Below are 288,358 nucleotides of genomic sequence, written 5' to 3' on the forward strand. Positions count from 1 at the left end.
AATCCTATCTTAGAGTAGGGGGCGGGGAGGAAGAAAAAAGAAAAAAAAAACAAAAAATCCTTAGCTGGATCCATGGCTGTGGAGCCCCTGTATATGCTGTACTGACTGTATATTTGTCTCTTTCATAGTAAAGATTTCTTTAGTCCTCACCATTGGCTACCAACTGGTAGACCAAGGTGCTTTGTTTCTAGCAGGGACTTGTCAAGTGTTGACCTCCCTGGGTCTATCTGGGCCATTGGTCACGAGGTAGTTCAATTTCAGAGAGGAAGGACTTATAATCCAGGGCTTTCATGTATGGCTCTACAAACTGGATACTGTACAGCTATAGTGTATGCATTAAGAGCTCCCCAGAGCTTCACACCCTAGCTCTACTCTCAAAATCTGCCAGCTGCCAGCCATCGGGAGTGGAGGAAGAAAGCTGAGACATGAGGGAGGGCACATTTCAACACCCATGTGACAGGTTGCTGGATAAGGTCCTCTGTGTCTGCTGCATTTTCCTTCTGTCATCTCATGCCAGCCCCTTCTTGCTAACAGCTCTCCCTGCTTGTTTTGCAATTCCAAAGTCTTCTAAGTGAATCCACTTAGAACAGGATGCAACCAGGAAGGAGATGTCAGATCTTACGCTTCGTACGAATGCATCCCTGTTTTAGCCTCAGCCTGACCTTCATCTCGAGAGAGAGATGCTTCTGTGAGTTCCAGAATATGCTATGATGCAGATGTGCCTGTAAATGACCTTTTGAATTCATTCGTGCCTTCTTCCATCTGCCTGTCTCTCCGACTTTAATAGATTTTTCTGTCCCCCAATAATAAGTTTCTCCATCACTGCAGTAAGCCAGATCAAGCTGAGATGAAAAAAATATAACAACAGGTATTAGGAAGCAAAGCAACTCCCAGGCCGGTTCTTGGATCCCAGAGATCGAGGCCAGAGAAGTCTCACCCAAACTAAAGCAGGGAGATTTTATAGGTTGTAGGCAAGGGGTGATGATGTGTCCACTACAAGCTGGGTTTGTGCTCAAGTATGGTCAAAAACTGAGCGCTTAAGTGGGGACTTGGACTGCTGGCAACTTCAAGCAGGGGAGGGGGGAAATATGCAATAGCTGCCTAAACCCAGCACTTGGGAGGCAGAGGCAGGCAAATCTCTGAGTTCAAGGCCAGCCCAGTTTACTGAGTGAGTTCCAGGACAACCAGGGATACACAGAGAAACCCTGTCTTGGAAAAAAATGCATATTGCTTTTTTTAAATCTTTTAACAATTAGAATGGTAGTGGTATATGTTTTATTATAGTAACAGTCCAGTTCTTGTATGTTACCCTGAGGTCTTTGTTTCCATTGAAAATCAAGAGAACGGAACTTCCAAGAAGTTCCAAGAAACCACACAAGGAAACAGAAGCAAGGACTAGAGGCATTACCATGCCCAGGGCATATCTCACAGGGACCTGAACTGCCAGTTGAGCCCTAGGGCTCAGCTTAGCTTTAGTGCCTTGATGTGACGCCAAAGAGCATGTGCTACCCCAACCACCAAAGCAAGAACAAAGCAGCAGCAAGAGCTATTTAAAATCCTCTTTCTTTCCATTAAGTCTGAGCCATGACTATTCTGAACTTTTCTGCAGAACATGCAAAGTATCTCCTTAAAGCCATATGGATATTGGGATTGTGCGTGCTGCCAGCCCAGAATTTATTTCTAAAGTGATTTTATATTGTTGCAGGGTGCCAGCCAGCATAAATACATATACATGCACACATATAAAACATTTTCCTATCTTTGCTTTTTATGTTAATTTGCAGAGATTTTCTGCCTGGAATCAATCTCAAGAGTTCTGATTTAGCTTGGAGGTGGAGTGGATTACACGTTTTTCAGCACAGGAGATGAGGAAATAAGAGAAGGTATTTTTGAAGAAGAATTTTACCAGAGAGATGGCTCAGAGGTTAAAAGCATACTGCTCTTGCAGAGGACTGAGTTTGGTTCCCAAGTTGAGCAGTTCACAACTGCTTATAACTCCAACTCCAGGGGATCTGATGCCCTCTTGCATCCTTTGTGATCTCTGAGAGCACCTGCACACACATGCACATATCTACACACACATAATTAAAAATAATAAAATCTTCTAAAAATAGAAATTACTTATCCAAATTGTATTAGTAAAGTTTCTCTAGAGGAAGAGAACTAATGGAGTGAACCTATCTGTCTGTCTGTCTATCTATCCATTTATCCATCTATCAATCTATCTATAGAAAGGAGATTTATTAGAGTAGCTTATAGGCAGTGCCCAGCTAGTCCAACAATGGCTGTCTTGCAATGGAAGGTCCAAAAATGCAGTAGTTATTCAGTCCATCAGGCTGGATGTTCCATCTGGTCTTCAGTATACACTGGAATCCTGAAGAAGTAGGCTCTAATGCCAGTGAAGAAATGGACTTGCTAGTGAGAACAAGAACCCAGAGAGCAAAAGCTTTCTTTGTCCATGTCCTTTATATAGGCTGCCAGCAGAAGGTGTGTCCCAGATTAAAGGTGGATCTTCCTACTTCAAAAGATCTATATTAAAGGTTTACCTTTCCACCTGAAAGATCCAGATTAGAAGTGGGTCCTCCCACTTCAAATGATTTAATTAAGAAAAAATCCCACACAGGTATGTCCAGCCACTTGTGCTTTAGTTAACTGTAGATGTAGTGAACAACTAAGAATAGCCATTATAAAAATCTATTTAAAGTTTGGTGTTGAGGATGATGTCTCTGACTACATAGCCATATATTGCACAGGTGAGTGGACAGGGTGTCTGTTGTAGTGTTAAGTGTGACAATGATTTAAGTCAAATCTGAGGTCATGCTCATCAGTGATTTGAAAATTAAATGTACTATAGTTGATTTTTTTTCTAGTTTGAAATTTGTAGCGTGTGTGTGTGTGTGTGTGTGTGTGTGTGTGTGTGAGCACGCGCGCGCGTGTGTTCAAGTCTGTGGTGGTCAGAGATCAATCTTGTATAGATCAACCTCTAGAGCAGTGGTTCTCAAACTTAACATTTTTTTTTTTTTTTTTTGGTTTTTCGAGACAGGGTTTCTCTGTGTAGCATTGCACCTTTTCCTGGAACTCACTTGGTAGCCCAGGCTGGCCTCGAACTCACAGAGATCCGCCTGGCTCTGCCTCCCGAGTGCTGGGATTAAAGGCGTGCGCCACCACCGCCCGGCTTCAAACTTCTTAACATTTTGACCCTTTAATACAGTTCTTCGTTTTGTAGTGACCCCTGTCTTAGTTTGGGTTTCTATTGCTGTGAAAGAAAAAACACCATGACCATGTCAACTCTGTCGCTCGAATTCTAAATTGGTCTCACCAACTCCTCAGCCTTGAAAGAGCCTCTGGCTGAAAGGGATGCTTCTGCCTAAAAGCCTCAGCCAATAGGCCTCTAGTTGAATGAACTTCCTCAGCTGAAAAGACTTTAGTTCCTATCTCCTCACACCTTATATACCTTTCTCCACCCTGCCACATTACTTCCTGGGATTAAAGGCATGTGTGCTTCCCAAGCAAAGACATGAGATCTCAAGTGCTGGGATTAAAGGTGTGTGCCACCACTGTTTGGCTCTGTTACTCTCCTAGACTGAGTCAATCTCAAGTAGTTCAGGGTGGCTTTGAACTCACAAAGATCCAGAGGAATCTCTGCATCATGAGTGCTAGGATTAAAGGTGTATGCCACCACTGTCTGGCCTCTATGTTTAATCTAGGGCTTGTTCTGTCTTCTGATCTTCAGACAAAATTTATTAGGGTACACAATATATCACCACACAACTCTTATAAAGGAAAATATTTAATTGGGGCCTGCTTATAGTTTCAGAGGTCCTTTATCATTATGATGGGACATGGTTTTGTGCAGGCAGACATAGTGCTGGAGGAGAGTGCTACATCTTGGTCTGCAGGCAGCAGAAAGAGAGAATATGTAACATAATGGGCATAGCTTGAGCATATGAGACCTCAAAGCCCCTCCCCACAGTGACACACTGCCTCCAACTAGGCCACTTCTACTCCAGCAAGGCCAAACCTCCTAATAGGGCTACTCCCTATATGCCAAGCGTTCAAACATATGAGTCTATGAGGGCCATTCCTATTCAAACTTCCACAACCCCAACCATAAAATTATTTTGTTGCTACTCCATAACTATAATTTTGCTGTTATGAATCATAATCTTATGAATCTGATATGCGATATGTGATATGTGATATGGGACCCCAAAAGGGCCACAACCCACAGGTTGAAAACCACTGGTCCAGAACAATCCATCTTGTTTTTGAGGCAGTTTTTCACTTGGCCTGGAACCTACCTGACTAGGCTCAACTGCCTAGGCAGTGGGCTCTTGGGGTTTGTCTGTCTCTGCCTCCCCAGTACTGGGATCACAAGCATATGCCACCATGCTCCACTTACATGGGTTCTGAATACCAAATGCAAGTCTTTGTGTGTAAGCACTTTACTAACTGAGCTAGTATCCCAGTCTGTCTTTTTTAATCTTACTGATATTGTAACCATCAAGCTGTTAAACTTTGATTGTACTCAGATATGTGACTACAAATCAGTTTGATATTCATAGAAGAAATGGGTGTGTGGCGGTTTGAATGAGAAGTACCCCCCATTGGTCACATGTTAGAACATTGGACCTTGGTTGGGGGAGCTGTTTGGGGCAGTCATGGAAACCTCAGGGGTAGAGCCTTGATGGAGTAATTATGTCACTGGGGGTGGACTTTGAGAATTGATAGCCTGGCCCCACTTCCAGTTTGATCTCTCTGCTTCCTGTTTGCAGTTGAAAATGTGATTTCTTGGATTCCTGATTTGGCTGCCATGCCTGCTGCCTGTTGCTATGTCTTCCTTTGTGGACTCTGTTTCTCTCTGAAACTGTAAACCAAACTAAAGTTTTCCTTCTATAAATTGCTATTGGTGCCGGGCGGTGGTGGCGCACGCCTTTAATCCCAGCACTTGGGAGGCAGAGCCAGGCGGATCTCTGTGAGTTCGAGGCCAGCCTGGGCTACCAAGTGAGTTCCAGGAAAGGCGCAAAGCTACACAGAGAAACCCTGTCTCGAAAAACCAAAAAAAAAAAAAAAAATTGCTATTGGTATTTTACCACAGCAATAAAAGGTAACTAGTAAAGGTTACTTTAAAAATTGAAATTTTTATCTTGGACCTGAGTGATGGGTAGGTCAAATAGAGGTTTAAGCTGCCCTGTGAATTTTTTTTTCTTAGATGAGAAACACATATATTTTTTACTTCATTTTTTATTATCTGTTACACTACCTATTTGTTGGGGAATATGTCTTTATACTGTGTGAAGATGTTGTGTGGTTACTAGTGTTCATGCTTTTAAAGATTTATAATGAAAAAGAGCAAGCTGGAAAAGGAAAAATACAAAATGTACAATTGGGTCCCTGTTTTAAGTGCGGGGAGGGGAGCGGGGGCAATATGGGGCTAAGGCGTGCCCTACAGGCCATCAATTGAGCCTTGTTCAGAGTGCCACCCAGAGAGACAACTGGTCAGCTGACTGCACCCAGGCACCGAGTGGCATGGGAATAAACATAGACCTCCAGCAGACCTCTAGGCTTGGCCACAGGCTCACTCATAGGGAACCCAGAATGCAGCATGGAAGCGATCTGTTTCTTTCCTTCTGGACACCAGAGCCACTTACTCAGTCCTGGGGTGCCACCTCTCCTCATTTCCCGTTTGTCGGGATAGGGAGGACAGCCTTACTCACCTCACCAGACTTAATTGTACTTTCAGGGCTACTTGATGGGAAAAGATTTCTCAGCTAAGGTAGGAGCTTTCATTTCATTGCTCCCTCCATGTGCCTCACTCCAGACCTGTCAGAAGTGCTTCTCCTCCTCATGCACAGTGACACAGACAGGGCCCTGATCTCTGCCTTGTCCCTAATTCCAAAAGAATGAGTTCTCACCCCACAAGCTTTTCTCTTCCTGGTTCCCTCTTCTAATTAACTACTCAGCTGATTGTTACAGGATCACCATAGAGCTGGAATCTAAGGACCATCAGATATACCCAGGTGGTAAGAAACTGTAACAGTTAAAAGCTCCAGAAACAAGCTTAAATCCATCTGGACAGGTCGGATCTACCTCAATATAAGTCCCAAACCCAAACCTTCCTGGTCTTGGGACCCTTCTCTATCACCCTGGAAACCCCTCCATAATAATGATAATTCTTTCTTCTAAGCTTTTCTCTCTCTCACAGCATCCTGTCAGACACAAAAGCAGCCAAAGTGCCAGGCCACGAAAGATGAACAGCTCTGAGGCAGCAGATGACAGCTCACCATCCCAGGACACCTGTCTACCTTGGAAGCCCCCTTCCCTACCCCCCAAGAGTCAACCAATGCCCACCAAGTCAGCTGGAAGCAGTTTTTCTAGGAGAAATGATGCCCCTATTCCTGTTCACTCACTTTTTTTATACTAAGCAAAAAGTCTGGAATGTTAGAATTCTGCCCTCACTCCAGCTGCATAACCGCACATGCACAGTTCAGGAGTTAAGCAAAGAGTCTTGCATCTTACATCATCAGTGTGTGCTGGCAACTACATGAGCATGGTGTGGTCTTGCAAACAGCGCATGTGTGGTGTAGCTTCATAAGTCTGCCTGTGCATGTTCACCAGGAACCCTTAAAAAGCCAGACACAGACCCCACCCTCTCTCTCTGTTCTGCTCCCTCTCCCCCACCCCACCATCTTTCTCTCTGTTCTGTCTCCCCAGGCCTGGTTCTTCTCCTCTTTTCTCCTCCTAATAAAGCTCTCAGCTACCAGGTAGTGTGGCCTTGGCTCATGACCTTTTCGCTCAGTAACCAGTGCCATAACCAGTGCTGCTTATCATTCATTTCACCAGGGATTGGGGTATTGCTGTGATAGCCCTGACCATGCTTTTGTTTGAAGGAATAGGGACCTTGGAACTGTGGATTAGTAAAGCAGTTCAACACTTCTGCTGCTTCTTGGGCCATACCAGTAGGAGCATGGAAAACAGTGGTGCTAAGTATGATTTGATTAACTGGGGGGTAGGGGGCCTGGCTCAAGAGGTTTCAGAGGAGAAGAATTTTAATATATTGCCTAGAGATCATTCTTGTGATATTTTGTGAAGAATGTGGCTGGTTTTTGCCCTGTACAAAGAGTCTGCCTGAGGCTAAAGTGAAAGTTTTGGATTAATTCCATTGGCAGAGGAAATCTCAAAACATCCCAGTATAGACTCTATTGTGTGGTTACTAGTGTTCATGCTTTTAAAGATTTATAATGAAAAGGAGCAAGCTGGAAAAGGAAAAATACAAAATGTACAATTTGAGGAGAAAAGGAGCATCAGGAAGTAGAATGGAGCTAAGTATTTAAGAAGACAGATTAAGAAATGGAATCAAAGCCGGGCGGTGGTGGCGCACGCCTTTAATCCCAGCACTTGGGAGGCAGAGCCAGGCGGATCTCTGTGAGTTCGAGGCCAGCCTGGGCTACCAAGTGAGTTCTAGGAAAGGCACAAAGCTACACAGAGAAACCCTGTCTCCAAAAACCAAAAAAAAAAAAAAAAAAAAAAGAAAAAAAAGAAATGGAATCAAGAGAGTGGTGACCTCAGGGCAAGATTTACCCCCAGCTAGGTTCCCAACTTGTAAAAAGAAATTAAAGAAAAGCTTAGAACCAGGTGTGATGGTGCACACCTTTAATCCCAGCACTGGGAAGGCAGAGGCTGGTAGATCTTTTAGTTTGAGGTCAGACTGGTCTACAGAGCAAGTTCCAGAACAGCCAAGCTTAGGCAGTGAAGAAAACTATGGAAAACAGAAAGCTGGTCAAGATGTAATTGAACAAGAGGGCCGTGTTCCAGCCCTAGCAACCAGCAGAATTTAGCAGCTTCAGCCATGTTGTTCTGGCTTTAGAGTCAAGGAGCAACTAAGGAAAGCTGCTAAAGCCAGGCATGTGTCAGGGATGTGTTCCTGAATGGAAGCCTAGTGGGGCCATTGCACGAAGTTGTGATAGGAAAGCTTAGATTATTTTGGAGACCTCAAGATGTTAGAGATGCCAGAGCCGTAGGATATCTGTCAAGGAAAGCTGCTAATGGGGAGTGGGTCCAGCCCAAGAGAAAGAAGTGTGATGCAATCAACAAAGCTGAAAGGAGTTGGAGATCTGAAGAACACTTTGACATCAGACATGGAGATTCAGAATTTGGAGTTTGCCCAGCTGGTTTTTGGTCTTGCTTTGGTCCAATATTTCCTCACTATGCTCCCTTCCCTACATTTTGGAATGGTAATGTATATCCTGTGCCATTATATGTTGGAAGTATGTGATCTGCTTTTGGATTTTGATTTTACAGGTGATTACAATTAAGAAACTGAATGAATCTCAGAAGACTTTGAACTTTGGACTTTAAAATATTGTTGATACTGTGATAGACTATGGGGACTTTTGATGTTGGACTAAATGCATTTTGCATTATGGTATTGTTACAAGCTTATGGGGAACAGGGAGTAGAATGTGGTAGTTTGAATGTGATTGGCCCCCATAAGCTCATAGGGAGTGGCACTATTAGGAGGTGTTGCTTTATTGGTGTAAGTGTGGCCTTGTTGGAGGAAGTTTGTCACTGTGGAGGCAGGCTTTGAGATCTCATATATGCTCCAGCCATGCCCAGCATCTCAGTTAACTTCTTCTTGCCTTTGGATCAAGATGTAAGAACTCTCAGCTCTTTCTCCAGCAACATGTCTGCCTGCATGCTGCCTTGCTTCCTACCATGACAATGGACTAAACCTCCGAACTATAAGTGAGCTACCCCAATTAAATGTTTTCCTTATAAGAATTGCAGTGGTCATGATGTCTCTTCACAGCAATACAAACCCTAAGACAGCAATATTAAAAATGAATGTCAATAGAGGTCAAAATTCCATTATTATAACATGTCTCTTCCAACTTCGAGTTTTCTCTGGATGTATGCACTAGTAGAGAACTGTTAAGAAGCCAAGTGTGGTGGCACATATGTAATTGCAGGGCTTGGCAGGTGAAAGCAGGAGTGCAGTGTGGTGATATTTTATTTGAACTGAAATGTGATTTTATTTGTATGTTAATAAATAAAGTTTGCCTGGAGAGCAGAGGTTAGCGAGCCAGGAACAGAAGTCAGGTGGTGGTGGCACATGCCCTTAATCCGATCACATGGCAGGCAGAGTCTCTGTGTGGTCAAGGACACAGCCAAGTGTGGTGACATGAGCCTTTAACCCCCAGTACCAACCATAGAGACATGGAGGTCTGTATAGACAGGCAGTGACGAAATGATGTGGCTGGGCTTAGAGCCAATGAGAAGGCAGAACAGGAAGGCAATACAAACACAGGTTAGAGGGGAAGAAGCTCTCTCTGGGGAAGCTACTGCTGGTGGTAAGACAAGGCTAGTCGTGGCTAGTGCTCTGATCTCTTCAGCTATTACCTCTGTATTTGGCTCTGTGTTTCTTATTTAATAAGACTTTAGAAATTCGGCTACAGTGCAGGGTCATCCTGGATACCTAGTGTGTTCAAGGCCATCCTGGGCTACGTGAGACTCTGTCTCAAAAAGAGAAATAAATGAAACTACTAATAGAATAAACATTCTGTAAAAGTAAAAATTCTACAAAAGCCATTTTTATAACAATAGTAGTTTTAAGTGAATCAGCATCTGTTTGTAAAATTTTAAATAAGGGTGTAAGGTGTATTTAGGAAACTACAGTTATTGGCCTTTTTCCAAAAACTAATTTGGATTTTCTTTGAACTACAATATCAAATTTATACTTAATTTTACTATTACAGTGAAAATCATTTAGCCATCTTTAAATCCCAATTCATAAGCTTAATTTTTTCAAAGTTTTGTTGGTATTAGAAGGAGTAAGTAAATCTTGTTCTTAGCATAAAATTCTTCAAAGTTATTTTATGTTCTAAATCTTAGTAAATGGTCAGAGTACAAAAACATCCATAACCCTTTTAACAGTTACCTACTGTTGGCTCCTCAGCACGTATGCTCATTTGCATTTCTTCGAGGACCAAGGAATAATTTTGTAGGGAGACTACCAAATACTCTGATAAGCCAAAGTAACAGTTTTATTTGGGAAAAATCATCTTTGTCTTTAAGCAAAGGTCTCATAACATAAGCAGGTAAATTGATTCTTACTTGTAATACAAAATGATCTTTTCTAAGTAGGAAATCACTCTAAACTTGAGTTCTCCAGAGTCTCCTTAATGTGTTTGAAAGTATCCACATACGTTAGCACTTCAACGGAACACACTGTTTGACTTTTATCATGTTGAAGAGCTTTTCTACAACAGCGTTGCTGATATAAAGAATGAGAAGTGATAGCTCCATTTCTTTTTTTCTAAAAACTTTTTAGACTTCTTATTTTAGACTCAATAATCCTTGTTAGTATCTAGATGCCAAAATAAAAGAGCCGTTAAATTTGAGACTGCAGCTTCATTCACTAACTTATCAGGGATATGGACCATCCTGCCTTGCTCATATTCCTATACCATGGTGGCAATCCTGGAGGAAGAGACCCCACTCAAGGAGGGAAATGCATTTATTCACAGAACAGAAGTAGCCCATCAGAATCTGCCTTCAAAGAGATTATCCCTGTGGTCAGGGATTCATAAGTCTAAATATACTCAGTCAGAATCTCCCAGGGGTGATGTCTTAGGCCTTCTACTCCTGTGATGAAGCACCATGACTAGAAGCAACTTGGGGAGGAACAGGTTTGTTTGGCTTATTCTTTCATAGCACAATTTATCATGGAAGGAAGTCAGAATAGAACAAGCAGGGCAGGAGCCTGGAGGCAGGGGTTGATGCAGAGACTGTGGAGCAGTGCTGTTTACTGCCTTGCTCAACCTGCTCCCTTGTTGCACCCAGGATCACCAGCCCAGGGATGGCCCCACCCACAGTGGGCTGGGCTTTCCCACATGAATCACTAATGAAGAAAATGCCCTACAGCCTTACCACAGTCTGATCTTATGGAGGCATTTTCTCAGTTGAGGCTCCTTCCACTCAGATGACTCTAGCTTGTGTCAAGTTGACATAAACTAGCCAGCACAAGTGACCTCATGGACGTTTCACTGTGGCTAGAGCAAAAGCCAGCACAAGTAACCTTACCGATGTTTAACTGGCTGGAGCAGAAGTCAGCCAGGTGACCTCAGAGATGGTTCACTGTGGCTAGAGCAGAATGTTGAACGACCAGAGAGAAGTTAAACCAGCTCATGCCAGTTGCATCAGATTGGAACCTGACTTGTTTTAGACTTGGAAACGTCAATAATAAGCAGTTTTAATACTAGAAGTCATTTCTCTCTATTTTACTAATCACTTAAAATATGATGAATTTGATCCTTTGGGTTCTGGGACTGAAGCTCTCCAGTCTATGATATGGCTTTCCCTGCCAGTGCTGCCTCAGTTTGACTCGGATCACGCGTATGTGTTCTGAGGGAAGAACACATGAATTATGAACAGGCTTTAGGTTGCTTGGTCACATTTTGGGACAGAAAAGGCCTTCTGTCTATGTGTCACCTTACCTGTGCCACAGACTTGAAGACAAAGGTGCAGTCACACAAAAGCTCTGAGCCTGAGAACAGACCTTTCACTGTGGCACTTGCCCTCCAGGTGGCAGCATTCCCTGTTACTGGAAAAAGGCAAGCTTGGTCAGTTGTCCGGATGTCTCATAAAAACAAATCTCATTTTGTCCACAGTGCAAGCATGCTCATTCTTTCAGACTGAGACCTTATAAAGAAAAAGTCTCACCTAAATTCCACCCAGAACAATTCTCAAACCTAGAAAATGATCTCCTAAATAACTGTAATTATGAGCAGTTATCTTCCCAGACATGGCAGAAACTGCTAGCTCCTCTCAGACAGTGTATGCCACCTCCCTCAGCAGCACAGTGAGACATTTCCTAATCTTTCTCAAGGTTAGGTGTGACAATGTGACTGATTTTAGCTGATGATGTGGTAATGGTAGCTGTGGTGTGTCTTAGTCACTATTATATTGCTGTGAAGAGACACTATGGCCATGACAACTCTTATAAAGGAAAACATTTAATTGGGGCTTGTGGTTGATATATTGTGCACCCCAATAAACTTATCTGGGGGTCAGAGAACAGAACAGCACTATATTAAACATAGGTTTAGGTAGTGGTAGCACACACCTTTAATCCTAGCATTCAGGAGGCAGAGATCTGTCTGGATCTCTGTGAGTTCAAAGCCACACTGGAAATAGCCAGGCATGGTGACACACGCCTTTAATCCCAAGAAGTGATGGCAGGAAGCAGAAAGGTATATAAGGCATGAGGTCCAGAAACTAGAGCCTTGTTTAGCTTTTAGCTTTTAGCAGCAGTTCAGCTGAGATCCATTCAGATGAGGACTCAGAGACTTCCAATTTGAGGAAACAAGCTGAGGAATTGGTGAGGTGAGGTTGGATATGGCTTGCTCTGTTTTTCTGATCTTTCAGTGTTCACCCCAATATCTGGCTTCCGAGTTTTTTTTTTTTTTATTAATAAGACCATTTAGCAATTCGTGCTACAGGGGCTGGCTTACAGTTCAGAGGTTGAGTCCATTGCCATGATGGCAAGGAGCATGGTGGCACAGAGGCAGACATGGTGCCTGAGAGGTAGCTGAGAGTTCTACATTCAGATCAACAGACAGCAGGAAGAGACTGCCACACTGGGCCTGCCTTGAGCATCTGAGACCTCAAAGCCCACCCCTAGTGATGCACTTCCTCCAACAAGATCACACCTCCTAATAGTGCCACTCCCTAAGAGTCCGTGGGGGCCATTTTCATTCAAACCACCACAGTCATGGAGTCACCCTCTAAAACTGTAAGCAAGTTCCTGATTAAACGCTTTCTTTTATAAATTGCCTTTGTCATATCAACAGAGCAGTAACTAAGACAAAAGTGTGTACCATGTGGCCCCTTTCCACTTCTGCCAACTGGTTGCTACTGTGAGACTTTAAACTAGAGGAAGAGCCTGGGTTCCAGAGTTACCTGGTGGACAATACCTGCACCCCATTATCTGGACAGCCGCGGAGTGTGATGTCTCCTTCTGCTGTCAGCACCACTGCACATCTCAGGTGTCCTTGTCTCAGCAACTGCAGCCTACTCTAAAATGACATCTGGTAAACTATTATTCTGGAGATAGTGATAAAATAAATGTCTCTGAATGTTCACTTTCACAGACAATGGCAGTAAATACAGTCATTCATTGGATATACAATCAGAGAATAAATGAAGACATCCTCTAAATTTCTAACTGGTGTTTTGTTCTGAGGCAGTCGAACTGTGCTGCCCCAGCTGGCACAGAACCAGGTTCAAGTGATCCTTCTGCCTCAGCTCCCCAAGTAATTAGGCTATAGGTGAATGCCACTATGTCTAGTTAAAATATTTGTTTTTAAGAAATTGGAAACCTTATCTTTTAATATTTCTTATGCTCTCAGTTTTTATTGTATGAAGATGGTTTCCAGATACTGACAAAGAACAGTCTAGGTTTGTGTGGTTTGGGTTATTGTTGTTATCTTAGTGCTGGGTATTTTGATGCCAGGCAGCATCTATGCTAATCACACAACTGACTGTAGACAAATTTCTCAGCTGTCTTATTAAATAAGAAACATAGAGCCAAATATAGGGGTGAAAATCTTAGGGATCAGGGAATTAGCGACAGCCACCAACCTTACCTTTCCAGCCCTGCAGCTACCAAAAGGGGACTTACTTCCTGTCTACCCTCACCTTTATTGCCTTGCTGTTCTGCCCTCTCATTGGCTCTTAGCCCAACTACCTCACTTCCTTGTCACTGCCTGTCTGTACAGACCTCCAGGTCTCTAAGGTTGGTACTGGGATTAAAGGTGTGTGTTACCATGCTTGGCTGTTCCCTAGTGTGTCCTTGAACACACAGAGACCCTGCCTGCCATGTGATTGGATTAAGGGCGTGTGCTACCACTGCCTGATTTCTATGTTTACTTAAAAATGTCTGGCTTTTCCCCCCTTGATCTCCAGGCATGCTTTATTTATTAACATAAAAATAAAATATCACCACATTTCAGCACAAATAAAATATCACCACACACCACTTTCTTCCAGTGAGCTCTTCTTCCCAGCCTAATGAAGAATGATTTTTATAAGAAAGAAGAAAGCTAGCCAGGAATGGTGGTGCATGTCTTCAATTCCAGCACTCAGGAGGCAGAGGCAGATGGATCTGAGTTCAAGGCCCGTCTGCTCTACAGGGTAAGTTCCAGGATGGCCAGAGCTACACAGAAACCCTGTCTGGAAAAACCAAAGGGAGGAAAAAGAAGATAGGAAGAAAAGAGCACCCATTCATCTGTTGTGAGATACAGCATAGGACCCTACCTTTCTGCTTGCTTATATTCTTTTTATATGGTGATTATATTAACATATTAATTTGATCATATGCACCCCTCTTTTGTCTTCCTCCAACTCCAGCTGATCCCTTCTCTTCTAACCTGTCCCCTTTCTACTTCTGTGTGTGTGTGTGTGTGTGTGCATGCGCTTGTGAGCGCTTGTGTGTGTACCAATTAATTTCATTAAGGTTGCCCATAGGAACATGAGTAAGGCATCGTTTACAGAAGCATGGGCACCTTACCACTAGCTACACGACTAAAGAAAATACCTGTGCCTTGCCTAGCCATAGGTCTTCCCCTCTTCATGACAGGATGCTGGCAGGTCCAATCTTGTGTAGGTTGTGTGCAGGCAGTCACAGGTGCTATTAATTCAAGGGTGCAATGGCCATGTTATGTCTGGAAGACAGCATTCCACAACATTACACCACATCCTACAGCTCATATTCTTTTCTTCCCTCTTTTATGATGTTCCCTGACCCTTGGAGGGGTGATATAGATGCCCATTTATGGATGAGCACTTAGGAGTCAGTTATTCTCATCATGTTGACAAGTAATGAGACTCTGTAGTTATTGTTACCCAGAAGCTTCTCTGAGGAAAGCTGATGACAGTACAGACATAAACATAATTATTTAGAAGTCAGTGTGAGAAACACATTATATCCATTTAGCATAATCCCAATGATAGCTTCTTTACTAGGGCCCATGACATCCCAGTCACAGGTTCTTGATCAGATTTACAGTACCAGATGGGAATTATCTAGTGAAGACTGAGCCTCAAATCCAATCAGAAGGCATTGGTTATTCCCATAACAGATGGGACAGTATCGCACCAGCAGCATATCATTCCTATTTAGTCAGTAGTGAAGTATGCTGGGATCACAGCTGAGTGACATTGTTGATGACAGTTCTCCCCCAGCAGCCTGCATTCACACAGGCTGACACTATGTTTTCGTCTATTCTGACACTAAAGAAACAAGGTACATGGACATCTTACTTGCTTTTGTTGTTGTTGCTATGATGAAATACAACCATGTAATTCTAACCAGTCATTTGGTCTTGTGAAATCCTATTTAACACAGATGTGAGTTTTTCCCTGGAACTTTAGCTTGGGGGGAAAAAAGTCCAGTAGGTGCTAAAGAGATGGTTCAGAAGTTTAGAGCATTTTCTACTCTTGCAGAAGAACTGGGTTCAGTTCTCAACACCTACATGGTGGCTAAAAACATCTGTAATTCCATTCTAGAAGATCTGATGCCTTCTTCTGTAGGGACCAACCACTCACATGATACACATACATCAATGTATACAAAACATTTATATACATCATACACATACAAAATCACTTTTTTTTTTCAAATGATAAACAGTAGAGACACTGCAGAAACTGTGGAAGGGTGGGTACAGGGGAAGCAATAAGTTTGGTTAGTGGTAAGTTTCACACTGAAACACATGATGTAGGGCAGAATGTTCCATTTAGCATTACTGAGCACACCCAGGATGGACTTATGTACTGACACAAGTGAGTGATGAATCTCTCAGAATAACTGGGTTGACACTAGGACACTTAATCAGGCTCAAGATTGTGAAAGCCTTTTTCCTTCAAGCCTTCCCTAATTGAATTAGACTCTTCCTGGCAAGAAAGGAGCCTAGGACGGGCTGACTGGAAGGATAGTTTTGCACATGCTGTGATTTGGCTCTTCAGCTGTTTTGGGATGCTTGCCTGAGCTCAGATTACTGTTCCCATTAGCTGTGGGCCTTTCATCTTTCTTTACAGTTAAGTGATGTGAATGAAAGTTCCTGGAGAGAAGCCATGCTTGCTGCCAAACCTTCTGCAAGGCTGGTTAACTGATTAGAATTTCAATGATTATGGAGAAGTTGAAATGTTGCAGGTTCAAAGCCAAATTACACTTTTTGGGGTTTGTCTTTAGCCTCCATATTACCATTCCTTTCCCTCTCAGTGTCTCATCTAACATCCCTCTCTGTCTGATCTAACATCCCTGTGGCTACCAGGTAAATTCCTCTCTCTCTCTCTTTCTCTCTCTCTCTCCCTCTCTCTCTCTCTCTCTCTCTCTCTCTCTCTCTCTCTCTCTCTCTCTCTCTCTCTCTCTCTCTCTCTTCCTCTCACTCTACCTTTCTCCTTCTTCCCTTCCTCCTCCTCCTCCTCCTCCTCCTCCTCCTTCTTCTTCTTCTTCTTCTTCTTCTTCTCCTTCTCCTCCTTCTCCTCTTCCTCCTCCTCCTCCTCCTCCTCCTCCTCTTCCTCCTCCTCCTCCTCTTCCTCCTCCTCCACCTCCTCCTCCTTCTTTTCTTCTTCTTCTGTTTTTTTTTTTTTTTTTTTTTTTTTTTTTTTTTTTTGAGATGGGATTCTCACTTCTAGCTGCCTTGGAACTTACTCTGTGGACCAAGCTGGCCTGGAATTCACAGAGATTCACTTGCCTCCACACCCTAAGTGCTGGGATTAAAGTCATGCACCTTTATGCATAGCTTAGTGAAGCTTTTTGAAATGTATTACCTTAGTAGACCCCTAGCTTCCACCAGCTCCAAAGTTAAGAGTGTCAGGAGACAGCATGTGAGGTGTACATCAGAGCTCCCCCCACTTTTCTCTATCCATCTGCCTAATGTTTCCATCAGTGCTTTTCAAAGTGTCTTCATTTGTGCTCTTGGTTCTGCTTCTGTAAGAACTTCATGGAATTGCTACCTCATTGGAACATGGAACTTGGGGTACTCTAAATGTATTCCCAAGCCATAGTCACTCGTATTTGGTTCTATAAGAAACTCTCATCCCTTTTGAGGTAAAAGCTGGCTTTGGGTTTTTATTTTATTTGTTTTTTGCATTGACAGTGACAGCTTATCCTAGCGCAGGCTGGTGACCTTTCAGAACTACTCCATTGGCTAATACTCAAGACGCTGCCAATTCACAGGGAAAAGTCCTCAGGACTGGGCTACATCATCTTCATCCTGTTCTCAGAAACTACTGTTCATGTTTCAAACCCCACAGAATCTAAGGCACATTCATTAGAAAAGAGAATACTTTCATGTATGTGCTAGAGGATAGGAGGGAGAATAGGGCAGGAGAATCAAGTCTGAAAGACTGTTAAGAAAGCCTTATAAAATCAGAATAGGAAAAAACAAAGTTGGTAACAAGAAAGGCTAAAAACCCCCTGCCATGGCCAACTACAGCCAGTCTCTGGTGCAGGTACAGAGTCACTCCAGAGTATCTGAAGTTGACCTCTGGCTTGTTATATTACTAAAGCACACAACTCTGGGTGAAGATGCACAGTGCTAATGAGACATAACACACATAAACATTGCATCTAGAACTACATATGACAGGTGAGAGCATTTATGGAAAATCTTGTGCTAAGAAAATGAGCCCCAAAACCCCCTGCCTGTGACATAAAAGACCCTCTTCTCTGTACAACAGTACTGAATGAATTATAGAACTCTATTGGTTTGGGTCTGCTTCTTCTGTCTTGAAAGTGGACCTGCTTACTGCTTCTACTGAAACTATGTGTCTGTGTTCCATTGCTTCTTTCAGAGGCGTCCTCCAAACCCTGCTCTTGAAAGACTCAGATACAAGGCATAAAAGAAAAGTCACAAAATAAAGTCTGTTTTCTGCTGTCTCACCTCTGTCCTTGTGGCCTTTTATTGACTTCAAACCCAGAGTGTGCATGTGGCACTTATCCAAGCTCTGAGCTGTTCCGCCAGAGTCACCTCTTTTGTGAGCTAGTTCCTTTGCATTAACGGTATCTCAAAATTGTGCTCCTAGCCGAGGCAGATCTCCTACTGGTTAAAGATCCAATACCTATGTATTCATTTGGCCAGTTGTGATTTAGCTTCAACGAAAGGCTTCTAGGCTGAGAATTTTAGGTGTCTGGTTGTATCTGCTGCAGTGCAGATGGTGTGGGGTAGGCAGTTAAGTAAGATTTCTTTATCTTCTATCAGTGGCCATTAGGCATTTAAGGGAAAGTGCCTGTGCCCTTGCTCCTTCAGAACTTTAACCTTTTTTCAAGTTGTTCTTAATTCCAGTTAAAACTGATTTGAACTAGTCAGAGATACCCAGTTGCTTTTTTAAATATATATTTAAAAAATTATTTGTTTTTATTTTAAGTATACTAGTGTTCTGTCTATGTTTATGTAAGTGCATCACATGTGTACAGTGCCTGTGAGGGCCAGAAGAGGAGTAACAGATGGTTGTGAGCTGGCTTGTAGATGCTGGGAACAGGACCCAGGTCCTCTCTCTATGAGCAGCCAGTGCTCTTAACCACTGAGTCATCTCTCTAGACCCCAGCCAATGGATTTTTTAAACAGTCCTTCAATTTATGATTCTTTTGTTCTGTTACCATAAAAACATGAAGAGCCAGGTGGTGGTGATGCACACCTTTAGTCTCAGCACTCAGGAGGCAGAGGAAGGTAAATTTCTGAAGTTAAGACCAATCTGGTCTATGGAGCAATTTCCAAAACAGCCAGGGCTACACAAAGAAACCCTGTCTCAAAAAACCAAAACAGCAACAATAAAAACCCAGCATGGTATGTGGGGTAACAAGAGTGTATTCCTGGGAGGTAAAAGGTACAGGGTGTGTGTGTGTGTGTGTGTGTGTGTGTGTGTGTGTGTGTGTGTGTGGTGTGTTTGGACACCATTCACTGTTTTTGCACATAGAAAGTAAGAAAGAACCTCATATCTCCAAGAATATGCTGTCTCTACACTGACTGACAAGTCTTCATAAATATTTGTGTTATGCACATAATTTCTCCAGTACAATCCAGTCACTTTCTTTGTTTGAGGAGAGACACTGCTTTGAAAATGACCCCTACTGCTCTTCTTACTTTGAGTATTGATGCTCTCTTCACTTTTCTTATCTCCTAACTGTGCTTATTGGCTTTGCACTCTTTAGAAGGTGACCCATTGCCTTCCGTTTTAATCCAATAGCTGATGTTGCCTAGGAAACACAGACATATATTGTTCTGTACAAGATGGTAATTGTCTTATATGATCTTTTAAAAAACCCGGGTGGGGGGTACTTTATCATAGGAAGTAGAACTGTTCACCTGAGTCTAACTGTTCAGGTCCAATTTCACCATAGCCACATGAGTACAGCATTATTTAAAAACTGTCCATCTTGCTTCCAAGAATGATGACTCATCATGGGGAAAAGGCTGGTAAGCAACAAGCCCATCACTGCTCAAAGAAATGCCTGCAACTTGTCACTGTTGTTGGTAAATACCTGAACTTCTGGGATTTGGCTGCTCTCAGCAGAGCCAGGGACAGCTAACTAATCTCTCAGAACCAATCCAGAAGTAGTGACGATTCATGATTATTGTAGTTTCAGGAAAACTATAAACATGATCTAGGTATATTATCAAGACAGGAATAGAGTCCCAGTATATTTTTCCAGTAACCTACTTCCTCCAGTGTGGCTTCATCTCCCAAAGTTTCCTCTATCTTCCAATAGTGCCACCAACTGGGGGACAAAGACTCCAACTTATGAGCCTCTGAAAGACTTCCAGATCCAAACTATACTACTCATTATTATGAGAACCCAGGAATAGCCCCATGGAAGAGACAAAGTGAGGGCAAAGTGTGGAGCCTCTACTTTTTATGGTTATACTATCGTACACTTGCCCATGTTCAGCAGCTAGGCAGCCTTTTGAACCTTATCCTTTGGGTTTTTGTACCCTTACATTGGCCCTTAATTTCCCTTACACTGGCCACTGATGACCAACTCTACCTTCAGTCTCACTCCAAAGCTGTGCGTGGGAAGGCAGAAAAGTTCCAACCCTTTGTCTGGTTGGTCCCCCAATAACCAGGCTTCCTTTGGAGGGTATCCAGGAGCCCCCAGCCACCCACTATCTCATTAGCATACAAAAAGACAGCATTTAAAAGACTGAAAAAGTTTTAGGAATTCTCTAGCAAGAACCAAAAGGAACAGCAATATACAAATTTTTTTATTGTGACATCACATGTTCTTGAATGCATTTCTTGTAAAGAGTCTGTGTGTAGATGAGTCATTCTGAATTCCAAACAATGTAAAAGGGAGTTGTGCAAGTATTTCACAGGTGTTCCAGAATTTAAGTCTAGTTGAGCTTGCTGTAGGCTGGCAAGAATCCTAGGATCTGAAGTTCAGAGTTGTAGATGAATTGCTAAATGGTCTTATTAAATAAAAAATCTGAAGCCAGATACTGGGGTTCAAACCTGAGAGATCAGAGAAATAGGACAAGCCACAAGCCAACCTCACTTTACCAATCCTCAGTTTCCAAAGAGACCTACTTCCTGTATATCTATACCTATATGCCTTGCTGTTCTGCTATCTCATTTGCTCTCTCTATCCAGCTACATCACTTCCTCTTCCTGCCCAGCTCTGTCATTTCCTATCTGTCTGTACAGACCTCCAAACCTTTATGATTAGTGCTGGGATTAAAGGTATGTACCACAACACCTGGCTCTGTTCCCAATGTGGCCTTGAACTCACAGAGATCCGGACAGATCCCTGCCTCCTGAGTGATAGGATTAAAGGCATGTGCTACCATTGACTGACCTCTATGTTTACTATAGTGGCTGGCTTTTTCCTCTGATCCTCAGATAAACTTTATTAGGGTGCACAATATATTGGAGTCACAGTACGTCACCACAGTATACTATTTTATTTTCTAAGAAAAATACTATTGTATTTCTACAATTTGCTAGGGCCAGAATGGGTAAGTGCTATCATTCTTCTATATTTTATATTTCTTTAATGTGTTTAAAATTAACATACAAGTTACTAAAAAAATAAATGAAATTGAAAAAAAAAACTAAAGAGGGTTCTGTCCAAATTATATGATCATTGAGGCCTATAAGTTTTAGATTGTCCTTATTATACTCACTGAGATGTGTGGTCTCTGTACTTGCACAGGGTCTCACTGTGTATCCCTGGCTGACCTAGAACTCACTTTGTAGACCAGGCTGGCTTTGAACTAACAGAGATAAGCCTTCCACATTCTGAGTGCTGGGGTTACAGGTGTGGTACCATGCCCATCTCTCTTTCCATTCTTAACAATATAACGTTTTGTTATGAAAAGAAAAGATAGGTTCATAGAAAGGAACTGACACAAAATTACCATTCAGTATGAACTTTTTGAGGAAAGGGCCTCACAACCATGGACAGCCATGATCATGATCAGCCTTGAGGTGAGAGAGCAATTAGGAGGCTGAAATATCTCATAGGCAACAGGGTCTGGAGAGGCTAGTGCATCAGGCGAGATAGACAGTCCCACAATAGGAGGGGCTCTACCGTGGGAGAGAGAGATAGCCCCATGATAGGAGGGGCTCTACCATGGGAGAGAGAGATAGCCCCATGATAGGAGGGGCTCTACCATGGGAGAGAGAGATAGCCCCATAATAGGAGAGGCTCTACCGTGGGAGAGAGAGATAGCCCCATGATAGGAGGGGCTCTGCTGCAGGAGAGAGAGATAGCCCCATGATAGGAGGGGCTCTATTGTGGGAGAGAGAGATAGCCCCATGATAGGAGAGGCTCTACCGTGGGAGAGAGAGATAGCCCCATGATAGGAGAGGCTCTACCGTGGGAGGGAGAGATAGCCCCATGATAGGAGGGGCTCTACCATGGGAGAGAGAGATAGCCCCATGATAGGAGGGGCTCTACCGTGGGAGAGAGAGATAGCCCCAGGATAGGAGGGGCTCTACCGTGGGAGAGAGAGATAGCCCCAGGATAGGAGGGGCTCTGCTGCAGGAGAGATAGCCACTATGAAAGGGACCCTGAGGGGAAAAACAGATCCCTCAGTTGTAGAGAACAAGGTGGTATAAAAACATATTCATGATATTTCATTATGTAAATGAGGACATTATCATGATGCAATATTTATAAAAATCTGTCTTTATCTGTTAAAGGCTTGGAAGAATATATATTAGAAGTTTTAATAATAGTCATCAATTAATGATATCATTATAGGTCATTTAAAATTTTTTATCCCTCAATGTATGTTATATTTTCTGCAAAATGCATATAGTATTTAAGTAAGAAAAATGAAAGTTCATTGTTTATCACTAATAACTTCGAAAGCTGCTGAGTGGATTAAAAAGTATGTAAAAATAAACGATAATCATGAAGCATTTCCAAACGTGAATTCTTGAATCTCTCAAGCAGTAACAGAACCAAGGTAGCAAAAGGCCAAACTGACCCAAAGGCAAACTCTGGAAAACCCCATCTATTCAGCTATCTTTTCTATCACAATCTTATACTGAAACCTGTCCAGAGAAAAATTTAGATTTTTCAAATTCTAAAGAAAAGGCATTCTAAGTTGGCATATTTGGCTTCAGGTTTTTACTAAAGAATCAAACTGTCAGATTTTCTTTTCTTTTCATTTTTTTTTAAACAGGGTCTCCTGTAGCCCAGAGTGGATATAGACTATGTAGCCAGGGATGACCACAAATTTCCAATCCTCCTGCCTGCCTCACCCTCTTATTGCTAGGACTACAGGTGTAGGCTGCCATGCTTATGTGGTGCTGGTCATCAAGCCCAGGTTTTCATGCATGCTAGGTAAACACTTTACCACATTTACAAATTTAGACAAAATCTCCTTTCAGGAACACATCTATCCTTTCAGAATTAGACTGTATCTTTTTTTTTTTTTTGGTTTGTTGTTGTTGTTGTTTGGTTTGGTTTGGTTGGTTTTTTGAGATAGGGTTTCTCTGTGTAGTTTTGGTGCCTGTCCTGGATCTCGCGCTGTAGACCAGGCTGGCCTTGAACTCACAGAGATCAGCCTGGCTCTGCCTCTCCAGTGCTGGGATTAAAGGCATGCACCACTGCTGCCCAGCATTTAGACCATATCTTGATTTTTCTCATCATAATGGGATAGCTATTTCAGGATTACTCAGATCAGTGGGAGGACTTTTTATTCTATAGCTGTATCAGTCACCAGGTCTGTAAGCCAGACCTTGGACAGGGCACAGCTGTAAACTAACTGGTTGGCAAATACTTCATTACAGTGTAGTGTCAGTGAAATCTGACAGAAATGCTTCAGGAGCTTCCTGGAAATCGACTTGGTAGGATGCTAGGAAAAGACGTTGATGGTGGGGACATAGGGCATTTCACTGAAGGTACTTCACTGGGAAACTGCCTGAAAGGAGTACTAGTCAGGGTCACTGTATTATCTATACAAGTGTTGCAGAAGCTACCTCTGCAGATAGATTAGGGGTCTTGGCTATTGTCAGATTACCATCTCAACAGCAGTGTTCACCAAAGTGAGCCTTAGCAACAGTGAATCTGCATTACTGAGTTCATACATACCTGCCATCTTGTCCACAGCAGTTCTAAGCATTGCAGCTCACATGGAAAGGGATCCTAGCAGTAGGGAGCCAAGGAATACCACAAAGTCACCATAAGTGTAGCAGCTTACAGCTGTTGTGCAGAGCGAGGAAATGAGATGGCAGAACAGAAAGGCATGTATATAGGAAGTAGTTCTCTTTGGAGACTGAGGTGTCAGTGAGGTGAGGTTGTGGCTGTGGCTTTTCCTATTCCTCTGATCTCTCAGGTTTTCACCCCAATATCTGGCTCCAGGTTTTTTTAAAAAAAAAAAATTAATAAGACCATTTAGCAATTCATCTTACAGTATACTTCACAGAATTCTGTTCTAATAAATACTGTTTTGATACTCCATGTAGAATTATGCATCCACACAGTTCATCACCTTTCCTACAGGGCACATAAGGAAGTCAGAGGATAACTTGCAGCTGGTTCTCTCCTTCCATCATATGGGTTCGAAGGCTTAGATTCAGATCCTCAGGCTTGGTGGCAGGTGCCCTTACCACTGAGCAATCTGGGCCATATATATATATATATATATATGAAGAATTCTTATAATGATCTTAGTTTCCAAGTTGTTTTCTTGGACCACAGATATAACCTGCTTAAGATTTTAGTTGTCAGGATGTAGAGGGTAGCTGTTCCAGCTTTGACCTGGAAGTACTACCCTCATTGAGGCTTCTGGTAACTGTCACAACTACGAGTCAGGGCTAAGACAGGAGACCTTAAGACCTGAGATCTGGATGTGCCGGCTCTCTTGGTTCCTGGATCCTGGACACTGGAGGTAGACCAAGCAGAGTTCTCCAGAGAACACCACTGGACTGCACTTCACCTCTCCCGGACCCTGTAACCTATCCCTTTACTTGTAAGTTACCCCACAAAATAAACCTCCCTTTTAACTATGTGGAGTTGCCTTAATACTTCAACCAATATCAGGGACATTCAAATTCCATTCTACAAATGAGGAGAATAAAGGTATAGTGGTTGATAGGCATGGACTAAGTTTTCTGGCTCCAGATACCATGTCATTTGCAGCTACCAAATGGAAATCATTTGCCACAGTAGGAGCTTTTGCAACTAGATCCATTCCACTATGTGCCATGCAAGGGTTGTTTCCTCCATTTCCCAGCTTGGCCACATTTAATTAGGTTCAGTTCAAGTTATTCACCTTGCATTTCTGTTCCATGACCTATTTGTAGTAAACCCTTTAGAGTCTAAAGTTTAGACTGACACAGGGCAGTTGTTAGATATTTTGTCTAGTGTAATTATTTGCTTAATTTCCCCAAAGATCTCCAGATAATTGCCTCTGACTTGTACAGGTGCTCAGTAAATTATTAATGTTGAATATGATGAAGAACTACAATAATCCTGCAACTCCAGAGGACCTTCCTTTTGGGTCAGGATTGTCAGGACCAACCTTGCTTCCTTAACGTTTCTGTTTCACATAGACATTGGGGACTTTTGGTGGGGCCTGTGGTTGTTCTAAATCTTCTAGCTACAGTTCCAGAATTAAGTTTGCTGCATTTTGTAAGCCAACTTATTAAACATTTAGAGGTAAATTAGCAAGAGCAAGCTTCGCTCTCTTTCCACCACTGAAGTTGAAATAAGCAAAATTTTATGAAATACCTATGAGGTATCAGGTTGATTGAGGAATTCCAGGTAAGTGAATATTATCATATACTTACACTGACCTACCTTTGATTTTTTTTTTTTCAAGACAGGGTTTTTCTCTGTAGTTTTGGTGCTTGGTGCTTGTCCTGGATCTCACTCTGTAGACCAGGCTGGCCTCGAACTCAGAGAGATCCACGGCTCTGCCTCCCGAGTGCTGGGATTAAAGGTGTGTCTTACCACTGCCCAGCTACATTTGATTTTTTTTTTAACATTTATTTATTTATTTATTTATTTTGGTTTTTCCAGACAGGGTTTCTCTGTGTAGCTTTGCACCTTTCCTGGGACTCACTTGGTAGCCCAGGCTGGCCTCGAACTCACAGAGATCCGCCTGGCTCTGCCTCCCGAGTGCTGGGATTAAAGGCGTGCGCCACCACCTCCCAGCAACATTTATTTTTTGTAGTGCTTGGCATTGAACTTGCAATCTTAGACATGCAAAGCATGTGCTCTACCACTGGGCTATCCCACCCTCTGATTATTTATATTTAGTTTATATATTACCTTAGAGTTTACTGCCGCACAAAGAGGATTTTCTCCACTTTAGGTTATGTATTCATTGAGAGACTCAGAACACAATTCACAGATAATATAGTTGATGAAGCACATTCACCACAAAATGAGTGAGGTTTCAAAATCATTTAAATTCAGCTATTGTCCAGTTAGGGTGAAAGCAGACTCTGGGAAGGGAAGTGAAGGAATGAAAGACTGAGATGCGCCTTCAAAAGAGCTGTTCTGGGAAGAGATGGTGTCTAACACAGTGGAGATGATCTGTTCCTGCATGGTGCTCTTAGTGAGGGTTTGGAGACAGCTGGAGGTTATGAAACAGCTGGAGCTGGTGGTGTTTGGAGAAGAAGCCTGTTACTTCCCGAGAGCTCAAACTTTGTGTTAAACTCTTGTGTTTACATGTGTTTAAGACTGTAGTAGTTGAGGCCAGGAACTCACATCACTCTCTAGGGGTGTGTGTGTGTGTGTGTGTGTGTGTGTGTGTGTTTCAAGTTCTTATGATAGCCAAACATACGTCACTCATTTGCATGTCTGCAATCATTTGCAAAGTCAAATGACACTATTTACCTAGCTGTATGGACTAATTTTCTGAGCCTTTGTTCTGGCCATTAACAGTACTTTGCTAAAGATAAATTTAAATTCTAACAGACACACATTCACATTTATGTCTTTCTATATTGCAAGTTGATTTATTTAGAAACATGGTTCTTTGAATATGAATACTAATATTTAGAAATTTTGAAATCTTAAAATACTCTTAGATAATCACGTTTTCAGATTGGGAAGTTTGAGGTGTGGAGTGGTTTAAAGATGTTTTTAATTCTATCACTTTGTGCTCCCACAGGAAAACGATAACATTTAATAAAATGGCAGTCTCGTCCTCTTAGTAAAGACCTCTGCCACTAGCAAACTGCATGAAATAGTTTCACACCGTGAATTACGTTTTGAATCGCCTTCAGGAACCTGATAAATTTTGCTTAAATAAAACATTAAGAACAAAATAAAACCCCGAAAGGGCTCAGTTTAGTCCTCTATCCTACCGTGGTTTTATGTCTCTTACCAACTACCATAAACACCAAGCATGATTTACATTCCTTAAAAAGGCAAATGATGTCTTAACAATGTATCTAGGAACATTTAAACACAGTGAAAACACAAGGGTGTTTCCAAGATTTCTCCCACACGTCTTTACCTTTAGCTAGCAACTTCGCAACAATGTTTTCGAGGTTATACATTGGAACACTGTTTAGAAACTAATCCGCATGGCGTTTTGTTCACAGCACCATCTAATATCTCATTTATCCGGGTTTGATCAGGGGTGCAGTTTGCAGAAGCCAGGCGGCATTGCTTTTCCAGCCTGTTCTGGGTCTCCTTGGGATCAGGAAAGGGCTAGCCTTACCCACTGTGTCCTTAAGATTTGGTGGGATCTGGAGAACTAAGACAACCGTTGCCCTGAGCCTCAAAGAAGCCTCCTGGCAGCGTGGGTGGTTGGCAATGGTGGGCCTTGGGCTCAGTTCCGGAAAAAAGGCGACGGCTCTGGTTGGGAACGAAAAAAGAAGGCTATTTGAAGACCCGCAAGCGGGCGAGCTCAGTTACACTGGGCCACAACGCACCCAAAGGCTGGAGCGCGCACAGCCCGAAGCCCGGGCCCGCGGCCCAACCCCTTCCTCGCCCTGCCCCACCCCGCGTTTCCGGACCCACCCCTCCCCGTCTACAGGCCGGCCCCTGCGAGTGCCCCGCCCCCTCCCGCGCGCACGCGCCCTGTGCCCTCCCTCCCACGCGCCCCGCCCGCACCCTCGGGCATGCGCCCGGAGCGCTCTCTTTTCATGCGCCCCGCCCCCACCCGCGGGCACGCGCCCCGTACCCGTCCTCCTTACTCGTCCCGCCCCTCCCCGGGAGCGCCCCGCCCTCACGCGCACGCGCCTTGCGGGCGCACACGAGCCGGCTGTCCGAGGCGTGAGTTGGGCGGGGCGCCGCGCTGACGTTGCCCGGGATGCGGGCAGGTTCCGCAGCCGTCTTCGCCACCTCCGTCTCTCCTGCCACTGGGGTTTGTATGAAAACACCGGGCGGCGGGCGGCGAGGGACCCGCCGTGCGCCCCGGGAGCCGCGGGCGCGGAGGCCGAGCGCAGCCCCCGCCAGCGCCCACGCCGAGCCGGTGAGCGTCTCCGCGTCCGCGCGTCCCGCCGGCCGGCTCCCGGCGGCGCCTCAGCTCACCTGGCGGGGGCGAGGCGCGCTCCGAGGCGGGGAGGCTGACCGTCGAGCGAGCCCCGGCCGTCGACGCCCCGTGCGCTCCCCGCCGCGCTCCGCTGCCAGCCACTCCCCGGCCTCCGCCCTGCCGCGCCCCGGGACGCTTTGATTGGCTCCTCGTTGACAGTTTAGCGCTGTGGAAGGCAGTTTCAACACCTCCACGGGTAGTCCGGGTGGACGTTGACAGTCTAAAGCACGTCTGCGGGACCTCCCTGGGCTCGTTCGGTGTGTGAGGTAACGGCGGCGATCCCGCTGGCATTGCGGGTTCTCTGTGGCGAGCCCTCTCTCCAGGTGTTCGGAATAGTAACGGTGCTCATCCGGTGCACGGCAGTTTGTAGTCCGCAGGGGAGAGTGGCCAGCCTCTGAGTTGCTCTCACAGTTCTCCCTCGCTTTCCTGAGATAGGAAGTTATTTTTGTAATTGTGTTTTGGAATGTTTTCGGTCTAGTTGACCAAAAAAGAAATGGTTTATTTAAGGCACCTTGAACGGCACAGATTTTAAAACATAGGCCAAATGTCAAAACCAAAGTCCTGGAGGTCTGTAAGCCGATCTCCCTAACAGAGACACTTGGCAGTGCCTTAGTCTGCCCGGATTTCTCCTGATTTGTTCGGTTTCCTGTTCCACTTCTCCTGAGTCATATTCTACAGTGAGGTTACACGTTCATTTTGAGTGACCATGGAGTTTTGCCTTGAATTGATGGATCAGTGTTTAAAATTGTAATCTTCGTTGAATTCTGGAACAGACGCTTTTTGTGTTTGACCAAAATGTGAAATATATTAATGTAACTTAAGCTTTTGTGGTAACAATTAAATTTTTTTTTTTAGGATTTATTATGTATATGTGTATGAGTGTTTGCCTGAATGTATATATGTTCACCACGTGTGTACTTGATGCCGGAGGAGGTCAAAAGAGGGCATCAGATTCCCTGGAATTGGAGTTACTTTTGTTGTGAGCTGCCATGTGGGTGTTGGGAATCGGACCCACCCAGGTCCTCTGGAAGAACAGTAGCCAGTGCCTGTCACCACTGAGCCACCTCTTCAGCCTTGGGTTAGCAATTTTTATAATATTTTTCCAATTATTTGTATTGAGGTACCCCTTTTTTCGTGTGTGTGTGTGTGTGTGTGTGTGTGTGTGTGTGTGTGTGTGTTAGGTGTAGGTCAGAGGACTTGAGAATTTTGGTTCTCCCTTTGACCTTGTGGTGCAGGGGATGGAACTCAGGTGGTCATGGGCAGGTGCCACTGCTTGCAGAACCATGTTGCTATTCCCCTTGAACTGAAGCATTCTCTTTAGAGAAGTCTGGCTACATTGCTGTGTAGTGATTGATCTACATTAGTGGAGGTATAAGGTGATCCATGATGTGTGAAATATTTTAATTTGTATTAAATTTGTGTTACAAATACAAATTGTATTACATTTGTATTAGTGTAACCTTACATTTGGATTTTGTCTTTAAGCTTCTTTCATATTAGTCATCTTCAAAGTCTACTCTAACAGTGTGAATCCTTTAGCACCTAAAAGTTAAATCAGTAGTGAATGGTAATTGTGAGCCTCTTGCACATTGTTTAGGATCTTTCATTAAGCAGTGAGTATCAAGGTAAATGCCAGAAATGGTTGAGGGTGGGTGCTGAGTTTTAAACTTCATGTTTTTGTAGGTTACGGTGCTTGTGTACTATAGTGCAGTGGCTAAGGAGTTGGGGCTCAGCCAGAGAGGCTGAATTTGTGTCCTGGCTTGCTGTAGGCAAGTTGTTTATCCTCTGGATTCAACTCTCTCCATGCCAAAAATGGAGATGATGGTGTTTATACCCTTTGGATGATCTCAAACATGAAATAAGTTAATACAAGCATAGTGCTTTTCCACAGTGTGTAGTTCATAGGAAGTGTTCACTAGGCATGACTGTTCTTGCTACTACTTTCCCTCAGTTAATCAGCAAAGAAAGACTTCAGGCTGGTTGGGCAGCATTAGCACAGATTAATTCCCATGTTGTATTTTCTTCTTTGAGGCTGCGGGTCTGTAGTCTCACTGTTGTTTCTTGGAAACATGTAAGTTTAAAATAGAATAGGTACACCCTGAGCAGGCTGCCCTGGGATGTTGCTGGAGAACTGAGTATCCTTGCCTGTCCCCTTTGACAGAACTTTGGAGTGTCTTCCTCATGTTAGTGGTGGCTGCTATTTTAATCACCTGTTTTCCAGTTATTGACTGTTTCTCTGACTGTCATATGTTGCTATTGGATGCATTATCAAAATGCTAGTGGGCACATAGATGTTTCTAGGATATACAAAGTAATTTTTGTCTACACATTCTGTCTTGTCTTTATCGATGTTACATAAAATGATGCTTTGATTTGACATTGTGTTCATTTTCAGTTTTCGTGTAATTTTCCTAGGAAAATGGGTCTCCCCCATTAATAATTTCATATTCTTGTTCTTGGTTTACAAGGATTTGAGGCAGTTTGAGCATCTCTTGTCTGATATTCTTGAGGCCCGCAGGTGTTTTAGGTTTTGGAATACTTTTATACATCTAATGAGATATTTTGAAGATAGTACCCAAATCTGAACATGACGTGTGTGTGTGTGTGTGTGTGTGTGTGTGTGTGTGTGTGTGTAGAATGTGATTTTATGTGTTTTTAGTGTGCCTACATTTTGTCTGCAATATGGCAAAATGAGGTCAGCTGTGAATTTTTCATTTGTGGTGTCATGTTGGTATTCAGAAGGTTTGGGATTTTGGAATTTCAGATTAGAGTTGTGCAGCTTATATTTAAAGTCTTTTCTTAAATCAGATATTTTCAAACTTTATCTCAAGATTCCTTTTACATTCTTAGAAATCATTGTAGTACTTTTTTGTAGGTTATAGCCTTATTTGCTTTGTTACAGTTAAATATTTTTTAAATTTAAATTTTTTGTTAATTCACTTATAATGGTAGCCTTAAACACATTACATGTTACTATAAACAACATGTTTTAAAATGAAAAAAAAAAAAACCAACCCACACATGACAACAGACCTGGTGAGAAGAGTGGTAGCGTTTTACGTGTTTGTAAATTTCCATGCCTTTTCTCCATCTCTTCTCTCCTTTCCCTCCTCTCTCACCTCACTCCCACCCCTTTGTTTTTGGAGTGTACTGGGCAAGGAAGGCCTCTACCACTGACTTATGCCCCAGACTTAATTTGTATAAATCTTTAATATCAAATAATACAAACAGGTTATTTCTGCTTCAGCATTCAATCTATTGCAGTATGTTTAGGTTGCAGTATATATGGAGAAAATCCAGCCAGATATAGTTACTGGTTATAAAGGGGAGGGGATAATTGTGGATATTTTTGTTTGCTATATCATCAAATCTCAGCACGTGGTACTTTCTTAAAGGTTAGTTGCAACATGGAATCTGAAATCCTATCTGATTTTTTCCATGCTCATTTGTACTTAAATGCATTGTTGTGAGCTCTAAATGGATCTTATGCACATTTGAATTTGTAACAATTTGTTGGTCAAGTATTAAGTATTGATTTACTGAGTTGGGCACACCTTCCAAATGGTGGCACATTTTATTGTACAGTACCAAAGAAAGTCACGTTTTTTGGTCCTAGTACTGGAGATTGAACCCAGGGCCAGCCAGATCGCTTTTGTACTTTTATTTTGGCACACTTTCATTAACTTGTTTGCTGGGATTGCAGACCTCTTTGCTCAGGCCAAATAGAAGTCATATTGTTAATATGCTTGTTCCATGAGGAATTAGTAGTAGTGGTTTGGGTTGAAATATGATGGTGGATATGAGTTTTACAAAGTTCTGATTGAAAGAAACATTATTGTGTATCTGTGCTGTGGTATTCATGTGGAGACAGAGGACAATGATGTCAGTTCTCTCCTTCCACCATGTGGTTCCTGGCAACTGAACTCAGGTTGTCAGACTTGGTGGCAAGTGCCTTTACCTGCTGAGCCACTGGCCAGTTTGAGACCTTATTCTGTATGACACATGAGTAGTATCCATGAAACGTTGCCACTATGTACTGAATAGCTGATGGCTGTCTCAAGGCAAAGGAGTTCCATAATGGAATTGAGAACTTGAATTAACCTCTTTTTTTTCATGAAACACCATTTGAATGGAACTATGCATGTTCAAACTTGGGTGTCTTGGCAGAGGTTTTCACAGAAATGAACAGAGTAAGTCTACTTTCTCTTCAAGTAAACGAACGATAGTTATATTTGTGACAAGGATAACACTTGAGTTTTCATGCAAAAATCAGAACCGTGGAAAGATGGCTCAACAGATAAAAGGTGTTTGCTGCACAAACCTGGGAACCTAAAATCAACTCCCAGAACCATGTAAAAGTAGAAGGAAAGGAACAACTGCTCTGGCCTTCACAGTGTGGTACCCATGACACCCACCCATGTCATAGACACACACACATTAATAAGTAAAATAAGATTAAAGAAAGAGTGGACTAATTGAGCCACATGCTCATTGTCTTCAATTTTGAGGTGTTGTTAGACTGCTTACAAAGCAGCCACATTCTCAGATTCCCACCAGCAGAGTGGAAGGGTCTAGTTTCTCCACATTCTCAACAGTCATTGTTATCACCTCCCCCACCCTTTATTACAACCATTCGAATGCTTGTAAAGTGTAGACTGAATTTCAAAATAGAGACTTGGCATAGCAGAAATGACAGTATTCTAAAATAGATTAGTTTTATATTTAGAATATTTATTAGGCTGACCCAAGATTACAGCCAGCAGTAGCAGATCTTAACCTTGGCTATAAATGGTTAGTGCTGCCTAAGATCTTCCTTGTAGGTTTATCTTGACTCTGATGGCATTCTGTCACCCACTCCTCCCTACAAAAATATTTATAAAAAGAAAATGGGAAGGGTCATTTGTAGATCAAGGGTCCACTCTATCCTCAGTAGAGAGGGTTTTCTATTGGCTGTTAAATAGTTGAAGGACTTGTTTGGGGATGTACAGATATGGGTTAAAAAAAAAAAAAGAGAAGTAGAGATTAATTCTGAAGAATACAGGAACATTAGACCACAGCATTTTCTTGCGTTCCTGCTGCAGCATGCTTTTCTATCCCCAGGTGAGAGCAGTATGTGCTGAAAAGGACAGTTCTAGGGTATGCTTTATGCTTAGTGTGTGGCAGAATTTTGGAGAATGCTGCTGATGAGAGGTGACTCAGTAGAGGCACTCTGCTTGAGTTCTTGTGGAAGCTGTGTATGTCACAGGGGCCTTTGTTGGAGAGACCAGCCTTGTAGCCGGAAATATTCCTGTCCCACCCAGTCCCCCAAGTAAACACACAGAGGCTTATATTAATTACAAACTGTTTGGTCTATGGCTCAGGTTTATCTTTAATTAACTCTTACAAGCTAATTCAACCCATTTCTCTTAATCTATCTTTTGCCACGTGGCTGTGGTGTTTCTGTTGATATGTTGCTCCTTGGGCGGGAGACTGGCATCTGCTCCGACTCTGCTCTTCCTCCCTGTATCTCTCTCTCTCTTGGATTTCCCGCCTGGCTCTTATCCTGCCTTACCATAGGCCATAACAGCTTCTTTATTAACTAATAGTAGCAACACATATTCACAGACCATCCCACAGCACCAGCCTCGCTGCAGCAGTGGACCCTCAGTTGCCTTGCCTGTTGAGACCAAGTGAGCATCCTGGAGCTAGCAAGTTCAATCCCCTCTGCTACAGTTTCTTTCCTGGCAAAGCTTAGCATCATGCCAGCTGGTTAAGGAAATATATATGTACAGGGCACATTTCCACAAAACTGACAAAAAGGATGAACTTGGAAATCAAGGGCAGTGAATCATATATCTGGCACAGGTATTAAGAGCTTTGCAGTATGGTTGGACATCTGAAGAGATTCTAGATTGAAATTTATCCTTTAAAATGTACATTTACATATTGTAAGTGTGCATGTGTGTGCGAGCGCGTGCGTACGTGTGTGTGTGTGTGTGTGTGTGTGTGTGTGTGTGTGTGTATACCTGTGTGCATGAGCATGCGTGTGCATGTCACAGTGCATGCAGGGAGGTCAGAGGACAAACTTTCCGAAGTTGGTTCTCTACTTCTACCCTGTAGGACCTGGGTATTGAACTCAGGTTGTCAGGCTTGACCACAAGTAACTTTATGCACTGAGCCATCTTGCTGGCCCTATTGAGCTTTATTTTAGGGAGTAACTCCCAAAACATTAGCCTGGAATCAGAGTGAAGAAAGGAAGGGAGGTGTTGTCTTGTGATTAAGAAGCCTGATTATGAGATTACATCTACAGCCTCCTTTCTGGAGCCACATTACTGTTTCAAAATCAGGAAACCATTGGCTGAGGAGGCTGTTGGGTCTGTGTGCACTTAATTGTGGACTCAATATTAGGCCTGTTGTGGTGTGTATCAGTTCTGCCTGTTAACAGTGATGACACCAGCCCTTCTGAACATGAAATGATGTGCAAAGCTGTTTGTTTTGTCTCCACATATACATGTATATATAAACTATATAAACTAGCAGGTGAATTGTTGATTTCATTATGGCGTTCTCAAACACACATCATCATTCTTTGTTCCTACTCTCCCCTTCCACACCCTTCCCTAGGCCTGGCTCCCTCTTGTTGGTCCCCTCCTTTCCCCAGTCTTCCTTCTGCTTTCATGCAACATGTGGTTCATTACCCCAAGGCCTGTTAAAAGTTCTTCCTTCTTATGGTCTCATTATACTTTTGTGACCCTTACTGTGCTGTCTTTTTAGTGATAGCTTCTAATAAAGATATGAAATGATAATGTGGTTTGCAGTATCAGAATGAGTGCTGTGAATACCTTTTAATAAATCAGCCTTTGGTCAACCAATAAATAAATCAAATTTTATGTCTTTGTAGAAATTTTAATTTAGATTATTGGTTAATTTTAAAATTAGGTTATTTATTTATTTATATCCCTTATCACATGTATATCTGGCAGATATTTTCTCCCAGTCCATAAGCTGACTTTATTTTGTTGATTGTTGACTTTGCTATGCATGCAATTTCTTAAAAGTTAAAAAAAAAGATTTATTTTCATTTTATGTGTACAGGTGTTTTGCCTGCATGTATGTCAGTGCACTGTGTGCGTGCTGTGCTTACAGAGGCCAGAAGAGGGCATCAGACCCCCGGAACTGGAGTTATGGATGGTTGTGAGCCATTATGTAGGTTCTGGAAACTGAACCTTGGTCTTCTGCAAGAGCAGCCAGTGTTCTAAACCACTGAGCCATCTCTCCAGTCCAATTTTTTTTAAAATTTATGTAGTCAACTTGTTTGTTTTGTTGCCTGTGGTCTCACTGTGGTAATGATTAGATAGTGAATAAAATTCTGTGGTTTTATGTCTTACTCCTGGGTCTTTAATTAATTGACGCAATGTTTAAAGGTTCATTCATGTTGTAGCTATAGCAAAAGCTTATTTTTATGACTGAGTAATACTCTGTTTTAAATACACCATAGTTTACTCCTACATTCATCTGTTAGTGAACACTTGGGTTGTTTCTACCTTTGGTTATTGTGAATAATCCTGGTATGAACACTGGCATAAAGTATCTGTTGGATCATTTCAGATATAAGTCAAGAAGTGGAAATAACTCAATATAATATATATAACTCAATCTAAAAATAGTAAAAAGACCTGAATGGACATTTCTCCAAAGATTCTTAAGTGGTCAGTAAGCACATTAGAAGATTCTCAGTAGAGTTAATCACTAAGGAAATGGAATCAGTATTACAGACTATTCCTCACCTAGGATGGCTTTCATCATGAAGCTGGAGAATAGCAGGTGTGGTGAGGCTGTGTAGAAATTGGAAGTCTTCTACATTACAGGTGTAAAATGGGGCTGACACTGTGGGTGTAACTGGATGGGGACTGGTTTGATTGTAAAAGTGAACTTGTGTGGTGTGGTTTTTGTTACTCTAGTGCAGTGATGTCCAAGGTCTTCATTGTTCATGTCCCAGACTGGCTTGCTGGTTCTCCTCATACTTCATTCTCAGAACTGCACATTATTAAGTATATTTATAAACTACAGATGTTAGTATCTAATAGTTAAGGCTATAACAAACAACTAAACCAGGGACACAGAACACTCTAGTTTCCTTGTAGTTAGTAGAGTTCTGCAGAACTCACCCTTATTTGAAATGCTCTGGACCAGCACAATTTCAGATTTTGGTGAGGTTTTGTTTTATTTTTTTGGAAGGGAATATTTGCATGGACTTCACAAACCAAAACTGTGAATGTTCTCAAATCCGAAATTCTGATGCCTGAAAGGTGTTCAGTTTGTAGGTCATAGATGTTCACCTTGTAGCAGAGCATGGGAGTCGGTGCAGTGGGTTGTAAAATAGAAACAGTTTTTTTTTTATTAGAATTAGAATCCCCCCAGTTCTTGTTACACTTGTAGTTTATTTGTCCCTAAAAGCAGTTGTATTGTGTTAGGGGAGTCGGTATGGTAACTAGGGTAGTGAAGCCTTCATCTTCCTCCTGTGTAACACAGTCTCTAACCAAATGAGTGCTGTTCTGCTGTGGACTACCCTCACAACCAAGTTCTAGTCAAATGTTGCTGTTTGTATTTACTGTGAGGACCACCATTGCTTGGTGCATGAAACATTTTTAAAAGCTCCCCCCCCCCCCTTCTTTGAGACAGGGTTTCTCTGTGTAGCTTTGTGCCTTTCCTAGAGCTCGATCTGTAGACGAGTCTGGCCTCGAACTCACAGGGATCCACCTACCTCTGCCTCCCCAGTGCTGGGATTAAAGGCGTATGCCGCCGCCGCCGCCTGCTGCTGCCACCACCACCCGGACCTTAAAAGCTTTTAAATCAAAAAATTTTCTGATCTTTCAAAGTAACCTCTTTAGATCCCAGATTGAAAAAATCTTTGGACAAAACCCTAAGACCTCTGATTATTCTGTTGCAGACAAAACTACAGTTTGTCTGTGGAGTCAGTCTTTGCCTGACTTTCCATCTAAATCTTTCTCAAGTTACACATGTACACACAGTATGCCTGTACATGAGAACATGCGTATATACATGTGTGCATACCACATATACATAAGTAAAAAATAACCCAAAGATTCTTTTGCTATTTCATCTCATTCCAAGTAGAATGGCTGTTATCAAGAAAAGAGACATAAGAGACTCTCTCTGCCTTAGAACCCGAGTGGAAGGAGAACACTGACGTCTGAAGGTCATCTCTGCCATCCCCATGTATGCTGTGGCATGCACACCCCACCCCCAATAAGTAAATAAGGATTTTTGTTTGTTTGTTTGTTTTTTGTTTTCAATTTTTAAAGACAGGGTTTCTCTGTGTGGTCCTGGCTGCCCTGGACCTTACTCTGTAGACCAGGCTGGCCTCGAACTCAGAAATCCACCTGCTGCTGCCCTCTGGGTGTTGGGATTAAAAATGTGCACCACCACCTGGCAAGTTTTTATTTTTTTAAAAACTAATATTTTTATATTTATGAGTATGAGTGTTTTGCCTGTATGCACATCTGTGTATTATGTGTGTGCAGGAGCATTCAGGAGCCTCTGGAAGCCAGAGAGAGCATCAGAGAACTGAAGCTGTAGATAGCTGTTAGGGTCCATCCTGGTCCTCTTAACTGCTGAGCCAACTCTCCAGCTCCAGGTGAATAATTTTTTAAAAAAGAAAACAGACAAGAAATGCTGGTGAGGATGTGTAGAAAGAGGAATTCTTATTCACGGCTGGTGCAAGTGTAAACTAGTACCCCCATTATGGAAATTATTAAAAATGGAACTGTTATATGACCAAGATGTACTTCTCCTGGGAATGAACACAGAGGACTCTGAATCTTAACCACAGAGACACCTGCATTTCCCTACTCATTGTTCCATTATTTATAATAGCAGGGAAATGGAACCAGTCTGGATGTCCATTAGCAGATGAATGGATAATAAATGTGTATATGTAAAATAGATTTTACTAAGTAGAAAATGAAAGTGAAATTTGAAGGAAAATGGATAGATCTAGAAAGTATTTAAACATTTAAAATATTTATTTATGTGTATGAATATTTTGCTTGCATACATGTAAGTGTACCATGTGTGTGCTTGGTGCTTGTGGAGGTCAGAGGAGGGTGTTGGAGCCCCAGTAACTGGAATTACAGATAATTATAAGCCATCATGTAAGTGCTGAGACCTGAATTCAGTTCCTCTGCAAGAGCAAATTCTCTCAACTCCTGAGCCATTTTTCTAGTCCCGGATCTGGAATGCATAGCACGTTCTTTTTCATATGGAAACCCTAGTTTGTTATTCTTGTCTGTGTGGGTGTAAGTGGGGTCCGTGTGGGCATAGGCCGGGAGACTAGGAAGGAGATGACAATGAGGGTGGTCTCAAAGAGGCAGTAAGACACATGTGAAGGAGGAAAGGAGCTATGGATGGGGGCAAGGGTACAGGGGTGTGCATAAGGAGAAGGGGTGAGGGAGGAGAGTCAACAAAAACAAATTTTGTTTAAAAATGCCAGGATGAAACCTAATACCGTGTATGCTAATTTAAAAGTTTTAAAATAAAAACAAATTGTTGTTCCATTTGGGCTTCTGTAACAAACTTCCATAAGCTGGGTAGGTTTTTTTTTTGTTTTGTTTTGTTTTGTTTGTTTTTTTTCGAGACAGGGTTTCTCTGTGTAGTTTTGGTGCCTGTCCTGGATCTCGCTTTGTAGACCAGGCTGGCCTCAAACTCACAGAGATCCGCCTGGCTCTGCCTCCCGAGTGCTGGGATTAAAGACGTGCGCCACCACCGCCCGGCAACTGGGTAGATTTTTAACAGCATACATTTTTGCTCATAGTTTGAAAGCTGGGAAGTTCACAAGGTGTTGGCAGTTTCTGTAGCTGGTGAATAAACAAGCCAGTTTATTTTTTTAAACACACACACACACACACACACACACACACACACACACACACACTCTTTAACGAGGATACTAACCATGCTTGAGGGGCTTACCCTCATGACCTCATTTTGTTTCAGAAGGATGTTTCCCCATTGCTGTCACCTTGGTGGTTACACCACCATTCAGGCCATAGCAGCATGTGGTTTGTTTGCTCTGTGTGTGTTGAGGGTAGGGTGTGTGGATTGGACCTCACAGTGTAGCCCAGGAACTCAGCATTCCTTCTACTTCAGCCTCCCAGTGCTGGGATTACAAGTGTAAGCCAACATACGTGACTTAGTCTTCATTTACTTTTGAATTATGCTGCATTAGAAGGCAGTGTTATAGAAACAGACACAGGCTAGGGTCTAGAGGAAGCTGGGGTGTTAAATAGGATGCTCGAGATGGGCTCTACTGAAAAAATGGATTTGAGCCGACGGTCTTGAGCTGTGTGGTGGAAGAACAGTTTGAGCAAGGGTATTGAGGTGACTGACCCTCGTGTGTGAGAGGAAAACCAGGGAGGAAATAGCTAGGGATGTTCCCTTAGGGACTTGAGTGTCATTGAAATGGAAAATATTGTAGGGCTTTAAGTTGAGTGGTGGCTGGACTTCTACCTGTGGTTGCCCATTCCCTATAGAGTTTTAAAAGTGTCACTCAGGGTGTTGTGTTTGGAATAAGCTGTAGGGGTTAGACTGTAAAGACTAGTGAGAGTAGGGCATAGGATGGTTGGATGTGTGTGTATGTGTATTCGTGTGTGTGTCTTAAACATTATTTATTTTTGTTAACTTATTGCCTACAACAGACAGGTCAGAGGACAACTGAAGTCAGATCTCTTCTCCATGTGAACCCTTGTCAATGGGCTCAGGTTGTCAGGCTTGGTGGCAGGTGCCTTTGTCTGTTGCGACATCTGGCCTGCCCTCTGTAGAATTACCTCAACTTTCTGATGAATTGGATATGGGGAAAAGAATATGGAGACCAGAAAAGGCTGAAACCAAAGTTGAGGGCCGAGCAGCTGGACGAGGGAGAGTGAGTAGTTTACAGCAGGCACAGGTGAGAAGGAAGGCTGGTGCGCTTGTTGTCTGTGATCTTAATGCAAGGGAGAGGTTTGGTTCTGAAGCTGGATGAAATGACTAAGTCTAGGCTTGGAAGAAAGTAGCAACACGCAAGTCCCATGCTTCCAGCAAAGGCTGGCCAGAAAGCCAGCGTGTGGCAGTGCTTCTGTGAGGGCCTTGACCTGTGTGAGGAGGCTGTGAGCTGACTGGTAATAAACAGGTGTGTTTAGTAACGAGGTGCTGACAAGTGTGGAAGAGGAAGCACAGCTGGAATGTATTGGGAAGAGTGGGAAGGGAGGACTTGCTGACTATCTTAACAACACTGCTTTCGGGGAGAGGAGTTGGGCAGGAGTGGGGTTGCAGCAACAGCAGCACAGAAGTTGTTTCCCCTAGGACAGAACTAGCATGACTTTATGGTGGTGGAAAGAAAAGGGCACATAGGGTAACTTCACCCCTGGCCCGTTAGAGTCGTCGTTTAGTGTGCCTTCTGGGTTAGGTCCTCTCTTGCATTGGCACAGCTCTGGCACTGCTGTGCTTGGGTCAGTGCAGCTCTTCCCAGACACTGTAATGAGCACAGACTTCTACAGTAAGGCTTCCCTTTATTGACCTGACATACTGTGGCCTTAGGTTTACCATCAATACAGGGTAAGGGGCCTAGTTTCACTACAACTTGATAATGCCATGTTGTGTCACTATCCATGGGAGGGCTGCTCTTTTCTGAATAGAAATGGAGGAGGAATGTAATCAGGGGGTGAGGCAGAAGGGAGGTTGGTGGGGGGAGGAACTGGGAGGAGAGGAAGGAGGGGAAACTGTGGTTGGCATGAAAAATAAAAATAAAATTAAAAAAGAAAAAGTGGAGTGTAAGAAATACACGGGAGCATAGTCTTGAGATCTGGTCTTTTTGCCTGGGACTTTTAAGTCCCTAAAAGCAGACTTGAGGTATCAGTGTCTTCAATGAAGTTTGCCTGGGTTGGATGCCTGGTTATTAAGCTTTTTCCACAATAGTGGGCATGACGGTATGGGAGACAGTCTGTGCGGCTAGTTTAGCTATCACTGACATTGTGGAATCACTGGTCCCCAGTTCCAGGCTCTTCTGGGCAGACTACCCAGTCTCTTTCTCCTCTTAGTTTTCTGTTTGTCTTGAAACAACATAACTTTGTTTCTTTAGAGCCTAATAAGGAGAGCAGAGACATGCCTGAATTTAAGTATTTTATTGTAAACTGTCAATTTGAATCTTTTTTTGAATAATATTTTTACAATTTTGTTTTTTGTTTGTTTTGTTTTTGAGACAGAGTCTCACTATGTAGCTCTGGCTGTCCTGGATCTCACTCTGAGAACAAGCTGGCCTTGAACTCTCAGAGATCTGCCTGCCTCTGCCTCCTGAGTGCTGGGATTAAAGGTGTGCACCACCATGCCTGGCATGAATAATATTTTATTCTTTGAGAATTTCATACCATGTATTTTGAACATAGTAATACCCTCTCCCAACCCTTCCTGTAACCACCCTCTCTACTCTTCCATCATCCCTTCCCATCCAGTTTTGAAATCCCCCCCCCCCCCCCATTGAGTCCAGTTTGTGTTGATCAGCTACCCAGGCATGTGATTGAGCTGTGAGGGGTCACAGCATTAAAGACAGCTGACTCTCCCTCTCCCAGCGGAGCGGCTATCAAATGCCATTTAGATCCGATCATGGCTAGTGGTGGGACTCTATGGCTACTTCCCTGTCTATGCTGCAGTTTTCTCTGGCTGGAGCTTGTGCAGGCCTTGTGCACACTCACAATGGTTTTGAGTTCATATGTACAACTGCCCTGTTGTGTCCAGAAAATAAAAGCAGTTTCCTTGATATCATCCACAGTTCTCAGTCTTTGTGCCCCTCTTTATGAAGACCTCCAAGTCCAGGTTCACAGTAAGAGTGATGTGTGGAATGCACACATGAATCCCACCCAGCCTTTGGGTGAGCCAGGAAGTTGGAGGTCCAGGCCACCTGGACTGCTTAGTGGGAACTTCATCTCAGGAAAAATGAAAAACAAAAACAAAAACACATGGTTAGATGTAGCACGAATTCTAATTAATCTTATTAATAAAAACCCAGAGCCAGATATCAGGGTGAAAGCTGAAAAACCAGAGAAGCAGAACAGCCAGCCACTAGTTATTATCTCTTCAAAATCCTCAGCTGAAAGGGGACTGACTCCTGTCTCCTCCTGCCTTATATTCCTTTCTCCTCCCAGCCACATCACTTCCTGTCTCCATCTCCCAAGTCCTGGGATTAAAGTGGTGTGTGACACCACTGCCTGGCCTCTATGGCTAACTAGTGCCTGGCTTTGTCCTCTGATACTCAGGCAAGCTTTATTGTTAGAGCATACACAAAATATCACCACAGTTAACCTTTCATAGGATGTGCTGCTAACACAGTGTAAGGAGTCCTTTGCTTATTGCTTTAGAGGCAGGGTTTTCTGCCCACCTGCTGAGTGCTGGGATTGCAGGCTCACCTGGTTAGCTTGCTTTGTGCACCCTGGGTCTGGAGTTTCTGGAGCCACACCTTCCAGCCCTGGGTGGTTTCTGTTTGTTTGAGGCTAGGTCTGGTGGCGCAGGCTGACTGTGACCCCTTTATATAACAGTGGTCTTGAACCCCACTCCTGCTGCTTCCATCTCCTGAGCACTGGGATTGCGGGTGTGTCACTGCAGCCAGCTTTAAACTGGAAAGGAGAGCCCTTGTGAATGGGGCCACAGTGATTTTGAAAGCCCATATGAGGCTTTCTGCTACCTTTGGGTGTGTACTGTCTTATTTATCCTGGAAATTGGAAAACGTTACTCTGAATTCATATAGTTAACTATCTAGAGGGCATGCAGGCTGAAGCAGGAAGCTGGCAGAAGAGGGGAAGAGGAGAGGGAACAAGGAACAGGAAGTAGGACAGAGTTATAGCCACCCCCTTCCCCACATAATTCCTTCATCACGGTTGTACCTCCTAAAGGTTCCATAACCTCCTCAAACAGTGCTACAGCTGGGGACCAAGTGTTCAAATGCATGAGCCTGTGCGTACACTTTGATTCAAACTACTAAATAGATGTGATGTTTGGTTTCTGCACTTTTGTAGCAGTTTTTGTAGTTTTGATAACGTTTTCTGTGCTGCTTTTAGATATCTTAGTAGTTATATGTGACAACTGCAGTGATGGACTCGGCCACATAGACTTGCTTCCTTGTTTTCCAGTGTTATAACCTCCCAGTTACATGGCTTTTTATAACGCCTGATGCATAGAAAACAGAATTGTGTTAGGCGCCTGATAGTATTAACATTTTTCTTTCAGATTATCTGCAATGCTGGAATGAAGTAACTCAAGATGAGCAAGCTAAAAGTGGTAGGAGAGAAAAGGTACCGCAGCCCTGATATGTGTGAATATTGATATGTGTGATGTGCAAATAATATACAGTGTACTTACTGGGACTGATTAAATATGTATGTTGTGTAGTGGCATGCTGTGCATATTTAACAATAGTTAACTTTTCAGTTAAAGGCTTAGCTAGTATATAGCCCAGTGGCTAAGCCTGGCTCACTTCCAGTATGTCTAGTGAACTAAGAGTGGCTTTTACATAGTTTAAAGTGTAGTACATCTTGACATGTGAAATGATAGGAAGCTCAAGACTCAGTGCACATCATTGACATTTTATTGGGACACAGCCCTATCTGTTAATTTATGTATTGTTGGTAGCTATATGCACATAGCCCTAAAACAGATGCTTCCTAGACCTTTACAGGAAACTTGAAGTATCTTGAGTTTTAGGGCCAGGCAGTGATGGTGTACACCTTTAATCCTAGCACTTGGGAGGCACAGGCAGGCAGATCTCTGTGAGTTCAAGGGCAGCTTGGTTCACAAAGTGAGTTCCAGGACAGCTAGGACTGTTACACAGAGAAACCTTGTCTCAAAAACAAAACAAAACAAAACAAAAAAACAACAACTTGAGTTTTAGAAAGCACTTTGTCATTTTTGTTGGTTTTGTTTCTTCCACTTCAAAGTCAGACAAACCTTACCGATTCTAGATTAGCTATGCAGCCTTGAAACAGATTAACTCTGCTGTGCCCATTTTCTCCTCTATAAAATTACCTTAATGTTATATGGTGTCAATGGCTAGGTAATACCTTGCTGAGAAAGTAAATGACATCTTGCTAACAGTACTGATAATCAAGGCTTCTACTTTGCAGGCAATATTGTAGTTTATGTTTTCATGTATGTAGTTTTACTCTTATAGATAGTATGCTATGAAGTGAAAAATGTACAACTTATGAGATAATATTTATTAAATTGTTACGTTTTCTAGTTATTTAACATAATTATACCATAATAAATTGTATTATTTCACTAACTGTATAGTTTCTACAGGAAGGTGGTTAGGATAATTTTTTTAATATTAAAAAAGAACCTCCCTCCCTCCTTCCCTGACTTCCTCTCTCCTTCTTTCTTTCCTTCCTTCATGTGCATATGCCTGATATGTGTGTGTGTGGGTTATGTATGCCATATTGTGCATGTGGAGATCAGAGGACAACTTTTGGGAGTAAGTCATTTCCTTTATGTGGGATCTGGAGATTGAACTCAGGTCACTAGGCTTGTGTGACAAGTGCCTTTATGTGCTGAGGCGTCTGGCCCCAAGCTGTTCTTTTCTGAACAGGTCAAATAACTAACCTGCTTTCCACTAATTAGTTAATTGTCTAATTTCTAGAACAGTGCTCATACAGCCTATAAACCTTAGGCTCCTCATGTCAGTTTGTTTTTGCTTCCTGAAATAAATTGTTTTAGATATTTATTGTTGTTTTAGGCTAGTCAGCCACTATACATTTTTACTGCTTTAAAGCAATTTATGATTTCTATTAATACTTATTGTCTTAGTTCTTGCATTGCTATGGTCAAAACACCTGACAGACAACTCAAAGAGAAAGTACTTACTTTGGCTCATGGTTTTAGAGCGTCAAGTTCATGTCATTGTCCCCTTGCACTTGGGTAGAACATCATGGTGGTTGGAATGTGTAGTAGAGGAGTGAAGGGGTTAGACAATACACTTGTGAAACTTACCCAGTGACTTCTTCTAGCTGTCCCCGATCCCCCATTTCCACAATGGAGACCATCATCCAAGTCACACGCTCACGGTACTTGTACACTGCTCTGGGAGTGAGAGCTGAGTGCAGCAAGGTGGATTGAGATGGAAAAGGCTCAGGACCTTCAGATGCTGCTCAGTGCCAACAACCTCTGCACTCGTGGTTTCAGTGAACTGTGCATTCAAAAGACCTGAAAATACATTGTTTGTGTCTGCACTGAGCATGTGCAGACATTTTTCTTGTCATTGTTTCCTAACTATAGATTGCAATAAAGATCCACACATGGTTTATACTGTATTAGGTATTGTAAGTGATCTAGAGATGATATGGAGTGTATGTGAGTTTACATGAGGAAATTGAGTGCACAGATTTGGGTATCTGTGAGGTCCTAGAAAGTCTTAGAATGTCTATACAGCATAATGAGATTGAGAACTCAAAAAAATGTATCCTCCAAAGGTCTGAATGGGGGAAATAATAGTCTCAGGGGTTGTTCTGAATTATTTTTTCTTTGAATTCTATCAAAACCACATCAGTTTTCACAGGAAATGTGTTTTGTACTTTCCATATCTCCAGAGGCTTTGTAGATGCTTTTTTCTTATTTTATGATTTATTTCATGATGATGAGGTGAATCTACTTAGCACTCAGGACTGTGCATTTACATATTATGTGAGCATGTATGTGAGCATGTATGTGTGCATGTTTGTGTGTGGTGAGTGTAGGCTTGCATGTGCCATAGTGCTCAGGTTAGAGGACACACTTTAGTGTTAGTGCTTTCTCTCTTGTTTGAGGCAGGTTCATTTCTTCTATAAAATTGTTCAAAGTAATTTTCTTTTAATACCTATAAAAGCTAGGGAGGGTTCCTGTTTTTTTTTTTTTTTCTGATAATTTGTGCATTTTCTCCCTCTCTCTTTCTCTTTTCTTGAACAGTTTGGCTGGAAGTTTATTTTTGAGTTTCTCAAAAAGCCAACCTTCTGGTTTCAGTGATTTTTGGGGGGATTTCTGTAGCTAGAGTTTTCCTGCCTGGCCCACAGTCAGGACAAATCTTTGTCACCCGCCAGTCCCACAGCCGCTCAAACCCAACCAAGTAAACACAGAGACTTATATTGCTTACAAACTGTATGACCATGGCAGGCTTCTTGCTAACTGTTCTTACATCTTTTTTTTTTTTTTTTTTTTTTTTTTTTTGGTTTTTCGAGACAGGGTTTCTCTGTGTAGCTTTGTGCCTTTCCTGGAACTCACTTTGTAGCCCAGGCTGGCCTCGAACTCACAGAGATCCGCCTGGCTCTGCCTCCCGAGTGCTGGGATTAAAGGCGTGCGCCACCACCGCCCGGCTGTTCTTACATCTTAAATTAACCCATTTCTATAAATCTATACCTTGCCATGTGGCTCGTGGCTTACCGGCATCTTCACACGCTGCTTGTCCTGGCGGCGGCTGGCACTGTCTCCCTCCACCTTCCTGTTCTCTCCTTTCTCCTCTCTGTTAGTCCCGCCTATACTTACTGCCTGGCCACTGGCCAATCAGTGTTTTATTTATTGATCAATCAGAGCAATTTAACATACAGACCATCCCACAGCAGATTTCTGTCTTTTTTTTATTGTTGTTTTATGCTTTATTTCTTGACCTTTGCTGGAACTGGGGTTACAGACAGTTGTGAGCTGCCATGTGGGTGCTGGGAATTGAACCTGGGTCCCCTGGGAGAACAGCTAGTGCTCTTAACCACTGAGCCATCTCTCCAGCCCTACTCAGAGTAGTTCCGCCCCCCTCAAGTTAAAAAATATACATTGCAAGCTAATTGATTTGAGATTTTTTTGTTTTTGTTTTGTTTTGTTTTTTTGAGATAGGGTTTCTCTGTGTAGCCATGGCTGTATTGGAATTCCTTCTGTGGATCAAATTGGCTTCCAAACTCACAGAGATCCTCCTGCCTCTGCCTCCGAAGTGCTGGGATTAAAAGTGTGTGCCACCACTGTCTAACAATATTTTTCTTTTCTGATTGGGCATTTGTTGCTATTAATTTTCTCTTTAATCACTGCATTGCATATCTGATTAATTCTCATGTTTTGTTTTTATTCAGTTCAAGATTACTTTAAAAAAATTTTTTTATGTATGCATTTTATGTACATGGATGTTTTGTCTGCATGTAGTCTGCACACCAGAGGAGGTCATCTGATCCCATGGGACTATAGTTATAGATGACTGTGAGCTGCCATGTTGGCTGGTAACTGAACTCATGACCTCTGGAAGAGCAGACAGTGCTCTTAACTGCTGAGCCATTTCTCCAGCTCCCTCGAGATTACTTTTAATTCTGTTTTAAATTTTTCTTTGATCTGTGCTGAAAGTGTTAATTTCTAAGTATGTGAGGAATTTTCAGTGGTTTTAACTGATGTTAGGTTAGTTTATTTGTGGATGAGAAGATTCGCTGTCTGATTGAGTTCTTTTGACATTGTTTAGCTGCGCTTTCCCGTGGAGCATGCAACGTCTGTGTTGCACTTGAATGCATATCCTGCTGCTAGAAGCCCTGTGAACAGCCGGTCACATTGATGTGTGCTGTACTCAGATACTTCATTGCTCTCTAGCTTCTGTCTGTTGATAATGGGATCTCCAAAAATTTGCTTTTTCATATGTTCTGTAAATTTTGCTTCATAAATTTTGAAAGTATTATGTCTTTTAAGATGTATCAAGGATTGAGCATTACAAAATGTCCTTTACTCCTGGTTGTAGTTTTTCTCTTAAGTCTATTTTTCTGATGTTAACATAGCCACTCTGGCTTTTAAAAGCAATTAGAATTAACATATATATTCATTATCTTTATTTAAGAAGTTTTATTTTATGTGTATGTATGAGTGTTTGTGTGTCTGTCTCTGTACTGTGTGAGTGCCTGGTGCCCTTCAAGGTGAGAAGAGGGCATTGGATTTTCTGATTTGGAGTTAAAGACAGTTGTGAGCTGTTCTTTGGACTCTGGGAATCAATCCCAGGTCCTCTGGAAAGGCAGCCAGTATTCTCTAAATGCTGAGCAGTCTCTCAGACCCTCATTGTTTTACTTTTAGTCTACTTTTCCTTCAAGGAAATATTCTTTTTATTCTGTTATTTTAAAATATATTTTATTTTTTAAATTAAAATATAGTTCAATTACATAATTTCTCCTCTTTCCATTCATCCCTCTAACCCCTTCCATGTAACCCCACCATGTTCTCTCTCAAATTCATAGCCTCTTTTTTTAAAATTGTTGACATATATTCCTAAATATATAAATATAGCCTGTTTAGTCCATATAATGTTATACACACACACACGTGTGTGTGTGTGTGTGTGTGTGTGTGTGTGTGTGTGTGTGTGTGTTTTCAGGGTTGACTGCTTGGGATCGGATAACCAGTTGAGGAGGTCCTTCCAGGGGAAGGCTGTTTGTCCCTCCCACTCTCAGCCATCCTGAGTTGCCATAGTTCTTTGTCTACAGTTGGGGCCCCAGGAGATTTCTCCTTTCCGTGTTATCATGTCTCTTGGAGTTCTTAGTCTAGGGTTGGAGCTCCGTGAGATTTCCCCTGCCATGTTGCATGTCTCTTGGTATTGTCTTGCTCAGGTCTTCTTTAGGCAGCCATGTTGATGAGCCTTCATGGGTATTAGGTAGCTTCTCTGTCATTTATAGAAGACACAACTTTACAGTACACTTCCTGTTCTGCTAGAGTCTTTCCACCTCCTATTCCACAGTGTTCTCTGAGTCTTGGGTACCAGAGTTGTGTTGTAGATGTATCAGTTGGGGTGGGTGCCACCTGTTCTCTGCATTTTGATCAGATGTGGCTTTCTTTAATGGTCTCCATCTGTTGCAAACTGAAGTTTTTTGATGAGGGATGAGAGTGACACTTATCTGTGGGTATAAGGATGAGTATTTAGAATGTGGTTAGAAATTAAGCTGGTTTAGTAAAATGAGGGTAGTACGTTCTCCTCCAAGATCCATGACCTCACTAGCCTTGAGTATTGGCTGGGTTTCCAATACTAGGCATGATTTCCCTTGTGTTGAAAGTGCCTTAAGTCCAATTAGAGAACTGTAGTTACCACCAAGATTCACCCCCCCCCCCCCCACGGTTATTGTGCCATGCTGGTTGCTGTTGTGACTTGTAGGCATCATAACTGGGTAGGACTATTGGTTGATTTCCTCCCTAGGAGGCTTGTGTGGCACCTTCTTGGTACCATGAGAGCTAGTCCTCAGGGAGGGGCTTTCAGTTCAGTTCTAGCTCAGATCCTCTGGGCCCTATTTCTAAAGTGCAGTGTGTCTTCAACAATGGGGACTCATCTTCCACCTCTGGGACACAGCCAGGGCAACAGCAATAGCACGTTAAGTTTTGGGAGTCTCTTGAACTCCCTTGACTAACAGCCCAAAGGGGGCTTCTCATGCCTGGTATGGGGATTTTTGTTAGTTTATGTTGGGGAGGAGTATTGTCAGCCCAGGCGGGAAAATTTTATTTAAACTATATGTTTATGTACAAACATAGACTTATATGTAATTTTAGATAAATACATAATAATACAATGATGGCTTTTTCAGACATCATTTGGAGCTGGAGAACTTCTCTCCAGCTCTCGCCAAGCCCCGGCAGTCCCTCAGCCCACTTATAAAATAAACGCACAGACTCTTATATTATTTAAACTGTTTGGCCTAATGGCTCAGGCTTCTAGCTATCTAGTTCTTACATATTAAATTAACCCATTTCTATAACTCTATACCTTGCCACATGGCTCATGGCTTACCAGTATCTTACATGTTGGTACTTATGGTAGCCACTGGCAGCGTCTCCTGACTCAACCTTCCTGTTCCCAGAATTCTCTTCTCTGTTTGTCCCGTCTATACTTCCTGCCTACCTACTGGCCAATCAGCATTTTATGTATACAGATATCCACAGCAATCATTATTGTTATTTTCCCCTCATCCTGCCCTCTCTCTTTCTAGGTTGACCATCCTTCCCTTCTGTAATTTAAGCCCTCCCCTTTTCCCTCCCATTTCTCTCTTAAATCACTTATATCTTGCACCCCTTGAGGGCTGCCCGATGGTCTCTTTATACTTCTCTGTTTTTTGTGGTTGCTCCAAGGCAATAGTCTTTATTAAAAACTGTGAGTTTTGTTTTGTTTAAAACTTTGAAGATATTTAATAGAAAATGGATGTATTTATCTAGATTTTACAGTGAGGGATGGGGTACTAATTATGGACATTTATAGACAAAATAGCTTTTATTTGTTATTGTTTTTAAACAGAGCCTCAGATAGTCAAAGTCAGCATTAGACTCACTGTGTGGCCAAGGGTGACCTTGAACTTTTGACCCTCATGCTTCCACTTCCCAGGTGCAGTCTGAGATTGCAGGTGTGCACCATCACACCTGGTTTTATGGAGCTGCATATTGAATCTAGGGTCACATATAGGCAAGCACTCTATCAACTGAGACACATGCCTAGTGTTGAAGTAGCTCTTTAAAGAAATAAGGCACAGATGATTCAGTCTTGGTATACTACATGCAATTAAAATCAATAAAGCCTGGAAGACCATGCTGTGTTCCATTATGATTTAAAAAAAAGCACGAGCTTAAGTAGTTCATTTGTGGTTAAAATAGCCATCACACAGTAGGTGCTTTCGTCTTTGCATTTTGACCATCTTTCTGACCACCTTCTTGCTTGGAAGACAGCCATCAAGCAGTAAGGCACTCCTACCACAGTAAACCAGTAAAATAAGAATAGATACAGTGCTGCCAGCTGCATTCACATTTGAGATTAGTGCTACACTTAGTCTTCATCAGAGCTTACTTAACTGCCAGGAGTGGCAGCTACTGCAGAAACCCCAAGCTAGCCAGACCACAGAGAGTAAGGGATGGTGACATAGTCAGCTCCAAATGTGACTCTGCATCACCTCCAATGCTCAAGGAACATCATAAAAGAGGATGTCCAAAGAGTGTAAGAACCAGAGGATGGGGAGATGCACCTTTTTACATGACATAGCTGTTGTACTCATGAACTCACTACAGCTGTTGTTATCTTCAAGATCTGCATAGAATTGGGCTCTCAACATTTTGTCACAGATGGGAAGCAACCATCAGGCCCTACCTCTCCCTGAGGAACTATTGCAGTTAATGGTGGCTGAAGGAGGATATAGTTTTCTCCAGTGATTTAGCCACTCAGAAGTTGCCCATGCTCAAGTAAATAGCCTCCCACCCATGCTCTTGCAATCAGGCAATTCTAATTAAACTTGGTGGGTCACACACAGAAGACATGAAGGCAGGAGGGTGGACTTGTTGAGAGGAAGAAGGGTTTTGCAGGAAAGAGATGATAGGGGAATGGGAGGGTTGTGAAAATGACTAGAATTTATTATATACATGTATGAAACTATGAAGGAATAAAAATGGGGGAAAAGAATACAATGCTCAGGACAGTTTTAGCTGTGGAAGTATGTGCACCCCATCTAGCCATTTGTGGTTGTCATCTTCATTTAGCTAACCCCTTCTCCCCTGTGTACTGCTTCGAATGTCCTCATTCAGGCTCTGGTGGGGGTTATTCTTGAGGAGCACAGGTAACATTGAGAGGCTGTGAGGCAGCAGATTGGCTGGATTGCTACCACAGCACCTGCAGTGGCCTGAGAGCAGGGCATAGCAGCAAGGCAGGTGGGGACAGCTTGCCAGGAATCTGGTTGTCTGCGTTTGCTTGCCTGTGTGTACCATCGAGGACTCTGCTACTTGGTGGTGTTTGTGGTGGGATATGCTGCCTCAGGCACTTAGGGTGAGGCGATTGAGGAGACAGCCAGTGCTGTTGACTTTCCCTGCTGGCAGCAGACTTCGGAGAGCTGAGTGGACACCAAGAAACACATCTCAAATGATGAGTAGGTCTCATCTTGTTTGCAGAGAACAGTTGTCAGCTGCAGGTGATCGGGAAGCACTGTGATTGACTACATCACAGTGTAGTCAATCGCTGTATATTCCAGGCTCTTCCTGGCTCTGGGCTGACAGGTGTGGGGGGGGGTAGAGTATGTGATGTAGGGAGGAAATGGAAATTGAAATTGCAGAATACCTTGAGTGTGGAAAGGAAAGCACTAGACACTGCCTTTGGAAATAGGTGATGCAATTCTTCCAGAGGAGTTAATTTTGTTAACCTTGGTTGACCTATAGCTAAATGGTAGGGTAGCATTTGGAACATGTAGATCATTCTTCCAGGCTTACATGTGTTTAAGAGTATTACAATGGAGAGGAGATTATCTTTGTTTATAATCTGACTGGTTTTTTTTTTGTGTTCTGTTAAAGTTTTTACACTATTTTGTGCCATTTTACTGCTCTGGTAATTGATGTAATTATATATAAGTATTAGGCTGGTGAGATGGGTCAGGAGGTAAAGGCACTTGGCACCAAGGTTGACAACTTAAGTTTGAACCTGGGGACCCACATAATGAAAGGATAGAAGCAATTCCGTCAAGTTGTGCTCTGACCTCCATACGTACTCTCCTCAATAAATGTAAAAAAGTTACACATAAACATATAAACATTTGAAACAGTACAGTGTAACTGGTAAAGCATTATGTGAGATGAGGTATAGGCCGAGCTGGTAGAGGAGAAACCCAAAATGCAGTAGGAGCATAGGTTCAAATGTGCTACTGCAATGCTTAAGGGTTGGTAGCTCAAGGGTGGTAGAGTGGCCCTGCTTTTCCTGGTGTATCACTTCTGTCTGTACCTAAGCATTTTGTCCAGTTATATAACCAGTGGACATGGGAACGGATATATCAAGTTGCCTGTCTCATATGTGCTTACATCTCATTCGGCTAGAACTTAGATACATGGTCATATCTAGTGTGGCAGTCATGGGACTAATCATAGATACTTGCGTTCTCTTCCTTTGGGCACTGGCTGATTTAATTTCTGTTCTTGTCATGAAATATCCTTATAAAAAGCAACATAGGGGAAAGAGTTTCTCTTAGCTTAGAGTTCAAGGTTACAGTCCATAAATGTAGTGCAGTCACCGCAGCAGGAGCTTGAAAGGAACAAGTGCACCCATGCTGCCTGCTTATTTATTTGCTTGTATTCTGCTAACTGTATGCTTAGCGAGCTCAGGGCTCAGCCCATGAAATGGTGCCACCCAGAATGGGTTAGATCTTCCTACATCAGTTGACAGTCCCCACATACATGGCCTCTGGCCAACCCAATCTAGACAATTCCCTATTACAACTCTTCCCAGGCAGCTATAGGTTGTGGTAAGTTGACATTTAAAACTATCACAGGCACATTCAGATATATTTTCTTTAAAATCCACTTGTGGGTGTGTGACTTGCTTGAGGAGCTAGTGAAATGAAATGCAGGGCATTTCTGATTTCCAGAAGGTAGACCAGTGGTTTAATCAGGCACCATGTGTAAAGAAAGGGAGCAGACAGATACAGATATTCTTTCAGTTTGCAGCCACAAATGGGGACAGCTGGCAAAAGACCCTAGTTGATGTGTGTGCTGGTGGATGTGATCAGTAAAAAGGAAGGGATAGATGGTGTTGTTATTGTCATCATTGTCATCATCATCCCCCTCCTCATTCACTTCATCCTCCTCTTTCTTTGTTTTTGAGACAGAGTCACTTGTGTAGCCCTGTCAGATAGTGCCTTAGGGTTCTGTTGCTATGATAAAACCCTATAACGAAGGCAACTTACAGAAGAAAGTTTTGTTTTGTTTTGTTTTTGAGCTTGTGGTTCCATAGGGTCCATGATGGCAGAGTGGAGGTAGCAGGTTCAGGCAGCCAGAACAGCAGCTGAGAGCTCAGATTTTGAACCCCAACCAGGAGGCCAGGAGCACACCGGGAGTGGTACAAGTCTTTTGAAACCTCAAAGCCTGCCCACAGTGACACACCTCCTCCAACAGGGCCACAGTTCCTAATCCTTCCCAAAGAGTTCCACTTATGGGGACCAAGTGTTCAAACATTTGAGCCTATGGGGGCCATTCTTCACAGATGGTAAATCAGATCAGACACAATCCAACAGACCAGCCAAAGAGAGCTTTACAATTTGTGTTATTATTGTGTGTATGATGTGTTTGTGGGGTGCACACAAGCTATGGTGTGTGAAAATGTCAGTGAACTACTCTGTGGAGTTGGTTCTCAAAAGAGAGCTTTTTAAGGAAGGAGAATACATTGCTTTTCTGCCAAAACCCCAAACCAAACCAAAGAACTGGAAAACCCCAAGTCATCTGAGTGACTTCCCGACTCTGAATGGAGTCTTCCTGTGCAGGCTCCTGTGTCCATGCTCGGCCCTGACTGCTCTTCTCCTTGCAGGCTGTTGTAGCTATTCTAGCGACTGCCATTTCTGAGTCCAGCAGGCATGTGCTTGTCTTGGAGCTCTGGTGGTTGTGACTCGCTCCTGCTGCAGTCTTTGGGGCTCACTCCCTTACTCCTATCTGTTGCTTTTAAATGGTGCTTTTCCAGTGAGGTGGTCATGGAGACTGTTGGCAGTTGCACTCCTCCTCTGACAATTCCTCTACCCTGCTTCCCCTCCAGATCACTTTCCACTACCTGAAAAACTGAACCATTCATGTAAATACTGGCTTGACTTGTGTGTGAGAGGCAGGTTATTTTATTTTAATTTTTTGAGATGGTGTCTTACTCTGTACCCAGTGTGGCCTGGAACTTGGAGTAGCCCCTTTGCCTCAGCCTTCCAAGTTCTGGCTTTACAGGAACATGCCACTGAACCTGGCTTGGGGGTGTTGATTATAGTCTGTTGGCAAGAGTAGAACCAGATGATGTGTACACAATCAAATGAGGAACGAGAGCATAGAGAGAGGGTCAGATAAGACAAGTGTGTACATGTTTGCATCATCAGTGAGAGCACAGAGAGAGAGGGGTCAGATAGCTTTAGGGAGATCGGTGAATATTTGTTGCGTATTTGCATGTGTATATTTGTTGTTTGTGATTTTCTGAAATAGAGGGTGTTTTCCAATCAGAATTTAACAGTGTTACAAAAGACAGTGAAGGGCTGTGACATGAAGTGGTTAATGCTTAAATAATGATCCCTCTGAGCAACATTCTCTTTGCTGTTGACACAGAATCCACACTAATGGAGAGTAATGTTCTTTTTAGCCTTGCCAATAGTTCTCGGGTTGTGGGACTCCTGGCCCAGCTGGAGAAGATCAATACGGATTCCACAGAGTCAGATACTGTGAGATATGTTACATCCAAAATTCTTCATTTGGCTCAAAGTCAAGGTAAGCTGGGATTCCATCTTGTTTTTGGAATACTTTTTCAATTCTTTTTTATTTATTTATTTATTTTTATTTTGCAATACAATTCAGTTCTACATATCAGCCACAGATTCCCCTGTTCTCCCCCTCCTGCCTCCCTCACCTTCCCCCCAGCCCACCCCCCATTCCCACCTCCTACAGGGCAAAGCCTTCCCTGCGGACTGAGATCAACCTGGTAGACTCAGTCCAGGTAGGTCCAGTCCCTTCCTCCCAGGCCGAGCCAAGCGATCCTGCATAGGCCCCAGGTTTCAAACAACTGATTCATGCAGTGAGCACAGGACCCGGTCCCACTGTCTGGATGCCTCCCAAACAGATCAAGCCAATCAACTGTCTCACCCATTCAGAGGGCCTGATCCAGTTGGTGACCCCTCAGTCATTGGTTCATAGTTCATGTGTTTCCATTCATTTGGCTATTTGTCCCTGTGCTTTATCCAACCTTGGTCTCAACAATTCTCGCTCATATAAACCTTCCTCATTCTCGCTAATTGGACTACCAGAGATCCACCCGGGGCCTAGCCATGGATCTCTGTCTGCATCCAGATCCCTCAGTAGTTGGAAGAGGTTTCTAGCCCGACAATTAGGGTGTTTGGTCATCCCATCACCAGAGTAGGTCAGTTCGGGCTGTCTCCCGACCATTGCCAGCAGTCTGTTGTGGGGGTATCTTTGTGGATTTCTGTGGGCCTCTCTAGCACTTACTACTTTTTCAATTCTTTAAAAGTAGATACTAAGGGGGCTCAGCGGTTAAAAGCACCACTCTTCCAGAGGTCCTGAGTTCAATTCCCAGCAACCACATGGTGGCTCACAACCATCTGTAATGAGATCTGGTGCCCTCTTCTGGCCTGCAGGGATACATGCAGGCAGAACATTGTATACATAGTAAATAAATAAATCTTTAGAAAAAAAGTAGATACTAAGAATGTTCTGATTTTTGATATGAAGAATATTCCAATTTTTGATAGCTGAATGGTTTTCTGTAAAAATGGGCCTTTCTCAGATTGGTTTATAGAAGTAGGAAACTGAACGACTTTGGAGATAATTGATTTTCCATGCAGTTGTTTAGATTTGATCTCTGATCAGATGCCTGAGAAACAGATTATGGAGGAAATATGTATTTTGGCTCTGCTTCAGAGGCCACAGTTCATGGTCAGCTGGCACCGCTATCTCTAGCCCTTCAGGAGGCTACATGCCATGGTAGGATAAGTGTGGGGGAGTGGTTAAGGGAAGAGGTCAACTAAGAGCTGAAATCAGTTAATATATCAGAAAAAGGGAATTTATGTGCTCAAAGTACATTCCTAGGAGTGGTTAGGTAAAATGTTAGGAGTCTATAATGTTAGTATAAATACCACTAAGGCTGTATAAGAAAGGAGAGTCTGAGCTTAATTTGCACAAGAAACAAAGCTATGTACCTAGGCTTAGGAGATAGACGGTATCTCCATAAAGGTGTTTACCTTAATTCAGGAGACTCAGTGGTTGGTCTAAAGTGCTTTGTCCTGTCTGCTTTTTGGCTTTGGATGCTAGAGAAGTATATCAGATAAACTACACTGTTAGAAGTTCTTGGGGAAGGCATGAGAGCACACAAGAAATTCATAGCAGGAAACAGCTAATATATTAAAAGCCAAGTAATACCAAATATGCCTTGAGATTTGGGTTACTCTGGAAGAATTCCTTGATTCTTCCAGGTATAACTTTACTATATTCAGCTGAATTTCTACTTCATATTCCTGTGGCTTGTAGCACAAAACCGTAGTGTTTAAATAAATTTTCCATATGAGTGTCAAAGGCTGCCAAGATCATGGGAAAACCTGGAGTAGAGTGGAAAATTGTTAGTTAAACACTTTGTTTTCATTTAGTGTCTAGAATCCCAAGATTATGGTTAGAAGTTGGTGAGGAGTTAGAGGCTGCCTTGTACTGTGTTCACAGCACAGAGATTTTACTGTTTGATGCTGACAGGGTGTAGCTCATTAGTGATGCAGAGCTCTGTGTCTTCTGATATCTGTAACACTAGCATCAAAAGTGACTTGACTGTACTGAGGCACCAGCTGTGCTTTCTATAACAAGGATGACTCCTTCAAACAATATTTTGTTTTCTTATAAGACCTAATATTTTTTGGTGGTAACAGCTGGGCTGAGTAAAAGATAAAAGATAGTTTAGATTGCCAAAGGAATATATACTTAAAAAAAAGAATTTCAGTTTATGAGCACAATATGCCTGTAGGTGAGTTTGCCATGCTGTTTAGCATTAGCAGAATGTAGCAGTGAGCAGACATGAGGGGTGTCTCCTGTCTTCATACCATTTATGGAGATGTCTGGTTTGAAAGGCACACAGTTTCTTTAAGTTGTGACATCACATGGACTGAACTGTATCCTTGTTTAGTGTGCATGGTAACTGTCACAAACAGTGTTAAACGGAAACCTTTACGTACATTTGTCCCTCTAATAATTCCTATGTGAGATCGTCTGCCCTGAGCAAACATAGGCCACAATAGGAAGCGGAATTTAATTCTAATAGAAACACTCAGAACTTAAATTCAGTTTAAATAGAATTTAATTAAATTAAAAAAACAACAACACAAAAGAAGGCAGTAAAGGGAAAGATGAATGTAAGAGGCTTGAAATACTTACGGAAAGGTGTAGTGGTCTTTCCCACTCCTCCAGTGGATATTTTCCTCTCATGCAGCCCTCTGCTCCTAAACTCCCTTGATTATCTCCATATGAAACATGGAATTTAGCCCTCCTGTCTTAGAAGCTTAATTGTAGAATTTATACAACATTGAGAGTGGATCCTTTGTCTTTCATTTTTTAGACCTCAAAATATTGAGATTAATGTCTTGGTCCCCTGCATTAACAGAGTTCTGACATTAATATCCGAGTCTGAAAAAGTATGAAGGGCTTCAAACCTCTGAATGCAATGATGTGTTGCTCTGAGAGGTCTGCAGAGTCAGTAGAGGTCATAAGCTCTGGGTCTGCAGCGGCAGGGTCACCTTGTCTGCCTCACTCATTCACTGGATGACTTGATTCAGACCACGAGCAGAGATAGTGTGGGTGAAATACACGGATGAGGAATGGTTGGTTCTTTTCTTGTTATGTAATTATCTCTCTCTGAATTGAACTGTGAAGAAGATGCAGGGGCTCCTGAGTAAAACAAAGTGTTTGCACAGTTCCCATCCAGTGGTAAGGACAGTCATTGGAATGTTGGCATCTTTAGCTTCTCACAGGACAGTCCTTCCTTGGGTGGCTCATTTATGTGATTCAGAATTTTGATCTACATTAAATACAATGGAAATGTTTGAAAATGGCCTGAGGTGTCTGCTGTCACTCATTTTGATGAGCTGTTTTTCAGTTTTGCTCATAATGTAAAAAGGCCTTCCATCGCAATTTCTACCTCCATTACAGCTCACTGCCATTTCTAATTTTAAGATTTTTTGGAAGGATTGACAGGGACTTATCATAGTACATTCATTATATTTAAGAAGAGAAAGTCTTGTTAATTGAAAATGGAATCCCATTCACAGAATAGAATTACAGTGTTAAAGGGATGAACATCCAAGAGTCAGCTTAAATTGTTTATAGTGTTAGCTATATGTAACAAATTGTTACGGTTTTTTTTTTTGGGGTTCACGTTTAAAGAAATTATTTTTTACCTTTCAGAAAAAACAAGGAGGGAAATGACAACCAAAGGTTCTACTGGCATTGAAGTTCTGTTGTCAACATTGGAGGTATGCTACTAACAGCCTTCAGTGATGTAACTATCACAGGAGGGGTGTTGAAGTTCTTAACACACACAACAGGAGGGACACTGAAGTGAACATACATATGTGAATGCACTACTATGTATTATGTAAGCATATATTTGCCAATGATTATAATAACTAAAATTTAATCTCAGATGTTTTTAAACATTTATTCTGTATGTGTCAGAGGGCATACCTGCCATGGCACATGTGGATGCCAGAGGACAATTTCGTGGAGTTGGTTCTCTCCTCCCACCTTTATGTGGGTTCAGAAGATCAGAGTCAGGCCTTCAGGCTTGTGCAGCAAGCACCTTTACCTGCAGAGTCATCTGGCTGGCCCTAAATTTTAGTCTTTTTTTCTTAACAAAGAACTTATTTTTATTATTTTAATTATATATATGTGTCTGTGCGTATGTGTTTAAGTGCAGGTGCCCATGGAGGCTAGAAGTGTTAGATCCCCTGGAGCTAGAGTTCAAGGTGCCTGTGAGCTGCTTAACATGGGTGCTGAGCATGTTAACGCACTTATGGCCAAGTCTGATGACCTCAGTTCAATTCCAAGGACCCACATGGTAGAAGGAAAGAATCTGTGTGTGCAAGTTGTCCCAGGAACTCCATGTTCACTTCCATATACACAAATACGTAAATGTAAGAAAAGTGATGAAGATACTGAAGTTTTAATAAGAGTATAGTAGAAGTCAATACAATTGTGCCTATAGAAATTAGAAAGGTCATTTGTTAGACATAGGTAGTTACCAGCAGGTTAAAACATTTGAAATAAAAAAATCAGTGTTTTAATAAAACAAATTAACTGCAAATCAACTATTTGTTTCAGAATACGAAAGATCTTCAAACTATACTTAATATCTTAAGTATTCTTGTCGAGCTGGTATCTTCTGGTGAGTTTTGATTTACTTTGATTTGTGTTTATAAATAGTGACCAGCTTTGTGTCCTGTGAACTTCATTTAAAGTTTCTTGATATTAAAATTTTGGAAATGAAATGTCATGTTCTTGTTGTTACTTCCTGTCTGAGGGAGTGGGGAATATGTATATTCTAGAAGAAGGCACCGAGTGTTGGACTTTTTTACTCTCCACCTTATTTCTTTGAGCAGGGTCTGAACCTGGAGCTTAAGGTTTTCAGCTAGGCTGTTAGGCGGCAGTCCCATTGATCATCCTGTCTTTGTCCACAGTGCCGTGAGACTGCGTTCAGCTTATTACATGGGTGGCTGGGATTGCCTTATGATTGCACAGGAAGCTCTTAACCACTGAGCCATCTCTCCACTGCAGTGCATTATTTTTGATACCTTCAGATACTGCTCAAATTCTCCTTGCCTACTTATACAGCACCTCGACCCTAGAACTTTGATATCATTTGTGTTTATTTTTTGTATGCTGCATTTTAGATAAATAAGTGAAACAAAACAAAGTGGGAGCTGAATATGGTGGCAATGCCTGATGCAGAAGGACCACAAATTTTAAGGCTAGTTTTGGCTGTATAAGGAGACCCTGTAACCAAAACAAAAAATATGATTTTGATAGTATTTAGTTTCAGAAATGAATGATTGGATTGAACATTTCTTGAGGGCTAACTAATCATGATGCCCACTGTGGGAAGATATGCTGTTTGCAATATTTTAAAAAAATTTTAGGTGGAGGTCGAAGAGCAAGTTTCTTAGTTGCCAAGGGTGGATCACAAATATTGTTACAACTGCTTATGAACGCCAGCAAAGAGTCTCCCCCACATGAGGAACTAATGGTGCAGACTCATTCCATTCTTGCAAAGATTGGACCAAAAGGTAAGAGTTCCATTTTTATGATTATTGAATATAGAACCATCTAACTATGTTTGTAACTTTTAATCTTCTTCTGTTTTGTTTTGTTTTTTTTTGAGACAGAGTTTCTCTGTGTAGTTTTGGCTGTCTTGGAACTCACTCTGTAAACCAGGCTGGCTTCGAACTCACAGAGATCCACCTGCCTCTGCCTCCCAAGTGCTGGGATTAAAGGAATATGCAACTACTGCCCAGGGAATCTTTGTCTGAAACTGCTTACATTTTGAAATGCAAAGCACTACTTTTTCTTGAGTTTAACAGTGGAATATTTTTACAGTAAACCAGCAAGAACCTGGGATCCCAGATTCATAAAGAGTTGTTTTGAATGTGCTATAGGAGGGGAAGAATGCCATTATCACAGTGTCTTCGTGCTTGTATGTGCCTATATGCATATATATGTGTGTGCATCTCTGCATATGCATATGTATATATGTACATACAGATACACATAGAAAGTCAACACGATGTGTGTTCTGGTGAAGTTAGAAGGAGGGCTGTGGGTGTAGTGTGTGGAAGTGTTTGTAAGTGAGCGTGTTGCTGTGACAGCATTTTCACTGATAATCACATTTGTACTGTGTGCAGTTGAGTGCTCTGGAAACTTCCCATTTACAAAGACCAAAGCAGATGTGAAAAGCTGTGAGGGTCCAAGCTGAGAGACATGTGAAATACGAAAAGCACAGTGAATAAGGAGAGGGCAGGCCCAGGCCCAGGAGAGGCTGCTTATTTAGGGGAACAGAAAACTCCTTGAGTGGAACCTAGACTCAGTGTAGAGTTGTCTATACATTGTCTTCACTTTGAGGAGTCTTTTTTTCTTCTTCATTTCCTTTATTAAGAAATTTACTACTCACTCCACATACTATCCACAAACCCACCCTCCTCCCTCCTCCCACCCCCCAGCCCTCTTTCCCAAGCCACTCCGCAACCCCACACCCCCCAAATCGAGGTCTCCCATGGGGAGTCAGCAGAGCCCAGCACACTGAGCCTAGGCAGGTCCAAGCTCCTTCCCACTGCACCAAGGCTGTGCAAGGTGTCACACCACAGACACCGGATTCCAGAAGCCTGCCCATGCACCAGGGACAGATCCCGATCCCCCTGCCTTAGTGCCCCCCAAACTGTTTGAACCGAACAACTGTCTTCCATATCCAGAGGGCCTAGTCCAGTCCCATGGGGGCTCCACAGCCACAAGTCCACAGTTCATGGGCTTCCACCAGTGTGGCCGGTCATCTCTGCACGTCCTCCCATCATGATCTTGATGTCCCTCACCTGCAGTATCTCTCCTCTCTCTCATCAATTTGATTCCCAGATCACTTTGAGGAGTCTTGATGTGAACATGCTATGCATACATGTAGGCATGTATGTCTTCATGTAGCATGCAGGTGTTTAGCTCATACTTTTAACAGATCATGTTTATAAGAATGCAGCTGTGTGGTGACCCTGAGACTAAACATATCTATCTTATTCTTCTTTAACTTCTGTACTTGAGATTCATGAATTCCTTTTCTGATATTTTTGTAGAAAATGAAAAACAAAGTTTTCTTTATTGGTAAATGTGATAGTACATTCTTCCTCTCTAATTACAACCAAGTTATCTTTTACTTTTCATATCGATGTATCTGTTTCTTCCACTTTAATTCTAGGTCATCTTTTTTTTTTTTTTTTTTGGTTTTTCGAGACAGGGTTTCTCCGTGTAGCTTTGCGCCTTTCCTGGAACTCACTTGGTAGCCCAGGCTGGCCTCGAACTCACAGAGATCCGCCTGGCTCTGCCTCCCGAGTGCTGGGATTAAAGGCGTGCGCCACCACCGCCCGGCTAGGTCATCTTTTTATTCTGCATCTTAAATTGTACTTTTCCTGTTAGTATTTGTACAACTTCTCTGTTCTTATGTCATTCATTCAGGTTGTACAATAATTTCTCAATTGATTTTCTGGTTTTTTTTCTTATGAAATAAAAGTTACTTTCCCTTAGGAATATCTAATTCTTTCTGCATGAAAATTTGTGTTGTTAATAACTTACTTCTGCTGGTCCTGTTTCTTAATATTCTTTAGATCTTGTTACTTAATAATTTTTTTAAATTGTTGTGATCTCTTTGTGAGAATAAAAATCCTGAACTTCTGTTCTCTGTAGACAAAGTAATGCTAATAGGTAGAAATGTCAAATATATGTGTACTAAGATATCACCCTGTATTCTATAAATATATATAAATATTATTTTATTCAGAAATTAAAAATAAAGTATTTAAGGAGATGGAAATGTGAACTGCCTTGACTTGGTTGTCATGTGCCATGTCATGTACTGAGTTACCACAAGAGCTCTTCTCTTTCCTCATAAATTCTTAAAAGATTTAGTTTTATCATTTTAACGTGCGTGCGTGCGTGTGCATGTGTGTGTACATGAATGCAGATGCCTGAGGAAGCCAGAGTTTTCAGCTCTCCCAGGAACTGGACTGACATGTAGTTGTAAGGTGCTTGCTGTGGGTCCTAGGAGCTGAACTTGGGTCCCCTGGAAGAATAGTAAGCACTTCTAACTGTTAAGCCATTCTAACTCCCCTCTTAGAAATCTGTTTGATATATTTGCCACATTATTTTCTATTTTAAGATATTCATATTTTTTATTAATTTGTATATTATTTTATAGGTATGAAAATAATATGTTCACATTAAATAATACTGGTAATGGATATTTAGATTATTTACTCCTCTTCCTACCTGTATTTGTGTGAGGTGTGTGGAGTTGGGCTCGCTGGAGAGTACATCAGGTATCTTCTCCTCGCATGGGACCATATGTGCTGGGCTGCTCTAGCCCTCCCCTCTCTTAGTCCTCTGCCTTGTTGTTGTAGGATGTGTTTCAGAAGGGCAAAGGGTATTAGAAATTATACATAAATGGTTATCATTTTGATTATTTCATGCCAACTTTGCATCTGATATGAATATATAGTATAGATTTAATACGTCACTGCTGTTTTGCCTGGCAATTCTAGGCAAGCCCTCTACCATTGAGTTATATCCTTTGTCTTCATTGCTTTTCATCTTTTTTTTGTTCAAAAGTTTTATGTGAATAAATTTTTTTTTAAACAGATAAGAAATTTGGAGTGAAAGCTAGAGTTAATGGGGCACTGAATGTAACTCTAAATTTGGTCAAGCAGCACTTTCAGAACTATCGCCTGGTTCTACCTTGTCTTCAGCTCTTGCGAGTGTATTCTACCAACTGTGAGTACTTAAGGGTGGCTGTGATTTACTCAGGGTTGTGAAATTATACAAAATGAAGTTCAAAAACCATCTAAAGTCAATAAATCTCTAAAATTTGTGGAAAGTAAACTTTAATATGACTCATAAGTCAACAAAAGCGATTTGCAGTAAGAAGGGAAGGTGACAAGATCTTGAGAATTCTCACCAGTTCCTTTCATTTGAAGAGGACTGGGGTGACGGGAGCCTGTGGAAAAGGCTGCAGTCGAAGAGTATGGGGTATTGGCAGCTAGGAAATGCTTCTGTCTGGGCCATAGCTGTAACTGTCAACTTGAGAAATGGAGACTATCCTAGGAAAGAGGGTCTCAATAAGGGATAGTCTAGATCAGCTTGCCTATGGGTATTTCTATGGGTGACTACCTTGGTTGAGTTAATTGAGGTGGGAAGACCCTCCCCTTGTGCGTGGTTCTGTTCTCTAGGCCGAGGATTCTAGACTGTGTAAGAGAGGAGAAAGGGAGATGAGAGCAAGCATGCATGCGTGTGTCCATTACTCTCTGTTCCTGATTATGGTTTATATGACCAGTTACTATAGGCTTTTGCTGCCTTGACTCCCTGCTATGATGGACTGTTTCCTGGATTTATGAGCTAAATAAAATCTTTTCCCCATAAGTTGCTTTTGTCAGGGTATTTTGATCACAGCAACAGAAAACAAACATAAGATACTCTAGGTGTTCACAGATGAAAGAGGAGAAGGAAGGCACATAGTCTTACCAGCGGCATTGACTTATTCCTCGATGGCGAGGCAGCAGAGCACACAAAGAACAGTGCTGGGCCTCTGAGGAAGGTAGAGAGATGACTTCCAATCACCTCCCCCACATACTCTCACTTTGCTATATTAGGTCTCCAAACCTACAAGGTAAACATTTCCTGTGTTTTCTGACTGAAATCTCAGGTAGTGCGTGAACCATAGGAAGATGGCTCAGTTAGTAACGGGCTGGTTGTACAGGCAAAGGACCTGAGCCTGAACCCTGGTGTCCTTCGCCTGTAACACTAGCACAGGGGAGGGGCTCTCTGGAGCTTGCTGGCCAGCCTGTTTGAATGAATCCCTGAACTCTAGATACAATGAGACCCATCTCAAAAATGTAGAGTAGAAAAAGACTTGACATAGACTTCTGGCCTCTGTATGTATACTCATGTCTACACACACACACACACACACACACACACACACACACACACACACACAAATTAGAAATGAAGTATACATCATTTGTATATCATGAAAAAATATTGATGCAGCACAAAGTATGTGTGTACACACATTGTGCGTGCTGACAATTTAGTTGAGGGTATGCTCAGAAACAAATGAACACTTATATGACTAAGAAGAACAGAAGCAAAGAATTTGATAGTTAATCAACAGAGTTAAGGATAGACATTAATAGTAAAATTGAGGGATGAGTTAGGAAAGGGTCAAAAGAAAAACTTGATTTAGATCCCAGCAGTTGGGAGGCAGAGGCAGGTGAATCTCTTGAGTTCAAGGCCATCTTAGTCTATAGAGCAAGTTCCAGGACAGCCAGGGCTACACAGAGAAACCATACCTGGTGTTGAAGAGCCAAAAACAAACAAAAAGCAAAAAACACATTAATTAGGAAAGAGGAAAATTGATTGAAAAATTAAAACTTGATTTGAATTAAAAATGAAATAATTTTAAACACAGCAGCCAACCAAGAGAAGAAGATGGTAAAAATATGACAGGAAGGCTGACCCAGGTGGTAAAGCCGAGACTGGGGTTCCCATGGGACAGAGGAACTGCGTTGTAGTCAATCCACTAGGAGGCTAACCAATGGTTTATGTGTAATTGTGTGTGTGTGTGTGTGTATGTATGTTTGTTTTTGAGACAGGGTCTCCCTATGTAGTCCTGACTGTCCTAGAACTCACTGTGTAGACCAGTCTGACTTCAAATTTAGAGAGATCCACCTACCTCTGTTTCCTGAGTGCTGGGATTAAAGGCAGCCAACTACCACACCCAATTTATGTGTAATTTTTTTAAAGTAACATTTGTTCAGAATTTAAAATACTGGCACAGTTTTCTTACTGCCCATTCTCTGTAGCATACCAAAACTGTCACTGTTGTATACTCAGAGGTTGCTTTAGTAAAGATCCTGGGTGTATCTCACTAGGGGACTCTGCAGAGTGCTCTGAGCGCTGCCCTGGCTGGTTGAAATGCACATCTAACTTATTTCTGCTTGGGCAGTTCCTGCAGCTGAGGTCTCAACAAGAAGACCTTTGTGTGTCTTTTCTCACCTTCCCATCTGCAGGCACTGTGTCACATGTAACTGTTCATACCTGTGATTGTCATTCTGACGTTGTCCATGCTGTACCTATCTGCTGAGCTGTTACAGAAACGTCCACCTTCCAGCGCTAACTCCTGTTCACATTGAGTGGGATCAGGCATCATTTTTCCCAGAAGTCCCTCTCTGTCTCACTCTGAAGTGGGGATGCCCAGTGGAATAAACAGCCTACAACTCTTCCTGCATCTGGACAATGATGTTGTCATGATTTATAGTCTCTGCCGTTGCTGCTATGCTCAGTTTTCTTAGAGCAGAGCCAATACTTGTCTCTTATTCCCCACACTCACTTCCTGGTGTCATCTCATAATAACTTTTCAGAATGCTAGTTCCTTCCTCCCATAAAAATAAAGCGAAATACCAACCAATCCCCTCAAACCCTACAGCAGACCTTCACAGTGTACTGGACAGCTTGCATTCATATTGACTAAATACTTTGGAATGTTTTTGCATTTATCAGTAAGGCTCAAATCACTTTGTATCTTTTTCTTGTTTCTCAGCTGTGAACTCAGTATCTTTAGGTAAAAATGGAGTTGTGGAGCTGATGTTTAAAATCATTGGACCATTCAGTAAGAAGAATTCGAGTCTTATGAAGTGAGTAAATGTTTTGATGTGAGTAGAAGTATGTCCTTAGTCATTCTGAGTGTTGTTGCCTTGATACCTATATAAGCAGTTGAAGGCAGTTGTATTTGGAGTCTCTAGTTCTTAAGTAGTTGTTTTTTTGTTTTTTTTTTTAATGATGGTGAAGATGTTCTTAATTAAAAACTTAATCTTTAAATTAGAAACTTTCAGTTTGCTAAGGAAACGTTTTTAGACATGTCAGTTTTGATGTGCTTCTAGATACTGTGAGAAGAAATAGGCCATTTACAGAGTATCATTCACTGAGACCTTTGTTGAGTGCCTACTGTAGTCCTCACCTGACTTGCTAACTTTCTAAAGATTGTTTATCCTCCTTCACAAGGTTACCTGACATGTCTTAAATTACACATTTCTATTTTGCCCAAATTGTGTTATTCTTTTTATCTTTTCTTCTCTTGGGTTATGTATGGGTGTATGAGTATATGTTTTATTGTGTGTATGTGTTTCAATTAATTTATAGGTCCTCTAACATCAGAAATGAAGCACTCTGTATTAGGGGTTATGCTTAGTGTAGTCGTATTGAGGGGTTTTTAAAACTCACACAGCAAGGCTCATACTGTGTCCCACCTCATGAGTTCCCATGTGTCATCATTGTCCTGTCATTTACGATACTGCCACAGTGCTGTTTGCATGTTCTAATGGAGACTGTTGAGTAAGTCATAGGTATTCCCTATGGTATGATTATTTTTCCAAGTAAACGAATAGACTACTTCAGCATATACCTCTGTTAAATAAGGGTGGAAAAATAGGGTTACTGCTACAGAGATATCAACAGGATAATGCCTTACTAGAAAATAATCTCCGTGTTCTTGGGTTGTTGTAGAGTCACAGTTTTACATGGATTTGTTTAGATGAGAAATAAGCAAGTTACACACATTGTTTCCCAGAAACTTAAGGGAGTTTGCAACTTCCCAGAGAAGTAGAGTAGTTCCATGAACTCCTAAGCTCAGCAGTGGCCAGCATTCTGCCATTGTTATTTCATCCTTCTCACTGTCCATATATTGTATCTGCCATTGCATTTGATCTATAGATTCTTTAGTTTGATTACTATCAGGTATAAACTTCTTATGTTGCCACAGGTTCATTTTTGTGCCCAGCAATATGCATAGTGGTTCTTAATTTCATTTCTTGTTTTCTGACTGCTGAAAAAATACCTTCTTAATACTTGACTTATTAGTATCACCATTCAAATAAACTTTATTTGTTGGTTGTATCTCATAATTATAGGTATTATTAATATTTTTTGCTGTTTGTTTGATTTTTCAAGACAGGGTTTCTCTTTGTAGCCCTAGCTGTCCTGGAACTCACTCAGTTGACCATGCTGGCCTTGAATACAGAGATCCTCCTACTTCTGCCTCCCAAGTACTTGTATTAAAGGCATGTGCCACCACTGCCTGGCCCTCATAATTCTTTAAAAACAACAAACAGCCCATTGTTCTGTAGTGTTTATTGAAGGGTCTGTGTGATGTTTAAAATATGTCACGTTCTGGATTAGGTGACTGTATGTATAGGTCTTGGCATACAGGTATGTCTTTTATGTGTACTTATAGCTTGCCTACATTCACTTTTTAAGATTAAACGTTTAAGAGATGATGGTGGCAGTGGGTACTTGTGCATCATTTATGGTCACTGTGCTGAGGTATCTGTTTGTCAGAATATTCCTTCCATTGCTGTTTGATGATGCAGTATTCATTCTTCCCACTGCCCGAATCTGTTATTTGATTAGGGATTGTAAAGTGAGGACTGCTAGTGCAAGTGAGAGCTCACTGCTTCACGTTTGGTTCCCAGCACCCAGGTCAGGTGGTTCGCAACCACTTATAATGCCATCTTCAGAGACTCTGACCCCTCTTCTGGCTTCTGTGCATATCTGCACTGCACACATATAGCATATAGTCACATAGATACGCATACTTATATATAAAACAATTAAAAATTTAGTGACCATTGGGGTTGGAGAGGTAGCTCAGCTTGAGGTTAAGAGTGTGGCTTGCTCCTTTTTTTTTTTTTTTAAAGATTTATTTATTTTTTATGTTTACGGTGTTCTGTCTGCATGTATGCCTGCAGTTCAGAAGAGGGCACCAGATCTCATTACAGATGGTTGTGAGCCACCATTTGGTTGCTGGGAATTGAACTCAGGACCTCTGTAAGAACAGCCAGTGCTCTTAAACCCTGAGCTATCTCTCCAGCCCATGTGACTTTCTCTTGAAGAGGTCCTGAGTTTGGTTCCCAGCACTCATGTTGGCCAGCTCAGCACCTTCTGTAACTCTAACTCCAGAGAATCCAACGCCATCTTTTAGCCTCTGTAGGCACTGTATTAAACTGCCCATACTACTTTATGCACATAATTAAAAATAATAAAAATAAATATTTAAGAACATGCCTTCTTAAAGTTTTAGCTACAAAAAGTTTATAAAGATGAACATGTCAACATGAAGTATTTGAACTTTATTCTAATATTTTATTATATTATTTTTAATTATGCATATATATGCATGCATGCAGGTACTGTTGGAGGCCAGAGGCGATCCACATGGAGCTGGAGTTACAGGTAGTTGTAAGTCGCCTGATATGGTTGCTGGGAACCAAACTCTGGTCCTCTGTAATACCAGTATCTACTCTTAACTGCTGATTCATCTCTCCAACCTTCAGATTTTATTTTTTAACAAAGAGGGTGCAGAGTATTTGGACCTTTTCTTTTTGTTGTTTTCTTAAAAAAGGTCAAAGTAATGGAAAGTGATGGTGGGTACCTGTTCTAGCATGTGGGAGACTCAGGACAGGAAGATTGCTAGTTGGAGGCTAGCCTGGGACATTGGAAGAGCCTCTCTCTAAGGAAATAAATAAATAAATAAATAGGCCAAAATATTTGGGGAGATTACTTGTACATATAATTATTAGTTTTAGTATTTGGTAGGGTGGCCCTGCATTATGTAAACATCATGTACAGTCCTAACATAACTGGTAAAATGTAACAAAATAAAATGTTTGTATCACAGCTGGGGAAACCCACTTAACATAGTAAGTGTAGTGCAGTGGGCTGTGGGGCCAGATGAGCCTGGAGGTGAATTTCGCCCACAGTCTAGAGTTAGTTACTTAACCTGTCATTCTTCTCTTTCTGGGTATAGAGATAGTTAGTATTGGTATCTTCATTATAAATTACAAAGATTTAATGAGATGAGTCCTAGGAGCACAAATGTGTCTATGAATATAATATTTTGTTTAGTTTAGCAATGTGGGAACTTGGGTGTGGATGAGCTCTCGATGATACTAGAGTGTATGATGTATACACACAGCACTCTTTTTTTTAATGGTTCGGGGGATTGAACCCATGACTTTGTATATACTAGGCAAGTGTTATACTTGTGAGCTGTATTCCAAGACCTGTTTTTTTATTTATATGTTATTTGCCCTTTAATATGTAAAGTTCATCATTTATATTTTGTATACTTTAGTGTAAGGACCATGATCTTCCTATGTAATAGCTACATGATTCTGTTGTGTCCATGTTACCCCATTTAATATAAAATGTTCATAGGAGAAACACAACACTTCAAAATTATATTTGAGTTGACGTGTAGGCCAGTGGTGCTAGAGGGACTGCCCAGCCAGTCCTGGGTTCAGAGTACAACACCACAAGTCAACCAATGAAAAGTGTTGTTACAGTGGAACACATGGGATATTTCCAGATGTTTCCATCATAGAACAATAGGCCTAAAACTTCTGAGAAAGGAATGTAGTTATCTAAATTATCCTGTTATTCCTTTTTCCCTGTGTTATTTAAATTAGTATGTACATGTATGTGTCTGTGCGTGTCTGTGTATCTGTGTATACATGTGTTGCTGCCATGGCATGCTGTGGTGTTCAGAAGACAACTCTGGGGAGCTGGTCCTTGCCTCCCGCCTTGTTGAGGCATGGCCCGTCTTGTTGATCTTGCTGCTGCACTGTCCTCTTGGCTAGCTTGCCAGCAAGCCTCTGGCCAATTCTCCAGTCTTCACCTCCCTTTGTGCTGTAGGAGAGCTGAGGTTATGATGCACACCACTGGTAGAGTTTTTCTGTGTGTTCAGGAGTCAAGCTTGAGGGTTAGGCTTATACTGCCTGTGCTTTGATGTACCGAGGCCTCTATCTAGCCCTCTGCTTGCCTTTTTATTTTCTTTAAATTTTTTTCCACTTATTTATTTGTTTGTTTATTTGTGTGTGTGTGTGTGTGTGTGTGTGTGTGTGTGTGTGTGTGTGTGTGGTCAGGGAACAACTTGTAGGAATAGGCCTTTGTTTCCACAGTGTGAGTTCTGGAATTTTAACTCAGGTAACTGGGCTTATCAGTGAGTGCTGTTAACCTGCTAAGCCATCTGGCTGTTACTCTGCTTTTTTTTTTTTTTTTTTTGTTTGTTTGTTTTGTTTTTCATTTATTTTACACACTGAGTGCAATTTCCCCTCCCTCCTCTCCTCCTGTTCCTTTCCCCCTACTCCTATCCACCCCCCACCCCCCCCATCCATTCCTCCTCTGTCTCTGTTCAGAAAGGGGCAGGCCTCCCATGGAAGTCAACAAAGCATGGCACATCAAGTTGAGACAGGATCAAGCTCCTCCCCCTGCATCAAGGCTGGACAAAGCAACCCAGCATGGGGAATAGGTTCCAAAGAGCCAGCTCATGCGCCAGAGACAGGTCATGATCCCACTGCTAGGAGCCCCACAACTGTCACACATATTCCGAAGGCCTAGGTTGGTCCCATGCAGGATCCTTAGCTGTTGCTCCAGTGTCCGTGAGCTCCCATGAGCTCAGGCCAGCTGTCTCTGTGCCACCACCCCTCAACCCTGTCATGACCTTGACCCCTAGTGCCTGGCTGTGGATCTCTACATCTGCTTTCATCAGTTACTGGATAAAGACTCTGTGAAGACAATTAGGGTAGTCACCAATCTGATTACAGGAGAAGGCCAGTTCAGGCACCCTCTCCACTATTGCCAGGAGTCTTAGCTGGGTAGTCCTTGTGGATTCCAGGGAATTTCCTTGGCAGCAGTGTTTCTCCCTAACCCCCCTGAGTCATTACTCCCAATCAAGATATCACTTTCATTACTCTCTCCCTCCATCTTGCCCCTAACCTGCTCAACCTAATCTCTAACCAAACAGGTGAAAGACCTGTATGACAGGAACTTTAAGTCTTTGAGGAACAGAATTGGAGAAGATATCAGAAAATGGAAAGTTCTCCCTTGCTCATGGATTGGTAGGATTAACATAGTAAAAATGGCAATCTTACCAAAAGCAATCTACAGATTCAATACGATCACCATTAAAATTCCAACACAATTCTTCACAGACCTCGAAAGAACAATACTCAACTTCATATGGAAAAACAAAAAACCCAGGATAGTTAAAACAATCCTGTATAATAAATGAACTCTTGTAGATATCACCATCCCTGACTTCAAGCTCTGCTGTAGAGCTATATTAATAAAACCAGCATGGTATTGGTATAAAAACAGACAGGTAGATCAGTGGAATCAAATAGAAGACCCTGATGTAAATCCACACACCTATGATTTTTTGACAAAGTAACCAAAATTATACAATGGAAAAAAGTATCTTCAACAAATGGTTCTAGCATAACTAGATGCTGGCATATAGAAGAATGCAAATAGATCTCTATCTCTCACCCAGCACAAAACTCAAGTCCAAGTGGATCAAAGACCTCAACAGAAATCCAGTTACACTGAACCTGATAGAAGAGAAAGTGGGAAGTACCCTTGAACGAATTAGCACAGGAGACCACTTCCTGAATATAACACCAGTAGCACAGACACTGAGGACAACAATTGATAAATGGGACCTCTTGAAACTGAAAAGCTTCTGTAAGGCATTGGACACTGTCAATAAGCAAACAGCAGCCTACAGAATGGGAAAAGATCTTCACCAATCCTACATCTGACAGAGGGCTGATCTCCAAATATATAAAGAATTCAAGAAGCTAGACATCAAAGTACCAAATAATCCAATTTAAAAATGGGTTACAGAGCTAAACAGAGAATTCTCAACAGAGGAATCTCAAATGGCCGAGATACACTAATTGTTCAACATCCTTAGCCATTAGGGAAATGCAAATCAAAATGACTCTGAGATACCATCTTATACCTGTCAGAATGACTAAGATCAAAACACTGATGATAGCTTATGTAAGAGAGGATGTGGAGCAAGGAGAACACTCCTTCACTGCTGGTGGGAATGTAAAATTGTATAGCCACTTTAGAAATCAGTATGGCAGTTTCTCAGAAAATTGGGAATCAATCTATCTCAAGACCCAGCTATACCAGTCTTGGGCATATACCCAAAGTATGCTTACTCATAATACCACAAGGACACTTGCTTAACTATATTCATAGCTGTGTTATTTGTAATAGCCAGAACCTGGAAACAACCTAGATGCCTCTCAACTGAAGAACAGATAAAGAAAATGTGGTACATTTACATATAGAGTATTACTCAGTGGTTAAAAAAAAATGACATCATGAAATTTTCAGGCAAATGGATGGAACTAGAAAAAATCATCCTGAGTGAAGTAATCCAGACCCAGAAAGACAAACATGGTATGTACTCACTCATAAGTGGATATGAATTGTAAAGGATAACCATGCTACAATCCACAGCCCCAGAGAAGCTAAATAACAAGGAGGCCCAAAGAGGGATACATGGATTTTCCTGGGAAGGGGAACTAGAAGAGATCTCCTGGGTAAACTGGGGATGGGGAGTAGGGGATATGGGGGGATGGGAACAGGAGGGATCTGCTTGTATTTTTAAAAGAACTTCTAAAAATGTTTATATTTATTTTAAACCATTCAATACCCAAACATTAATGTCCTTATTGTCATTTTTTTTTTTTTTTTTTTAGAAATCTGACTTTTTCTACCCTAGTTAACAACAACATCTGGAACTTTCTATTGTTCTTCCTTAAGTAATGCCCTATTTAAAAGGGAAAGGTGCTGGGCGGTGGTGGCACACCCCTTTAATCCCAGTACTCGGGAGGCAGAGGCAGGCGGATCTCTGTGAGTTTGAGGCCAGCCTGGGCTACCAAGTGAGTTCCAGGAAAGGCACAGAGCTACAGAGAGAAACCCTGTCTCGAAAAACCAAAAAATAAATAAAATAAAATAAAATAAAATAAGAGGGAGAGGGTCAGAGGAAACTGATGTCTGTAACCTGAAGCTTCCCTTTAGGATTTTTTTTTTCCTTTTCTGGTTTTAGGTTTAAACTGTTAGTCCAGAAGGTAAGCAATCCAGAAAGTTATAGCTGTGCTCTCCAGTGTCCTTGTGGATTTGTCTTCCCTCCTACAAGGAGAGCAGTCAGGTTGATTTAGGGCCCACCTCACGTTGAAGGTCATTGTGCTAACTTCATCAATAGCTAAACAAACTGTTCTTTCCTCATTGCTTGTGGGCTACCCTTTGTGTTCTCGTTTTATTCTTCTGGGTGGAAAATATAAAATTGGAAAACTCTAGGAGAAAGTATAAATAAATATTTTGAAAGTGAGAAACTTTAATCAGTTAACCCAATATGAATCATTCATTTAAAATATTTAAGAATTTTTGTAACTTTCATAAATTCATTTTATCGTGTAAGTTTAGTAGTTAGGATTCTTTTTAGAAATTGACACTGGCTATTAGTGTCATAGAGTTTCAGAGTTTTATCCTGAAGTTTATAGTAAGGTATAAGTTACATTATTATATATTATAGTGATATATAATAAGTTTTCAAGATGATTGGAGTTGATAATTTCTTTATTTAATGCAGCTGTGGAGTCAGCTCAGCACCATGGGTGTTGGAGAGAACTGTGTTCCTAGTTCAGCTTTCCAACATGAAGAATAATCATCAACAAAAATTGTTAGTTTTAGACTAAAAACTTTCAGAAGCACTTTTATTTGGTCAAGCATGTTGTAAACAGCTGCCCATTGGGAGGAAGACTTTTTCAAGAATGTTACAGTTTTGAGTGAAGAGTTAGCTAGAGGGGTTGCAGAGATGGCTTAGTGGTTAGCATGCACTCCCTGCGTTTGAAGAGGCTCAGGTCTAGTTCCTAGCACCCATGTCCAGAGGTTCACAACTGCCTGTAACTCCAGCTTCAGGGAATCTGCTTCCCTTTTCTGGCCTCTGAAGACACATGCATACACACACACACACACACACACACACACACACACACACACACACACACACGCAGAGTCTCACTTAAAGAGTTAGCTAAATATGAGAGAATGGAAGTCATTAAGTAGTTGTGTTGGTTGCATTATGTTAGTTTCCCAGGCTGAATTGGTGGCTGGAATGACAAGTGTTTACTGTTTCACAGTTCAAGAGCCTGGAAGTACCATCTCGGTTTCTCAGCAGGAGGTTCTCTTTTGAAACCTTGGCGAGAGCTTTCCTCCTGCCTTCTAACTAGTTTTGATGGTTTGTTGGCAAGTTTTCAGCAGTCCTTGGCGGTTGTAGCTTTGTGTCTTCTGCTTTCATCCTCAGTAGATGGTATTCTCCATGTGTGCTTGTCTTACATGGTCTTCTCTAAGGACAGCAGTCAAGCTGTCGTAAGAGCCCACCTACCTGCAGCATGACTTCCTCTTAACTGATTATGTCTTCCCTGACCCTGTTTCCTGAATAAGGTTAGATGCTGAGGTTAGACAAGTGGAATGCAAGTTCTGGTCTTTTGTCAGCTTGTAGTCAGCTGTCTTCATTTTGCCTTGTTCCTTGAAATGTCTTTTATAGACTGACTTCTCTCTGTGCACTTGTATCTGAGGTTGGTATTTTAGGTGGTCATGATAGTATCTGTAGTAAAAAGTTTGATAGAGAGAATGTTATATTGAAAATGCAGGAAAGCCGGGTGGTGGTGGTACACGCCTTTAATACCAGCACTCGGTAGGCAGAGCCAGGCAGATCTCTGTGAGTTCAAGGCCAGCCTGGTCTACAGAGTGAGATCCAGGACAGGCACCAAAACTACACAGAGAAACCTTGTCTTGAACCCTCCCCCTCAAAAAGAAAGAAAATGCAAGAAATGCACAGTGCTATCTACTCCTTGATCTAAAGAATGCATCTCATTCAATGGGTCTTGCAGCTTTTATTTTTAAATGTTCAAAGGAATATATATTTTGTCTCATTCCCTCCCCCCCACCAGGGATTGAACCCAGGGCCTTGTATATGAAGGCCAGGTGCTCTACCACGGATCTGTACCCTCCAGCAGTATTACCACTGTGTAGAGGGATTTATAACATAATAAGAGTTAGACTCAACAATTCTCTCTCATATAAACCCTCCTCATTCTCGCTAATTGGACTCCCAGAGATCCACCTGGGGCCTAGTCATGGATCTCTGCCTCCAGATCCATCATGACTAGGCCCCAGGTGGATCTCTGGGAGTCCAATTAGCGAGAATGAGGAGGGTTTATATGAGAGAGAATTGTTGAGACCAAGGTCGGATAAAGCACAGAGACAAATAGCCAAACAAACGGAAACACATGAAATATGAACCAATGGCTGAGGGGTCACCAACTGGATCAGGCCCTCTGAGTGGGTGAGACAGTTGATTGGCCTGATCTGTTTGGGAGGCATCCAGGCAGTGGGACCGGGTCCTGTGCTCATTGCATGAGTTGGCTGTTTGAAACCTGGGGCCTATGCAGGGTCCCTTGGCTCAGCATGGGAGGAGGGGACTGGACCTACCTGGACTGAGTCCACCAGGTTGATCTCAGTCTGTGGGGAAGGCTTTGCCCTGGAGGAGATTGGAATGGGGGGCGGGCTGGGGGGAAGGTGAGGGGGGCGGGAGGGGGGAGAACAAGGGAATCTGTGGCTGATATGTAGAACTGAATTGTATTGCAAAATAAAAATTAAAAAAAAAAAAAAAAGAGTTAGACAAGGTACAACAGAGGGAAGAGTTACTAGATCTCTTTGATTTCACCTGTGGTATGACACACCTGTCTGACAGCATACTGTCCATCCTCAGGAAGTGTACAGCTTGAGAACAATTGGTTCATGCAGGTGTGCTTCCTCCTTTTAGGCTTGGTAGACAGAGTTTTGAGTGTCTGTCTTCAGGCTCACAGATTGCTTTGGTTACTTTTTAAGGTTATAAGAAGATATGAACTGTGAGAACAAACATGTTTTAGTTCATGTTACTGTAGTTATACTCTTTATTTTATTTATTTATTTATTTTTTTTAGTTAGTTATACTCTTTATAATGTGACAGCTCCACAGAGTAGGAATTTCCAGCATTCCAGAAGGCTGCCAGACTTGCAGACCATCGTGTTTTTAAGCTCTGGGGTCTTACAGAATCTCCTTGTATTTCTCCATTCTAGAAAAAGGACTGCAGTGTGTCCCCTGTTTTTGAGGGTAAGATGGTGCTGGTTGGTGAACCTCTGCATAGTCTCCTATAAGAATCACTGACATTTAGCCCCAACACATCAGACAGGAACCCTTTTTAGCAGGCAGGCTCTGTGGGCTTCAGTAATGCATGAATTGCTTTTAGGCATTGCCTGCACAGCAGCAGACAGTCTTCTTTAGTTCCAAGATGTGTCTCTGTTCTGTCTTACAGATAGACATGTCTTAGACTTGTCCATCACAGCAAGACTGCAGATGAGTGACATGCAGATCCCACTGAATGGTCCCAGCAACCTTGGTGTCCCAAAGGAGAGCCTAGCCTTGTGATTTAACTGTAGGTGCCCAGCAGCAGCACCAGCACCTCCCCATGCTAGGTGCTCAGTACCTGAGTATGTGATGTGCTCAGGAGCCTTTGCCCAAACAGAAAGTACTTTCTAGTTGACTGCTTCTGCTGCCTAGCCACCCTGTATGTCCCTGCCTGCCCTTGGGAGCATTGCAGTGGCCACACAGCTCACTAGTAGCCCTTGTTGATTTCTTTAAAGGGGCATATTTCTGATTTTGTAATTCCCTTTATCAACAAATGGCTTATGTTATTTTCCTTATAGAATTTTTTTTATGTGGTTTTAGGCATACTGTAGTTTAGTTTAGATTCTATAGCTTCCATATCTATGAACCATCCATTTCTGGTGTAGTTGTGAATGATTGTTTCTAGGTTTAACTATGCGTCAGTATTCATCCATTGCAGACCTTCTGATCGCTTACACTCTGTGCATCTCTTCATCTGGTCACTGCTTCTCCTTTACCACAACACATGGCCCTGCCACTTCATCACCGGAGTTTTAATTTCTTATGTATTTTTCATAGGTGTGTACATTCTATTACATAATGTAGATTATAAAATTATCTGTTGAAGTGATGTATGTTTAATTTGTATCCATGAAGGAGTGTGTAGTAGGCATTCAACAAATGCTTAATGGTGAGTGAAATGCTTAATCTTGATACACACATATTTTTAGTGAAAATTTTAGTTGTTAACATCTTACAAGGAGATATTATACTATGTAGGCTTATATTTTTGCAGTTGAAACTGAGGGACATTTTCCCCTTAGTAACCCACTTTTTATAAACCATTTGATTTACAGGCTCCCTGCAGTGGTAGGTAATGTGTCTTTATGGCTGATTATTGGCAGCTGATGTCACTGTGTGTAACTGAGTATGTTCAAGAAAATGTATGTACCTTCAACCTTTAGTGCTCTTTCTATGTCCTGTGAAGGGGTAATAATTAGGTTTGCTTCTAGGTTGCACAGTTTACAGTTATCCCTTATGTCTAAGGATTCTAGCACATGGCACTGAAAAACTGTTATGTAAGAAAGTTAGAGATGCCTGTAGACTCTGTAGGTCTGAATTAGACCATTACAACTTGTTCTTATTAATTCTTTTGTAACCAGGGCCCTGAATCTTCACTTTTGCTGCTTATGTACTCTCAAAAGGTCAAATGCAGATACTGTAATTGGTTTCATTTATCTAATTTCTGACATAAAGACTTAGACAATGTTAATCCTATTGAAATATTACAAGTACTTTGAGTATTTTAATCTTATTATCTAATTTTGAGCTGAGGGGAGAGATTCACACAAGTGAAAAAGCAAATAATCAGTGCTGTTGCAAGAGTAAATACATTTTGGAATGGATAATAGACAAGATAATATTTGACAAGATTGCATGCATTTATTGTAGATTCATTTCACTAGTTTTGTTGTTGTTTGTGTTTTCTTGTTGTGTTGACAGGGTTGCTTTAGACACTCTTGCTGCATTGCTAAAATCAAGTAAGTTTTTAAATACTAGAAATAATAGTAATTAAAATACTCTAAATATATATCTATGTTCAAGAAGCTAGAAATTAGATTTAGTGTATAGAGTTAAACTAGTTTCTTGTAGTCAAAGTTATAGATATCATATTAGATTCATTTCTCAGAAAAGTGATGCTTATATGACATTTACTTATGTTCTTTTAATGGCAAGGCTTTATGCTTATGTCAATAAGTTAGAAATATGATAATGATGTGCTTGAATAAATTATCCAAATGGATGGAATAAACTCTAGCTCAATAAGCATGTCATTATAATGCACATCAGCTTCATATAACATAAATTAACATAGTGACTTTTATTAGAAATTTTGTTTTTACTATAAATTCAAGTTTATACCATTTAAAAAGTGATATGATATAAATTTATAGCGGTGATAAATCCATCTGCACAGAGCTCACTCTGTCTTCAGAGCTGAAGCATGGGAGGAGATGTGTCTTCTGATGCTGTTGGAGAGCAAGTGCTACATGTGTTAAGGGTTTTCTCACCAACAGGCTCAGCATGTCTTTGAACATTTTCGTAGTATTCTCCCATATGATCATTTAATCTTGACATTTAGTCTTAACATTTCTGTTGATGGCTTTTTATATGCCCCCTTTCCCCATACATAACAGGCAGTTGGTCAGAAACTATCATCAGGGATGGGTCACCTTGTGTACTAAGTTTCCATGGCTATATATTTTAATAGTAACATGATTAATTAAAAGTGTGATCTTGCTGGCACAGTGGCAAGCACCTGTTATCCCAGTAGGTGGGAGGCAGAGGCAGGGGGATTGATGGCAGGTTCAAGGCTAACTTGATCTACATAGTGAGTTTCAGGTCAGTCATGGCTACATAGTAAGATCCTGTCTTAAAAAAAAAAGAGTAAAATTAAGTTTAAAAATACGTTTTTTTGTTGTTTATCAGAATTCTCATTTACACTTTCACCCTTGGGATGGAATGGAACGGTCTTAGTGGGGTAACTACTTTTATCTGTAATGTGGTAAACTGTAGATCAGGATCATACTCGATGAAGCAAAGCATCTGATGAGTACTTTGTATTTAATATCTCTTCAAATTACACTACACAACATAGAACACTTAATAATACATAATAGTATTTAGTAGCAGGCTGCATAGTTTGAAATGGACCAGAGCATTTTGGAGCATCCTCGCTTATATTAAAACTTGCTTATTGTGGGGCAACCACTTACATTAGAGGATAAATTTGTTCTCTGAAATAAATGTGGTAAGGGAAGTGTGTATAGTATAGGAGTAATGAGTGCAACAAGAGTGTGAAGCCCAGGGCCCTTACTGGGTCGCACATCAGATGATGCAGCTTAATGGAAAACTTGAGGTTTTGTGCTTTAAGAGGGAAGGACAGACAGACTCCCAGCGAGTTTTGTACCATGAGTTTATAAATAAAACCCTTTTATTTATTTGTTTTAATTGTACTCAGTGCAGATTGTAGATATCTCTCATCATTTTTTAAGGGCCAGTTCAGCATCTATGTTTGAATTATAATGAATTCTTTATTTGGCATTTCATTTTAGTATAAACCTTTCCTCTAAGTATCATTTAGACTGTTGTAGATTACAGCAGAAACAAAGTTGTAAATATTGCCTTGACCATAAAATTTTTAACTAAGTCTTATTCATAGCTACTAAAGGCTTGTGCATTTCAGGTGGTGTAAACAAAAGTGTGTATTCACTTTAAATACTTTTTTGTTGTTCTTGTTGGTTTTGAGACAGTGTCTGATCTATCCCAGGCTGGCCTGAATTTGTGATGTAGAAAAGGATAACTTTGAACTTCTGGTCTTCCTGCCCCCACTTCCTGAGTTCTGAGATTACAGGTGTACACCAGCTTGCCCAGTTTATGTGGTGCTGGGGGCTGAATCCCAGGACTCTGTGCCTGATAGGCAAGCACTCTATCAACTGAGTTAGATCCCTAGCCTAAAATACAAGAATATTTTGTTGATCAAAGCAAGCAATTGAACTGATAATATAAATAGCAACAGCCTCACAGAAAACTAGCTATTGTAGATCCAGTAGAGGGTCTTTTTTATTTGGCTTTATTTTTCTCTCTTGTCTGCACAAGGTCTTGTTATAGTAGCCCAGGCGGGCAATCCTTCTGTTTCCACCACCCATGTGCTGATATCAGGCATGTACTACACATCCAGTTTACAATAGAGCTTTTAAAATTGCTCTCATAAGAAAACCACCTCCTCTGATGAGCACCTCTCTAATGTCAGAGTTATAATTCTGAAAGAGAATAACTCTGTATCTTAGTGTTATGATTTAGTCTCCTCGAGCATGTGTAGAAACTAATAATCCTTCTAGGCAGTTAAAGTCAGTACCATCTTGGGGTCCATAACATAAGCCAAGGTTGCTTAGTGGGTAAATTTGAGGTTAAGAAGAGATTAGAGTTTGTTTGTAACTAAGCAACCACAGGTGGGTTGGTTCCCACTCCTCTACTCTTGCGGTCCTTATAGACTGTGTTGCTGCAGTGGCATTTCATGGCTGCTGTTTTAGTAGACGTGTTCTTTTGGGTAGTAATCTTAAGTGTAAGGAAGTCAGTTCAAATTTATGGGTTTCTTATAGTTGTAGTCCATTAAATTTTTGACCAGTTTCTGAAAACCCATATTTTTTTTTTATGTTAAGATTTTAGTAACCAGAAAGAACTATTTTCTTACCACATACTATTTCTTACCTTTTATACAAAACAAGTTGTATTTTAAATTTTGTGTTTTAAGGAGTGGATATCTGCACAATTGTAGAATAACTAAAACAGTTAATTCCACTGGGAAGATAAATTTTATAAGTAATAAGAGCTATAATCCAGTGGGGTTAATTTTAATGGGAACACAGAGTTTGTCATGAAAATAAGCAAGAGTGACAATTGCTTTAACAAGTTATGTTGCAGCTAGTCAGTAAAGGCTTTATGCTTCTGTCTTATGAAAAGGCCCACATATTATAAGTTTCATAATAGATGATGTTTTAAAGTCAGTATAACATTGAAAAATAATTACAGACCTTGTCCTAGTAAACACACTCCTTTTTCCATTGTGGTCTTTGCCTTTACCTCGTGGGTGCTGGGATTACAGGTGAGCACCACCAAGCCCAGCTAGGAAGGAGAGTTCAGTTGTAAGTCATGGTCAAATAATTAGGCAAGAATGTGTCTAGAAACTGTAATGATTTCTGGTACTTGCCATAATTATTTTGTTAGAAAATTATTAAATATGTGATTGTTGTTTTTCAAAGGCTGGGAATTTATCACAATACTGATATTCTTTTTGTTTGCTTCATTTTAAAACTTTCTTCTGTCATTTATAAAATAATCTTTCCCAATTTTCTCTTGTTAAAGAAACAAATGCCAGGAGAGCCGTAGACAGAGGATATGTTCAAGTACTTTTAACAATTTATGTAGATTGGCACCGCCACGATAATCGGCATAGAAACATGCTCATTCGGAAAGGAATTTTACAGAGCTTAAAAAGTGTCACAAACATCAAGTTGGGAAGAAAAGCATTCATTGATGCAAACGGGATGAAAATTCTGTACAACACCTCACAAGTAAGCTACTTGGCTTTCATGATTCTGCTTATGTACTAATGATATTGTTTTGGTTCTTAAGAAAAATGAATTAATATGCAAGTACTCAGGAAAGTGTACATATATTTTAAAATTTTGTAAAACCAATAATCCCGATTGATTTTCACATGTGACCTCAGAGATGATTGGAGAGAGTGGTAAGTGCTTATGTCTAGAGCATTAGTCTCACACTGTAGCTGTATAAACCGTGTACACAGCAGGAGGGGTTCTGTATAGCTGTGTTGCATGGGTGACTAGATTGACTTAGTTTTGTATGCTCTCACAAGGTATCTGAGGATTCTCTAGCTGGTGGAGCAGTTCTGCTGTAAACATTGGGAATGTCTCCCTGCTGGATGGGGCTGTGGCCATGGGTGTTTTTCAGTATAGAGGGTATATAGAGAGATGGAAACTACAAGTAGCCTGCTAGCTTTGCTAGGCATCTTACCTGCCCACATTCCTGACAGCATGCCAGTGACCCTGTAGAAGACTGTCATTAGAGGGGATAATGGTACTGTCCTTTGAAATGACCAGACACTTGTTCAAGTTGCATTCTCTTGGTTTTCCACACAATAAACAACCTTTCTGTATGACAGTGGTTAAGGTATCTAAACACTTGACATGTTTATTCTGAGTGTTTCCATTTTTCTAGAACAATCCTATATACCTGTTTTTACTATCTGAATATACACAGTAATAGGTATTGGATGTATGATGATGAATTAGGTAGTTTAACATTTTTCGAACCTTAGTTTGTCTGTTTAACGAAGTCAGTTGTGTGTTGAAGATTGTGTAGAATGTCAAAGTACCACTGAGAGGGAAGTTGTCACTGACAGTATTGTTGAATCACCTGTACTTGACCTTGGCCAACCAGCCAGACACCAGGCGTTGAAGTGAGGTCTGCTCCCACTGTTGTCTAACAGGAGACCAAGGACCTGGTTTTGAGAGGCGTTTTATTCTTACACCTTGGTTCTCAGTACTTCTTATTCTTCTTCATGCCCTAGACCAAGTGTCTGAGTGACTCCACTTGGTGATTTTCATTGTCCAAAATAAGTTGTAACACAAATTTTAAAAGGTCTTATGATAAAAAACCCACAGCCAAATATTGGGTAAATGCTGAAAGATCAGAGAGACAAAGGAACAAGCCACAGCCACTTCTCACCTCACCTACTCCATGAATCCTCTGTTTGAATGTTTTTGTGTCCTCACCTGAAAGACTCCAGCCAAAAAACGCCTCTAGCTGAAAGGGACGCTTCTGCTGAAAAGCCTTTAGTTCCTGTCGCCTGATGCCTTATATACCTTTCTCCGTCCAGTCATCTTAGTGCTAGGATTAAAGGTGTGTGCCACCACTGCCCGGCTCTATTTTTCTCCTAGAATGAGTCAATCTCATGTAGTCCAGGGTGGCTTTGAACTCACAGAGATCCAGACAGATCTCTGCCTCCTGAGTGCTAGGATTAAAGGTATATGCCACCACTGCCTGGCCTCTATGTTTAATCTAGTGGCTTATTCTGTCCTCTGATCTTCAGGTAAATTTTATTAGGTTACACAATGTATCACCACAGTAATTGCTAAATTTGCCTAGTGAACATTTAAGGAAAAAATCCTACTGAACCAGTCACATGTGACTCCTGAGTACAGATACTTCTGGAGAGTAAAGCCGTTTTATAACTGCATCGTGTTATAGTATTTGTGTGATGTTTGTGGCTAGGCAATCTTTATTATGTTACATTTTGAATATGGCAGTGTTGAGCTGTTCATTGACTCACATATCCTTGTTTGAACAGGAATGCTTGGCGGTCAGGACTCTTGATCCTCTTGTCAACACCTCTAGTCTGATAATGAGGAAGTGTTTCCCCAAAAACCGATTGCCGCTCCCAACCATCAAAAGTTCTTTCCACTTCCAGTTGCCAGTGATCCCTGTGACTGGACCCGTGGCTCAGCTCTACAGCTTACCCCCTGAAGGTAGGGGACCTTAGGCTGCTATGGGACTCTGTTGACATTGTTATTTTTAGCTTGTGTCTGATTCCTCAACAAAAGGCCTTAATGTGAACATGATAAATCCTCACATTTACTTTAGTCAATAAGCATTTCTTTAGATGTAAGAAACTGAAGTCTAATACATACATACACTGCATGTATGTCAAAGTGAGTTATGAAAACACACAAGAAATTAGTCAACAATCAGTGTAAGTTTTCAGAGTGTAAGATGGTGACATCAGATGCTTAGGTCATTCATTATGTTTAGGATTACCTGTGTAGCTTTAAAACAGTTTATTGCATATGATGATGATGGTGATGATGGTGATGATGATGACGTGGGTGTGTATGTGTATTGTGTGTGCCTCATGCATTTATGCTCATGCTACAGTGAGCATGTGAAGGTCAGAGGACAACCTTCAGAAATTGGTTCTTTCCTTTCACCACATGGGTCCCAGGGACCAAACTTATAACATCAGGCTTGCTGGCAGTCCCACTGAGTCCCATTGCTGGCCTGATTTTTTCCTCCCATAAGTTAAAAACCTAATCACCAAAATTAGCATGAATTGAACAAATAACTTACTTAGAAGAAGAGTGAAATTATTTGAGGTAGGCTGTTTTTCATTTTTAGTGTAACACTGTAGGTATGTAGTAAGTGTAGCTTGAGTTTTCCTGCCTGGCCTACAGTCAGGACAAATCTCTCTCACCTGCCAGTCCCACAGCCACTCAGACCCGACCAAGTAAACACAGAGACTTATATTGGTTACAAACTGTATGGCCGTGGCAGGCTTCTTGCTAACTGTTCTTACAGCTTAAATTAATCCATTTCCATTAATCTATACATTGCCACATGGCTCGTGGCTTACTGGCATCTTCACATGCTGTTTGTCATCGTGGTGGCTGGCGGTGTCTCTCTCTCACTCAGCCTTCCACTTCCCAGCTTTATTCTCTTCCTTGTCCCGCCTACACTTCCTGCCTAGCCAATGGCCAATCAGTGTTTTATTTATTGACTAATCAGCAACACATTTGCCATACAGAACATCCCACAGCAAGTAAGGAAGAATTTAAACTTTCCAATGTGGTTTTTGTTTTTAGTGGTATCTACTAAAATGGAAAAGAGAAGTAGTTATGGATTGTAGGGTTAAAAAGGGCCAAGGAAAAAATGCCCTGCCTCTGGCTATACCTGAGACCTGCGCTAAAGAAAAAAAACCCTGATCCTGACTTGACCTCAGGACCAGGGCTTGAAATTGCACCAATCCCTGATCTTGCCCCAGAGTCAGGCTGAAGATTCTCACCTATCCCCAAACACAGAATCCCACCAATCCATGAAGTCCCTGAGCACAAAATGCCACCAATCCCTGAGCTTGCCCCAGAATCACACCACAAAAATCCACTGATCCCGCCGGGCGGTGGTGGTGTACACCTTTAATCCCAGCACTCAGGAGGCAGAGGTAGGCGGATCTCTGTGAGTTCGAGGCCAGCCTGGTCTACAAAGCGAGATCCAGGAAAGGCACAAAGCTACACAGAGAAACCCTGTCTCGCTCCCCGATGAAATCCTACATAAGGTCTGTACCTTGTTCAGTTTGCTGCTGTTGCTCACCTGAGGCAGCCATCCTCCTGGATTCTTCCTTCCCAATAAATGTCTTGAGTTAGGTTTGTTTTGGTGTGACATTTTTGCCAGAGTGGAGCTCAGGTGTAGAGAACTGTAACACTTTTGCAGGGGAAGCTTTACCCTAACAGAACAGAGTTGTTACATTCCCAGGATCTGAGCAGAGCTATAACACGTGTGGACCTGAGGAGAGCAGAGAGCGAGCAGAGAGCGAACAGAGAGCAGAGAGAGTAGAGAGAGCAGACAGCAGAGAACTTCGCTGGGCAAACCCTCCCAAGCTGTTAGGCTTGCATTGGGGAAACCTTTCTCTCGAGCAGAGCTGTAAGCTGCTGTGCTTATGGTGACTTTGTGGTATTCCTTGGCTCCTGACTACCAGGATACCTTTCTATCCGAGCTGCAATGCTTACATGGATATTCATAGAATTTTGTTTTCTAATTATATCTTTGAAAAGGTTTTTTTAAGATTTTTTATTATTTACAAAATACTTGAAATAAATGTTTTAAAAGTTTTCAAGTAATCATTAGTTTTTAATTCTTAATATGGATTTATTAAATAAGGTATATTATTATTAACTTTTAAAAAAATATTGAAATATCTAAACACAGATTTAGTTGACATAAAATACTAAAGTGAATCATTTAGAAACTTCTTTCAAAAGTCAGGCTGGTAAAATAGCTTGTAGGTAATGGCATGTTATATCAAGCCTGACGAATTGAGTTCAATCCTCAGGACCCACATGGTGGAAGAAGGTGGACTCTGGTAAGTTATCCCCTGACCTCTATAGGAGTGTGTGTGTGTGTGTGTGTGTGTGTGTGTGTATTAAAATTAAAAAATATACAAAGCTCAAAAGTCAACAAGATTGAGTCTAGAAAGTTCTGAGTAAGATAGCTGAGTGAAATAGTTTTATAATTCCTTCTTTCTGTTCTTTTGAAATTTCTCACAGACTTTGAAAGTGAGGACATTTGTAGGATTCTGACAGGCAGGCAAGAGGAGACTTTATGAAGTAGTTACCCTGCTGTGATACAGGAAGGCCAAGGACCAGCACAGTCTTCTTCCTCTCCAATGCAATGTCTCTGGCTCTAGTGACGCCACTAGCATTTAATTTGGAGTTTTGGCCATCTTTCTTTCCTCTCTCTAAATGTAGGAATATGGAGGTGTGCTCTGTAGGTGTTAAATAGTGGTTCTGGCTGGTGGAAGGCTGGGGAAGCTCTTCTATGATGCAACAGGAGGTAACAGCAGGGAGGAAGTAGAATACATTCTCAGAGTGATGTTTAGTCAGAGTCCAGATTAAGGGATAGTGAAAGTTCACCTGCAGTGTAGTGAATTCACCAGGCATGGGAAAAAATGAGAAAGGTGATATTTTCTATGGGATCCTTTTCTGTATGTTTCTCAGATTTGATGACTCACTAAACTAGAAATGTGTTTAGTTGTTAACTCACAAGCCTTCATTCAAATGGGACAGGAAGATTCTGGTAGACTCCTTGGCCCAAGGAGGATGTCCTTATTCTGTTTTCCATTACTTTCTAGTGTGTCAGAATTATATTTTAGACTTCCTTAGCTAACATGTGAGCTCCTCTGGAATAGGTCTGGACTGTTTCTTGGCCATCATGTCAAAAAATTCTCTACTTTTGGATGATTAGATGAATGTTGTTATTTTAGTCCATTTGCCAACTACCTGACTTAGTATGGACACCATAGAACTAGAGCTCCATCTCACACGACTTCGACGTTAGATACATGTTGTATGCCCAGGCTTCCTCTCTTTTGGAGTGACTATAAAGTTGTTAGGGAGTTTCCACAACACTGTGTCAGTATTGCTAATTTGCTAGATATAGATTTGTGCTAGGACAGCTTACACCAGCCAGGAACACTGTGTACATTGTTATAAAGGATACAGTTCAGGTACAGTCAGAAGGAAGTGCAGCATAGGATTTATGCTCTCTGCAAGCACATCCTCCTCCTAACATCTTGATGTGTTCACTACCCCGGAAGCTCTCTGAGCCACATCCTTTAGAAAGTTTATGGAGGTTTCATAAAAATAGGCATGATCGATTAAACCATTGATTGTTGATGACTAATTAGTTTGTAGGTCCTCCTTCCCTCCTCAGAGGCTGAGAAACAGGGTTGAAATTCCCAGCCCTTTGTTTAATCATGTAACCAGCCACCATCTTGAAGCTACCTAGGGTCTTCTCAATAGAACAGAAGACATTCCTGCCACCCAAGAAATCCCAAGGGATTTGGCAACTGTCATGACCCAGGGACAAAATGGAATAGATATCTATCACAACAGTACAGTTTTAACCCCTATTTTCTCTTTAGCATCCTTTATAAATTGTATGACGATCATAAGGGTACATTTATTATTTGCTGAGAGGGTAGAGCTAGACTCAGGACTTGCCTTCTTGAGTACTAAGTGCCAAAAGATAGTGAAGTACCATCTATGAAGATCTGAAGGAAAAAGTTCTGATCTGAGGTTTCTAAACCTTCACTAGCTTCCATCACGAAGGTGGTGTGTTCTTAGATATGTGGGTGTGGAGCTGTATATCTTATGTGCCCTTCCTTAAGTGATGAATGAAGTAATGATCCAGCCAGTCAAGTGATGAATTCAGATGTTGAAAATGCAGAGGGCCCCACAGAAGAACAGTTGTATTAAATGCTAGAACTTGCCCACTCTGTAATACCTAATAGTCACTGCATTAATTATTATTATGACATAACAACCAGTTTTGGTACAAGGCTCATAATGTTACCATAAGCAGAGCCTCATACATGAACAAATAAATTTCATGTTGATTTCCCAATATAATTCTTGCATTTTTAAAATGGTACTTGAGAAATGTACATTTTCATTTGTAACATACTCAACAAGAGGTGTTCAGCTTGGCCCCACTGGCCCATAGGACCATACAGGCTGACATCAGAGACTGCCCCTGTGTCGTTCTGGGTAAAACTTTGGGGGCCTTTGTTTTTCTTGAATGAACCCACCACTGCTATGTAAAAGCAAGGGAGTTTCAGAGATGAATAACAAACCTTTGAGAGATCTGACTGTGAAACATGAGCAAGCATGTCAGTTTTGATAGTAAATCTAAAGAGATAAAATATTCTTATTAAAGGTTGCTGTGGTAGGGCCTTTACTACCTGCACTTGGGAGGCAGAAGATAGGCAGATCTCTGCGTTTGATGCTGGCCAGGCCTACACAGTGGGTTCTGGGCCAGCTAGACCTATACAACGAGATACTGCCTCAAACAAAAAGTCAAAAGCAACAACAACAAAATTGTATTAAAAGATCAGGACTCTTACACTGGGTGAAAGAGCAGGTACTTACTGGAGAGTTAAAGAAGTGGAGTAGAAAGCTTGACAGGAAACTAGAAAATGTGTATAAGAAGCACTGTTTACACAGAGTATAGACCCAGAAGGAAGTGAGTGTGAGACAGGACAACAAGGCATCTTACCCATGCTAGACCACACATATGCTGCATGACAGGTTGAAGTCAAAGCTGTGGTCAGTGAAGTAGTCAGTAGATGAGTAATTGTGCCCCTGAGTACCTGGCAAGGAAAACAGAGGAGATTATGTAAATCAAAGTCACGCTACAGAGAACACTCTTAATAATATATTTTAATATATAATTGAAATAGTATTTTAGGGACATATAATTGATTAAAACCATTTGAATATATAATTGAAATAGTGTTTTAGGGACATATAATTGATTAAAACTGACTGGAATAATAAAAAACCTGAAATGGAGTATGTAGTCAAATTTGTTTGGTGATATCAACTGTTGATGATGTCATAGATTAGTTCTCTCAACTTTCAAGGAATTTTCCCATGCTTTATTTTCCAGAGCATAGAAACAAAAGAAAAGTTTAGAAGCTAGCATGACGCTGAAAGCAAAACCTGGTAAGGATTACCGGAAACAACACGCAGCTAAATCTCACTAATCAAAACAAATGTACAAATTCTACAGTAGAGCAGATTGAGCTGGGCAGTGTTTATTTGTGTAAGACATCCTGATTATTTTTAAGAAATGAAGTTCACTGTAATATTAAAATGGGTGAAATTTATTATTAGTAGGTCAAAAGATGGAAACCAGTTATTTCAGTAAATACCATGAAGAGATTCCAGATAAAACTTATTAAGGAAATTGGCAGTTATTTTGAACTATGTTACAAACTTTTATCTATACTATACCTCAGAAATAGTAATGAGATATTAAAAGATATATCTCAAATCATATAGGTCAGTAAGATAGAAAAAGAAAGGACTTACCCATTGAGAAGGCTAGATGGATGAATTGTGGAGGATATCATTACAGTGTTACCCAGGAAACCATGACAAACAAAAAATTTAATAGCACCAGGTACAAGGAAAATGAATAAAATATAGTTGTTTTCCTAATCTGTGTCTGCATGTTTATAGAATCAAACCTTTATACACACTGCATATCACATACCTAAATGGCTAAAAAATGTGTCTCTATACACAGATATATCCACACCCGTAGGCTAGCCTTAGAGATTAGCTTTAGAGATCTAACACATACAACACATAGAGGGGAAGTGGACCTCATATGCCTTATAGGCATAGTGAAAACAATTCCTTTGTTTATAGTTTCTAAGTCCTTTTCCTTTAATGGGATGCCCTGTATTTCCCTTACTAGCTATCAGAGAGATATGTAGAAGTGTTTCCTGCATTGCTGTGGTTAATATATACAAGAAAGCAGATGATAGCTTTGATTTATAGCCACTGGTTTTGATTGTATGCTGAAGGTATAGTTAATTCGTAGCAATGCAATGCTGTAAGAAAGTGTCAGGTGTTCTGAAGCTGTATGATGTTTCACATTTGGAGCATGTACCTAAAGGAAAATAATTGGAACATTTGGCCTCAAATTAAAAACATTTTTTTCTCCATTTCTAAACTCTGATTTCCCACACTATTGAATCAGGTATTTTTTCTGTTTGCAATAGGCTTTTGTTGAATTTAGTGCATTTTTTCCTGAAGAGTGTTTTGGGTTGAAAGTGCCATTACTCTGTGAGCAGCCTGGTGCTTTTCTCCTGTCTCCCCATAGTTATGCTCCATGTCCTTTTACATGGAACTCCCTGAGTGTTTCTTCAAGCTGTTTTCTTTCATTTCCTTAGTCTTGCATTGGCCTAGCACTTAACTGTCCCTCTTGACTGGTCTTACTTCACTTATATGTTCTACTCTTATACCTGCCAGAAATGCAAGTTGTATCAAGCCATTCTTTTCTTGGAAATCCTGTGGTTATGTTCTGTAGATCTAACTGACTTGGCAGACTCTGTAATACCTATCCTATCTCACTTATTTAAATTTCTCAAGCACACTATACATGTCAATCATATTAATTTTCCCACTATCCTATCATCTCATTTTCTTATACTTCCTCTTAGAGCCTCACTGTCCAGCCCCTAGGTCTCCTTCAGGTGCTGCCCTGTGAAGTGCTCAATGGTCATCCCTTGGCCCTGTGTCATTTGTTGCCATTTACTGTCTGTCTGGCATTCCTCCTTTAGGGCAGTAATTATATCTTTAAAAAGTTCCTAGTTTGTAACACAGTACGTGGCACATGGTCAGTGAAATAAATAATTGCACAGGAATGAAGTGAATTATTGAGGTTTATCAGAATGCTTCATTTGGGCTACTGTAACATAGGACATTATTAGATTTGTAACTGAGAACATCAGTAGTAAAACAATTAATTTAATTTGTAGTTTTCCAAGTTTTAGGGCCCTTCCACATACTTTTTCTGGTTTCTAGGGTTGAGATACCTTTATAGATGTTTTTAGTAAGGAATTTAAAAAGGAAACGAAAAAAAACCTAATATATGAAATTGTTGAAGAACAAAAAAAGAAAGAAAAAACTTCTGTTGAGTAGATGAACGTGATAATTCAATTATAAAAAGAAATCTCCTTGTCTTTCCTTGGTGATTGGATACTTTATGCACACTGTGCGCGTCTGCCTCGTAGTTACTTGCCTCTGACTGACAGTGTGTTTTGTATCACAGTGGATGACGTGGTCGATGAAAGTGACGACAATGACGACGCTGATTTAGAAGCTGAAAATGAAGTAGAAAATGAAGATGACCTAGATCAGAATTTTAAGGTTGGTACATTTTTATCATTAGTAAATTTTATAAATTGTATATCTCAGCTTTAAAATAGATTTGTTGATACATATGATTAGAGATAAAATGTTTTATCCACGTCTTTCTCTTGTAGCTGAATCTATTGGTCTGAAAATAGCCCTAATGTACTGTCCATTGGCCCTGAAGAAAAAGATTTTAAGCTTTCTGACTTAGCTTTGGAAACATAAGGGCTCCAAGGAGAGCGGCTTGTGACTGCTGTGGCAGTTTATTCCTTCTGTCAGCAATCTGGTGGGGCTATAAAAATACTAGGAATATAGTCTGTAGCAGAGGTGCTTAGTGATGATGTCACAGTTCTTAAGAGGAAATGTAAAGCTGTTGCTTTAAACCTGAGTTGTTCAGCTGAAGAGGCTGGTGTGCTCTCAGTGTTGTGCTGTGTCTGGAAGCTCAGAGACTCTTCTCTATTTTATTTGGCGCAGAAGGGCCATTACAGCATCTTTAGAAAAGTGGTCTCTTTGATTGTCAACTGCTTAACTTGTTTACTGCCTGCTTTAAGGGGAGAGCTAATTTGATCTCTGCCTGATTCTGTCTCTTCTTTCTTTCTTTTTTATTTCTTATATTGGACTGTTGGGGTTGGAGAGATGGTGGCTTAGCAGTCTTGCAGAGGACTAGATTTAATGCTTAGCATCCACTTGGCAGTTCATAAAAGTTTATAACTCCAGCTCCATGGGACTTGACTATAGATGAATTTCTAAAAGGTCTTGTTAATAAAAACAAACCTGGAGCCAGGTATTGGGGTGAACACTGAAGGATCAGAGAAGCAGAACAAGCCACAGCCAGCCTCACCTCTCCAGTTCCTCAGCTGATCTTGTTTCCTCAGACTGAAAGCTTCTGAGTCCTCACCCGAATGGATCTCAGCTGAACTGCTGCCAAAATCCTAAAAGCTTAACCAGGCTCTAGTTCCTGGTCCTCATGCCTTGTATACCTTTCTGCTTCCTGCCATCACTCCCTGGGATTAAAGCTGTGTGTCACCACACCTGGCTCTGTTCCTAGTGTGGCCTTGAACTCTCAGAGATCCACACGGATCTCTGCCTCCCAAGTGATAGAATTAAAGACCACCATTTTCTGGCCTCTATGTCTGTCTAGTGGCTGTTCTGTTCTCTGACCCCAGGTAAGTTTATTAAGGTGCACAATATATTGGGGAACACAATATCACCACACTTGACACTGCTTATGGCCTCTGCAAGTACCAGACACACGTGCAGAGCACATATATGCAGGCAGACAAAACATTCATATACATGAATTAAAAATAAATAATACTTAAAAAAAATCTTGGAATACTACCTTAAAATTGGGGCACACTATGTATTTGACTTTCCAGAGTCTAGAATACTGGGAGATGTATCTTAATAATAATACAGGACTAATTTCATTACCACCAATGTGATCACAAAGAAAAATAGGGCAGGCATTGATGTTAAGATAATTCTTGGGTAACTGGGTGTTTGGACCTAACATAAGCAATGGAATTGGTAGGTTCCCAGATGTGAATTACATTCTCAGGGAAGAGGAGGGGTGTTGAAATTCATTTGGGAGTTTTTTCAGGGTACTTTGGGGTAGTGAAATTCATGAGATTAGCATATGAATTTCTATCAAGATTTTAGTAATAAACATTGCAGCATATTTGGTATAGTTGATTCTTTACTTCTCATAGTTCTAATGAAAAATACCTGTGATGGTCAAGAGTATAAAGATTAGGGAGTTAGGAGAATTGGTACAGTGACTGATTTGGCTGCTAGAAAACTGTGTGCATGTATGCACATGCTCAAAAGCAGGTATTTGAGAGTGGGTTAGATATGTCAGCTCCTTTGGACCTTCACCCATGAACATACACCATAACTGTAGGACAGCTATTGACGTTCTACCAGCTTGCTATCTGTGTCCAGTTTATCATTTGCTCTTGTAATGTCTTTTATGAGGATTTTTACCCTCTCTGCTGCAGGATCTAGCCTTATATACTTTGTTTCCTTGTCTCTCACTTGGTCCATTCATCTGAAACATTTCCATAAATTTCTTTGTACTTGACATGAGTGTCTTTGAAAAACAATTGTTAGTGTCTATTTTCCACTGAATTAACAGGGACAGTGATTGCTCACATATTGTCTACTTCACCTTAACAAAACATTTATGATTATGAATGAAAAAATAGAATTTATTGAACACTTAACCGTGTGCCAATCCAAGCTCTTCATGCACTAAAACCATCAAATCCTCACAGCAGTGTAGACAAGGCACAGAAGGCTATGGTATGCAAGGGGCCAGGCAGTGTGGTGGAGGGTCCACCTCCTCACCACTGCTCTGTGTTTTACTGAAATGTCCTCTTCAAGCCCATGATGCATTGGCCAAAACTTCGAGCTGCAGCTTCATGAGCCTCTGCCTCTGACTTAGGTTGGCTATTACACCAACTGCTTGGGCAGTCCCAGCTTTGCTCGCCTCTAGGGAGGATCCACAGGGTCTTAGAGAATGGCTGTGCTGCAGTGGGAAACCTGGAACTGCTCTGTTGTGGTTGGTGGTCGGCTTCCAGACTGCCTTTCCTCACCAGCATGAGTCCACTTTTTTTTTTTCTGCAGAGATTTTAGTCTAGATTCTTTAGGTTCTAAACAACTCACCTGCAAGTTGCCATAAAGGTCAACACACTCTTTCCCTTTCTGATGCTAGAGTGGTCGTTCCTAATAGTGAGCCATATGCCTCTGTGCAGTCCTGGCCGTCCTGGAACTCAGAGATCCACCTGCCTCTGCCTCCCAAGTTCTAGGATTAAAGGCGTGTGCCCTGCAAGAAAAAATAACTTTGTATTTTTTACTTTGGATGATTACATGTTCATCAAGAAAATTAATACATTATTTGTTCATAGATAAAAACTTAAGTGAAATTATATACTCACAGAGTAATAATTACATGTTAGTGATAATATGCAAATAAAACAAATCTCTTATTAATAGGAATTACAAAATTTTACTTATTGATTATATAAATAAAAGCAAATTCCCAAATACAAAATGTTGAGAAATATCATATATTTTTTCCTTAAGATTACTAGTTAATGTTCATATATAGTTAGGTACTATATATGAAGGATTTAAGCATAATAAAATAAATTTGCTTTAGGGTTGAAGTGAAGTAGTTTATGACGACAATATGATAAATAGGAAATTAAAAATGAGGACCACTTGAAAATTAGTAACTGGTCTTTCTATGCCTCCTTACCCATCTGTGAAAGCTATGAGTTTGTGAGAGGTAAGCTGTTAAGGATCTTAGAGGGTACTGTGGGTCCCAGGTGAACTAACACTTGCCCTCGTGTCATGAGGCACATCAGCTCTTTAAAGAGCTTAAAGAGAACAGCCAGGGTTACATAGTGAGACTCAAAAATACAAGATAAAGAATTTAGGGACAAAATTGATGACATGTCTTTTTTGTCTGAGGACATAGTTGGGATTTACCCTCCCCTGCCTTTCTTTTTCTTTCAAGGCACATTTTGGGCACTTGTACCACTTCTTATTCTTCTCCTGGCCCTCCAAAAAAAAAAAAAAGAAAAAGAAAAAGTGTGTAAAGGTCTTTATCATGGAGTATGAGAGTAGGTGGTAAACATCACACTGGCTATAACGTATACTTTGGAACCTCTCTAACTAGTTTTACATTCCAGGTTGTCTACTTGTAAGCTCCTTAACATTTGGTGCATATCACTCCCCATCCTCAGTCAGATGGTGGAGATAAAATAAGCATCTCTACTTTATAGTGCTATACAGAATGACTTAGATAAGAGAGTTAGTGCATGCTAGCAAATGTTAGCTACTTTGTTACCATTTTGTTCTGTATAAATGTTTTCAATTTAATTTTCTTGAGTTTTACTTTACAGCAAAGTGATAGGGACACTGAAGAGAGCATATGTGATCTTTATTTTTTCTATTTTTATTTTTATTTTTTTTCCGTCTTGACGAGTCTGAAAACTCTGTCTGTTACATTAAAATTAACCATGACCAAACAACAAAATCAGCACCAAGGATAATCTCCAACTAATTAAAAGAACTGATTTATAATTACATTGAATATAAACTTTATTAGTAATTATTTACTAATTGTAAGTAATAATATTTTGGAACATTTCAAATATAAAGTATATTCTCTAACGTTTTTGTGTTTTTATACTAATGACATGATTTATTATTTCAGAATGATGATATTGAAACAGATATTAACAAATTAAAACCACAGCAAGTGCCAGGACGAACAATAGAAGAACTAAAAATGTATGAACACCTCTTTCCTGAGCTTGTTGATGATTTTCAGGTATAAATAAAAAGTTAATTTTTTCTCCTTTATGCACGTAAATACCATTTTTCATTTCTGGAAAAAAAATGGCATTCGTCTTGCTTTACTGGATGATATGGGACCGTTATATTGACATTTTGAGCTGAGTTGATGACCTGTAAGAAGAGAGAGCATTGGGCTAGTTTTTACATTTTATAATCACTTCGGTTTATCACTTTGACTTGCTTTTTAAAATTTTGTCTTATATTCTTAAAATGGCATTATAAAAGCACACCATAGTCTTCCTTGTGTTAGTAGTGCTGAGGAGTTGTGCAGCTCTACCCTTCCCTTGGTAGTTCCTGTATAACACAGCAGCAGTCAGGACAGAGCGGGAAGCCTGCCGCCCCGACATTGCAGTTTGTTATTATTAGCATTTCTTATTCTCATTTACTGCAACAGAGTAATTCAGCTTGGGTTATACAGCACACCATGTTGACTGAATTGTTGGCAGTTAGTAGATGTAGTTTTTTGTTCTTTCTGTTTTGACTGTGCTGGGTTCTTAAGTCTGATTTTAAAGTGTCTAAGTTTGGCTGGGCATGGTGGCATGCACCTTTAATCTCAGCACCAGGAAAACAGAGCCAAGTAGATCTCAGTGACTTCAGAGGCCAGCTTGGTTTACACAGTGAACTCAAGGCCAGAAAGTATGTGTTTGGGCTAGCTAACCTCTAAGACGAGTAGCTTTTGCTATAAATGTTGTTGCTCTCCAAATCCCATATCCTTAATTACAGTTGATTAAAGACAGATTACAGTGAGTTTATAAATGAGAAATATTTGCCAGTTTTTCTTTTGTCTTTGGGAGTAAACTTAGGAGCCTTGGAGTACAGTGAAAGATAACCTCTTGTCTCCTCACTCCTTGTCCTTCTTGTAGGTTTGAAGCTCATTGGAACTTTGAAACTGAGAGTAGAGGAGGTCAGGAGTCAGGGAGAAAGGAGTTGGGGTGAGCGGGGGAGGTCAACTGGGAAGCAGTGAGGGAAGGAGAGGGAGCTAGGAAGAGCATTTGGGGAAGAATATAGAGTGGGTAAGTTTTTCTTCCATTTAGCCTAGAACAGCTATTGCGTTACTCTTTTTTAATGTATTTGGTTTCACTTGAACCATTTGAAGATGAATACTTTCTAAATCAAAGCAGTCAAGTAATGTTATAGTGGTTTTGGGTAGGAATTGATTAGCATATAATGACTTAACCTATTTTCCTATAGTTATATGCATATAGGGATATATAATGCTATACAAGTATAGCTTTGGTGTGGGAGTACAGTAGAGTAATTTTATAATTTTTATAATGGGTGTCAGGTTAGGATTTAGATCAGGGGGTCTCAACCTATGGGTTGCAACTTCTTCGGGGGTCGAATGACCCTTTCACAGTGGTTGCATATCAGATATCCTGCATATCAGGTATTTACATTACAGTTCCTAACAGTAGAAAATTACAGTTAGGAAGTAGCAAGGAAATAATGTTATGGTTGGGGTCACCACAACATGAGCAACTGTATTAAAGGGTCACAGGATTAGGAAGGTTGAGAACCACTGATTTAGATTTTCCAAGCCACTTCTCCTTTCCAAATTGTGATAAACATCTGTATTTAGATTCCTATGTCCTAATCTTAGTTTACCACCTAGCTAGGCTTGATGGGCTCCTGTACAGCCTCTTATGATGTAACAATGTAAACGGGTGGCCAGCTTGTTCTTGGTTATTTCTTGAGCATGTTTGGTTCAAATTTGAGTTTGAGTTAAATGTGGCAAGTAAAGACATAACTATCTGAGAGTCAGAGCTCCTGAACTATGCTACTTCAGGTAAGTAAGGCAATATGCACTTATTAGTGTGTTGTGTATTTTGCCATTAAGTTATAGGTTGTTAATTATTTTAGTCCTATATGTTAGGGAAATAGCACTTTGTTTTTATTTACATAACTGGATTTATTGCCAAGAGTTGTTCTTGTACTTGATTGTCTTTCTCATTTTAAGTTTCAGAGTTTGAAATATATGCCTGAATAGTAAGAAGAAATATTTAATGATATATTATTGAGGATTATAAAAGTTTATTGATTCTCTTAATAGTGTTTGAAAGAATCTTATTCAACCATCATTGAATCAATTCCTGGCATATCATATGACATTAAGAATATGTGAAATTAGTTGCTTTCAGTATTAACCATTGAAATCTATGACAGCTAGATGTGTCTGCATCCTGACGAATATCCACTTTGTTCCCAGATGTGTAAACCTTGCTTATTCAGTTGCTGGGTGGAAGTGCAATGAATGTCATTTGAAGGCAGGGCAGAAGAGGATTGAACTCCGGTTTTCTTGCCCGCTAAGCAGGCATTCTGTTGTTGCGCTGTCTCCTAGCCTTTGTTTGTTTGTTTAGTTAACGTGTATGAGTGTTTTGCCTGCTTGTTTGTTATGTGCACCGTATGCATGTCTGGAGCCCATGGAGAGCAGAAAAAGATGTTAGGTTTCTGAAGGAGCATGGGAAACAAATATGATCTTACTTTGATTAGCATATTTTAATACTGACAGATAACAGATTAAACTTATTTTTTTTTAAACAGGACTATGAATTAATCTCTAAAGAACCCAAACCTTTTGTGTTTGAGGGGAAAGTTCGAGGCCCTATTGTTGTTCCTACAGCTGGAGAGGAAGCATCTGGGAATTCAGGTAGTGTAAAGAAAGGAGGTGTAATGAAGGAGAAAGTGTCTCCTAAGGGAGAAGAAGCCAAGGACGAAGTCAAAGGCAGTGACAGGACACTGCCACAGCAGCTGGGTGGTCAGAACAGAACTGCTTCTTCAGTTCACACATTCAGCAGTGACATTGTGAAGGCTTTAGACCGAATCACATTGCAGAATGTTCCTTCACAAGTAGCCCCAGGCTTGACTGCAGGAGTAAGGAAGGACTGTGGTCTCCCTCTCACTGTCCTCTCATGCACGAAAGCATGTCCACATGTGGCAACGTGTGGAAGTACTCTGTTTGAAGGGCGGACAGTACAGCTTGGGAAACTGTGCTGTACTGGAGTTGAAACTGAGGAGGACGACGACAGTGGGTCCAACTCATCAGCAGAGCAGCCCGCCTCTGTCGATGGCCCCGATGGACCAACACTCCACGACTCAGACCTCTACATTGAGATTGTGAAAAATACCAAGTCTGTTCCAGAATATTCAGAGGTGGCTTATCCTGATTATTTTGGTCACATTCCACCTCCATTCAAAGAGCCTATTTTAGAAAGGCCTTATGGTGTACAGAGGTGAGTTGCAGACTTCTTCCTCCTCCTAAGTAAGAGCATTGTCAAAATGTAAGGCATACTTAAAAATTCTATTTGGGGTCTCTAGGAAAATATTAGTGTGAATTAAAGGTACACTGATAGGATGCTTTGGTTGGTTTGAAATTGTCCCTGTTGATAGTTGTGTCTGGAGAATGATCTATGATTGCTATACTTTGGATTTTGAGTAAGTAAGTTCATTAGGTGTATAGCAAGAACAAACACATAGCAAGTAGCAGAAAGATAATAGAACATCAAATCAGGCACTTAGAAATCCAACAGAAATGGCCAGAGAAGCCCTGTTGAAACAGTGAGCTGTAGGACCAGTTTAGAGTCCCAGGTAGTGTCCTCCTTCTGGTGACTGCAGGCATTTTATAGTCTGGGGTAAATAGTAGTGACCTGTTGGAAATATTCCCCTATAGCTGTTCTCAGGTGTGCAGTTTTTACTACTCCTGAGCTGTTTGCTAGTTTCCTTTCTTCTTGTCACAGGGCCAGGGTATCAGCCTGCTCCAGGACAGGGCATCTCTGAGGAAACTTGAGATAAACATGCTTGAGTCTGAGACAAGGGGGCTACTTACCTTCTTTCTCTGTCAGTTCTCAACAAGTGCAAAGAGCACGTAAGATAGGCTTAGTTTATTTTGTAAGCGTATTACTTATTTAAATGAAAGAATAATAGGAACCTGATACAATGTAGAAATTTGGTTTAGATTGCACGTAAGAATTTGAAAGATTATTTAATGATGTTTGAATAGATACTATCTTAGCAGTATTTAGTAATTTTTTTATTCATACTTGGTTTAGACATGATTTTAAAATAGGCTATAGATGAAGCAATAAGGATGCATTATTTTGTTTGAAAATGTAGCTGGAAATAAAGAGTGTGAGAATTTGGTATTCATAAAGGCACCAAGTGAAGTGATTTTCAGTGTGCCAAAAAAATAAAACATAGAAATTGTTGCTAGCACCAGCCAGTGCATTCTCAGCACATAAAAAAAAAACCTGTGTAAAATCTGTTTAGTGTGTCTGAACTGTTTTTGGTGATTTTAAAAAAATGATATCTCATCACTTTTTGATACACTCTTATTGCAAGTATGACATACGCTGAAAAGGAGGCCTTGCTGTCTGCCTCTGAGCATCCTAGAGTACAAGTGTCTTTAGCCACAGCTGTGCATTTTACCTGTAGCATCTAGTACCACTTAATGCTTCACTTGACAACTGAGTGATTTTCCTCCTCTAGTGACAGAATTGAGTGATTGTGACAGAAATCCTGTGGCTTTCAAAGCCTAAAATATGCACTGTCCTTTCCTTTATAGGAAATATTTGCTGACCCTATAGCTAGGTAGTCTTAAGGCTTTAAAGTTTTACATTCATGTCAGAAAAGTCAGATGTGGTTATCCACCAGCTGTTTATAAAGCTCCCAGAAATGCTCACTTCCTGAAGTGCACTGAAGATGTTGGCTTCAGTGTGCTCATGTCAGCTGCCTCCTCTCTGTCAACCTGTTTAGAGCAAGTGATAGATGTTCTGTGGGTCGTTTGCCATTGTCGTTCCCTGTCGGAATCTAGTAACATTACAAAGGAAAGATATCAAATTAATTAATGCTTTGTCACTTTCAGAAAAAAAAAGCAACCTATTCCTTTAAAATTACTTAGTAAGTTAGGCATGATGACACATGCCTTTGTGGTCCCAGCCACTTGGGAGGCTGAGCCAGGCTAGCTGTGGCAGCATAGTTAAACCCATACTTAAAAAATTATCCTGTGAAATGCTTTAGTGTTATTTGGAGTTCTCTTGTATTGTTACAGCCTTTGTAGTGTGTAATTACTGATTCTAATTTTTTTAAAAATAAAATTCAGTATAGAATAAATAAATTCTGTTGAAAAGTCTCTGACCCAATTGCAAAAGAAAAAGTCTAAGATTCATTTGGATATGTACTCAATGTAGATGATAAAGTAACAGTAAAATCATAAATGGTATATTTATCGTTTCATTTTATCAGGCAATGCAAAACTCATATCAGGCTATGAGTTCTCAGGCAGTCTGCTTCCTTCTTCCTGTGAGGCCTTACTGTCCTCTCCCGCTGTTCCTCCCGGTCTCTTCCTCAAGCTCTGGGGACATTGTGGAAAAGGAGGCAGAAATAATGTGAGGTCAGAGGGTAGGAAGCAGGACTTCCAGATGTCATCTGGGCAAGACACAGCTCAGCTATTTGCTACTGATAGATTTAGAGAGTGGAGACAACATCTTGGTTAAACTAACTGGGTCACAAAACAAAACTGTAACTTAATCTTTGAAACTAAGTGTGATGGCAAATATCGTCAACCTGATAGGGTCTAGAATCTCTTAGGAGAGGCTGAGGAAATGGTTCAGTGGTTAAAGTACTTGCCATGGAAATTCAAGAACTGGAGTTGAGATCTCTAGTACCCACATAACTGCTGAGTGGTGTGGTGGCCTGCTCATAATTCCAGTACTCAGAAGGAGACAGGAGATCCCTAGAGCAAGCTAGGCTAGCTAGACTATCTGTATTGGTAAGCTCTCATTGAATAAGGTGGGGAGAACATCAAGGAAGATTCCCAGTGTTAGCCCTGAGACTCTTCATATACCCAGATGCATGTGCATGGGCATTTGCCTATATGGGTACGTCCATGTATAGAAACACAAGTGTGCATTCACCCTCCAGCCACATCCCTCACCTCCAAAAAATAAAATATAGAAAACCACCGAGGAGATAGCCTGCTCTGGAGGGAGTATCTCAGTTTGGTTAGCTTTTGGGTTTGTCTGTGAGACATGTTTACATTAAGTTAGCCTCTGGGAATATCTGTGAGAGATTAGATAACTGTGGTGAGAAGACTCACCCTTCCAAGGCCTGGGGCTGAATGGAGAGAGCTGAGCAGCAGCTTTCACCTGCTTCCTGCCTGCAGGTGTAGGGTTCAGCCTGTCCTCACTTCTGCTGCTCTGCTTTTTCTGTCCTGATGGACAGTAACCCCTGAACTGTAAACCACGATAAGCCCTTCCCTCCTCAAACTGCCTTATTCCAGCAACAGGAAGAGTAACTAACAGACTGCTCCTTTTCCTTATAGACTATTTTGTATGCATTGAGTTATTTTTCTATAGAATAAATTGAAAAGTAAATTGTGTTTAACTGTTGAGTAGATAAAGAAATTTTTACCTTATACTTTTTTCATGTTTTAGTTTCTTTTTATGTTAAGTGTCACACCTTTTAATATTTTCTTCATAGTGCCTGAGTCTTCATTTAGGATGAGTTCTATGCATATTTAGAGCTTAAGGTTATATTGTTGTCACAGCTTTCCATCACTGTGGTAGTTGTCCATGATCAACCACCAATACAGAGAAAAGGCGGATTCTGGCATGTGTTCAGAGGTCTGAGTGCGGTTGGTTGACTGTGCTGTGGGGCCTATGAAAAGGCAGAACAAAGTGGCAGGGAGTGCAGATAAAACATACTATTCACCTCATGGTAGCAGGGAAGGAGAGCTGGAAGGGGTGGAGAGGAATGGGTGGGGTTCTTGGTATCCTCTTCAGGTGTTTCCCCCAGTGACCTGACTTCCTTCCACAAGGCCCTCCCCGCAGAGGTTCTTCAGCCTCTGAACGGCAGCCCAGTTGGTGACCAGCCTTTAACTACGGTCTTTGGGAGGCACTTCAGGACTAATGGTGTTGTTAACTTTCTTTAAGTACGGAAAAGCATCTTTGTGTAGGGGGTGGTTTCAAATTTTCTAGGTTCAAGAGTCTTCAGTTTGGGTTCAGTGTATTCTTGACATTTTATTGGAACCATTTTGGCAAACTTTCTCACACTGCTTTTCATAGATCTATAACCACAGTTTTAATTTCTATTGTTTGTCTTTAGCTGACGTGAACAAAGTTAGAAGTTAAATAAATCTACATAGTGGACTTCTTCCTTAAGCACTCATTATAGGGACTGGAAAGATGGGTCAGTGGTTAGAACACACGCTACTCTTGCAAAGGCCCAATTTCAGTTCCCAGCACCAACGGTGGTTTACAGATACTAGTACCTCTAGCTCCAGGGGGATTTGATACATTTGGTTCGTACACACACACAATTTAAAAATAAAAATAAATCTTAAAATTGATTTGAGAGATGGCTTTGCATTAATGCCATCAGTCCTTGGTGGCCAGTTAGCCTGGAGTCAGCATCTGCCCTGAGGTCTGAATTCCTGTCCCAGCTGTGCCTTGGTTCCTCCTGGCGCTTCCCTCCTTCCCAGTTTTCTTCTCCCCACACAGGAAGGGGATTCTGACTGGGTGGCTGGGTGGCTGGCCCCTGGCGTCCTCCTCTCCTCCTTTTCTTGTACCTCACTCTCTTCCCTAGATTTCTCCTCCTAGTTACTCTCTCTGCCTGCCAGCCCTGCCTCCCTATTGGCTGCGCAGCTCTTTATTAGACCATTCAGGTGTTTTAGACAGGCAAAGCAACACAGCTTCACAGAGTTAAACAAATGCCACATAAAAGAATGCAACACATTTTTACATCATAAATGAATGTAACATATCTTAAACTAATATTCCATAATGTAACTGCTAGTTGGATTCTTGGGCTAAATTCCTAGCTAGATGAGTTTTAAAACCTTGCAGGGTGTCTTAACTCTCTGGTTCTGACCTATCCAAATATACACACAGAATTACTTGTCTAATGGTTAGTCCATAGGCTTTCTGTACAGAGAGGCCTAATAGATATTCTAGGCTAGCTTCCCTCCCACCCTCTGCCTTTACAAGGTTTTACCATGGCTGTCTTTTATGTGGTTAGTTTTTAAAGCTCAAGCTTTGATATATATACTGACTTTTATTTTTTTGTGTGTTAATTTTTTGTATACAAGTAAAGGAACGATTATTTTTATTTTACACAATTATTATTTTATACCCTTTCACTCCAAACTTACTTTGAATTTTTGTCGTTTGTCTTTTATGATTTCAGGACAAAAATTGCCCAAGATATTGAGAGGCTGATTCACCAGAATGATATCATAGACCGGGTGGTGTATGACTTAGACAACCCTAAGTGAGTCTGATCTCTAAAACCTTTTATTAAGTTTTAGTTTTTATAATAAAATATTAGTATTATTTTAGAAAGATAAAATAATTATCTTTTTATCATATCTTCCCCATATTTTATTGTTGCTGTTTTCATCCTTTAACAGGTAGGTATATGATGATCATGATAAATCTTGTTCATTTTTTTAAGTTGAAAGATAGCATAAGCCTTTGTTTTTAGGTGAAATTTAAAGGATATATGCTAATACCATGGTTTTGGAAAAATGAAAGTACCTCTACTTATAAGTGGGATTTTCACAAGAAATGCTGTCGTTTAACTACTGTAGCATTGGACCAGTCACTGGAGTTCCCACCCTGGCCTTGTGGCTTGGCAAGCCAGCCATTTGCTACCTTTGAGTTATCACTGATAGTGTGTGTCAGGATTTAACTGTGGTAAATAAATAAAAATTGTAACTACTCAAATAAGAAATTCAGTCAGTCTCTCCTCTCCTTACTGTATTAACTACTTTGAGGAAATTTGACATTTTCCCTATCATGATTGGAGGAGACAAACTTTTAATGATTATTGGTAGATATGAGTAAAAGCTCTATCAAAGGTGGGACTGAATCTGGAATATTCTTTGTTGTTGTTTATGGAAGAGTCTTCCACTGTAGCTTAAGCTGACATGGAACTCACTGTGTAGCCCAGGCTGACCTCCAACTTAAAATACTTCTGGTTCAGGAGGCATGTGTCACCGTTCCTGACTTTCAAATCTTCTTACACAAGGAAAGAGTAACAGACCTTATTAAGCATGTAGTTATTTCATTGTTCATGCTTCCATGTTAGATGTGGAACCCCGAGTATGGGCATGTCCAGCTTGTTCCTAACAGATGTGACTATGGACAGAAATGCTGAGCTTCTAGGAGTTTCCTAGTCCTTGTTTTAGATGAGACTCTTCAGAGGAGCAGAGTCAGGCAGACAACGAAAGTGCCTGGTGTATGGGTGCTCAACCATATGATAGGTAAAGCCCCTATCTATCCATGTTAACTAAAAGCAGAAACTGCATAGTTTGTTAGAATTATGGCTGCTTACCAGGCAGTTTTAAAAATAAATCTTTTTCCCTATGTAATAATAAGTATTTTAGAAATGACATTTATTCAGCAAGGCAAAGTCCTTATTATGGGTACAAATGTAGGAACAAGTCTCTTGTAATTATAATTTGAGTATAAATGGAAGTCACATTTTTTTCTTTGTTGTATTTGCTATATTCTTTGCTTTAAAAGGAAGGAGGGAAGCAGTGTGTATTTTTGATCTGTCCTCTAGTTTTAGTCTTTGCTTATCTGTTTAAGTGTGATATATTTTAATATATTTATTTTAAAATATTTATTTAGCTATGCCACTCCAGAAGAAGGAGATATTTTGAAGTTTAACTCAAAATTTGAATCTGGGAATCTGCGCAAAGTAATTCAAATTAGAAAGTAAGCCATTTAAACATCCTCATTTTGTGTGCACACAGACACTCCCGGCTTGCCATCAGTTGTCTTTGTCTTGTGTTGTAGAAGCGAGTATGACCTTATTCTGAACTCGGACATAAACAGTAACCATTATCACCAGTGGTTCTACTTCGAAGTCAGTGGGATGCGGCCCGGTGTTGCGTACAGGTTCAACATCATCAACTGTGAGAAGTCCAACAGCCAGTTTAATTATGGTGAGGCTCTTGCTCTCTCCTGTGAGGGGCATGCAGGCAGTTACCTGTAGGACCAGAAATCAGCATGGAGGCACCACCTTAGATATACTCAGTGTCTCTGGTTTCCAGACCTCAGCCATTTACCATGCACAGTTTGAAATAGCTTAAACTCTGGTTGGCTGGTCAAAAGAGCTACCCTCATGTAGACATCCCTTTAAGCTGCGGTAGCTGTTGTTGATCTCATCCAAATGGAACGCAATTACAGATATCGTCAGGGGTTTCTTCTTTACTTAGCCTGTTAATATGCTGCATAGGTTTGATTTTAGGATATTAAACCAGCCTTTTTTCATTTATAGAATGAGTCATTGAATTGCTAATGTTTTGTTAAAAATTTTTGCATTTTAAGCTGAGCCCAGTGCTGCATGTCTGTCATTGCCTGTAAGCCCAGTCCTACCTAAGAACGAAAATGTGGGGCAGGATGGGTGAGGGGCATTTACATTTTAGGCTAGGGTGCAGTTCAGTGATGGCTCAGTCCACAAAGTTCTGGATTCTGTCCTCAGCTCCACAAGAGAAAAAACAAAAAATATTTTTACACTTGTGCATAGGAAGCTGTACTTCCCTCTACCCAGCTCCCCTCACCGTATCCACTTTGGGTATCAGGGTAATACTGACTTGGTACAACATGGCACGTCTTCCTTCCATGTTCTCAAAGTCCTTGTGTAGAACTGGTGTTCATTCTGCAAGGCATGATGGAATTTTCTAGTGAAACCATCTGAGCTTTAGAATTTTCTTTTGTTGGCTGTCTTGTAAACTGGAATCATTTCCTTAGCAGTTGAGGACTGTTGGTGCTCTGCTACATGGAGCCTGAGCTGCAGTAGCCTCTGCTTTTCCTAGTGGGTCCATTTCTTCCCAGGTGACAGTGGCTCACTGTTCCTGTGTGTCGCTGTTTCTCTGTTTGCAAGGTCTGTGCTGATAACCTCCATTTCATTTTCTGTAATGGTAGCTGTGTCTTGGCCCTTCTTTGTTGAGATCTTGCTTAGCTACCCACACAGAACTCACATTTTGCTTACCTTGTATCCACTGAATACCTGCTACTGGACATGTTTCTGTTCTTGATCAGTTTCTGTCCATCACAGAATGAATTCTTACTGCACAGTTTATTGACAGTGTTGAGGAAGAGTATTTTGTTTATTGCCTTCCTTGCTGCTGCTCTCTGAATAATTTTCTTTTCTTTTTAAAATAGATCTCTAGTGTTTGGAAGGAGAAATCTGAAGGGTAGAGTGTCACTTAAGGCTGATGTGTTCAGTGAAATCTAAGGATAATCACATAAACTTAATATTTGCATGTAAAAGTCAAAACTTCACATTTCAAATCTAACAATAGCAAGTTTTTTATATAATATGTACACACATACACACACACACACACACACACACACACACACACTAACATACAAAACATCCCTTTATAACAGATTGAGGAGAAATATGTTACAAAATGATAGTGGTCTCAATCATTAGTTCGGGAGATCAGAAAACTTTCAACAAGAGGCATGAGAGACACTGCATTCCGTGCCTCCAGTCACTTCCCTTAATTGTTAGAGCATCTGGAGATGATGCTCTTGAAAGAGACAGTTCTGGAAATGAAAGCTTTTGAGAGCAGAAGTGGTTATTGCCAGTTGTCCTTTATGTGGAAGTAGGAAATGGTGTACTCCAGAATTACTCACTTGTATGAGATAAAAGCTTTGTCATTTTTCTAATGAAATAATAGGATGATTAATAGTGTAATATCTGACATGGTTATAAATACTTTTTAAAGATGTGAAGTCTTATTTAATTTTCAGATAGTCTTGTAAAAGTAAATGGGTATATTTTGACTAAAACATCAATAGTTACATTGGTTTGCATGGCTGGTGATAGGAATATTCCTGATGTATTCTAGGATACTACTACATCTTTAGTGTTATACACTAAAATCACACAATCACTGAATGTGACGTTTGTATCTATCCAAGTACTAGACAAATTGGTTTAGCCTCTGAGATCAGATGGGACTGGATGGGGTCATGATGGTGTGCCCATCACCAGAATGTGACCTTGTTGTGTGATATTTTGTTTGTGTTCTGACAAATAAAGCTTGCCTGGAGATCAGAGGGTGGAGCTAGCCACTAGTTAACCATAGAGGACAGGCAGTGGTGGCACATACCTTTAATCCCTGCACTTGGGAGGAGGAAGCAGGAAGATCAGGAGTTCAAGTCTACCCTGGGCTACATGAGATTAAACCAGTCTAAAAGAGAAACATCTGGGCAGTGGTGGTGCATGCCTTTGATCCCAGCACTTGGGAGGTGTAGACAGGAATATAAGGTGGGTGGAAACAGGATCTCCATTCAGTCTGAGGATTCAGAGAGGTAAGAAGTTCCTAGTGGTTGCTGCTCTGCCCTCTGAGTGGCTGTTCAGTTTTGTACAGTGTTGATATGTAACATTTTCCTGTGTCTGTGACATTTAGATTGCCATTGGTAGTGCAGAGTTGTGAACAGAAACTGCAGTGTATACACGTTTTTGTGCTTGGGCTGTTCTTTTTATGTATTTAAAATATTTTATTTTTATATAAAATACACAGCTGCTGGCTTATTCATTTCCTTTAGAAGTTTTCCTTAATTTTGACCTTTACCTCCCTGTAAATTAGTACTTTTCTTATTTCCTTAATTTGTTTTTATAGACGATCAGAACATTTTAAATTTCCTCTTTATTACAACTTAATTTTGAATCCCTCCCTGATTTTAATATTTGTCTTTTTTGTTTTCTATTTTTTGTTTTGTTTTGTTTGTATTTTCAAAACAGAGTTTCTCCGCATAGCCATGGCTGTCTTGGAACTCCTGTGTAGCCGAGACTGGCTCACACTCACAGAGCTCCTCCTGCCCCTGCCTCCTGAGCGCTGGGGTTAAAGGTGTGCGCTTTTTTCCCCTCTTTGTGGGGGAGCTTGGGCATTTTGTCTAGAGGATGCTGAGAGACGGGCACTTGGAAGTGGACTCAGTAGGTAGAGGTGTTCTCTAGCAGGGCTCCCCGGGGTGGGGAGTCTGGTCATTGCTTTCATTTCTCTAGTCCCCAACTATTAGGTAGTTTTCTCACAAATGATCCTAAAGCAGTTTTACAATATATTTCTGAGAGTACTTTGTGTTGCTAAATTTGAGAATCTGTGTCACTATCTCCACACCCTGCTTATCTGTTACTTGAAATAGATTTTCTTAACTTGCCACTAGGTGGCAGTTTTACATTTAATACTTTAGTTTTAGTTTAGTTTAAACTAAATAGTTTAGCTTTAGTTTCAAGCTTCTGTTTGACTCTCTCCCTGCATCAAACTCTCAAGTTCAAGAGGGTTCTAACTACCTTCTTGTGAACAGGCAACACTACACAGCTGGAGATCTACTCCCCATGCCCTGGAGTTTGGCCGGGGGTTATCTGCTAACAAGTGGTTCAGACTAACAGTGTCCCTGTGACCTTCCCTTCTGCTGCTGTTTAGGCTGCATGTTGTTTAGTTGTGTTACTAATACTTTCCCTGCTGTCTCAACGTGTGTGTGAATTCTTTGAGATAGGAACAGAGACTGTTCTGTACATTAACACCATGGCTCATATTAGATGTTAAGTAAGTGTTTGTTAATTGGTGCAGAGAATGTGAGGACTGTGGTGATCATGCTGGTAGCCTAGAATGAGCATGCACAAGATACTTATCAAAGACCCTAGTGTAGTTTAAGATCCTTGACTTTTTGTGTATGTTATGTGAGTATATGTGTTTGTATTATGTATGTATATGTGTGTGTATGGTGTGGGTGTGTTGTGTGAGTATATTTGTGTATATGATGTGTGTGTTGTGTGTATATATGATGTGTGTGTGTCTGTGTGTCTGTGTATGAGTGCAGGTGCATGCATGCTATGACTTGAATACTGAGGTCAGAGGACAACTTTAGGTGTCCATCTTTGTCTTCCATTTTGTTTGAGTCAGGATCTCTCTTGTTTATAGCTGTGTACAGTGGACCACCTAGCCCAAGAGCTTCCAGAAATCCTCCTCTTTTCTTCTTCCCATCTCCTGGTAGGGATGTGCTGGGATTAAAAATTTTAGGCTTCTGCATCTGGCTTTTGTGAGGATTCTGTGGGTCCAAGCTCAGGGCCTCAGGCTTGTAAGGCAAGCACTTTATCCACCAAGTCATCTCCATGGCTGCCGACTCTTTCTAAAAATTTTATTTTGAAATAACTTCAAGTGTAAGGAGAGTTGCACAGTTTGTCAAGATGCTGACCCTCTGAAGCGGTGCTCCATCACGATTGGATTACTTTGTATCTGTGTTCTACAGATCATGGCTTTTTATGTGTCACTGTAGCTTTACTGTTAAGATCATGAAATTATCATTAACACATGAAATACCTTCTAGTCCTTGGTTCCCCATTTAATTTAGACTTTCTTTTTAAATCAATAAAAAGGTTTAGCTCAAAGCCACATTTTCTGTCTTTCAATTCTTTCATACACTCAAGTGATCTGTGTTGAAGTCTGCCACCAATGGCGTGTTTATTCTCCTTGTTTCCTGGAGTCTATTCTTCATTGCTCTGTGCATAAATCATAAACATTGCTGGACTTTCACTGTGAAGTGTGACTCTTACAGAAAAGAGATGGCTCAGTGAGTAGAGATGCTTTCTGAGCAAGCCTGACCTGTGGTCTATCCTGGAGAACCAGCTCCTGACAGTTGCCTTCAGACTTCCACATGCACACACGCCTCTCTGTCTCTCTGTCTCTCTGTCTGTCTGTCTGTCTGGCTCCTGTTTCTGGACTTACAGGTAACAGATTGCTCAAGCTAAGAGTCTGGGTAGTATCTAGCTCGGTATTATTTGTTGAATTTATTCCTCTGTTGGTGAGAGAATACGGAAAGATTGATTCCAGCGGCTTCCTCAAGTCTTTAGTGTAATACCTGATGTGGCACCAGCTGTTGAGTCCCCGTGAGATGCCTTAGGGTTATCCCTTCTCTACAGCTGTCAGTCCCTGTGAGATGCCTTAGGATTATCCCTTCTCTACTTTAAACTGCTTTGTCTTCATCCGTTAGTGTCCCCTTTATGCCTGTGAGTGAGGGCATGTGGTTGTTGGAGCCAGAAACACCTCACCTCCCTTCATGTTTGTAGTTTTTACTGACTCTGGCCTTTATTGGGTTTTATTAAAGGCCAGTGCCATGGGATGTTACCATGGCAACTTAATATTTTGCCGTCTTATATTCTGATGACAAAATGGACAGTTTGTTAATATTTTTTCATGCAAATAAAAAGGTTTATCCTTTTGACTAATGAATAAATAAGTTACTAGAAATACAACCTTTCTGTAGTATGTTGAGTAGATTATAGCTGATAGAATCCAAGTTAACCTCATTAGATTGATTCTTGGTGTTGCAGCCTATTTTTCTTTCCAAGTATATTCAGTCAGAACTTCTAAATATTGTTTTCTTTTTTATCAGAATGAATAGTATATTTTAAAAAGTAATATCAGAATACATTCTTTAAAAAAGACATTAGAGCATTTTAGATAAGTCTAAAGTGCCCCTTAACTTCAACCTGAACCTTTTTCTACTTCCTGTAGTTAGCTGTTATGATGAGTTTTATGTGTCTGAGGGAGGGTGAAACTTGAGATTTAAATGGCTCACTGAGATGCAGTGGCTCAGTGAGGGTCAGGAAATTAGACATGACTTATGTCTATCAGTGACACTGCTGAGTTTTCACATATCAAGAGCCTCAGTACATTTCCCTTAAAAGGAAATGTCAGCACTGTGGGCAGGTAACAGTCACAGAGTACTCACCTTGTGCAGGTTTTGGTATATTTCAACACAGGCTACTTACTAAGAGGTAGTGGAGCAGACAGTGCTTAGCAGTCTCTCAAAAGGCGTGCATCTGTTGTGTGGCAGAGCTGGAATTGAAGCCCTGGTGGCAGGTTGTGTACTTGTAACTACTGTGTTGTTCAACTATAGAAGATCAGCCTAATACTGGACCTGTCACTTGTAACCCTAGAAGCCTGGAGGCAGCCACATGTCTTTTGTAGACTCTGTCATTTGTTACTGCCAGCACACAATGCGGTCTGTGTAAGAATTCAGGAAATATGCTACCTAAGCTCTCTTTGAGGAGATGTCAAGATATAGAACTAAGAGTGGACACAAGATGTCCAGTAGCATTCTTTTAAAGGAGAGGATATGGGAGATGTGAAACTGGTCTTGGTCTGATGGCTTAATTGTTACTTTGATAGAACCTTGGAAAAATAACAGCTAATCTAGACCATAAAAGGATGAGGAATGCCAGATTAAGAAGAAATCATCTGAACCAGGAAAAATAAGAAGTTAAAGTGGAAACAAGTATTTGATAAATAGTAGAAAGGAAGTGGGTTGAAGGGGCTGAGGTGGGTGCTCTCAGAAATCAGTCACAGCTTAGTGCTATGTGTTCCTCCAGTGACAGAACACTTGGGATGGAATGATTTCACCAAGCTAAACAAGGTAAATGCAAACAAAATAAAGCAGAAGTGGTAACATTAATGTCAGAGAAATTTAATGGTTTAAAAAAAATAACAGAATAGCTGAGAGACAGGTGCAGTTTACAAGCTGCAGTCCCTGAGATGCCACAACCTTTATTCAGTGAAGTTGTTATGGAGACCTACAGAAACAACAGCTATTATTGAAATAGAATCTGACACAGCAAGAAGCTACAACAAGCAAGAATGTAAAGATTATGAACAGTGTAGCCAAACTTGGCTTTGGATTTTTGGGGGTCCCACGTTGAGGAGTATTTAGGATGTACTCCAGCAGTTTAGGAGTAAAGTTGAAGAAAGAGAAAGACATTGGATGTGAGAAATGATGGAGCTCCTGCAGGGTCCAGCAAAAATAAGAATATAGCTGATGAAGTACTCTAGAAAGTAGGCCATCCCTACCAAAACCTGAAGTTAAAGAGCAGGATAAGGCTCAGAATAAAGTGGAGCAGCATCTTAGACATGTAAGAGATTGTTAGGGGCTTGAGAGGAAAAAAGCCTGTCTTCTTCCGTCAAAAAGATGAAATAAAGACAAAAATGGTAAACTAAAAATGTTGGGCTGCAAATGTGAGACAAACATGTTTCATATAGGTTGTACTTTTTGGCAAAGATGTAAAGGAAACCTTTGAACTGGACCCTGGAAGCATCTTGGGGGCACTTACCTTGGCTTTCCAGTGAGCTGCACTGACAGAATCTTAGCTAGGAAGTGCAGCTGCTTTTCAGTCCTTACTGTCTGCTTGAAGAGGCACAGGAGGTTCCCTTGGTGTTCATGAAACAGTAAAGAAGCTTACATTCTATCACTGGAAAACTTACTGATATAAGAAGGTATCTGCAGATTTTATTGTGATTTAAACTATTGTTAGAAATCAACAAGGAAATGATTAAGGTAAAAAAAAAATATATCCAGCTTTTGGAAATCATGTAATAGTCTTAAGTATCTTTTTAAAAAAGAAAAAATTTGAAACTGATGTTAGAAATTATTTAGAACAATCTGTCAAGTATGATAGCTACCAGCCATATGAAGCTATTAGAATTAAATATTTAAAAATTTGAGTTCTTCTGTAGAACTATACTCATTGCTACCTGTATGTGGTGTGTGTGTGTGTATAGTGTGTGTGGTGTGTATGTGTAGTGTGTGTGTGTGCACACATGTGCACGAGTGGGTGGGTGCGTATGTATAGTGTGTGTGGTGTGTATGTATGTGTGGTGTGTATGTGTGTGTGTGGTATGTGGGTGTGTGTGGGGGTGGTGGTGGTGGTGGTGGTGGTGGTGGTGTGTGTGTGGTATGGGTGAGTGCAGAGGTTACCCTGCCCTATTATTCTCTGCTTTCTTCCCTTGAGACAGGATTCTCACTGAACCTGGAGCTGTGCTAGCCAACAGTAAGTCCCAGGGATGCCCTCTGTGTCCATTCAGTGCTGGAGTCACAGGCACACATATAGATAGCCAGACCCAACTTTTTACGTGTTCTGGGGATTTGAACTCAGGTTCTCATGCTTGTGTAAAGGTTCTCCTTCCCACTGAGCCATCACACACACCACACACACACCACACACACCACACACACACACACACACACACACACACACACACACACACACACACCATGCACACATACAGGTCTACTTTTTTCTAAACATTGTACTTCTATGTTTTGCTTTAGTTTGCTCTAAATATTTCAACATTTGTTTTTATTAATTCTCTTCCTTCCCTTTGATTTACTTCCTTCTCCAGTTTTTTACATTGGATACTTACTTTCAGTGATTTCTTATTTCAAAGAATACTTCAGTTTACAAGTTAATACTGGTTTAGTTACACTCCCCAAGTCTGGGTCAGCTAGTCTATTGCTAAAATGAAATGTATTATATAAAGGGGCTTTTATTAAGCATTAGCAATGAGTATAGTTCTACAGAAGAACTCAAATTTTTAAATATTTAATTCTAATAGCCTCATATGGCTGGTAGTTATCATGCTTGACAGATTGTTCTAAATAATTTCTAACATCAGTTTCAAATTTTTTCTTTTTTAAAAAGATATTTAAGACTGTTACATGATTTCCAAAAGCTGATACATTTTTTTTTTACCTTAATCATTTTCTTGTTGATTTCTTGTATAAAAGTTCTCCTTCCCACTGAGCCATCTAACCAGTCCCCCAAAGTAGATTTAAAAGTTTTTAATTGTATGTATTTGGGTGTCTTGCCTACATGTATGTATGTGCACAACATGCATGTCAGGTACTGCTGGTTGGAAGAAGGTGCTGGATCTCTTGGAACTGGAGTTACAGACAGTTGTGAGCTGCCATGTGGGTGCTGGGAATCAAACCCGGGTCCTCGAGAAGAGCAGTCAGTTCTCTCAGCTGCTGAGCCGTCTCTCCAGCGTCCCAAAGTAGAAATTTAAACAGGCTGTAAACTACTGAGAAGTTGAAAGCTAAGCATAGTGGTGCATTTCTACATCTCAGCTCCTGGGAAGTGGAAAGTAGAAGAATCAGAAGTTCAAGGCCAGCTTCAGCTATGTAGTGAATTTAAACCAGCTTGGGATCCTGCTTTAGGAAACCAACCAACCAAACAAACAAACAAGAGAGAAAAGAACACATTAGGTTTTTAACCCTGTAAAATAAATCATACTTTTGTTTATTTTAGCAAATGATGGAAATAACCAAATGGGTTCAAACTTACTCTTCTGAGCCTCATGTGATCTCTGTACTTACTTTTGAAAGAGCCAATTACGGAGACTGGAGAGGTGGCCCCATGGTTAAGAGTGCATGCTGCAGAAGACTGCAGTTGGATCATCACCATCTGTGCCAAGTGGCTTACAACTGACTGTGACTTCAGCTCCAGGGAACCCTACACCTCTGCCTCTGACGCTCACCTGCACTCAAATGCACATAAACATAATTTTAAAAAACAATAAACCTAAGAAAAGAAGAAACTTAAGAATTAGGTGCAGGATTCTAAATAATAGCCAATTTAACAAGTTAATGCTAAAGGAACAGTAGTTTCTCAGAACTAAGATAGTTCACAGTGAGAAGTCTCCAGCATACAATGTGCCCATCAGTGGTGTGAGAGGGAGCCACATCATGCTGTCGACGGGTACTGAAAGACCCTAAGTAAAATGATTCTGAATTTTAAGTGCAGTCATAGTCCTTGTGAAATTATTCAAGTTAGAGAGTTAATAGTGCTTACCATCTAGGGCCGGTGACTGGGAGGGAATAGTGACTGTTTTTATATATCTAAAATCAGCAGTGTCTGGCACATAGACATTATTCACTATCTCTTGTATTATGCATGATAGAATTGATTTGAGAAATTTCGCCAATATTGGACTGATCAGTATATAACATTTTGATTAAAATTATGAGAAAACAGTTGTTTATTCTTAGCAGTATATTCACCATCAATGTTTGAGGTTGTGATTTTCTGAAAGGCAACGAAAATAGAAATTAACAGTAACTTCCATATGAGGAGCTAGGTGGATAAGGAGCACACAATAGGGTTACTCACCTCAGAGATCCAGGAGGCAGCATAGCAGCTGTGGGATGGTGTGTGTGTTAGGCAACAAACAGCTTTGAAAGAGCCAGTTAGAAAGGAAAAGAAAAAAACTTTATAAAATGCAAATATATTTAATGAAATATTCCTACACCAGGAAAATCATTACATACTGAAAGTAGAATTTAAAGTCAAACTAGATCTCAGTAAAAGCTGTCAGTATTTCTAAAATTAACACATGAATTTAATTCAATTCCAGTTAAAAAGTCTACTGTGTTAGGGAATGAAATAAGATGATTTTATGGTTTTTATTTGGAGGGAAGGGGGAGGGAAGGTCTCACTGTGTTGACTATGCTAGCCTGGAATGCAGATATCCACATGTCTCTGTCTCTCCAGCGCTGGAATTAAAGGAGTGCATCACTATGCCTGGCCAAGTAATGCAACTTTAAAGCTCACGTGAAAAGCAAATTTCTCAGAATATCTAGGAAAGTACATTGTATATTTAACTCTATTTTCATTATCAGTTCCCACCTGTTTTAGTTAGAGTTTCTGTTGCTGTGATGAAATACCATGACCAAAAACACAACTTGGGGAAGAAAGGGTTTATTCAGCTCACACTTCCACATCACAGTTTATCGCTGAAGGAAGTCAGGATAGGATCTCAAATAGGGCAGGGTCCTGGAAGCAGGAGCTGATACAGAGGCTGTGGAGGAATGCTGCTTACTGGCTTGCTCCCCAAAGCTTGCTCAACCTGCTTTCATATACAACCCAGGACCACCAGCTCAGGGATGGTACCACCCACAGTGGGCTGGGCCATACCTCATCAATCACTATTTAAGATCTTATGTAGGAATTTTGTCAGTTGAGGTTCCTGTAGACATTGGGCGCCAGGCTCCCTTCTCTCAGATGACTCTAGCTTGTCTCAAATTGACATCAAACTAGCCAGGACACCACCCTATGTTAACACTTATGTGGAGAAGGAATGAAAACAAACATGAATTTTTTTGGCCTTTCTCACTGCAGATGAGACTCTGGAGAATTAGAGGAGGGATTGCTCATTGTGTGTGTGTTTGTGTATGCCTATGTGTGTGTGCATGTGCATGTACACTGGTGCCTGTGTTGGGGTCAGGATGGTCTCAGGTTCTAGTCTTTACCTTTGTTTAAGGCAGGGTCTTTTCTTTGTTATGGGTTGCTGCCTCAGCCAGGCTAGCTGGATGAGCTTCCTCCCATCATCTAAGAGCATTGGATCACAGACATGTGCTACTGCGTCCAGCTTCTACATGGGTTCTGGGGACTGGGACACAGATCCTCATATTTGGGTGACAAGTTTTACCTTTAGAGCCATCTCCCTAGATTCTTAAAATGTCTTTATATATGTATGACTATGTTACTTTTTTGGTTTTTCGAGACAGGATTTCTCTGTATAACAGCCCTGGCTGTCTTGGAATTCAAGCTGTAGACCAGGCTGGCCTCGAACTCACAGAGATCTGCCTGCCTCTGCCTCCTGAGTGCTGGGATTAAAGGCATGCACCACCATCACCCAGCTTGAATACATACAATTTAACAGAAAAAATTGGTAGCCATTCACTCTAAAGTTATTCCATTTTATTTAAAATTTAAAAGGGGGTTATTATTGCTTAAAGTATAATATAAGAAATCTCTCAGATTTCTTTAATACATCCTAAAATAATTAAATGTACTATATCTCAGCTTTCCTAAATTTTTGGTGCTTTTTAGAAATGCAAGATTCATTTTTATATCAACAATTCTTAAAATAGTATTTTCTTTCCTTTTCTTTCAAAGGTATGCAGCCACTTATGTATTCAGTTCAGGAAGCTCTAAATGCCAGACCATGGTGGATTCGTATGGGTACTGACATTTGTTACTACAAGTAAGTATTCTTACAGAAGTTCATAAAAGGGCATATTCCATTCTGTTTCAGTGTAGCAATGAAAACAGACTTAGTATGTGTGGTGGCTAGTTTTATATCAACTAGATACAAGCTAGAGTCATTGGAAAAGAGGGAGCCTCAGTTGAAAAAAATGCCTCCACAAGACTGGGCTGTAGGAAAGCCTGTCGTGCATTTTCTTAATTACTGATGATGTGGGAGAGCCCAGCCCATTGTGGGTGGAGCCATCCCTGGGCTGATGGTCCTGGGTTCTGTAAGAAAGCAGGCTGAGCAAGGCATGATGAACAAGCCAGTAAGCAGCATCCTTCATGGCCTCTGCATCAGCTCCTGTCTCCAGGTTTCTGTCCTGTTTGAGTTCCTTCCTGACTTCCTTTGATGATGAACAGTGATGTGGAAGTGTAAGCCAAATAAACCCTTTCCTCTCCAAGTTACTTTGGTCATGGTGTTTTAACAGCAATAGTAACCCTAATATTTATTAACTCTTTGGGAATTTCATACAATGTATTTTTTTTTTTATCCTAGTCAACCCCTACTCCTTCCTCTAACTCCTCTCAACTCCATTCCTGTCTCTCTAACACTTTGTTTCTTCCCCCTTTTCCTCTTCTTCTTCTTCTTCCTCCACTTTTTAAAATAACTCATGGAGTCCAATGTGTGCTGTCCATATACCTGTGTATGTGGCCATCCATTGGAGCATGGTTGACCTACCAGGGGCCACCTCTAAAGAGAACCAACTCTCTCTCTAGAAGCTGTCAGCTATTCATTGCTCCCCTGGCCGGCGTGGAGGCTTGTTAACCATGTTGAGTGGCTTGGTCATGTGCAGGCAACCTCAGCTGCTGTGAGTTCATGAGCACAGAAGTCCTCTTATATCTAGAAGTCAAACTGGCCCTCCCTGACCTCTAGATTTTAGAATCTTTTCTTCTTTCTCTTCTGAAGTGGTCCCTGAACCTGTGTGGGAGGGTAGGTGGTGTGTATGATATAGATGTCCTATTTGTGACTGCAGCTTCGCTTCTAAACTATCTAGAGTTCCTAAAGTCTTTGCTTCCCATTTTACTCTAATTCTATTTGTAAAATGTTCCAGGTACCCTCCACTATATTTTATAATGCTTATTTTATTTCCTATAAAATACATTAAAAACACATGACTCCTGTGTCCCTATAGTTGTTAACAGTTCTTTACATCATTCATCACAAAGTCCAGTTTCCTCATGACCTCTTGATTTTTATGTGCTTGTGCAGGACACCTGAGACCACTTTGGTTGTTTATGTGTATTCCTGCGTTTTGAAAGCTAGAAGGTGTGATTTACTATTTCACAATTGGAAAGGCTGTTTAGTAAGTAAGTCACACCTTTCCTTGGTAGAAGGACCCATGATTACAGTTTGCTGCTGTCTTTTGAGAAATGTTTTACTAATGCACACATACTTTCAGATTAAACTAAACTATGTAAGGATCTGACATAATACTGTCTAGCCTGTCAAACTGGGGCACAGACTTGCACTTCCACAGCATGGATTATGCCCTCTCCTGTTTTTTTACTGATAGAATACCATCTTTGTACTCTTAGAGGATACCCTTGACTATGAGCAGCCTGATAGCTCAGCCTGTTTAATTGGAGCCCACAGGCTATTCCACATGAAATTCCAGTTTTCCTGTGGTCTTCTGTTAGAACATAAATGCTAAACAGTAGATGAAGTGCTCAGGTTTGAAATCCTCGCATCTAAACTAAACATTAAACATACTAGTTTTTAATGATCGTTTCCCATCAGTCACATAAGGTTTTGTGTTCATAATTTTGACCTTTGTTTTTATCTGTGTTGGATGCTGGTTTCTGTCCTGTTAGTCTTGAGTTTTCCATAGACTGGATTTTGACTTTTAATGTTGTTCTTGACTAGCACTGATGTCTCATCCTTTTTAGCTTTGTCAGAAGATGATGACATCTAGAATTTACAGAGATTTAACAGTTTCTTCCATGTCTTTGGAAAAACCTACGTCTTAAATGCTGTTACTTTTTGGGAAAGAAACAGGCTTCATCTCAGTAAGGTTCTATCCATCCCCATTTGTTATCAAAGTAAGTAGCAAATAAAGGAGGAGCAGAAACAAAGGGAATGTGTACTCTGATCTCCACTTCACAGTGCTTGTAGTGCTTTTAGTAACAACTCAGTAGAAAGGTGCTCCTGGACCTCCTTGTCTGTTAGACTGTTGGAGTGAAAGAGGACTGACCTGGGTAGTGGTGGGCAAGGTTTTGGAAGACTTGCTCAGGCTATTAAATATTAAAACATCCATGCTTGTGATGATATTGTGTTTCCCAATATATTGTGCACCCTAATAAACTTATCTGGGGTCAGAGAACAGAACAGCCACTAGATATAGAGGCCAGAAAATGGTGGCACTCACACCTTTAATCCTAACATTCTGAAGGCAGAGATCTGTCTGAATCTCTGTGAGTTCAATGTCACACTGGAAACAGCCAGGCATGGTGACACACACCTTTAATCCCAGGAAAGCAGAAAGGTATATAAGGCATGAGGACCAGGAACTAGAGCCTGGTTAAGCTTTTAGGCTTTTAGCAGCAGTTCAGCTGAGATCCATTTGGATGAGGACTCAGAGGCTTCCAATATGAGGAAACAGGATGGCTGAGAAGTTGGCCAGGTGACGTTAGCTGTAGCTTGTTCTGCTTCTCTGATCTTCCAGATAAGTTTATTAGGGTGTACAATATTTTGGGGAACACATAATCACCACACACGCTTCTCTACATTTCAGTTCCTTTTACATGCAAAATGTGTGACCATAACAGGATTGAGGTTTTTCTGTTCTGTATAAGGAATGGTAACAGGAGTTTTTTGTTTTGTTTAATTTTTGCTTTTTCTCTGGCTGCTTCCAGGTCAGACTGGAATTCAGCGCAGTTTAGCATTCATTGGTTAACTACTTTTCATGTTGTATGTGTTGTTGGGGTTGGTTTCCAGAAGCATGCATTTAGTAAAAACTGGAGACTGTTGTGTTAGCTATAAATAGAACAAAGTTGTCTTCTGTCAACAAGTCTGTATGTTTGTTTATAGCCTGTAACTTCCATGGAACTACTGTATGATGGCATAAATTCCTCTCTGTAGCTAGAGTTTTCCTGCCTGGCCCACAGTCAGGACAAGTCTCTGTCACCTGCCAGTCCCACAGCTGCTCAGACCCAACCAAGTAAACACAGAGACTTATAAGCTTACAAACTGTATGGCCATGGCAGGCTTCTTGCTAACTGTTCTTATATCTTAAACTAATCCATTTCTATAAATCTATACCTTGCCACGTGGCTCGTGGCTTACCGGCATCTTCACATGCTGCTTGTCATGGTGGCGGCTGGTAGTGTCTCCCTCAGCCTTCTACTTCCCAGAATTCTCCTCTCTCCTTGTCCTGCCTATACTTCCTGCCTGGCCACTGGCCAGTCAGTGTTTTATTTATACAGAACGATATCCACAGCACTTCCCTTTTCTTTTTTTTTTTTTTCAAAAAGGAAGGTTTTAACCTTAACATAGTAAAATTACATATAATTTGGGAATTTGGGCGTAGCTTCTCTTACTACTTCCTGCTGGAGGGGGGCGCTGTATCTTATGGGGACACAAAGAAAATTTTAGGCTTATGGGGTAGTCCGTGAGGCTGTATTGTCTGAGCCAGTTGCCTTGAAACCGTTCTGGATGTTGGATCATCTGAGCCATGGTGTCATTGGAGACCTTTCAGGAGGTCGTGGCTGGTCAAACCTGATGTATCTTAATCTGGAACAAATCCATAGCCTCTGGCTTTCTGTGGAAACAAAAGCAGAGCCTCTTTTCCAAAGCAACATATCCTTACATCCAAATTTTGAAGTCAAGGTACCTTTAAAATATACATTTTGGCATAACTCAACAGCTTTTGCAATCAAATGTTTTTCTTCAGTTACAACTATCAAAGAGAACATAATCCAGATTCTCTGTGTGGTCGTCATCTTTATGTGGCTTATTTTTTTATATTACATTGAGCCTATTGCTTTAAGAGACAGGGTTTCTTTCTTTTTTTTTTTTTTTTTTTTTTTTAGTTTTTTGAGACAGGGTTTCTCTGTGTAGCTTTGTGCCTTTCCTTGAACTCACTTGGTAGCCCAGGCTGGCCTCAAACTCACAGAGATCCGACTGGCTCTGCCTCCTGAGTGCTGGGATTAAAGACATGCACCACCACCGCCCGAACCTATTGCTTTAAACTACAGCATTCTAAGACTGAAAAGGCGCTGTAGCTGCTGGCTCTGCCCACTTCAGCTTCCCAACATGGCGGTGGTACATTTTCCACCAGCTCTGGGAATCATCAACTCTCAGAAATAGTGGGTCTATGCATCTATCAAAGCAGCACGTAGCCCAGAAACCTCCTTTTGTTTTGTACTAGCAAAGGCTAAATCCACCACGCAGCTTAATGTGCCACTTGCAGAGGCCTCATTCCCGCTATACTGCAGGTCGAGCGCGCACGCACAGGAACCCGCCATAGTAGCTCAAACATGCAGGCTGCCACTAACTTGAAAGAGACAACTAGGAACTATTTTTAGTTTTGTTTTAGAATCTTTTTACTCAGGTTTTAGGTGGAAACTCTTGCCCCACGTTGGGCGCCACCTCTCCATTTAGCTGTCACCTCAGGGAAGAAACAGCTGTCAGGCTCCTTCTTGGACCTGTTTTGTGTGTTCCTTAGCTCTTAGTGCTTGCCATTGTCTGTCCACTCAAGACGCAGAGATGGAGTTAATGAAGACTAGTGTGAATATGTAAGTGTGGGAATAAGTGACCTGTGAGCCCTGTTTTTTTAAGAGTTTTAGAACTTTAGAAATTAAGTTGATAGAGTGTCTTTAAATGCCAATGTCAGCAATACTTAAAGATGTTAAAACTTATAAAAGCCATGCACAGGGTGATGCCCCATGTGTCCACTGCTCACTTTGAACAGTGACTGTCATGTGGTAAAAAAACAAACAAAAAAGCAGTTCTTTTTGTGCATTTCAGAACCTCTACTTCCATGTTGGTTTATAAAAGTTCCTTACTGTTTATTTATTTACACTGTGGGGTAGATGTTGGAAGGTGGGTGTACCTGCCACTCCTTGAGTGTGGAGGCCAAAGGACAGCTTTTGGGATTTGGTTCTTTCCTTCTAAGATGTGGTTCTGGGTATTGACTTTGTGTCATCAGCTTTGACAACAGGTACCTTTACCAACTGAGCCATCTTGCGGGCCTCCATGCTGAATTTTTAAAGCAATTGTCAGATACCATATTTTGTCCAGAAATACTTACCACTAAAACACAAAGACCATCTAACCACCTTGCCATTATCATACATCAGAAAAATTAAGAAAAGTCTTTAATGTAATCTAGTCAGTGTTCAGATTGTCCCAGGTGTCATATAAAGGTTGCTTGGTACTTTTTTTTTTTTTTTCATTAGATTTGATGAAAGATCACACATTGCATTTTTTAAGTATAAAAGATTGGAAAGTGATTTATTTCTGGGACTACTGGCATAAAAGAGCAGTCATTGGAAAAAAAATAACCTTCAAGGTATTCTATGTTAAAAGTGTCTGATGGCTGCTGCTGATCCCCCTTGCTCATCACACATCACATTCAGTCTGTGTTAATGTGTTTCTTAAATGTTTTTTTTTCTTATCAATAGGCTTCCTTTTTCTCTCTGAATGCTCTGTTAAACTGGTTTGTTTCTCATATAAGAGTTTTATGTTTGTCTTGCTGATTGTATCTTTGCTATTAACAAATGTATCTTACTGATTTCTTGTACATTGTCAATTAGATATAAAAGCTTAATCAAGTTTATTTTTGGCAAGAGCACTGCAGCTGTGATGCTGCAGATTTCCCTCATACCACATTAGGAAGTGTTAGGAAACAGCATCCTTTCTGGCTGTTTCCCTTTTGTGATCTGAACACTAATTGTGGTGAAGTGCTGGTGCAGTGTGCCATGACCATTGTCCTCAGCCTGTTAGCTGATAGAGGGGGCTGCCATTGATGAGCAGTGTCGAAATCTAGTAACGGCATGCAATCTAAAGAATAAGCAGGGAATCTTTGGCATGGAGGGTATGAGCTTCATGTTCTATGTTCAGTCTAGAGAAGAGAGCAGCAGTACTGCTAGATGATGGCATAGACTGCATGGCCTCCTCAGTGTGCCTGTGATGGTTTGGGGGGGGGGGCATGGTCCCTGAAGGCTCATATGTTTGAACACTTGGTCCTTAGTTGGTGGAACTGTTAGGAAAGAGTTAGGAGGTGTGGCCTTGGAGGAGGTGTATCACTGGGGGCAGGCTTTGAGGTTTCAAAAGCCCACACTATCCCCAGTATGCTCTTTCTCTGCCTCCTGCTTGTGGATCCAGGCGTTAACTCTGAGCTACTGCTTCAGCACCATGCCTGCCTGCCTGATACTATGCTCCTGCTATGATTATCATAGCGAGATGGACTCTACCCTGAAACTGGAACCCCCAAATAAACTCTCTTGTGTAAGTTGCCTTGGTCGTGGTGTCTTATCATGGCAATAGAAAATAGAAAACATGACAGTGTCTAATGCATACAGCAGTTCAGTTAAACTGGCTATCCACTGGTTTTTTTTCTTTCTCTTTGAAATTCCACTTAATAAAATTAACAAAGGAGTATCAGAACATCTATACATGGGAAATAAAGTGCTTTATGCTTTTTAATTGCAGAAATCACTTCTCAAGAAGTTCAGTTGCTGCAGGTGGACAGAAGGGAAAGTCCTACTATACAATTACATTCACTGTGAACTTTCCACATAAAGATGATGTTTGCTATTTTGCCTATCACTATCCATATACATATTCAACTCTGCAGGTGAGAATACTGATTGTAAACTTATGAATATCACTTTGTATTATGAGTAAGTATCAGATAATTGGAGATAAGTTGCTTCTGGTTAAATAAATGAATAGAACTGGAAGGTTCAGGGATGAACAAATGTTACAGGTAGAGATGTGATGATGAAGTTAGCTGTGAAAGCCCGGGGATGGCTCAGGGAGAAGTGCTCACGGCACAGATAGGAGGCCCAAGTGTGGATCTGTAGCACCCACACAGAACAGACAGACATGGTCTGGTGAGCTCCCAAACCCCAGTACTGGGGGCAAAAGCTGCTGGATCCTGGGTGTGTGGCTCGAGACCCTGTCTCAGAAAAGAAAATGAAAAGTAAAGATAGAGGAGCAGTGGATGCTTGACAGCACGTGGCCGCTTTTGCTTTCACGGTGTCCACGTGAGTGCACACATGCCCACTCCCATGCTTCCACAAATGAAAAATAGTTTTAAAAAGAAGTTGGAAGGAAAATTGATGCATTTCACTTACCATTTATAGAAATTGATGATTCTCCAAACTTTCTGTGAACAAATTTTGACTAAATGGGATTTTAGTTTGCTTAACTAGAAGGACTAAATCTTGTAGAAAAATGTAACAGTGAGAAAGTATGGCCACATTTTGAATTTTTCTGTAGGAAAATTAATTTTTTTGGCATAAGAACTAGGTTCCTTCTGTAATCCGAGCCTCTAGTTCCTTAGAATATGGATATAAGCTGTGAGATTGCTGAATGTTTACATAGTACAACAAAACTGAACACGCTAAATCAAGTGAGCAGATAGCCAGCTGTGGTAGATTTATCCTAACAGCAGAGTACTGTTGTAATGGCAAGGGTGTTGGCGGAATGGTCACCTCTGTGTCTCAGCAGAGGGGTGATGTTAGAAAGCTTTCTGGACTGAGTATGTATGCATATTGTATATGTGTATACATACATACATATTCATTATTACATATACAACTAATCTTGAAATCAGAAGTAATTGTTCATAATTTGTGTTATGTACTTTTAGCTTGCTATTATGTGACTTCAGTTATAATTCCAACATTCTAAATGCTTTGCAAACCAAAAGCTTTTTCACGGCTCAGATTGGCAGCAAAGCCTGAGCTGAGCTTGTGTGAAATCATTTAGAATATTGATTGCACTTAGGAAACCCTGCTGCTGTGCTGTGGATCTAGCAGACAGCACCTTTCTCCTGTCCCACACAGGTTAATGTTTGTGTTTATTTGGCCTGGAGGGTTTTCAAGAAGAGTCTTAGGAGTCAGGTTTACTTCTGGTTCTGTGGATCTCTAGATGCATTAATTATATCTATCTATCTATCTATCTATCTATCTATCTATCTATCTATCTATCTATCATCTATCAGTAGGGAGTTTTGAAATGATTATAGACTTTGCTTTTAAATTTTTGTCAAGATGCACCTTCAAAAATTGGAATCAGCACACAATCCTCAGCAAATTTACTTTCGAAAAGATGTGCTGTGTGAAACCTTGTCTGGAAACAGCTGTCCCCTGGTGACCATCACAGCAATGCCAGAGTCCAGTTACTATGAACATGTCTGTCAGTTCAGTAAGTCTCTCCTCCTCACTCAAGTGTCAAGCGTGCTCACTTGCGTTTACTTTCTGTGTAGTTTATAACACTAAGAGCGGCCATGAGAAGACTGGGACTCTAGTCTTGGCCTCCTCCTGGTCGTGGACCTACCTCTGCCTCAGTTGTCTCCTCTGGAAAGTGACAGTCACCTGAGATTCCCTCTCAGGGATCCTTTGATGGTGGTGTTTTTTTATTCTTATGTCTAGAAATCATGCTGAAGCAAAAAACACAGGTTTTTTTTTTTTTTTTTTTTTTTTTTGGCTTTTTCAAGACAGGGTTTCTCTGTGTAGTTTTGGTGCCTGTCCTGGATCTCGCTCTGTACACCAGGCTGGCCTCGAACTCACAGAGATCCATCTGGCTCTGCCTCTCGAGTGCTGGGATTAAAGGCATGCGCCACCTCTGCCAGGCTCAGATTTTGGATTGTTAGTATTTTCCTTTTTTCCATGAGTTTATGAAATATAGTTTTATATTTTAAACTTTCCCAGATGATATTCTTTGTAAAACTCCGTTTGCACTCAAGAAGTATTTTTTCAAGTTGGATAAATCATTGGAAAATAAGCAAGTGGTTCCAACACTGTACATTATTACACTGTGTTATTTTCATAGTACAAATTCCTTCATGTGACAGTTTGCTTGCATTTTCTGTTGTCTTCTCTGTAGCGCCTCGTGGAGAGTATGTATGTTTTGTATGCATAGTGAGTTTCTCTGAGTTTACATTGGAATTCACAACTGAGGAGAGTTCTGGACCCCAAAGTGAAATGTCATTCAAACTTTTAGTAGCTGTTTATTTAATTGAGATTTTATGTGCAATTTAGGAAATCGCCCTTACATTTTTTTGTCTGCTCGGGTCCATCCTGGAGAAACTAATGCAAGCTGGGTCATGAAAGGAACACTGGAGTACCTCATGAGTAATAGCCCTACCGCCCAGAGCTTACGGGAGTCCTACATTTTTAAAATTGTCCCTATGCTAAATCCAGATGGAGTCATCAATGGAAAGTAAGTTAAGCAGTAATTACAGGAATGTCATAGATTGTTATGGTGGCTGTATATACATTTGTTGAACTAATAGTGTTCAAGTTAATTCAGAAAACGGATTTGATGATTTGCTTTTTTCTAGAAGCAAGTTTTGGTGAGTAATTCATCAAAGATAAACTTTTAAATGCGTGTGTTAGTGTTATGATTCCATGAGAATGTAATTTCATAAAAGCTTTCTTGAATTGTTTTAGGAGGCTATGTCAATTATGAGAAGGGTCTTTAATACATCATTTTTGCTTCTTTTGTTAATAGTGTAACTGTAGATTGTATTGTGCTTGAAGACATTAGTACATAGCTCTTATGAACAGATGGAAGTGTATTTACATGTTTAAAGACTACATAATTTCCATATATTTGCCTTTCTCAGATGGAGGGCTCAGATAGCACTGTACAAGACAACTAATGCATTCAGCATATAGAATTAGGATAGCGAATGATCACTAGTTAATCAATAGAGAATGTGTCCATTAATACATTTTATAAAGTACAGAAGAAAAGCCTAGAATTGACAATTTTATCTTTTTGTAACTTAAAAAAGCTTATTTTAAATTTGAAATCATCATTGTTACATAAATGTGACATAAGATTTTACACATAGTAATGATGGATGTGTGCTTACTTAATGAATACTATGTATGTTCAGTTGGGTGCTATCTGCATTTCCTTGAATACTTACTGGAATAAGTTATTGACGGTCTGTGGCACTTGTATTTCCTGTCTTTGTTGGTGTGTGTAGTCACCGCTGCTCTTTAAGTGGAGAGGATTTGAACAGACAGTGGCAAAGTCCAAACCCAGATTTACACCCTACGATTTACCATGCAAAGGGACTGCTCCAGTATCTGGCTGCAGTGAAGCGCTTGCCTCTGGTACGTGGCTGTATTCGTTTGCCTTGTACATGCAGATGTATTTATTGATTAATGACAGTTTATTTTTAAGTTATGTTTTTAGATTAGCATGCAAAGCTACATCTTCAGACCTCTGTGTTATTATTATACCTTCTTCTCCTTTGTTCCCTCCCCGAGGCCTTCCCTGTCCTCACTTCCCACCTTCAGCAAGTTCCAGTACTTCCCTCAGTGGGTCCTCTTTTCTGCTGTCTCTTATTACCTGTGTTCCATCTCCCTCTAAATTGTGACCTGCATACGTGCATATATATTAATCATACTTCTACACACACAGTTAAACCTAGGTTCCATGTATACCAGAATTTGTTTTTCTGTGTTTAGTTGATTGCACTTAATGTAATGATTTCCAGTTGCATCTGTTTCTACAGATGCATTAAAATTCTCATCCAAGAATATTGATTTAGAGTAGTAGGGCTGGATTATACAGTATCTCTGTTTTTAGTTTTTTGAGGAATGCCCATACTGATTTCCATAGCTATTGCAGATGCTTATATTTCTGAACAGTGAATGGGGTTCTTCTTCCCTCCCTCCTTCCCTGTCAGCGTTTGTTACTTGTTTTTTAATGATAGCTACTCTGGTTGGCATGAGATAAAAATCTCAGAGAAGTTTTAATTTACATTTCTCTGGTGACTAAGGATGCCAAGTACTTTTTTTAAAAAATTACATTTGTTTGTTTGTTTTCCGTGTGTGAGGGTTAGCATTCCTGTCCACAGTGCAGGTGTGGAGGTCAAAGGGCAACTTGTAGGAATTGGTTCTCTCCCTCTACTTTGTGGGTCCCCAGACACCTTTTCAAGCATTTATTAGCCATTTGTATTTCTCCTTTTGAGAAGTGTCTTTTTGGTTTATTATACCATTTACTGAGTGGGTGATTTTATTTTTCAGTGTTTAATTTTTTAAAAATTATTTTATTTTATTTTTTTGTGTATTTATTTTTATTTTATTTTATTTTTCTTTATTAAGAAATTTTCTACTCTCTCCTCATGCTATCCACAGACCCCCCTCCTCCCTCCTCCCACCCCCCCAGCTCTCTTTCCCAAGCTACCTCGCATCCCCGTGTCCCCCAAATCGAGGTCTCCCATGGGGACTCAGCAGAGCCCAGCTCACTGAGCCTAGGCAGGTCCAAGCTCCTTCCCACTGCACCAAGGCTGTGCAAAGTGTCACACCACAGTCACCGGATTCCCAGAAGCCTGCCCATGCACCAGGGACAGATCCCGATCCCCCTGCCTGGGTGCCTCCCAAACAGTTCGAGCCAAACAACCATCTTCCGTGTCCAGAGGGCCTAGTCCAGTCCCATGGGGGCTCCACAGCCACCAGTCCACAGTTCATGGGCTTCCACTAGTGTGGTCCATCATCTCTGCACGTCCTCCCATCATGATCTCGATGTCCCTCGCCTGCAATATCTCTCCTCTCTCTCATCAACTGGATTCCCGGAACTCAGCCTGGTGCCTGGCCATGGAACTCTGCATCTGCCTCCATCTGTCACTGGACAAAGGCTCTATGATGACAGCTAGGTTATTTGCTAGGCTGGTCACCAGAATAGACTGGTCCAGGCACCCTCTGGACCACTGCCAGCAGACCAAGGTGGGGTCAACCTTGTGGATTTCTGAGAGCCACCCCAGCACCCTCCCTCTTCCTATTCCCATGATGTTCTCATCTATCATTGTATCTTCCTCCCTGCCCTCCCACTCTGTCCCTGTTCCAGCTTGACCCTCCCATTTCCCTATGTTCTCATCCCCCATTCCTCGCCCTCTGCCACCACCCCCCCCCCCCACACACACACCCAGTCTACTCATGTAGATCTCATCCACTTCTCCTTCACAGGGTCATCCATGTGTCCCTCCTAGGGTCTTTTCCTGTTAGCTAGCCTCTCTGGAGTTGTGGGTTGCAGTCTGGCCATCCCTTCCCTCCCATGTAGTGTCCACTTATGAGTGGGTACATACTGTTTGTCCTTCTGAGTCTGGGTTACCTCACTCAAGATGACATTTTCTAGATCCATCCATTTGCCTGCAAATTTCTTGATGTCATTGTTTTTTACTGCTGAGTAGTACTCCATTGTGTATATGTGCCACATTTTCTTTATCCATTCTTCAGTTGAGGGGCATCTAGGTTGTTTCCAGGTTCTTGCTATTACAAATAATGCTGATATGAACATCGTTGAACATGTGTCCTTATGGTAAGATTGAGCATTCCTTGGGTATATGCCCAAGAGTGGTATAACTGGGTCTTGAGGAAGAATTATTTCCAACTTTCTGAGAAACCATCATAATGATTTCCAGAGTGGCTGTACAAGTTTGCATTCCCACCAACAGTGGAGGAGTGTTTCCCTTGCCCCACATCCTCTCCAACATAAGCTGTCTTCAGTGTTTTTGGTCTTAGCCATTCTGACAGGTGTTAAGATGGTATCTCAGAGTCATTTTGATTTGCATTTCTCTGATGACTAAGGATGTTGAGCAATTCCTTAAATGTCTTTCAGCCATTTGAGATTCTTCTGTTGAGAATTCTCTGTTAAGCTCTGTAGCCCAGTTTTAATTGGATTGTTCAGTATTTTGATGTCTAGCTTTTTGAATTCTTTATATATTTTGGAGATCAGCCCTCTGTCAAATGTGGGGTTGGTGAAGATCTTTTCCCATTCTGTAGGCTGTCGTTTGGTCTTATTGACCATGTCCTTTGCTCTACAAAAGCTTCTCAGTTAAAAATTCTTTATAGTGTTTAGATACTAATCTTCTTATGTGTAGTTGACAAAGATTCCTCCCCCCACCCTACTCTCCACACACACAAAAAAAACGAAAACAAGATTCAGGGCTGGAGACATGGCTCACTGTTTAAGAGCATTGGCTGCTCTTCCAGAGGATCCAGTTCGAGTCCCAGAACCCACATGGCTGCTCAAAATGATCTGTAACTCCAGTTTCAGGGCATCCAACATCTTCTGGCCTTTGCAGGCACCAGGCCCACACTTGGTGTATATATGTACAGGCAGGTAAAACATCTATATACATTAAATAAAATAATTTTAAAAACTTGAACAAATAAAAAAAGAAGTTATATGTTTGTATGAACATATGACACCTGTTCAGGTGCCTGAGCAGGTCTGAAGAGGCCTGGGTTCCTTGGAGCTAGATTTACAGGTGGTTGTGAGCAGCCCAGCATGGGTGCTGGGGATTGAGCCCAGACCCTCTCAGAAGAGCAACTAGTGCTCTTGAGCTTTCTCTCCAACCCAGCTTTTTCCTTTTATGAAGGCTGTCTCCTTCTTCATGCAGACACTTTAATTTTATGTAATCCCGTTTGCTAGTTGGAATTATTTCCTGTACTATGAGTCCTTTTCAGAATAACCTTGCCTACACCTGCTTCTTGAAGTGCTTTCTTTTACCACTTTGAAAGTTTCAGGTCTCATTCAGGCCTTTAATCTGTTTTGATGAATTCTGTGCCAGGTGTCAGATGCAGATTTGTCTTTCTAGAAATGTGGAAACCCAGATTCTCTAGATCATTGTTAAGAAGGCTGTTGTTTTGGTTACTTTTCTATTGCTATGATAAAACATCACGATCCAGACCAGTTTTAGAAGACAGTTTATTTGGGGCTTAAAGTTCCAGAGGGTTAGAGTTCATGACCCTAGTGGAGAGCATGGCAGCAGGCAGACGTGGCACTGGAGCAGTGGTTGAGAGATCATGTCTTGAGACACAACCATGAGGCAGAGGAAGCTAACTGGGAATGATGAAGGCCTTTGAAACCTCAAAGCCTAGTGGCACATCTCCTTCAACAAGCCATACCTCCTAATCTTTCCTAGGAATAATCAGGCTTATTCCTAGGCATTTATTTATTTATTTATTTATTTATTTATTTATTTATTTATTTATTTATTTACTTTTGAAGTTTCTATGAATGAGATAGTTTCCTATTTATTTTCTTGGCAAATTAATTATTGAAACCTGGAGAAGCTACTGACTTGCTATGTTGGTTTTGTATGATGACTGTTAAAAGGTTGTAAGAATGTTCTAGTAGTCTTAGGTTCTTCTAAGTATAGTACAGGAGAACTTTTTTTTTCTTCTCTAATAGGAGTAATTTGACTTCTTTTTCCTACTTGTATGCCTTTTCTTTCTCTTGCTTTATTGTTTTAGCCATGTCTCTGAGCACTTTGTTGAATAGAGTTGAGTGGGCACCCTTGCCTTGTTCAAAGTTTGGGGAAATGCTCTCAGTTTTTTCCTATTTAGTATAATATTGATTGTAGGTTTGTTTTATACAGCCTACTGGTATTGATAATTCCTAGTTTCTTTAGGATTCTTGTGAAGGGGTGTTCAACCTGCTGGAGGCTTTGTAATTTCTGCCCTCAAGTCATTTATGTGCTATGTGACTTCACTGAGCTGGAGCAGCTCAGTCATGGTGACTGATGGTAACATGTTCTTGAATTTGTTTTGTAAGGATTTTAGGGATTAATTTTGCAAGTGTGTTAATCTGGGAAATTGGCCTCCAAGTGTGATGTCTGTATCCAGTTTCGGTGCTACGGTGAGGATGGCTTTCTACTCTCATCCTGCCTCTCTGTTTTGGAAGGTTTTTTTTTTTTTTTTTTTTTTTTTATTACTGCTCCAATCTGCATTGTTGTAGTTCTGTTTAAATCGTCTTTATTTGATTTTGTTAGGTCACATGTGTCTAGGAATTTATCCATTTCTTCTAGATTTTCTAGCTTGACTATGATTGATTCTCCGTGTTTCATTGGAATCTGTAGTAATGTCTGCCTTTCATCTTTTTTAACCCTGCCAGCTGCTCTCCGTCTGTATTGGTGGGCTGAGGCCGTTTACATTGAAGGTTGTTAGTGAGAGATTTTATCAGTTGCTCTAATTTTGTTGTCTCTTTCCCTGATTGTTTGCATTAATATTTTTCTGTATGCTCTCTCCTTCTGGTATCTGAAGTTTGCTGGTTTGCTACCGTGTTAGAAATGACTCCTTCCTAGCCCTCCTTCATCTCTTCTGTCATTAAATGTTCTCTTTCCTGTGTTGTCATGATTGTGACTCTTTCTTCTTCCCCCGTGTGGTGTTCTCTTATGTTACTTTGGTAGTTATGAACTGCTTTAGTTTGTGCTTGTCATGAAACGTTCTTGTTTACCCTTCAGTTTTGAAAAGATAGCTTTGCTAGATAGAGGTTGGTTGGCAGTTACTCAGGGTTTTCAATGTATCGTGGGGATTGCTGATGATAAACAGGCTGTTTCTGCCTGTGAAGGTGAGTTGATGCTTTTTCCTTACAGCTCTTAAGATTGCTTTGTTGCATTGTATTTTCAGTGTCTTGACTACAATAAGTATTGGGGAAGTTCTTTGTTCATGTATGTTTGGGATTCCAAATGCCTCTTGTTTTTGAATGTTGATTCCTTGAGGTTTGGAAATTCTCTGTTCTAATCCCATTGAAAAGACTCTTTATGCCTTTAGTCTTAGGTCAGCTCCTTCTGTCCCCTGGAGGCTTCAATTTGGTCTCTTGATCATGTCTCACAGTTTTGAGGTGGTGAGCTCATACTGATTTTTTCCTTATTGAGGCTTGAACATAGTATTTTGTCAGCCTTGTCCTCCAGTCTCCATACTCTTTCTTATGTTGGTCAAGTTTTTGGTGACTTTTATTTGAATCACTGAGTTTTTCATTTTTAACATAGCATTTTCCCCTTAAATCTCAAATTTTGCTGACTTTCTCATGCTGGTTTTCTCAGTGGTTTGGCTGACTCTTGGTGCAGCTGACACTCCTCTCCAGGGAATGGACTGAACTTGCCTGCTTGTCAATGCCCTCTTTTATGTCTGTGTTCCCCTTACCAGCATCTTGAAATCTTTATCTCGTGTTCTACATATTCCAAGTGTCTTTGAACTCAGAAGTGTAGGATCTGTAATCTTTTCAAGAAGTCATGTTGCCAAGCATTTTCTTGTTCTTGGGTTTCTCTATTGCACTTTGAGTATCTGCTGAGTTGGCTGTGTCTTCTGGCTTGTGGGGAATCCTTCCCCCCCCCCCGCCCCCCCGAAACAGGGTTTCTCTGTGTAGTGTTGCGCCTTTCCTGGAACTCACTCAGTAGCCCAGGCTGGCCTCGAACTCACAGAGATCTGCCTGGCTCTGCCTCCCGAGTGCTGGGATTAAAAGGCGTGTGCCACCACCGCCCGGCTATGGAGAATCCTTTTATTGAGCATCTTACTCTTGAAGCCCCAATCCCCAGTCTCAACAGGAAGAAAGCCTACTGCCATCTTAGTAGCATTGGTGGGTGCAGGCTCCAGTGACACTTTTGATGTCAGTGGCAGCCCACTAATACATGAGATGCCATAAACCTGAGGATGGATGTGATGTGTTCTCTAAGTTACAGATTATCTAGGATAAGTGTGGACATAGTAAATGAATGAGATCATGGAAGGAGACAGGTTAGCAAAGAGAAGCAAAGAGAAGAAAGGTCCAGAGATTAAAAAATAGTAAGAGATTAGAAAGATAAATGAAAAAGGGAGGAGACTTCTCAATTACAAGAAAATTAAAAATCAAAAGTAGGTAAGTGTAAGAAGGAAATAAAAAATACAAGAGTTTTAAAAAGTTGAGGTCAGTGCTGTGGACTGTGGAAAGGGTGGAAGAGGCAGCACACAGCAGAAGAGAAGAGCCCCAGAAGTAAATGCCTCCTGTCACATGTGTAGATAGAGGGAGCAGGGGTTACAAGAGGAGAAAAGAAAGATCACAGGAATAAAAAGACCTGCTGCTGGAGCCGCTTCTGTCTGGGCCCTTGAGGACTGGAGAGTGCCAGTTGTATGCCTAGAAACGGGAGTTGAACTGCACATTTTTATCTCTCCTGTGGTTTATGCTGCTGTTGAGTCTGTATTGGACAAGTGTCCGCTGTCCCCCAGAGCTGTCCTCACTGGGGGGGCATTCCTTGTTGGTAAACTAGGGGCCGCTGCTGCCATTTTTAGCTTTGCTTCCTATGGGCGAGAAGACTGTCACCCTCCTAAGGCTTCCAGATCCTACTTTCTTGGATGGCTATTGTTTTAGCTCAGGAGTGTCTCCTAAATGCCTTGGGAGTGTGTGAAGCAGTTCCAGCACTGAGGTCAATGCAGACGGAGGGCCTGGGTTCAGACTTTGAAGACCTCCCGAGTACTCATCACACTACTGAGGCCTGTGCTGTGGCCTGGAAGTACGGCCTGGACTTCTCCAGCTCTATAGCAGTGAACAGCGGACCCTTGGCTGTACCTGCAGGCCTCAGAACTACCAAACTTTGGTTTTCTCAGTTGAGAAGATGCACATCTGGCCACTGAAGGCGCTGCTGTCTGTCCTTCTGCACCTGGCGGCCCGTTTTTCGCAAACTCTCTGCCTGTCCCCTCCTTCCCCTAGGCGCGCCCTCCTTCTGTCCACCGTGTTCTCTGCTTCCTCACTTGTGCTTGGTGGCTCGTCTCGGGTCCAAGGGGAGCTCCATTTTAAAATCACGTTTGGTCTCAAGGTGGCACCTCAGGATGGCTGTTGGCTGCTACCCTATGAATCTCATATTGTGACAAAATGGGATTTCTAGCCACTAGGGACCCATTTGCCAAAGGAATTACCATCTCACCAAAACCCATGACTGTATTTGAGCCTTGAGGCCCATGGGTTTACCCTGCGGGCAGGACTGCCAGGCTTTCATTTGGAGGCCTCTTCTACACCTCAGCCACTAGGGACTGTTGTTCTGCTGTGTTTCTCTTGCTACTTCTCATTTTTCCCGTTCTGCTTTTTTCCAGAACCCTTTCTCTCACTTACTATGTAGATTTCCAGAGGCTTCTCTTTGGGCTGCAGTTTCTGTCTCTCCTGGGCTCACAGATAGGTAGCCTCTAGTCACAACTTTCTAGAATCCTGTGACTTAGTACCTTATATGTTATTTTCTGATTATAAAAGCTAGGTGTTAATTTAAAAATCTTTTTTCTGTTATCTTTATAATGATTATAGTGTCAATAATTTATTCTTGTTGTTTATAATTTGTATAAACCTTTTACTTTCTCTTTATGAATATTAGTAATAATGACTCATGTGCTTTAGACATTAACTTGTTGTATGACCAGCACAAAGGTAACAGTGTACATCTTCCAGATTTCATGGCAGTACATGTATGTTCCTGACTGTAGCTGTGAAACATGTGCCTCAGGGTACACCTGCAAACACAGCAGGGCACGGTGGGGCTGCCTTGGGCCTCGTGCACGGGTCTGTCCTCACCAGCCACCAGGTTTTGATTGCAGTGTTTCTTTTCTTTCTTTTTTTAAGGGAGTGGGGACAGGGTTTCTTTCTGTAGCTCTGGCTCTCCTGGAACTCACTCTGTAGACCAGGCTGGCCTCTCTCTGCCTCCTGAGTGCTGGGATTAAATGCATGTATCACCAGGTCTGGCTACAGTGTTCCTTTCTTTAAATCAGTGTCTAAATTAACTAATCTTGCATTGGGAAAGAGAAAAATTAACATGTTATTTTTTTCATTTTAGAAATGATCCTCTTAAGACTTTAAAAGTTTTGTGAATTTTTTCTCATGAAAGCATTTTCATGTTCTTTTAAATTAGATAAGTGGTAATAGATTCCTGGATAGCCAGGGCTGTTACACAGAGAGACCTTTTCTCGAAAAACCAAAAAAAAAAAAAAAAAAAAAAAGTGTTGAGTAGGAGATAAGGAAGAAATAGTGGAATTTTCAGTTTGATGTGAGATCTTTAAGGATTTAGCAATTCAAACATTAATTATAAATCTTTAACAAAGCTGGATTTATTTCTAATGAAATGATGATTTTTTTTTTCTAAATTAAAAGACCAAAGAAGACAGAGCTATTGAGTGGCTTGGTATTATCTGCATTTATTTGGCAATATATGTGTCTGAAGATTAAAAATTTTAGTTTGGCAACAGTTTAGTTTTAATTCATCCTAAAGTTACTAAAGTAAAAATCATAATAAAGCATTCTTTTACAACTCTGAACGCAATAACCCCAAAACTGTTTCTAGGAAAAATGATTTTGTACATGGAATGAAACTGTATAAAGCCAGAGCTTACAGTCAAGGGTAAGGCTTTAATTGTTAAAACATATGATCTTTTTAAGGTGTATTGTGATTACCATGGCCATTCTCGGAAAAAGAATGTGTTTATGTATGGCTGCAGCATCAAAGAGACAGTGTGGCATACCCATGACAATGCAGCTTCCTGTGATGTTGTGGAAGACATGGGATACAGGGTAATTATTACAGACAGTTCATGAATATTTGAATTTCAAATGCATGTAAGCTATAAGAAAATTCAGTATACATGAATTGATCAGATTTGATGTTTGCATCTTACTACTTTGGTTTTAAAGTTTTTTTTTTTGTTTTTAGGTTTGCTTTCATATTGATCTTTGCTATCCATTGGGAATTTATTTTTGTATTTAGTATGGAGATGTGTCTTAGTTAGGGTTTTTATTACTGTGAAGAGACACCATAATCATGGCAACTCTTATAAAGGAAAACATTTAATTTATCATCATGGTGGGGAGCATGGCATCATGCAGGCAGATATGGTACTGGAGAGGTAGCTGAGAATCTTACATCTTGCAGGCAACAGGAAGTCAACTGAGACACTGGGTGGTATCCTGAGCATAGGTAACCTCAAAGCCCTCTCCTACAGTGACATACTTCCTCCAACAAGGCTATACCTACTACAACAAAGCCACACCTCCTAATAGTGCCACTTCCTATGAGATTATGGGGGCCAATTACATTCAGACTACCATAAGGTGCAATCTTATTTTGTCCGTGGATATCAGTTGTGTCAGCACAATTTATTTACAAAACAGTAGTGTTGATACATGTATATTCTGTGCTTGTGTGTGTGCTAGAAGGATCTCAGTCATTGCAGGCATTCCAGTTTCTTTGTCTGTGTGCCTCATTATTTTAGTAATGCTGAATTCTGACAAGTTTTCTTATTCCTTTAAAACCTTTGTTGGCTGAGTTTTTTGTTGTTTGTGGGTTTTTGTTTTTTTTTTTGTTCGTCTGTTTATTCCTTGTGAATTCTAAGATATTCATTTGTAGATTAACTTTGAGATTTGAATCAGAATAGTGTTGAATCTAAATTAAGTTTGAGAAAATTACTTAAGAGCATTTGTATCCATGAACATTGCTTGTCTATTTGATTGAGTCTTTATTTTCTTAATAAAATTTCTCTACATAGATGTGATATTTTATTAGTTTTATCCCCAAATACTTCTGGATCTAATTGCAGTTGGAATTAAGAACTTTTCCCTCACATATCTGCCACTTCTCAGTAGGTCATTGATATCCTATAGGAAATTACTAATTTTTTCATGAGAAATTGCTATGAGTTTTATGATCATTCTAAAAACCATTGCATATCAAAATGTATCTTCCCTCCTAACTATCAATAAGTGTGAAAGTGAAGTAGGACTGTGTTAGACACTGAAGGTAACCAATATCTGCCTCATGAACAACCATTTCCATGAAGCTACTAGGCAATAAGCTTTTAAAAAATATTTTTAAAAGATTGATTTTATGTGTGGATGTTTTGCCTGCATATGTGTCTGCATCATACGTGTGCAGTGCTTGCAGAGGCCGGAAGAGGGCATCAGAAACACTGAAACTGAGTTACAGACAATTGTGACCTGCCATGTGTGTGCTGGGAACTGAACCCAGGTTCCCTGAAAGAACAAGTAAGTGCTCTTAGCTGCTGAGCCATCTCCAGCCACCGGAAGGTTCTCAGGATTAAGTATTCTGGAAAAGAAGGCAGCACAAGGAAATTAGTCCAAGAGAAGCAGAGCCTACAACACTCTGAAGGAGAGCTGCAGAATCCGCATTGTTTAATGTGTCAGCATTGAACAGGCACAGCCTTTAGGTGGTTCAGAGTTCTGTTAGATTAGGCCACACTGATGAACTGTATCAGTGGAACTCAGAGATGGGAAAGCAGTGCCTGGTTATTTTAATTTGCATAGTGACAGTTGGAAGTGAGGTTGAGGCTTTCATGTTTGCACATTACACTATCTTTTGGGAATACACCTTTCTTACATTTCTAGCTTTTGTAATATCCATCTAATTATTACTATTTTAAAAATAGGAATGCTCGGCCGGGCGGTGGTGGCGCACGCCTTTAATCCCAGCACTCGGGAGGCAGAGGCAGGCGGATCTTTGTGAGTTCGAGGCCAGCCTGGTCTCCAAAGCGAGTTCCAGGAAAGGCGCAAAGCTACACAGAGAAACCCTGTCTTGAAAAGAAAAAAAAAAAAAATAGGAATGCTTTATATGTATTACAAACATTTTCTAATTTTTTTTTCTGGTGTATAGTAATTTAAAACTGGTACTTGTTGCTTTTTTTTTTCTTTCTTTTTTTTTCTTTTTATGATGGCACTGTGCTTAGAATGCAGGGGCTTCTGCATGCTGAACAGGTGCTGGACTTCTAAACCACATCCTCAGCCCATTGACTTTTTAAAGTTGCTTTCATGTTTAATTTAATTGGTGAAGAGTGACTTCAGGTCATTCTCACTGACAACAGCTGAGCCAATGTTCGTGATGATTGGTTCTTTCTAGTAGTAACATTAATGCTTTTGATTTTGTTTCTGAACCCTCAGTGTATTTCCTGCATTATTATCCCCATCTGGATTACTTTAGACATACAGGCCACAGTGACATGTGTGAGATTGTTTCTTCAGACATAGCCTTTTTTTTTGGTCTGTGATGATTTTTCAGAGTTTGCTCACATGTTTACATTTTCAGGTGAACTTGAGAATAATTTTAAGTTTAAAAAAGTATTGGTACTACTTAGATTATGATTTCATTGGTTGGGCTTTTCTTTTTCTTTTTCTTTTTTTTTTTTTAAGTCTTGAGGTTATTGACTTTTAGTGTTAAATCAGTTAACCCAGGCAGTGGTGGCACATGTCTTTAGTCCCAGCACTCGGGAGGCAGAGGCAGGCAGATCTCTGTGAGTTCGAGGCCAGCCTAGTGTACAGAGCGAGATCCAGGACAGGCTCCAAAGCTACACAGAGAAACCCTGTATCGAAAAACAAAACAAAAACAAAAACAAAACAAAAGAAAACAAAAAATCAGTTGACCTTTTCTGGGCGATTTTGTTTTTAAATTTTAAGCATTTTTTTCATATTTTATTTACTTAATACTTACTTGTGTATGTCTATGTGCGTGTGTGTCTGTGTGCGATTTTTCACACATACATGTGGGTGCCCAGAGGAGCCAAAAGAGAGTGTCAGATCCCCTGGAGCTTCAGTTACAGACAATAACCAATGTGGGTTTTAGGAACTGAACTCAAGTCCTCTGCACAAGCAGCAAGTGCTCTTGACTGTAACGCCATCTCTCAAGTCCCTTTCTGTATATTTTTAACTGTGTTTGTTGTCAATGCTTTTAAATGTATACTTTGTACATTGCTCGCTACCATGAATGTGTTTCCTCACTGGTTACCATTGGGAACAGCAGGAAAGTTAAGGCTGAGTGACGGGGAGGGGCACAGATACTTAAGAACAAAGCAGCGTTTGAAGTATAACCTCTGGGTTACAATTTTATTTTTACAGACTCTGCCTAAGATACTGAGCCACATTGCTCCAGCATTCTGCATGAGCAGCTGTAGTTTTGTGGTGGAAAAATCCAAAGAGTCCACAGCTCGGGTTGTAGTGTGGCGGGAAATAGGAGTTCAAAGGAGCTATACCATGGAGAGCACTCTATGTGGCTGCGATCAGGGGAGATACAAAGTAAGCAGTTGAAGATGTGTACCTGTATTTAAACTTTTGTGTCTGTGTGGGCATGTGCTCATGAGTGCCATGCCATAGGCTCTGGAGCTGAAGTTCCAGGCAGTGTCAGCTGTGCCATGTGAGTACTGGGGACTGAGCACTGGTCCTCTGCAAGAGCAGTAAGCACTCTCAACCACAGAGCTAGCTCTCCTGCCACAGGTGTTTAGATGTAAAGAGTTGATGCTTCCCTTCATATATGCTCTCATGCTTTTCAAGTATTTGTTAAATGTACATTTGTCTTACTGAGCTAGATGTGTAACATTTAGTGATGGGATCGAGTGGCACAGTTTTGACAGTGAGTTTCTGGGTGAGAGTAAGGGGTGCATGTATGTGGGTATGTATATGCATGGATGCCAGAAGAAGATGTGGGATGTCTTCCTCTAACTCAGTGGTTCTCAACCTTCCTAATGGTGAGGCCCTTTAACACAGTTCTTCATGTTGTGGTGACCCCCAACTGTAAATTATTCATTGCTACTTCATAATTGTAATGTGGCTGCTGTTAAGTAATGTAAATCTCTGTGTTCTCCAATGATCTTAGGCGAACCCTGTGGAAGGGTTCTTCGACCTCCAGGTTGAGAACTGCTGCTCTATTACTATCCACTTTATTCTCCTGACACAGGATCTCACTGACAAGCACACAAACCTTCCCATTCAAGCACTAGAAACTTGCCCTTGGCTGGCCAGCCAGTGAGTTCCTAGAGCCCACCTCACCTGCTCCTCTCACCTGCCCCAGGCACACAGCTTTGGTGGGATTTGAACTCAGGTCTTTGTGCTTGAAGATAACTCACTTTTACCCACTGAACTGTCTTCCTGACCCTCCTTTTTGTTGCTTTTAGTTTCTGTAAACTAAATCACTTGCTTAGGAATCTTTAAGAAATTTTAGTTATTTAACTCTATTCATATCCATAATTTTAAGGAAAGCACATTGGCACAATGGATCATACATTTGATTAATAATTCATAAGGAGCTATACAAAAACCACATTATCATAAAAAATTACCAGCAATTTAGTGGATTCAATATTAAGTATTTTTTATGAATTTAAAATAAGTACATTAGTAACTAGTTATATTTAGATTTTTTGAGTGTGTGACTTTTTGTGCATGTATGTACATGGTTGTATGTGTGTATGTGTGTATGTGTGTGTGTGTGTGTATGAGTGTGTGAGTGATGTGGAGGGCAGAGGACAATCTGGAAGTTAGTTTTCTTCTACTACCAAGTAGGTCTTTGTAATTGAACTTAGGTGGTCAGCTGGTGGCAAATGCCTTTACTGGATGAGTCATCCCACCAGACCCATTTGTTTTTCAATGTATAAACATGTAAACTTTTAAAAAATAAATTGAATACCAAGTAAGTTTCCATTTCTCTTTTTTATGTGATTTAGTTAATAGAATTCTCATTGATTTAAAACCCTATGGAGAGAAATGTTTTTTTCTAAGCTAGGTTTTTAAAATGTTTGATGTGTGGGTCAGGAGGACAGATGGCTCACTGGTAACGAACGTGCTGCTCTGCTAGCTGTGCCTGCTTTCCACACGCAGTGGGTTCCTGTGGCTGCTTACTGAAGAGTCAGCTTACAGTTCATCCTTGCTAGGGTCTGCTCTCACCCACACCTGCAGCTTTCAATGCTGTAAGGTCTTCAGTCGTTCTGGAGGTTCATTTTGTATCTGGAAAATAAATGATAAGCAATATAGTTTGCAATCAATATTTGTCGTTTTATATGGTGACGTTTAATGTTTGATAACCCTATACTTGGGAAGCCGTTAAAGAAGGTGATGGGAACCATGTGTAATTTTCTTTTTGATGGAGTTGAAAAATTGAAATAGGCACTCTCATTTGACATGGAACATAGGAAATGATTTACTACTTTTGTTGAATTCATTCTCTCTTATTTAGGTACTTTCATTTCTTTTTACCAACTTAGACACTGTACAAGTATCTATAAGGTAATATTCAGAAGTGTGGTGATATATTGTGTACCCTAATAAACTTTGGCTGAAGATCAGAGGACAGAGCAAGCCACTAGATTAACATAGAGCCAGGCAGTGGTGGCACACACCTTTAATCCTAGCATTCAGGAGGCAGAGATCCACATAGATCTCTGTGAGTTTAAGTCACCCTGGACTACATGAGATTGACTCAGTCTAGGAGAGAAACAGAGCCAGACAGTGGTGGCACACACCTTTAATCCCAACACTTGAGATCTCATGTCTTTGCGTGGGAAGCACACACCCCTTTAATCCCAGGAAGTAATATGGCAGGGCGGAGAAAAGTATATAAGGCGTGAGGAGACAGGAACAAAGGCTTTTCAGTAGTAGTGTCCCTTTCAGCTAGAAGCCCTTTCGGCTGGAGCTCTTTCAGGCTGAGGAGTCGGTGAGGTCAGAGGTGGTGGCTGTGACTTGCTCTGCTTCTTTGGTCTTTCAGCTTTCACCCCAGTATCAGGATCTGGGTTTTATTATAACAACTGGCGAACAACACAGAAGTGTATAACGCTTTGACAGTCAGAGCCATGGCTCACAAGGAGTGTTAGGAAGACTTTGTTGGAATACAGCTTCACACATGAGCAAGAGCAATGTTAGTCAGAAATTCCCTGTTCATTTATTCTGTTACCTCAGATTGTCATCATGGTCAGTGGGAGTGGGTGTTTCATTACAAAGTTCTGGGTTGACAGTCCCTCAGAAGGCAGAACTGAGTCCATGTTTTAGGATGTTCTTTTAGAGCCAGATACTGTAGCAATCCAGTAATCCTAGTATGTGGGGTTGGGGGGTAGGGGAAGGAAGAGGCAAATTTGCAGCACATGGCAAGACCCTGTCTATCAAACAACACCAAAGAAAACAATAAGGTGCCGTACTTTAGAGCAGTTTCCTTTATGATCTAGAATAATTTCATATCCCTACAACTTCACAGTGTAATGTCCTACTTCCACAGCAATGTAGTTAAAAATTCTTTGGATATGACTGGAATGAGTTGCAGCCAAAGGAGAGCAAAGGTTCTGAGAGTCTGTGTGTTTATTTCTAGGGTTTACAGATTGGGACTCGAGAATTGGAAGAAATGGGAGCAAAATTTTGTGTTGGTTTATTGCGTTTGAAAAGACTGACTTCTCCATTGGAATATAATCTGCCCTCCAACATGCTTGACTTTGAAAATGACTTAATTGAATCAAGCTGTAAAGTAACTAGGTAGGCCATTCTTTTTTTCCCTATGTGTTATCTGCTAGTAAGACCTCATATGAATGAATAGTTGTTGGTCGAGCATGGCCATCTTGATAGTCAAGAGCACATTTACAGTTAATATGGTTAGAGTTACATGTCTAATACTTGTTTCTAACTATAATGATTGATTCTTATATTGTTAATGTTTGAATAAGAATGCAATGAAAGAGCCTTCTGTTTTGAATGTTGCTTTTATAACTGTAACACTTCACTTTTAACTCAAAAACAAGCAGTGGAGAAATACTGCATTTAGATCATATCTAAATTAAGACTTGGAGTCATGTTTTATATTTCAAAAGATTTCATTTTATTGATGTTTACATATGTCAGATGGCTGTTTGGTAACCTGATTATATGTTGGAAACAGCTGAATTAAGCATACATTTGACAATTTATTTCTGTCAAATGTTTCTTAAAATAATATTTTCTTTTAAAATTCATTGTACATGACATTTGAACCATTTATAAGTGTAGACAGTTGAGTGTTAATATTCTTAGTCATAGTGTCAGACTTCAGCCTTCTGTTCTGTGGTATGTGTTGGGGGGTAAGAATAGTCCCGTTCTCTAGAACCTTGATGACTTCTGTTACTGGGTACCAGTTGTCACTGTGTTAGCTTGTCAGTGCACTGTTATTATGTGAATCAGCACAGCAGTTTCAAGTGAAGTGAGACAGGAACTGGGCTCTTTGTGGATGTGGTAATTAGACAGTGATCAATGGCAGCCATTGTTCTTTAAAGTACTGGCTAAACCACAGTGGAAGCAAATGCAGAGTTGACCATGGTGTTCTTGGGCAGGTGGGATGACTCTGTGGGTAAAGCATTTGCCATGCAAGCCTGATGACCTGAGTTCAGTTCCCAGAGCCCAGGTAAGGTGGACACAGAGTCTTGACTACTCCTCAGTTCTCATGCATGCCCACACACAGTGCTAATAAAAAACGTGAAAAGTGGTCAGCTTTCCCTGAAGTCAGACACTTACTTGAACTCACACTGTTACCACTGTCCATGGAAGGAGGATGCTCGCCTCAGATAGTTCCGAGGACCAGCTTTGGTTATTAGTGATCTACACAGATGATCACCATTTTCCCTTCCCTCCAACAGACTCATTCTTTCAAAAGGAAGAAATATATATTTTGAAAAGTGTCTGTTCAGAAGAATTATACTGATAAGTACTGCCATATCATACATTTAACATTTCAAAATGTATTTCAGTATAACTTTTTGTTGTTGTTGTTTTTGATTTTGTATCATGTGGAGTTCATACTGTATCAGACTCTCTTGAGAGAATGTAGCATAAGAACAGGTGGAGCATATCTGATTCTCACCACTATGTGTATAAAAACATCCAACAGTCTGCAGTTGAGATGGGGTGTTTTCTCTAGCAGTCTGCAGTTGAGATGGGGTGTTTTCTCTAGCAGTCTGCAGTTGAGATGGGGTATATTCTCTAGCAGTCTGCAGTTGAGATGGGGTATATTCTCTAGCAGTCTGCAGTTGAGATGGGGTATATTCTCTAGCAGTCTGCAGTTGAGATGGGTGTTTTCTCTAGCAGTCTGCAGTTGAGATGGGGTATTTTCTCTAGCAGTCTGCAGTTGAGATGGGGTGTTTTCTCTAGCAGTCTGCAGTTGAGATGGGATATTTTCTCTAGCAGTCTGCAGTTGAGATGGGGTATATTCTCTAGCAGTCTGCAGTTGAGATGGGGTGTTTTCTCTAGCAGTCTGCCGTTGAGATGGGGTATATTCTCTAGCAGTCTGCAGTTGAGATGGGGTGTTTTCTCTAGCAGTCTGCAGTTGAGATGGGGTGTTCTCTCTAGCAGTCTGCAGTTAGGATGGGCTGATTTTGCAGTGTATTTTCACCCTTTTTCTTCTGTTAAAACTCAGCTACTTCTTTCCCAGGCTACCATTCTTCTCTCTCTGTCTCAGATTAGTTTTGCCCAAACTTTTGACTTTTCCCCTTGGCTTTTGTCTCCTAATGCTTCTGTGGTTTGCAAGTCCTCAGTCTGAATTCGCCTCCATCTCATGCTGTACTTAGGTCATACATAGTAGGCAGGAGTATCGCAGACACTGACTTCTTCTTGTGGCATCCTGGTGTGTTGTGTAACTTAGCTTTCTCCCTTTGCTTAGAACCATCCCTCTAGTCACCTGTTAAGATGGTTTGCTGAAGTTTCCCATTGCAAATGTAGCTTTTCCCTGTGAGTAATTAAGAAGTTTTTTCATTGGAATTACTTTACAACTATGCCCATGTCTTCTTTCTCATCAAACTTTTAATTTATTCATTTTTAGATGTATTGTGTGTTGGGCTTATAATTTAAAATTTAGTTCACTTTAATTACAACTACCATTAGTTTATCTTGGTGCTCAGAATCGCCCTGTTCCCCCTCACAGCACTTTTGTATGTTTATGTGTGTCCATGTTGTTCCATGGCCCTTTTCCCCTCTGGAGCAGGGGACCTCAGGCCTATCTTTGTGCATAGTTTTTCCTGCGGTTAGAATTAGCCACTGTTTCCAGGCTGATCTGATGATTTGTGGGTTAAAGTAGTATTTATATCAATGTGTAGTGCTAGTTTTATTTATTGCTTCTTTGCCATCCCTGTTCTTAAGTTATCTTAGGCCAGTCTCTGTATTCAGGTAATTATATACCCGGGTACCCATATATACATGTGTACATCCCAGACAATCCAAATACCCTCAGAATTACCTTTGAATCTAATCTGCAGCATAGATATAACCTTGTTTCAAAATTTCTAGCTCACTTGAGTAACAGTGAGAATCGGCATTGCCGTCCTTACTTCTGACCCTCTGCATATTTGATCTCCCTTGTTCTGCCTTCCTTTCCTTTCCAATGCCTCTTGGGAAAACAATTCTTGTGATGTCAGTGCCTAGCAGTGTTTCTGTTTCCTGGCTGATTATGGTCTGTTGATGAGCCCTTAGGTTAAAGTGTCAGTTACAAGTTCTGGTGGAAAGTATTGGAGCTGCCTTGTGGTAAGGGTAGAAGACACAGAAAAGATTATTTGAGGGAGCTGCTGGATGTTGGAAGAATCAATACATTTGTGAGGTAACATACTAGTTATAAAAGCATACAGAAAAATCTATTAAAAATGATCATTAAAAACCCAGGCTGGGGAGATTCTCAGTTGGTAAAGTGCTTTCTATGCAAGGCTGAGTCCTGAGTTCAGATCCCCAGCACTCACATAAAAACCAGGCTTGGCAGTGTGTGTCCATAATCCCAGCATGGGCCACAGAGAGAGGAGGCTTGTCTAGCCATTCAGCCTAGCTCTGTCAGTGAGCTTGCACCTCTGTCTCAAAACTACAGTGGAGAGCAGTAGAGGAAGGCTCGTGACACATACCTGCATGCATATTTGCACACATACACATCACACACACGTGCACACACACAGATTGTATGCTTTATTGTGTACCTGGAATTGGACTGATTGGACTGATGTTGCCTGGAAACCTCTTTCCAAATTGTGCTGTGTTTTAAACATGCTGACAATGAACTACCTGACATTAGATTCTCCAACATCTGGTCCAGGTTGATGAAGTCAATCTGCACCAGGTTTTCATTCTTATCTCTTTGTGATATTTGCTTCCCTGGATGACACCTGCAGGGACCCCCTCATAGAGTTATTTGGACATGTTGATAAGTTTTAGAGTTTTAGACTAGGACTTGGCATAGAATAGGTGAGGCTTGGTAAAGAAATAACAACTAAACATAAACAAACAAAATTAGCAATGTGAAATACACTAATTTGGGTCCAATGGACCTTAGTGCTAAAAAAAAAAAAAACAAAAACCAAAAAACAAAAGAAAAAGTATCAAAGGAAAAAAATTTTTTCCCTATAATGATGATCATGGCTTTTTATATGTTTTAAAACATATAACAATCACTAACACTTCAAAGGTATGTGTGTGCTATAATGAGAGATGTTCAGAAGCGTGATTATCTGTTTTTCATCTGTTTTCATATGTAGAGCCCAGACCTTAGAAAATTGAATTGTTTCTAATGCAGTTAATAATCAACAGGACTCATGCTGGAGCTGCTCAGTGCTTTATATGTTTTCAGGTTGTATCATAGGTACATAGCACTTTTGAGTTGTGCCATTTCAGTGGCCATGAAGTGTCTAGTTCAGGCTCTTAATGGAAGTGTTCTTCCTAGTTGGCACAGCCACCTCACCCCTCCATCAGCAGCACAGACATAGTCCTGAGTCTCAGCTCTTCTGTGTTCTTACTTAGGATATGAATTTGTGGGCATAATATAACTGTATGCTTTATAACCTGGTCTCTTGTCTTCATATAATGGTATATTCATTCTGTTTTCATTTAGTGAATTACTGATAAAATTGAAGAGTTTTAGTTTTTGTTTTTTACATCTGGTGTTCTATGTTATTTAATGTTTTTTTTTTTTTTTAACCTTGTCTTGGAGGTGAATTTTTTGTTATTCCACTTTTGTCTCTGCATAAGCTTGTTCTTTTTCTTTTGTTATTCTTTCATTGGTACCTAGAGGTTTATCAGTGCATAATGGACCCTTGGTTTATTAGTGCACAATATAAATTACAAAGTCTGCTTCCTCATAGACAGCAAATGCAGAGACCTTAGGACACATTAATGTTATGATCTTCCTACTTTTCATACTTTTATCTTGTATTTAATTGAACTGTTCATACTTTAAGCCATATTGTGCTTATAACTGCTTTAGTCAGTCATTATTGATGAAGATTTACTTTTTAACTCTTCATTGGTCCCCACCCCACTGCTGGTCTTTCCTCTTTGTTGAGAGGTCTCTTTCTGTAGCCCAGGCTGGACTCAAACTTGACGGTCCTGCTGCTTTAGCTTCTGAGTGCTGGAAGTGGAGTATGCGCCAGCCCCCAGCTGGGCTTCTCTGCTTCTGCTGCAGGTTAGGGTGCTATAGTGTGCTCTCAAACTGGGGTGTGTGTGTGTGTGTGTGTGTGTGTGTGTGTGTGTCTGTGTGTCTGCTGGAAGTAGAGTATTCCAGTTACTACATTTTCTCATTTTGTTCCTTTTGTTGGGATCACAGTTATTTTAGTGTTCCCATGTGGTAACTAACACACTAGAGCTGTTTCTATTGGTTTTTCTTTAGTTGTGTTTCTTAGCATGTCTGGCAATTTACTCAGATGCCAGCTGGGTGTCATGTAAAGATGAGAGGATTCCTTTGTCCTTGACTGAGCTCCAAGGAGTAGGGCTTGGTTCCCCAACCCAGTGAGCTGCTGAGCTGGCTTGAGCTAATGTTAAAAAAAATGTGTGAAATTTAGCCTGGTTCACCCCTCCTCTCCCTTCACAGTGGAAGGCCCACCCAGGACCCCTCCTCTCACTGGCATCACAGAACGGCCAAGGCGCTCACTCCTCTGGCTTTTGTGTCTGTCTGAGTTGCTCTTGGAGCTGCTTAGCCTCTTGCATTGTTATTTAACAGTTTGTCAAATGCCTCTAGGAAAACTGTCGAATGTTGAGGTCACCTCTCTGCAACTCCCTTTTTTCAGGAAACATGGCAGCTCTGAACTCCGGCTTTCCCCTGCAGTCCTTTGAAATTGCTGGCGCTCTGATGACACCCGCCCCTGGCAGCTGCCTTCTTTGCCCTGCTTCCCACTGGACTTTGCCCCGCACTTTCCCTTGCCGACTTTGCTCTGTATCCTTTCACTGCAATAAGCCATGAGTGTGGACTCCGCTGTGTGCACCTCTTCCTCTCAACCTACTACTCCAGGGGCTTTTGGGGTCCCCAGGTCATCTGCCCATTCTGAATTTCCTTCATGCTTGGTTGTCACAGAGATGCTAGTGTTTTGCTGATAACAGTTGGAGCTAGATCATACTGTACAACTGTAGCCCAGAACTGCTGAGTGTCATCATGTGATGGTTCCTACAGAAGGTCTCCTAGAAACCCCACGGTCTTTGTTGTAGCTGTTATTCTCTGAGTGTACAAGTAAAATCCCAGATGGTGCTGCTTGAAGTGTTGTGGCTCTGTGCATGATGGGTAACCTGGGTTACTGACCATCTGGCTCTCTTCTCTGAGGATTGGCTTTTGGTTCATAGCTGGAGCTTAGTGGCTTTCTTTCTCCCTTTCTTTCCTTCTTTCTTCCTTCCTTTTTTTCTTTCTTTTTCTCTCTCTTTTTCTAAATAGATGTCCTTTGGGTAGCTGCATTGTACAGTAGCTCAGCTGACCTCCTCTGTGTGTGCTTGCACATGCTTGTAAGTATGTCATAGTCATTTCAGAGTGACACACATACATTTCCTATGAAGAGGAAGGTGGTTGTGTGTATTTTAGGTAATATATGTGAATTCCTAAGTTGTAAAGTGCACAGAACATACACTAGAATTCAATGGACAAAAACAAATTGGTGTGGTTGGCCTTGTGCCTTAAATCTTTCCCACTAAAGTAAAATAGTGTGAGGGGGTGATATGAGCTTTGATGATCTTGTCAGCAACTTCACTTACTGAAAGGTCTTAGAAGTAGGCCCAGTGGGAATAGAGATGGATTGTTGGGAATATTGAGTAGAAGAGTTGAAGGCCATGGCAGGTGGACAGACACAGTGCAGTGAGCTTTAGTCTAGGCCTCATCACCAGAGACAGTGAGTAGAGTGGGGCTCTGCAGAGAGGAGTCAGGGTCCTCACGGTGCAAGTAGGTACCACTACAACACAAACCTGCAGCTGAGCTCTGATTCCCAGGCAGGAAGTAGCAAATGGAGTGGGGAACAGGAGGAATAGCCAGTGGTAAATATCACCTTTAATGTAAACTCACTTGTCCAAATAAGAAACCCTGGCACCTAGAAGCCTGTTAGGAAGCGAATCAACAGGTTTCAGTAGAGTGCCTGTTGGTGTCTGAGAAGGGGAGGGCTGTGGTAGGTAGGATTTTGACATCACATTCTTAACATTCATAAAGTATATGGCAAACATTTATTAAAGTATCTGAAAAGTGCTGCTAGACCTTTCTGGGGCCACAGGAGGTGTTTAGATGGGTAAGTCACAGTTCCTGACTACTGTGGAATAATGCTTTTGTACACTGGTTTAATAAAACGCTGATTGGCCAGTAACCAGGCAGGAAGTATAGGCGGAATAAGCACACAAGGAAAATTATGGGAAGAGGAAGGCTGAGTCAGGAGACGCCAGTCTGCCATCCAGGGAGCAGCATGTAATGGCACACAGGTAAAGCCACGGAACACATGGTGACATACAGATTAACAGAAATGGGCTGAGTTTAAGTGTAAGAGCTAGTCAGTGGTAGGCCTGAGCTAATGGCCAAGCCATTTTAATTAATATAAGCCTCTATGTGTTTACTTGGGTCTGAGTGGTTGCAGACCAGGCAGGACACAGAAAAACTTTCAGCTACAAATGGCGCCCAACGTGGGGCTCAAACCCAGGTCCCTGAGATTAAGAGTCTCATGCTCTATAAAATTCCTGTGTCCTGCCCGCTCCTGCAGCCGTTCAGACCCAAGTAAACACATAGATGCTTATATTAATTAAAACTGCTCAGCCATTAGCTCAGGCCTACCACTGACTAGTTCTTACATTTAAACTCAGCCCATTTCTGTTAATCTGTATGTCACCATGTGTTCCGTGGCTTTACCTGTGTGCCATTACATGATGATCCCCGGATGGCAGGCTGGCGTCTCCTGACTCAGCTTTCCTCCTCTTCCAGCATTCTCCTTGTCTGCTTATCCTGCCTATACTTCCTGCCTGGCTACTGATGGGTCAGCATTTTATTAAACCAGTATACAAAAGAGTTATTCCACAGCATTTCCCTTTTTCAGAAAAACTTTCAGCTACACCTAATCTTTGGCTTAGTATTGAGAAAACAGGCATGGAAATGGGTGGCTTCAGCTGCAAGTGGTGATCGGATGGAGTGCCTGTGTAGGGTGCAAAGGAAGTGTGGAGAGAGGGAACTCATCCCAAGGTGTTTAGGAGAACTGAGGACAAGGTCAAGTTGTCCTTTTGAAAAAAACATGAGCCACTGGGAGAAGAAAATGGGAAGTCCATCTTGTGCAGAGAAAACAAGTGTGGTCAAGGCTTGTCAAAGAACAGGTAGGGTGTGGCATAGTCTGGAGATTAAGGCTAGCTTTCTTCTGGAGAATTTTGTTGTGTGACTTCCTGAGTGAATGGATATGAGAATACAGAAGAGGAACAGATTTAGTGGAGAAAACAGTGACGTTTCAATGTGCAGTATTTGTGGTTCAGATGAGATAGCCATGTAATGTCTCCAGCCACTCCATGCATGTACAAGAGGATTTTGGTGAAGTTACATGTTTGCATTTGGAGTGTATGAGAATGCATATTAAAAATAGGGAGGGCATGCACAGATAGAGAGCTGGGAACCTAAAACACCTTTATCAGCATTTTATTTTAGAGACACAAGGACCACATGCTCTGTACTGAGCAGCAACAGGGAGGAGAGAGAGCAAACTACAATGGAAGAGTCAGAGTTTTCTCCCCAGTTGAGAGCAGCAGAGGCAGCTAGTGAAATGGTAGTATGAATTATGTTGTGAGGGCTGGGGCATGTGCTTCCTTAAGCCTGGTTCATAGACATCTCTGTGCTCTCATCTCTGCATGCCGTCCCTGGCGGGCTCCCTTGTCTCCTTTCAGTTTTGATAGTGTTGTAGTGCTGGTGCTGGTGGCCCTGTCTCAGGGTGAGCCTAACAGCAAAGTATTCTCAGGATCTGGAGAGACGAGAGTCTGAATGATCATGGTGAGCTACAGGTGTGGACTAAGAGGAGTGGCTTCATTTCCCTCTCTCTCCATTCTCTTTACAAGAACAGGTGACACCATGAACAGAGTTCTTGGTGAACAAACCAGGTTTGGTTTATTCATATCAAACTGAGTGAGCCAAGACTTGCCAGGAGGGAAGCAGCTCCTGGTGCAGCCCTGCCCATCTCTTGGTGTACTTCCCTGGAGCTTGCCCTCCTGGTCTGAGGCTCCCAAGTCCTTGCTGTCCTTATTCTGGCCCTCTCTTGTTCTGTCTTCTCACTGGTGTACAGCTTTAAGAAGACTGGCCTGTAGACCTGTGTTTGATTTCCAGTTAGTGAACTTTGGTGCCCACCTTTACACACACAATCAATCCTTATTCTGACCCTGCTCCTTGCAACCAACCTGGTCCAGCCTCTGCTCTCCCAGTAGCTAGTGAGCTACATCTGCTGGCTCCAGGTCTCTTCAGCACTGCTGCTTGCATGGGGGGATGGGGGTGTCTGTCGCCTTGCTCCCTCTTGGGAAGCACTGCTTCTGCCTCTGCGCCTCATCCCCTTGAAGCTGCCCTGTTATCTGCCCTCTAGCAGCCTGTCTGCTAGCATTGCTGTGCTCCTTTCCGACTATCAGTCTGCAGCAAGGACTAAGCAAGTATGTGCCAAGAGGTTGCCTGTTCTCTTCACTTCGCTTCATTCGTGTCTCAGCCTCTTAAGACTCACCTGAAACTTTTAGGAGTGTCTAAAGCACTGAGGTCAAGGGTGAATGGATTATTATATTTCAAAAGCAAGAAAGATAGGAACAGTCATTTCAAAAACAATTTTTTTTTACAATCTTTCTACCCATAAAGACCTAGCTATGAAATTTTTAACTATGTATTTAAATTTCATAGTAAAAATTGGGAATTGTCCTTGTAAATGTTGGGTCTGTTAAGTCTTATTCATTTTCCAAGCCAGTCAGCATCTTATCTGGACTTTGGTATAAAGTGTAAGCTCTGAACTTATTTTTTGTTTATTGGTTTGTTTCAAGACAAGGTTTCTCTCTGTAGCCTTAACCATCCTGGAATTTGTTCTGTAGACCAGGCTGGCCTTGAATTCAGAGATCTACCTGTCTCTGCCTCCCAAGTGCTGGGACTAAAGGTGTGTGCCACTGCTACTGGGCAAGAAAGCTCTGAACTTCTAAGAGAAAATCTGTTGTGTGTTAGAGTAAGATAGCTTGCAGTCCCCACCCCCCCAACACACACACACACACACACACACACACACACACACACACACACACACACACACAAACACACTTCTTTTAAAAGGGTAAATAAAGCTCACTGGAGGAAGAAAGTGCTTTTTCAGACAGGATTTACTCTCCTCTCAGAATTGCAACTGTAGGATCCACTTGCTTTCCTTCTCTGCTCCAGTGTGTTGGCCTGGAATTTCATGCTCAGCTGTGGGTTCTCTCATCTCCAGGGCCAGTTGGCCCTGTGCTTCTCCTCATTTGAACAGATTATTTTCTCTTTTGTCTAGTTTTATAGCTTTTAGTTGCTTCACCTATCAGAAATGGTTTTTTAGAAGTGGCCTGTTAGCAAACATATGTATGAAATGTAGGTTGGTTGGTCACAGCTTACTGTCCTGCAGTGTTTCCGTGATGTGAGTGTGCAAATTCCCACCACTGGAAAGCAGTAATGGAAGAGTTGTTTTCATCCCTCACACACTACATAAAGAAGTGCATAAGTGCACTTGGTGCTTTAAACAAACATCTTATTCTCTCAGTGGGAAATAGTTAGTCTGGAGGTTGACTATTTGATTTTCATTCTGGATCTGTGGACATTGTCAGGCTGTGGCTGTGACTATTTCACAGCAGTGAATCACTCTAGATTTCAATGGTTTTAACTCATTCCTCCAGGAGGCAGTTAGGTGCCACAGTTTCTCACACAGCCTGTTGGAATTATCTGTTGCCTGACTTACAGGGATTAAAATAGAACTTTAAAATAAATCTTCAAAATGTGTGTGTTGATGAAATCCTTGAAGTAACCATTGAGAGAATCCACTTTCTTTCTGCCCAATGATGTGCTGTGTGTGGACACTTGCAGTGCCACTAAAGACTACCGTTTCTCCCCACACTGCCAGGACAGGTGGCCTTCAACCATTATAAACCTCTCACCTTGTTCATTTGGATAAGACCTCCAAGTTAATACAAGCTGTTGATACTGAGGTCAAGGTGATGCATGTGAAGTGGCCTTGTATCCGAGCCTTGGGTCTCACGAAGCCTTGTGTGTTCTGTGCTTTGGCTGCAGCCCCACCACTTATGTTTTGGATGAAGATGAACCTCGATTCCTTGAAGAAGTTGATTACAGTGCAGAAAGCAATGACGAGTTAGAGGTTGAATTAGCGGAAAACACAGGCGATTATGAGCCTTCTGCCCAAGAAGAAGCCCTTTCCGACTCCGAGGTATCAAGAGCACACCTGCCTTGAACTGTCTGCCATCTTTGTTAATTGCCAAGAAGAAATGAAATGTCTTGGTTTTCATTACACAGGAAATTTGAGAGGGACAAGCTTTTAGACAACTGACTCGAAGACAAGAAGGAACTTGGGCCTGTTTGGTTTCAAGACAATAAATATATTATTAACTCATGATAAAATTGGCATTTGTTTTATTTTAGAGATTCAATGTACTTTATATAGCATTGAATTATCAAATGATAGATTTACTTTTAAAAAAAGAACCCAAGTATCATTGCATGACTTTTTGTCTCCTGTGGCACCTGCATCAAGTAGATACATTTGAAGTATGTCCAGACACAAAATCTAAAGTAGAGTGTGGAAAACTAATATACCTGTGCGTGGATTTCTCTAGACATGCTTGTGTGGAGGTGGGTAGTTACTGAAGATAAGATTGCTCTTCAGAATCATGTGAACTGTGGATTGTGGCTAAAATAATCCAGAATTTGCCTTGAAACCATCCCATTCTACATTTATCAAGTTAAATAAAAACTGTATCAAATATTGCATTTATTTTGTCATCTTTTTAGCCAGCTCAGGTTTTTAGTGTGAAGAACTTATAAAAACCCTGTGTCACACTTGATCAGACCTTTCCCTGAACAGCCTGGCTCCAGGCTCGAGACTGATGTTGTCGGTGCCTGTGCCTCTCATTGAGCTGCGCCCTTCTCACTCGTGCCTTATGGGTGGACTGCGAGACCCTCACTGTGGTTAAGGACACAAGCTGCTGTCCAGTGCATGAGCTCAACTGTGTGCCTGGGCTCGTGAGGTGGTTTATTTAGAGCATGCCAATACTAACAGGAGCTCTAGGTGACCACAGTCAATTCAAACTGTTCCTCACAGTGACATTTGCTGAGGGTTGGCTATCCTGTGGCAGGGGTAACTGTCATCACCAAATAAAACAAACTCAGCGACTAGATACTTGCTTTAAGAGCTAAGTTTTGCTGTTAAAACAAAACTTCCGAAGACTGTGCACTAGCTAACTCTGTTCAGGTGCTTAGGTGCTGCTGTATATCTCCTTGGTTATTCTTAAGTTAGAGCCATTTCTAAACCTTTTAAAATGGAAAATAAATTATTAAAGTATACTTTGGATTTATGCATTTTCCCAAATCAATGCTTTTTTAAAATTATCATATTTAAGATAATATAGGTTCTCTTTGGTATCTTGGGAGCCATGTTAAAAATATAGTATAGATACTGTAAAAAGAGGTTGGCCAGGCTGGTGACATACACTAGCACTTGGGGAAGTAGAGACAGAAGGATACAGAGTCAAGGATAGCCTGGGCCACAAGGACCCTGTTCCAAAATAAAACAACAACAAAAAAAGTTTTGTTTTGTTTCTTCTCCAAATCCTCTATGTCTCAATCCCAGAAAATAAAATGAGGTAGACTGTGACACTGAGCCAGTCCTGCTCTCAGGCTGTCAAGTTCTGGAAAGAACATGATGATTGTCTTAGGGTTTACTGTTGCTGTGAGGAGACACCATGGCCACAGCAACTCTTATAAAACATTTAATTCAGGGGGCTCACTTACAGTTCAGAGATTCAGTCCATCATGGCAGGGAGCATGGCAGCATGCAGATAGGAATAGCTGAGTTTACTACACCTTGCAGGTAACAGGAAGTCTGTAGCATGAATCCTAATTGGTCTTAATTATAAAAACCTAAAGTCAGATATATGGGTAAATGCTGAAAGATCAGAGACAAAGGAGCCAGCCACTGCCACACTCTTAGCTCACCAACCCCCCCATCTTATATTCCTCTCTCTGCCCAGCCATATCATTTCCTGTCTCCACCTCCCAAGTGCTGGGATTAAAGATGTATGCCACCACTACCTGGCCTCTATGGTTAACTAGTGACTTAGCTCTGCACTCTTGATCTTCAGGCAAATTTTATTTGTTAGATCACAAACAAAATATCACCCCAGAAATCGACTGACAATCACACTGAGGAAAACTTGAGAAAAAGAAACCTCAAAGCCCATCCCCACAGTGACACACTTCCTCCAATAAGACCACACCTACTCCAACAAGGCCACACCTCCTAATAGTGCCACTCCCTTTGGGGGCCATTTTCTTTCAAACCACCACTTTCCACTCCCTGGCTCCCAAAGGCTTATAACCATATCATAGTACAAAAATGCATTCAGTCCAACTTCAAAAATTTCCATAGCCTATAAAAGTCTCAAAATTGTTTCAAAGTCCAAAGTCTCTTCTGAGACGCATGACAATCTCTTAACTGTTATCACTTGTAAAAAATCAAAATAAAAAAGCAGATCATATACTTCCAACATATAATGGCACAGGATATACATTATCATTTCAAAATGCAGGAAGGGAGCATAATGAGGAAATGCTAGAACAAATTAAGACCGAAAACCAGCTGGGCAAATTCTGCATCTCGCTGGGCGATGGTGGCGCACACCTTTAATCCCAGCACTCGGGAGGCAGAGCCAGGCAGATCTCTGTGATTTCAAGGCCAGCCTGATCTACAGAGTGAGATCCAGGACAAGCATCAAAACTACACAGAGAAAACCTGTCTCGAAAAAAACCAAAACCAAAAACAAAAAAATTCTGCATCTCCATGTCTGATGTCAAAATGCTCTTCAGCACTCCAATTCAATTCAGCTTTGTTGACTGCAACACACTTCTTTTTCTTGGGCTGGTTCCAGTCCCTGCTAGCAGCTCTCCTTAGCAGGTGTCCTATGACTCTGGCATCTCTATTGTCTTGGGTAATTACAAAATTCCAACCATACAATATCTGGGATCCATTCACAATCTTCTGAACTCTTCCAAAGGGCTTGGGTCACTTCCCCTGCTCTGCCTTCTGCAGCACAGACAGCTCATCTTCTAGGCTCTGCCTGGCTCAGCTCCACTGCTGCTGCTGTTCTTGGTGGTCATCCCATGGTATTGGCATCTCCAAAACTCTGGGGTCTTTTGCTGCAACTAGGCTGCACTTTCACCAATAGCCTCTCATAGGCTCTCTTCATGGAGCCAAGCCTCAACTTCTTTGCATGACCTCTTCAGTCCTGGGTCTTCACTGCCACTGAGGCTGCATCCTCTCATAATGCCCAGGCTCAGCAGTTCTCCATGACCCCTTCATGCCTTCAAAACCAGTACCACCTGGGTGACGCTTACACATTACCAAGTCTGGCTGCCAGCACGAGGTACAACCATGGCCTCTTCTGGAACATAGCTTCTCTGTTCTCTCAGGAAACACTTCGCAGAAGATTTCACCTCAGTGATGCTGGTCTCTTTTCAATCACCACAAATTTCTTAGCTCCAGCTGACCAGCATCAATGGTCCCAGTAACTTAAAGGTTTCACTTCAGCAGTTCTGATATCTTGTTAATCACAGCTAATTCTTCAGCTTTAGCTAATCAGAACCACAGGATCCTAACTCCTTTCTTCTATCCTTAACTCGAACGGCAGAATCAGATGACCAAAGCTGCCAAGTTCTGCTGCTTGCTGGGGCTGGAACATGGCCCCCTTTTTCACTTGGCTGTCCTGAAACTTGCTCTGTAGACCAGACTGGCCTTGAACTCACAGAGATCTGCTTGCCTGTGCCTCTGCTAGGATTAAAGGTGTGTGCCACCATCGCCTGAGGGCACCACTCCCTTTATTCCATTTTTTAATCCTTTTATCTCCTTGAACAGAGGATTTAGCTCCATTCCACTTTCTAGTGCCCTTTTATCTCAAATATTTCTCCTTGCTCAGCTTGCTCCTTTCATTATAAATCTTCATTAGTTACCACTAATAACCACATGGCAGAGTCTGTACTAGGTTCTTTTGAGATTTCATCTGCCAATGAAATTAATCCAAAACTCTTCACTTTAGCCACAGGCAGACTCTTTCTTCACTAAAATATCACAGGAATGATTTCTAGGTAACATACTAAAATTCTTCCCTGAAACCTCTTGAACCAGCTCCTGACATTTCAAATCATTATCAACACTGCTGTCTTCCATGCGCCTACTAGTATGCCCTATTAAGCAGTGCTTAGAGCATTCCACTGCTTTCCTAACCTAAAGTACTTTAGTCCATATTACTCCAAACAAAAGCCTAATCAGGCCTATCACAGTAAAACCCAACTCCTGGTACCAGCTTTTGTCTTAGGGTTTACTATTGCTGTGAGGAGACTCCATGACCATGGCAATTCTAATATAACATTTACAGTTCAGAGGTTTAATCCATCATGGCGGGGATCATGGCCACATGCAGGCAGGCATGGTGCTGGAGAGGTAGCCCCGTGTCATACATCTTGCAGGTAACAGGAAGTCAACTGACAATCACACTGAGGAAAGCTTGAGAAAAAGAAACTCCAACTCCCGTCCCAACAGTGACACACTTCCTCCAATAAGACGATACCTACTCCAACAAGGCCACACCTCCTAATATTGCCACTCCCTTTGGGGGCCATTTTCTTTCAGATCACCACAAGGATTTAATAAGATACTATTTAATCATTTATCATTGTAAGTAACTATTTTATTGCATGTTTTGTTATAATTGTGCTTTCAGAGAATATACTCACACTGTGCCCACAATATATAATGTGCTTGGCTTTTGCTAAATTAGAAATTAAAAACTGAGACACCAAAATGTATAAAAAGCAAGTGTCAATAATTTATTGCTTAGATTATAAAATCTCACCGTGAACACTTACAGCATATAGATGAAGTACATATCTTAACATCTTGTATACCCGAGTTACCTTTTCTTAAGTAGTTGCCAACTGGAAAAGAAAGGTTTTATGGTTAAAAAGTTACTATTTTCATAGTTTTTTGAAAAATAAAAAATAAATCCATATCCTAACTGTCCTACTTGAAAGTATCATTGTATCAGTTATTAGTCTCTAAAATTGGCCTAAGTTTTACCTGTGGGCCTCACTTTTGTCAGTAGTTCCAAAAATGTTTGAGATACTTGCTATACACAGTGTCCTGGCTGCAGTGGTGAAGCATGCCATGGACAGTGGACCCAGGATTTCTTGTACACAGTTCATCGGTTGTAGTGGTGAGGCCTGGTGTGGACAGTGGACCCAGGACTTGTTGTACACAGTGCCTTGGCTGCAGTGGTGAGGCCTGCCATGGACAGTGGACCCAGGACTTGTTGTACACAGTGCCTTGGCTGCAGTGGTGAGGCCTGGTGTGGACAGTGGACCCAGGACTTGTTGTACACAGTGCCTTGGCTGCATTGGTGAGGCCTGGTGTGGACAGTGGACCCAGGACTTGTTGTACACAGTGCCTTGGCTGCATTGGTGAGGCCTGGTGTGGACAGTGGACCCAGGACTTGTTGTACACAGTGCCTTGGCTGCAGTGGTGAGGCCTGGTGTGAACAGTGGACCCAGGACTTGTTGTACACAGTTCCTTGGCTGCAGTGGTGAGGCCTGGTGTGGACAGTGGACCCAGGACTTGTTGTACACAGTTCCTTGGCTGCAGTGGTGAGGCCTGCCATGGAGAGTGGACCCAGGACTTGTTGTACACAGTTCCTTGGCTGCAGTGGTGAGGCCTGGTGTGAACAGTGGACCCAGGACTTGTTGTACACAGTTCCCTGGCTGCAGTGGTGAGGCCTGGTGTGAACAGTGGACCCAGGACTTGTTGTACACAGTTCCTTGGCTGCAGTGGTGAGGCCTGCCATGGAGAGTGGACCCAGGACTTGTTGTACACAGTTCCTTGGCTGCAGTGGTGAGGCCTGGTGTGAACAGTGGACCCAGGACTTGTTGTACACAGTTCCCTGGCTGCAGTGGTGAGGCCTGGTGTGAACAGTGGACCCAGGACTTGTTGTACACAGGCCCCAGCTGCAGTGGTGAGGCCTGCCATGGACAGTGGACCCAGGACTTGTTGTACACAGTTCCCTGGCTGCAGTGGTGAGGCCTGGTGTGAACAGTGGACCCAGGACTTGTTGTACACAGGCCCCAGATGCAGTGGTGAGGCCTGGTGTGGACAGTGGACACAGTAATTCACCTGCATCTAGAGCTTTGAACTTGCTAGGAATAGTTTGGTCTAATCCAGTCATTCTCAGTGTCAGTATGCATCGTAACTACCTGGAGGGCCTCACACATATTGCTGACTAGGTGGCCCTGTAGACCTAAGAGTGGTCCTACAGATTCACAGGTCATGGTGATGCAAGGCCACACGGCCACTCACTAGTGTCATCTCATATGCTCTTTCAGCATCATGGTTTACTAGCACCAGGGAGACTTTGGATTGAATGCTTTGTGGAATAAGGGAACTTGATGCACAGAGGCCAGCACAGGCCAGAGTGTCACTTAGGCAGCTCTCCTGACAGCTGGCCTCATGTTCCTACCACAGAGGAGAGTCAGTTCTTTGCCTTTGCCCAGAGGAAGAAGGAATCTCTTGAATGGATGTGTTTATAGAAGTGGAAGACAAAACCCCGTGGTTCAGTGTCTTTGTACTGTAGTCAGTGTTTGAACTAGGAGGAATCTCTGCCACTTCGTTAAGTCTTTGTAGAAACGTTGGTGTCCTGCTTAGGAATAAGTAACCTGGAAGTGTGCTTCTAGTGGCATGACCACAGCCATGGATATGCTATCCTAAGTCTCTAATCTCCACATTAAGATGATGCATGTATATACTGAAGTGGATGACACAGGAAGTGCACTCATGCAAGTTTCTTGTGCGTGATTCAGAAAGAAATGATAGCAATGAGTGCATCCTTGTTAATCCCCTTTCTTATATATGATTTAATAATTATAAATATGAATTGAAAAATAAGTATTATTCTCTTATTTTGATGACAGTTTGGTAACTATCTGCATAACTAGTTTTTGCATTAGTGAAGAAATAGTGTGATTAGAATACATGTCTACTTTATACAGTGAATTTCTTAAACTATTTCTCTGATTAAAATATATTTATATCTCATGACATAAAGGGAATCTAGAAGAAAGGTCTGTTCTTTTAATGAAAATAAGTACTTTGAAAGTTTAGTTCTTGAAGTGCCACATGGACTTGTTTTCCACTATTGACACACACATCTCTACCAGGGATGTGGTAGGTGACTTTCAGTGCACCAGGACCATTCATTCTACCTCTGCACCTTACAAGCCTCCTTTGCATGTGGGCCCTGCTGGTCCCTAACCCTGTTATAGCTAGTCATTTATCCCTTGACTGGTCATTGATAGGACTTGGGTATGCTTGTTTTCAGTTAGCGGTTGTTCACTGCAGTATCCAAATCTGAGTGGCACCCGATGGCAGCCTTTCCCTCACCTCACAGGCTAGTAAGGTATGTGGCTTTTTCTGACTCAGCAATGTACTTTTAAATCACATAAAAATCCTTGACTCCTTCTGAAGCACAGAGTGGAGTCAGTAGGATTTGTACAACATAAACTGAAAATTCTGAAGAGGATTTAGACTTTTGTATGTTGAACGGCCCTTGTATTTCTGGGATGAAGCCTACTTGATCATGGTGGGTAATTGTTTTGATGTGTTCTTGGATCACACAGAATTCTCAACAGAAGAAGCTCAAATGGCTGAAAGACACTTATGGAATTGTTCAACATCCTTAGTCATCAGGGAAATGCAAATCTACATGATTCTGAGATACTATCTTACACCCGTCAGAATGGCTAAGATCAAAAACACTGAAGACAGTTTATGTTGGAGAGGATTGGGAGCAAGGGGAACACTCCTACACTGTTGGTGGGGATGCAAACTTGTACAACCACTTTGGAAATCAATATGGTACTTTCTTAGAAAATTGGGAAACAACCTCCCTCAAGACCCAGCTATACCACTCTTGGGCATATACCCAAAGAATGCTCAATCATACCAAAGGATACGTGCTTAGCTATGTTCATAGGAGCATTGTTTGTATAGCAAGAACCTGGAAATAACCTAGATGCCCTTCAACTGAAGAATGGATAAATAAAATGTGGTACATATACACAATGGAGTACTACTCTGCAGAGAAAAACAATGACATCATGAGGTTTGCAGGCAAAAGGATGGAACTAGAAAATATCATCTTGAGTAAAGTAACCAAAATGCAGAAAGACAAACATGATATGTACTCACTCATAAATGGATACCAGATGTAAAGCAAAGGATAACCAGACTGTAACTCACAACTCCATGGAGGCTACCTAGTAAAGAGGACCCTAAGAAAGACACAAGGATCACCCAGTGACAGAGAAATGGATGAGATCTACATGAACAAACTGGGGTTTGGGGGCGTAATGGAGGGCAAGTGTCAGGGAAAAGCAAGCTTAGGGGACTGGTAGTTCCCAGCTGGATCAGGAACAGAGTGGGAGAAAAAGGAAAGAGACACCATGATAAATGAAGACCCCATGGGAATAGGAAGAAGCAAAGTGCTAGAGAGGTCCCCAGAAATCCACAAAGATACCTCTGCTATAGACTACTGGCAATGGTCAAGAGAGTGCCTGAGATGACCTACTCTGGAGATCAGATGGCTGAACATCCTAACGGTCATGATAGAACCCTCATCCAGTGACTGGTGGAAGCCGATGCAGAGATCCATGGCCAAACCCCAGGTAGAGCTCCAGGAATCCAATCCACGCAAGAGAGGAGGGATTATGTGAGCAAGAGATATTGACATTATGATTAGAAAAAGCACAGGGACAAATAGCTAAACTAGCAGAAACACATGAACTGGGAACCAATAGCTGAGGAGCCCCCATGGAACTGGACCAGGCCCTCTGAATAAGTGAGACAGCTGATGAGCCTGAACTGTTTAGAAGTTTTCTAGGCAGTGGGACTGCGACCTGTCCTTGGTGCATGAGCTGGCTTTTTGGAACCTAGGACCTATGCTGAGTTACTTTGCTTATTCTTGGTATAGGGAGGAGGGGACTGGATCTGCCTCAACTGAGTCTACCAGGCTGGGCTGAATCCCCAGGGGAGACCTTGCCTTGGAGGAGGTGGGAATGGGGGATGGATTGAGAGGGAGCCTGGGAGTGGGAGGAGGGAGGGCAGGGGAATCTGTGGCTGATTTGTAAAATTAAATTAATTATAAAATAAAAAAAAGAAAATGGAAAAAAAATCCTTGGCTTTGCAAGTGTGGAGAAACTAACAGGGAAAGATGCTTGTCATTGGAAATTAATAGGAAAGATTTGCAAGTGTGCTTAGCTTGAAGCTCCTGGCCATATGCAGCCCAAGGTAACTATAGTGCACAGCAGTATGTTTATAGAACCATGGTGTTGTGTCTCAACATCAAAGGCTCAGACACACTTGGATTAGGCTTGGTAAGTAAAAGTGGTCTGCACCTTAGGAAGCAGATTGGCTTTGCTGTGGATTGTTCTAAAGGTGCCATCAGTAGGAAATTTTAGACTCCTGTGCTAGGCACTAGAGTCGTTGTCTATTCTACTTGCAATGCCTTTGCTTAGGAATGGTTGACAGTTCATGGTTTAGTTGTCCTTTGAAAATGCAGATCAAATGAAATAATGATTAAATTTTATCATTTCATGTAGATAAATTTCAAAATTTGAGGTCCTTTTTAAATGGTTATCATTGCTTTGTTCTAAACTGTATTTTGCAGTCCTGAGATTGAGCCTACAACCTTGCACATAGTAAGCAAGCACTCTCCTACTGCTCTATGTCCCCAGCAAGGACTGTCATATATTCAGTGTACGGAAGAGTGTCTAGGGCTTGCTGCCTTTACCAGTCTTTTCCTTTCTCTCCTAAAAAGCCAAGCAAAACAAAATATCTGAAACAAAATCCCTGTTACCTGTGTGCTGAACACAAACCTTTTGCAGGATAGAGTAGACATGCAGTTGCCCTGAATGCCTGTGCTTCCCTGTGCTTAGCCAGTGTTCTAGTCCCATGTGTTCATGTGCTAAGTGCTGGTCTCACACCTTCAGTAGTGAAGAAGCACATGACCTGAGCAGCACCACGTGGCACGTTCCCAGTGCCGATCACAGGGATTGGGCTTTGGTGGGCTGTGGTCTAAGCCAGTCTAAGCAGAAGGAACTTCAGAACTTCCTTGGAGGACAGAGCTAGTGGCAGCTACCATGACAGGAGAAAGCCTGAGATGTTGTCCTAGCACTCATCTGTATATGGAGCTGTCCATGAAACATGGTTTCAGCAGTTCTGTGTTGTTTAAGCTACATAAGCAGGATGTTCTATTTCTAGAAAAGTGTGTCAGTTACAAAGGTATATGTGAAACCTATCTGGAAAGCCAGTATTTCAAGGTCCTTCCAGAAGAAGGGGGTACACCTAGAGCATATATCCCAAGAGTCAAGAGTGAGCTCTATCTGACGCAGCACTGGGGGCAGGCAGGCCTGCAGGGTTTGTTGCAGATGCATCAGTAAACTAATCATTTGCTGTCTACTGGAAGCAGTTGCTAGGCCTGAAGGAGTTCCAGTGATGCCAGGCATGTGTGTTGTTAACTATGGGCCTGGCGATTCAGCTGATCACCATGCCTGACACCTGAATTTGATTCCTGGAACCTACATGGCCAAATTATCTTCTGACCTCTACACACATGTGCATGTATACACACACACACACACACACACACACACACATGCACAAAATGTAGTAAGTTTTGAAAATTAGATACTAATATTGAAATCAAACATCTCTTTAAGTGATGAGTTATGGTAAGCTGGGTCCAGGGAGGAAGCAGGATCAAAGATATCTTTATTGAGTTACTTTAATTAAACAAAGACAGAATAGGAGTTGACGTTCTCCAGCCTGGGCAAATATTACTCATTTACCCAGTCCAAAGCTATTTTCATCTATTCTCTGGCGAGAACAGTACATTTCTGTGTAGCATGAATCTTAAAAGGTCTTATTAATAAAAACAAACCCAGAGCCAGCTATTGGGATGAATGCTGAAAGATCAGAGAGACAGAACAGGCCACAGCTAACCTCACCTCAACAACTTCTCAGCAGATCCTGTTTCCTCAAACTTTTGGAAGCCTCTGAGTCCTCATCTGGAATGAATCTCAGTTGAACTGCTGCTAAAAGCCTAAAAGCTTAACAAGGCTCTAGTTCCTGGTTCTCATGCCTTATATACCTTTTTGCTTCCTGCCATCACTTCCTGGGATTAAAGGCGTGTGTCACCATGCTTGGCTGTTTCCAGTGTGGCTTTGAACTCACAGAGATCCAGAGGGATCTCTGCCTTCAGAATGCTAGGATTAAAGGTGTGTGTGCCACCAATTTCTGATCTCTATGTCTGTCTAGTGGCTCTTCTGTTCTCTGACCCCAGATAAGTTTATTAGGGTGCACGATATATTGGGGGACACAATATGACCACATCTCTGTCTCTGTTGTCCATACAGGATTCATAGATGAACATTTGAACAGCCCTTTATGGAGTGCAGCTTTCACAGTGACCTTAGTCCAGTAACATAGAACCACAATTCAGCAGATACCATTTTCCATTTATTCCCTGTGTGTGCGTGGGGGGGGGGGGGGGAGGCGGGGGGGAGCATTTATATGTGTGCCACTGTGCACATACTGGTGTCAGGACAACTTACAGGAGTGGGTTCTCTCAGTGTGTGGGTCCCAGGAAACAAACTTGGGTCATAAGGGTTGGTACCAAGCACCTTTTCCTGCTGAATTTCCATTTTGCCTGTGAACAGACTGGAAGGCCATGTCACAGACATGGACTTGCTAGTATAGAATCAAGCGGAGCCTTGGACTGTTAGTGCTGATCTGTCACCTTACACCTTAGGAAGCCTGTGATCTGTGCCTCCCTTTGCAAGGTGAGCCCGTTCTGTTGGGCTCTGTTAACAGTTTAGGCATCCTGGAACAATATGCATGTTTGTCACCACATACTATAGGGTTCCTAAGGAAGTGAGGTGGGGCACTGACAAAGTATTTGGTGTGGATGGAATAGTCCCCTGAGTCATCTGTGACAGGTCTCAGTGGGAACATTTTCCTTCTAGCCTGTGGAATGGTTCATGCATTTTCCAGATTACTGTTCGTGGAAAATTGGTCAGAAGACAGCGCACCCGGTGTTTGTTTGTAACCATTTATCTTTTTTTTTTAATTGAAGAGATCATTGAGTCTTTTATGTTTAGCAAAATAGGTAATGGTTTAATACAAGCCTTTCTCCATCTGTCTTTTCTTGTTGTCCTTGTATTTTCTTATGCTCATAAAAGTTGCTTTTATTTTTGCCAGTGGGGAAAGAGAGGAAGCATTTTGTCCAACATTCTTACCCAAAGTATCTTTGCTATAGCAAAGTTGTCAAGTTTTGTTTTACTTTCTTTAAAGAATTTGTGACTTTACAAGACAGGTTTATTCTGTAGCTTCAGTGTCACCTTTGCGTGGCAAGGCCAAGCTAAAAGTTCAAAATTTACCTAGTTTTTCAAGTTCAATGAGAGTTACAGAAGCATCTTTATATCACAGAAAAAGAGAAAGGTGACCTGAGCTTGCTTGCAGGCTTTGTGTTTGTATGTGCATAGGATGTTGTGTTCATTGACAGGCTGAGCTTAGCCCACACCATCTCCTGAGTTAACACATGTGTGAGTACCACACATGTGAGTGTGAGTGCCATGGAGAAGAGCTGGAGAGGTTGCAGTAATATCTGGAGCCATTCTGATCAGGTGCCACTCACGCATGCCCAAGCAATCCATGGCAGGACACTGGACTCCGCCTGCTTCTGTTTCTGTTTTCATTTGATATGGGAATCTTACAGAGAAATTCATCAAACGAAGGAAACACTAAGCCTGCCAATCAGTCCTGGACTGAGCGTGAAGAAAAGAAGGCTTTCTGCTTTGATATTTACAAAGGCTCAAGTTTCCAGAGTGTCCATTGTATTGTGGGCACTGATCTGTGAGATATGTATGGAAATAAACGCATATGTACATATACATACATATATGACTAATCTTCATGACAGATTTATGATGAGCATTATCCCCACTTGAAAAATGCAGAAATCAGGTAAAAGTCATACAGCTAATGGATGTTAGGAAATCAGTTAAATATTGACAGCACTGCAGAACACTGCCACAGAGTAACAACCTGTAGGGGCTGGCTTCCTAGCTGGTGTGCTTCAGTGATAGGCTTGCAGACATGGGCCTACTATTTCGCTGAAGGAGGAATGAAGTCCCATGAAGCAGTGGGATGTGTGCTTCAAGTCCTCAATGTGGCCCTGAAACTTGGCAGCCTTCTCAGGATGGGATGTTTTATGGGATCTGCCTTCTCATCACATGTCTTTTTGTGTGCACAAATGATAGCTAGACACCACACAAGCAAGTCCCCCAGTATACCCACCAGAAATGTTGTTGTTGTTGTTGTTGTAGAAAAGTGCCCTGTGTCTAGATTCAGATAAAGAAAAAGTGGTTATTGTAAAAGGTTCATGGATCAAGGAAAAGTTGGTAAATGTACAGTTTGAGGATAAATACCTCTCATGTATTTGTTTGTAAGTCTAAAGGGTTCTATGTGCTGAGATATCACTGACCAGCTTTGTTGAATTGTTGAGTGTTCCCTTTTAGGGGAAATACCCCATGTTAAGCATTAAACCTTTGGTGAGGGTGCACTGGAGAGGGACCTGTGTAAAGTCTGGCTGTGAACCCTAGCACCTAGAATCACTTGATGGTCCTGTAGATACAATACAGTCTGTGAGTGGAACCTGAGAGGTAAGTAGTCAAACATGCAGGAACACTCAGGGGCTCAGACAGGAGAATCCAATGTACTGTAACAATGACTGAATTGCAGACAATTGGCAGGGCTCCTATGAGGAGTCAGCAAAGCCTGGTACATTCAGTTGAGGCAGGACCAGGCCCCTCCCCCCTGCATCAAGGGTAAGCAAGGCGTTCCACCTTAGGGAATGGGCTCCAAAAAGCCAGCTCATGAACCAGGGATAGATCCTGATCCTACTGCCTGGGGCCCCTCAAACAGACCAAGCTACACAACTGTCTCTTGTATACAGAGGGTCTAGTCCAGTCCCATGCAGGCAACACAGTAGATAGAGTTCATGAGCTTGGTTCATTTGTCTCTGTAGATTTCCCCATCATGATCTTGACCCCCCTCCCAACTTGCTCATGCAATCCCTCTTCCCTCTCTTCAACTTGACTCCTGGAGCTTGGCCTGGTGCTTGGCTGTGGATCTCTGCATCTGCTTCCATCAGTTACTGGATGAAGGCTCTATGATGACAGTTGGGGTAGTCATCAATCTAGTTACCAGTATAGGCCAATTCAGGTACCCTCTCCACTGTTGCTAGTAGTCTAATCTGGGGTCATCCTTGTGGATTCCACATGATCATCTCATTAGATACTGAAAAAGCCTTCAATAAAATCCAACACCCCTTCATAATAAAGATCTTGGAGAGATCAGGAATACAAGGAACATACCTAAACATAATAAAGGCAATTTACAGCAAGCTGACAGCCAACATCAAAATAAATGGAGAGAAACTCAAAGCAATTCCACTGAAATCAGGAACAAGACAAGGCTGTCCACTCTCTCCATATCTATTCAATATAGTACTCAAAGTTCTAGCTAGAGCAATAAGACAACAAAATGAGATCAAGGTGATACAAATTGGAAAGGAAGAAGTCAAACATTCACTATTTGCAGATGATATGATAGTCTACATAAGTTACCCCAAAAATTCTATCAGGGAACTCCTACAACTGATAAACACCTTCAGTAATGTGGCAGGATACAAGATTAACTCAAAAAAATCAACAGCCCTTCTATATACAAATGCTAAATGGACTGAGAAAGAAATCAGAGAATCATCACCCTTTGCAATAGCCACAAATAATATAAAATACCCTGGGTAATGCTAACCGAACAAATGAAAGACCTGTATGACAAGAACTTTAAGTCTTTGAAGAACAAAATTGGAGAAGATATTAAAAAATGGAAAGATCTCCCATGCTCATGGATAGATAGAACTAACATAATAAAAATGGCAATCTTACCAAAAGCAATCTACAGATTCAATGCAATCCCCATCAAAATCCCAACACATTTCTTCATAGACCTCAAAAGAACAATACTCAACTTCATATAGAGAAACAAAAAACCCAGGATAACTAAAACAACCCTTTACAATAAAGCAACTTCTGGAGGCATCACCATCCCTGACTTCAAGCTCTATTATAAAGCTATAGTAATAAAAATAGCTTGGTATTGGCATAGAAACTGACACATGGACCAGTGGAATCGAATTGAAGACCTTGACATTAATGCACATATCTATGAACCCCTGATTTTTGACAAAGAAGCCAAAACTGTACAATGGAAAAAAGAAAGCATCTTCAACAAATGGTGTTGGCATAACTGGATTTCAACATTTAAACGATTGCAAATGGATCCATATCTGTTGTCAAGCACAAAACTCAAGTCCAAGTGGTTCAAAGACCTCAAAATAAATCAAGCTACACTGAATCTGATAGAAGAGAAAGTAGGAAGTAGTCTTGAACACATTGGCACAGAAGACCACTTCCTAAATATAACACCAGTAGTATATGCAATGAGAGCAACAGTTAATAAATGGGACCTCCTGAAACTGAAAAGCTTCTTTAAGGCAAAGGACACAGTAAATAATACAAAATGACAGTCTACAGAATGGGAAAAGATCTTCACCAACCTCATGTCTGACAGAGGGCTGATCTCCAAAATATATAAAGAACTCAAGAAATTAGACACCAAAATACCAAACAATCCAATTAAAAAATGGGCTATATAGGCTGGGTGGTGGTGGTGTACACCTTTAATCCCAGCACTCGGGAGGAAGAGCCAGGCAGATCTCTGTGAGTTTGAGGCCATCCTGGTCTACAGAGTGAGATCCAGGACAGGCACCAAAAACTACACAGAGAAACCCTGTCTCGAAAAACAAACAACAACAAAAATGGGCTACAGATCTAAACAGAGAATTCTCAATAGAAGAACCTCAAATGGCCGAAAGACATTTAATGAATTGCTCAGTATCCTTAGTCATCAGGGAAATGCAAATCAATTTGACTCTGAGATACCATCTTAACACCTGTCAGAATGGCTAAGACCAAAAACACTGAAGACAGCTTGTGTTGAAGAGGATGTGGAGTAAGGTGAACACTCCACTGTTGGTGGGAATGCAAACTTGTACAGCCACTTTAGAAATCAGTATGGTGACTTCTCAGAAAATTGGGAATCAATCTACCTCAAGACCCAATGATACAACTCTTGGGCATATACCTAAGGAATACCACAAGGACACTTGCTCATCTATGTTCATAGTAGCATTATTTATAATAGCCAGAACCTGGAAACAACCTAGATGCCCCCCAACCAAAGAATGGATAAAGAAAATGTGGTACATATGCACAATGGAGTATTACCCAGACTCAGAAAGACAAACATGGTATATACTCACTCATAAGTGAATACTAGATGTAAAGCAAAGGATAACCAGACTACAACCCACAGCTCCAGAGAAACTAGAAGGAGGACCCTAAGAGGGATGTATGGATCACCTTGGGAAGGGGAAACAAAAAAGATCCTCATGAGTAAACTGAGGGTGTGTGGTGGGGCAATAGAGGGTAGGGGATGGGGGATGAGAACATGAGGGAACGGGATGGTCAAGCTGGGGGAGGGACGGAGTGGGAGAGCAATGAAAGAGATATCTTGATAGAGGGAGACATTATGGGGTTAGAGAGTGCTTGGAAAATTCCCAGGAATCCATAAGGATGACTCCAGATTAGACTACTAGCAATAGTGGAGAGGGTACCTGAACTGGCCTATCCCGGTAATCAGATTGTTAAAAATTTTTTTTATTTAAAAATTTTTAGTGCAATATATTTTGATTATATTCTTTCCCCCCTCCCAACTCTTCCCTGCTCCTTCCCACCTCCCTCCCCACCCCCTTCCCATTTTAACTTTGTGTAAACTCACTTGGGTGCTTTCTTTTTCTCTCAAAACAAACAAACAACAAGAAAAACAAAAAAAAACTAAAAAAAAGCAAAACAAAAAACAAACTAGAAGAAGAAAGGAGGAGGAGGAAAAGAAGGAAAGAAGGAAAAGGAAGAAAGAAAGGAGGGAGAGAGAGAGAAAGGAAAAGAAAGGAAAGGAAGGAAGAGAAAGAAAGCCGACTGGCAGAAAATAAAACAACCAGAGGTGGTGGGTAATTACAAGGAAACAACATCTTCCAGACACAACAGGACTGATGCACATACGAACTCACGGGAACTATGGTAGCATGCGGACCTTCATAAGTTCAAGCCACACAAAATTCTTGTGCTGAGAAGGGGAAGTGAACACAAATTCACAGTAGATTTGTTTTATCTTTCTTGCTTGGAAAGCCTTGATTCTTACCCGTTGTGAATTTTCTCTAAACTTTCTGAATCTGTTCAAGGGAACAAAGGACATCCTTGGATGTTGTGACTTAGATCTGGAATGTCCTCTGATGCTGATATGTTGATGACTTGGTCCCAAGCTAGTGCCACTATTGAAGGATTATTGGGTCATGAGAATGCTGGCCTTGTGGATAGATTCATCTGTGTTGGGTGCATAGCTGAATGGACTCTTAGATGGTAGGACCTAGTTGGAGGAAGCAGGTCATTGAGGAAGTGCTCTCAAGAGGCGCACCTGTCTCTAGCCCTTTTCTCTCTGCTTCCTGGATACCATGAGGTGAGTACATTGCTCTGTCATCCTCTCTTTGTGCGGTGGCTTTGGATGAGACATGTTCCCCAAGGCTTATGTTTTTGAATGTTCTGTCACCAGTTGGTGGCACTGTTTGGGATTTGACATGGAACCTTTAGGAGGTGGAGACTTGCTGGAGGAAATATGGCGATATCTACCACTGGAGGTAGATTTGAGAGTTCTAGGGCTTTGACCTACCTACCTACCGGCAGTCCTGTATTTCTGCCTTCTGTTTGTGGAGAGCCCATGTCCTCTTCCTGCCAGCAGTCACGCCTTCTGCACCCTGTGGAAGCACAAGGTAAAATCAACTCTTAAATTGCTTTTGGTCATGGTATTTTATCAAAACAACAGGAAAGTGGCACACTTTGCTATTGAGTCCCCACTTGCCACAGGCCCACAGAGATGGAGCCAAGCACCCATGAACTGAAAAATCCGAAACTGTGGACCCAAACCTTTTCTCCTTCAGGTATTTCTGTCAAAACAATGAAAAGTAGCTAACAGAGAAAACAAATAGACGAGAGCCTGTTCCTGTGACTACTCAGCCATGTGCAAAGCCTTTGAATTACTTCATGGGAAGAACCTGCAAATGTTTACAGAAGCAAGCCAAAATTGGCAACCTACCGGGAGGACCAGGAGACCTCTGATAGGAACACAGGCCCTAAAGACATCACTCAGGAGCTTTCACACAGGGATGGGCCTCTCTCGGGTATTGAATTAGAGCCAGGAAGGCTACATTCTGGCTGAAAACTTGTCTGTGTCATTCCCTGAGACTCATGGGAGGCTAAGGTTAATTGTGACAGGATAATTAATCTAGAAAATTCAAGACAGCTCGGAGTTCAGGCAGTGGCACGAATGTTCCTGGGTGTCTTGGCCAGGTTTAGAGCGAGAATTGAGACAAAGAGCCAAGTGGAAAGACGTTACAAGCCTAAGAGTCCAGCCAGAAAAGGAAATACATTTAAAATGGATGCCAAAGAAGGTGTGGTTTGCTAGAGTGATTAGAGCCATCAAAAGGAAGCCAAGTGTTTTGCATTGGATGGGAAAGATGCTGTGAAAGTGTCTTAGGAGTTGGCTGGACCATACCACAGATGTATGCGCGTAACAATGTAAACTCCTTTGAAAGTCCTGGGTTTGAGAAAATCACTTTGGTCTCTGCTCTCACAGGGGCCGTCTAGGGAAATGTTTCTCCTCGTCTACCTTTCAGGCACTCAGTGGCCACTGAGACTGGACCCAGGAAAACCTGGCACTGCTTAGCTGCTAGCATCATCCACATGGTGCCCACACGCAGAAGGCAAGAGTTGTGGGCTCATGGAGCCTTCTACCCAAATTTTAAATGAAAGCTTGAGAGACCAGGTGATGTGGCAGGGTTGGAGTCCTGAGGGGGTGAATTAAAGCTGAAACTGCAGTGGAGACTCCAGGAACTCTAAACACCTAAAGAAAGCTGCATGGAACAGAGCTGCAGGGAGCAAGCAGTCTAGAGAGAGAGAGCTCAAGGGATGTAGCCAGCAAAGTTGTGGGAGCAGAGCTTCTTAAGCCTTTTGGATTCATACCTCAATATCATATGTCCCAGATGCAGGGCATGGAACTGCAACATCTGTTTCACCCTGCTAGGCTTTGTTCTTGCTTTGCTCCAGACAATCATTTCTAGTCTCCTAGCTCTCCACTTTGGAGTAGAGGTATTTTACTCTGTGCCTACTCAACTGCTGTATCCTGGGATATGCAATTTTTAAAAATGTTTATAGCGACTTACAGAAAGAGTTTGTCTTGAGTCGCAGAGGAGCCTTTGATCTTGCACTTTTGAGAAATGCTGACTGTTGAGACTGTGGGGACAGTGCAGGTGGACTACTGTGGGGACAGTGCAGGTGGACTACTGTGAGGATTAGTGCAGGTGGACTACTGTGAGGACAGTGCAGGTGGACTACTGTGGGGACAGTGCAGGTGGACTACTGTGGGGACAGTGCAGGTGGACTACTGTGGGGACAGTGCAGGTGGACTACTGTGGGGACAGTGCAGGTGGACTACTGTGGGGACAGTGCAGGTGGACTACTGTGAGGACAGTGCAGGTGGACTACTGTGGGGACAGTGCAGGTGGACTACTGTGAGGATTAGTGCAGGTGGACTACTGTGAGGACAGTGCAGGTGGACTGCTGTGAGGACAGTGCAGGTGGACTACTGTGAGGACAGTGCAGGTGGACTACTGTGAGGACAGTGCAGGTGGACTACTGTGGGGACATTGCAGGTGGACTACTGTGAGGACAGTGCAGGTGGACTACTGTGAGGACAGTGCAGGTGGACTACTGTGGGGACAGTGCAGGTGGACTACTGTGAGGACAGTGCAGGTGGATTACTGTGAGGACAGTGCAGGTGGACTACTGTGAGGACAGTGCAGGTGGACTGCTGTGAGGACAGTGCAGGTGGACTACTGTGAGGACAGTGTAGGTGGACTACTGTGGGGACATTGCAGGTGGACTACTGTGAGGACAGTGCAGGTGGACTACTGTGAGGACAGTGCAGGGGGACTACTGTGGGGACAGTGCAGGTGGACTACTGTGAGGACAGTGCAGGTGGACTACTGTGGGGACAGTGCAGGTGGACTACTGTGGGGACAGTGCAGGTGGACTACTGTGGGGACAGTGCAGGTGGACTACTGTGGGGACAGTGCAGGTGGACTACTGTGAGGACAGTGCAGGTGGACTACTGTGGGGACAGTGCAGGTGGACTACTGTGAGGACAGTGCAGGGGGACTACTGTGGGGACAGTGCAGGTGGACTGCTGTGGGGACAGTGCAGGTGGACTGGGTGCATTTTGCATTGTGAGATACTGTGAGCTTTTGGACACCAGGGCAGAGAATGTGGTTTGAATATGAGTTTCCGTTGTGAACTTCCTCATGTGTTCAAGAATGACTATCTACCTAGTAATGTAATCAAGAGATGACTAGCTCACAAGAGCCAATGTTGGAGGAAGCTGGTCACTTGGGGGCATGCCTTTGAAGGTACTGTCTTCTTCTCCCTCCCTCCCTCGCTCCCTCCCTCCCTCCCTCCCTCCTTCTCCCCTCCCCTCCCTGTTTGTTGGCAGTCAGGAGGTGAACAGCTTTGCTCCACCACAGCTTTTTCACCACAGCATCCTGCTGCCAGAAACCTCTGAAACCTAGACGTTTGCATCTGGCCTCCTTTGGCTGTGTCCATGTCGGGCACTGGTGGTGAAAGCAGCTCTTGTTAGGGTTAGTGCTCTCACAGGTTAGCTTGCATTGGGCAGAGGAGTAAACGTTCACTTAATTGAATCACCAGCCCTTACCATGGCTTATGAGGTTACAGAGGCCCAAGATGCAGCTGCTGCCTGCAAGAAAATGGTTGAACTTAGAGGCTCATTCTGTTTCCACAGTTACAGTTATGAAAAAAGAGGAAGGAAAGCAAGAACTAGTTTGTCGTCTATGCATCGCTTTAAACTGCCTTAAAATTGCCTCTTAATTTTGAGTTAAGAGTTCCTAAAACTCCGTGAACACTGGAAACACTGGAGAGTCTTTTGTGCCTGGCTACTGTGGTCTCCATGTCTTTAGCAGACACATTTTCTTACATTGGTCAAAGTGGACTCCACTTTCTGAGAAAAGATATCCTCCCTTCAGAGATTTCCCCAGGAGGGAAGCAGGCCTGCTGAGCCCTGGAAAATCTCTCACACTGTTGAATAAGTGGAGCCTGGGTTAAGTAACTTCTAGGGCAGTGTTGGAAAAGAAAAGCCTTGGGTGACACAAAGGTGATAGTGAGATTTACATGACAAACACTTGGATGTCTTGAAGAACAACAAACAAAGAAAAACAAAACCTAGGGAGCAGTGGCCTTTCCATTATCTTCTCAAATGAAGAGATCCAATCTAAGAGGGGTCCAGGGACTGGTCAAGGTGAGCCAGCCTCTGGACTCTGGTCCTGCCCCAACCCCATCAGACCCTTTCTGATGTGCGCTCTGCTGGCAGGTCCACACTGACTGAGCAGGGTGAATAATGTCAGGCTTGTCTTGTGCTCTGTTGACAGTTGTGTGGCCCATGATGCCATTCATAGCTTTGGGAAGCACCTTAAGATGTAGTCGCAAACACTCCACCCACCCAAACACAGACTGCCTTTGCCTAATCATAAAACTTTTAAGTGAGCCGGGCGGTGGTGGCGCACGCCTTTAATCCCAGCACTCGGGAGGCAGAGCCAGGTGGATCTCTGTGAGTTCGAGGCCAGCCTGGGCTACCAAGTGAGTTCCAGGAAAGGCGCAAAGCTACACAGAGAAACCCTGTCTCGAAAAACCAAAAAAAAAAAAACTTTTAAGTGGTGACATGGGAGAGCAGTGAGATGACAGCTCGTGTGAAATGAAAAATCAGGGCGCATTGGACTCAGTAGTAGAGCTGTTTCATTGGTAGTCCGTGGGACAGTGCATACTTTAAAGAGCACAATGTGTCAAGTCATTGTCCAGATTCTGTTGGAGAGTTGGAGTGTTTTTTAAAAAAGTATTATAGGATAGACTGCCTCCTCTTACCATATGTGAGTACATGTACTCATACACCTCCCCCCAGCACACACACATGCACCATCACAACCATTAGTTTTGATGTTTCTGTCCTTTGTCAGAGTTGTACTTTCTATTGTTTTCAATTCTATCAAAAATGAAGCTTTTTTTCCTGTTGCTGAAATGACTTGATTTTTCTGTTCCTAGAGGAGACACAGAAACTGCCCTGGGGGTAGAGGATGATGAGATCTGCCTGCTAGCTGCTGCTCTTCAGTTAAGAGCATCCATGCACTCCTCTTCCTCATCAAACTCTTGCTGAACCTGGGGAGGCACAGTCTGTTCACCTGAGATGGAAACCAGTGATAGACTGTTGCAGGCTCCATTTGCTAGAGTGATCTTGGTCATCTTTAATAGGATTCTCCCCCACAGTTTTTGACCAAGGGTGTCTCACTTGTGTCCTTTGTACATAGAGGACCACCAATGAACAAGGCTCTTCTGAGCCCAGGACCCTAGGTAAAGTGAGATAGAGACCTGAGGTTGGTAGGAGGAGTTCTAGGGCAGGAGGCTGATCTGAAACTGGTTCTCCAATCACTCAAATTCAGTGGCCATGCATGAGCCAGCCTTTGCATGCCATGAAGCTAATGCTGGAGGTGCCATCTGAGGATACTGTGCAGCACAGAGGACTCCACTGATACACTCCCTGAATCTACCTGAGTGTCAACACCTGTCAGAGTCAACCGGAAGACTTGCAGATGGGGACACTTCTTGTCCCACACTCTTAGCCCAAGAAAGACACATGAAAGGGCAAGGACTATGTTAGGACCCAAAGAATGGGAGCGACACTGTTCTTCTCTCACCCCCTCATCCTCAAACCAGCATCTGGAGGATCACTGCCCTGAAGAAGGAGGACTCAGAGCTGTACCCCTCCCTGTACACATTCATGGATACTCAAGCCAAGACTAGAGGAGGGAAGATGAGGCGTAAGTTGGACTGGAGTTCAATCTGTCACACAAGCACAAAGTATCATCAAAAGAAGGAAAGGGGAGATTTGATCCAATAGGATTGAAAAACATTATACAAAAACTGTCTCATGCTCCCACCCCAGGGCCAAACACTGCTCAGGTAGATGGGCATAGGAATTATGGGTTATAGTGCTGGTGGGTTCTGGAGAAAGGGTGAAGCTTGATAGAGTCAGATGCAGTGCGGGTACATGGGTCAATATAGAATAACATAAGGAAGGAAGGTTAGCTCCCAGCTTATGTCAGGATGCAGAGAGATGAGGATGCTCAACACCCTTCCAACCATGGGCTCCTCCTCCTCTGAACCTTGGGACAAGTGAGTGGCCCATGGGTGATCTTCAGTTATGCTGCCTCCTATTGGGTGCCCTAGGACTTGCCTGGACACTAGAACTGAATGCCAGGCTGGGGTCTCTGTTACCTTTCACAGAATAAGAGCATGCTTGTCTACTGCCCACCACTTATTGCTGCCCCCAGGCCTGGCAATGCTCAGAGAAAGCTGAAATAACTGGGTCTGACCAAGGACAGGGAAGAGTAGAACGTGACTGCTATCATACAGTTATGCCTCGAACCCTTGGGTTTGCTGCTTCTGTTCTAAGTAGAGAGCCCATTGCTGCTCCCATTTGGTCTTGATATCTTTCCTGTAGACACATGCTATATATGGATTTTTGAAACTAGAAAGGAGCCCTAACGGGTGACATTGAGACTTAGTCATAGGACTTTGTGTCCATCTGTGTTAGTTAATTTGGTGTTGCTACAACATAATGCTTGAGTCTGGGTTCTTTATACAACAAAGAGGTTTAGTTGATTCATGATTCTGGTGGCTAGAAGGTCCAAACAGTGTGGCACAGGTATTAGGGTCCATAAGAGATTGCCCTGGCTGTGGCACAGTGTGGTAGAAGAGTATGAGGAAAGGGCTGCACACAGATAGGCACATGTGTGAGTGATGCGTGAAGACACTGGGAAGGGCTGGCTTACTTTTATAACAACTAGATTGTAGCTAGAGTTTTCCTTCCTGGCCCATGGTCAGGATAAATCTCTCTCACCCGCCAGTCCCACAGCTGCTCAGACCCAACCAAGTAAACACACAGAGACTTATATTACTTATAAACTGTTCAGCCATTAGCTCAGGTCTACCATTGTCTAGCTCTTACTCTTATACTCAGCCCATTTCTGTTAATCTATATGTCACCACGTGGTCTGTGGCTTTACCTGCTATCTCTACATGATGCTCCCTGGACGGCAGGCTGGTGTCTCCTCCTCTCCGCCTTCCTGTTCTCTCAATTCTCCTCTCTGCTAGTCCCGCCTATACTTCCTGCCTGGCTACTAGCCAATCAATGTTTTACTTATCAATCAATCATCTACAGCACTAGATCTCACAGGAATTAATCCATTCCTGGGAAACTGACGTCATCAATGGTCATCAGTGACAATGGAGTCCTGTGACCTACTCTCTCTTTAGGCTGCCCTCTAGAAGGTTCTATTTGCCATCCCTACTACATTGGAGACCAGCATCACAGGGCAAAGAACACAGATACCATGTGATGTGCTTCTGGGAGATTTGGCTTCACAGGAGATCTTTGCTTCTCTCATAGGAAGTGATACCAAGAGGCAAGACTTCATCCTTGCTTCAGGCTGGGGCAGGCCCACTCTCCTCCCTTACAAAATGGAGAGAATTCACCCATGCTGCTTCCTTGAGCAGGAAGTTCTGAGTCTCCTAGCTAGAAAGGCTAGGTGGCAGCTTACTGATCAACCTGGGCAGGAGGCAGAAAAGTGGCTTTGTGTTGAGCTAGAATGTTTGTACTATGCCCGAGCCCTGTGTGTGTGTGTGTGTGTGTGTGTGTGTGTGTGTGTATGTGTGTGTGTGTGCATGTGTGTACAACTCTCTCTCCTCTGTGTGTGTCTGCCTCTGTGTGCCCCCACCAGCACTCCATGTCAACCCATTGTGTTGTGTCTCTTGTCACAAAGCACCTCTCCAAAGCACTAAACACACACGATCCATAGTGTTTGAGGAAGATACAGTTCAAAGGGTTTGTGGGGCTATTCCAGAAGTCTGGAAGGACAATGATGGTACATGCTGAGAGAAATGTCCAGACACACCAGCATGCACAACCAAGAACTTCTCATCTCTGTATCTCTGAGTTGATATCATGCAGAAAAGGTGAGTTTTTGGGGTCTCATTCCAAGGATCTCTGTAGCTAAAACTGCCTGGAGCAGCTTTCTGCCCTATGGCTTGTCAAACAGACATGAGACTCTTGTGTATGAGGAGCCTGCATCAGCAAGGATGTGCAGAAATGGGGAAGGTACCTCACACTGAAGAGACAAAAAGAAGGATCATAGAAGGCTGTGCATCTTAGATGAATTACTGAACCTCTCTGATTGTCCATTGCCTCATCTGTAACACTGATCAGTTATGGTGCTGAGTGGGGCTGAAATTGATGCCTACATTGGAGGACTGTGGTGTGGACAAGATCGTAAATGAAAGCTGTACAGTGTACCACCTGTGCTAGGAGCCAGGCGAATACTAACTCCCTTCCTAATTTGTTTTTGCTCTGTGGCCGGACTTAACTGTTCCCCATTTTTAACTGGGGAACAAATGTGACAAGGGTCTGCAGGGTGAGGCTGACCTGCTGTGAAGGAAACATAGAGGAGACGGTTAAGGCAATGTGTGGAAGGACAGTATGGCTCTCCTTGTGGTTGTTCCTTTATTCGTCTCTCTTTAGAAAACTATGACAGTAGCTGTGTACCAGGCCTGGGGACACAGGCCTGTCCCAGCTACTCAGGAAACTAATCATGGGTTCAAGCTTTGCCTGAGCTATGGGGCAACCTAGCAATACTCTGTCACAAAAAAATAGGGGGCTGAGTTCAAATCTCCAACACTCACGTGAAATGCCAGGCATGGTTGTGTGTGGCAGGGGCCTGGCACGAGGGCTTGGGGACAGGGGAATTCCCAGTGCTGCCTGGTCAGCCAGCCAAGCTGCAAAGGGGAGCTTCTGATTCAGCAAGAGGCTCTGTCTCAAGGTCATAAGGCAGAGAGTGCTAGGGGTGACACCCAGGTCACAGGGAGGGAGGGAGGACAAGAAAGCCCTCTCGGGAACCTTTACACAACGGTACTGATCACTCAGGGAGGCAGAGCCTCTGTGACTTAGTCCCATCTTAAAGGCCACATGTGTTGATTCCACTGCAGTGGGGTTAAGTTTCAAGATGAATTTTGGAAGGGATACTGTCAGTGAAGACCATAGCACCCTGGGGGCTATGGGAAGTCCATTGTAAGTGTCTTAGTTAGGGTTTACTATTGCTGTGAAGAGACACCATGACCATGGCGACTCTTGTAAAGGAAACATTAAATTGAGGAGACTCACTTACACTTTCAGAGGTTCAGCCCACTATGATTATGAAGGGGAGCATGGCAGCATGCAGGCTGATGTGCTGCTGGAGCTGAGAGTGTTGTATTGTGCAGGCAACAGGAAGTCAACTAACTGTCATACTGAGCAATGCTTGAGAAAAAGACCTCGAAGCCCATCCCACAGTGATACACTTCCTCCAACAAGATCATTTACGATCTTGTCCACACCACAGTCCTCCAATGTAGGTATCAATTTCAGCCCCACTCAGCACCATAACTGATCAGTGTTACAGATGAGGCAATGGACAATCAGAGAGGTTCAGTAATTCATCTAAGATGCACAGCCTTCTATGATCCTTCTTTTTGTCTCTTCAGTGTAAGGTACCTTCCCCATTTCTGCACATCCTTGCTGATGCAGGCTCCTCATACACAAGAGTCTCATGTCTGTTTGACAAGCCTAATAGTGCCACTCCCTGTGGGGGCCATTTTCTTTCAAATCATCACAGTAAGGGAACCACTGCAGGTGCCCTGAGGGGCTCTGAGGAAGTCTATGGTAAGGGAACTCTGGCAGGCACTCCCATCTTCAATAGCAGCCTGCCTTCCCTTCCAGACAGAGCCTGGCTTGTTGGTGAGGTTCTTGTGGACCAACTAAACACTGGTCTTGCAGAGAGGTGTATCATGTGACTGCTGTAGCCCTAGAGACACAAGCGAGTCTCACTGAAAGACTCACTTATTACCCTGTGTGCAGTTCTCTTCAGTAGGCTTTTGGGGAGGGGTAGTCAGCTGTGTGTCTCCCACGGCTCCTCTGATGCTCAAGTGCTGAGGTGTGGGATCTGACCACACTTTATGAAAGCCATCGCTGCAGCAGTTGTCCTAGGAAGTGGGTAGGGAATCACACGTGGGGGTGATCTCCTTTTCCGGTCAACGAAGACCTACGGATGTCCTAGGCTAGGGATGAGCCTGACTTACTGGAGTCATGACCAGATGCACAGAGGGAATTGGATGCCGCTATTCATTGTCACCATTGAAATAAATAGGGCATGCATATTCTTCAGGAGTGGCATTGACATGACCAGATGAGAGGGTACTTGCAGGCAGATCTCCCAGGTTTCTTGTGGCTGCGGGCTGATGTCTGGTTCCCATCGCTGCCTGCCAGTCCTGCCTGCCTCAATTCTGTGGCTTGGGCAGAGGGAGGGGCTCTAACACCAGGCATGTTTTATCCATTACATCTTGGTTGTTATGATACAGTTTATTTTTCTTCATAAGAAGCAAACTGTGTGTCCCCAAATGCTGGCAGTGCAGAACATTCCATTTGTTTGTGGAGAGACAGACCTGACGGCACAATTTCAATCAAAGGCTTCCATGTCTGAGCGAGAGATCAAAGAAGCTGTGCTTTAGTTTCCGGGAAGCCTAGGGCTGTACACTCGGTTAACTCCTCAGTTCCTAGAAAGTGGCCTTGTGGGTATGTCCCATTAATCCTGGTTCCCCAAGAAACGGAAACATAACTCCAATTGTCCCCCTGTCACCTGGCAACAGCTGCCTTCGTCGATTTGTGCTGGGGGAAAGGTTGTGTCTTTTCAGGCACCATGTGGAAATGGCCTTTTAAGTTTTCTACTTATAAAAGCAATAAACAATTGCAAAATACTCCTAGGGACTGTGGCAATAGCTCAGTCAGTAAAATGTGTGTCACGTGAAAATGAGGACCTGAGTTTGATCCCTAGCACCCACATAGAAATGTTTACATACGTAGTGATGTGTCTTATAGTCCCAGTGCTGGGGAGCCAGAGGTGGACAGTTTTCCTGAGGCTCAAGTGTAGCCAGCCTAGACTAACTGCTGAGTTCCAGGTTCAGAGAGACCAAAAGAGATTTAAAAAACAAACAAACAAGGAGCATGGCACCTTGGGAGGAGTGACACCCAAGGGTGTATTCTGGCCTCTACATGTATACACATGTGTACATATATGCCAAGGAGTGACACCCAGGGTGTATTCTGGCCTCCACATGTATACACATGTATACATATATGCCAAGGAGTGACACCCAGGGTGTATTCTGGCCTCCACATGTATACACATGTATACAAATTTGCCAAGGAGTATCACCCAACAGTGTATTCTGGCCTCCACATGTATACACATGTATACATATATGCCCTCCCCCCAAATTTACTAGGGTGATGGCTCAGTCAGAAAAGTGCTGGCAGAGGTCCTGAGTATGATCCCAAAGACCCATGAGGGAAAGCTGGACTCAGTGGCACACACTTTTAACCGCAGTGTTGGGAGGGCAGAAACAGGAAGGTCTCTGGAGTTTACTGACCAGCCAGCCTCGTTGGTAAGTTTCAGGCCAGTGGGAGACACCTCTCAGAAACAAGATGAACAATACCTGTGGGTGACTTCTGGCCTCCACTTGCATGTGTACACACACACACACACACACACACACACACACACACACACACACCACCACCACCACCACCACTACCACCTTCACAACTAACCCCAACTCCCAAACACTAAACACATAGGAAACAAACCAAAAGGTTCTACCCTGGACACAGTATCTCCCTGAAGCTATCCATGCCTTACCTGATTTTTTTTTTTTTTAAACTGAGCATCTCTCCAAGGTGACTCATCTTTTAAAACAGACATGTAAAATAGACATTGTGGACAAGTGCTCCTGTAGTGCCCTGATTTAGAATCCTTTGGGTCTATGCCAAGGGGTGGAATAGTTAAATCATGCAGTACTTGTACATTTTGTCTTTTGAGAATATCAGTGTTGATTTCCATACACTGGCAGAATCATTTTGCACTCCCACCAGCAGTATCTGGGGTTCCTCCTTGTCCAAGTCCTTTTCAACATTCATTGTACTTTTCATTTCACTTCTTTCTTTTCTTTATTTCTCCTTTTTCTGTAATAGCCACTGTGACTGGGTGAGATATAGCCTCAAAGCAGTTTTAATTTGCATTGTCCTGATGGTTTAGGACATTTTTACAAATATTTACTGTCCATCAGTATTTCTTCCTTGACTCTTCAGTTCATTAGTCCTCTTACTAATTGGATGATTTGGGGAGGGGTTACTTAAATTTTTAATTTCATTTTAGAGCCTAAATATTAATTTCTTGTCAGATATATAGTTGGCACAATTTCTTTCTCATCTGCAGGCTAGTTAACTTTCTACTGGTGTAATAAACACTATGACAAAGCAACCTGAAAAGGAAAAGGGATAATTTTACCTTACAGCTTACAGTCCATCACGAAGGGAAATCAGGCCACTTGGGAGCTCTAGGGAAGAACCTGGCGGTAGGAACTGAAGCAGAGACCACAGAGAAATCCTGCTCATTGGCTTGCTTAGCCTACTTTCTTATAGAACCCAGGACCACTTGCCCAGGGGTGGCACCACCCACGGTGGACTGGGCCCTTCCACACAATTATTAATCAAGACAGTGCCTCACAGACTTGCCTGTAGGCCAGTCTGATGAAGGCATTCTCTCAGTTGAGGTTCCCTGTTCCCAGATGACTCTGGCTTGTGTCGAGTTGATAAAAAACAATCAACACACTATCTCTTTACTCTGTCTGTTGTTCCTTTGTTCTGTAGAGTTTTTAATTCCATGCAATCCCACTTGTCTGTTCTTGGGGTTGTTCCCTGTGCTGCTAGAGTCCTTCCCAGAAAGCTCTTGCCTGCATCTGTTTGAAGGGCATCCCCTGTGTTCTCCTCTGGAAGTTTCGTTGATGGGGATTACATTGAACCTGCAGGTCATTTTCGTAAACTGTTTTCCCAGTCTGTCTTCCAATGCCTCTGACTCCCTGGTTAGACTGACTCTTAGTCTTTTAAAAACCACTTGAATGGGGTTACTTCCCTGGCTTCTGCACTGTAAGTTCGTTATATTTTGAAAAGCTACTTTATGTTGATTTTTGTATCGTGCTACTTTTATAAAAGACAGACTCTTCACTCTTCTGTCAATGCAGAGCCCTAAAAGCGACAAGGAAGTTGGCAAGATCAGGAGATGACTCAGAAATGTGAAAAGCCAGAAGAATAGAGGTGGGACTCTCCAAGAATTGTTGTGGAGACAGATCATGGTGACAAAACAGGGGACTCGAGTGTGTGTGTACAGATGACAGGTGGGTAATGTTGTCAGGTGACCATGAGTGACAACTAAAGAGAAAGGGCAGCGAATATACATGTTTGGAGAGAATGCACTTGGTCAGGGGAGACAGAGGCAGGAATGGCATGTGGTTGAGCTGCAGGTCTGAGCTGAACCGTTAGGAATGGTGGCTGGAGAAAAAAAAATCACAGGATGGACACCCAGGGAGGCCGTGTGCCGAAGTGGCCGTGTGCCAAAGTGGCCGCAACCCCACCTTCAGGTTCCCACAACCCTTCACTTCCTCGTCTCAGTCTCCATCTTGACCTCTTCCCCATGTGACTGTGTGCTGCATGTTTGTAGCCACATGCGCCTGGCTGACTTGAGTCTGCTGGGAGACCCTGCAAAAGAGAGAGGGGGGTGTCAGACATGGAAAGGAGTTGATCAAGGAGGAAGGAAATTGTATCCAGGGCTCTGGGCTCTCCTGTCTCACCTCCATCTAGCCCATGGAGAAGTAAAAAGTTTCATCAGTCAGGACCCAATGTGCAGAGATATGTGTGCCTTGCAGATGGGTCAAAGCAGGTGGGGTTTGTGGATCTCATACATGTAAGTCAGGCGATGTTGCACTGTGGTTCCCTTTCCTGCTTTCTAAGGCTGAGGGACAGAGTCACACACAAAAGGGTTTTGAGACAGGGCAGGCACTGGTGAGAACTGGAGGGACTAGTCAAGCAGGGTGCTGCTCTTTGCTCTGTGAATCAAGAGGCCAGTGGGACTAGAGTATGTTGACAGCGAAGAGGATGCTGAAGGATGCTGTGTGACCGTACACAGAGCTGCTGTGAGGTGGGGCAGGGCAGGCCCACCCTGGGATCGAAGGGCAAAGGGGAGCACAGAGAGTCTTCTATCAGCAGTGAGAGCTTGGGTAGGAGACGAGCACAAGATAAAAGGCACTGGGGTGTCTGAAAGGATGTGGAGAGGTCAGCAACCTGAGAAGAACAAATAGGGCCAAGTGAAACATTTATGTGATTCCACAGCAGAGAAACAAAAGCCAATCCAGTGCCTTGGGATGGAGTGTGGGGCTGGTTGAAACCACTGCCTGGTGACTTTCCTGCATCTTGGAGGGAGGGATCCTTGGCAGCTGAACAGTGAAGGGCGTGTTTCTAATTATCACATTGGACCTTTGATCTGCTCTAAGTATTCATTTCCTCTGTAAACACAAACTTGACTCATTGGCCCTGGGCTTGAGTAGCTGCTCTGTTTGGAGGTGGTTGGCAGTAGGCCACCAGTGCTTCTCAAATGACACACAAGTGCCCAGGATTCCACACAGCATGCAAACACAGGGCTCCTACTATTTGCTACAGACAGACAGAATTGCTAGCTGAGGTTGCCATGCTGCTCTGAGTCTCTGTCTTTTCTTTCAGGAAGCTCTGGAAAGAGATGGAAGAGACCACGACAGACACTCTCAAGAAAAACCTGGCACACACAAGTGGGAGTACCCGCAGGTGGTTAAGAGTGGAGATGTCACCATTAAAACCCCCCAAAGCTTCCGGGTCAGTCTTGCAGGATTTATGGACTCAGCCCACACCTGAAACTTGTGCATCTAAAATGTAAAACCTCCAGCAATTAAGAGATAAAGGGTACAGTCCGATGATCTGAGAAGGATTTTGGATATATTTTTTGTGAATTCTACTTTTTAAAGTAATTTAAAATTTTTGGTGTTAGGATAGAATAGAGGGCTTCACATGTGTCTAGTATGTGCTCTTACCATTGATGAGCAGCCGTAGGCCAGGCCTGTGAATTTGAGAATTAAAAGTATTTTATTCAGTTATATTTTTACACAGCATATAATTCACCCACTTCAAGTGCACAATCCAATGATTTTTTTTTAAAAAGACTTATTTACTTTTTAATTTTATGTTAATAGATGTTTGACTGCATATATGTATGTGTATCACATTTGTACAGTGCACATGGAAGCCAGAAGAGGGCATTAGATCCCTTGGAACCAGAGTTAGAGATGCTTGTAATCCATCATGTAGGTGCTGGGGATCGAACCCAAGTTCTCTGGAAGAGCAGTCAGTGTCTTAACTCCTTAGCTGCTTCTCTAGCCCTCGATGAGTTTTTGAAAAGTAGATATACAACTGTACAAACACGGTCAGTTCTGGACCATTTTCGCCACTCTTCTGTCTCACACTTACTTACTGTTAAGCCTGTCCCTGTTTCCTACACTCCAGTGACCATTGCTCTGCACTGTCCCTGTAGATTTACCTTTTCTGAACATTGATACAAATGGGACCACATAACATTTTCCTGCTTTGCTTAGCAAAACATTTTAGAGGTCCACCCGTATGTCATGTGATTCTTCTTTTGTTGAATGATGTTCCGTTGGGTGGGTAGATGGATAGACCACATCATAATGCAGACTTGCTGGTTGATGGAGATTCAAGGCAGCTCAGTGAGATCTTTGTGTAGGGAAAGACTTAACATCTCAAATAAAAAGATTTGTCTTGATTCTCAGTTATCCAAAATGTTCTATCAGCTCAAGAAAAGTTTTGTGTGCTGAGTAGTTTGTGCCATAGGTAAGTTCAAAAGGAAGAAGACAGAGCCTTAGTCTCCAGAGAAACTCACTTGAGCCCTGGGTAGAGTATGGCCATGAGCCCTAGATAGAGTATGGCTATGACCCCTGAGTAGAGTATAGCCATGATTCCTGGGTAGAGTATGGCCATGAGCCCTGGGTAGAATATAACTAGCAAGATGGTATTGACTGGCAGGTACCTCTTGAATGTCAGGTGCTGGACTCCAATCAGTCTAGATCTGTGTCAACCAGTTTTCTTTGTAAGCACACCACTGTAAAGGGAGGTGGGAGGACTTATTGGCTTACGTAATGAGATGCCTGAGGGCTAGGGTTAGATTCCAGATAACATCACCTGTTTGGGGTTTCTTCATAGATTATTAGTGTTATTTCATAGATTTGACATGGTGGTATGTGACCAGAAGTGCCAGTTTTTGAGTTCAAGTTTATTAGAGAAATGCCCAGTTCTTGTAGCTCCAGAGAAAGTATTGTCTGGATGCAGTTAGGGAATAGAACAGCAGTAGGGAGGATTGCATTACAAATAAATCAAACTAAAGGTTGGATTCTGGTTCCTGGGAAGCTGCAAGCTTTGTTCTTCAGTGATTAAACTGGTTCCAAATTGTAGGCTCCTTAACCATTTTCTCAAACTGTACATCTTCTAAAGTATACAGACAGAATCTAGTCCAAATCCCTATTGCTGTAGCTGGGAAAACCAAGGTTAAGAGCTCAAATGAGTCTGCAGGTTAAAGGAAGTGCTTGGGGCAGACTCGCCCTGGCATTTAAATCTTCCTGTCCAGCCATTTTCTTATGCAAATCAGGCACATATGCATTTGATTGATAGATGTAAATTCAGCTCAATACATGGGACTTATTTTGGATGGAGGTAAGAAAGCATGGATGTAGACCATCCTGAAAATTTTATATTTCAAGAGAACATAACCAGGTGCACCTCCAACTCACGGCAATGTCTCTTTCTTCTCACTGCTGCCTTGAGAATGGAATAAAATGAGAGTTGTTTACATGGTATAAAAATGGGTAAATGAAGTGAATTGGGATAACAGGGAGAAATCCAGCTCTATTCTAAAAGGGGCACATGAGAGATGACTCTCATGTTGGTGGTGGGAGTGTTGTTTCCCTCATCTGTTCAAACCCCATTCATCCCATGCGAGTCACAATACCAAGCACCTGTGAGGTTAGAATTATATTCCACTTTGAGAAAATAGGGACACAGACAATTAAAATGATGCTTTTGACATTACAAAGTGATCAGGCAACATATTGATTCTTAAAACTCATCCTATTGAGAGCTCAATGGTCTGGAGTACACAAAATTTGTCTTTAAGAAAAAGGCTCTAAGTGTGACACCTGGAATAGAAGCCTACCTAAGCATTTCTGGAGCTCAGGGGAAGGTCTGCTTCTCTCCCCTGAAGATGGGTGAGTGTAGAAATGCTCCTTTTGAGGAGTCACCCGGCAGGTAGTTCATTATGGAGAAGGAATGCACTGGACCACACCCAAGAGATCATAGGGCAAGGATGCCAACTTAATCTGGTGAGGTAGGATCTGAGAGAAAGAGGATGTTGCAGGATGTACTTGAATATCATGCTGAGTGGGGACCCAGCATTTGGGCCAGCCAAGATTGTTGCTGTGTGGCTGATGGGAGGCCGTGGGCTGTGGACCCAAAAGCAGGCCTTGTTGAGCTGGCTGGGGTGACATTTACCTTCCAATAGCAACCTAGTCCTCTGTGTAAGCAAGTCCATCTGAGCTCTCTGATGTCTTACCCTGTTTTTACCTCTCTGGGTTTTCCTTGGATATTATTCCAACCTTAGCTCTTGGTTGATTCAAGAGAAGGGGTTGTTGTTGCTCTTTTGAGGGCCCACCACCAAGCTCCCAAATAAATCACACACAGAGGCTTATACTTAATTATAAATGCCCAGCCTTAGCTTGGCTTGTTTCTAGCCAGCTTTTCTTAACTTAAAATTATCCCCATCTATCTTTTGCCTCTGGGCTTTTATCTTTCTCTATTCCTATATACCTTTCTTTCTTTCTTTTTTTTTGGGGGGGCGGTTTGAGACAGGGTTTCTCTGTGTAACTTTGTGCCTTTCCTGGAACTCACTCTGTAGTCCAGGCTGGCCTTGAACTCACAGAGGTCCACCTGCCTCTGCCTCCCAAGTGCTGGGAGTAAAGGCGTGCACCACCACCAGCTTTACCTTTCTTTCTTACTCTGGGGCTTACTGTGTAGCTGGGTGACTGGCCCCTGGAATCCTCCTCCTTCTTCCTTTTCCTCCCAGATTTCTCTTCCCATTTATTCTCTCTGCCTGCCAGCCCTGCCTATCCTTTCTCCTGCTTTGCTATTGGCTATTCAGTTCCTTATTAGAGCATCAGGTGTTTTATAGGCAAAGTATCACAGTTTCACAGAGGTAAACAAATGCAAAATAAACAAAAGTAACACACCTTAAAATAATATTCCCCAACATTGGGTCTCAATCATCTCAACAGAAAAGGGTTGAGGCAGAGGCTGGGGTGGCCTGGAGGGTCCAGGAGGAACCCAGTCTCTTTCTCTCACTAAGAAGAAAAGATTTACTTTTATTTTTGTGTGTGTATGAGTGTTTTGCTGGCATGTATGTCTGTGCACCTCATGTGTGCCTGCTGCACATGGAGGCCAGAAGAGCGTGTCAGATCCTCTGGAACTGGAGTTATAGATGGTTGTAGGCCACATGTAGGTGCTGGGATTCAAACCTGGGTCCTCTGTAGGAGCCACAAGTGCTCCTAACCACTGAGCCATCTCTCCAGCTTGCTGTGGGATGTCCTGTATGCTGTAAATATATGTTGCTATGATTGATTGATAAATAAAACACTGATTGGCCAGTAGCCAGGCAGGAAGGATAGAGTAGGAGGGACAAGAAGGAGAAGAATGCGGGGAGGTGGAAGGCTGAGGCAGAGAGACACTGCCAGCCACCGCCATGAAAAGCGAGATGTAAGGTACCAGTAAGCCAGGAGCCACGTGGCAACTTACAGACTGACAGATATGGGCTAATTTGAGATATAGGAACTAGATGACAAGGAGCCTGAGCCATTAGGCCAAACAGTTTAAATAATATAAGCGTCTGTGTGTTTATTTCATAAATGGGCTGCGGGACTGCCGGGGCTTGGCGGGAACTGGAGACTCTCCAGCTGTACCAGCTCTTCCAGTCTTCTTGATGTATACTTGACAGTGATGATGGGGACCTCTTAGGGGATCTCTGGAGCCTTCTTGTCCCTCCTGTGAGCTCCTGTGGGACTTGCCAGCTGATGCTTCTCCTTGGCTGTGGATCTCTAGATGGGGCAATTGTGTGCACACTTTGTGTATTTGCAGAAGACTTGGGGGAAATTTTGTGAAGGTCACATAACTGACGTTTAAGGTTGTGTAGCCAGATGATCCCTACAGCATATGACTCAACTCTGCTGCTGCTGTGTGCAAGCAGCCACAGACAACAGGTACGGAGTGAGTGTGTTTGTGTTCTGGTCATACTGGACTCAAACAGGGGTAGGCCAGATTCAGTTCCCTGGGTTGTAGTTTGATGACATTGGTCTAGAAGGTCGCGCATCTATAGTTGGCACAGGATTGCACTGCTAGATGGAAGAGGGGTGTCAGGACTCCTGGAGACCCCACCGCAGAATGTATTCAGCCAAGAGTATTGGCCTGGTAGATTGAGAATCTAGTTCCTAAGTATCATATTTTAGAGCTATGGAAATAAATATGAGCCTGGACAGTGTAAATGATGATGTTGCTTGTCCAGCTTTCTCTACAGCCTGCCAGCTGGGTAAGTGATCAAAGGCTGCTAAACACTTTAGGGACAACTTTGTTGGTAGACATATCCCTTGTACATATTACCCTGATTAAAGGCTCTCCAGGGTGCATGCCTGGCCAATTTATGGGATCCAAATATACTATGAGTCAGGCCAACCCAGACACAGGACCTTCAGGGAGGTGGGGAGCATGCGCTTGGATGGTCAGGACTATCCAGGTCAGGACAGACACAGATGGGCCAGAAGAGGAGTGAGTGTGCACCTGAGTACAGCTTCTAGAATGTAACAGAAGGCCCGAATAGGAAGCACACCCTGTTCGCTACATGTAGGCTTCATGGAAGAGGTGGTGTGTGTGGTGGGCCTTGAAGGATGGACTACATCTAGTCAGGAGAGAGGGTGGGCATGTTTGACTTATGGCCAGTGGTTCCAGAAGCCAGTGGTTTAGTTTGGCTTTGTGGTGTTGAGTAGAGTATAATTTACAAAGGTGGCTGTCACTGTCTCTCATGGCACAAGCGCTTCCCTTCACAGAGAGAGGGAAGAAGGGGCCCATCCCTTTGAGTCAGGTGACTACAGACTCATGGATCATCACTGCAGTGCATAGAGTGTCATATGCAGGACCTCGAGGTCAGGGTGGAAGAGGATATGACTTTATACTCTTGAATGGGAACACAGGTCCCATGGGAGAAATGTAGCCACCCTGAACCTGTCTGGAGTCTGCCACATCATGTGAAGCCACGCATTGGGAGTGACAGCTCAGAGGTGCTCAGACTGCAGACCTGGCTTTCCTGCCAGCCTAGCCTCCCGCCACTGAGCCTCCCCAATCTCCAGAGTACCCTGGAAAGGCCCTTGATGCAGTGGAGCTGAGCCTTTGAACTCTTGCCTGACTTCTGGACCAAGAGAATTGTAGGGCATGGGAGGTCTGCTGCTGTGCCCAAGGAGGTCAGTGTGTATGCTCTGCAGACTCTGAACCTGAATGAACTGTGTAGTAGGGGCTACTTGGCTCAGCTCCTTGATGGCCTTCAAGCTAGGGTCCGCAGCATGGGACTCATAAGTGACAGCAGGGACTTCACTCACTTAAGCATCATTTCTTCTGCCTTCTGTCTCCTTCATCAGCCCAAGGGCTTCATGTGGCCTGGCACTCTTAGCCACATAATTCCCACTTAAGAAATGATTGCTTACTCATGGGCTCACTTATATCATACTGTGGTGATATTTTATTTGTGCTGAAATGTGATATTTTATTTGTATGTTAATAAGTAAAGTTTACCTGGAGATCAGAAGTCATAGCCATAAACAGAAGTCAGGCGGTGGTAGCACACGCCCTTAATCCAATCACATGTCAGGCAGGGTCTCTGTGTGGTCAAGGACACAGCCAAGCGTGGTGACACACACCTTCAATCCCAGTACCAACCATAGAGACCTGGAGGTTTGTATAGACAGGCAGTGATGAGGAAGTGAGGTGGCTGGGCTTAGAGCCAATGAGAAGGCAGAACAGGAAGGCAATAAAGGTGCAGGTTAGACAGGAAGAGGTTCTCTTGGGAAGCTACGGTGGTATGGTGAGCTAAGGTTAGTTGGCGGCTATTGCTCTGATCTCTACGGCTTGCACCCCTGTATTTGGCTCTGTGTTTCTTATTTAATAAGACTGTTTAGAAATTCATCTACAATTGGCACCCAACATGGGGCAAGAATTCTTTAAAAAAAACCTTTGGTGGCCTTAAAGGCCCCCAGGTCTGGACGGAGCTACAAGTGGACCTGCTACATGCAGCTGGAGCTACTTGTGGCCAGATCTCCAACTCACGTGGCCAGAGCTTAAAGGGGCCAGAGCTATGAATGGCTAGACTGCTTGTGGGTGTACAGACCCCTGGCTCAGGCCTGAAACGGCTCAGGCCGGAGCACATGGCTGGACTTTAGCTTTTAGCTTTTTTCTCTTCTCCTGGTAGGTAGTAGGTGCCCTCTCTCTCTCTCTCTCTCTCTCTCTCTCTCTCTCTCTCTCTCTCTCTCTCTCTCTCTCTCTCTGTATTCCCATCTCGGACTGCAAGCATGCTAGGTAGCTGCTTTGAAATTCCCTCGGACTTCTGTTCTATGCAGACTTGGTAAGTCAATTAAGATATCAGATATCTTAAAGGGAGAAACTAGTTAAAAGAGAAAATTTTTTCCCACATTAAAAAATGGGAAATATCTTTACAATGGCAGGAAAGGTCTGAACTGACTTTGCTGTGGGGGCCTGCATTGGGCTCCTCTGGGAGTTTCCCGAGGACAGAGGCAAAGGATTACCTTGTCTGTCCCTTGTTGCTCTACATTCATTGGTCCAGTGTTTATCCTTACCACACCTTCTGCATACTCCAGAAGTAGGGACTGGAGAGATGGCTCAGTGGTTAAGAGCACTGGCTGCTCTTCCAAATGTCTCAGGTTCAACTCCCAGCACCCACATAACAGCTAACAACTGTCTGTGACTCCAGTTCCAGGGGATCCAATGCTCTCTTCTGGCCTCTGCAGGCAGTGGGGGTATGCACATGGTGCACAGATATGCCCTACAGGCAAAACATCCACACACGTACATTATAAATAAATCTTTAAAAACAAAGACCTTAAAGCATTTGAACTGCAAGCTTGCCTCCCCCGTGTAATAAAAGGCTAACTAGTCCACACACCTATAGTCTCTCCACGCCCCTTCTGTCTGTAAGCACTCTCTTTCCTCTAGGAAGACTGTATATTGGCATCCTGTTTCACACACTCTTTCAGTGACACCATGTTTTGGAGAAACCAGTGGCAAACGAGGTACAGGCAGGCCCCACTGCCTGCCCTGTGCTACAATCCTCTGACGTCAGGGATCTGGAAAGGATGTGGCCACCCGGAGTTTTCAGAGTCCAATGGAAACAGACAAGGGACTGATGTCCCACTCTACCTCCCCCGTACTGCTGTCTCAGAGTCTCCAACTGAAGGTAAAGGGAGTCTACCCCCACCCCACCACAGCAGTGTTCCCAGGAGGCTGGGAGTTCATCTCATCTTCCAGAACATTGTTTTCTCAGCTGTGGTAGGAGGCTCTGTCTCTGTGTGCTGCAGAAGCTCTCTTCTCTCGCTGATGACCAATGGCACCAGGTCTGGGCACTAGTCAACACACAGGTGCCTCCACTCTGCAGCATGACAACCCCCCTCCATGTGACATGCTTCTGCTCACGGAAAACAGCCAAACACAGGACCATTGGTGGTACTCCAGGCAACACTGATCCCTGCTTTGGGGAATTCACTTCCCATGGAGACAACTGAGTTGTTTGTAAATCAGTTCACCTCCCTGGCCCTTGGAAATCAGAGCTAGAAGTTTCCTTGGTAGAAAAATTAGGATTCTATGGTTAGATAAACATGCAAAACCCCAACCCTATGACTAATCCAGAAAGCCTCCTAAAAATGGAATCCAAGGATTTTGCAGGAATCCAGTGTGGTTTCCTTTGAATGCCTCCCAGGGAAGCATGCCATGATGAGTAGGCAAGGGCTGGCAATGCAAACTGTAGCATGAATCTTAAAAGGTCTTATTAATAAAAACAAACCTGGAGCCAGGTATTGGGGTCAACGCTGGAAGATCAGAGAAGCAGAACAAGCCACAGCCACCTCACCTTGCCAATTCCTCAGCTGACCCTGTTTCCTCAGACTGGAAGCTTCTGAGTCCTCATCCAAAATGGATCTCAGCTGAACTGTGCTGCTCAAAGCCTAAAAGCTTAACCAGCCAAATGCTTCTAATTTCTGGTTTTCACGACTTATATACCTTTCTGCCATCACTCCCTGGGATTAAAGGCTCATTTTCCGGGATTAAAGGCGTGAGTCACCATGCTTGGCTGTATCCTTGAACACACAGAGATCCAGGTAGATCTCTGCCTCTGGAATGCTAGGATTAAAGGCATATACTACCACTGCCTATCCTCTATGTTTAATATTGTAGCTGTTCTGTTCTCTGACCCCAGATAAGTTTATTAGCATGCACAATATTTCAGGGAACACAATACCACCACAGCAAACCCTTCCTCATAGGAGGTCAGTGGATCCCTAGAGGGATGATGGTGTGTACAGAGCGCCAGTGTAGATGGTGTATAGTATGCACAGCACAGTCCCTGGAGATGTGAAGGCAGTTCTTCATAGCTGTACTCTCTCTTCTGTTCCCTCAATCTATGGTAGCTCCTCCCTGAAGGGGAATCAAGAATAAAGAGCACACCGCCATTCCTCCTCTCCCTCTCTTCCTCCCTTTCTCTCTCTCTGCCCCTCACTAATCTCCTTTCTTTTGCCATTTCCCTCCTGTGGTATTTTGCCAGGGCTGTCATATTGAAGTTGTTATGGTTTACAGGTAAATGTCCCTGCCTGATGGCTCCACTGTGGGGCCCTGCTGGCAGAAGTAGGTCTCTAGCCTTTGAAGCTTTATCTCAGCCTCCACTTTGGGTCCGGCACTCCACTGCATAACTGATGAGTTAGCACCAATCTGACTGCTGTGGACTTAGCTGTGTTTTCTCAGTTCTGATGGACTCAAATAGCCCAAATCAATCTTAGGTTGTTTCTGTCAGTTATTTTAGTTATAGTGACACAAACATGGCCATTATAATAGCGCTGCACACCAAGTGACCCGAAGGACAGAAATGTATCATCCGTGGTTCTAGGAGCTGAAACTCCAGAACCGCATGACCGCACATCCAGTGTCTGGGGGCAGGGGTTCTCTCCCTGGCTTCTCACTCATCCGCACAAGCTCTTTTTGATGCTCATGTTCCCTTGGTTCTTTGCCCAGATTTCTTCTTACAAGAATGTCAGTCAAATTGCATGAGGGCCACCTATGTAACTTAAATGATCTCTTCAAAGGTTGTGTCCCTAGGAATAGTCATGTGCAAGAGCCAGGACTTCAGTCTGTGAGTTTGATTGGTTGGTGTCTCCATGTCTCTCCCCAGAGCTGTTCTTGTATGATCAAGTCAGCTTGGTGTCAGTTTTGACTTTACCACTTACTGTTTGTTTTTGTTTTTTTTAGAAATTTCATTCCATTTTGTTTCACTGAAGACACATCCTATGTTCAAAAATTGATAAAAAAAATTCTTGATGATGTAATTGTGAAAATGGTTACAATATGGGTCTAATGAGGATTTTTTATTAATTAGATTTATTCATTTATTTTATATCCCAACTGCAGTTTCTCCTCCATCTTCTCTTCCCATTCCCTCCCCCACCTCTCCTCTGCCCCCATCCACTCCTCTGTTTCTGTTCAGAAAGGGGCAGGCCTCCCATGGGTGTCAACAAAGCATGGCATATCAAGTTAAGGTAGGGCTAAGCTCCCCCCACCTTTAAATTTAGGCTGGGTAAAGCAATCCAGTATGAGAAATAGGGTCCTAAAAGCCAGCCAAAGCATTAGGGACAGTCCCTGCTTGCTGTGGAATAAAATCTTCTTATACATTGTAAAGATTTGTCACTCAAATTGGTTTAATAAAACACTGGCCAGTAGCCAGGCAGGAAGTATAGGTGGGGTGACCAAACTAAGGATGATGGGAAGAAGGACAGAGTCAGGAGTTGCCAGTCAGATGCAGAGGGAGCAGGAGATGAACGTGCCATGCTAATAAAGGTACTGTCATGTGGCAGAGCATAAATAAGGGATATGGGTTAACATAAAATGTAAGAGCTAGTTAGTAATAAGCCTGAACTATTGGCCAAGCATTTATAACTCATATTCAGCCTCTGAGTTGGTTATTTGGGACTGGGCATTCAGACCAGGAAACGTCCACTTATACCTGCTCCCACTGTTAGGAGTCCTGCAAGTAGACTAAGCTACACAACAGTAGTAGACTAAGCTACACAACAGTCACACATATGTAGAGGGCCTATGTTGGTCCTGTGTAGGCTCCCTAGCTGTTAGTCCAGAGTCTGTGAGCTCCTATGAGCCCAGGTTAGTTGTTTCTATGGGTTTTCTTGTGATGACTTTGACTCCCCTGGCTTGTACAATCATTCTTCCCTCTCTTCAATAGGATTCCCCATGCTTGGCCCTAATGAGGGACTTTTAAAGGAAAGATTTATCTTAATTTTATGTGTACATTTTTTTGCTTGCATGTATGGTATATATATATATATATATATATATATATATATATATATATATATATATATATATCACTTGTGTGCAGTGATCATGGAAGCCAGAAGAGGACATTGGATCCCTTGGAACTAGAGGTATAGATAGTTGAGTCTCCATGTAGGTACTGGGAATGGGACCCAGGTCCTCTTCAAGAGAAGCCTGTGTTCTTAACTGCTGAGCCATCTCTCCACTCCTAATGTGGGCATGTTGACTTGAGTGTCTGGCGGTACTCCATTCATACACCACCACTACCTAAGGTTCTCAACCTGCACTTGCTAGTGACGTCCTACCGTGAACATCTGTAAGGTCCTCTTGAGCCTTCCTGTGAGGCCCACGCATGGAGTGGTCCAGAGTGTAGGGAAGTTGGTAATTAAGCTAAAGTGAGCTCTTTAGAGTATCTTCCAACCAGACATGACCAGAGGGACAGCCCGATGGAGACACAGAAGACAGCCACCCTCAGGGCAGGGAGAGCAGTTGTGAGAGAATATTGTGACCAGGGCTACTAACTTCTCAAGTGTGGGGGATGGAATCCCCTTGTTGGAGCTGCGTCTCTGTCAATGTCATCCTTCCTGTTGCTATGAGGAGCTGGCGGGCTGTTAGTTCCATGTGTAGGAGCAGCTCCTGACTCTTTCCCTCTGACCTGGAACCCATCTTCACAGTCCCTTGACTAAGTGGCTGTGCTGTGGCCCCAGCACTGGGCTGAGTAGAGTCAGGGCCACTGGGCATCCTTGTCTCGCCCTCACCATAGTTTCAGTGCCTTGGTTTTCACACTGGGTGTGATATCTGTGGCCTTTCACATATGGCCTTTACAATGTTGAGTTGTGTATTTGTTTTTTTAACTTCTGTCCCTAGTATTTTGGGAGTCTTATTTTAATTACAAAAGAATGTTAAATGATCCCAAATGCTTTTTCTGTATCAATTATGATGACTATATGAATTTTTAATTATTTTTCTATTAGTGGTATACTATATTAATTGATTTTTATATATTGAATCATCCTTGCACCTCAGAAGAAAAAAATCCACTTGATTATAGTATATGGTCTTTTTATTAACATTAAAAAGTTTTTTAAATTGAATTTATTTATCTATTTATTATTTGTTGTGTTTGTGTGTGTCCTATGCACATACATATGAGCTATGGCGCACATATAGGGGTCAGAGGATGAGTTACAGAAGTTGGTCTTCTCCTCATACAGTGTGGGTCATCAGGATTGAACTCGGGCTGTCAGGCTTAGCAGCCAATGTCTTTATCCACTGAGCCATCTCACTAGCCCTGTGCAGGATCTTTTTAATGTGCTGTTAGATTTCATGTGTTAGTATTTTGTTGGGGATTTTCAAATTGTGTTCATTAGGAACGCTGGTCTGCTGTTTTCTTTCCTTGCACTTTGGTACCAGGCTACTGCAGGCCTCAGAGAACTGGCCTGGAAATGCCCCTCTTCCTCAGCTGCTCAGAAAGGGTTAAATGTCTGGTAGAATTCAAAGGTAGGCGGCCTGGTCTGGGCTTTGTCAGCCCAGGTTCTGAATCCTGATTCAGTGCTCCTCTACTTACAGTTCTGGGCAGGTCATCCCTTCCAGGCTTGCTCCTGGGAACAAGAACTAGCCATTCCTGTTGTTCTGTGGATTTGCTTGTGTGATGCAGTCTAGCGATCATCCTAATTCCAGTGGTGGTAGTGTGATGTCAACTTTTTCACTGCTGGTTTATTTATTTCTGTCTTTCTTTTCCTAATTAGTTTAGCCAAATGCTTGCCAATTTTGTTTTTTTTTTTTTTAAAAAAAAACAAAACCAACTCTTGCCTTCATCAATCTTTTTCACAGTCTGTTTTCTATTTTGTCTTTGACCTCATCCTTATTTCCTGCTTTCTGCTAACACCAGACTTAGCTTTCCCCTCATTCTTCAGTTCCTTCAGATGTAAAATTAGATTGTTTATTTGAGATCTTTCTTCTTCTTGGATGTGGGCATTTATGGCAGCCAGCGTCCTTCCCAGTGCTGTTTGTGCTGGCTCCCATGAGTTTTGGTTTCCTGTGTTCTGTTTTCATTTGTTGAGGGGTGTTTTCTAATCTCCTTCTTGATTCCTCTCTGGTATGATGGCTCTCTAATGGCATTTTGTTTAATTTTCACTTTTTGTATGTCTTCCCATTTTCCTTCTGATTTTTGTTTGTTTTCTGCACTGGGGATGTGCTTGGTCGTATTTCAGTCTTAGCTTGTGAAGACTTGTTTTGTGATTTAATACTTAATGTATCGAGGAAACAGTCCATGAGAGCTAGAGAAGAATGTGTGTTCTGCTGCTGCCAGTGGAATAGCCCATCTTCCCAGCACGTGCAGGGACAAGCCTCCTGCCCTTCACTGTAACGGCAACACTGTAGACCTGATGTCTCACCCATTACTGAGAGTGAGGCACTGAAGTCTCACTCAGCCCTGCCGTCATTTGCTTTATGTGTTTATGTGCTCCAGTGTTGGGTGCACTTGTGTTTTAATTGTTATATCTTCCTGCTAGATTGATTCTTTTATCTTATGTCCCTTATCTGTTGTGATGGGTTTGACCTGAAGTCTGTTTTGTCCAATGTAGGTACTCCACTCTTTCTCATCAGTTTCTGGTTCTTAAGTGTCAAGTGAGTCCCTATTGGCAGCAAATGTTTGTATCTTTAAAGAATTTGTCTTTAGCTGAGTGGTGGTGGCACACGCCTTTGATCCCAGCACTCGGGAGGCAAAGCCAGGTGGATCTCTGTGAGTTTGAGGACAGCCTGCTCTACAGAGTGAGATCCAGGACAGGCACCAAAATTACATAGAGAAACCCTGTCTCAGAAAAACAAAACAAAACAAAACAAAACTAATAATAATAATAATAATAATAATAATAATAATAATAATAATGTCTTTAACCTAATCCACAGTTAGACTTTTACACTGGGGAATTCAATACATTTAATTTAAAAATAATTGTTGACAGAGAAAAACTCCCTATTTCTTTTATTATTTCCTTTTCATTAGTCTTGGAGGATTTTTTAAATTAAGTTTCTGGGTTTTCATAAAAGGCCTTTGTGAAATATTGCTGAGTTAGGGATGAGAACCTCAGGCTTTCTTCTCCACCATCCTCCTAATTTTTACCCACATCTTCCTTTGCTCTTACAGGGTCAACATTTCCAGTTCTCATTTCAAATATGAGTCTCTTGGATCCTGTAGCCACCCAATCCCAGGGTTTGTCTTATCTCTTATGTACCTCAGGCAGCATCCTCAACTAAAACCTGAAGCAATGGCTTTTGCTAACTCATCTCCATATCCCCAGAACCCAGGTTGGTGCCTGCACATAGGAAGTACTCAATCAGTATCTACCAGAGGTTACTGCTCTTTTTGCTGTGCCACACTACAGCCTGTGGGTATCCTCGCTGTGGCCAAAGATGGACTCAGGGATCCTGCCGAGGAGACATATCAGAAGAAAGTATAGGGGTGTCTCAGCTAGAAGACGTAGATTGAGTGGCTCTGCTTTAGATCTCCTGCATGAACCACTTGTTTCTTCCTAGCTGTAGTTATCTTGTCTGATAGAGTTAGTTCTGTGTTATTTCAATTGGTCACTGTGTAGATTAAGTGCAGTTCCATATGTACTGAGTATACAACAAAAGATCACAGTGCATTTTACTTCCTTTGCTTAGCCCATCTGACCTGAGCACAAAGCTGCGCAGAGAAGAGCACTGTAGATGTAGTATCTCGTGACCTGGTGATTTCCTTTTTAGCCTCAAACTTATCCTGCTCTTTGTCCTTGTTTAAAAGTCATCTTGGCAACAACCCAGGTAACCATGATGTCAAATGAGCTGGTGTTCATGTGTAAGACCTCAGCAAAGGAGCATGGGTGTCCAGAGGGCTTGAGTGGGATAAAACAGCTGTCACTTTCTGCAAAAATGCAGAATGCCACTGTGACAGCAGTCTGAAGAGGGAAACCAAGACTATGTATGACTGCACAGAGACTATATATGTTTTGCATAAAGTCACAATAGCCAAGCTATAGCTATAGCTGTACAGCTTGGTACATCCACCCAACTGTCCACTACTGGATGAAGGGATAAAGAATATGTGGCACATGTGCAAGTGTAATCAAATGAAGCCATAAACAACTTTTTAAAAAAAGTTTGAACAAAATTACCCTGCATGGCTGGACAGTGATGCCCCCAGAAATTATGGGTTATTAAATGAAAATTGAAACACAAGGCATGGGTTACCTCCCTGAATTATGGATCAGGAAGACCCCAGAGGCAACCCAAACAACAAAAGATATCACCATTGCCCTTGCCCTTACCATAAATATATGGCAAGACCCTATTGCTGAAGACACCAGACACTCGGCCTGCAAGTGGGGAAGCCTGGCAGCAGCAGGCTTGGTGCAGGAGCAGCCGCGAGCACACATCTCCAGGTGCAAACAGGAAGCAGAGAGAGCTGAGCTGGGGATGGTGGGATGCTTTTAAGCTTCACAGTCAGCCCACAGGGACACACTTCCTCCAGGATGGCACACTTCCTAAGCTTCCCCACACAGCATCACCAACTGTGGAGCAAGTGTTTAAATGCCCAAGAATATGGGTCATCTCATTCAAACCACCTCAGCTGCTGAATCATTGGGGGTTTTGTTGTTGTTGTTTGTTTTTTCATGAGTTGGAGTCTCACTGTGTTCCCCTCATTGTCCTAGAATCCCTGGGCTCAAGCGAACACTGTCAGCCTGTGGAGGAACTATGACAGTAGGTCTCCACAGAAAGCTTTCTACCACCTCTCCAGGGCCCTGCCCCGACACTACTGTCACAGCCAGTTTCGACTTGAACCTCAGAGGGCCTGGACCGTATTCAAACCACAGCAGCTGTAAATTCTCATCTTTCCTTCAATTACTGTCCTTTGGACCTGCTGGCAAAAGGCGACCCGGGTTACCTTTCCATTCTTAAATCATTTTTAACATCACCAAAGAACACAATTTCACTCTAGCCAGTGGCTAGCTGCAGCCCCTGAGCCGCAATGCCAGGACTGGACTCTGCTTTCAAAAGTTGTTTCAAGTGTTCTCACTCACAGAATCCTCAAATGGATCTTTGTTCTTTTTTATTAATTCAAAGTGGCTCTTCTGAGCTTTCCATAAAGGTAGCTTCCACATACTATGTCCTTGTGGCCCATGCCCTCGGGGCTGCTCTGCTGGCCACAGCCATGGGCAGAGGGACCTTCAGGGGTCGTGTAGAGAGGAGTGCCACCTGTGCTACACAGCACGGCTTCCACCCTACTAAGCCAGAATTCCCTCCACGTTGAAGTTCAGCTTATTGTTAGCACCAACAAAGGTGCTTTGAAGCATTCTGTGTTCTGGTTGCAGACCTGCCGGGGTTTAGCTGTGGGAAGAGCAGTCACTGTGAGGCTTTGGATGGCCAGCACAGACTCATCTGTAGAGGCACCATCTCCCACTCAGTCTTCCAGTCCCCCCAACTCCAAAGCTCCACGACAGGTGTGTCAGCCCAGCCAGCTGACCCACTGGCCTGAAAGGTCCACATGGTCGTACTCCACACTTCTGTCCTTGTAGACGCACAATAGAGCCCTAGCTGCCGCTGCCCACATTGTGTTCCTTGCCTTTCTCAGGGCATGCGTGTCCCCGCCCTCACAGTCTTCCAACATCACTTCTGAAGAACAGCTCCTTCAGCTGTCCTTGTGCAGCTCCTCCCTTCTGTTAAGTTTCTCAAGGGCATGGTTGTTGAGACAGTTTTCTCTCTGCAGTTATGGTCCTTGAGGGATCTGCTCTGTTGGCCAGGAGTGCTGCAGGTTAGATGACCAGGTCCCACAGGGTGTGAGTGTGAAGTTAGGGAGGGACGAGGGGTGCACTGTCAGTTTGGCCTGAGACTAGAGTGTTTGACGCTTACCAAAACTTGTCTGGAGACAGTGGTTGCAGTTTTTCTACTGATAGCTTTTCTTTTCTTTTTCTTTTTTTTTCTCCTTGGCAAAACTATAAATTCAGAACCAGCAATGCTGGCTGTATCTAGCTTTCCTCCCATCATGAGGTGAGAGTAACTTAGTCTCTCTTTTTTTGTAGGATCTAGATTTCCTGAAATCTACGCCTGCCTCCCCACACTCTCTCCCCTCGCCCTTCTCTGCAGAGTGGTCTGTAAGTGTGCTGCACCTCCCACAGGTCTGTGGAATCACCGGTCTGTAAGTGTGCTGCACCTCCCACAGGTCTGTGGAATCACCTGCACCTTCTGCTAAGGTGTCACATGGTTTCCCTGCCCCGCAGTCGCCCTGTGCCCTTCCTGTTCACCCTCCTGCTCTCCTCAATCCCTAGCAAACCTTGGCCTTTCTTCTCCATAATTTTGCTTTTTCCAGAGTACTGGATGGTTGGACCATCCATGGTAGCCGCTGTAATCCAGTCTCTTTCATTTGGTGCCTTGTACTTAGGCTCCTGCCATGCCTTCTAGTGGCTTTGTAGCTTGTTTCTTCCCATCATTCTGTCATTGGGCTGTTCTGATCTATTCACCAGAAACCTTTGTTTTACAAAAACAGATAAGGGCAACTCAGTCATTTGTATAGCTTCTTAAGAAATGAAACTTAAACGGTTGCTAAGGAGACAGAGACGCTGGACCCCTGGGGTGGGTGGTACGCATGGGTGGTAGCCATGGCTGCTGTTGGAGGAGGCTGTGTGTAGCTGTTTTTACACCTGACATGGGAGCTTTACCTTTGGCAGGTGTTTGGGAAGTAAGAGGTAAAGAAGGCAGGCTAGATTCCTGAGCAGAAGCCCATGGGGGCGTGCTGAAGTCTATCAGATCTCCCAACCTTCGCTCTTCTCAGACCTTCATCATGAAGCTGAACACACGCATCTGGCCCCGGGTGAAGTGAAACGGTGGAGGAACATGGAGCTGTTGCTGGTCTGGTTGTTGTCTCATGCATGGAGGGAGCAGGTGAGAGGCGATGCTATATGGCTCAGCTGCTGCCTGGCCTCTGCTCCCACATTCCTTACACGAGCCTTGTTGAACACAGGAAGAGAATCCTAGGGTATAGGATTCTCCCTGTTCACAAAAGTTTATTACAAAGCTAGTTGGAATTTGTTTCTTAAGTTCCTGTGGCCATAGGCCTAAGATTACAATGTCTCAGGGAAGGATAGGTCTATGTCCCTGTGGGTCACTCAATAGGCAGCCTCTCTGGGGGTCCTGGTTCCCTCCCTCATTTTCAGTGACTCAGGCCCAGTGATGTGTCCCTGGCACATGGCCTCAAGTCCCTGGAGCTCTGAGTCCCTGATATCAGCATTTCTCGAATTGCAGTGCAGTCCCAGTTCCCTATGTGAATGGAAATATCCAGTGTGAGCTAGCGGGTGGAGAAACAAATGTGAGGTACACAAAGTAACTACTGAGGGATATGTATTATGAAGGAATTGAGTAAGACTTAGCAAAGAAACATATTTAAAAATAGATGGTAATTTACAGAAGGATATATGGTAACATATGCAAAGATATACATATGCATAGACACATCTATAATCCTTAATATATATATATATATATAAATGTCTATATATTTTTGTACATGCAATCCTTTTTATATATAAATGCCTATTATATATATATATATATATATATATATATATATATATATACACACACACACACACATATATACGTGTGTGTGTGTGTGTGTGTGTGTGTGTGTGTGTGTCTTTTCCTCCTTCCTTCTAATGCAGGGATGGAGCTGAAGAGCAGCGTGCTGGAGAGAGAACAGATGAGACAGACAGACAAATAGATTAGGGTTCTCTTACCCTGATACCAGGATTTCAAAAATGTCTGATTTCCAGCTCTTAGGTCTTCAGGAAGATCTGTGTTTCCCTGATGCCACTTCTTTGGTTTCCCAGAATCATCATCTATCATGTCCCCTGACCCTTATTTTTCTAAGAATGGCCCTTGTGGGTTGTGATGATGGTTACCAAGGATGCTTTCTACAAGTCGTGAGCTGATGCAGGACCAAGAGCTGTGGATACACACATGCTAAACCCCAGTTTTGTGGTGGAATATTCTTTTAAGATGTGTGTAGCATAAATCCTAATTGGTTTTAATAATTAAAAACCCTGAGCTAGAGAGCAGAGTAAATGCTGAAAGTTGAGTAAAGGAGCCAGCACTAGAGAGACTTCTCACCTCTACCAAATCCTCAGCCTGAAAGGGAGCTGAGCTCCTGTCTCCTCCTGCCTTATATCCCTCTGTCCACCCAGCCATATCACTTCCTGTCTCCACCTCCCTAATGCTGGGATTAAAGGCATGAGATCCCAAGGGCTGGAATCAAAGGTGTATGCCTCCACTGCCTGGCTCTGTTTCTCTTTTAGATTGGATCAATCTTGTGCAGCCCAGGGTGGCCTTGAACTCCTTCCTGATCTTCCTGCTTCCTCCTCCAAGTGCTGGGGTTAAAGGTATGTACCACCACTGCCTAGCCTCTATGGTTATCTAGTGGCTAGCTCCACCCTCAGATCTTCAGGAAATCTTTATTTGTTAAAGCACAAACAAAAATATCACCACAGATGTGTAGATGTAACCAACCTTCTTATTAAATAAGAAACACAGAACCAATGCAAAGAAGAAAGCCAAGAGGTCAGAGCTAAGAGCTAAAACCTTACCCTTCCTCCTGCAGTGGTCCTACCTCTCCGAACTAGAGTTTGTAGCTAGAGTTTTCCTGCCTGGCCCACAGTCAAGGCAAATCTCTGTCACCCACCAGTCCCACAGCCACTCAGACCCGACCAAGTAAACACAGAGACTTATGTTGCTTTCAAACTGTATGGCCGTGGCAGGCGTCTTGCTAACTGTTCCTATAGCTTAAATTAATCCATTTCCATTAATCTATACCTTGCCACATGGCTCGTGGCTTACCAGCATCTTCACATGCTGTTCCTCATCGTGATGGCTGGCAGTGTCTCTCTGACTCAGCCTTCCACTTCCCAGCTTTATTCTCCTCCTTGCCCCGCCTATACTTCCTGCCTAGCCAACGGCCAATTAGTGTTTTATTGATTAATCAGCAACACATTTGCCATACATCCCACAGCACAGATATGTTACATTTGTTTCTGCTATGGAACATTTGTTTAATAATGCAAAGATGTGTTGCATTCTTTTATGTTGCATTTGTTTAACTCTGTGAAACTGTGTTACTTTGCCTGTCTAAAACACCTGATAATTTAATAAAGAGCTGAATGGCCAATATGAAAGCAGGAGAAAGGATAGGCAGGGTTGGCAGGCAGAGAGAATAAATAGGAGGAAAAAAGAGGGACTGGGAAGCAAGAGAGATCAAGGAGCAAGAAAAGGAGAAGAGAGGAAGACTCCAGGGGCCAGCCACCCAGCTACACAGCCAGCCACAGAAAAAGAAATAAAAGAAAAGAAATAGAGAAAGGTAAAAGCCTAGAGGCAAAAGATATACAGGATAATTTAAGTTAAGAAAAGCTGGCTAGAAAAGCAGGGCTTTTTTTTATATATAAGAAAAAAATAAGTCTCTGTGTGATTTATTTGGGAGCTGGGTAGTGGGTCCCCCAAAGAGTAAAGAGTGAAAAATAACCAAGAACATGGTTTGCTGGCATCTCGTGGAGGACATGATACCTTCTGTGTTCTGTTCAGTCTTTAAAAGTGTCAGAGTGAGCTCCATGGAGAGGCAACTCAGGGTGCCCATGCCGCCCCCAGTGCTACTCTCAGGTCTTTGTAACCACAGCTGTGTGCTCACTGGATACCTGGGCTGCTGACATGCTCACTCTTGCTGCTGTCCTGGTCTTTGTGACTGTGGTGTGCATGTGGAGGCTGGGCTCGGGGCAAGTTGCCCATTATGCCACTGGCCTTCCATCTGATGTCCCATCTGGCTCTTTCCTCAGAGATACAGGGACCATTACCCTCCAGGTTGTGCTTAGTGTAGTTGACATCTGATACTTACTAAAGGTGTACATGCTTCTTGTATAGATTATCACGAGGGGCTGCAGAGATGGCTCTGTTAAGAGCACATATTATTCTTCCAGATGATCCAAATTTGATTCCCAGCAACCACACCGGGCATCTCACAACCTTCTATAACTCCAGCTCCAGGGTACAAAACTCTTCTGGTCTTTAGGGGTACAACAAACACGATTTTTTATTTTATTTTATTTTACAATACAATTCAGTTCTACATATCAGCCTCGGATTCCCCCGTTCTCTCCCCTCCCGCCCCCCTCACCTCACCCCCAGCCCATCCCCCATTCCCACCTCCCCCAGGGCAAAGCCTCCCCCGAGGACTGAGATCAACCTGGTAGACCCAGTCCAGGCAGGTCTAGTCCCCTCCTCCCAGGCCGAGCCAAGCGACCCTGCATAAGCCCCAGGCTTCAAACAGCCAACTCATGCAATGAGCACAGGACCCGGTCCCACTGCCTGGATGCCTCCCAAACAGATCAAGCCAATCAACTGTCTCACCCATTCAGAGGGCCTGATCCAGTTGGGGGCCCCTCAGCCATTGGTTCATAGTTCATGCGCTTCTATTCAAACAAACACGATTTTTAAAGAGAGTGTTTTGGTATGTATCTTAGGCTGGCCTTGACTCACTGTGTAGCTTAGGATAGCCTGGAACTTACGGTAATCTACCACAGTCTCCTGAGTACTGGGATTGCAGGTGTGAGCTCACACACCTGGGATTATGGGATTGTGGGATTATAGGTGTGAGCCCACACACCTGGGATTATGGGATTGTGGGATTGCAGGTGTGAGCCCACACACCTGGGGTTGTGGAATTTTTGGTGTGAGCCAACACACCTGTCTTTATTATTTTTCAAAAGTACAAAAGTAAGATATCAAATCCACTTATCCTGAAAATTTATGTGTTAATATTTAATAATAACATTAAAAGAGACACATTTGTGTGTGTGTCTGCATGTGCACATCAACAGAAATTTCAGAAGACACCATAATACTGTCTGTAAATATGTAATAATTTAATATTATTTGAAAATGTTAGAAGAAGGAGCTAGAGTGAGACTGGAGGGAACCCTAAGCCAGGTAAGTGGGTCTCTATCAAGAGAGAGGGCTCTAGTTCTTATAAAGCTTTATGAAGGATTTCACAGATGCACTGTCACAACCCGGTGGAAATAAATTCCCACTGTCACCCAGCTAAGGTGCCCGATGCTATCTATGGCTGTTGCTGGACTCCTTGGGTAAGGACACACTGTCACTTGTGATTGGCCCACCTGAAGCCCATGGTCCCCAGTTCCCCTGGTGAGCTCCTCCTTGGCTGTGGGTGACAAAGCAGCTGTGGAGTGATCTGTTTTCAGAGTCACAAGGTGACGTGTCCCTTTTAAAAGTCAGCAGTGGGGGTCCCAGCACCCACTCTTGGCCACCACCTCAGAAGAAGCACAATTTTGAGAAGAACCAATTGTAGGCTCTCAGCCCTAAAGGCCTCTTGTCTGGCTCTCGAACTGGCCCAAGATTTCTCAGGCTTCTGGGCAGCATGCCTCACTATCTGAGGATACTCCTCTTTGCTGGCTTCGGGCAGATGGCGTCTACAGGTCTGCAGAGTTTGACAGCAATTGCTTCCCTCCTGTTTTATCTCTAAGTTCATCACTGTCTAGACTTCTAGTGGCAATGTTCTGGCTTATGGGAATTGTTCATGGATTTGTTTTCATAATTTGGATTTCTTTAATTGTTTCAGTGGAATCTGAGAGAGAAAAGGTAAAATTCAGTTGGTTGTCTTGAGTGGCGGGTCTCATCCTATTGATCTGCACCTCTCTTTATATTACATGAAAAGCAAGCCTTAGCCTTAAAAGTAGTATGTAGCATGAATCTTAAAAGGTCTTATTGATAAAAAACAAACCTGAGCCAAGTATTGGGGTGAATGCTGGAAGATCAGAGAAGCAGAACAAGCAACAGCCAACCTCACCTTGTCAACTTCTCAGCTAATCTTGTTTCCTCAAACTGGAAGCCTCTGAGTCCTCATCCATATGGATCTCAGCTGAAATGCTGCTAAAAGCCTAAAAGCTTAACCAGGCTCTATTTCCTGGTCCTCACGCATTATATACCTTTCTGGTTCCTGCCATCATTTCCTGGGATTAAAGGCGTGTGTCACCATGCCTGGCTGTTTCCAGTGTGGCATTGAACTCCCAGAGATCCAGATGGATCTTTGCCTCCTGAATGTTAGGATTAAAGGTATGTGCTACCACTGCCTAAACCTGATTAATATAGTGGCTGTTCTGTTCTCTGACCCCCAGATAAGTTTATTGAGGTGCACAATATATCAACCACAGTAGTGTTTTCTTTAGCCACTTTGGAAAACAATATGGCAGTTTGTAAAGAAGTTAAAAAGAGAATACCACGTGACCCAACCCTCCTAAAAGAGCACCTTAGAAAGTAACAAATCCCTGTGCTCACTGCAGCCTGTTCAAGATAGCCAAGATATGCAAATTATCTACATGTTCATTGACAAATGAATGGATTTTCTCTCATAAACAATAGGAATATCATTCAAGCTAAACAAGAAATATATATATATATAGTGAGGGCTAAATTTGATACAATTGTATTTCTTTAAAATGTAGCTGTTAAGGTGACAGATCTTAACTGCATTGCTGTAGTAATGACTCCTAACCATGACCCAAACTGAAAAATACACAACACAACATTTATTCTTTTTTGTTTTGAAATTGAAAAAAAAATCTTAAAAATCATATGAAAGGGCAAAATATTCCTGTTCCTTTATTTCCCAAGCTATAGTCAGCCAATGGTTCTGACATGGTTTGTAATCTGCCACCTTACCTGGAAGTCTCATAGCCTTTTTTTTTAAGTAGTGGAGTTTTGACTTTTCCTTGCCACTGTTTACTATTTCCAAGTCATGGCTGTATCTTGATGTTGTAAATGTATTTACTAAACCATTACCAGTATCTTTGCTTTCAGATGGGTTATTAAGGATATTCATTGGCATCCAGTGATAAAGAGCTGGAAAAGAGCATGGGTGCAGAGTGAGCTGGGGGTGCTATTGTGTTCATTTGCTGATCGCCCTGGCTCCCCGAGTTCTCTTTGAAGTTGTGATGGGAGAATGCTAAGGGCTTTGGTAGTGCCCTGGTCTCCCACCTCTACTTTGTGCTCTTCTTCCATGTTGAAGATGGGCTGAACCAATGAGCCTCTTTGCCTTCTGGCTGCCTCATGGCCTCAGCCAACAGAAAGGAAGACCCTGAGGTTGGCCTGTGTCTTCTCCTGGCTCTGTGTGGGCTCGGCTTCCTTCTCCCACTGATAGCAGACTTCATCTCACAGAATGACTCTTTCCAGTCTGCATTATTTCTTCTGTACTGTGTCCTTCAAACCCTTGTTACCAGTGTCCAGCTTCCATAAGATTAACTCAAAGAACAATATAGTTCCCCATGGTTTCTGAGTGGACTTTTAAATGGTTCTTTGATTTGGTATTCTTTGAATTATCCTGTTGGAAACCTGGAACCCTGATACAAGTTCTATGAAAATGAATTGAGCATACTATTAACAACTTAATTCTAGAGGGACCAAGACACCATGCACATATGGTTCACTTCCATGCTTACGTAGTCTTGACTTTTGCACTTGATCTGATGTTAACACACCTGTGACCCAGGACACAGCTGCAGAGCAGGTACCATTATTCCACTTGACAATTGGGGCCACTGTTCCTTCCCAACACCATTCCCAAAGCATCCCAATGTCTGATGCAGGGGAAGGTATTTTTAGGAGACTGAAGCATTCTTTTTTCCTTCTGTACTGGTTGTTTAACAAGGCTGCTGATCTTCCCTGGGCGGGGTATAGATCTCTGGCGATCAGCCATGTGGGCCAAGTTGCAGAAGCATGAAAGAGACTCAGGTCATTTTCCTGTGGACTTCAGATGTCCTCATTGTCTGAATCTCTCATAACTGTAGTATTAGGGCTTGAATCTGAAATGTCCCCCTATAGTCTCGTGTTTGAATGTTTGTTGCCCCCCCCCATTGGTGACTCTGGTTTAGAGGGTTATGGCACCCCCTTTAAAGGGATAAGGCCTTTCTGGCAGAAGTAGGCCACTCAGGATGGACCTTTAAGTCGGTGATGGCCAACTCCTATTCTGGTCCTGCTCCCTCTACTTCCTGAGTCTTCAGGATGTGAGGAGCATCCAGCACACATCCCTGCTGCTGTGGACTCCACAATGCCTTTCTCACCATGAGCCAAGATAAATCTGTCCTCTGTAAGTTATAAGGTACTTGCAAAAGTAAAAATACGTGTATGTTACGATAATGTTACTGAACATTAATTAAAATAAATGGCAAGACTCTCATAACACTTTTTATTTTGAAGCCACCCCAACCTGGCTTCTTTGTCTTCATTGTATTTCTGGATTAAATTATACTATCTGAAAATTTTTTTCAAAACTCAAAACACAGCTAGTGTTTTTTGTCCTCTGCCTGACTCTTAGGGCTTGGGAATGGTCTGAGCAGCCACGGAAACGTGAGTTCTAAACAGCAGAGTGTGATACTCAGGGTGGGGTCCTCCTGGTGCGGCTAAGAGCCAGGGCAAGAACCTATCTTTGATTACCTGCAAGAACTTCATACAACAGCTTCATACCAAAAACTGCACTGAGCCACAGCCCATGTGCACGGAGGGGAAAACAGTACATTTCATTTACATCAGCCACAGGCTGTAGGTTGGAATTAGCCCTGGGTAAGTGAAGTCCTAAGCAGATGTTTATGGCAACTGAAGCTTTAGATCTTCAAAAGAAGGGGAGAGGGTGGGCGAGAGAGCTCACCGTAAGGAGAAAGTGCTTACTGCTCAAGCTGATGAATGGGCTCAGTCTCTGAAACCCACAGTGCAAGGAGAGAACTGACTCCTGAAAGCTGTCCCTCACCTCCACACGCCTGTTGTGGCATGTGCCTGCGCACACATGCACACAAGTTAAAAACAAAAATTAGAGAATTATTGTTTTGAGGGGAGCAACATTTTGAACAGGAAAATACACACACACACACACACACACACACACACACACACACACACACAGGACCTGGGTCTGTGAGTCTGGGACAGTCAGTGGATACTCCGGGAAGGAGGATCCCGAAGCATGAGCTGCACAGGATGTGTACAGAGCAAAGTGCATGGAAGGAGGGGATATTGCTTTGCAGATATGAAATCTGCACTTGACAATTTGTTTTGACACTTATCCACCAGATGTCAGCCAAGTGTCTCACTTTAACAAGGTGAGTATAATATGAAGGACAGTTTCCAGAATGGCTCCAGAAAAAGGTGCTTTGAAAATATCTGCACAAAGGATCTGCATAGCTGGCACAGCCCTGAATTTCAGCTCTCTACCATTTACAGTTTAAAATATCTTCTTACATCTGAAAAAGACAAGGAAAGGAGAGTCTATTCCTGAGCTTCCTACCCCTCGTGGGACTCCATACCCCCAGTCAAAACAAGCAAAGCAAGTCACTGGTCACGTGTTCTCTGATCATCTGTGTTTGTGTCTGTTTTTCTTGCTAGCCTACCCCTCCCTTTTAAACCAGTAATTAATATCTTCATTTAAATGATGTAAACACACTGTTGCAAAGCTAAATATTGAGTATGAGAAAAAAACAAACAAACAGCTTCACCTACCCACCCTGTTCTTGGTTCTATTCCTTGGATTGACTGCTTTCATTTTTTGTAATATGTGGTTGGGTACACCAGCAGGGGTTAGCGGTGCTTGTTGCTATGACCAGCAACCTCCCCATAATGGTAGCCCAGCAGCGAGGGGCTCTTTCTTTCTTAGTACAGGCCATCAGGAAGAGAGTCTGAGTCCACTCATTTAGGGACTCAGAATCAGACTCTGGCCACTGTTCTGTGGTACTGTTGTTAGCAGCCGGCCTTCAAGTCTCCCTTGGAAGAGGAAGGGAGAATGGAGAGTAAAATGGGGGAGAGCTTTTAGGTGAGATCAAGAAGCACTGCCTTCCCATTGCTCTCAAATCACAGCTCAGAGCCCAGCACAGGAGGGCAAACCATTGCTGAGGAGCAGGGATGTGTAGTTTAGCTGTGAGCCCAAGGAGATAGAACCTAGGGTAGCAAAAACATGTCACATTGCCCTCATCACTATGGGGTCGAAGACCTGGGATTTCTCTTCACAAGGCACCCAAAGGGCCAAATTTCAGGTAAGTAGACTCGCAGAGCCTGTGTCCTACAGCTGCAGCATCTAGACATCCCCTGGAAGGCTTCCCTGCATTCCAGCATGCAAACCCCCACCAAACCTGTCTTAAGATGTTCTTTAAGACAGGTCTGGGTCTGAGTGAGTATGACCCCAATCCTCTATCATCTCCACTATTACTGCTGGGGGAGAGAGCAGATGTGCCCACCCCACCTGGCCTGACTGCTGTGCCCACTCCACCTGGTGTGACTGCAGCTGTGCACACCCCACCTGGTGTGACTGCAGCTGTGCACACCCCACCTGGCCTGACTGCTGTGCCCACTCCACCTGGTGTGACTGCAGCTGTGCACACCCCACCTGGTGTGACTGCAGCTGTGCACACCCCACTTGGCCTGACTGCTGTGCCCACTCCACCTGGTGTGACTGCAGCTGTGCACACCCCACCTGGTGTGACTGCAGCTGTGCACACTCCACCTCGCCTGACTGCAGCTGTGCACACCCCACCTGGCCTGACTGCTGCTCTTTTATCACAGTTTTGGAACATCCCTCTTAGTTTCAGGCCTCAGGGGAATCTTGGAAGAATCACTGGGCAGCTGGCACATATTATCTGTATATGCTTCAATCGGTTTCTATCATATTTGAGACTCTGTGCAGTGGCTTTAACTTTCTTTATGCTTTTCTGGATTTGAATTATTTTTACAGTACGTTATTTTATGATTGCAGGCATCTTATTCCTGCAATCTCATTTAACACTTGCTCATTCTTAAGAAAGGTCACCCTGCTGCTCACTCTTCCGGTGAAGAGGGTTCGCCTCAAATTTGTACTCTGCTGTTCTGCTTTCATATCTTTGTGAATAGGTTATGATTTTTGTTCCAGTGCTGGTTGGAGTGAAATCTTTAAAAAGACATCTGAATAATAATTAAACTCAATGTATGTAGTGCCAGTGGAGCATACAACTCATAATGGGGTTCATGCATGTCCAAGCAATTAGGAGGTTAACTGCCCTGTGAAAAACACATATCCCAGAGGCAGTGGAATTAGCATCTAGCAGCATCATCTTTATAATTAAGATTTTATCTGATCCATTCAAAGATAGTGTGAGCAACCTATAGAGTTCTTATGGAAGTACCAGTGTTTCTTCACAAAATGGCTGCAGTCCTGTTCTAAAATATTACATACACTTTAGTTACAGTTCAAGGAAAATTGTCCTTAAAAGGAGGAGAACAAGTTCAATATCATAAGATATAAGTAATTTATTAGACTTAAAATATCATTAATTCTTTTTTAAATAAAAAATATTTTATGGAGATGTGTGTTTGGCCTGCATGTATGTCTGTAGTGTAGTCCCCACTGAGCCAGAAGAGGGCACTGGATCTCCTGGAGCCAGAGTTATAGATGGTTGTGAGTTGCCACGTGAGTGCTGGGAGTGGAAACTGGGTCCTCTGGAAAAGCAGCCAGAACTTTTTACTGCTGAGTCATTTCTCCAGCCCTACTGAGTCTTGATTTTATATACTTGCAACATAATAAGAGACTTTAATCTGTCATGGAGTATTGGCAAAGCTCTAAAGTGACTTGAGCACAGACACCTGTGGTGGTATTGTGTTTCCCGAAATATTTGCACCCTAATAAACTTATCTGGGGTCAGAGACAGAACAGCCACAATATTAAACATAGAGGATAGGCAGTGGTAGCACACGCCTTTAATCCTAGCATTCCAGAGACAAAAATCCATATGTTCAAGGATACAGCCAAGCATGGTGACTCACGCCTTTAATCCCAGAAAGCGAGCCTTTAATCCCAGGGAGTGATGGTAGAAAACAGAAAGGTATATAAGGCGTGAGGACCAGAAACAAGCTTTTGACTGGTTAAGGTTTTAGGCTTTTGAGCAGCACAGTTCAGCTGAGAGGCATCCAGTCTGAGGAAACAGGATCAGCTGAGAAATTGGCAAGGTGAGGTAGCTGTGGCTTGTTCTGCTTCTCTGATCTTCCAGCATTCACCCCAATAACTGGCCTCAGGTTTGATTTTATTAATAAGAACTTTTAAGATTGATGCTACAGACACCCAGCACATCACAGGAAGCGCTCAGTTTTGACTTAGGGAGTCCTGACTGGAAGGCAGCATTTTAGTGAACTGTTTTTCTGGGCTGGACATGGGGCTCAGTGGTAGAGTGTTTGCCTAGTATGGTAAAGCTTTGGGTAGGGCTCCAAGCAACACACATACACACACACACACACACACACACACACACACACACACACACACACACGGAGATGAGGAGAGAGAGAAATCTCAGAAAAATGTGAATAGGTCAGATAAGCATTTTAAAGCATTTGAGACATGCTAAACACATGATTGAGATCATGCATTGTATCTCAACATGCTTCATGTAGAAGCTCCTCCTCCAATCTACAGAACGATGCATGCACAAGACAGGATGGCCTTCTACTTCAGTATCCCATTAGTTGCTGGTTGTGAAGAGAAACACCAGCCCCCAGATCTTACCTTTTAAGGAAAGGCGTTTACACAGCTATATATGTTAAAATAAGCTCAGAGTCAACTAGGTTTCTTTCTTGTTTGTTTTTCTAGAGCTTCTAAAACATTTACTTTTATAAACTAGTTAGCCACGGGTGAGAGAGGCCCATGGGAACCACCCAGTGCACAGATGCGAGGTCACTTTCCCTCGGAAGACCTGAGCTCTGTTCTCTGCTCTTAGCAGCTTCTTCCTCCCCACTTCTTTCATATTGTTCGTTCACATCTTAAAGACGGTCCCTTCCATGTTGTTGGTTTGGGGCATCATTTAATTTTTTCAGACGTAGGTTTGGCACAACATTTTGTTAATTGTCCAGTGTATTCCTTTGCTGACAGTGCTGGCTATTTATTTTTTATTTTTGTCAACTTGACACAAACCCAGGTGTACTTGGGATGAAGGAATGTTAATTGAGGAATTGCCTTCATCAGATTGTCCTGTGGGCATGTATGTGGGGCAAAAATTTTCTCAATCCTTGGCACAATGGCTGCTCATGTCTAGTGCTGCTGGAAAAAGCCACTTAGGAAAGCCTTGCCTGCTGGCAATGGCATGTCTTTCACTGGCTGCACCACAGGTGAATTGTCTTGGTTCAGTAGTTAGGTGGATAAGTAGACAGGCTACTTTCTGTTTTAAATAGGCAGGAAGCAAAAAGCAGTATCTATATATGAGAACAAGAGATGAAAATTTGCCGGGGCCATGCTAGAAGAACAGCAAACAGCTTTGGAATGCATAGGATGTGGCTGGGCAGTCAGCAAAACCAGCCTGAGTGAGCCATGGAGAGGCAGAGCCCCGAGGACCTCATATTGTTATGGAGCACAGTTCTGCTTATTGCCCTCACACTCACCACATCCCTCATAACCTGTGGGTTGTATGAAAACTCTTGGGGTTTCTAGCCTCTCACTGGTCAGTGTTACTGGTACTTACAATAATAGTAAGTAAGATTGGCTTTTTCCAAGCATTGCTGCTGGAGCAGATGACTCAACCAACATCCTTAGAAAAAATTTATACATGTAGAATTGTTAGTAAAATTAGGTGAAGATGTTTTTGTTAATGGCTTTGATGTAGAAAATCTTGGGGAACAATTTAAAGTTTATAGAGGCACACTTTTAATAATTGAGCAAGGGACTCATTGAGGTCAAGGAACAAAACCAATGGCAGCCTGGCTATTGCTGGCTGAAGTTCCTTTCCTGCTAGGATGGGTTGGTGATCAAAGGTGATGCTTAATTCCTTGTACCCGTTTCTGCCCTCAGCTTCCTGACATGATTTAATAAACAAACAAACAAAAAACTGTTGATGGGTGGCTATGCAACCTGAGGATTTAAAGTGGAAATGACTAATTGTTTTTCATATAAAAATTTAGATTTATAATTCTTTTAATTTTTTTTATAAGATTACCTTTTAAAATAAATAATAAAGTGATTGATCCTTTCTTTGTAAAAGACAGCAAAATACAGTCTGCCAGTAAAAGAACTGGCTGAGAAAAATACCTTGCTTGCTCACACTTTGTTAATTTATAACAAGTTGCTTAGACATGAATGTATTGTGGGTCCTTGGGGATAATTTGTTTTTCACCTGTAAGGGAAATGAGAAACATACTGCTTGTTACTTGTATTCATCATAACCATTCACTTTAAAAATAGAATGTAACCAAAAATAACAAAAAAGTAGAGTGTAACGACGTAATTTTCATACTGTTTGAAAGATTTTGCTGTGGTATATAAGCTGTAAGGGAAAAATAAAGCTATATAGAAGGAAAACATCGAGAAAGAGGTAGAAGAAAAGAGGTTAGAAAAGAAATAAACGAGAGGGACCCTGACATGCTGAAGGTGTGTATGTGCATGTGTGCGTGCATGCATGTGTGTGTGTGTGTGTGTGTGTGTGTGTGTGTGTGTGTGTGTGTGTGTGTTTCCCTTTTTTGCTGGCCCCAGAGAATCAAGTTTTACTCCCTCAGATTAAAAAAGTCAATTATGTGAGTAATTAGTTCGCCGACTCCAAGTCTCCCCTGCAGTTCCTGAGCTGCTGAAAGCTGGCCTACAGCAACAAAGGTTTATCTACAATAATGTTAGACCAACGTGCAGTTCAAGCATATGAACTCAGACGTTGGCATTTGCAGAGAAAAAGGAGGAAGATTGGGACAAAGGGAAAGAGGTGAGGTAAGTGGTAGTCTCACTCCCTAGCATGTCCAAGTTATCTCTCAGAGTTGGGAGGTGAAGTTGGCCACTCCTTTAACCATTCCATGCTGCTTGTGCCTAAAGCTAGCATCTCTCAGACAGTGTGGCTCACCAATGCCTTCTTCCATGTACTCTCTTGCACTGCTTCAGACTGGGTACCGATACTGTGGGGTGGGTGTCCTTGTCAGCTGTCCATGCTAACAGGCGTCACTGTGGACTTTCCACAGTGCCAATCAGTACTGACTTCATGAGGCCAGATTTTAGTCTTACTTTGTCTAAGTGAAAAGTCATTTGGAATTCTACAAAAGTAACTTTTCTAACTTTTGTGTTGTTATAATATTCACACCTCATTTTCTTCAAAAGTATATGGACTAGAAACCCCAGAGCTCATCTGAGTATATTTGAAGTAATCTTTTCTTATTCTTAATTTAGGTTAGTGCGGATATTTTTCATCCTGTTAGGAACCTGTGTTTCTAGTATTGCTTCACGAAGGGGCTTTTAATTTTTTTTTTTTTTTTTTTTGGTTTTTTTGAGACAGGGTTTCTCTGTGTAGCTTTGCGCCTTTCCTGGAACTCACTTGGTCGCCCAGGCTGGCCTTGAACTCACAGAGATCCGCCTGGCTCTGCCTCCCGAGTGCTGGGATTAAAGGCGTGCGCCACCACCGCCCGGCACGAAGGGGCTTTTAAAAGAGGAATCAATTCTAAATATTCTCAGTGTCTTTTCTGTTCTGATTAAGATAGACGTTCATCTATTTTTATGTTTTGACTCGTTTTGTAAATTACATGCATTTTTCTTAATTTTCAGGCTTGCATCCCCAGAGTAAAGGCATCTTGGTAATGGTGTGTTATTATGCACTTTTAAGTTTGAATTGCTTATATTTCATTTATGAGTTTTACATCTATATTCATAAGTGAGATTAGGCTTTTTAAATGCTTGTCAAATTTTGGATTAATAACCAACTTTCTTTTATCTCATCTTTCTATATTATTTCGTAGCATCTGTTTTGACATCTGAAAAGCTCCTCTCAATTCTATTAAAATAATTTTAGAAGCATGTTCTCTGTAAAGTAGAAGGTAGCACGCCCTATAACTCAGCAATTCTCCCCTGAGGCAAAAACCGTTCCAGGTCTTAGCTTATCATGGTTCAGATTAGTCATAGATATACACATGAATGTATATCTACACATACACAAGGATGCTCATGCTTCCAGTAGCAGCATGTCAGAAATAATTTACATGCTATTAGTAATGAAATGTGGTTATTAAACGTGTAATACTGTATGTCTTCATGGATTCATTTAAAAAACAATACACTGTGTAAAAACATCTAAAGAGTATGTGAAGCATGCTCAGGTTATGTCAGAGGTCTCAGTGGGAAAACCTAAACACTGCCTTGTCTGGGGTGATGCTCACATGCGTGCATCAGGGAAAAACAAAAGAGAAGGGGAATCTTAACATGAAGTTCCAGGTGGTGGTGATGAAGAGATCCACGATTATGGGTCAACACAACCCGTGTGTGTGTGTGTATCCTTATTAAGGAATTATGAGAATTTTAATGACTTTTTTATAACTCAATTGTGTGGTTCTTGAATGTGCTGAGAAGCCTGTGTCCTGCCCCATAGGCTGTAGGTTGGGTTGATGCTCTATAAAGCGGAGGGCAGCATGCCTGTGTTCCATCCTTTATCCCAAGGTTGCATAGGCAATGTCAACAGGCTGAGCACACCTGACTGTTGTATGCGATGCACATCCAGGAAAGCACAGTTACATACAAAGGTGCTGGCGGGGATGACTCTCTAAACACAAACATAATACAGAACTCAGTGTGCATCTTCTCACATATCCCCTCCCACTCCCACACTGCAGTCTCTCATCTGAAGTCTCTCTGGATATTCCAGACAACAGTAACTTCCTCTTCATGATGAACCCACAGTGCTGGTCTGCAAGTCCACTGTGCTTTGTGAGTTTTCCAGAGCAAGGTATTTTACTGGTTGTGAGTTATGGTTGCCTCTTGTTAATTGCCTTCTTCTTGTAGCAGACATATAAACTATTCACAGATGGAGGTCACCCTAGTCTGTGACAACATGTGGCCCACATGTCACTGCAGTTGAGGTGAGCAGAGGTTATGCAGAGGGTAGTGGGTGGGTCACAGAATCTTGGAGGAAGGAGGCTGATTCAACTCAAGGATAAACCTTCAGAAACTAAACCCCAGTCTTCCCCACCCATTACAGAGGATACTGCTGTTGTCCAAAAGCCTCTAGAGCTGGGATTTGAACTAAGGCCACTTCTGTATTACAGACACAATGTACAGCCATTCTGCCCTATGAAGGCAGCATTCTGCAAAGGAACTAACAGGCTTGTCAGGGTGGGATCTCCCTCTGGCCTATCTGGTCCTTTTGCTCTGTCTACACACAATGGAAATACTGTCTTCTCAGATCAAGGGCAAGGCTCACACACCTGTGATCTGGACCTGTAGGCAGAGAGCCATCCTTGGTTGAAGAGACACATTGAGGTTCTAGAAACAAGTGAGCAAGGCCATGTGAGTGACAGCTGTGCTCTGTTGTGAAATCAGTCATGGAGTTTGGCAGATGACTGTTGTCATGGAGATATACTCTTTTCATCAGCTCAGCCGGCTACAGCTTTTCTCTCCATTCACGTGCTTCAGTGGGCTTGTCCCACCAGGACATACCTGCGTATCCACCCTCGAACATCTGACTGAGCTGGATTGAAGGGTCCCTCTGCTGTTCCCTGACTTTGTGCTAGAGACAGCTTCAGTCAGTCTCTCTTAAGTGGCTTTGGATTGAAAGTGGCCGAATTGTTTCATTCATGGTTAAAACATGCTATCAGCAAGAAAGGTGTGCTTGTGTGTGTGCGAATGTGTGTATGCATGTATATGTGAGAGAGAGTGTGTGTTAGTAAATTGCACCAAAAATGTGTGTGTGAGAGTGTGTATATGGGTGTGAGAGACAGTGTATGTGTGTGAGAGTATGTGAGTGTGTGTGTGTGAGAGAGAGTGTGTGGTATATGTGTGAGAGAGAATGTGTGTATAAATGTATGTGTGTGAGACAGTGTGTGTGAGAGAGAGAGAGAGAGAGAGGAGAGAGAGAGAGAGAGAGAGAGAGAGAGAGAGAGAGAGAGAGAGAGAGAGAGAGAGAGAGATGTCTGTGATGGGCCTCAACAATATAAACCAACATCTTTCTAATAAGACCTAAGTTCTCTGTGTGTGTAGGTGTGAGCATGAATGTGGAAGCCAGAGGTTGATGTTGGGTGTCTTTCTCAATCCCTCTCCACTCGTGTTTTTGGTCTGTCTCTCATTGAACCTGTCACTTGCTGTTTTGACAAGACTGGCTGGCCAGGAATATTCATGGATCCTCCTGTCTCTGTCTTTCTACCTCTGGGGTTATAGGTGAGCCCTGCACCCAACATCTTATGGGCTGATCCACTGCCCAGCTCCTTAGTCAGTGCTGGCATTGATGCTCTAACTCACGCATTTCCAGTTAGTCTGCTTTGCATTAGTCTTCTCGTTGGGCCGCTGGTGGGATATCATCAGGGTTGGGGGACATTAGGCTGTACTTCTCCCTCTGCAGTCAACAACCTGCAGCAGCAAGGACCAAACTCCAGGGCTCCAGCTACTGGTCAGAAGAATGGGACTTGTCTCTGGTCCCAAGAGGTGATGCTGGCATCCTGAACTGCTAGGAAAATCTCCAATAGATTGCTATCAAACCCCAGCTCTGGGGCCTTAAACTTTACTAGATTATCTTGCCACAGGAGGCTTTCTGGTAAGAAGCAATGCCAAAAACCTGCCTTCTCCTTAGGAATCCAACCAAACCACCTGCACTGACAAGGCCCCTCTAGAAAAGCTGTGTGGTCAGTGACTTTAGAAGCAGCATAAAGCCTGCCTGAAAACAGATGCACACAGTGGGGTTTGGCTTTGTCCACTCTCACTCTTGAGAGTCTGCTCTGTTGTGTATTCTTCTATACACTTCTATATCACGCCCTGTGACAGAAATCACAAGGACCTGGGACCTGAGGGGAGTTCAGGCTGAAGTCCGTGTGATATTTTTTCCCAGCTATGGTTCTGTTTCCTTCATCTTCATTGTGGTAAGTCATAGAGTCCCCTCCTTGTATTGAAATCATGGACATCTCTGCTCTCTGCTCCTTTTCAGTCACTGGTTCCCTCTGTAGATGCCCTTATGGGTCTGGCTCCAGGATCTTGGTTGCATGCTCTTACTCCAACTGTGCTTCAGCTGACTGCTACCCCTGTGTTAATCCAGCTCCAGGGTCTCAGAACAGGTGGCTGCTTGCAGGTAGGAAGTCTTTCCCAAGTGCCCCTGTCGCCATGCAATGAGCTCACAACATTTTCTATGCTGGATGGACAAACTGATACTAGAACCCAAATGGCAAGTCCTTGTGCTTTTTTTTTTAATTTGTATTTATTTTCTGTAATGTACTAACTTGGTCCCTAAGGGGAACTTAGAAGCTTCCCTGAAGTCCTTAGTTCCTAATCATGTGGCCAGGACATATGGCTCTTTCTTTTTAGGTTTAGTTCTGGTCTTTCTAGAACCTTTTAAAAGGAAACTCATGCTGTGGCTATGAGTCAACCTTGCCTTCACCATGTACTAAAAAAAATGGAAGGTGGCCTCTTCCAGGTAAGGCAACTCTGGATATAGGCTGCATGTCTGACATCTGATCCCTAGGTTCCCAATCGAAGGGACCTCTAGTTACTCACTGTTCTGTTTTATCTATCTATCTATCTATCTATCTATCTATCTATCTATCTATCTATCTACCTACCTACCTACCTACCTATCTGATTTTTGAGACAGGGTTTCTCTGTGTAGCTCTGGCTGTCCTGGAACTTGCTCTAACTCAGAGATCTGCCTGCCTCTGCTTCCCCAGTGCTGGGATCAAAGGTATGCGCCTTGCTGGGTGCTCACTGGTGTTTGCTAAGGCTGGAGTAGAAGGGGCGACTTCTTTATGCACTCCTTTCTCTTCTAGTTGGGTAACTTCCTTTGGATTCCATAAATGGGACACATTTGATTCCCAATCTTTCAAGAGAGAGACACTGACTTGGCCTGAAAGGTCGTTTTTGGTAAAACCTCTTTGATTACTGGGGAAATAGTTGAGAGTAAAAGATTCAGATTTATACAAGGTAACCAGATGATTTAAAGAGACCAGATGGGTGGTACCCGGCAGCTGTGGGCCAGGGACCTAATGAAAACTCTATTGCTTGCTAAGGTGGTCATGTGACTGTGTTCTGACTCTTGGGAGTGTATAGATTTGCTGTGTGGAAGAGGACACAGCTGTGAGGGCAGTGCTCTAGCTATAGTGGTGGATCATGAGGATGAGACCAAGTCATGGAGAAGACAGGGTAGTGAGCTGGGTCTCTGAGGATTCCCCATATCCTCTCTGTATGCTATATATCTAGAGTGTGTGTATATAGAGGCATGTATGTATATATGATACATGTATGTACACATGCACATACATATATATGTAGTGGCTTTGACCTGGAAGTACTACCCCCACTGAGGCTTCAGTAACTGTCACGCCTACAAGGCGGGGCCGAGAGAGGACCCCTGAAGACCTGAGATCCGGATATGCCAGCTTTCTTGGTTCCTGGATCCTGGACGCTGGAGGTAGACCAAGCAGAGTTTTCCAGAGAACACCGCTGGACTGTACTATACCTCTCCTGGATCCTGTAACCTATCCCTTTACTTGTAAGTTACCCCACAAAATAAACCTCCCTTTTAACTACATGGAGTGGCCTTAATACGTCAACCAATATATATACACAGTATATATATATATATATATATATATATATATATATATATATATATATAATTTTTATTTGATGTATATATGTGAGCACCTACATGTATATAAGTATACTACATGTGTGCTGGTGTCTTTGGAGGCCAGAATAGGGTGTTGGATCCCTTGGAACTAGAGTTCCAGACAGTTGTAAGTCTCCATGTGGGTGCTGTGTACTGAACCCAGGTGGTCTTACCATTGAGCAATCTCTCCAGCCCCTATTTATTTATTTTTGAGACAGAATGTCCCTATATATTCCAGGCTAGACTTGAACATGTCGTTCTCTTGCCTCAGCCTCCCAAGTGCTAGGATTACAGGCATGTGCTATCATGCTCAACAAGAAACAAACATGTTTAATCTTGTTTTAGTAATTCTCTTCAACTTCCATCACTTGTAGCCACATGAACCCCACCCAGCAGTGGATACTATGGAGTAGACTATTAACTGGAAGCCACAGGGTACTGTGGTCATGAACAGCATGGAGCAGTCTCTATTCTTCTCCCTCATTTCCTGCCTTTTGAGAGCAATTGGATGAACTCTTTTTAGATGCAGTATTTGAATAGCTTTAGAAATAGCTTCTGTGACTTTAGTGTCAGTACCCTTAATGTACACAGCTGTACTTCATACTGCTTGCTTCGGTTTTAAAAGCCTATAACCCATTTAAAAAGAAAAGTCCTTAGAAAAAAACACTTTCCATAATGCCAGAACTTCCTTACTAATCAACTAATGCAGAAAGTGCTCACTCCAGGGAAACTACATACAACCTCAACATAACGTTTGCAAGTGTTTAGCTACTCGGCAGGTGAAAGTTAACATTGTTGCTAGCACCAGCTTTTCCGTTCCTAGTGCGAGCCGGAAGTGGGTGGTTGGATTCTGATAAGAATGACGGTTGTCCCACAGCTAGCTTAGCTTTCCTGAGTGAGCCCAGCTGTGGATGACATCACCTCCTCCTTTAAAAAAAAAAAAATCTCCTATCTGCTCCAGGTCTGCTGGCTAGAGTGGGATTCTACCTGAACTTCAGATCTGGGAATGAGGGAGAGAGGAAGACTGGAGAGGAAGGAAGGTCATGGCATGAGGGAAGGCACTCTGGAGATGTTTGTACCTCTCTGTCTGTCACACTGTTGAAGTCCCCAGGACAGAGCTGGGAGAAGGCTGAAGCTGGTGTCAGCCAGAGGGCGTGCTTGCCTCAGGAAAAGACACCTCACATAATCCTGTCAGCTTCAGGCAACCTTTCAGGAGAGTTTGGTACCTAGACACTGATGGGCCAATGATGGGAGGGGCCACATCTTACCAGGGCTGCTTGCTTATGTATGTCTCTTGCCCTCTATTTCAACTTAACCCTGAAGAAGACAGACTTGGGGGCGGGAGGTCACTGGACCTCAGTGTTCCTCTTCCCCATGTGACCTCATTGAGTATACGGCCTTCCTCTGCTCTTTACTATTTTTGGTCTATTTAAGTGATCTAAAAGCATGCATGGGTGTGGGCTAGCTTCCAGGCCTTAGCTCTGACCCTCACAATCCCTTAACTAAGGAAAATCTTGTAAACTGAGATTTTCTCAGGAGTGGACTAGAGCAGGAGCCTCAAACTCAGCCGAGTCTCTCTCTCTCAGCGGCCACACCCAGCTGTGCCTGTCTCACTGGTGTGCAGCACCAAAGGAGTTGGTCCTGGCTGTGTCCTGGCATTCTGTGCGCACCCAGAACTTGAAGGATGCATTTCGGGTGGTTAATAATAGACTTCCTTCTCTGGGCCCTTCTATTTTCAGTCGCTGAATACAAATTATAAAGGGAAAAAAATTATCCCATCCCCACCCCCTTGATCAGATCTCTTATAATTATAGAATAAGGCGCCTGAGAATTCACAAGGTGCTGGTTTCCATGGCAACAACAAAGCCATTATATTCTAAAGGCCAAGCCAGAGCTCCGCCTCCTCATCCTCACCACTGCTTGTGTCTTATTGCAGCATTCCAAAATAAACTTGCTGTCTAATGTAAATCCTGTATAATTAGAGATGAGCTAATGGGTGCCCCGCTGCCTTGTGCGGCCCACGCGTCATGTAAGCAGATTCTGGAACAGTGATGATGACCGACTGATGTCAGATCTTCCTCAGGGATTGGGAATAGCATAAATCCACACGCACGTGGGACCCTCCAACCGGAAGGTTGATTTGCGTGACTTGGCGAGTGTTTGCAGAAGGAAAGAAGCGCTTGGGTAATGCTTGGGCCAGCAGATCTATGGATTTCTCTTGCTCTCCACGAAGAGGGACAGATACCTCTCTTGGTGTCACGTTAGTGTCAGCCATTGGTGACTCAGCTGTCTTTTACCCCTCCTGTTTCATGCCCTGCTCTCAGGCTAGGCGCCTGTGAGTTTTGTTACCACTCCCTCTTCCGGTCTAGATTTTAGCAGGCGGGGACCCTATCAGACTGATCTTAAGACAGAGCTTCTTGGGGTATTCCGCTCTCATAGACAAATGCTGGTTTATAGCAGACGGATGTGGTGAGGAAATAGCAGGATGTTTAGGACATAGGGGCCCCTTAAAGTCTGCAAGGACCTGGAAGACAAGAGGCCTGGTAGGCTGGCCTGTTCAGGAGTCTGGTCCACTTGGTAATCACCCACGAGAGGCAGTGGGTTTGCTCCTGTACTTCAAACTTACCTCGGCCTGGTGCTAGAATCCCTCCTCTAGCCCTCAAGACCCATAATCTTTAATAGGTCTCGGCTTCATGCCTCAGCGGGCTGAGGACTCAGAGACTATGGTTAGGGCAAACCTCACCCTGGAAGGTTTTTGGAGGGCTGGCTGCTTCTCTCCGCAGAAGCTGCGGGTGCCAGCAGGTGGCCCTCTCTAGGGGTCCCTTTGAGCTTGCAACACATGACAGCTCCCTGCTGTTGTTCACCCAGAGACATTTCCTCATCTGGAAGGTGATGTCACATATTACCGCCCCGTCCCCTGCTCCATGCAGGTTTGAGCCAGTCAGCTTCCCCGTCCTGATGCTGGCTGCCTCTTCCACTGAGCAGGCTTCCTCTGCACTTTTCCTCACGCTGACCACTCAGCAAAACTACAGTGGATGACCTCTCCACTTCACCTATTTCGATCTTACTTGGCTCGTGTTTCCCATCTTCTGATCCACCCTTCCTCCCAGAACCCACTTTTCTAAGGATAAGTGCCCCCACCCTGCTTACCCTTAGTCGCTAGCAGTCTTCTGTCTCCCGCTGTAATCTCCTCAGTTAGACTCTAACCTGCAGTGTCTGACAAAGACCATCAAGGTGCTCTTCTGTGCATGACCCACCTGCTGTGGAGGGTCTGTCTGGTTCCAGGTTGCATGGCTTGCTAGGCTGTGCATCTCAGCATAGGGACAGGCACTTAGTTGTTTTATCAGTGTCTTGAGGAGAGGGTTCTTGGTGAGATGCCACATATATGCACACTTGTTAATGTGTTTACAGACACATATGTACACACACACACACAATATTTTTTTAAAGTCTTAGAGAAAAAGATCTTCTTTTTTTTTTTTTTTTTTGGTTTTTTGAGACAGGGTTTCTCTGTGTAGCTTTGCGCCTTTCCTGGATCTCACTTGGTAGTCCAGGCTGGCCTCGAACTCACAGAGATCCGCCTGGCTCTGCCTCCCGAGTGCTGGGACTAAAGGCGTGCGCCACCACCGCCCGGCGAGAAAAAGATCTTCTAGTAGGTAATTTAAAGAATGGTGATTGTAGCCAAAGCATGCAAGCCACTCAGGAAACAGCATACAAATGCAAACTCCGTCCAAACAGAGAGAACAAGCCACAGCAGGGGAGTCCGATTTTTCTTTGGACTTCCAGCTCACAAATAACGACACTGAAACTTATTGTTAATTATGAAAGCTTGACCTTTAGCTTAGGCTTGTTTCAACTAGCTCTTATAACTTAAATTAGCCCATTTATATTCATCTACGTTCTACACATGGCATTACCTCTCTTCCATCTTGTACCTCCTATTTCCCCTCCATCTCTGGCTGGCAACTCTACCTTTCTTCTTTCTGGCATTCTCTTTCTGTGCCTGGAAGTCTTGCCTATCTCTCCTGCCTAGTTATTGGCCATTCAGCTTTTTTATTATACCAATCACAGCAAAACATCTTCACATAGTATACAAATATCCTACAACATTTCTAAATAAAAAGGAAAGATTTTTAACTCTAATAAAGTAAAACTATATATAATAAGAAAAATTATCAAGTAAGAATTAGATTTATGATTTCCAGTCCATTTATATTTAGCAAATTTGGAGAAATTACTGTATTATCTATCCTATCTTGATAAGTCTAAAGCCTTTTGTTTGTTTGTTTTGTTTTTTTTTGTTTTTTTTTTTTTGTTTGTTTTTTGAGAACGGGTTTCTCTGTGTAGTTTTGGTGCTTGTCCTGGATTTCGCCTGTAGCCCAGGCTGGTCTCAAACTCACAGAGATCCTCCTGGTTCTGCCTCCCAAGTGCTGGGATTAAAAGCGTGTGCCACCATAACCCAGCAAGTCTAAAGTTTTATACCTAAACCACTTTCTATTATAACTTATACTATCATCCCAAAAATATCTTTTTAGACCTTAAAACATCTTCTTGGAAAAACAAATTAAGCTTTTATGTCTCTCAACCTAAAAACTTTACATCTCTTTTGTAATTTCTTTTTCTGAATTTGGTAACAAAGAAAACTGTAACTATAACTATCTAGTCTTCAATCCCATCAAAGACCCAAGAAGGATATAATATTACCTGACTAAGCAGGAAGTGCAGAGCAAACAGCTTCCAAAACTATAGAAACAACAGACAGCTGGCTGCCTGGACAGTCACCCAGGGTTCCTCTGTAACATTGGGTCATCCATCTTTAGCCTACAGGTCTAGAATATCTGACAGACTTTTCTGTGAAGCAGAAATTTCTGAAGGACTACCCTGTCTTGGCAAAGTTCGGCAATCACTTTTCTTGGTGTCCTGCTGGTCCAATTTGGACAGAAACTGTCAGCAGTTGAGGCAAGGGCAGTTTCTTGCCCAATGGCTAGCTTTGCCACAATGAAAGAAAACCCCATATGAAGATTCTTTGATGCCTATCATCTTTAAATTGGTACTGCCAAGAGCAGACGTGTATCACTGTCATGAAAAGCCTTATGTTATTAAAACATTTTAAATGTCATATTCTGTAGGTCTCTGAGTGTTTGAAGACCACCTATCTCTCTAAAATATATCTATGTTTGACCTTGAAAACATACCTAACATGGCCACAGATTTGATTGTTATAGATGACTAACTACTAACCTGTGTTTCTTAATTATACATTACATTTTAAATGAGCTACACAGATACAATATCTTAAACAAGAGTAGAAACATATATATAGTATAACAAAAATAACCTTAAATTTGTATCAATATATAGAAATCCATACCAATGTTAAATATTTAAGACTAGTAGTTGTTTTTTTTTTAGTTTAAAAGTAGATTCAACAATCTACCCTTTTATCCTACCATTTCTGTATCTCCCCTTTTTCTTTTCAGAAGAAGAACCCTAAATCTCAAGATCTTCTTTACTCAGTTTTCTCTCTGATCATGATTAACAACAACTTGTAACAACCCCCCTAAATGATGATAAACATCCATAATCCATTGAATGACTAAAAACCATCCACCCCACCTCTTGGTAATGTGGGCATCATATTCTCCAGATGGCTTCCTGTTGTCTGGGAGTGATGGCATATCTAGGGGACCTTGAGAAAACTGGGACAATGGTCAAGTCCTGGTAGAGCTAACTGTATTATTTTTTGTTTAGTCTCTGTGTGATAGGAAAGTGCAAGGCTTATCTGAAGTTCTGGCTAGAGTAGTCTGTCAGGCTGGACCATCTCAACTAGCAGCTTTGAAGTTGTTCTGGATGCAGAATTTTGAGGAAACTGCAACAGCAGGCATCCTGAGAGGCTGGATCACCCAGGCTACTTGTTTTCATTGGTGTCTGGTCCTTTTTTTTCTGAAAACACACAAACTTTTAAAGGTAACATATATATCTGTGTTAACACAAGTATGGAATGTGCTGTATGCACAAATTAGCTAAAGATGATTGTTTTTTGTTCTATGCTTGAGCAGGTAAACAGCATCTGTTAACTTTATAAGTCTGTTTGTACAGTTTAACCAGACCTCTATCCATGCCATATGAAAGGATGGCATGTAATAGGTCATGAGGACTCTGTGGCCAACAAGATTTACCATATCTCACCCAGTCTCAGAGCTGTTCCCATGTCAAGGGATCAGCTTATACATCACCTGTTTTGTAGTTTTTTTTCATGTCTGTAGCCAAGATTTTCATGAGCTCTCCCTCAATTAAATTTGGTCTTTATTAATTTTGAGGAAGTTTCCTGTGGAAACAAAAGCAAAACCTTTCCCCCAATACAACACATTTCCTGACTTCCATTCTAAAGTTAAGATGTTCTTAAAATATATAGGTTGGTTTAATTTAGCAGTTTCCATAATCCAGTTTCTCAGTAGCTATTGTTTTTTGTTTATTAGCATTTAAAAAATTTAAAGTCAACAAAGCAACATACAGGATCCAGACACCCTGTGTATTTCCTATCTTTCCTTGGCTTATTTTTTATATTACTTTACTCTCTCTTTAAAGACTTTATTATTTTTAAACTAAACTATTTATTAATTCATTTTGGTTGTCTATACCCATTATCTTTTTTTTCCTTTGAGCACCTAAGCATACTCAAATATGCTGTATCTGTTTAGAGATTTTCTTAGTCTGGACCTGATTTTTTGTGTATCTGCAGTGTTTTCTGACCACAGGAACCAAATATTTTTTTTTCCTTTTCTTTTTTTTAACTACTTTATTGACTCTTTGGAAATTTTACATCATGCACCCCAGTTCTTTTCACCTCCTAGTCCCCCCATTTCCTCCCCTCACCCCTACCATGTCCCCTACCACCAATAAGGAAACAAATCAAAGTAAGCAAGCAAGTGAACAAAAGCAAAAGCAAAACAAAACAAAACAAAAGACCACTTAAACAGAAAAATCTCTCTGCTTCGCTGACACCTCTTCATTCGTCCTGGTGGCAATGGAGACTTCAGTCTGCCATATAGTATATCTCTTTATCCCATCAGTTTTGCTGGCAAGTGTTTATTGCAATGAGCCACTGGTCTGGTTTAAGGCCTCTGGTTTCTGGTACACCATCATCACTGAACCCTCACCGGAACTTTTCTGGGATACCCTGTGGCTGCCAGGAGTCTTGGAGGTCTTTCGCTCCACAGGACCTATCCCTTTACCCGCTCCAGCAGGTCCAGGATGGGTTAGATGCTAGGGTGGGTCAACCCAAGGCCCAGCTGTGGGCCTGGATGGTAGCCAAGCTGGTTAGTCCAGGCCCCTGGGCCTACCCACCTCAGGCGAAGGGGTGGGGTCAACTTTCCTACATGCATGCCCTCAGGGTGGGTTCACCTTGGCCTGTGGTGAGGGGTAGGGGCCATCTCTACCAGAGCCAAATCTTAAAGGGCCAGTCCATCCACTACGTGATTTTGTGCTGGTAGCTGGCTCAAGCCCACAGGTAACAGCTAGTGGCTGCGCTGGGCTCGGGTCCTCCTGAGAGACTGCAGGACTAGGAAGCCATGTCTGGCTCCTTGTTCAGAAATTTTTTTAGCTTTCTCAGGCCCTGTGTTTGGATATTCGTGCCTCCGCATTGGACACCGTTTGTAGCAAACTTTCTTGTCAGACTATTTTTGAACCCCTAACCTACAAATAATGACCCAGAGACTTATTATTAATTATGAAAGCTTGGCCTTAGCTGAGACTTTTTCTCAACTAGCTCTTATAACTCAATTAACCCATTTTTTTAAATTTACATTCTGCCACGAGGCTCAGTTACCTCTTCTTAGTGCGGCACATCTGTCTTGCTCCAAGTCTGCTGGAGAAATCGAATGCCTAGATTCCCTCTCCCAGATTCTCTCTCTCTGCCGAAAGTCTCATCTGTCTTCTCCTGCCCAGCTATTGGCCATTTAACTCTTTATTAAACCAACCAGAAGGTGCCTTAGGCAGAGACACATCTTTACAGTATAGACAAATATTCCATAATACATGGAGAGGTGAGCAGGGACTGTGCATGAAAGCTGGATTGTGGGTGCAAGTGGGGGCTGAAAAGTCAACAAATGCTTCTATGAAATCCTACTGTCCAGAAGTCAGCTCAGATGTAGGGCTGCATTTTATATTTTTAAGTCTTTAGACTCCCTGGAGATAGAAATGAAATCAACAGATTTTATTGCTTCTCTGTGCTGGCAAGAAAATGTGGCTGAATTTTAAGTGCTGCTCAAGAGCAGTCTATTGAAAAGTGGGCTGAGAAAGCTTTGGAGGCAAGTCAGATACTCAAGGAGGGTCACTTAGAGCATGCTGGTTTTCAGAAATTAATTGGCACATTTGTCTGATAATTGCACCTTGATATAAATTATTTTAAATCACCTCTCTTGCCAGTTCTGATCCTGCCCTGTGCTCAGGATATGTGAAGCAATGTCAGACTGATCTCCCTGGCTCTGGCAGCCAGGGTGATTTAAGGTTTCACTGGAGTGGGACAGGTCACTGGAGGCCGTACGCTGATTCCAGTGTGATTCACTCTTGGAAACATGCTGCAAAGTGCTTGGATGGTTTGTCTATCAAGATTAAACATAATTCTTTGGCTCTGTTTGCATTTGTCACAGGAAAGCAATTTGTGAGGTAGCTCTTCTGGACAGAAGGCCTTGTCTAGATCAGATTCCCAGATTTAGTTCAGATTTCCTTCGTGGGACCAGGGTTAGAAGGCCACATGATTTGGGACCTTCCTAACAGAGTATCACATTCGCCTGCTTTAACACACTGCACTGTATGCTGGGTACCCACATCAAAGCTCTGCTGTCTAATCCCACCACATGCCAACAGAGGCCCTTGAGTGGGCTACATCCAACAGCTACTGGATTGCTCTCCTGTCAAGAATGGTACACAGTAGGAGTGGGGGCCTAAAGTATATTGGTATTTGTGTCTCAGCGGTGCAGGGCACACAATGCTGGGAGCTGGGGTATGGAGAATGAACAGAATAGCAGTGACAAACGCTTTGTTACAACTTCAGGCTACCCAAAAACTGGTGAGACATAAATAATATCTGGTATACCCAAGGTATTTGGAGTTGGGAGACTTTATGAGTTAGCTGAGGCTTGTATCAGCAGAGCTACATGGCTGGGAAACACAGGAAGGGAGGTTAAGCATGGGGAAATGGCCAGGAGGTTATGATGATAATGAATTGAAATTTTTGCTTTTCGATTTTAAAATGGTGTGGACATCTTGTGAAACATTTAGGCTTAATTTTTTTTCTTGCTTTATTATTTATTTATTTGCATGTGTCCATCAGCCGTGTGGAAGTCAGAAGACAATGTGCAGGAATAGGTTCTGTTTCCACCATGTGGGTTCTGGGGATGGAAGTCAGGCCATAAGGCTTAGCAGCAAGTGCCTTACCCATGGAATCACCCTGAAAACCCAGTATTTCGGGTTTCAATGATATAATTTTAGTCTCAAAAATCATACAATCCCCTTTTAAAAAGAACTGTTTAAGCTGGGCGGTGGTGGCGCACGCCTTTAATCCCAGCACTCGGGAGGCAGAGCCAGGCGGATCTCTGTGAGTTCAAGGCCAGCCTGGGCTACCAAGTGAGTTCCAGGAAAGGCGCAAAGCTACACAGAGAAACCCTGTCTCAAAAAACCAAAAAAAAAAAAAAAAAAAAAAAAGAACTGTTTAGATATGAACCAGCCACTTATACATTAGTATAAATAAAAATTCTGCAAACAAGTCTTGGTAGAAAGGGGAAATCAGAGCTGTTTTAAATGCTGATGGACAATTTGCCATTGGTGGGAGAGAAACTCAGTCACAGGAGGGTCTGGAGGCACCAAGGCCATCAACGAGATAATGCTCTGGGTCTGTACTGTGCTGATACTTCCTTGACATAGCTACCCTCCATCTATTCCCAGCCTATGGGAAGCCATCCTACCCATGCATCTTTAGTTCCTGTATCTTGTTGTAATCTCTAACATTACTTTTAGGTTTGCTATACTATTATTTCTTCTTGTGCACTCCATCTTTATTTGCTTATTGATATGGAATTTGCATATCGTATCTTTATCTATATTAAGTACAAAATTAGACTGGGTGGCTTGGATAACTTTACTGAGCTGTGCATCTGTCATTACAAACCCGGCTTTAAAATATTTTATTGACTTCAGCAAGATGTCCTGTTCCTACATAAATGTTATTTCTAGGTCGCAGCATTATCTTCATTGTGTTAAATAGACATTTAAGACCTGTTCCACTTTCTCCCGAGAAGCAGTAGAGATGATTACACAGAGGTTTGGCTTTGGGAAAATACTAATCCTTATTCCAAATCTTAATGTTTGTTTAATTATTTTACTGTTTCAGATGTTCAGCTGACAAGAGTGATTAATAATACCTACCTTGTAGGGTTGTTTGGATAATCACAGCTAACAAATGCAAAGGGCTTGCCTGCCACATAGATTTTTGTGACATCGTGGAACCATTTTAGTACAAATACACAGATGCTTGCAAACAATAGAAATAGATTAGGTACAGGGGGACTGAATTCTGGGGTTCGTTTACTTCCATTTTATAACTTAAGCCATGGAACAGGGTGAGAAGAATAAAGCAATTTATTTGTGATAGATACTGGCTGATTTAAATAATCCAATGAATTTTAAAACCTGGTTTTTTAATTTAAGTTTCTCAAGTTATTCCTCTAAAAATCTACTCAGAATTTCTTTCCAAAGAGCTTTTCCAAATGGCTTCAATCCCCCTGAGCTCTACCCAACTCATCTCTGTATTCTACAGTTTCATCTTGCTTTCTTCTGAAATAGATTTCAGGGGTGGGGGGAGTCCTGTTTCCAGATCTTTGGATTGGAATGGTTTTTCTCTTCCGGTTTGAAATTTAAGACATAAAATGCAGTTGCCATTTCCTGTGGGTGTCCTGCACCTGCACTCTGCTTTCACATTTATTACCCCTGAGTCAAGTTCACAATAAGTGTGGTGTTGCTCTGAGCTACTGATGCTGTGCCCAGTTGTGGTGGAGGAATGGGGCTCCTGGCTGGGTGCCATTGTTAGGTACTTGAAAACTAAATGTGAGTGGCCACCAGGGGGCGCCAAGCTCCCAGAATCTTGTCTGGGTCCGCCTTTGAGCAGTGAGACAGCTAGGGGCAGAGTTTCAGCATTCTCCTTTCTCTGGGGCCTCATAGGTGAGGAGTTTCGTGACATCTGAAATTTGGGGTCCCTCCATGGCTTCTGCTGTGATTGATGTCTTGACCTTTTTAAAATTTTTTTTGGTTTGTTTTCTTAATGTTCTCTTTTCTAAAATCTGCTTTTTAAAGACCCCCTTCCCTCCCTCCCTCCCTCCCTTCCATTCTCCTTCCCTTCTCTCTGTTCTTCTTTCCATACTAGAGGCCTACAGGCCAGTCTGATGGAGGCAATCGCCCAGCTGAGGGCCGCCTCCCAGATGACTCTAGGTTGTGTCAAGTTGACAACAAACAGACAAACAAGCCAGCATAGGGGTCTTCATTCCCATCATATTCTCAGGGTGATTTTAGTGCCCTCAAGCTAAAACCATAAAAGATCGGCTGTTCTAACCAAGCACCTCCTACCAGCCTTTCTTGTGAAATCCAAAGCCATGACAGAAGTCTTTAGAACCACCAGAATATGCTTCCACTGAGGCCTCCAAACCCATTTTCCCTCCCCTCCCTGTCAACATTCAGGGGACACTCAAGGACTGCTTTGAATTTTACAAGTGAGACTCAAGCAGTGTTGACATAACCATTGTTATATCAACTCTGAGGTGTAAATATTTTCCCTTTAATAAAGTGGACTCTATGTCTGCCCCACTGGGCTGCTGTAATAGAGCTCTAGGATCTGGGAGAGGAAATGGTGGAAACTGATTTTCTCGTGGTTATGGAGGCTGGAAGTCAGGAGCCGAGGTGTTAGCAGAGCTGTGTTCTCTGAGCAGACCTAGGAGACTGTCTTTCTCTTTGCTTCTTGTGTGTCTAAGAATCTTGGCATTTCTTGGCTAATGGCTTACCCAGTCCTGATCCTGACCCCCATTCATCTGTGGCCTCTTCTTCCTGTGTATCTGTCTTCTCTTCTTATTAGGATACCAGTCATATTGATCAATACCCACCCAGCAGCCTCATCGTTCCCAGTAGCCCCTGTGAAGACCTCGTTTCCAAGTAGGAAATACGTTTTAAGGGGACACAGTAGACCCCCAATAAATAACAGTCCGTACAACTGATCTATTTTCCTGTGAATTTTACAACTCACTGAGAAACAAGGAAAAGCTAAATTTAGTCCAGTCCAGAAGGCTGAGTCCAGTGCCGGTATTTAAATTCCACTCATTCCCTGAAGGCATGACTCAGATCAACTCCTTCTCCTCCCTCCAGTCTCCTCAGAAGGATGGTCCTGAGTATAGAAGACAGGGCTGAGTCAACCGTCCCAGCCTCTTACAGCTTCTGCTGTGGGACACTAGCTCCTGTTACCTCCAGAAGTTCCACTGAAGTCATACCTGGCTGTCTTTGGAGCCTGTGTACTGGTGTTGCCGACTAGAGCCCAGTAATACCAGCCATTAGTTGAAGTTTAGAAATACCTTCCTAGCCACAAAGACTGTTGTCCAGGCTATTATTTTATTAAAGAAGGTGAGAAAATCAGTTTGAAACTGAAAGCTTATCAGTGGCCTTTTTGTTTCTGTTAGCCATCAAACTTCCCTCCTGGAGGAGACAACCCTCATGCTTCATCTGTCTGCAGGTGAACAAGATACAAGGATCAGTGAAAAGGCCGCATGGTATAGTGGTTTTTCTGTGTAATAAGCCAACCATCCAGGGCTTACTGGTTTAAGACAGGGAGTTGACAAATTATAGTGTGGTATGTTTTTAGAGGATATGCAAGGAAAGTGTGGCTTTACATCCTAAAGATGTCTTTAAGAACTGAAAGGAAGAGGCCAGAAGCACAAGGATGGTCAGGCAGACAGCTCGGATGGTCTTGCCTGGTCATCCTCCATATTAGTGGCTGGCTACCTGGAAGCTGATCTGGAATGCCTTCAGCTGGGACAAACTCTTCCCTGTCTTTAGGCTTGCTCATCCTATGGAGGCTATTACAGCCTTGCTCCTTCCTGGTAGAGGTACTTCTCATGGAAAGTGGGAATGGGAAAGGTCCCTGACTAGACTTGGATCTACACACGTTCTCTTGAGATGTTCTCTTAACTAGAGACCCCAGCCTGGATTTTAGGGGAAGGAAATAGACTTCATCTCTTGGGAAGTAACATGATAGAGTGGCTACAGACACAGCAGATAACTTTTTGTAATCAATCCACTGCATATGGCTTGTTACTTCCAAGTAACTAAAAAGAGAACTTATTTACCTATTAACATTTTCCCCGATAGTCCTTGTGATTTCAACATGTATGTGTGTAGCATGAATTTTAATTGGATTTAGTGTGCATAGGACCTTCCATGCCTTCTTAAAAGAACTTTCAGATTCTCAAACCATTGGGCTAAGATTTTTAAATTTTAAACTAGTACTGTCTTTTCGGTAAAACTTCTTCTTCCCATAGTCTGATCCTCCCACTTGAAGGAGAAGGAGGTTTATTTTGTTTTGTTTACAGGTATAACCATAGCCTGTTTTTTCCTGACAACACCACTGACTTTTAAGCTCTGAGCTGTAGCTCCAGCTATTACCCGTCTCTCACAAGGCTGCCGAGAAGCACCTTCTCTTAGGGGATTTGCCTTTTGAATTTCTAAATTGGTACCCAGAAGAACTACCCAGAATTTTATCCTAACCAACTACAGATGAGTTTCCCACACTTTCCTAAACGCGAGCTCCCACCGTGAGCTGGGTTGACTCCCGTTCCACTAGCTGGGAGCCCTGAGTCCCGTAACTCACTTTGCTGCTGTAGGAGGCAAAGGAGACCGTGAAGATCAGCTTGACTCTTGGAGTCCTGTAGATGTAACCAACTGTCTTATTAAATAAGAAACAGAACCAATGCAAAAAAGAAAGCCAAGAGGTCAGAGCTAAGAGCCTTACCCTTTCTGCTGCAGCTAGCCTCTTCAGCCAAGAGAGACCTACTTCCTGTGTGTTTGTCCTTATATAGACTTTCTGTTCTGCCTTCTCATTGGTTGTAAACCCAACCACATGACTGCCTCATCACTGCCTGTCTGTACAGACCTCCAGGTCTTCTATGGTTACTATTGAGATTAAAGGCGTGTGTCTCCAATGCTGGCTGTATCCTTGACCACACAGAGATCTACCTAGCTCTGCCTACCAAGTGCTGGGATTAAAGGCATGTGCCACGAATGCCCAGCTCTGCTATGGCTTGCTATTAGCTTTGACCCCCAGGCAACTTTACTTATTAACATACAAATAAAATCACATTTCAGTACAAATAAAATATCACCATAGAGTCCAAAGGCTCAGCCAGTCTGATGCCCCCTATGGTCATTTTAGGGCCTGACTCTTGTTGGGCACTTCCTACATCAAGGATATACTTCCTGCTAAGAGACTTTTGACCACATTAGGTTTGTATGTTTTTTACTCTGTGTTGAAGCATCTCTTTTACAGTATCTCCAAGATGCTTGAAGGAATATCTAGGTCACAGCAGCCACTTGAGTTTGAAACGTGGCTTAGGAATCAACTACTAGTTGGCAAAATAGGAGAACTGAGGAAAGCTTCCTGGGGGGTGGTGGCTTACACTCAGCTGGAGAAAGGTTGTGTTCTGGAACATTCTTTCTAAACTCTAGTTGTAAAAGTTAAGCCTCACCAAAGCCCTAAAAATGAAGCCTATGTTATAAATTCTTTGATGTTTTCTCTAAAAGTCTAGTGGGCATGGTGTGGTGCTGGGAACCCTCTGTTGTGGCTGGTAGGAGAGGAAGGCTGGGACCAGGGTGAGAGGACTTATTTGGTGAGGTTGTGGGCAGGGTACTGGAAACTATGCAGAAGCTGGCAGGCTTGAGAAACCAGTTTCAAGGTTGTAATGCAGATTATCTACCCCATTACCCAAGCTCCAACTCCCAACCTTACCAACAGAAGTCCTATAAACATCCACTTACCCAGAATCCCTTGCAGCTATTAGTGGCTATGAGAGCCTGTCTGCTAGGAACTTGAGGGGATGCTTTTGTATTCTCCTCTCTTCTTTCCACTTGTCATGGAGATGTGAGGCTAGAGGTGCTGTGTGTCTGTGGAGAGCACAAGCTGCAAACATTGGCACAAGTTTGCATCCTGGGGGTTTACCCTGGCCAGCCTTACCGACTGAACACATCCCCGGCTGGCCCTCTGTGTGAAAAGAGTGTGCTAGTCAAGTACTGGTTGGTTTCTCTTCTTTCCTCCCCATCCCTCCCTCTACTTCCTCCTCCTCCCATTCCTCCTGTTTCTCCTCCCCCACCTCCTCCTCTTCCTTCTTTTTTTTGCCTTACACGGTACCTACCATTCACAGTGCAGTGTGTCTGAGTGCATGGACTCTGGAGTTACAAGTGCTGAGTTCAAGTCCCCAGTTTACCTCTTGGTTGGTGGGGAATTTGAGGATGAGATTTAATTTCTTTCTGGCTCATTTAGTTATTGGTAAAGCAGTGGAGGGGACAGTCATACTTCACAGGACTGCTGTAAAGACAGAAGAGAAATCCAAGTGTTGGCAGAGTGCCTGGTGCAGACAGAAGGCTCAGTAAGGAGCTGGCTGGACAGTGACAAGGACTCACTGTCAGCCATAGTGCTCAGAACAGGGAGGCTGTGTTCCCTGCATGTGCACACCACTCTCTGTCAGAACAGGGACGATAAGCCTGAACCAGAAGCGGACTGTGTGTGAGAAGGCAGCTGGCAGCCAGAAGCAGATCTGTCAGGCTGTTCTGGACTGCCTTGCTGCCTTGGCCACAGTCACTAGGCTCCTGTGTGCCGTGTTCTCCTCTCTCTCTCTCTCTCTCTCTCTCTCTCTCTCTCTCTCTCTCTCTTATGTAACGTATCACCACATCACATCTGTGTGTTTTGTTGATACCATTTAAATTCTGTTGCTATTTAATACCAAGAACATCTGAAGGGAACATTCCAAGGGACTTGAAAAAATCCAATTGTTCTCTTGCTAATTGGGTTTATAGGAAATGGAGAGGGCAGTATTCAGAATAGAAGCTTTTAAATGAATCATGCTTGCTTTGCTGCAGAGGCAAAGGACAGGCTGATGGGGGAGCCCTGCTCAACCCCTCAGGAGGTGGTGGCACAGCCTGCTTTGATTAGGAAAGGCCCAGCTGTGTGTGCCAGGGAGCCCAGAACAACAGTAGCTAAAAACACTGGTGCCACTTGCTTCTCATGAGAAATGTGAAGACAGCCCACAACTGGCAGGGATGTCCTCAGTCTCTCTGATCCTACCATCCTTGGGACGCGACTTCCTCTTAAGGAGAGAGAAACTGCCAGACTCCACCGTTCCTGGCCATGTTCATACTCCTTTCAAGCTGTTTCCCAGGAGTCCCATGTTACATGTCAATTTCATGCCAGTGACAAGTACTTAGTCATATGACCACTGCAAGCTGTATCAGAGACCAAGACACTGATTCTTTAGCTACCTTGGTGCCCATTTGCTGTAGGTTCTAGACTAAGGGAGGAGGGAAGATTACGGGTCCCGGGGCTTGCCCAGCAGATGCCGCAATACGTTTCTTGAGATGAATCACCTTCTTCTCTGCTTTCAAGTATCTTTTCATTTTTATTTAATAATTTTATTTTTTGAGAACTGTATACATGAACACTGCATCTGTATCACTCCCCCGTCTTCTGTGCCCACCACCCCTGCCCCCTGTTTTAAAATCCACGACTTCTTCTTTAATATTATTGTTATATGGGGGTCATATCAGAGCTCGAAAGCAGGGGAGTGCTACTGTAGAATGGAGTGCACTAGGAAGATACATAACATAGAGAATTAGGAAAAAGGGCAAGACAGGTAGCTCTCAGCGGTCATCTGGGCTGAGGTTGACTGTCTGGAACTGGGGAAGGGTGTATGGGGATTGTCAGAATCATACTCATGTCTGATGATTTGCCAGAATCCACAGAGTGTGTTATGCTCACAGTGACTGTTGACTAGGGTAAAAGGTTAAAGATTAAAGTTTAAAATTAGTAAAGAAGGGAGCTCCCATAAGAATGTCCTACAGAAGCTAGGCAAGAGACATTGGCTGTCCTGTGCTGTGGTTAGAGCTGTATTCCTCCAGCTCCAATGTGTGGCAATATACACATCTCTGCCCAGCAGGGACTGTCCCTGAGCCTTGAGGTCTAGGGTATCCTTGGGATGGTTGATACACGAGTGTGAGAATGCGTGAGCGTGCAGTGCTTGAGTGACCAGCCCTCACCTGCCCAGGCCAACTGATGCAGGCTCAAGAACAAGATGTTCAGATACCATCTTCTCAAGAAAGATGTTCCCAGAGCTCAGATGTCAAGGGTTCAGGCACAGAAAACCTTTCACTTCCGCCTTGCCCACGTCCACACCATGGAAGAACTAGATACCAACTGTCCACCTAGAAAGTCACAGGAGGCAACTCAGTGAGTTGACTCGTTCCTGCTGAGGCAGAGTCGATGTGAGAGGATTTTCTCCTGACACCCATCCAGCCCAGGAGTGGAGTGAAAGCATCACGTGGGACACATCCTGCCTTTGTGCATCCCTCAGAGTAAATGGCTGTGTGGCACTAGATACCAGAGAGATGGCTCAGTGAATGCTCAGATCCCAGCACTCACATGAAAAAGCTGGGCATGTGCTGCACTTGCCTGGAGTCACAGCACTGGGGCCCTGAGGTTGGACAGGGCAGATTGGAAGATCGCTGGGGCTTGTGAGCCTGCCAGCTTAGTTCAGATTCAGTGAGAGACCCTGTCTCCAGGGAATGAGTTGGAGGGTGATAGAACAGGACACTCAGTGTGGTTCTATGGCCTCTGTACACACACACACACACACACACACACACACACACACACACACACATGCACGCACACACATGCACGCACACACATGCGCGCGCACACACACGCACACACACGCACACACGCACCATTGCTTCTCAGAGTCTCAAGCATCTCATAAGTGAATGTAAACAAGGCAGCATTACTGTCATCTGTAACGCTACCATGAGAGTTGGGTCAGTTATGAGACTAAGTCCCCTAAAATAGTTTAGCACATGCCCTCCATTAGAGAAAACTATTGTTGACATTCTCTGTACCATAGAGATGCTTCTGGAAGTCTTTTACACCTACAGAACCTTGTAGAGCTGACTGAGACTTGGCTGTTGAGAAATACATGCTTGGCCAAGGCAGACTCTCCTAAGAAGACCCTTCCGTCAGAGATGCCCAGGAAATCCGAGGCCTTCTGTCTCATCAGAAATAGAAATCTTATTTACACTCAGCCGAGCTCCCTTGGCCAATTTCTCATCCTGAGATCAGGAAGGAAAGGCTGTGATCCCTACATTCTTCCTTCCTGTCTTCTGATGAGGCACACTCTCCAGCCTCTCTGCTGCTCAGAATGACCTCAGATAAACCATCCCCAGAGGTAATTCTGCCCAGTTTTCCAGAGGAAGAAGCCCCATTAGTGTTTGTTGAGTGTCCAGACAAATTCAGCCCTCAAAGGCAGAAGTCAAAAATTCTAGGTTTCCTGTTCCCTCATGGCCACCATTGAGCTACATGATTTTGGAAAAGCCACCTCAACTTCCTCAACTCTAGAGGAAAGGCCGAGTGCTGGTCAAGGTTCCTTCTGCCTTCTGTACAAAAGTAGAGTGTGAATGTTTCAGGCCTTTCAGTCCTAATAGTTAGACATACCATGGTGTGTGTGTGTGTGTGTGTGTGTGTGTGTGTGTGTGTGTGTGTGTGTGTGTATTCTCATTATTCTGAGAATCATTAATGTTACAGTATGCACCAATTGTCCTTTTAAGTGCTTAATGGTTTCCACTCTATGGGTATACTACAGTTCGTTTATCTAGTAGTCAGCTCTCAGGAGGACACACAGCCTTCCTCTGGTCTTTGGCTCTTACAAATAGGAATGCTATGAACACACTCACTCAGATCTCTCCAGGGTAAATATTTAGGAATGGAACAGCTGGATCTTGCATTTAGTTTTTTTCTTTTCTTTTCCCTCCTCCTCCTCTTCCTCTTTAAAGACATGGTCTCACTATGTAGCCCAGAGTGACCTCACTATATAGACCAGGTTGGTTTTGAACTCACAGAGATCTGCCTGCCTTTGCCTCCTAAGTACTGGGATTAAAGGCATGGGCCACCATGCTCTGCATATTTAATTTTTAAAAGAGGCTTCCTAGATTTTTCCAAATTGATTGCTCATTTAAAATTTTCTATCAATAGTATGCAAGCATTCTGGTTCTTCTGTGTCTGCTCAACAGCTGATCTGGGCAGACTTTGAGTTTTAGCCATTATAACAGGTGCACGGGGCATTTAGTTACAGTTTTGATTGACGTTTCCCCACTAATTACTGATGCAGGGGACCGTCTCTGTCTTTGCTGAAGAAGGAATGTGCACCTCCTTTCTCAGTGTTTCCCTTTTCTGGTTGTTGGCTTTGGAACTCTCTCTGTAGTCTGGATTTTTGTGTACTGTGACTAGCAAATCTCTTCTCTGTGTCTCCATTCTCTTAATAGTGGTTTCCAGAGAGCAAAAGTTTTAAATTACAACCATGGCTAATTTAACAATTCTTCTTGTACTCACTTTTGGGGTATCTCATACAAAGAACTGTTCCTCAAACCAAGACCATGGGATTCCCCCCTTGATGTTTTATAGCTTCATGTTTCATCTGTGACCCGTGGTCCACTTTAAGTTGAGGTTTCAACTGAATTGTTTGCTTTGGCTTGTATAGATCCAATAGTTCTTGAACAGTTTATTGACTTTCTTTCTATTGTGGTTGGGCTGAAAGCTATGTGCCGCATCCATGTGCTCTGCTCCTGGTGTCTCTATCCTGTTCCATTGTTCTAGCATTCATGTGCTCTGTTCCCGGAGTTTTTACCCTGTTCCATTGTTCTAGCATCCATGTGCTCTGTTCCCAGAGTCTCTACCCTGTTCCATTGTTCTAGCATCCATGTGCTCTGTTCCCGGTGTCTCTACCCTGTTCCATTGTTCTAGCATCCATGTACTCTGTTCCCGGAGTCTCTACCCTGTTCCATTGTTCTAGCATCCATGTGCTCTGTTCCCAGAGTCTCTACCCTATTCCATTGTTCTAGCATCCATGTGCTCTATTCCTGGTGTCTCTACCCTGTTCCATTGTTCTAGCATCCATGTGCTCTGTTCCTGGTGTCTCTACCCTGTTCCATTGTTCTAGCATCCATGTGCTCTGTTCCCGGTGTCTCTACCCTGTTCCGTTGTCCTATTTTTCTTCTAGCATTGCACCATCTTGGGATCTGGCTACAGGAAGTCTTGAGCACATACAATGTGTTCTTCCAACTTTGCCTCCCATTTTCCAGTTCATTTTGTCCATCCTATGTGTTGTGATTTTCTAGGTAGACACTGGGTTTAACTGCTTGGGAGTATGAATAAACGTCGAAAGTTCTCCATAGTGGCTGTCTAATTACACTGGCTGGCTTGTGACAGGGAGAAGGAGCAAAGGGCTACAGTGAAGCAAAGGCTTCCAGTACTGAGACAGCAGGGGGGCCTGATGCCTAGGATTGTCACTTTTTGATTAATCAGAGGACCATGGTATCCACAGCCAGCCAGTGCAGGCCAATAGTCAGTACTGGTCACTCTGAGTGAAACCCCAATGCTTCTCTACCCATGCTCTCTGCTGACCAGCTAGAGTCAGCTAGAGTCAAAGGAAGCCCCAACCTCCACCTCTGGATTCTCACATAGATTCCCCATGGCTATACTTCCTACAAGAGCAATGTGTTAGTTACCTTTATGTGGCTGCGAAAACACCATCATCCAAAGAAGCTTATGGAAGAATTTATTTTGGTTAGTGGTTCCAGGGGGATAAGCGTTGATTGTGGAGGGTGTGGGCATGGCAGCGGGTGGCAGCCTGGGGGACGGCCAGGGAGCTAGAACATCACTGCAAGCGTGAAGCAGAGAGCAAACGGAAGTGAGAGGAGGCTGTAAACCTTCTAAGTTGTGGATCAATCTAGGAGGAGGAGGGGTGAACATGATCAAAACACACTGCATAGGATTCTCAAAGAAGTAAAGTACTCTAAAAAGTCATCTAGGTGGCTTGTAATGAGACTGGCTTTCAGGACCCTGCCACTTCCGTTGCTCTACCAGAATTTGCTTCTGGTTGACTGACTCACGTGCTGCCTTTTAGGAACTCAACACTTGGCCCTTTGGTCATATCCTCTTTGCTTCTCACACCACAGCATAAACACAGTAATGTGTCATTTAATGAAGGACCGTTCTGAGAAGTAAGTCCTTAGGCAGCTTCACTGATGTGCTGACATTCTTGCGGTGAGGGCAACTTGGCATGGCTTCCAGATCTAGGCAAGAGACATGGTAAACACAGGCATGCAGGAGGCAGCCTGTGTGCATGGCACACTGCTCCATGGTACACCTTTTAATAACAGATGGAATAAACTCTAAAATAGGAGCAGCGTGTGACAGGGATCTGCAGCCCACTCTCTGTGATCCTTGGGCTGTACAGCCTGTGTTTTCCTCCAGACAGTGAAATAGGTGTGTTATATCCATCCTCAGATAGGCGAGTTATCTACATGTGATGTTACCATGGCTACAGTGCAGACAGTAGGACTGTTCATCTCCATTATACTCTCCAGGGATTGTGGCTGTACTTGTGATCCATACTCACCTGAGACATGTGGCCTGTGAGTGTGTCTTTTAGCTTTTAAAGATTTATCTTTATGTGTTTGCCTGCATGGATATCTGTGCTCTACTGTATGCAGTGTCCACAGAGGCCGGAAGATGGCGTTGGATCACCTGGAGCTAGAGCTACAGAGATTCTGAGCTGCCTTATGTAGGTGCTGGGAGTGGAACCCAGATCCTCTGCAAGAGCAGCAAGTGCTCTTAACCCCTGAGCCATCCCTGTAGCCCAGAGTGTGTCTGTTTTAATAAGGCATTTCAGCCAGGTGTTGAACACACAGCTTAAGGTCAATGCCCACGTTGTTGACCAGGCAAAAAGATGTTGCAGAATGCCGAAACCTGCACTATGGTCGTCATCATCAGCCAAAAATAAATACTTAACAAGCACGTTTAGCTAAATTTCCACAAGGTTTCATGCAGTTTCTTTAAATTTGCCATCAATTAGGGAAAGCAAGAATCCAAGCTCTGAAAAAATGGCCCCAGGACCCACTTAAAACCTTCCACTAATCAGGCCTCACAAAGGCCAACCCGGAGATGAGGCTCACTGGCTTCATCTGGGCCAAGGTGAAAGGGTGACAGGGGAACAGGAAGAGCCAAGAAGAATGAGACTATGAGCAGGTCATGCTGAGGGCACCTGAGGTTCAAGTCTGTGGGTCCTTTAGGAGAGGGGTCAAGCTTCACGCCAGCAGGAGGTGGCTGGTGCGGCACCTCTCATGTGCCCCCATCCTTCATCTCCTGGCCCCTGCTCCTAAGGTGTCAGCCCGCAGACATCCCAGTCTGCAGGTGACCTCTGAGATTGACCAAGCCTGGCAGCTAGGAGATGTGTGGCATCTGCTGCTCTGAGAAAATGCTACTTCAGCCCCTGGGAGGGAATCAGATCCTTTGTGTGTGCTGCACAGTTCTCACCTCTTTAAACATCCCCATGGCAACACACAAAATAGGAGTCATTAAGATTCCAGGAAACTGGTGGACTATAGGAGAAGAAAGATTTGCATTTCCCTCTGATAAGACAGTTTTTTAGAAAAAAAAAATCCAACATTGAGGCCAATTCACTTGGCATATGTGTCCGGCTAGTGCCACCCCCCTCCCCCCAGGTCTGGCATTGTCTTTGGGCCAACCTGTGCAGATCCTGTCTGCTGGACCTGGGATCTGAGGACCTGAAACAGTGGGGCAGACCACAGTCTAGTGCTGTAGACAAACTTAATTCAGTTTCAGTGTACTTTTGTTGGTGAATGAAACAGAGAAAGCAATGATCTAAGGAGGGTTGAATTCAGAAAAACATGATCATAAAAACATGTAAATAAGTGCATACTAAATATTAACAGAGCAACCCTTTCCCAGAATTTTCTCAGACAGACCGATTTAAACACGATTGCCTGGCATGTCCTATAGATCATATCTGGGAAAGCATGGAAGCAAGGCAGAGGCCATGTCCAGATTCAGGGTACACTGACCAGATCAGGTTCTGTAGTTACATTCTGACACCCAGCAAGAATAAACAGATCTTATGATTAAATGTAAATGTTTGTCACAGGACGCATGAAATCATGACTAAGAACAATCGGGGAACAAAATGTACCTGAGGTTAAAAGCCCTTCTGCCTTTTTTCCTGGCGCCTCTCCTCTCACAGTTCCCCAAGGCATTGTTCACCAAGCACCACTCTTTCCACCACCTCTGACATTGCATGATTGCGATACAGTATTAGAGTCAGGAAATTGATAGCAGTACAATGTAGTAGCTAGGTTTGGGTTTCATCAGATCTGCGCACCCTTGTTTACTATGTCTACGTGTGTATTTGTGTGTGTGTGTGTGTGTGTGTGTGTGTGTGTGAGTGTGTGTGTGTATGTGTGTGTTCTATGTGATTTTTATACCATGTGATTTTTGTGACTGCCATAGTGAAGATACAGGGCAGTCCCTTCCAGGATGCCCATATTCTTGCCTTTCCTGATGGTTATTAGTTTTTTTGCTGACTTGGGACAAACCTAGACCTACCTGGGAAGAAGCAATAATTGTCTCCATCAGGTTGGCCTGTAGGCAAGTCTATAGGGTATTAATGATTAATGTGGGCAGGCCAGCTCGTATCACCCCTGGGCAGGTGATTCTGGGTTGCATGAGAAAGCAGGTTGAGCAAACCATGGAGACCAAGGCAGTAAGCAGCACCCCTCCAAGGTCTCTGCTGCAGCTTCTGCCTCCAGGTTCCTGCCTTGTCTTCCCTCAGTAATGGGGTGTGGCCTGTATGCCAAGTGAAACCTTTCCTCCCCAGTTGCCTTTGGTCAGTGTTTTATCACAGTGACAGAGAAACAAACTACGTCATTCTTATGTCATTCCTCACAGTATTACCATCTCACCAGCATGGTACAGACCCGGTACAGCAACCTTTGAGGTGGTTTATCTTGCTGCTCAGCTTAGCTATCTGTGGTTAGTGTGTGTGTATCCACAGTTTGTCCCTTTTTCTACCAGGCAGGATGTCATGACATAGCTGTTTAACCATTCCCCCACCACAGGAACCGCAGCTTGCTCCTATTTTTGGTGATTACAAGCAAAGCTGCTAAGAACACCATGTGCAGACTTTTGAATGTCAAAACTTCTATTTCTCTGTCATAAATGCCCATAAATGTTAGGTCACATGTCAAGTAATCTGCTTAGTTTTGTGGAAAACAGCCACCCAAAGTGGCTGCTCAGATGTGTGTTTGCCTGGTGACGTCTGGTTTCCCCATTCCCCTTTCTCTTCAGCATTAAAAAAATGTTACTTTTGTTTTATGTGTATGAGTGTCTTGTTTGCATGTATGCATGTGTATCACGTATGTGCAGTGTCTGCACAGGGCTCAGGGGGCACTGGATTCCCTGGAACTAGAATTACAGATGGCTGAGTCACCAGGTAGATGCTGGGAACTGAACTCAGGTTCTGTGTAATGGAGCCTTCTCTTCAGCCCCTCTCCAGAGTTTTGAGTTAGTATTGCTGTGTCCTGGATCATGGGGTCAGGGAGTTACAGGGAGTTATCCAAACCAAAGGTTACTTAGATGGTATCACCTGCAGTCTTTGCTCTTCTGTTTCAGGATAACAGGAAATTACTAAAAATAGCCATTAAGCATAACATATATTGGACATTGGAATGATTTGCAGGTGTGAACAGAGCCTTTGTAGTGATTCTGGGCTGGGACCTACTTCGAGTGATTTACTAGAACAATGTGATTTGAGTTGAGAAGGACACGTTCTTCTCCAGGTTTAGAAGTCATCTTAGATATTTTGTTGACACTTTGGAAATGATGTAACTGGCACCCAGGGCAATTGAGCTGTTTTTGTAAGCCATCTCAGGAGCTAGTGCTGGCCCAGACCACAACTGCGTAGATTGCGTTGCTATGTTTGGGTCAAAGCATGCCCTGCCCTGCTTCCCAAGGCAGGTAGGTCACCTTGGTGTAAGGTAGAAGCCTCTACCTGGTCCACTTAGCAGTTCCCAAAATAAATAATGGAGGGGTGCACATTTCTCTGTGGATGATATTCTCAAACACCCTCTGTGTTCAGATGAGTGTGAAGCCTCAGGAGGACAAAGGGGAGGCTCCCATTAAAATCAGAGTAAGCAGAGTGGGTTTTAAAATAGCAAGGCTTAAAATGAGTCAATGTTTATTGAATATTGAGTAAGGGAGAGGTAGGGAGTAAACTGAATGAGTGAGCTTGGAGTTCTAGATAATTCTTTCTTTTTTTTTTTTTTTTTTTTTGGTTTTTCGAGACAGGGTTTCTCTGTGTAGCTTTGCGCCTTTCCTGGAACTCACTTGGTAGTCCAGGCTGGCCTCGAACTCACAAAGATCCGCCTGGCTCTGCCTCCCGAGTGCTGGGATTAAAGGCGTGAGCCACCACCGCCCGGCTAGATAATTCTTTCATGATGAGAAGGAAGTTACTATAGAGCTGGATGCAGATGTGGGAGAGGGAGAGGCAGTATCCCCATGGGAACAGTCAATGGAAGCTGCTTAGTTTGGTGGAAGGAACCTAAGCCTGTGGTTGTTGTTTCTCTTTAACTTTGTAAAGTGCTATTAATAAACCTCAGTGTTTCAAAACTTACAAAACATTACATGTTACCTTTAGGTCAATTGAAATATGTAAGGCATTTCTATACACACACAGACCACCCCCAGCTCAGTTGGTTTGGTTTGCCTTTTCCATTTGTGCTGGTACGAAAGCCATGCAGTCAGCAGAGGCTGCACTTTGAATCTGGGTCACTTTAGTGCCAGGTTGGACACTCAGTCACCAGAGGAAACACCTGCCACTCCAGTGTGCTGTATTGCTGAGCTATGGATGCCAATGCAGTTTTGACTATAATATTTCCAATTTACAGTATGTTTATTGGACGTAACCTCATTGTAAGCCAAGAACAATTCATATATACATATAAACACATCCACATATGAATTAATTATTAAAAGTTATTGTTTGTTGTGATATATTGTGTACCCCAATAAAACTTATCTGGGGATCAAAGAACAGAGACAGCCACTAGATTAGACATAGAGGCCAGACAGTGATGGTGCACACCCTTAAGCCTATCACTCAGGAGACAAATCTCTATGAGTTCAAGGCCACACTGGGAACAGAGCCAGGTGTGGTGGCACACACCTCTAATCCCAGCACTTGAGATCTCATGCCTTTGCTTGGGAAGCACACATGCCTTTAATCCCAGGAAGTAAGATGGCAGGGCAGATAAAGGAACTCACTGTCTTGAGACTGAGTAAATAAAAGGACCATAGTTTTATATCCAGCCTTAAAACTTAATAGTCCTTGAATACTTTCTCCATATAGTTTGGAATTACCCTGTATTTTGTTGAATAAATGTCGATATACTCAGTAATATTCACCTCTTAGGAATAGCCTATAATGTAGCTTAAGTTTTCCTGCCTGGCCCACAGTCAGGACAAATCTCTATCACCTGCCAGTCCCACAGCCGCTCAGACCCGACCAAGTAAACACAGAGACTTATATTGGTTACAAACTGTATGGCCATGGCAGGCTTCTTTCTAACTGTTCTTACAGCTTCAATTAATCCATTTCCATAAAGTTATACCTTGCCACATGGCTCGTGGCTTACCGGCATCTTCACATGCTGTTTGTCATCATGGCGGCTGGCAGTGTCTCTCTGACTCAGCCTTCCACTTCCCAGCTTCATTCTCTTCCTTGTCCCACCTACACTTCCTGCCTAGCCAATGGCCAATCAGTGTTTTATTTATTGACTAATTAGCAACACATTTGCCATACAGAACATCCCACAGCACTATAATGTCATTAATGATTATATAATGTCATTAAGTTATATTATTATCTATTTTGGTAAAATTTGGAATTTCAATGTTTAACTGGAATGTGAAGATTTTACCTTTTAATATCTAGTATCAAATGTCCAATTTGAAAAATTGGTTTCAATTGGTCTCCTACCAAGAGCTGATAGGATTTCTTTCTAGAAATATTTTTTGCTGTTTCTTTTCTAAATGGCCAATGTGAAAAAAAAGTTATTTCTATTTTAGAAATTTTACATTCTGATCATTTGGGATATTATTTCTTAAAACAAAAACAATTGGCTGTCTGTCTCTCTGTCCCTGTGAGCTGCCAGTCCAGCCCTCCACTTACTTCTTGTGTGGGGTGCACAGCTTTGCCCTGATTTCCTTCTTTTTCTCTGAGACAAAGTCTTCCTATGTGGCCAGGTTGGCCTGGGACTTGTGGCTCCCTGCCTGGCTTCCTCAGTGCTGGCAGTGGGAGTGTGCCTCCTCACCTTGCTTCTTTCAGCCGGTCTGAACCTGAACCACCCTCACTGTCCTCTATGTTGTTGTTTGTCCTGGCCGCTGGCCTCAGGCGTGGCGCATGGGCTTACTGTGTTGATACATTTGGAGGCTGTTCTAGACTTTGCATTTGCTTGGCTGTGTTTGGTTTAGGCAGTGTGTTACTGCTGCAATTCCTGCCTCTGTTACCAGAGCAGAAGACTACCCACCATAACCAGTCTTTCTCTCTCCTGCCAGCCAGCTCCCAAATAATGACATGGAGACTCCTTATTAATTATGAAAGCTTGACCTGTAGCTTAGGTTTGTTCCTAACTAGCTCATATAACTTAAAATAACCCATTTATATTAATCTATGTTCTATCATGTGGCATTACCTCTCTTCATCTTGCACCTCCTGTTTCTTCTCTGTGTCTTCTCACATCTCCTACATGCCTAGATTCCTCCTCCTCTTCCTTTCTTTCCCTGGAAATACACCTTCACACAGTGAACAAATATCCCACAACACCCCACTCTCAGACCATATAACTTACTCACTGTAACTTCTAGTTTGGTCTTTTAAAGATTAAGTCATTTAAGTTTGCAATTCGTTTGGGGGGAAGAAATCAGGAAACAACTTCAACATATTGTGTTGTCATTTATGTTTGTAAAACAGCCATTAGGGTGGTTAAAGACCAATACTGCTACATTTCTATGGTGAATACATTTGCATTCATTGCATACATACTGCTAAATGCCATCATGCACACCTGGGCTGGGGTCCTCTGTGAGCATCACTGTTGAATTGCCTCAAAATCAGGGCATATCTTGGGTCCCATAGTCACTATTAGAAAGAGCACTCTCCAGTGCTGACTGGCACACTTATGATTCCTTTAGTCAAGATTTCCAAATATCAATCATTTCCATGCTTTCTTTTCCTGGAGGCCTCTGTCAGTTGTGCCCATGATTCACAGTCACTGCTCAGAACCCACAGCTCCTGAGGGAGGGGGAAGAGGAGGGAGCCAGGCCCTTTGTGCACTCCCATTGCCTCATGCAAGAGGCTCACAGCTGGTTCACTGCAATGTCCTCGCCTCTAAGCACAAACCATGGGTCCCCTGTGTGGAGCATATCCAAATGCTACTTCCTACAGTCAGCCTTATTTTTTTATTTTGCTTCAAAGAAATTCAAACTAGAGAATGCATTCCATCTATAAGACAGTGAGTGAACTTGTCCTGTTGCACATAAGAATGCTTGCATATCTCCAGATAGGCAAACACACCAAGAGCCACATGTTGATTTCTTGTTTTTAAAGTTTCTGTTATAGTAGCAAAAAAGGCCCATTTAAAAAACAAAAACAACAAACAAACAAACAAAAAACTCCTGGTCAGGAGACTAAAATCTCTGGTTTAGGTGGAGACTTAACATTCCAGATGTGCTGGGTCATTCACCTGGTCAAGGAACACCCCAAGGAAGATGGGCTTACCTTAAGTCATGCTAAAAAGACGTGCAGAACAATTGTTCCTTTAATGAGAGGCTGTACTTTTCCTTCCCAGAATCCCTCCTCAGTGCACAAGTTTGCAGGCCACAGCCACGCAGCTTCGTAAGTCTGATCCCCCTTCTGTCTCTTTTCTAAGCATGCTTTCCTTAACACTTTGGGCTTCCCAGCTTTTTGGGCTTCCTCACCCTGAGCACAAGCCTATCCTTTCTCTAAAACTCCCTCCCTGCCATGTGGCTGCTGCTCTTAAGTCCTTTATCTCCATGCCAACTGGAATGGCATGGCCTATTTCCTTTTCTTCTTCTTCTTCTTCTTCTTCTTCTTCTTCTTCTTCTTCTTCTTCTTCTTCTTCTTCTTCTTCTCTCTTACTCTCTCTCTCTCTGTCTCTCCTCATCCTTCCATTAGGAAGGAGACTTCCTGTCTGTCAGACTGTCAGACTGCCTTCTACTTACTGGTCCACTGGTGTCTGATTGGGAGCTTGGCAGCTGGTGCAGGATGTGTGGGTGGAGTCTATTCTCACAAGCATGATGGTATACCAGTCTTGCTATTTTATTTGATGTGCTTGAGTGTTTTGCCTGCATGTGTATATTTGTACCACATGAGCACCTGGTGCTCACAGAGGTCAGAAGAGGACACTGGATCCCCTGGAACTGGAGTTACAGACAATTGTGAGCCACCATCTGGGGGATGGGAACTGAACCTGGGTCCTCTGCAGGAGCAGCAGTGCTCTTAGCCACTGAGCCAGCTCTCCCGTCCCCAGACATTCTTCAAGTTAAGAAGTCTTCCTCAGTTGTGAGGGAGACTTGGCTCAGACATAGCAAATCAGGCTCAGTGACTGAGAGAGCTGACACTGTGTTCTTTCAGAAAACATTGCCACAGTTACACTGGTTGTGTTTGGAAAGAAGGAATATTAACACAACATTCTTCCAATATAGACCTCTAATAAAGGGTCACAAAGCCAGACTCTTGATGAGGGCATGGGGTGGTAAAGGACAGTGTCCAGCATATCACTGGAAGGAGTCTTCAGAAGCCAGGCTCTGGTAAGCATTTACTATACCTAAGTTTCGGGGACCTAGCTTGGCCCAGTGGAGACTATGCCTCTTGGCATTGACCCAGGTCTCAGAATCCAACTCATGCAAGCAGGGAATGGGGTCACTCATTTGTTTCAGGCCCACTCCAGCACCCTAAGCTATCCAAAGTCTTCTGTGTTCTCAATCTCAGAATTACAGCCTTCCCATGGGTTGGTCTGGGATAGTCCTCCCAGGACATGCTGCTAGCTGGGGGAAGATCTTGTGTCCTTCATCAACCTCAAACTCAAGAGCTATTTTGAGAGTGTTACATGATAAGGTTGAGATTGATTGGCTTATTTTTGACCCCTACAATTAGAAGTCTTGTAGAGCAATAGATTATCCAGCAATGAGAATTCTGGGTATTGGTGTCATACCTTGTGACATCGAGAAATCAGAGCACAGCCTTGAGGATGGGCACATGGCTCAGTGGGTGAAGTGTCCACAGCACAGGCCTGAGGACCTGACACTGACATAGAAAGACAAGTGTGGTAACCTATTGCTGTGGGGGCAGAGACAGGCAGATCTCTGGAGCTCACTGTTCAATGAGAGACAGAGACTGTCCCAGAACTTAGACAAGTAATCCCACCGGGTGCCTGATCACAGCCAGGGGTTCTGGAAAGAGGAGAGCTGAGTTGGGGAGCCATTTGCTGAGACTGAGAGGCCAAGGCCATGCTCTGAGGAGGAGAAGGAAGGGGGGTGGTGGAGGAGGAGGAGCTGGCCAGCGTTGAAACCACAGGAGAGAGTCTGTGATGCCCTCATAGGACAGTGGTTCTCGACCTTCCTAATGCTGTGACCCTTTAGACCCTTTAACACAGTTCCTCTTGTTGTGCTGACCCCCAGCCATAAAATTACTTTCATTGCTACTTCTTAACTGTAATTTTGCTACTGTTTTGAATTGTAACGTAAGTATTTTTGGAGACAGAGGTTTGCCAAAGGGGTCATGACCCATGGTTGAGAACCGCTGTCATGGGAGGAGAAAGCAGACTGTGTTCTTAAAATGAAGGTCATGACAGCTGTATGTTGAGGAACGTGGAACAGGCTGAGCTCACACAGAGGGGTGAGCACAAGCCCTAAGGGTGTTTTAGACTGGCAAAGTATTTACATACATCATGACCATCGGATGAAAGAGTGTCACTGGAGAATTTAAACAGGTGTGTGTGTACATGTGTGTATATTGCTTTGTGTATTGTGTTGTGTATGTTTGTGTTGTGTGGTATTGTATGTGTTGTGTTGTAGTGTGTGTATGTGTATATGTGTGTGCATGCATGTGTGTATTTGTGTGTATTATGGTGCATGTGTATATGTGTGTGTGTTTGTGTGTATTACGGTGCATGTGTCTATGTGTGTTTGTGTGTATTATGTGTATGTGTATATGTGTGTGTGTGATTATATTTATTCTGAGGGAATTGGTGGCACCGAGGACTGCACATGAATAGGGAGACAAGCAAGGGAGCTTCTGGGGTCACTGTGATGAGGGACAGTAGTGTTGAACACAGGAGTGGAGGTGATGATGGACAGATGGATGTCTAAGGAACGATGGGTTGCATGTGGACACAGCCAGGGAGTGTCAAGGAAGATGTCCAAATTCTGTACTTTGGAAGAATGAAATTATCATCTAGGGAGAGAAGCAGGTGCAAAGGGTTTCTCTGGGCTCAGTCTCCTCCCATTTTATCTGAGACCAGCAGGCCTTGCTGCACTGGCAGAACCGGTGTGCGCATGTGTGGGCTGACAGAAGTAAGGGCTGTGTGTGCAGTTCAGGCCGTGTGGGGCTTTAAAGGCTCCTTTCTTCATCTGCTATGCTTGCCTCACCATGTGGCCTTCCTCTTCTTGCTTGTTGTTTTATAATTCAGTGTGGCTGCTGCCACCCCTTTCTAGCATCTGAATGTAGTAAAGTGGACTCAGAGCAAGAGCTTTACCCTAATAGTCATTGCTTTTCCTTGGGATTTCTACTCACATTGTAGTGGCCTGGACTTCTGGCTAACAGAGTCCTGGAAAGCCGGTGTGTCAGCTTCCAGCCTCCGAAGACAGAGGAAGACTAAGGATGGCGAACACAGCTTTTAGGACTAGCCTGTGACTACCAGAGTCACGCAGAGCCTGAGGTCTAACACACATAGAGTGTCAGGACCTGAGCTGTTCTTTTTTTTTCTCATAAGGGGAAGAACATGATGATTAAATTAGACTGAATCCCATGTCTTCTCCATCCTACAGTGCAGGAGAAATAGGACAATGACTAGAAATTCCATCAGCTTAAGGGATGATTTCTTCCCTTTAGATTTTATTTTTATTTTGAATTATATGTATGTGTATTTTAAATTATATGCACATGAGTGCAGCAACTTGCCAGAGGTGTTAGATTCCATGGAGCTGGCATTGTAGGTGATTGAAAGCCACCTGACATGGGTGCTGAGAATTGATCTTGGATCCTCTGCAAGAATGGTATACAGCTCCTAGCCACTGAGCCATCTCCCCAGCCCTGTAATGGATAATTTCTTAATATCAAATGGCGGGTATCTTACTTGTTGTTCTAGTACTGTGAAGAAACACCATGACCAAGGCAACTTTTAGAAAAAAAAAGCATTTAATAGGGGAGCTTACTTACTGTTTCAGAAGATTAGTCAGTCCATGATCATCATGGTGGGAAGCATGGTGGCAGGCAGGCATGGCACTGGAGCAGTAGCTGAGAGCTTCATCCTGATCTGCAGCCTCAAGACAGAGAGACTGAGCCTGGCATGGGCTCTTGAAACCTCAAAGCCCACCCTGACTCACACACCTCCTCCAACAAGGCCACACCTCCTAATCCTTCCCAAACAGTTCCACCAACTGTGGAACAAGCATTCAAATATATGAGCCTATGGGAGCCATTCTTATTCAAACCACCACAGTGGGTTATTGGAGAAGGTCACTAAGGTGGTTTTAAAAAGGGACACAACAGTTTGGGATGGTTGTGCTTGAAATGTCAGAGACTAGTCCTCATGACCTCATGACCTTGCAGAAAGAGACATGCTGGGGCCACAGCTCTGTCAACATATACATCTTAATAATGGCAACAGCTTTCTCCTTCTGCAGGCTAGGTCTCAATTCTCCCTACCTGTTCTTTCCCCAAGAGGAGGAAGTGAGGACAATGGTGATGCCAGATCATGAGGATTGTGACTAACAAAGGAGGGTTCTGGGAGGTTCTCTGGGTAGAGCAGAGGATGGGCTTAGTGACCAGTAGTGGGCAAAGGTGAATTTGTAGGAGAAACATAATCTAAATCCAGGAGCACAGTCAGATGTCAACACAGGAACCTTTCACTCTAAAGTTTTAATTGAAGTGTGAAGGGGACTCATTTAAAACTTAATGTTACACAGTCTTCAAAAGGCTTGTATTCCAGGAAGCAGGTAGTGATGTCTAAAGAACATAAGGGCCTCTAGACATGGTGGTAGCAAGTGTGATATGGATAATTTTAACAACTGGCAGGAGTGTAGTGGTTGGAGGGCACACCCCAGAACCCTTGAAATCCTTGTCCCACCCTGTAGTGGCTGTGGGAGCTCAGGAGGGTTGCTAAGTTCCCCTGAACTTCACACAGGGAACACTACCTATTTCCCAGGCTGCTGTGTGGATTGAATGATTAGTAAATGGGTTAATGTGTACAAGACATTTGGAAGGGTGTGCTGAGCTCTGCCCCCGATGTCAGTTATTACTGTGATTGATGAGAGGCAGGACACAAAGCAAAACATGTTTAAAGTTGTAACAGGAAGGTTTTGGATGGTGAAGGAAAGGCAGGTTTGACAGAACAAGTGCGTGATTTTGAGGGAGCTGACCAGTTGGCTTTTTAATTAGCTATACCAAATGCTCCCGAGAAGTTGAATTAAAGTTTAATGAAGTAGAGCCCCAAGTTCTTGGCTTCTTAAGCGACTGCCCTTCCACTTTTCTCTCAGACAGAGACAGAGCATGTCTCTCTCTGCAAGGTCATGAGGTCATGAGGACAAGTCAACACTGTGCAGAAACAGCCATGTGTTGTATAAAGAGTTCCCTCCCAAATTTGGATGGCATCATGGTACCGCATAGAATAATTTCTTTTGTGTCACAGAACATGGACCAGTAGTTATCATCATGATATCATCACAAGAAATTTAGAGCATTGATCCAACTTTCTGGTGGTAGGAGTTAAGTGGAGATCTGGGAGCCCAGGGCTGAACCACACCCACCAAGGCAGGTGAACATTTGACAGACCTTTCTCAGTTTGGTTAGAGTAATCAACTTAGTTAAAAACACTAGTTCTCCAAATCTTAGAACTGTAGTCACATTTGTAGATCTGGATTTCCTTCCATCTTCTTCAAAGCAGAATGTTCTAACACCATATAGAAGAGAGACTGCCTTTTATAAATACTGAGGGCCTGTCAGGGATAAGAGGGACAAGGGGAGGCTTCCTGAGGAGCCTTGCATTTCATTCAGCTCAGTGGGGTGGGCTAGTCTCCTCCCTCTGGCTCCTCACACCAGTGCATTTTCCCCATCTGTTTCATGTAAGTGACTCAAATTCCCAGAAGTCATTCAGATTATCTGTGGGTACTTTTCTTTCATCTGGCCTGAAGGTGGGTGGTTAGAAAGAGTGGAGAGGATGCTAGGCTCCTCCCTCATTCTCTGAGCTCCCTGCATTTCTGACCTAATTCTATTCCAGGGGGAAATAGCCACAGTAAATTGCAAAGATTATTCAATTTCTGCTCACTTTGAGTGCTTTGAAAGGGAGACGGCACTCATGACTTCTCAGGAGAAAAGGATGCATTCTGTTACAGATAAAGTGCTGGGTGAGAGGTTCCAGATCCAGCTTGGGGAATGACAACGCGATGTCCTCTTCCTCCTCAGCAGGAGCACCTCTGTGCCACTGAATGCACAGTGTAAGTGGGGGAGACCTGAGCAAACTTGCTGAAAGAATGACAGGACCATTAAGAGTCACAGTCACCTGCCAAGGCTAATCAGAATGGCCTGAACGTGGCACTTTATCACCTTTTACCTTTCCCCCAGTTTGGTTGATGCTTTTAAACGAATTTGTGGAATTTGCGACTTTTCGTGCCCTTGCTGGTTGGGTTGGATGGTTCTCTGTGTGCCCTTGGAAAAGAACCTCTTCAGTTTACAGCCATCCCGATTGGACACCAGTGCTGTTTCTGATGGTTGGGTCACAAATTGGCCAGACTGCTTAGGATCCTGAGACCCACAGGGCTGTGTTGGAGACCAGCCACAGTTCCATCTCAGTGGTGTTTGGCTCTATCTAAAGAGAGGAGAAGAAAAGGAGATGGGAAAGAAGGTAGGCAGACTGTAAATTGTGGAACATTTCAAGTAGAAATTCTGTAAGTAATGAGAGCATAACTGGTGGAGGGAGGAATCATCCCATCCTGCCCCAGGAACACCACTCCTTTAGACATGTCTTACATTGTGGGCAGCATGATGCACCCAGGGTCCTTCAGCCATGGGTTTTTAAATGTTTCGAAAATGAGTGACTTTGAAATGAAATCTTCCTGTGCAGATGAGGTGGCTCCTGTCTGACCCTGGCTGTTTCCTTTAGCTTCAGTAAGTACCCACACTGGCTTGAGTGGAAGTTGGTGTCCCTCTCTGTCATCTTCCTCACTCATCCCCCTCACTGGCTGGCTAGGATTCTCATGGCACACTAACCACAACCAGCTATTCAGCCCCTCCAACCAGGTAGACTTGCTACAAATTCGGAGGCTGTTTGTGCTCAGCATGAATGAAAGAATAGAAAACAGGATGGGGTTAATGCACCACATTTCACGTTTTAAAATGCATTGATAACTTAGACTTCACGCATTCCTACAGCATCTTTGAAATTGAAATAAAAGAAACAAAAGTAATTAAACTCACTTAGCAAGGATAAAAAGTTAGAGGTGCTGTCAAGTACAGAGAGAAGCCAGCCTAATAATAGCTGATGCTAATTTTAGTTAGGTTCCCAGGCAATCAAAACTTTAAAGCAGGGAGGAACTGAACCCTGACACCTAGAAGAACACACCTGGGTTCATCTGGAGGTGAGCTCTCCCCTTGCATCCCTGACACTGCTGAGGTCTCTTTACATCCCTGACACTCTCCTGGGGTTTGTTCTGCGGATCCTGTAAATAGGTAAGGACTAACAAGCAAATGCTGTTGGCAGTGACTTTTTAAAAGCTGTTTTCTTCAGATGTCTGTGTCTCATAGCATGGAAAGGGTCTAGTTGGTTGGAACAGGAGAACTAAAATGCTTTGCAGCTGTACCCTCTGAACTGTGTCTTGCCCACACCAGAGGCAAAGGCCTGTGCCTCACATCTGGAAACTCAGCATTGGCCTACTTTGTCTCTGGCTAAGGTGGTTTATATCTCAGGCCTACAAGGATTCACCATGTGCTTTTTCTTAAAAAGCAAACTGCCATGTCTCTATGTTTCCATTGTTTGGTCTTCACAGTCTTTCTGCTGACCCAACTAGGAATGGCCACCCTGTTAGTGCTATCTCTAGACCAAATCCTGTGAAATGTCTTCAGTGTCCTGATGCGAGCCTGGTCTTCTGTGATGTGTACTTCTCTAGTCTTATAGTTGGTGAGAGTCAAGTTTTTGGAGATACCCCCAGAATTAGGCATCACTCCATTTCAGCAGCCAACAACACAACTTATATTGGCAATCTTCAGCATCTGATGAAGGTGCTCCTCCTCATTAATGTCTAAAGAATCTTGTTTCTAACATTCTATGGAGTGAAATGTCATCACAGATGAGTGGCACTGGATACCCTAACTTTAAAGGTAGTAATTTGATGAGAGCAATAAATTAATCTCAGGGTTGTGGGTTTGTGCCCCACATTGGGCGCCAGCTATAAAATGAATCTTGAAAGGTCTTATAATAAAAAAAACCCAGGAGCCAGATATTGGGGTGATAGCTGAGAGATCAGAGAGACAGAACAAGCCACAGCCAACCTCACCTCACAAACTCCTCAGCTGATCCTGTTTCCATAAATTCTCAGACTGAATTTTTTTTTTTCCTGAGACAGAGTTTCTCTGTGAAACAGTCCTGGCCGTCCTGGAACTCATTCTGTATACCAGAACTCACAGAGATCCACCTGCCTCTGCCTCCCAAGTACTGGGATTAAAGGTGTGTGCCACCATGCCTGACTCTGTTCTCATGTGGCCTTGAACTCACACAGATTCACGCAGATCTCTGCCTCCCGAGTGATATGATTAAAGGTGTGTGTGTCACCACTGCTTGGCCTCTATGTCTAATTTAGTGGCTGGCTCCATTCTCTCTCTCTCTCTCTCTCTCTCTCTCTCTCTCTCTCTCTCTCGACAGGGTTTTTCTGTGTAGATTTGTGCTTTTTCTGGAACTCACTCTGTAGCCTAGGCTGGCCTTAAACTCACAGAGATCTGCCTGTCTCTGTCTCCCAAGTGCTGAAATTAAAGGGGTGCACCACCACCACCACCACCGCTCGTGGCTCTGTTCTCTTATCCCCAGATAAGTTTATTAGGATGCACAATATATTGGGGGACACAATAGACTCTGGCCCAGAGCCACCCATGCAACAGGCATAGAAGCCAGATATCAACTGTCAACTGTCATTTAAGACTGGCAGAACACTAAATCCATAGAACATCTTTCCTGCAGAGGCAACACTGGCCCAATTAGCAGGGGACATAAGAAGAAAATGATCCCAGGATGAAGACACACGTCAAGCATCCAATAGTCACCAGAGCATATGGGAATTAATGATATTCAGAACTTGATGAATACCAAGAGTTTTCAGATTAAAATAATCTTCCTGCTGATGTGCAGTTATTGGAGGGCTCCCACAATGCCACAGAGACAAATTAGATGCAAGCAAAGAAAAAAAAATCAAAAAGCTCTGAGATTCAGGTTTTGGTGTGTGGAACATAGTCCAATGCACTGTGAAGAGTTGAGGAGACAATTGGCCCATGCCCCAGCTATCTGTTTACCCATGCCAGCTGCCCTTGGAAAAAACTCCTGTCCATGATTGCTGTACCTATGAGGAGAAGGTTTGCTAATGTTATCTATATTCTATGCATTTGCCAAGGACCTGGGAGCCTTTTATGGGAGAGTTTGAATTCTAGAAGGTTCAGTTTTATCACAAACCACCAAAAAGGCCTTCAGCAACTCGCAGACCAACAACTCTAATGCTGGCACCACAGTCAGACAAAGAAACAGCCAGACCAAGGAAGCCTATATCCAACCCCTCTTCCTATCAGGTCACTCCTGTCATTTCTCAGGAACCTGTGAGGTTGTGTCTGCCAGGAAGAGCCACTTCTCTGTTGACAGGCTCCTGTGGTTCATACCAAAGCCACTTGGCCCCCAACCCCCCTCCCTGCTAGCCTAAACTCCATGGCTCTCCCAGTTCACTGAACTCCCTTGCCCTGCCCCACCCCCATCCCTGGCCTTTTCTTTTTTCCCTGGCATCACTCCTTTCTCTGCTCCTAAGAGAGACAGCTCTGGGTCTTGCCAGTCTGCACCTCTCCTCTCTGCCCCAGAGAAGTAGCCATGGCTGCTTTGGATTTCCCCAAAGGCCTCTGGCTATTCTCTCTCTCCTATCTAAAATAAACCTTCCCATCCATAGATCAGTTGGGTTGGTGGCTTCTCTTTGCCCTTGCTTACACTGCCCATCTATTATCATCATTCTCCTTGAAATACAAGTTAACCTTGGTAGCAAGTTTAGTATAACTCCAATTTCTGAGATTTCTTCAATGACAAAGATCTTCATGTTAAAAAAAAAGAATAATAAAAAAAGATGTCCCCCAGGTCTGGGTGGATGCACTCTGTAGTGACATGTCTGGCTCTCCTATACTCATCTGCCCTAATTGAATCAGAGTCCCAGAATCCTTGAACTCTGTCTCCCATTTAACCTCAAGACCTTATTGGCAAGTAAGATGCTTCTAGAAAGAGGCTTTTAGTTGATGGTGACTTCAGGAGCGACAGCCCCTCTTTAAAGAGCTCAGAGGCTGAAACCACAGGAGTGCTGGGAGGTCACCAGCCAATTTTTGAATTATTAACACATGTTTAACAATTAAAGAAAGACATATTGATAGGCTATTGAGGCAATTAATTATTTAGTTGTACAAAGTACAGAGTGGGAAATAAAATATTAAAATGTAGTGGGAATGGAACTTGGTCTGTAAAGGCAGGCAGGCATGAAATTCCAGTCATAAAGCTTTATTTGCCTGAGATAAAAATCAAATCTGATTGCAATTCCTGCTTCCACTTGGCTGGTACAAAATAAAATCCCAAAGAACATAAGTTTTTTCCAGTACAGAAAGCTTAGAGGCCCCTTGAAATATTAGAAATGGCAGTGGAGATGGGACTGATTGGGCAGGTCTTGCAAAAACCAGACCAAGTTCACACCATGACAAACCATTCTACCCCTTCTTCCTGAAGTACATCTTGGGGATCTTCTGCCCAAACATTCAGGGTTCATTCCCACCTAAGAGCTGGCTAAAGTCTTTGGGACTATTTTTGCTTTCTAGAAGTGGGCAATTAGCTATTAACACTATAGTGCAAATGAGAAGGAGAGTGTGACATGTCAAAGAGTTTCTAAGTAGCAATTGAGATCATGTAGGTGGAAGTTTTCCTGTCCTACAGCTGCTCTCAAATAACCACTCAGAGGCTTAATATTAATGCAAATGCTCAGCCAATAGCTCAGGCTTATCACTAACTAACTCTTACACTTTAAGTTAACCCATATTCCCTATTTACACTCAGCCACAGGGTGGCACCTTTATTAGCATGGCACATTCATCTCCTGCTCCCTCTGTGTCTGGCTGGTGACTCCTGACTCCACCCTTCCTCATCCCATCATTCTCAGTTTGGCTTTCCTGCCTAACTTTATCCTGTTCAGCTATTGGCCAGTCAGCTTGTTTATTAAACCAATCATAGTGACATATATTCACACAGTGAAAAGAAGGATTATTCCTTAACAGAATCAACTGTTGCAGAATGTTGTGCTTTGATGGCTGGCCGTGACCATGGACTGCCTTGGCTTTGTATGGCTGAAAGTCTGGAGGAACTTTCTAGAAGGCCTACATGGTCATGACAATTGAAATACAAAGAAAACTGCTTAAACCCCTAAGCTTGGAATGATCTCTAATCCCTTTCTCCCTTTACTAAAATTCTCTGGTTGTGAGGGATTTATTCTGCAGCCCTTGGAAAAAAGTAGATAGAGAATTCTTACAGTACCACTTGAGGAACATGCCTCCCTACCTCTTCACCAGATTGGGACACTTGTTAGACCTTTTAAGAACTGTTCCCCACATCCCCGCGGCTACCTCAGAGCCAAGTGAATAGAAAATGCTCAGTGATTTGAGCGAATTAACAATCCAATCAAAGCTGCATTTTCGTTGTAAAGATTTTCTCAGTAGTACAAGGGGACAAGGGTCTTCAACGTCAAGAGCATTGGCGTCTTGTGTCACTCAGTTGTCGCTGAATGCAAAACGCCTTCTGTTCCTGGCTTCTCAACATAAGTGTTCCATAAGACTGCTGGCACTCTGTGTCCTGGAAGACAGAGAAAGGCCACAGAGAGAAGCTGTGATCTTAGTAGGAAAATGGACAGTGTTTATGGAGAGCTATTTTCCTTAGTGATTTACACAGTACTCACCATTCTCTTGCAAATGATCCTGTGGGTGTGGTAGAAGGTTGCTTGCTGGAATTTACTTGTAGGCATTCCTGCTATTGAAACCATGTATGTGTTTCTGGGAGAAAACAAGGGATTTTTTTCTGTGTTTCAAATGCAACAGGGCTTCTGGAGAAATAAGAAGCAAGCATTCAGAAACTGTTGTGAGTGATCCACCTGAGAAGACCTCTGGGACATGAGTTCAAGCCAATAGAAAGTCTATATTGGCAACTACACTGGGTGTTCAGGACCCCAGTGCAGTCCCAACCCTTTCTTGGGGTGAGTTTATAAGTACAACAACCACACCCTGGGTTGACACACCTCAGTTAGCAAAAACAGTTAGCAGAAGCAGAACTACAGAAGACTAAAAGCAAAGGTAGTACTGAAAAGTTTCTGCACCCCAATAAGCCTCTTGGCTGACATAGCAATCCAAATCAGACCAAACCAAACCAAATTAAGAAAAAGCACAAGTTTAATGGGTAAAATGCTCCTGGATGATTTTCTGGCCCCTCAGTGAGGAGATGGGGAAGAGAGACCAAAAAACCACTTGTCTATTTTCTGGAGGGCAGTTTAAATACCCTGTAGGAGTTGTCTTGAGCATCTTTCAGGGAGGAGTCATGTTTAGCAGTCTTTCTGAGATGAGGCAGGGTTTGGGGAGAGAGAGATAGGGGAGGGGGCTGAGGTGGAGCTTCCACCAGAACATTCCAGATTCCTTGGGTGTATGAATGCCAGTTCATGTCTGGCTGCTTCCTGTGGGCATGGGACGATGTGGGGAAATGGAGTCAGGAGTCAGGGGGCTCACACAGCAGCATCCAGTTAACTGCCATCCTGAAGACTCAGGCACTTGTTTCTTGAGGAAGCAGAAAAGGCAAGTTGCTAGGAAAAAAATAGATTATTAACACCTGCCCTAGTTGTACTGTAAAGATGAATGCTCAAGGCAGAAGAGCAGATAGGCCCTTCATTGGAACATCTTGGGAAACTGGAAGGTGGAGGGTCCCAGTTGCTGGACAGATCATGTATCCTGAAAAAGTGCCCACTTGAGCCTGGAGAGGTGGTACCAGGAGCTTGGCAGCCAAGGTGGTGGTGAGGATCACAGTATAAGATCCTGTCCACCGGGGCTCAAGACACTTAGGAGCTAGCTGTTTGAGGAGTACTCTGTCCCTCGGGAAGAGTGGAGCAGGCTCAGGGGCAGTTGGGTCTGTTGGTTGGGGGCCAGGCAGATAGATGTCAGCATGTGCATGGAGAAGGGACCTCAGAAGAGAGAGGTAGGGGAGGTACCTGGCCAGTGGGGGAGTTTGGGCTAGGAGGTGGTGATTGAGGAGGATGGTCCTTCCATAAAGGAGCTCAAAAGGGCTCAAACCTGTAGGAGATCATGGGGTGGCCCAGAGGTGGGTAAGGGCAATGGGGAGAAGGGAGGGCCAAGATAACCTGAGTTCAATGGAGAGCTTGGTGAGCTGTTGTTTGATGAGTTGACTCTCTCATCCTTTCCTGAGGATTGTGGGTGATAAGGAATGTGGGGCTTCCAGGAAATGCTGAGAGCTTCCAACATGAGCTCCATGACCCTGGAAGTGAAGGCTGGCCCATTGTCCATTTGTATGGTCTGTGGCAGGCCAAATCTAAAGATGATGTGGTCCAGGAGTACTTGGGCCACCACATCTGCTTTTCCCTGGAGGTGGGGAAGGCTTCTATCCATCCTATAAAGGTGTCAACCAGAGTTAGGAGATAAAGGAGGTTTTTTTAATGGGTGGACATGTGAGTGAAATCAATCTGCCAGTCCTTGCCCAGCTGGTGTCCCAAAGCTGGTGCAAAGGCTGACATATCTGGAGGGCCCCCTGTAGGTTGGCTTTGGCACATGTCTGGCAGGAGGAGTAAACCTGTGAAATATGAGCTCAAAGATGAATGGGGTCAAAGAGGGGCTCTAAGGAGTGGAACAAGGCTTTGGGGCCTATGTGTAAGGTGGTGGATGTCTGAACTGATGGACAGTGCCTGCTCCTGAGGAGGATGAGGCAGTTATTTAAGTAAAACCATCCATCCTTTGTGTGGCCTCACTTTTCAGGAGTTCGTCCGTCTCCTCTGGTTGATAACAGGTCTGATAGGAGGGTGTCAAAAACAAAATATGTTCTGCTGATGCAGAGGAGCTGGAGGCCAGTCCCCAGGCTACTGAGTCAGCCTTGGCGTTGTCTAAGGCCTCTGGGTCCTTGGAGGACTGATATCCTTGGAAGTGAATTATAGCTACTCCTGCAGGGAGCTGGAGGGCCTCCAAGAGCTTGGATATAAGAGGTCTGTTAGCTATGGGAGTGCCCATGGTAGTGAGGAAGTCCCTTTCCCTCCAAGGCACTGAGGCGGAGCTTCCACCAGAACAAGCACTTTTAGGGACTTTCCCAGAACCAGGGACTTTGACGGATTAGGCCTCTGTTCTTGTTTTGGCAGGTGGTGCTGCCTATGTGCTGGGTTCCAAGGTCTGAATTATATTTCCATCATGGCATCAGTTCTGCGAAGGTCTGGGGCCTGTTACAGCTGCTCCTCTGGAAGCACCACCCTTGTTAAAGACAGTTCCTTGGAGGAGTGCCCCAAGCAGCTGTGCTGGCATCAGGACCGTGAAATCATGGGATCAATAGGGCGACGATGCTGGCAATTGAGCCAGGAGGGCTCCTGCTGACCGACACAGCAGCCAGGCTAGGAGTTCCTTCTTTGGCCCAGGAAAATTCCCCTTTGACCCTACAGAACTTGCCTCCTTCCCCATTTCACCATGCCTGTGAGCTTCTGAGGTGCACGTGCCAGGGTAAGAACAGGTCCTGTTTGATTCTAGCCTCAACTTGTACATCTCTCAATGTTCTAGAACATGCTTCCATTCAGAAAAAAAAGGTTTATATTCATAGCCTTAAACAAGCAAGAGTGGGAACTGTGAGAACCACCATTGTATTCGTGCTGATAGCTGCTGTGAGAAGCATCTGATATAGGCACTAGTTCCCATTCAGGTCAAGCCAGGGTTGGAGATATGCATGCGTTCTGGTCTCTGATTTGCACACATCACTGGAGACTGTGGTCTCATCAGGGCCAGGGTCATGTTTGATGATAAGTTGTCCCACCTCATCCTCAAAACCGTGATGGGGGCTGGTGAGATGACTCAGTAGCAAAGAGTGCTTACGGCTACTTTAGAAGACCTAAGTTTGGTTCCTAGCACCCAGAACCAGGTGGTTCACGACCATCTGTATCTCCAATCCCAGGAGATCTGATGCCATCTTTTGGCACCTGTGAACTCTGCACTCGTGTGCACAAAGCCACACTCGCACACATGTCTAACATTAAGAATAGAAGTAGGATCTAAAAGGGGAAACGGCACAAAAACTGTGCCATGTAGTGAAATGTTTAAAAATGAACACACACATGTAAACTCTGACCTCCACCTTGGTGAGTTTACACTGACCCTCAGCTAGGCCAAGAGTCCATTCAGCTAGGCCAAGCATATCATCTGTGGTTTTACCTCGAGTCTCCAAAATCACCTGTTTTACAGTCAGCCAACCCCATTGGGGCTTCTCAAGGGGGTTTTTGTTTCTTTATTTACTCTGAAAGTGATGTACCAGCCTCTTCCCCTGAGCCATTCTGAACCCACCAGAGGCCGACAAAAATTAAACTTTGTGAAGGCAAACGTTAATTAAATTTCTCCTTCTGTGCCAAAAATGGTATGTGAAGGTATTAGTCAGTGAATTACAGTTTTCTTTTTGTCTGCCAACAATATCTATTTGAACACCCTTTGCTTTTAATTAGATTACCACATGTCAGCATCTATGTCTAATGCTTTAATAGGAAAACATTGTAGGTTGATTAACATTGCCTTTATTCTGGTATTTACTGAAAAGTGTGCTGGAGGAATAAGCATTGGTCTACAATCTCTGCCAGAAGTATGAATAACAACTGTCATAGTCTGGTTGGGTACTATGACCAATGTTCATGGCCCTAAAAAGCTTGTGTTGAAGCCCATTCCCTAAGGTGATGATAGTAACAGATGGGGTTTGTGGCCAGTAACTAGGCCACCCTTATCACTCACAGGTCACTGTGGAAGTAGTCCTCACAGAAGAGCCCCGACAAGTGTGCTGATGCCCTCTTTCCCTTAACACACGAGAACACATGGAAGGCCGTTTCTAAGGAAAGGGCCTCACTGACATGTGATTTGCTGCTGTCTTGAAAAACATTATGTGTCTGTATGTGTGCTTGTGTGTGGCTATGCCGCTAACCACTGGGCACTCCTCAGCCCCTATGCCCCTGTCCTCATCTTGGATTTCCCAAGCCTCTACACTATGAACAGTAAAATTCTGTAAAATGTTAAATTTTCCTTACAAAATTTGGAAACTGTTTCTTTGTACCATAAGAAGAAGAGATTTGAGACAGAGACGAGGTCCACAGTGTGACCTCAGCAGAGTGATGGGGCAAAGCATCATAGCTGGATGTACAGGGCATTTTCCTGAGTCACTTACCACCATGCAAGCTAACTGGGTGCTTGCAGTGCATACTGGGAATCCTGCTGGCCCATCCTCTGAGTTTCAACAAAGACGCTAATATATTTTGTTGGGTACATTTGAAGCTGGGTCTTCCTTCCTCTGGGTCTTACTGTGGTAGCTGAGAGTAAAGGTAATTCTCATGTACAATGGGGCCCATCAGCAATTCTTCACAAGCTCACAGCTCCCTCCATTCATTCTCCTTCCACGGTGAGTGCAGCTCCTGCTGCGATCTGCCTGTGGCTTAGGTTGGCATTTACGACCACCGACCACCATGCTGCCTCTGGGGCTATCACGCTGGAGCAGTAGAGGCAGGGTGATGAAACAGATTTTACAGTGGCAATATGGAGTCCTTTTGGTCTGATTATGGGGACAGATCAAGGTGCACATATGTGGCTTTATTTTTTGAAACACACCCTGAATTAGTCACACAGGTTGATAAATAGTTATTTAACTTACAATATGAACCAACCACTATCAGGTTTTATGGCTAACTAAGACATCCTGGAGTGACATATGTTTTGAGTCTGAAAAACTGGAAGTCATTACCTGGCAACCTGAACTTGATAAAGCCGAGTCTCAACCCCAGGAGAACTGAGCACAGTGCAGATGCGGTTCTGTTTTGCTTTCCTGAATGCTCAGGGTGACAGAGGACGATGGCATCCGTCACTCATACAGCACCAACAAAACTTACTCATGCATCATTTAAATTTATAATATGGCACACTTAAGTAATATTCTCAGGGACTAAAAAAATGTGTTGGCCATCATTCCTTTATACCCAGCTTCACTCCATAACATGAGTGAGGGTAGAATGTGGTGTCCTCGGTCTCCAGGCTGGTAATCCTGCTGAGCACTGCAGTTTATAGTCTTGGGCAGTGGGCAGGGAAGTCCTCTCCAGCAGTCTGAATCATGACTTCCTAGTTTGTGAATCCCTAAATTTTGTTTCCAGCCATTCTAAAAATTTGGGGAGTTTTGCAAACTCTCCTCTCCTCTCCTCTCCTCTCCTCTCCTCTCCTCTCCTCTCCTCTCCTCTCCTCTCCTCTCCTCTCCTTTCCTCTCCTCTCCTCTCCTCTCCCTCCTTCCTTCCTTCTTCCTTCCTTTTGCCTTCTTCAATACAGTGTCTCTCTGTGTAGCCCTGGCTGTCCTAGAACTTACTATATAGAGCAGGCTGGCCTCAAACTCACAGACATCTGCCTTCTAAGCACTGGGATTAAGGGCATGCATCACCATACCTTGTTTTTTTTTGGATAGGGTCTCATCATACGGCCTAGGCAAACCTTGAACTCTTGCTTTAACCTCCCAAGGTTATAGATATGTGCCACATGCCCAGATCAAGACATTGTGTTTTTTTGTTTATTTGTTTGTATGTGTGTGTGTGTACTGGGGTTCAAATCTAGGACCTTGTACATGTTAATCAAGTGTTCTACCACTGAGTTAAGTCTCAGGCCCTAAGGTTTTTTTTTTTTTTTTTTTTTTTTTTTTACATTTGTGTGTGTGTGTGTTTTAGTGGCATTCTTACCCTGTGAGGAAAAGTCACAGAACACAACAAAATCCACTAACAAGCGTTTTATTCAGGAAAGGAGAAAGGGACAGATGTGTTCAGGCCTGCTGAAAGGACACATGAAAACGAGGGGGAGGGGACACGGGATACACATTTTAAGGACCACCCCACGCTTGTGCACGTGGCTACTCCACACATGTGCATAGATCACGTGGTCATGCCGTGCACAATTTATGTGACCACGCAGTGCATAGCTTACGTAGGATGTATGAACTGGAAATGACTAGGCAGAAATGACTAAGTGTCCCACCAGGGCATGTGTGATCATGGGGGCATGGCTGGAATTCCTATCACTGTGTGTGTGTGTGTGTGTGTGTGTGTGTGTGTGTGTGTGTGTGTACGTGTGTATGCACATGTGGAGGTTAGAGAACAACTCGTGAAAGTTATGTCTCTCCTTCCACCGTGTGGGTCCTGGGAATCAAACTTAGGTCATCAGGCTCTGTGGCAAGAACCCTTATCCACGGAGCCATTGTCTTTTAGTAATTTTCTTTCCTGTCTACGTCAGCCAGAGTTGAAACTGTTAGTTTTACATGAGAAATTTGAATGATTTCTAACCTCCTACCAGGAGTAATTTGTAAGCAAGTGACTTTCTAAGACGTGAAGGGGAAGCTAGAGTTTTAAATATGCTTGGGTTGGGGCTAAAGATTGTAAAAATCCAAATAGGCCTCAAGGCCTACAAGCTCACTTGCTAGCCAGGTCTTGTCTGCAGAAGTGCCAGGCCTGAAGCTTCCTCTGAGAAGAGATTCTGGTGACAGGGAAGGCCCTGGTGCTGAATGGAGTCAATGCATCTCTTAGCAAGTCTCCTGGATTCAGTGTGCTCGTCCAGGGATGGGAACTGGTTCCAGCCGGTTGCTTATTTTAGTGTCTGGAATCTGGCACCAACAGTGGCCATGCTGAGTGAAGAAAGGATGCCAGGATTCTCTTAGTTTTTCATAGAGGAAGAAATCCAAACTCTTTGAAGATGAGAATGTGTGAGTGGATATAGCCCGTGTAATCTGTACACCCTAACTATACCCCATTGATACGGATATTGGTAAAAGAAGTTAAAAAAGGCAGTTCTTTTTTAAATCCTCTGAGTCTCGTCTCTGTAGTGAAGATTTGGAGTGTAAATGAGTCCTTTAGTTTTATCCACTTTATACAGCTATTAAAAGAGTTAACCTGATTGAGCTCAGCGGTCTCATCTCTGCTTCCTGCTAGGTCTGAAGAGATAAAGGTCACATTGGAGAGATTCACACCAGAAGGTGCTCAGACCAGAGCCTTGGGTAGGGGAGGGGAAGGCCCAGGCCTGAGCCCCCTGAGGTTTCCCCAACCATTTAAGACTGACTGAGGAATTCCAGGAAGGCTTTCTAGTTCCCTGGTGCCCAGTTCTGGGTTGACTTAGGGCAATAGAAAGTTTGCTGTATGTGAGAGTAAGTTTATGGGGTGTTTGGAATCTTAGACTCATAACTTATGGCTTTGTGTATGAAAGGCACCCCCTGGTCTGAACTCTGCTGTTTCTTGAGAGCTGCCCTGCCCTGTGAAGGGGAGTCTTCTCTGCCCAGCAAGACTTTTTAAGATCTCTAAACATCATGAGACACAGAAAATTGAAAAGCACGGTAATATGAGTACTTATCAAATGATGGAGTACATGTCTGCATTCTCCCCAGAGAAGGGAGCCAGCCTCAGAGCACAGACCCTGTCATAAGTTTGCACCATGCTCCTTGCTCCTAGTCTCCAAAGAGGCTGCCAATATGTATTAGGAACTTTGAACTGCAAAGGTAAAGACCTAGGCTGACAGCTAGTAAACCTGAGTCTAATTCCTAGATCCCAGGAAGGGGTTGTCCAATGAGCATTGTGGGGCCTGACTGTAAGTAGAGCCCACTTGTTCTCCACATGGTAGGGTCTCTGAGATTTTGAACACAGTTGGTGGTGATTTCTCTAGTTGCCAGGGTATGTCTATAACAACTCTGTAGGTCAGAAGGCAGACTCTCTACATGACTCTGTCCTGTAATGGTGGTGGCAGTTTGGTAGGAACGACCACTCGAGAGTCACACAACTTGTCCCTTCCAGAAGGGAATCCAGTCCACTGGGGAAGTGACACTTACAGATTACCTGTTAGACCTGGCATGCAGGATATGATCCTTTCTCTCTCCATAGCCCATGTCTGCCAATGAAGTTTTCTGGTCTGGAAGTGTATCTGCTTGTAGGTTGTGGCTGATGTGCCCTCCTTCCTGAAGGACATCAATTCAGCCTTGCCAGGCGATTGGTGACACAATGGAGTCCTTTTCCTTCCAGCAGCCAGCAAGCCCTAAAAAGACTAGATAGGAAATGTTTGTGGCTTGTGGATCCACACACACTGTGTGGCTGGTATTCAGCTCCAATACGACTGCCATGTCCATTAGATGGGTGTCCCCGTCATTGGCATGGTTTCCTGCCTCTGCTCCAGTTCAGTTCAATAACTAGTCAGTCATTTTCCTTTAGCCAGGAGGGACAGCTGGGGTAGTGAATGTGGGATATGATGAGATCAGGACACATTCCAGGATAGTTTGGCCCACAGATTCCAAGGCTCGTAGACAGAGGTAACCATCCCTTCCTCACAGTTCAGGGTGCAGAAAGAGACAGCATTCTGCCATTTGCCTATGAAATCCCAGTTGCAGGAAAAAGAGTTTCAATGACATTGTTCCTCTAGAAGTGAAGCTTTTATCACATCCATATTATTAAAGGTTCTGATGTTGATGACTTTTCTAAACACAGCATTAATCTGATGTAATGTGCAAATCTATGGTTAGAATACACTTCCAGAAACCTGTACCTCTAAAGTGAGGTCACTGAGTTCTTCTCTATTTAGCCCTGGACCCATAGTTCTGTGTTTTTCACCTGTAGACATGTCATGGTCATTTTGGCTGAGAGGTCTCAAATGATAGTGTCTTTGATAGACTCCAGTCATGGAATTTCCTTATTTGCTTGTTGACCTGGACACTCTGGCTTGTGTGGGAACGGACGCGGATTTCCTTTAACTGTTGATGTACTTCAAGTACTACTCTTAAAAATCTATGTCAGAATCTTCTTTAAAATTAATTTTTATTTTATTTTAAATTATGCACCTATGTGTGTCTGTGAATGTGAGTGTAGGTGGCCACAGAGGCCAGAAGAGAGTGTCAGATCTCTTGGAGCTGGAGGTACAGGCAGTTGTGGACTGCCTGATGTGGAGGCTGGGTGCCCAACCCAGGCCTCTGCAAGAGCAGTGGGCACTCTTAACAGCTGAGCCAGCTTCCTGGCTCTATGTGTTGGAATTGTAATCCTCAGGGCAATTGTGATGGGAGCCAGGCCCTCGTTAGAGATGATGAGGGCATGATGGCAGAGCAAATGGGTTACTGTCATCATTTCAGGAGCAGACGTTCGTCTGGAGAGTGGATTGTCACAGTAAGTCTGTTCCTTGTGCTTCCTCTCATGTGCTGGCTGTGTTTGCTGCCCCTCTGCTGTCGCTGTGGGACACTGTCCTCTGAGAGTTACAGCCATTGTTAGAGCAGCTGGGATTACCCACAGGAAGTTGGCAGGATCAGGCTGTGTGTGTTCCCTCAAAGAAGAGACTTAGAGTCAACAGACCTTGCCTGAGAACCCAGCCATTCTCTCCTTCCCTACAGAGGCCACTTGCAGTAGAATGCAATTCATCCCAGCTGCAATGGTCACTGGAGGGACTCCATCTATGCCGCTAAGAGAAAGGGTTCATCCATGTGAGAGTGGGGATTTTTAGCGACACATCTGTTTTGGGGTCGCCCATATTTCTATACATAACCTTTGCACGTTATAATGTATAAACTTGTTGGCTTGCAGGTTGAACTTAAGTACAGTCATTCCTCTGGTCTATCTGAGGCAAACAGACGTGCTCTCACAGTCATCCAGAAAATTTTAACATGTGATATGTATAATGATGTAGCATGAAGGCCCTCAACAGGTGTCGGCTCCATGCTGGCAGCCTTCAGACTCATGAGCCCAATAGCTATTTTCTTTTAATGAATTATGCAGGCTGTGGACTTCAGTCATAGCAACAGAATGGACTAAGAAGGCTAAGTATTTCTAATTTTTTGTGGAGAACTTTGCTAGCTAGGGGAACATCTATGCTATCATTGGCTTCCTAATAATCTTTTCTACTGAAATCTATTCTCTCTCCATCAGAGTTACCATTATGAATTATTGCATGACCATCCTGTTGGTCACTGCTAAACTACCAACATGCTCCAAAGAAATGGGCATCTTGAATTCCAGACCAGCACGGAGCCAGAAGAACACTGACTGCTGCTCCATCAATCACTTTTCTAGGCCGTGCTGTGAAGCTGTTCAGCACTGTCACTTACTTACTATGTGAAACCGATGTTTTATAACAGCAACTGAGAGCCAGTGTGGCCACAATGCAGAGGAAGCTGGCCCTTGGGGTCTGGGGAAACTTTGTGGTCAGATATATATTTAAGCTTATGTTGTTTGAATGAATCTCATTACTCATCCCAAGTGACCCCATTGCCTGCAACATTAAAGTGATCAAGCTCACCACAGAGTGACTGAATGGAAATATACAGGCCACTTTGTGTTTAAATCCTTCTCATGAAACCAAAGCGCTTAAATACCTAAGAGACACTTCTCTGGGTCCAAAACTCAATCGCTGTAGCTTAACAGGCTTAGCGCGAGGGCTTGGCTTCTGCATTCTAATTAAGTGTGCTCAATGCTAGAGTCTTCTATATAAGAAGAGTGATTGTGTCAACACACTACATTTTTCTTTTAAGCCAATTTGTGGTAAAGAGCAGCTAGTAAATTATAACGATGAGAGGGAGATTAGAGGCAGAGAGCGGGTGAGAGCTGAGGCTCTGTTCATACAGGGTCAGACAATGTGAGCGATTTGGTCGCTGTCATGACTGCCAAGTCATCTCAGGGGCACAGACTGAAGAGATCTACGTTCTCATTAGAGAATTTGTGAATAGTAATTGGACCTCAGATGTGAGTTGCTCTTAAGGACAGATAGTTAGTGATATGAGCTACAACTAGGCTGAAGGTTCTTAAGCAGTCTAAAGATAACTTCCTGTCCACCAACTAGGATGGGGCAAGGGGAAAAGGCAAAGAGGGGAAAAAAATGTCCATCTGCAGCAGGACCAAGAGATTTCTCTGGTTAATGTTGGGGTTGGAACCAAAAAGTTAAATGCACCAAAATCAAGGGAAATTTCTCTGGCATCATCAGGCAGCCAACCTTGTTCAGTCCACGTGGACTGTAGAGTAAACAGGAGTCTGGGAGATTTCTGTATGGAGATCATGTTTGGCATCTAAAACAAACAAAAAAAGGCCACTAACGACTTTAAAGGAGATTAAACAGGCAGCAGCTGCTGTTGTAAAAAGTGGTGGCCTTGGTAGGTTTGAGTCAAGGTGTCCCATAGTGTTGAGAAAGGGAGATACCAGCCTGGTGGTGGAAAGTTACTCACACCATGCAGACATGGCATCCATGTGGAATGTTTTATTATTAAAGGGAGGGGGAGGGGAGAGGGAGGGGAGAAGGGAGAGAGAGGGAGAGGAGAGATGCAGGCAGCCTCATAGAAGGAGAGAGGGAGAGAGGAAGGAAGGAAGAGAGAAGGGGGAGGGTTTTCTCTTGAAGGGGACTTTACTAAGATGCCTGGTCAGGATGCTGGGCGGGTCCCCAAGGGGCAGGTCTGAATGCTAAAGTTCCCTAATGGGGTGCTGCTTAACCATCTTCCTTGTTTCAGCTCTGTGACTGGATGATACTGCATATAAGAAGGGGTTGGCTTTCAGGACCAATTCCCTCCTTCCAGAGATTATTCTAAAACACTCAGGGTCATTCTGTGTCCCAAGGCCACCCTCCCGATTGCACAACTGTCAGGGGAATTACCATAGCCTAACATGCACTTCTTTCTGCTTCACAGTGTGAATGTGTGACTTTCCCAGCTCTCGAACAACTCACTGTCTGATATCCAGCCACTCTTAATCAATGCAATCTTTTCCTTCCGATGGAATCGATCAATAGGAGCCTTTCTCTTCCGATGTGATTTCTTTTTCTGACCCCAAATACACTCTTTATGACCATCTGACTTAATGACAGCCAAAAGGATCAGCTCACCCATCCATTCATATGTTGACTAGGTAACTGTACTGGGTCTTACCTGTACTCATGGCTGCCTCTGAGGGTAGCTTTAGGTACTTGGCATACACATTCTCCACTTTATACCCACAACTCTAAGAGCCTAGGACATCAGTCAGTGGACTCTGTAAGGAGGGAAAGCGCTGTTGCACTCAACCTAGAGAGGCAGCAGATGTATTTTGGTGAGAGAAGAGCAGAGATGCATTATTAACTTTCATCATCCTCTTGATTGCTACCAAGTGGTGAAGGAATTTGTCACTGGGTAATTAGTAAGCTTGTGCTTTTGGAGTGGCAGCCTTCTGGTTGTTTTGAAACCACAAAAAACGATCCTTTGGAGGAGATGTTGCAAGCATTGCATTAGTTCTTTTTCTCTTGCAGTGACAAAATCCCTGACACAGGAGACTTGAGGAAGGATTGCTTTTGTCGATGGTTTGAGGGGATGTAGGTGTAAGATGAGTTGCTAAACGGTCTTATTAATAAAAAACCCGAAGCCAGATATTGGGGTTAAAACTGAGAGATCAGAGAAATAGGACAAGCCACAGCTGATCTCACCTTACCAGCCCTCAGCCACCAAAGAGACCTACTTTCTGTATACTCAGGACTATATGCCTTTCCGTCCCTGCCCTCTTACTTCCTCTCCCTGCCTAGCTACATCACTTCCTCTTTCTGCCCAGTTCTGTCACTTCCTGTCTGTCTGTACAGACCTCTAGACCTTTATGGTTAACTGGTGTTGGGATTTAAGGCAACTGGCTCTGTTCCCAGTGTAGCCTTGAACTCACAGAGATCCAGATGGATCTCTGCCTCCTGAATGCTAGGATTAAAGGCATGTACTACCATTGCCTGACTTCTATGTTTAATATAGTGGCTGGCTTTTCCCTCTGATCCTCAGATAAGCTTTGTTGGGGTACACAGAGAATATCACCACATGCAGGACATCAGGGTGGTGGAAAGTGGATGGCCATTCTCTGTCAGAATCAGAAGCAGAAAGCTGAGCACTGGCAGTCCGTGAGCTTCCTCATTTTTCCTTTTTCCTTTTTTGTTTTCAGTCTGGAACCACAGTTCATGTGATGTTCAAAAAGTCTTTCTCTCAAGTTAAAGTTCTCTGGAAAAGCCCAGAGGTGTCTCCTAGATGCAAATCCAGCCAAATTGACCACCATAGTCACCAACATCAGGGGCAAATCCCTGAGCTCCCCTTTCCATCTCAGCCCTCCATTCTGAGATTCTGTTTTGTCTGTGTTTCAAGGGACATGTTCTGGGTTCTCAGGGCTTGCAAATGAAAACAATAAAAAGAAAAAAAAAAAGAGGTGGAGGAGGAAGAATCTCAGTGAGACCTTGAGCCTGCCGAAGCCATCAGATGATGGAAGCCTTGCCAGTTTGTAGTGTTCCTATTGGTGTAATTACTTGTTTTGGTTAAAAGCACTGTGTCTCTTCCTGCTTAAGTGCAGATTGTTAACACTGTTTCTTTTGATTTTTGAGAAATTTGTGAGTAGAAGAGCCAGCTCCCATGATCTGGAATGCAGAGACGCGGTTAACACTCAAACTGAGGGTGGAAGACTTGAAGATGACTAGGAATTAGGATGAAGTCGTCAAGAACAGTCTCTTCTCCATTAATGCAAACACCACAACTGTGTGCAGAGATGGTGTACAGTGATCGAGACAGAGTGGGAGCTTACTGATGAGTGGGTGAGAAGAAATTTACATAACATCTCAGGATGCAGGAAGGGACGATGTGAGCAGGACATTCAGAGATCAACAAGGAAGGATCCCAGTCCCTGGGAGTCTCAGAGGGTTAGGACTGTTGATGTAAGTGGTGGGGGTTGGGTGAAGGGAAGGGTACTCATTGCTAGATTGCTAGTGAATGCTCAATGCTGTTTCTCAGACTTCTCAGCATGTGCGCGCGCGCGGGCAGAAAGACAGACAGACAGACACACACACACACACACACACACACACACACACACACACAGAGCCTACAGCATCTGTATGTATATTAACTAAATCTGAACTCACACTGATATTTCCAACTCTGTCCCTGTCAGGTGAATCAAGACAGCTTTCTTCTCTTATGTACAGTCTTCTCTTCTTCTGATGAGAAGCCTGACTCCCTCCATCTGCAATCAATATACTTCGTTTTTTCATTCCAATGTATAAACATTCCTTACCCCTGGAGCAGGGATGCTCTGAGACCCCTCCTGGGTGCTTATCATGGAAGTTTTGTGCTTTGGTCTTTATTTCCCTGTACTGTGATGTGGGCGGGGCCTCCAGGTTGACAGCTTAAGGATGTATGAAATTAATCTTGCACTTTTTTCTCTTCTAAGCCCTCTGCAGTCCAGTGTCTACATTGGACAGTGTTTCCCCACCAGGGCAAAATGAACACCAGAGTTCTCTCAGGGATGAAACTTGGCATAAATATTCATTTTGTTATTTTATGTGTATAGGTGCTTTGCCTGCATGTATGTTTGTGTGCCACTTATGTGTCTGGTACCCTCAGAGTCCACCTGATGGCACCAGATCCTCTAGAACTGGAGTTACAGATAGTGTGAGCTGCCATGTAAGTTCTGGGGATTAAACCTAGGTCCTCTGGGTAACCAGCCAGTCCTTTTAACCACTAAGCCTTCTCTCCAGTCTGCTCATTTTATTAAAAAAAAAAAAACCCACTTCAATATGTAGTCTCATATTTCTATGCTCCCTGTTTAGCTTTAGTATTTTAACACTACTTGCATTTTTTTGTGATTAAGGGGAAATCTATTTCGTGAATGATTTTTGGCGTTGTTCTCAGCAGAACATGCTGGTAGCAGTAGATACTTATGATTCTCTTCATGCTTGTTGAGGAGAAGCGCTGTTTTTTTTTTTCTTTTTTTAAAAATCTTAGTTTATTAATTAGGATGGCAAGACTAACTGGACTCACAGTATTTTAGAATCTGAGGGACTGAAGTTGACCATACTGTGGCATGATCCATGAGCCACATCAGTTACCTGAACCTATGTCAGGCTGACTGCAACTCTATGGAGAGCTGGATCCAAGCACGGAACATCCAACAAGCAGTCCAGTTCTCAGTGTGTGGCTGATGGCCGCCGGTGCTCCTGCTGGGAGCTGGCTGTGCTTCTGCACGCACAGACAGAGCAGATGACACAGGGAGGGAGTATACACACTCACTAACTGTGGAGCTGGACTGCTCTGTGTGGAGACAGGTCTCGACTAAAGGCTTTGTTACTGGTGTTCTTTGTTTTTCTCTCTCTGTTTCTCTCTCTCACCCCCTTGTCTCCCCCACTTTCTCAAGCAGGGCCTCACACATGCTAAGTACATACTTTATCACTGTCTTAGTTACTTTACACATAGCTGGGACAAAATAGTTGATAGAAGCAACTTAAGGAGGGCTTGTTTTGCTAACAGTCAAGAACGTGGGCTATCATGGTGTCAGTCATTCAGGAGGAGCCTGAAGTGGCTGGTCACATTGCATCCATAGTCAGAAGCAAAGGGAGACGACGGTGTACACGCAGCTGTTTGTCATTTATCTTCAGTCCAGGACCCCAGGCAAAGGAGTAGTGCCACATACAATTAAAGTAGGTCTTTCTATTTCAGTTAGCCTAACCTAGATAACTTACCCTTACAGGCGTTCTCAGAAATGAACTCAAACTAGCTAATCCCTCATGATCATGCCCAGAGGTGTGTCTCCTGAGTGAGTCTAGATCCTGCCTTATTGGCCATATTAATCATCACAATCACTGAGCCTATTGATAACCCTCAAACTCCCTATTGAGAGTGGAGGGGAGTACAGCAGAAGGAATGCCTGGGAAGTGTCCCTGGGAAGGCCTTGCCATTATTGCTGTTGACAGAACCACAAGGGAGGTGCATGGGGAAAGCATGGACCAGCGACACCTCCCCTGTTGCAGGGATAGGAGAAGTTGAGATAAGTAGAAAAACAGAGACTTACTTGAACATGGCCTTGGGATGGTGTTGCAGACATTGAGAAGATGCAGATGTTACAGAGGGGTTAGCAAAGGAGAGAGAGAGAGAGAGAGAGAGAGAGAGAGAGAGAGAGAGAGAGAGAGAGAGAATGAATTGTAGGGCATGTGTCTTTTCCCACAAGAGTGGTGGAATCTGAAAAGAAGCCAGTAGATATTAGCAGATTGGAGTAAAGTTCATTTGAAGTGTTGTCTTTCTCATTTCCTCGCCAATGCGATCTCTTCTACTTTATACTGGTATAATTAAAATGAGAATATTTTTCTCATTATCTTTATCTACATTTTTAAATAATCAAAACTTTGTTATGAATACATTGAAAAAGGAAGGCACACAGTGGAATCAGTCAGACCCAGAGTCTATCTCTCTTTACACTTCTGCAGTTAGGATGGCCACAGTGAAGCTGGGGGATACAATGAGAATAGTGGGTGTTGCTGGTGAATTTCTCAATGATGAGATTGATCAGTTACTAATAGGTAATGTGCTAGAAGCTTCAGAATTTCATAAGAAATACCACACAAATAGCAAAGGTTTGAAGAAGGATTTCTCCATCACTTGGCAACAGGCTAAGGATATTGTGAAATTGATAATTGTTTTGTTATATGTAATTTTACTATGTTAAAGTTAAAACCTTCCTTTTTAAGAAAAGAAAAGGGGAAGTGCTGTGGGATGGTCTGTATGTCAAGTGTGTTGCTGATTGGTCAGTAAATAAATCACTGATTGGCCATTGGCTAGGCAGGAAGTATAGGCGGGACAAGGAAAAGAGTTCTGGGAAGTGGAAGGCTGAGAGAGAGACACTGCAGCCGCCATCAGGACAAGGAAGATGTAAGGTACCAGTAAGCCATGAGCCATGTGGCAAAGTAAAGATTAATAGAAATGGGCTAAATATAAGCGTAAGAGCTAGACAATAACAGGCCTGAGCTAATGGCCAAGCAGTTTAAATAATGTAAGAGTCTGTGTGTTTATTTTATAAGTGGACTCTGAGACTGGCGGGACTTGGTGGTGGGAGCTGGAGAGAAATTCACCAGCAACAAGTGGGACTAAAAAATACAACAGCAAATGAAGAAATTGGGAGTCAGAGGTAGCATATGTGTGGTTTATTTCATCACCATCAGAGGGATTCAAGGAAGACTCTTGGGCAGGTTAGTAGCTCAAAAACATAAGAAAACAAAGAATATAATATAGATCTTAAAATATTTTTTGATTCAATGTGGCTTTAAAAGCTTTACATCTGCATGATAAGCATATGCATGTTTCACCTGGACATCTGCTTTAGGGTAGGTTCTTTCTCAGGAGGTCAGGTTGAGTCCAGAAACTCTGTGTTTGTAACAACATCCACATTAGTGCTGCTGAAGTTGCACAGTTAAATCTTAACTCTGGAGGATTTGGAAGCTTTGACTCCACTGGCTTCCACCAATGGCTTAATGAGTCTTCAATGTGTCCTCTTCCCTAAAAATTTGCTCCTCCGCTTAGGGGACCATTGAGAGATATGGTCTAGTGGAAGGAAGTCAGGTCACTGGAGCAATCCCTCAAAAGGGGTATTAGACTCTCAGTCTTTTATGGTGGTATTTTATTTGTACTGAAATGTGATTTTAATTGTATTTAATAAATAAAGTTGCCCGGGGGTCAGAGCTATTAGAGCCATAGCAAAACCTGGGCAGTGGTGGTGCACGCCTTTGATCCCAGCACTTTTTAGGCAGAGCTAGGTAGATCTCTGTGTGTTCAAGGATACAGCCAGCATTGGAGACACACGCCTTTAATCTCAATACCATAGAAGACCTGGAGGTCTGTACAGACAGGCAGTGATGAGGCAGTCATGTGTTTGGTTTACAACCAATGAGAAGGCAGAACAGAAAGTCTATATAAAGACAAACAGACAGGAAGTAGCTCTCTTTCGGAGAGGTCTCTTGGCTGAAGAGGCTAGCTGCAGGGTAAGGCTCTTAGCTCTGATCTCTTGGCTTTCTTCTTTGCATTGGTTCTGTGTTTTTTATTCAATAAGACGGTTGGTTACATCTATAGTCTTTTCTATCCCTCTGTCTTTCTGTCTTTGCTGCTGGGACAGAAGGAGGAAGACAATTTCCTTTGCTATGTCCGCTGACCATGGTACCTAGGCCACCACAAATCAGACAGACTGGAACCTCTGAATTTGTTGAGTCAAAAATCCATCTTCCCCCTTGGGAGCTGAGTGTCTTCGGTGTTTTGTGTCACAGTGATGGAAAGATAATAGATCATTTATCCAAATATATTATCTCATTTTTCTTAAGCATACTTGCTTGGCCTACAAACACATTTTTTTTCTATTCTTCTGGTGTCTAAGTGCAGATAGGCCTCAAATCTGGCTTTGCTCTGTGACTTTGCCATCAGTCCAAGCGACTGGGCTCAGATATGACATATAATAGCATGTGGGCCCAACAGATTATATTGTATTTCCTTGTCTGTTTGTCTCCCTACCATGTCAGTGAGATAATTATATGCTCTGAATAAAATGCATCAAAGGTTGTTATTACTATTGAGTTAATAATGAGAATCTTTTTCCTGCTTGTGAGAAGACATAAGCACATGTGCTTGTGAGGGACTTTGTGGTTTTTCTTTTCCCTATGAAAGAGGAAGAAAGATGATTGTGTAGAGTCATAGAGGGGCTCATTTTACATCCCTGTCTTCAAAGGGTCTACTGCACTTCCCCAACAGCAATGCTTGCACCATAAAGGTCCAGAGGAATTGGATGTTCTTGGATTTCTGTTAGAATTACAAGAATTTAACATGCTGCCAAGACTTGAGACTGCAAATGTTGCATCGTTCCCGGGGGATTTGGAGTAACTTGTCATCCTCTGTTACTCCCATTGCTTCCAAAAGAGCAAAATCTGTCTTAGCTCCATCCTTAAATACTCAAAAATGTTTGAAATACTGTACCCTGATTCCAAAGCCTTCATCATTAAGAGGCAGGGACAGACAGACAGACACATCCACCCCCACCCCCCACTGGGAAAGTTAGATTCTTATTGACATTTCAAACCATCAGGTAGCGTCATAGAGGCACATTCCGGTGAGGACAGCATTGACTTGAAGTGTTATAAGGGAAGTAGCTGGTACTAGAAGTAAAAGACAGAACTGGAAGGCAGACATGAGGTAGTCAACAAACCTTTCTTTAGAGGATGCTACCAATCAGCTGTTTTCTGAGAGACCAAGAAAGAAATCTTTGACTAACAGTACTTTATGCTGCCTGCTCATTGCTGCTGGGTAAAGCCGAGGAAACGACACAGCATGGATCAAGAGGGGACACACCTGTCTTCTCCCAGTGCTCTCATTTGGCCAATATTGAAAGAGAAACAGAGAACCAGTCATGTGATGTGCAGCATCAGCCATGGCATCACAAGGTCTTCTGAGCCCCCCTTGTGAGGATCCCTGCCTGCACCTCTTTAAACATCCCAGCGACTCCCTGGAGTCACGCAGCAGTGACTTGGAGTATGTCAACACAATTTAATCTTCCTCGTCTCATATTTGTGCAGCTTTCCTCGGCAGTTCCTTCTTACCCTCTGGTCTTTTCCTTTGCCTACCAGACCTCAAGGCATCCTACCTTCAATACAGGTCATCATAAGGAGAGCGTGAGCAGGGGGAGGGTTGGCTGGGGTAGGGAGGGCTGGGGTGGAGATGGGGCTGGGTGGGGAGTGGTAAGGGGGGATGGGGTTGGGTATGGGAGTGTCAGTTCCTTAGAGTTTGAAGTCCAAAAACTTGTTTTGATTTTAAGAATATGGATGTTTGAGTTATAGGAGTCCTGAAGGACCACAGAATGATGTTTACTCCAATAAAAGTCAATTACTTTTTTAATTTTCAACTCCCTAATAAAAGATAAAGATTTCCAAGGTTGTATGATGTTAGAAGGGATAATGAGAGTTGGTGCTCATGGAATCTGCCAGAAGGGCTCTATGTCTTACCCTCATTCTGCATGGATCTTCATGGGGCCACTTGAGAGCAAAGATGACCCAAGCTACCCTCCTTGCTCATATTTTGCCATTCTCTAGAATGAAAGGGAAATGACAAAGTATAATTTTTAATAAGTTAAAAACATAGTGAGCACATGACCAGGGGATTATCTGTTCTGTTGGGTAAAACATGTTGCAAGTTTATTGGCCAAACATAATGAGTCTGGACCTTAATTGTTAGTAAGAAGCCATGTTTCCCATCTCTAGACTATAGAGCTTTTATTAGTGTGATTTAATTGTGCAGTCAGGGCTTCGTTATGCTATTTCCATGTGTGAATGCAACATACCTGGATCATATTTACTCTTCCTTCCTAGTTCTCTCATCCTCACAACCCCCACATCATCTCCTCCTCTTTTACTTTCAACAACCCCGCCCCAATTCTGCATGTGAGAGAAATCATGAGATGATGGCCCTCAAGATTTGACGACTTTTCTTTTCTCTGACCTCTCCTTCCATCCGTTTTCTTGCAAATGACATGGCTAGATTCTTTATGGTCAAATGAAACTCCATTGCAGACATTGTCTTTCGCCATAAAGGCCCAACCATAACTACTGCAGGGCCCCTAAGCTGATAACTTGGCTATTATGAACAGGGCAGTGATCAACATGTTTCCAGGTTTGATAGTGAACTGACTTGGATTCTTGGGGGTCTGTACCCAGAAGCGGTATGGCTGGGACACATAGGAGTTCTATTGTAATTAGTTTTGAGCAACCTCCATACTAACTTCTATAGCTGCTTCATTAATTTACATGCTGAGCAACAATGTTTAAGGGCCCACTTTGCCCCATATCCTTGCCAACGTTTACTAATTTTTCTTAATGATAGTCATTATGACTATAGCGAGGTGGAATATCAGAACAATTTTGATTTGCGTCTCCCTGAGGGATAAAAATGTCAAGGTTTTCTCATGTATTTGTTGGCCATGTGTGTGTCATCTGAAAGGTGTCAGTTCAGTACATTTGCCCATTTATTGACTGGATTATTTCCTCTTTTGCTGTTTGACTTTCTGAGTTCCACCTTACAGTCTGGCATTAATCCCTGGTCACATGACCATCCTCTGTGCAGCTGATGAAGATCTCCTGCCTCTTCTTTGAGGCTGTGTCTCTTTACTCTGGGAATTGTTTTCTTTGTGGTGTGGAGCTTTGCTTTTTAGGTTTAGTTATTTTATGTGATGGTTGTTTTGCCTGCATGTGTGTGTATAACATGCCTGCAGTGCCTGCTGAGGCCAGAAGAAGGCATTAGATCCCTTGGAACAAGGGTTATGGATAGCTGACATCCACCTTGTTAGTGTTCTGTATAAAGGTGGATATTCCCCAAAAGCCACTTAAAGGAGCTAAAGCTGTTACTGCCCAGCAAATGGCCCACACCCCAAGCTGGGCTGTGCGGGATGGGCCATCTCAGGGGAGACTGAACTTGGCAAAAGGGCAGAGAGTTCAGGAACGTGTTTATTAAAGAAGCCAGGGAGCCAGGGCCCACTGTTCCCTGAGTTATTGTGAAGTGGGAGGAGACATTGGAGAAGTTGCCTTAGGGAAGAACGTGACCAGCCTTGTGGAGAGAGACTTTGGTTGGCTAGAGTGGTCCCTTCCATCTCTGGATGGTTCTGTTCTGCAAGGCTGCATCCTGGTGTAATCCTGAGAAGGAATTACTTCAGGATGAGGTTTGCTGTAGCAGCAAAACATTAGTCTTATAAAGGAAATTTGACTAAAAAACATGGTTTACAAGATTTTAAACAGAGATGCTTAACTTAAAAACACAGTGCTCTCATGATGCCTTTAAGATGTTTGAGCCTCCTCTGAAATAAACCATTCCCTCTATAAATTTTGTCCACATAGTAATTTTCAAATTCCATGGAACAGATACTTAAATGGTGTAATGCAGTGTGAAAGAAAATTGGGCTCCTTATTCCTTCAAATT

At 42.8% G+C, this 288,358-nt stretch overlaps 1 protein-coding gene and 2 long non-coding RNA genes across 11 annotated transcripts; 1 reads left to right on the plus strand and 2 right to left on the minus strand.

The window, feature by feature from the left end:
- Positions 1-11,264: 11,264 nt before the first annotated feature.
- LOC131910884 (uncharacterized) lies at positions 11,265-27,454 on the minus strand. 2 transcript variants are annotated; one of them, XR_009379234.1, is made up of 4 exons: positions 26,985-27,454; positions 14,597-14,723; positions 11,496-11,602; positions 11,265-11,403 (listed from the first exon to the last, which is right to left on the minus strand). It is a non-coding gene; the product is annotated as an uncharacterized LOC131910884 (long non-coding RNA). The 2 variants fall into 2 exon arrangements; XR_009379235.1 differs by lacking the exon at positions 14,597-14,723.
- A 244-nt stretch (positions 27,455-27,698) lies between these two features.
- Agtpbp1 (ATP/GTP binding carboxypeptidase 1) lies at positions 27,699-189,088 on the plus strand. 8 transcript variants are annotated; one of them, XR_009379236.1, is made up of 27 exons: positions 27,701-27,839; positions 43,260-43,324; positions 55,111-55,235; positions 58,920-58,987; positions 59,835-59,898; positions 60,650-60,796; positions 63,903-64,034; positions 66,862-66,955; positions 79,111-79,148; positions 82,534-82,742; positions 84,542-84,719; positions 92,365-92,462; positions 96,673-96,789; positions 99,357-100,045; positions 104,994-105,077; positions 106,442-106,528; positions 106,610-106,758; positions 118,563-118,650; positions 125,347-125,491; positions 126,915-127,068; positions 127,905-128,085; positions 128,861-128,990; positions 138,058-138,189; positions 141,517-141,693; positions 144,749-144,909; positions 186,467-186,619; positions 187,998-189,088. XR_009379236.1 is itself a non-coding variant. In XM_059262787.1 (26 exons), the coding sequence occupies exons 2-26, from the start codon at positions 43,293-43,295 to the stop codon at positions 150,475-150,477; spliced, it is 3,525 nt and encodes a 1,174-aa protein (XP_059118770.1). In that variant the 5' UTR covers positions 27,701-27,839; positions 43,260-43,292; the 3' UTR covers positions 150,478-150,895. The 8 variants fall into 8 exon arrangements, 7 of the variants coding, with proteins under 7 accessions (XP_059118772.1, XP_059118770.1, XP_059118766.1 ...); XM_059262787.1 differs by lacking the exons at positions 186,467-186,619; positions 187,998-189,088 and adding an exon at positions 150,432-150,895; XM_059262783.1 differs by lacking the exons at positions 186,467-186,619; positions 187,998-189,088 and adding an exon at positions 155,906-156,250 and having other exon boundaries at positions 27,705-27,839.
- Positions 189,089-239,529: 50,441 nt separating this feature from the next.
- Positions 239,530-253,617, minus strand: LOC131910263 (uncharacterized). Its single transcript, XR_009379081.1, has 4 exons — positions 253,541-253,617; positions 241,084-241,256; positions 240,710-240,835; positions 239,530-239,601 (listed from the first exon to the last, which is right to left on the minus strand). It is a non-coding gene; the product is annotated as an uncharacterized LOC131910263 (long non-coding RNA).
- Between the last annotated feature and the right edge of the window lie 34,741 nt (positions 253,618-288,358).

Source organism: Peromyscus eremicus, chromosome 5, assembly GCF_949786415.1.
Source record: "Peromyscus eremicus chromosome 5, PerEre_H2_v1, whole genome shotgun sequence".
NCBI lineage: Eukaryota > Metazoa > Chordata > Mammalia > Rodentia > Cricetidae > Peromyscus > Peromyscus eremicus.

Bases quoted from the DNA above. Each gene is read 5' to 3' on its own strand.
- Agtpbp1 (XM_059262783.1), top strand. From the start codon at position 43,293: ATGAGCAAGCTAAAAGTGGTAGGAGAGAAAAG. The intron at 64,035-66,861 runs GTGAGTACTTAA...CTTGTTTCTCAG, and splicing joins GCGAGTGTATTCTACCAACT to CTGTGAACTCAGTATCTTTA. The intron at 138,190-141,516 runs GTAATTATTACA...TTATTTTTACAG, and splicing joins TGGAAGACATGGGATACAGG to ACTCTGCCTAAGATACTGAG.